Source organism: Betta splendens, chromosome 19, assembly GCF_900634795.4.
Source record: "Betta splendens chromosome 19, fBetSpl5.4, whole genome shotgun sequence".
NCBI lineage: Eukaryota > Metazoa > Chordata > Actinopteri > Anabantiformes > Osphronemidae > Betta > Betta splendens.
This window is the reverse complement of record NC_040898.2, coordinates 13,863,715-14,132,959: the sequence shown is the minus strand read 5'-3', so window position 1 is coordinate 14,132,959 and position 269,245 is coordinate 13,863,715. Positions and strand designations below refer to the sequence as shown.

At 46.2% G+C, this 269,245-nt stretch overlaps 32 protein-coding genes, 4 long non-coding RNA genes, 1 other non-coding gene and 1 pseudogene across 81 annotated transcripts in view; 19 read left to right on the top strand and 19 right to left on the bottom strand.

Moving 5' to 3' along the window:
* sema4gb (sema domain, immunoglobulin domain (Ig), transmembrane domain (TM) and short cytoplasmic domain, (semaphorin) 4Gb) overlaps positions 1–1,752 on the top strand; it is a 17,250-nt gene extending 15,498 nt beyond the window's left edge. Inside the window, exon 15 of the mRNA XM_029133717.3 lies at positions 1–1,752. This exon is cut by the window's left edge and continues 1,207 nt beyond it. The gene's annotated coding sequence lies outside the window, so the exon portion shown is untranslated.
* Positions 1,753–3,356: 1,604 nt separating this feature from the next.
* On the bottom strand, positions 3,357–4,810 carry mrpl43 (mitochondrial ribosomal protein L43). The gene is made up of 3 exons (XM_029133719.3): positions 4,530–4,810; positions 4,304–4,410; positions 3,357–3,902 (listed from the first exon to the last, which is right to left on the bottom strand). The coding sequence occupies exons 1-3, from the start codon at positions 4,658–4,660 to the stop codon at positions 3,685–3,687; spliced, it is 456 nt and encodes a 151-aa protein (XP_028989552.1). The 5' UTR covers positions 4,661–4,810; the 3' UTR covers positions 3,357–3,684.
* Positions 4,811–4,921: 111 nt separating this feature from the next.
* On the top strand, positions 4,922–8,464 carry twnk (twinkle mtDNA helicase). Its single transcript, XM_029133718.3, has 7 exons — positions 4,922–5,070; positions 5,215–5,879; positions 5,981–6,683; positions 6,835–7,075; positions 7,185–7,292; positions 7,446–7,587; positions 7,713–8,464. The coding sequence occupies exons 2-7, from the start codon at positions 5,229–5,231 to the stop codon at positions 8,025–8,027; spliced, it is 2,160 nt and encodes a 719-aa protein (XP_028989551.1). The 5' UTR covers positions 4,922–5,070; positions 5,215–5,228; the 3' UTR covers positions 8,028–8,464.
* Positions 8,465–8,549: 85 nt separating this feature from the next.
* LOC114845506 (uncharacterized) lies at positions 8,550–14,317 on the bottom strand. Its single transcript, XR_003783901.3, has 3 exons — positions 14,178–14,317; positions 9,394–9,531; positions 8,550–9,199 (listed from the first exon to the last, which is right to left on the bottom strand). It is a non-coding gene; the product is annotated as an uncharacterized LOC114845506 (long non-coding RNA).
* LOC114845503 (leucine zipper putative tumor suppressor 2 homolog) lies at positions 14,216–32,230 on the top strand. Its single transcript, XM_029133593.3, has 7 exons — positions 14,216–14,388; positions 21,659–21,788; positions 27,935–28,480; positions 28,563–29,150; positions 29,237–29,359; positions 29,458–29,604; positions 30,140–32,230. The coding sequence occupies exons 3-7, from the start codon at positions 27,962–27,964 to the stop codon at positions 30,845–30,847; spliced, it is 2,085 nt and encodes a 694-aa protein (XP_028989426.1). The 5' UTR covers positions 14,216–14,388; positions 21,659–21,788; positions 27,935–27,961; the 3' UTR covers positions 30,848–32,230.
* A 5-nt stretch (positions 32,231–32,235) lies between these two features.
* Positions 32,236–39,193, bottom strand: LOC114845502 (PDZ domain-containing protein 7-like). The gene is made up of 18 exons (XM_029133592.3): positions 38,986–39,193; positions 38,543–38,638; positions 38,174–38,398; positions 37,870–38,007; positions 37,625–37,799; positions 36,697–36,873; positions 36,070–36,217; positions 35,443–35,503; positions 35,186–35,363; positions 34,888–35,111; positions 34,682–34,819; positions 34,497–34,612; positions 34,319–34,410; positions 33,981–34,072; positions 33,819–33,890; positions 33,188–33,742; positions 33,019–33,119; positions 32,236–32,937 (listed from the first exon to the last, which is right to left on the bottom strand). Exons 3-18 carry the CDS (start codon positions 38,334–38,336, stop codon positions 32,794–32,796), a joined length of 2,574 nt encoding a protein of 857 aa, XP_028989425.1. The 5' UTR covers positions 38,337–38,398; positions 38,543–38,638; positions 38,986–39,193; the 3' UTR covers positions 32,236–32,793.
* Positions 39,194–39,308: 115 nt separating this feature from the next.
* dydc2 (DPY30 domain containing 2) lies at positions 39,309–42,004 on the bottom strand. 3 transcript variants are annotated; one of them, XM_029133595.3, is made up of 7 exons: positions 41,865–42,004; positions 41,185–41,338; positions 40,727–40,849; positions 40,452–40,613; positions 40,111–40,329; positions 39,705–39,836; positions 39,309–39,621 (listed from the first exon to the last, which is right to left on the bottom strand). In XM_029133595.3, exons 2-7 carry the CDS (start codon positions 41,329–41,331, stop codon positions 39,598–39,600), a joined length of 807 nt encoding a protein of 268 aa, XP_028989428.1. In that variant the 5' UTR covers positions 41,332–41,338; positions 41,865–42,004; the 3' UTR covers positions 39,309–39,597. The 3 variants fall into 3 exon arrangements, with proteins under 3 accessions (XP_028989428.1, XP_028989427.1, XP_028989429.1); XM_029133594.3 differs by lacking the exon at positions 41,865–42,004 and adding an exon at positions 41,513–41,578; XM_029133596.3 differs by lacking the exons at positions 39,309–39,621; positions 39,705–39,836; positions 41,865–42,004 and adding exons at positions 39,940–40,041; positions 41,513–41,578 and having other exon boundaries at positions 40,117–40,329.
* Positions 42,005–46,477: 4,473 nt separating this feature from the next.
* Positions 46,478–58,856, bottom strand: LOC114845505 (uncharacterized). 3 transcript variants are annotated; one of them, XR_003783900.3, is made up of 7 exons: positions 58,510–58,855; positions 52,621–52,700; positions 52,258–52,399; positions 50,056–52,188; positions 49,770–49,975; positions 49,173–49,366; positions 46,478–46,612 (listed from the first exon to the last, which is right to left on the bottom strand). It is a non-coding gene; the product is annotated as an uncharacterized LOC114845505 (long non-coding RNA). The 3 variants fall into 3 exon arrangements; XR_008693314.1 differs by lacking the exon at positions 46,478–46,612 and adding an exon at positions 46,653–46,791 and having other exon boundaries at positions 58,510–58,856; XR_008693315.1 differs by lacking the exon at positions 46,478–46,612 and adding an exon at positions 46,653–46,791 and having other exon boundaries at positions 52,258–52,355; positions 58,510–58,856.
* scn4aa (sodium channel, voltage-gated, type IV, alpha, a) lies at positions 46,553–57,942 on the top strand. The gene is made up of 25 exons (XM_055504698.1): positions 46,553–46,807; positions 46,891–47,011; positions 47,098–47,185; positions 47,271–47,399; positions 47,801–47,892; positions 48,054–48,344; positions 48,436–48,499; positions 48,624–48,765; positions 48,882–49,079; positions 49,180–49,344; positions 49,445–49,574; positions 49,740–49,978; positions 50,064–50,237; positions 50,330–50,686; positions 51,972–52,445; positions 52,569–52,689; positions 52,786–52,940; positions 53,017–53,190; positions 53,277–53,399; positions 53,594–53,875; positions 53,952–54,005; positions 54,120–54,257; positions 54,392–54,496; positions 54,751–55,021; positions 55,115–57,942. The coding sequence occupies exons 1-25, from the start codon at positions 46,553–46,555 to the stop codon at positions 56,413–56,415; spliced, it is 5,643 nt and encodes a 1,880-aa protein (XP_055360673.1). The 3' UTR covers positions 56,416–57,942.
* A 1,957-nt stretch (positions 58,857–60,813) lies between the features above and the next one.
* cd79b (CD79b molecule, immunoglobulin-associated beta) lies at positions 60,814–63,362 on the top strand. The gene is made up of 5 exons (XM_029133794.3): positions 60,814–60,988; positions 61,555–61,860; positions 61,941–62,059; positions 62,386–62,439; positions 62,729–63,362. Exons 1-5 carry the CDS (start codon positions 60,937–60,939, stop codon positions 62,816–62,818), a joined length of 621 nt encoding a protein of 206 aa, XP_028989627.1. The 5' UTR covers positions 60,814–60,936; the 3' UTR covers positions 62,819–63,362.
* LOC114845603 (interferon a3-like) lies at positions 63,328–64,751 on the bottom strand (annotated as a pseudogene).
* A 138-nt stretch (positions 64,752–64,889) lies between these two features.
* LOC114845599 (rho GTPase-activating protein 44-like) lies at positions 64,890–93,701 on the bottom strand. Of its 8 annotated transcripts, none has more exons than XR_008693270.1 (23): positions 82,403–89,314; positions 79,574–79,613; positions 79,039–79,158; positions 78,664–78,740; positions 78,466–78,577; positions 78,310–78,386; positions 77,290–77,407; positions 77,135–77,203; positions 76,949–77,030; positions 76,195–76,322; positions 75,879–75,990; positions 75,428–75,509; positions 75,251–75,331; positions 74,617–74,730; positions 74,434–74,525; positions 74,184–74,364; positions 73,216–73,233; positions 72,142–72,336; positions 71,022–71,552; positions 70,174–70,280; positions 69,703–70,086; positions 69,492–69,552; positions 68,564–68,767 (listed from the first exon to the last, which is right to left on the bottom strand). XR_008693270.1 is itself a non-coding variant. In XM_055504575.1 (23 exons), exons 1-22 carry the CDS (start codon positions 82,678–82,680, stop codon positions 69,545–69,547), a joined length of 3,006 nt encoding a protein of 1,001 aa, XP_055360550.1. In that variant the 5' UTR covers positions 82,681–89,313; the 3' UTR covers positions 68,564–68,767; positions 69,500–69,544. The 8 variants fall into 8 exon arrangements, 7 of the variants coding, with proteins under 7 accessions (XP_055360551.1, XP_055360549.1, XP_028989622.1 ...); XM_055504575.1 differs by having other exon boundaries at positions 69,500–69,552; positions 82,403–89,313; XM_055504576.1 differs by lacking the exons at positions 69,492–69,552; positions 82,403–89,314 and adding an exon at positions 93,331–93,701 and having other exon boundaries at positions 64,890–68,767.
* A 647-nt stretch (positions 93,702–94,348) lies between these two features.
* On the top strand, positions 94,349–98,906 carry stx4 (syntaxin 4). Its single transcript, XM_029133792.3, has 10 exons — positions 94,349–94,588; positions 95,386–95,487; positions 95,614–95,713; positions 95,803–95,877; positions 95,956–96,026; positions 96,353–96,461; positions 96,921–96,994; positions 97,293–97,430; positions 97,520–97,630; positions 97,766–98,906. The coding sequence occupies exons 1-10, from the start codon at positions 94,559–94,561 to the stop codon at positions 97,844–97,846; spliced, it is 891 nt and encodes a 296-aa protein (XP_028989625.1). The 5' UTR covers positions 94,349–94,558; the 3' UTR covers positions 97,847–98,906.
* A 70-nt stretch (positions 98,907–98,976) lies between these two features.
* srcap (Snf2-related CREBBP activator protein) lies at positions 98,977–120,722 on the bottom strand. 4 transcript variants are annotated; one of them, XM_029133774.3, is made up of 34 exons: positions 120,529–120,722; positions 118,784–118,860; positions 115,494–118,531; positions 115,113–115,154; positions 114,578–114,841; positions 114,063–114,248; positions 113,805–113,945; positions 113,461–113,653; positions 112,596–112,765; positions 112,326–112,416; positions 112,155–112,244; positions 111,828–112,001; positions 111,479–111,702; positions 111,212–111,389; positions 110,968–111,104; positions 110,703–110,872; positions 109,971–110,300; positions 109,691–109,877; positions 109,410–109,579; positions 109,126–109,277; positions 108,824–109,039; positions 108,569–108,730; positions 108,255–108,401; positions 107,801–108,124; positions 107,366–107,538; positions 106,930–107,243; positions 106,647–106,849; positions 106,380–106,549; positions 106,079–106,275; positions 105,861–105,975; positions 105,411–105,536; positions 105,148–105,324; positions 104,890–104,973; positions 98,977–104,799 (listed from the first exon to the last, which is right to left on the bottom strand). In XM_029133774.3, exons 3-34 carry the CDS (start codon positions 118,284–118,286, stop codon positions 100,273–100,275), a joined length of 12,627 nt encoding a protein of 4,208 aa, XP_028989607.1. In that variant the 5' UTR covers positions 118,287–118,531; positions 118,784–118,860; positions 120,529–120,722; the 3' UTR covers positions 98,977–100,272. The 4 variants fall into 4 exon arrangements, with proteins under 4 accessions (XP_028989607.1, XP_028989608.1, XP_028989610.1 ...); XM_029133775.3 differs by lacking the exon at positions 120,529–120,722 and adding an exon at positions 119,928–119,946; XM_029133777.3 differs by lacking the exon at positions 108,255–108,401.
* Positions 120,723–121,592: 870 nt separating this feature from the next.
* Positions 121,593–134,253, bottom strand: fbrs (fibrosin). 8 transcript variants are annotated; one of them, XM_029133779.3, is made up of 18 exons: positions 132,479–134,253; positions 130,555–130,731; positions 130,216–130,242; positions 130,016–130,045; positions 129,685–129,733; positions 129,075–129,399; positions 128,755–128,987; positions 128,159–128,406; positions 128,029–128,073; positions 127,765–127,863; positions 127,444–127,527; positions 127,197–127,235; positions 126,752–126,823; positions 126,491–126,644; positions 126,255–126,335; positions 125,974–126,057; positions 124,787–125,000; positions 121,593–124,530 (listed from the first exon to the last, which is right to left on the bottom strand). In XM_029133779.3, the coding sequence occupies exons 1-18, from the start codon at positions 132,779–132,781 to the stop codon at positions 123,000–123,002; spliced, it is 3,795 nt and encodes a 1,264-aa protein (XP_028989612.1). In that variant the 5' UTR covers positions 132,782–134,253; the 3' UTR covers positions 121,593–122,999. The 8 variants fall into 8 exon arrangements, with proteins under 8 accessions (XP_028989612.1, XP_028989615.1, XP_028989613.1 ...); XM_029133782.3 differs by having other exon boundaries at positions 124,787–124,997; XM_029133780.2 differs by having other exon boundaries at positions 126,491–126,641.
* Positions 130,211–131,485, top strand: LOC121201831 (uncharacterized). Its single transcript, XR_005896981.2, has 2 exons — positions 130,211–130,503; positions 130,595–131,485. It is a non-coding gene; the product is annotated as an uncharacterized LOC121201831 (long non-coding RNA).
* Positions 134,254–134,772: 519 nt separating the features above from the next.
* On the bottom strand, positions 134,773–136,616 carry mrm1 (mitochondrial rRNA methyltransferase 1 homolog (S. cerevisiae)). Its single transcript, XM_029135353.3, has one exon. The coding sequence runs from the start codon at positions 136,426–136,428 to the stop codon at positions 135,286–135,288; it is 1,143 nt and encodes a 380-aa protein (XP_028991186.1). The 5' UTR covers positions 136,429–136,616; the 3' UTR covers positions 134,773–135,285.
* Positions 136,617–137,069: 453 nt separating this feature from the next.
* On the top strand, positions 137,070–140,536 carry chmp2a (charged multivesicular body protein 2A). The gene is made up of 6 exons (XM_029133757.3): positions 137,070–137,230; positions 138,307–138,474; positions 138,567–138,746; positions 138,835–138,965; positions 139,228–139,289; positions 139,671–140,536. The coding sequence occupies exons 2-6, from the start codon at positions 138,307–138,309 to the stop codon at positions 139,787–139,789; spliced, it is 660 nt and encodes a 219-aa protein (XP_028989590.1). The 5' UTR covers positions 137,070–137,230; the 3' UTR covers positions 139,790–140,536.
* A 277-nt stretch (positions 140,537–140,813) lies between these two features.
* trnar-acg (transfer RNA arginine (anticodon ACG)) lies at positions 140,814–140,886 on the bottom strand. The gene has a single exon. It is a non-coding gene; the product is annotated as a tRNA-Arg (tRNA).
* A 213-nt stretch (positions 140,887–141,099) lies between these two features.
* On the bottom strand, positions 141,100–146,076 carry msl1b (MSL complex subunit 1b). Of its 3 annotated transcripts, none has more exons than XM_029133751.3 (9): positions 145,941–146,076; positions 144,751–145,452; positions 144,476–144,675; positions 143,780–144,141; positions 143,606–143,676; positions 143,441–143,508; positions 143,148–143,272; positions 142,973–143,045; positions 141,100–142,639 (listed from the first exon to the last, which is right to left on the bottom strand). In XM_029133751.3, exons 2-9 carry the CDS (start codon positions 145,369–145,371, stop codon positions 142,549–142,551), a joined length of 1,611 nt encoding a protein of 536 aa, XP_028989584.1. In that variant the 5' UTR covers positions 145,372–145,452; positions 145,941–146,076; the 3' UTR covers positions 141,100–142,548. The 3 variants fall into 3 exon arrangements, with proteins under 3 accessions (XP_028989584.1, XP_028989585.1, XP_028989586.1); XM_029133752.2 differs by having other exon boundaries at positions 143,606–143,685; positions 143,822–144,141; XM_029133753.2 differs by having other exon boundaries at positions 143,822–144,141.
* A 470-nt stretch (positions 146,077–146,546) lies between these two features.
* Positions 146,547–149,338, top strand: snf8 (SNF8 subunit of ESCRT-II). 2 transcript variants are annotated; one of them, XM_029133756.3, is made up of 9 exons: positions 146,547–146,640; positions 146,900–146,957; positions 147,042–147,092; positions 147,196–147,334; positions 147,460–147,564; positions 148,024–148,096; positions 148,303–148,444; positions 148,636–148,710; positions 148,847–149,338. In XM_029133756.3, the coding sequence occupies exons 2-9, from the start codon at positions 146,904–146,906 to the stop codon at positions 148,982–148,984; spliced, it is 777 nt and encodes a 258-aa protein (XP_028989589.1). In that variant the 5' UTR covers positions 146,547–146,640; positions 146,900–146,903; the 3' UTR covers positions 148,985–149,338. The 2 variants fall into 2 exon arrangements, with proteins under 2 accessions (XP_028989589.1, XP_028989588.1); XM_029133755.3 differs by having other exon boundaries at positions 146,560–146,640; positions 146,879–146,957.
* calcoco2 (calcium binding and coiled-coil domain 2) lies at positions 149,337–153,309 on the bottom strand. The gene is made up of 14 exons (XM_029133749.3): positions 153,108–153,309; positions 152,827–152,923; positions 152,395–152,555; positions 151,928–152,053; positions 151,694–151,819; positions 151,496–151,609; positions 151,303–151,412; positions 151,143–151,212; positions 150,878–151,045; positions 150,618–150,806; positions 150,419–150,535; positions 150,190–150,346; positions 150,083–150,108; positions 149,337–149,892 (listed from the first exon to the last, which is right to left on the bottom strand). Exons 1-14 carry the CDS (start codon positions 153,276–153,278, stop codon positions 149,728–149,730), a joined length of 1,797 nt encoding a protein of 598 aa, XP_028989582.1. The 5' UTR covers positions 153,279–153,309; the 3' UTR covers positions 149,337–149,727.
* Positions 153,310–154,842: 1,533 nt separating this feature from the next.
* On the top strand, positions 154,843–163,829 carry ttll6 (tubulin tyrosine ligase-like family, member 6). Of its 2 annotated transcripts, XM_029135113.3 has the most exons (17): positions 154,843–155,014; positions 156,663–156,838; positions 157,988–158,165; positions 158,410–158,447; positions 158,755–158,873; positions 159,084–159,214; positions 159,305–159,461; positions 159,530–159,673; positions 160,046–160,131; positions 160,224–160,449; positions 160,649–160,827; positions 160,907–161,095; positions 161,368–161,543; positions 161,858–162,106; positions 162,198–162,236; positions 162,858–163,011; positions 163,279–163,829. In XM_029135113.3, exons 3-17 carry the CDS (start codon positions 158,023–158,025, stop codon positions 163,619–163,621), a joined length of 2,373 nt encoding a protein of 790 aa, XP_028990946.1. In that variant the 5' UTR covers positions 154,843–155,014; positions 156,663–156,838; positions 157,988–158,022; the 3' UTR covers positions 163,622–163,829. The 2 variants fall into 2 exon arrangements, with proteins under 2 accessions (XP_028990946.1, XP_055360245.1); XM_055504270.1 differs by lacking the exons at positions 154,843–155,014; positions 156,663–156,838 and having other exon boundaries at positions 158,051–158,165; positions 158,407–158,447.
* A 3,168-nt stretch (positions 163,830–166,997) lies between these two features.
* On the top strand, positions 166,998–170,333 carry hoxb6b (homeobox B6b). 2 transcript variants are annotated; one of them, XM_029135116.3, is made up of 3 exons: positions 166,998–168,584; positions 169,384–169,416; positions 169,499–170,333. In XM_029135116.3, the coding sequence occupies exons 1-3, from the start codon at positions 168,137–168,139 to the stop codon at positions 169,753–169,755; spliced, it is 738 nt and encodes a 245-aa protein (XP_028990949.1). In that variant the 5' UTR covers positions 166,998–168,136; the 3' UTR covers positions 169,756–170,333. The 2 variants fall into 2 exon arrangements, with proteins under 2 accessions (XP_028990949.1, XP_028990950.1); XM_029135117.3 differs by lacking the exon at positions 169,384–169,416 and having other exon boundaries at positions 167,001–168,584.
* A 424-nt stretch (positions 170,334–170,757) lies between these two features.
* hoxb5b (homeobox B5b) lies at positions 170,758–172,975 on the top strand. The gene is made up of 2 exons (XM_029135115.3): positions 170,758–171,539; positions 172,015–172,975. Exons 1-2 carry the CDS (start codon positions 170,942–170,944, stop codon positions 172,260–172,262), a joined length of 846 nt encoding a protein of 281 aa, XP_028990948.1. The 5' UTR covers positions 170,758–170,941; the 3' UTR covers positions 172,263–172,975.
* A 3,083-nt stretch (positions 172,976–176,058) lies between these two features.
* On the top strand, positions 176,059–180,833 carry LOC114845334 (homeobox protein Hox-B3a-like). Its single transcript, XM_029133220.3, has 3 exons — positions 176,059–176,444; positions 179,252–179,574; positions 180,280–180,833. Exons 2-3 carry the CDS (start codon positions 179,349–179,351, stop codon positions 180,822–180,824), a joined length of 771 nt encoding a protein of 256 aa, XP_028989053.1. The 5' UTR covers positions 176,059–176,444; positions 179,252–179,348; the 3' UTR covers positions 180,825–180,833.
* A 22-nt stretch (positions 180,834–180,855) lies between these two features.
* On the top strand, positions 180,856–183,406 carry hoxb1b (homeobox B1b). Its single transcript, XM_029133219.3, has 2 exons — positions 180,856–182,650; positions 182,861–183,406. The coding sequence occupies exons 1-2, from the start codon at positions 182,086–182,088 to the stop codon at positions 183,169–183,171; spliced, it is 876 nt and encodes a 291-aa protein (XP_028989052.1). The 5' UTR covers positions 180,856–182,085; the 3' UTR covers positions 183,172–183,406.
* Positions 183,407–183,680: 274 nt separating this feature from the next.
* On the bottom strand, positions 183,681–189,879 carry LOC114845336 (uncharacterized). Of its 2 annotated transcripts, none has more exons than XR_008693312.1 (4): positions 189,067–189,879; positions 188,672–188,740; positions 187,848–187,943; positions 183,681–184,728 (listed from the first exon to the last, which is right to left on the bottom strand). It is a non-coding gene; the product is annotated as an uncharacterized LOC114845336 (long non-coding RNA). The 2 variants fall into 2 exon arrangements; XR_008693311.1 differs by having other exon boundaries at positions 188,672–188,744; positions 189,067–189,878.
* On the top strand, positions 188,897–216,866 carry skap1 (src kinase associated phosphoprotein 1). Of its 8 annotated transcripts, none has more exons than XR_003783857.3 (17): positions 188,897–188,990; positions 189,072–189,133; positions 191,660–191,765; positions 192,349–192,374; positions 192,504–192,611; positions 203,399–203,479; positions 203,592–203,675; positions 203,763–203,887; positions 204,476–204,539; positions 205,782–205,982; positions 208,217–208,270; positions 208,394–208,500; positions 213,096–213,194; positions 213,306–213,453; positions 213,562–214,828; positions 215,808–215,910; positions 216,250–216,866. XR_003783857.3 is itself a non-coding variant. In XM_029133217.3 (14 exons), coding segments are annotated over exons 1-13 (1,113 nt in total). In that variant the 5' UTR covers positions 188,912–188,988; the 3' UTR covers positions 215,901–215,910; positions 216,250–216,866. The 8 variants fall into 8 exon arrangements, 3 of the variants coding, with proteins under 3 accessions (XP_028989049.1, XP_028989050.1, XP_028989051.1); XR_003783856.3 differs by having other exon boundaries at positions 213,306–213,463; XR_008693310.1 differs by having other exon boundaries at positions 213,306–213,688; positions 214,626–214,828.
* Positions 216,867–216,964: 98 nt separating this feature from the next.
* snx11 (sorting nexin 11) lies at positions 216,965–222,704 on the bottom strand. The gene is made up of 7 exons (XM_029133214.3): positions 222,539–222,704; positions 221,481–221,520; positions 221,133–221,219; positions 219,774–219,874; positions 219,382–219,477; positions 219,067–219,291; positions 216,965–218,938 (listed from the first exon to the last, which is right to left on the bottom strand). The coding sequence occupies exons 2-7, from the start codon at positions 221,502–221,504 to the stop codon at positions 218,113–218,115; spliced, it is 1,359 nt and encodes a 452-aa protein (XP_028989047.1). The 5' UTR covers positions 221,505–221,520; positions 222,539–222,704; the 3' UTR covers positions 216,965–218,112.
* A 918-nt stretch (positions 222,705–223,622) lies between these two features.
* cbx1b (chromobox homolog 1b (HP1 beta homolog Drosophila)) lies at positions 223,623–227,168 on the top strand. Of its 3 annotated transcripts, none has more exons than XM_029133225.3 (6): positions 223,623–223,810; positions 224,975–225,056; positions 225,248–225,407; positions 225,544–225,697; positions 226,317–226,411; positions 226,517–227,168. In XM_029133225.3, the coding sequence occupies exons 2-6, from the start codon at positions 225,002–225,004 to the stop codon at positions 226,656–226,658; spliced, it is 606 nt and encodes a 201-aa protein (XP_028989058.1). In that variant the 5' UTR covers positions 223,623–223,810; positions 224,975–225,001; the 3' UTR covers positions 226,659–227,168. The 3 variants fall into 3 exon arrangements, with proteins under 3 accessions (XP_028989058.1, XP_028989056.1, XP_055360669.1); XM_029133223.3 differs by having other exon boundaries at positions 223,624–223,821; XM_055504694.1 differs by lacking the exon at positions 223,623–223,810 and adding an exon at positions 223,927–224,080.
* Positions 227,169–227,344: 176 nt separating this feature from the next.
* On the bottom strand, positions 227,345–235,139 carry nfe2l1b (nfe2 like bZIP transcription factor 1b). Of its 3 annotated transcripts, XM_055504693.1 has the most exons (7): positions 234,937–235,139; positions 234,021–234,223; positions 233,137–233,943; positions 232,041–232,271; positions 231,149–231,238; positions 230,868–231,026; positions 227,345–230,756 (listed from the first exon to the last, which is right to left on the bottom strand). In XM_055504693.1, the coding sequence occupies exons 3-7, from the start codon at positions 233,692–233,694 to the stop codon at positions 229,380–229,382; spliced, it is 2,415 nt and encodes an 804-aa protein (XP_055360668.1). In that variant the 5' UTR covers positions 233,695–233,943; positions 234,021–234,223; positions 234,937–235,139; the 3' UTR covers positions 227,345–229,379. The 3 variants fall into 3 exon arrangements, with proteins under 3 accessions (XP_055360668.1, XP_028989042.1, XP_028989044.1); XM_029133209.3 differs by lacking the exon at positions 234,021–234,223; XM_029133211.3 differs by lacking the exons at positions 234,021–234,223; positions 234,937–235,139 and adding an exon at positions 234,487–234,826.
* Positions 235,140–235,903: 764 nt separating this feature from the next.
* On the bottom strand, positions 235,904–240,334 carry cdk5rap3 (CDK5 regulatory subunit associated protein 3). Of its 2 annotated transcripts, none has more exons than XM_029133212.3 (14): positions 240,178–240,334; positions 239,950–239,995; positions 239,482–239,613; positions 239,280–239,380; positions 239,146–239,194; positions 238,845–239,023; positions 238,621–238,757; positions 238,355–238,499; positions 238,095–238,202; positions 237,832–237,916; positions 237,661–237,749; positions 236,956–237,161; positions 236,359–236,530; positions 235,904–236,145 (listed from the first exon to the last, which is right to left on the bottom strand). In XM_029133212.3, the coding sequence occupies exons 1-14, from the start codon at positions 240,181–240,183 to the stop codon at positions 236,080–236,082; spliced, it is 1,521 nt and encodes a 506-aa protein (XP_028989045.1). In that variant the 5' UTR covers positions 240,184–240,334; the 3' UTR covers positions 235,904–236,079. The 2 variants fall into 2 exon arrangements, with proteins under 2 accessions (XP_028989045.1, XP_028989046.1); XM_029133213.3 differs by having other exon boundaries at positions 237,832–237,913.
* Positions 240,335–241,135: 801 nt separating this feature from the next.
* Positions 241,136–244,419, top strand: prr15lb (proline rich 15 like b). The gene is made up of 2 exons (XM_029134163.3): positions 241,136–241,317; positions 243,541–244,419. Exon 2 carries the CDS (start codon positions 243,566–243,568, stop codon positions 243,920–243,922), a length of 357 nt encoding a protein of 118 aa, XP_028989996.1. The 5' UTR covers positions 241,136–241,317; positions 243,541–243,565; the 3' UTR covers positions 243,923–244,419.
* Positions 244,420–244,643: 224 nt separating this feature from the next.
* Positions 244,644–246,585, bottom strand: pnpo (pyridoxamine 5'-phosphate oxidase). The gene is made up of 7 exons (XM_029134161.3): positions 246,259–246,585; positions 245,934–246,058; positions 245,764–245,863; positions 245,634–245,687; positions 245,436–245,564; positions 245,298–245,368; positions 244,644–245,220 (listed from the first exon to the last, which is right to left on the bottom strand). Exons 1-7 carry the CDS (start codon positions 246,436–246,438, stop codon positions 245,055–245,057), a joined length of 825 nt encoding a protein of 274 aa, XP_028989994.1. The 5' UTR covers positions 246,439–246,585; the 3' UTR covers positions 244,644–245,054.
* Positions 246,586–246,600: 15 nt separating this feature from the next.
* mrpl10 (mitochondrial ribosomal protein L10) lies at positions 246,601–248,466 on the top strand. Its single transcript, XM_029134162.3, has 5 exons — positions 246,601–246,795; positions 247,004–247,173; positions 247,434–247,598; positions 247,711–247,855; positions 247,965–248,466. Exons 1-5 carry the CDS (start codon positions 246,756–246,758, stop codon positions 248,189–248,191), a joined length of 747 nt encoding a protein of 248 aa, XP_028989995.1. The 5' UTR covers positions 246,601–246,755; the 3' UTR covers positions 248,192–248,466.
* Positions 248,467–249,036: 570 nt separating this feature from the next.
* On the top strand, positions 249,037–255,944 carry osbpl7 (oxysterol binding protein-like 7). 6 transcript variants are annotated; one of them, XM_029134158.3, is made up of 23 exons: positions 249,037–249,252; positions 250,275–250,453; positions 250,535–250,666; positions 250,745–250,798; positions 250,867–250,980; positions 251,056–251,199; positions 251,276–251,399; positions 251,473–251,591; positions 251,663–251,752; positions 251,858–251,881; positions 251,999–252,149; positions 252,234–252,340; positions 252,452–252,620; positions 252,701–252,847; positions 252,914–253,050; positions 253,139–253,276; positions 253,349–253,412; positions 253,493–253,571; positions 253,646–253,790; positions 253,872–254,022; positions 254,217–254,343; positions 254,415–254,537; positions 254,616–255,944. In XM_029134158.3, exons 2-23 carry the CDS (start codon positions 250,322–250,324, stop codon positions 254,722–254,724), a joined length of 2,580 nt encoding a protein of 859 aa, XP_028989991.1. In that variant the 5' UTR covers positions 249,037–249,252; positions 250,275–250,321; the 3' UTR covers positions 254,725–255,944. The 6 variants fall into 6 exon arrangements, with proteins under 6 accessions (XP_028989991.1, XP_028989992.1, XP_028989987.1 ...); XM_029134159.3 differs by lacking the exon at positions 251,858–251,881; XM_029134154.3 differs by having other exon boundaries at positions 252,234–252,620.
* tbx21 (T-box transcription factor 21) lies at positions 255,843–268,506 on the bottom strand. The gene is made up of 6 exons (XM_029134160.3): positions 267,628–268,506; positions 261,003–261,157; positions 259,636–259,757; positions 259,404–259,562; positions 259,082–259,143; positions 255,843–258,806 (listed from the first exon to the last, which is right to left on the bottom strand). The coding sequence occupies exons 1-6, from the start codon at positions 268,173–268,175 to the stop codon at positions 258,002–258,004; spliced, it is 1,851 nt and encodes a 616-aa protein (XP_028989993.1). The 5' UTR covers positions 268,176–268,506; the 3' UTR covers positions 255,843–258,001.
* Positions 268,507–269,245: the final 739 nt, after the last annotated feature.

Below are 269,245 nucleotides of genomic sequence, written 5' to 3'. Positions count from 1 at the left end.
GTGAACGATGGTCAGGTTGAAAAGGAATTCAGGCCAGAAGGTGATGGTGTGTTTCTGAGACTGTGCCATGTAACGTTAGTCCCCTAGGAGCTCCAGTGAGGAGAGTGTAGTCTACCAGGCTGAAGGACATCTGTCTGGACCTGAACGTGCTGTAGGCCGTGGGTGGAGTGTTCCTTCAGCAAGAGTGTTGAGACGAATCCCACCGTCTAATTTATTGAAGACAATCTGCCCTCGTTATCTCGTGTAAATAGCAATAATTACAACACTGCTGCAGCTGTTGGTAGCGGCGTGTTGTGCCAGTGCCAATGGAAAAACACCTGTAGCGATTTGTTCCTCGTGTCCTTCAGTTTTAAGCATCTGTGATAAAAGGGATGGAGCCGTGGTCCATTAATGACGAGTGGTTGAATCTGATGAGAGGAAACCACGCATGGCCGTAAAAAAGATGCTTATGTTTTATATTTATACACCTAAATATGAATTGTCCTTGTCAGACTGTGATTTTGTTGTGTCCTGAGATAAAGTTTCATCTTATGCCAGATAAAAAACTGAATATGTTGCATAGAGAGTGAATGTTGGCGTTTTACTTCTTAAATCCTAATTTGTTGTTAAGGTTTATTAAAGGCTGCTGGGGAGAGAAGACCTTCACACATGGGGTCCCAAAGCCTCCACAGGGATCCAGAGCAACGAGAGCTGCACAAATGGAGACGTCAAGACAGCGAACAGTGTCTGAAACGCTCTCGGGGCGGTTTGGAAGCGTGTTATGACCAGTAGTAAATAAAGCTGCCGCTCCGGCGCAGTGTTGAATCAGCTTCCGAGGCCACAGGAGCCTCTGAGGTAACTCGCAGCGGCAGCACTTGGCTCACGTCCAGCAGGAGAGGACGTGGAGGACTTCATCTGCTTGCAGAGACAGAAAGAAAAGGCTGGACCGGCGCGTCCTGGTCATGAGGAGCGATGACGGGACCCGATCTGAGTGGAAGCAGATTGTGTCTGATGAACGCTCACCTGGATTCATTTCCCACTCGCCTTCTGCCTCGTTCCTCATCTTGCCCTTCTTTTCGCTCTGCAGCCATTTGGATCAGGTGTTTATTTTATTTTTTTAGACACGACCAGTGGCCTGGTTTATTTTCAAGCAGAAACTTTTATCCCACTTCACTGATTCTCAGTCAGTAGAACCCAAACCCGTCCATACCTGAGCATGTACTTCTTCTGGGCTGTTTGACCCGTGTGACCCTCATCCTCGTTCCTCCCCTCGCTCCTCCTCTCTGCCTCCTTTTTCCTCCATCTCATCCTCTGTTCACGATGCTGTCATCTATTACTAGCTCTCTCTCAGCCACTCTCTCTGAAGGACCCTGTGATTGTGTTGGCAAAGGCTGGAGCAACGATTCTTATTAAAAGCAAAGGAAACATTATCGAATTAAAGTGTAAGTTAAATAAAAGTAAAGAAATATACGTTTGCAAGTGAACATTTTAAAATCTCTGGCATCCATTGCTTATGACCTGGCTTTGCACTGCACATGTTTACTAAGGACTTTAGATGAAAACGTGTCGGCACCAGTTTTCCATTCATCTTTTGTCACGGTGAAGCACTAAGCAACAGTACTCTCATCCTGCTGCAGTCTGCAAGATGTTTGATTTTATGCCCACGTAGATTATTTGTTGGCCAGAGAATCGGATGTAAAGAGTTTGTACTGTTCTTACATAAATTCTTCAGAGTCATGTAGTAAAACCCCAGTAAACTGTGACTTTCCATGACACTGATTCTGTGGTTTTTATGCTACTTGAAACATATAGTATATTATTATATCTGGCTTCAAAAATTTTCCACTGGACTTTGTGCTGATGAGTAGTGCTTTGCATTATGTTCAGCTTGGCGGGGGAAAATTCAGTGTCACCAGCCCTGAGGGGAAGTCAGCAAATTACATGCAGCACAAGTTCACACTGAATCTTGTTCTCAGGACAACGTGATATTGCGTTGTTTTTAGTTCGCGATAAGCAGCAAGGCCACTGTCGTCCAGTGGGAGCAGAGGCCGTGTGGCCCCGGGGTCATTTACAAGCAGCGCAGCTCAGACGGAGCAGAGGTCCAGTACAACATACGCTTAGGTGGCAATAAAATCATCATTTTCAGAGCTGCGTTCAAGGCCCGTAACTTAGCAACAGCATCTTTATTTAGCTCCTTTAATGTCCTACTGTGGGTCAAGCTGTGCCAGTTCCCATTGGGAGTGCGGGTGTGATGACAGCACGGCGGCTCTGATAAATGTAATAGGTGCCACAAATAAATTAAAACACAGGAAGTGAGCGTGAAACAACATTTTCACATCATCAGCCAATAATGATTTATTCATGCCTGATCACGCAATGAGGGACAACGCTGAGGTACTTTGCTTGACTGTTTCCAGAAATAACATACACTCTACACTACACTACACTACACTGTAGTGGAGTAAAAGTAGCATACACAAATATGTCAGTCAGGTAAAAGTGGCATAAAACCACCTACAGTAACTACAGTACTTCACTACACTTCACTACACTGACTAATACATGTACATTTGAATGGCTGCAGTTTTCACACATTAAAGCACCTTTGTCTTTGTCCTTCCATCTGTATAAGTTCCACCATACAGTAGATGCATTAACCTGAAAATGCAACTGGAGTAAATTTCTTGTGGCAAATGAGTGAAATCAGCATCAGTACACAGCTGCAGAGCTCAGCCCCCGTTTCTCACTTGCCACGGTCCTCAGCAGTCACCTCACGCTCCTACTCTACATAAATTTTCCCAAATAGCCTAACTACTTCCTGCAGACAGAGTTATATTGTATATGCCAACAGAATAGTATCCATCAATCAACGATGAATGGCAATTTTTCATGGGGCACCTTCCACATTTGTTCCTCAGATATCTGCCTATTTTTATTCCTTCAGGATTAATCTGAATTTCTGTTGAGAAGAACACGGAGGTGACACGAGGAGGAAAACGAGGACAGAAATGCAATGATAGCAGAATCTGCAACATCTACTTTGCTGATTTTGAACTAAACACCAGAAGCATGAGTTTCATGACGCTGCGCAGAAGGTTAAGAATTATCCCTCAAGCTATCGCACACACCCATCTGTCGTGTTCATTTAGGCTCTGGATCACTTCAGGTTGTGCAGCAAGATAACCTTCAACCATCACTACCGTGTCCATACCATGTGTCAAATGAAAAGTTGTACCTCTGACATCTGTCTCGTCTGTTTAGCACTTGAAGTGCAAGCAGCAGCCTGCACGTCTGATTTGTTCTGTTGATCTCTTTCTGACAAGCTGCTCGAGTACAACTCAAAAGAAAATCTAAAATTAAAACCCCAAACCAGCATGTTCACCAATTCTTTTTTTATTTTATACGAAACTCCATCTGCGTCACAATATTTTTACATGAATCTCCAGATAACCTTGATATTTATCTGCTTTCTTAATTCACCAGCTGGCCATTCCCTGGTGGCTTTATTCAAATGTGGCATTTAGACCTAAAACTCCATGCCACATGGCTTTAGTAGCTTTGGACCCACCAACAGGCAGAAGGGCCATGTGTCAATAGACTCAGAATTATTCTGAATAAATACACTGTCATTTTCCTTTCAAAAAGATGAACTTGAAATTAACCATTCATTCCCAGGAAACCTTCACACGTCAACCTCGTCAGTCCTTATTGAGGGTCTTTTTTCTGTGGTCTGATGAGGCCGATACACAGAGGTCTGTTGGTGAATGGGTGCCACTGGCCTTGGATGCTGGGGTTATCTGTATGAATCGGCTTGCGGATGCGGATGATGTCCAGGCCGGACTGATTGGTCAGTTTGGATAAAAGCTCCGAAATTTGTGGAGCCGTTTTACTGGTGATAATCTCTTCTCTCACATTGCCATTCACTGCAATCAGACAGAAGAGGAAACCCCAAATTATGAAGGTATAAACTGGTCCTATTAATAGACACCTTCATTGTGGATATGTCTAGATTACATTGTTATGGGTGAGACCTTCAATGTAAGTGTGAAACCGTCAGTGGCAGTTCACTTCATGAAGGTCAGTGTTATACTGCCCCCTACAGTCTTTTACAGTGCTACTGCGCAGTTGTTCAGTATTTGTATTACTACAGTTAAAAAAAATTAAAACAGTCAATACTATTATAAAAAACTGCTTACTTTACAACTAAGTTTATTTAGATTTAATATTATAAATATGTCATATTTAAATAGTGATTTCTGTGAAAAGAGTAAAAGCATTTGGTCAAGTCAAGCCTCTTGTCACCACGCAGGTCACGGGTACTTACAGTATTCAGCCACTATTTTGGGAACCCTGCTGGACTGAGGGGACACATACACAACGGTTCCTGGGTTCTTCTTGGCATAATCCACCACCCCCTCCTCAATAAACTCTCTGAGGAAAACAAACACGATCGTTTACTGGTTTTGGTGGTGCCACTGGTGGGTCCTACTGGGCCCGTTCAGAAGTTAATATAGGTGTCTACAATAAAAACTCGCTTTATTTATTTTTACCTGACTCCCAACGAGCTCTGGTTGTTTTTGGAGAAGATGATGGAGATCCGCTTCAGCTGAGAGACATAACGACCAACACCATTCTGAAGAACACTTTTCAGGAAGCGACTCGGTGTCCCCCTGGACGTCATCGTTAAACCGTTAATTAACTAATAGGTCACCTAGACAAAGGCAACCAGATACACTGTTTAGTGAATACGTCAAAAAGCAACGAAATTCATAGAGGACGAAGTGAGGGGCATGTAGGAAGAGCAGTCCGTCAGGAATTTGTTCCGGTGTGAAACATGCAACAGAAATGTGGCTAAGCAAATATTAGACTCCATAGTAATCATATATGTTTAATATTAGAAATAAATGCTGAATATTATAGCTATTTCTTAAATGTGCATGTAACGTAATTTGAAATTATTATGAAAGCGTAAAATGCTTAGTATATGTTAGCGGTAATTGAGCGAATGTTTCTTCGGGACTTGTTTTAAGAGCGCACCCAAAAGCCCGGGTTAGAGGAGCATGGAGGAAATGTGGACGAATTACGAAGGCAGTAAGCGGATTTCTGTCATGTTTGATTCATTTCGTAAACTTTATTTTGTTACTGAAATATCACGTTTTCCAACTCTTGTCGCCCTACACATATAATGGTGTGTTTACGTCTGTAACGCTGACGTTTTTATTGTTATTGTTGCAGGGTCCATGTTCTAAATGATAATGTGGAGGCGCTTGCTGCTGAGGGGCACCACCTGTCTTATGCGGGTGACAGACCCAAAGATCCTCCACCACAGACCGTTTTCACTGCTGTGTTTGAGGCTGGTCACTCACAGGCTCAGCCACAAGCTTTCCGAGGCTCCATGTCCAGTCCTCCGGCTCAGGAGTAACCTTACAGGCCCTCTGTTTGTGGAGGTCGGGACTAGAACTCATAAAAAGGACGCTAAATCTACAGTGGAGTTTCCAGCCAGTCCTGTCACAGTCACAGACATCAAACACTATCTACGTACCAAAGAAATCCCTTTCCATGATGGATACAGCTGCCTCCACATCCAGAGCATCTTCGTCAAGTCATCTAACAGGAAGGAAACCTTCTCCTTGTTTATTGACAAAACCACTGGACAGTTTCTCTGTAAAGACACTCTGGTGGAGGGGAGCTGGGAGGACCTCCAGGACTGTCTGGAAGTCATGCAGAAGGAGCAGGAGGACTTCCTGAGCCCTCATGTGCTACTGGGATATCCAGAAAGCGTGGAGGAGCAGGAAGAGAGGGAGAGGGATCTGAGGGAGGTGCAGAGGATCTGGTCCAGCTCAGTACCGCTCACTGACCTTCCTGAGGACGAAGCACAGCTGATTAAAACCATGTTCCAGGTATGGTTGAGTTATGACAACCCGCTAATAGTAATCAGTTATGTACTGAAGAGACAGAGCATTTTGTTTATGTGACCACATTTTTAAATGCTTTGTTTCAGATCCCAAAAGTCTCTAATGCAACGCTTAAGAAGTTTGGTGTGAAGCTTTTCAAGCCAACTAAGAGTCTAGTTTTTCCCTGGTTCGGTGGACCCGACTGCTCCTTAAAAGGAGTCAAGCTTCTCTCAGCCCAAAGAACAGACACCGAAAAAGTGATATACAATGAAGTCACAGTCCCAAAGTGTAGTTCTTACTACAACCTGTTTGGCCTGCCCCTCATAGGCCGTATGGACTCCGAGGTGGTGCTGACTGGCCATGAGCTGGACACTCTGGCTGTGAGTCAGGCCACAGGCCTCCCTAGCATTGCACTCCCACGGGGGGTCAGCTGCCTGCCACCGATCCTGCTGCCTTACCTGGAACAGTTCAAGCGAGTGACGCTGTGGCTGGGCGGTAACGTCCGCTCCTGGGAGGCTTCAAAGATGTTTTCTCGTAAGCTGGGTCTGAAGCGCTGCTTGCTAGTTCGACCGGGGGAATTTCAGCCGTGTCCCGTGGAGGCGCTCGCTCAGGGAAAAAACTTAGTCCGCATCATCAAAGCCTCCATCCCAGCGGCCCATAAGTCAATAGTGTCATTCAAGCAGCTCAGAGAGGATGTTTATGGGGAACTGGTGAACACGGAGCAGGTGGCTGGTGTGAGGTGGACTAGGTTTCCAGAGCTCAACAAGATCCTGAAGGGACACCGTAAAGGAGAGCTGACAGTGTTCACAGGTATAATTAAACATGAAGTGAGTGAATATGTATGGAGGCATGAAGTTTTTGTTGTAGATCTAATGTAAGCTCTTTGTACTGTTGTTTATATATGACAATCAGCTGTATAAGTTACGTATCGTCTTATGGATGTATGTGTTTAATTGTTTAGGTCCTACTGGCAGTGGGAAGACCACCTTTATCAGTGAGCTAGCCCTGGACCTCTGCATGCAGGGTGTCAACACTCTTTGGGGCAGCTTTGAGATCAACAACGTGCGTCTAGCTAAAATCATGCTGACCCAGTTCGCCATGCAGAGGCTGGAGGAGAACCTGGAGCAGTATGACTTCTGGGCAGATAAGTTTGAAGAGCTGCCGCTGTACTTCATGACTTTCCACGGGCAGCAGAGCATCAAGTAAGCCTAAGGAGGGAAGCAGTAATGCAGGGATACAGATGTCTATGTTTCCCACATGTGACACAATGAAATTGCCATTTTTGTGATGGTGTTCTTGTTTTTTTTATAGGAATGTGCTGGACACTATGCAACACGCTGTCTACCTGTATGATATTAACCATGTCATCATTGATAACCTGCAGTTTATGATGGGGCAGGAAAACCTCTCAGTAGACAAGTAAGAGCTCAGCTGTGAGATATAGATTTGACGGAGAGGTAAAAAACAATCTATTTTGAATAGATTTCAAATCTTTGTGAAGCTGCTAAGCAGAAAAATTCAATCATGCAGTGTAAGGTCTGTGACAAATCCTTTTTATTTTCTGTGATCTAGGTTTGCAGTCCAGGATCATATCATTGGGGCATTTAGGAAGTTTGCCACCAGCAGCAGCTGCCACGTCACACTAATTATTCACCCCCGAAAAGAGGAAGACGACAGAGAGCTTCAAACTGCATCTATCTTTGGTTCTGCTAAGGTAAGACAATGACTAGACTACAGTTCAGTAGTAACAGTTTGATGGAATCTGATTGACGCCTCACCATACTGTTCACAGATCTTGGATATTTGTTATAACTTCAACTTGAACTTGTGTTTTTTTAGGCCAGCCAAGAGGCCGACAACATCCTGATACTGCAGGAGAAGAAGCTGGTCACACGTCCTGGCCGCAGATCCCTGCAGGTGACCAAGAACCGCTTCGACGGAGATGTGGGCATCTTCCCTCTGGACTTCATCAAGTCCTCGCTCACCTTCTCACCGCCCAGCAAACACAAACTGAGGAAGGTCCAAATCAAACCGGAGGACGAGGGGAACGAGGTGGAAGCCAAGATGGCTGAGGCTAAAAAGGAGAAGACGGAGAAAGCAAACAAAGCTCCGCGACCTGTTAAGAATCCAGCAGCTGCAACTGAAACCAAGTAGTGATAATAAGTTCCCAGTTTTAATACTCCAGTGTTTCAAAGTCCAAATTTAGCTCATTTACACTATATAATGTAATGTATAAATAATTTTAGACAGTTTTTTGTAAATGATCAACATATGAAATAACTGTTAACCTTTAAGGTTCTTGACATTTCATTAAACAAAAATGTGAAATAACTATATTAAAGTTTTAGTGTTGGTACATGTTGTACTAGTATACAGTTTCTGAAGCTTTTCCATGCAGTTACTACTGTGTTTTCATGTAATGCTGTGACACAAAGCGCTACTGTTTTCACAGTGAAACACTAGGACACTGTTCGCTTTGCCAGGATGACATCAGCACTTGCACATTGTAACAGTGCGCTCTCTACTGACTTTTCTACAGCGATGACCTATGAAATCACCACATTTTTTTAAAATAAATTGCTTATATTGCAGCTTTCTGACTGTTCTCATGTGTGGCCAACAGGAGGCGGTGTGCACTTTATAACCAGTGACTAATCAGCTCCAGATAGATAATGAGTAGGGACCAGTAAACACACAGGCTTTTTATTTTGCACTTGTAAAGGTGCATTTGATTTGAAAACGACTACGAGCGTGACGGTGCTCAATCGTTAGTTACAAATAGTTCCCCTCTGTTGAGTGAAGCTGTAAACAGTGGTTCTTGTGTGTGATTACATCTCATAGACATATTTCAGTTAGAATAGTGATTCAGCAAACACACGGGTATCACTGCCTTTCAAAACGAGTTACGTTACACGAGAGGTAAATACGAGATGAGCTGTAGGTTTCATGCACATCCTTAATGCTTTTTCTCTATTGTGTGACTGAGGCGTCTCCAGTGTCACTGCACACAATGCATTATTTAGTCCAGGTGACTTTTAATAAATACAAAGTGTGTCAAAACGTCTTGCTATGAATATTTTATGGGTTAAATCAATTGCCCTGCGTCAGCTGCGTAGGTTTGCATCAAGTTCAGCCGCTCTCTGAAGTGAGAAAGTCTATAGTTCATCTCTACTAAGTCAAGTCATTTATAAATATATGTATAAACAGAGTTTCCAAAGTAATTTTCAGAGCGTGGGGCCTCTCTGCCTGGCTCTGGATCTTCATGGCTCCATCTGTGACAGTCCCAGGGAAGCACCTGTACCCTCCAACTCCTCGGAAAGCTGAAACTTTGAAATATTGCTGTAAGCTGTGAAAATAATGTGTGTGGGTGCTAATAAATGTAAATCACTATACGTGAGTTGGCAGGAGGGAGACAGCTTCTGGGCAGATGGGATCACCCCCTGGTTTGTATTATAAACATTCTCACTCCTGTTCTGTAAAATCTCCTGTTAGTGCTTGATGCTCTGCTGTGAATGTTTACCTCTGATGACTCCAGGCTGGAGGACGATGGGTCCGGGTGTCCTTGTAATCGTGTGGGTGTGGGTTGTGGCTACAGAGGCCTCTGAATGGTGCTCTTTGTGTTTTTAGACATTACTGCAGATGATGGCGGTTCAGTCTCCTGCCAAAGAGGGAAAACACAGAAATTGGAATGAATGAGTTGGACCCTGAGATGCACGTTCCCATGCAGCCCTTGTAGCTGTCAGACGTGCTTTATAGCCCCACTGAGCTTCATCCAAGTAAGCTTTTAACATGCAGCAGCAAGTTTTCATTTCTCTCCAGAGCAAACAGATGGTGAAGGCATCTGATTAGATAACGTGAGAATACAAAACCGGCCGTCTGATTGTTCTCTTTAGTTTTGAATGATCAGAGCTTTGCATGACTGTTTAAATAGTTGCCATCTGGAAACACAAATACATGAAACAACTTGAGCTCTTAATCATGAAGGAAACAGACTGTTCCGAGTCCAATTCCACTAAAATGCTGCCGTTTCCAGTATGAGGGAACAGATCTGAACTGAGGCGTTCTGCAGATAAGCCCCGCTCTCGTGGAGCCTTTGACCTCATGATAAGAGGTCACAACGAGGTCTGAGGCTCCGGCTGCTTCCAGTGCTGCTCGTGATGGGACATGGATTTGGCTCTGCGCTTCATTAGCTGCTCTTTATTATAACCAAGTCTGGAGTTAATTTCAGGTCCCTCAATCAGAGTTAATTAGCTGGACGCTTTGGAGCTGCAGTGCATCTTGGGATCATATTTTGCTGGCCTTGGTTATTATGAGGTGAGGTTTACACCTGGGCATTGTGGGAGGACAGGAGACCAGCCTGTACGAAAGTAGCAGATTCAACCTCCTACACCCCATATTTATCTTATAGTTCATATAATTTGAATTTAAGTTCATCTGAAACATTATGCTTTCACTTGTACTTTTTGTCCTGTTTGACAAACCCTGATTGGAACAGCTCAAAGACACAGCGAGAGTATTTTATGACCCAGACTGTCATTAATATAGAAAGTGTGACAGAACGTGCTGGAGAGCAGAGGAAATAAGGACACAGTGGTTGTGAGGAGCAGTTCGTGAACACCGTGTCACCCACTAAGTCTGGGGCAAACTGGGTCCCAGTGTCATCGATGCAGATGCGGTGGTTCCACCGACGGTCCCCAATGAGCTACTCCCATTACAGCTCCGTGAACTCCCTTGCTGCAGCCGTGCTCGGGTCGCTTGCAGATAAACCGGAGGCCGCTGGAGACGCAAAGCACACCATCCATGTTAGGAGGGGGGGGGGTTCGCTGCCTCATTACCTCACGTGCACGCTGCACGTTTGGCCCACATTACCAGCTGAACGTCTGGAGCTGTGTGTAAAAATAATCCTCCGTCTCATCTCTGTTGTCTCGGACCAGGAGAAAGCTCGTGTTTCTGCTCATGTCCTGCGTTTCCCTCCTGATTCTCCTCAGTCGCTCTGAACACTGCTCACATATCACATACTGACCTGTCACACAGCATCAGCTTCAGACCTTAAAGCATCCACCCATGCCTAGACAGAGCTCTACTGTAAACACCTGTCATTTCAGCAGCATGTCCTGCCTTTTGAACACAGCAGGAAACGCTTCTGAGAGACACCAGTCTGCCCAGCGCTTATGTAACACTGACTTGTGGCTAAAGGGAATGCTCCAGGGGCTTAATCTACCCTGGCACCGTGGGTGTGGACGCTGTTCAAGAGCCCTGAGGGGACTAGAGGCTGTCAGCCCCACGTAACAGCTCTGACTTTACTGCTCGATGGAAACTTTAAAGGTCAAAACGGAGGTCAGACGGCGAAAAACAACAGCGTAATTACAGCAGTAGAAGGTGCGTCTGTTGGAGCTGCGGTGGGAAAGTGGAAGGAATGGATGGTAAAGCTGCTAAGTGGGGCTTTGGGAAGCAGTCCCCCGCCTCATTCCTTTTAAGCAACTGGTCAGAATTGGCATCCAACAGCGGGTGAGGGGGGTTTACTGGCAGAGCCCCGGCTCCAGTCGGCCTTTAATTCACTCCGAGCGCAAGGATGACAGAGAAGCGGAGACGCGGCAGCTTTTCCCAACAGCCGAGCGGGCCCCGTCCTCAGGAAGGCCAAAGAAAATGCCCATTCAGTGCCACATTAGCCGTGTGCATCCAGAGACGGGCCCTCGCCGCCTAATCTGCTCAGACTGTGTGCACAGCTGAGCGTCTGCTCTGTGAAAGCCTGAGCTCAAACAGGCAGAGCCAGCGGTGCAGCACTTCATTAAAACATTAGCAGCATGTGAATGGTCAGGTAAGTGGATTATCCAACACTCAGCATCCTTACGTGAGATACATAGGAAATATGCATCGAGAATGAATAAAACATAAAACAAAATTCTTAATATTGAGACTAGATGGGACATTAAGAGATGATTCATTTGATGGACCCGTGCCAACATGTTAATATTCATATACTTTCAGGGCCCTGCTGTTTCGCTTACGGTTAACATCTGTCTAGCATTCGTGACCGTGTTATTCTAACACACGTGAAAAAAAGAATTGTCCTTAATTCAAAGAAGCATTAACACCACATGCTGGAAAAACAGTTAACGGCAGCTGCTGTCAGGGTATTGTCTGTGTTTGCACCTGGCTCAACGGTGAGCGGGTCAACAGTCATTTATTTAAGTAGTGTCAGGTGTCAGAAAACAAAGAAGGAGCCTTGAGGAGGATGCCAGGTGGAGTAAAAGCTCAACAGGGCCTTTTTCAGGCCCGGCCCAGCACCTGAGAATCAAACCAGCATCCAACTGTGGGGGCCTAACATCAATAACAAACATATTCAAATGATTGTAATGCATTACTGAATGAATCGTAATTGAAACTGTTCACAGTTGCAGAGATCATAAACATGACTGTGATCAAACATTGTTTTCTTCTTGTGTTAATTATCCCCCCATGTTCACGTTAGGCTCATTGTTGTGCAGCACTGAGTCACTGGGCTCAGGGGCAGGTCAGTGAGCACAGAGCGCAGCCTGCATGTTTGTCCTCTCGCTGTGAGAGCGGCAGGTAAAGCAGGCAGACTGTTTGTCTTGGCCTGAATTCAGGTCATTCCACTCGCATTTTACTCGACTTCAATATTTGACCTCCTTTCTGAGCACAGAACCGTTCTAAGGTCCAAACATTAATACATGAAAGTAAAGGGAGCTTGGTGTGACTATAATAAATATCCTGTATCAGGTAAATCACATGCAAAGTCCACAAAAGGGATCACGGAGTACATGAATTTTGTTAAAGTGCTCCTGGGAGAACTCTGACAAACGATTTTCCAGGCTTTGTCTGCACACATGGCCAATACATCAAGATGGAAGAGACTGCAGCTTCGCGTTCAGGAAATGGACTCTCAAACAGCACAGACTTCTATCTGAGTGCAGCATCACAGACCAATTACTTTTCACCAATTATCTCCATCCGGCATGTTTAGGGTGAAAATGAGCTCCGAGTGGAGGCGGAGGGGGGTCGTTATCATAACGAGGCATCTTGGGCAAACGTGGCCCGGCTCAGGAGCTGAGAGCGAAGGAACACAATGTCCTGATGCTGAAGTGGCGGGGAACAGGCCCAGCGGGTGGATGTGGCCGGTCATTATCAGCAGACACGCTGCTTCAACCCACACACAATTATCAATTACTGTAACGACGCTTCCCAAATTCTCGAGTGGCCAGATAAGTGCAGGACAATTTTGCTCCCTTCCCATCAGGCCTGATTGCTGGGGCTCCACCAGCGAAGCCGCAGTTTAGAAAATCCAATTTCCCTTTAAGTGGAACTCAGCTCTGTGAATAGGAAGGGAAACGTAGGAAATGCTGCTTTTTATGCACTGTATTCTGACCGTACAGCACGTTCACGCCTATGAGCTATTTGCAGTCACCTATTAACCAAATTGCAGAAACACAACGACACCTGGCAGATTCGATTTCAAACCCAAACTCTCTGGGACACTGTGCACGGCCTGGTTTTACTTCAGTGGAGCGCAGCAGCGTGTCTGTGAGGGTTAGTCAGGTTTGACCTTGTTCTACATATTTAGAATACAGAGCAGAGAACCGGTTGTGCTGGAACAGGCTGGGAATCTGGGGTACTTTTTTTTTTATTGCAAATCATTGTACTGCGGTGTTTGTTACCAGCAGACCACACTGCTGCAGGCGTTGATGGACTCTGTATAAACTCCACTGTAATTTGGCTATTAGACCATAATACTGTGTGTTGTATGCTAATGCATGTTGTCTTATTGTACAATGTGAATCACGGTAGGCGTCAGTGTGCAGTGTGTGTTAGTGTTACTACAGTATGTGTGTGTGTGTTCATGTGCATGAGTCAAATGTCATGTGTAGTTATTAAACAAGTTAATGACACATTTCGAGTTAGTGAGTTTAGGGCATGAAAGCTCTGACACAAAGCAATAAATGTTAATACCCATGAGTCACCATGTTAAACTTATAACACACAAAAAGTATAGGAACAAAATGTTAAAACATAAAAAAATCACATCACAAATATGATAGTAATGGTATTAGATTAGATATCTACACACGCAGATACTGTATTAGTATAGATAATTCTATGTTATCCTGTTATGTTATAAATTTGTAATATTAAATAAAATAAATGATTAAATAAACTATAATTGGGTTTGCAGTATTTGGTGTACTTGTTTGTTTGTTTACATGCGCTTAAAGGAAACGAATAACTCGAGCATCTTATTTTGAAAGCTGTAACCGGAAGCAGCCGTTGCTCCTCTCACTAGCTTACCTGCCCTCCGTAAAATAAACCGGAGCAGTGTTTGTCTGCGTCTCCACACGCCGACGACACGAAGAGACGCGAGGAGCGCGAGGAAGACGTTTACGGTGAAGTGTTTGTGCCGCGGAGCTCGGTAAAGTTACGGCTTTGTGGATACGACGAATTCAACAGAGGAAAAACTCCGTCGCATGAAGGTTTCTGACGGAGCGCTTCGTCGTTCACGGTAGGTTTCTACCGCGTGTCCACTTTGAAGTAACTGAAGCAACATAAAAACACGCACGTTTGTTTAATGGCGTTTTAATTGTGTGCGTACACGTGTGCGGCTGTTAGAGATACTTGATATTCACGCCGTCACCTGCGCAGGTGTGTGACTGAACTCCGTTTGCAGCAAACTGACACGACTCGTAAACGTGGAGAGCGTAAAGTGGTTTCTGTGTTAAATAGACTGTAAATGTTGAAGAATCTTGAACCCGCCGGGTTTTATCGACGCCCGCATCAGACGTGCCTTGCTCAGTGGTTGTAGACATAACAGAGCATTTTGGATCCAAAGTCATTTCCTGGCCTGACTTCAGCTCTGGTCCAGATTTTAACTCGACAGTTTCCTCTTCAAAGTCTTTCCTCATGTTCCTCCACCTCATAAACAAATGGGAGCTTTGTAGTTTTTATCTTTTACTTCGTAATGGACGCTTGAATGTCTAAATGGCTGCTACCTTGTGGCTCACGCGACATTACCTCCCTCAGAAGTTATGTGATGTATGTGATGCATGTGATGGAGATGGATTTGAGGTATGAACTGAGTTCCTGTTTTTTTGGCTTTGTTCCATCCAGACTTTTTTTAAAGCGTCCATCATCCTCTGTGCCACATGTCCCGAAGACAACTGTGGCCAAATTCAGAACTGACAGATACATGAACTGTGACCCTAATTGAACAACAAGGGCTCAGTGGGTGAGTTGAAACCATGAATTGAATGAAGATGGAGCGACGTGCCATCGCCGCTGTAGTGGCCCAGTTTAAAGCCTGGGGTCCGCGGCGGGTCAACGTGTGCTTTGTGTACACAGTTCTGTTTGTTTATGACTGCTTTAATGGGACCCTCCTGGACTTTAGGGGACAGAGGAACACTTTGTGTCCAGGCTGTGTTTTCTGAGTGACCGTATGGGCTGTCCTGCCGCCGGCAGAGCAGGAACATGTGGGAATTCTTCACATGAATGACATTCCCTCTCCATCGCTGTCTGGCTGGACGCAGAGACACTCCCGAGTGTATTATTGGATTACCAGGTGCACTGTGGCACCACAACGCTCCAGCGTGTCTCCTAACTGAGTGTTTTACATGGAGGTTTGCTTGTTAGTAAGTTGGATGCTTTCTGGTGCACAGCAGCAGTGTTTATAGAAGACGCGTCCCAAGTGCACGCATTTCAGTAATGAGGTTTTTTAAAAAGCGCTGGGTTAATTTTTGTGTGCAGCGGCCTCATCTGTAAACAAGTGACAAGCAGCTGGAACGAGAAGAACAAACAAGCGCTCCAACCTTCAACCCTCAGATCTGCAGGACGTTGCCTTCAAATATATTCTGCATAAACACAAGCGGCGGTCAAGCGCTTACCTCAGCAAGTTGAAAGGGGGGGAACTGTAGCTCCAGCGCCGAGAGGCCGCCGTTTGTTTGCACTAATAATGTCTCCAGTGATTTTATTAGCACATGGCGAGCGTCCCCCAACATGCAGAGAAGCGCTGCGTCAGCATATCGCGTCCTTCGCTTCATCGTTTACGCCGTACGAATATTAAGACCGCTCGTGTTACAGTTGGGATTTCATAGCAGTTATTCTAATCTGAAACTGAGTTTAAATCTGCTTGTTCAAGACAATTAAGTATTTATTTACCATATATTGCAATAAGAGACATATAGGATAACAATATTACTTAAATCGCGGCTAGAATGATCTGACAAAGTTCAGTAAGTTGGAGGAATGTTTTATTGAATCATTCATCAGTGCGTTCGTCTTCAGGCAGCGTGTAATGGGTTTCCTGCTGCTGCATCTCCTGCCCTTGAGCTGTTTAAACAGAAGGTCAAGTCTGTATTAGGCAAAGCAACGTGTCCAAGAGAGAAACCTTAGAAGACAAGACAACAATGGGGACACGGTGGGAGGCGTTTAACTGTCAGGCAACATGAAGACTGCTCTGTTCAGCGTTCCTGAGGGAGCGTCGTGTCAGATGGAACGCTGATTTAGTCGGTTTCTGGGTTTATGTTTCATTGTGCCGCTGCTTGCTTACTGTAATTAGGGATGTTGCACAGTCTCCCACACCACACTATTCAAAACGGTCAGTAATAATGATTCTGTAACTGCGTGGTTTCCAAACAATGAATCATGAAGCACAACAGGCTCCAGCCATTTGTCTGTTTAGCTTCTAGATGACAGAAAGAATGAAAGTCCTATTTACCTTTTACATTTAGTTCCAGGAATTATGACTTAAATGTCTTCTGCCAAAAAAAACTATTTATGTCTAGTTGAACCCTTATGGGGGTGAAGCTGGCCCACTGCTTGCTGCTAAGGATTAACTGTAGTGTCATCACACACTGTGTAATACATAGGAAGTATGCTGAATCCACCACACATGGACTGTGTTGGCAAAACAAAGTGAGGCCTGTTGGTCGTGGTCTGTTAGTATTTCTGTTCCAATACAATGCCTTTCTGGTTTCTGGTTTCTCCGTCTATTGCTCGCTGTTTTCCAATTGTCCACGTGCTTTGTTTATTCTTAAAATACAGTATAATCATTATTTTACATTCTGTTACCATAGTTAAGATCCCAGACATTTTTAGTCTTATTCATATGTTAGAATCCCTGATCCTCTCTGAGACAGGGGGCTTTTAAATGATCTCGTCCCCAGGATTAGTTTGGTATTCTTGTCCTGCTCTGAATTTTGGGCACATCTGGACCGTGCAGCTGTTTTAGGGCACTGAGAAGCCAGGGCTGAGGTTTCAGACGTCACGTCCCCGAGCCTGGGAAAGGATGAGGGTTTTTTTGGTTGATATGAAGCCAAGTATGTGTCTGTGCTGTCCATATTTAATGTGCAGAGTATTTATCTCTAGACATCTCGCCTCACAAATTACCAAATTATAAGTTGGTGTCACAGGTGCATACTGTACATACCACAGGCTGTGGTGTTAAGTTATTAAAGCGATTAGTTCCCTGCTTTTCTAATTACTCTTCTCTGTGGACTGTGTAGTTGTAGTTAACTTTCTGGCTGTAGTTGGTTCTTAAATCTGAAGATTACTTCCTTTATTTATAACTGGGGGTTTCTGTTGGAACAAGATGCACCAATGACTAAAAATAACTGCCCTGGAACACTGCTCCATGATCAGAGCATTTTTTTTACTAATTACTCCCAAGTGTTTGCCCCCTTTTGTCACCTGTTGCTGAACAGTTTCCTGTAGCCATTTTGTGAATGATTTTCATGTAGTGATTTGATTTATAGGTGCATAAACGGCCCAGAACAGTCATTATTCTAAAGAAACAAAAAGGGACTTGAGTGTTGTTTGTAGAGATTATCTGGAAGTTGAGACAAAGCATCTTAAATTTATATCCTAGCAAACGATTACAGTAACTTTTCAGGATATTTGTTTTTTCACCGTTTATAGGATATTTTATTCGTCTCTGTCCTGACTGAGGGAAGAAAATGAGGGAAATATGGAGTAGCTGTAACACATTGGCTCAAACGTCTATTAGCTGGAGGATCAGGGCACAACTTTGTGATGTTTGGCCTTTTTCCCAAGTCAGAGCTCATGTCAAGAATTAAGTCATGTCAGGAAAATATTTGGCGTAGATGAGTAGCTTGTTGCATCATCTGTGTTCAGTTGTTAGAAGAAAAACAAGCATGAAAAGGAACAAACCCAGTTCCCATGAGCAGCTGTGATTAGTGATGGTAGTTAGTGTGATCATGACATTCACAGCTGCTGCAGGGAGGCCCATATGCGCTGATGTACAGTACAGGCCTGCAGCCTTCCTACTCCTCTCTTTTGTTCCCTCATTGCTCTCACCCAGTTTTTTTCTCGTCTCACTACCACTCATTTTCCCACTCACTTCAGCTGTGTCAACTGCCCAGGATCCTGCTGTAATCCATCTCACACATGACAAAACAAAGAAACAGAAAACAGGCATAAAGGTCAGCACTTGGAGATGAAGGGTTGACGGGTATATGGATTGAAAATGATCCTCGACAACGAAAAAGGAGCCTACATCCTGTTCATCTGTAGCAAATTAAGTGCAATGGGTTTCTTTTCCCGATAATGTTGTACCCGGCTTAACATTGCTAAAGTGAACACAGATGGGACTGGTCCGACAAACGCAGGTTTAAAGCAACCTCCAGCTTATTCAAACCTGAGAAAAGCAAAAGGACGACGTAGTAAGTACCTCGGACCTTCAAACCTTCTGTAATATCACATGTTTGAGTTAAAAACATTAGATGTACGGCTCCTTTGCTATTAAACTTAGTCTTGTATTATTAATAAGTAAAGTAATCATGAGTTGAGTCTGTCTGCAGATAGCAGTACAGTATGTAGCTGGACTTAGTAAGTGGGGCGACACCTCCCTGTTGGTTGTTTGGGTATTTTTAAATACTTTTCTCCTCGCTCTCTGTGTGATTTCTGGCCTGATTATTCTCCTTTTTAAGAGGCCCCGAGATGGACGACACACAAACACACTGTTCCTCAGTAAACACACATAATGTGACATCTGAGGTAAGCAACCGAAGACTCATCTCTGCCGGAGTGAAGGTCAGTGAGCGGAGAGGCTGTGGGGGACGCAGAGGTGAAGAGGTGCTAGGAACGAGCGCGAGGGTGCACATCAGATGCTACGTGGGTGGCGGACGCACGGCTGGGCAATAGTCGACGTCAGAGCATTGCATAAGGGTGACTCTGGAGTATTGAGCATGGAGAGCCGGCGGTCCTGCCTGCTCACTCAGGATCCATCATGGAGGCAGCGACGTAATTCTGTGCTGAAGCACAGAGGTGGCAGCACTATACTGTACTGTGCTTCCATGTGGTCCACAATATAATCCTATTATAGTGGTTCCTAAATAATTAACAGTCTTGATGGACACCGGACTAGTTATATTTAATTTCAGTGTTATTACAAAAATGCCTCCTCCTCACTGAGGGCTGTGAAGCCCCTCTTCCTTCCTTATTTCCCCCCAGTGAATGGAGCTGCTCTCAGTGGGAGCATGTTTCGGGTTTGGCTTGGATCTTCCTACACCAGGATCCTGCAGAAAGCTGTGCTGAACGCGATGCTTTCCATGTGTGCTGTCTGTCTGCTGTCCAAACACGCAGACATGCTTGTTTTCCCTGTGGATTCAAGTCCTGACTAAGTCACCGCAGCTAAATGAAAATGATTGCTCTCATTCAGACATGTGTTGATCCATCTACCTTCATGTCAACGGGCCAGTTTGCATGATGCCGCGCTTCCCTGTCTTTGTTCAGCGTGTGCTCTTGTCACCGTCTCGCTGGGTTTGTTGACTTGCCTGGAACCTCTGGCACACGGCGAAACGTTAAGATAATAAACCTGTGTGCTGTGGGGTGGAAGTGTTTGGACAGGGAAGAAGTGGAACGCCACCCTGTTCCTTAATAGCCTGTTGGCCTTGTAATGTGTGGTCACATGCCTTTGTGTGTGAAATACAGAACCCCATTTATCCTCATTACTGCCTCTGTTGTGAAGAGCAGTTTCCACCTCTGTTAGGACCGTATCCCATTTCATGCTTTTGCTGTGATTGAGCCTCAAGTCTTCTTTCGTGATGTTTGGATCAGTGTGTGTGAAAGATGTGACTCCTGATCCCATCAGCAGCCAGTTGGTTTTTGGTAGAAGGCCCAAAAGATTCAAAAAGACCAAGTTAATGAGTCAGTGAACCTTTTGCTGTCTTACAGTATTTTTCTTAGGCGCTGACGTCCTGCTCAGGTACATGTAGCCTGTTTGTCCAAATCGTAGCCTTTCCCTGTGGGACACCGGTGACCTGACTTAACTGCAGGCAGAAGGACCAAAAATCCCCCATCTGACCAAAACGCTGCAGGCAGATTATTGTAATCTGCGCTCCCCCTTCTTTACAGATAGATACAGATACAGATACAGTATGAATGTGTCCTGAATGACAAAGTGGGTTGACATCTACTGAACCTACTCTGGTTCGTTACTGAGCTCTGGCCAAATTGCTCATTGATTAACTTAATTGTTCTGTGTTCAAAGGCTTGAGATCGATGTGCACATGCTTTAAAGTCCTGTGGAATATTACAACTGGAGAAAACACAGAGGTAGAGAAAAATTACACATTTTAAAAATGCAGGGTGGAAATTAAAGTAGTTGAGGGCTACTGTGATGGGTGAAGTGTCACAATGCTGGTCTGTCCGGTCCTTTGGTGCACGTGCTCCTCCTTCTGCATCTTGCCCTCTGCTGTTTGGTCTTGTCTTTCACTAGGATTATCCCCTTCAGTGTGAAATAGCAGCGCAGGGGAGTGTCGGGCTTAAGTAAACACCTGTTTAGGAGCTGTACGTTGGTTGTGAGCCTTAAAGCAAATAATGAGTAAGTTATTGCCTGACCGGCTACACAGCGTATACTCTATGGCTTGGCAGCATCACAGTGTAGCGTTTAGGAAGCTGCCCTAAAGCCGCCTGGGTTGAGCTACATTACATGTGGGAAGCCACAGTCTCCTCAGCGCTGCCATCTGTTTGTAAAGCGCTAATACAGTAAGTTAGGAACAGATGGAAGCACCGAGGGCCTGCTAAGCTTTAAGTAAAGCCTCTACAGTTTGAGTGAAGCTGCAGGTGGTTGGTAACATTCATTGCAGGAAACATCCCCGATCCTGTGATGATGAGATCTGATGCACATCAGCAGTAGGTTAGTGCTCTGCCCTCAGGCTTCCCGGCAGGAAGCAGCCACAAGGAGTCTTTTTCTCAGCTGGATGATATTCTGGTTGAAGTAATATTTAGCGATTGTAAGATCCTCATGGCAGCAGAAGAATAGTTCGGTTTAACGACCTTTTTGGCGCTTTTCAGTCCTTTCTCACACTCGTCCACTCACATACTAATGTCTCTCTGTAATGAATTACAGATGGACCTTGTGCTTCCTTGCAGATGGCGGCCGTGTGCTTCTCACTGTGTCTTTTGGCATTTTTTCTAATCCTGCTGTGTTTGTTTTGAAGTTCAAACATTTTGTGACCTTAAATCACAGCAACCCTGTTCGGAAAGTGGTCCCTCACATCAGGGTTTCACTGTACCCCTGGACTGGTTGTTTGGTGGAGTGGGTGCTAGTTCTGTGTTGGGTATTCGTTTTGACATGGAAAATCCCCTCTCCCTCAACTCACGTTCCTGTCATCATGACTCAGATTTTCCTCTTGCTCCTCGACTACTGTAAACACAACTTGTCACATTTTAGGTTTTCCATCTCTGCACAGTTGCAGGAGTCTCAGTTTTTCTTTTCAGCCAGTTCACCAAGATGTATTTTGTATTTCACCCCCCAGAGTCTTCAAAGCACCAAAGAGACGATGAAGATCTGTTCGCCAACGTGAGTTCCTGAAATGCCCAGCCGACCTGTTGTACCCCATGCTTTTCCAAGACCTCCAGAAGCTGCAGATCGGGTGTAACTGACAGGTGAGTCAAGGCGTGTGGCTTAAATGTGAACACAAGTCTTTCTGTGATTACTGGGGACATTTTGATTGAGGATCCCCATGTAAAAGCCAGTTGGGGTTGTTAATTGATGCATCCTACTACAGTATGTGTGACACATTCCTGCTGTGCGGGTGATAGCAACAGATCTTAATCACGGGTAGGGTTTTGCTTTAATTCCAGAGCTGGAGCCGTAAGCCTAATCTCTTTGGCACATAATACACTAAATCAGTGTGGCCAAGTTGGCTTCCTTCCAGCTCAGTACAGCTCGTCCAGTTCGGTAGATTTATGATCAGACTTAGTAGGAGTAGTTGTTTCAATTTACAAAAGTCTCTCTCTCCTCCATCTCTTAATTTGTGTCTAAACTGATGAATCACCTCCTGTCGAGGGCTACTTTTTATTTTGGAGGTGTCTGTCGATTGCTTTGTGCCTTGGTGGATCACTTTGGAAGGAAGCGGTCCAGAGGGCCTGCCAGTCGAGCCCAGTTTTAGCTGGAGCGTCCCGTGGGAGTAATGTCTCTGCTTAGAGGTGATGGATGGCCTAGCTTTCTGTTGGTTTCTGGTCCCAGACGTGGGCTGTTGTTGAAGAAGACGGACAGGTTTTATGATAGATGACCACCTGCTGGGCGTCTGCTGCACCGTAGGTGCAGATAAGCTAGACTCGTGGCCTATCAACGAGCTCTTCACAACTAGGCACCCATGTTGGCTTTTACTTTACTGCTTTGGCCTGTAAGAAAACGGGTGACTCACGTTACCCCCCCCCCCCCAATGTCTATAAAGAAGTAGTGTTAATGGTGGCATTCACAGGGGAGGTTTCCAGCGTGCACTGGTGGCCTCAGGCAGCTGATGGATGGGGTTTGTCGTCCAGTGTTGGACCCGGAGCGGTTCCTGTTGCTTCGGCTGCACCAGGATGTGAGTCCACTTCTGGTGCATTCAGTGTTCTCCAGACCTCCCACTGGGTTGTGACCAAGAATGACCTTGAACTCCCTCCTCAGCCTTGCTTGAAGGACAAACTTGGTGCCTACTAGTGTGACCCAGTTATAGGAGCAGGGAGAGAGGGACAGATCCGTAGCCTACTTTACTCTGAGCTCCAACTGCACCATCTCGTCTGGCCGTTTCTCTTTTTCATTAATTTTGGCCAGATGGTGGATTACAGGTCAAGACAAAGGCTGAATGCTGCTACTGTCACGCATGAATAAACCGACTGCTCACCCAGGATGTTAAACTCTGTTATCAAGATGCAGGATCTTTATAGGTTTATGCAACAGATCAAATGACAACTTATTTCTTAGATAATGAATCTTCTTCCTTAAAGCAGTGGTAGATCCAGTTTTTCATGTCTCTGTTTACATTAGGAATCCATGTGTTACACAAATGTCACTCAGACCTTTTCTCTCGTTTTTGTATTTAAAATACTCTGATCAAGACTCATTTGTATCTTCTAGGTAAGATGATATCCTCAGGCAGATCCTTTCTGTTGCTTTGCCTTTCAAATTTGTTTGAAATGAGCAAACCAGAATAGCTCCAACCAACCCCTCGCCTTCCTTTTCCTTTCTGTTCCCCTTTCCAACCTGATAAAGGCGGTAGAGGTCTCTGTAGAGTGTACTTCTGTGGTCATAATGTTGGAGGAGGAGTGGAGCAGGGAGAGGTGGTGTATCTGTCAGATACGCTGAACCGGGTGAGGAGGAGGAGGTGGGAGGGCAGGCAGGGGGGCACGAGAGGAAGGGAGAGGAAGGGGAGGGGACTGGTTTCCCATTCACACTGGTGGAATTTGGCTTAAGAATGAGTTGCTTTTTATTGGGTTAGGGAAGTTTTCCTCTGGAGGGCTGGTCAAAAACCAGCACCAGGAGAAGGGGAACATAGTGTTTAAGCGGCTGAAGCGGAGGAGCTGGTCCAACAGGACACAGATATGCAGGGGATGCACTGGGGTAAGAAACTGAGGAGAAGAACGTTGGAGAATGAGGAAGTTGACGTTAGTATGTGGAGCATGAAGGTGGGAGAGAGGTTTGGTTAGGCTGTTTACCCACTGCTTGACCTGTACCGTCACTGTGAAAGAATGTACAGCGTCACAAGATTAGGAGTTAACGGAGGCAAGTTCATTAATACCAATAAACACGGTAGTTTAAAGAAAATTGATTCTCAATTGAAGGTTTGTTAAAAGTAAAGACTTCCTTAAAATGTGACATTTATTATTTTAAAATCTAATTGACTGAATATGACTTCTTAACATTTTATGAACTAATACAGAAATTGTCAGAGTATTTGATAATATCTATTTGTTGCAACCTTTTACCTGCATAAGCAGCTGCCGTCGACCTTTTATTGCTGACCCTCATGAAAACCTATTAAACACCGTGATTATATCAGACCTTCCTGTAAGTCTCAGTACAATGATTAAATCATGAAGTCATGATATACCATCACACTCCTATACAGCCTGATAACCACGGATATGCCGCAACATGTACTGTATTCACCTTTTTTCATTAGTTATTGCTTAAATGCTGGTTATTTTTATTTGTGTGGTCTGAAACTTCAGGTCAAACCATTTTCAGACTTCATCTTAGTATTGGTTACTTGTCTAAATGTTTAATTGACAGTCAGATAATTGTGTGCTGCAGTCCTGGTTACGATCATTAACATTATTTGTTAAGGTGTCTGCCTGTGGAAAGGTAGGTTGTCTCTAAACTAAAATAGCTTTGTCACACTTTCGCTCTTATGCTCCACTTTCCAAAGGGAAGAAGTTGAACGCGGAGGTGGGAGGGGGCGGCAGAAATGAGTGGGATTCAGAGGTTTGGGCTCAGAGATGGGGAGTGGAGGAGGGGATCTCCAGATTAATTTGTTTTTTCCCCCTCTTCCTCCTTTTATTCTGCCTCTGCTTTGTTCTGCCCACCTTCTACCTCCAGTCAGAGGTGGTGTTGCTTTCACTGCTTTCACCATCTTTCACTTTTTTCACCTTGTGTGAGGAGTATTTATAGGCGCTCACCTCTGTGGCTGGGACTGGGTGTTTATGGTGTGTCACTAACAAAGAAGGATTTAGTTCTGGCTTTCAGTTTGTCTCAAAGCAGGTTTGTGTGACGTTGCAGGCGGTGAACTCTGAATACTGTATCTCTGTGAAGGGCTTTGACGCTGTTGGCGTCTAATTGCTGGTCTCAGATGAAAGGTTGGCCAACAAGCCAATGAATGTCATTCTCATGTATCTAGAGGCAATGCTATAATGAATACACTCCTGTTACTGGAGGGACCTCTCTGTCCATCTGTGAATTCAGCAATGAGAGCATATATTGGTTCATCTGAACTGTTATGGCTCCTACTTTATCTAAATAAGATACTGCAGCGCAGAACGAGAGGAGGAGTTTTATGACCCTTTCAATGTAAATAATGAATATGAACACTTTTCACAACTGTCTTGGCACAGATGGATGTCAACTTTAGAGCAGGTTCATACATCATCTGATGCTCAAATGAGCCACACCTGTTAAAACCAAACAGTCCTCTGCAGAGCTTTAAATCTGTACAACTGTGGATGTGATTGATGAGACATTGGAAACCGTGTCTGTCCAGACACTGACCAGTGCTCAATCTGACCGTGTTGAGTCTAAACTCTCATTAGCTGGTGCCTGCACATTCCTGGAGCCGTGGGAGTGACTGGGTCCGTCTGTCTGCTGCCCGACTGAGGGGCACTAAAACCTTCAAGAGCTTTCCCAGACAGAAACGGTCAGCTGACACCACAGACACAGTCACAGTATTAACATATATCTATGAAAATAAGGCAATAAAATGGTCAGCTGACACCACAGACACAGTCACAGTATTAACATATATCTATGAAAATAAGGCAATGAAATATTTCCCAGGAATTACTTTTCTGTACTTCTTTCTGTAAAAGCGGAGATCTTTGGGACCTTTGTTCAAAGCTGAAGTAAAAAAAATATTTGAAGGTCTGATGTAGAGACTTTTTTATAATGTCGACGTGTTGTTCACCAAACAATCATTTTGAAAAATATTCTAGAGACAGACTTAGTGGGTTATAGCCATACTATAATTAATTTGCACCGCATAATACAAATATTATCTCCATTCATTTTTCCGCCTGGTTGTCATGGATCCTTCCATCAGTCATAGTTTAATGTCCATTCATCTTCCATTAAACCAACTAGGGGTGTTTAGAATATTGTCAAAGCGGTAAAACTCCCAAAGGCTTTAAGATGCTAAGGAGGGGTCCCGGCCTCCCTGTCAGCCCCGTGACCCTCCCCTCCTTTCTCTTTTTCATTTGAGGCGCTGGTCTCTATGACGACAAAGGGAAAGCGGGACTGCATGAACATGATGCAGGCTTTAAAAACCTATTTAGTGCCTCAGGCTTCCCGTGCTAGAGCCTCAGCACAGCTTCAGTCATCTTGAGACCGGAGGGATTAGAGCTCACTCACTTGGTGGAGAGTTGGATCAGAAGTTTTAGGACAACGCTTTTAGACACATTTACATAAATTTTATGCCTGAACGTTACAGAAATTCTCAAAAGTTTGGGTTGAGATCATATTGTGGCTTCACACTTACATTATAGAAGGGAAAAGTTGAAACAGTGCATAGAGAAACTGCTAATTCTACATATAATTAAGTATAATACAGTAATTAACTGTTTTGTTTTGTGACAATAGTCATATTTGTTGCAGTAATGAAACCAAACGATCCCAACAAAAGCTGCTGTGCTCCATTTGTTTTCATATCATTCCAACATATTGAAGGACGGGATCAGTCTTCGCCTGTTATGGTGGCGCTAAGTAGGGATAAGCCAGATTTGAGGGTGCTAATTAACATGTGGTAATCACAGTTAAAGTGCAGCAGGAGCCTCGTAGGCTCTCTGTAAACTTGGCAGGTTAGAAGACGACTTGGCTTGGCCCTGCTGTGGAAATGTGTCTGGCCAGAATGCAGCCCTCCATTCACCTTATTAGCAGCCTTCAGCGCTAATTGGACAGACGTCTTCATCTTCTTTAGGCTTTCCCCTCTTCAGGGTGTCAGCTGGGGCAGAGGTCAAGAGGGAAAGTCCCAGCCTGCATTCATCAATTCACTGATGGTAAAGAAGCAACAGCACGTGACTGTTGAGTGACTTACTGCAATTACAGAAGCTACATGAATATTCATTTATTAGATAAAACGCACATCCATAAATTAATGTTTTCACATGTTTAACTGAAATCACTTTGTATTCCTGCACTTAATAGATGATACAAAAGGTTGAAACTAATAGAACATAGCTCCTCTGGTGCACTTTCATTGTTTAACCTGGACATTCTACATATCAGTCATATCTTTGGGACCTGCCGGACGAGCTCGAAACTCAAGACCAGGACACACCCATCAGTTGGACTTCCCCATATTCTGCGTCTCAACTGATTCTGATGTCAGTGTTGTTGTCGGAGCGCCATGACCTCATCCTCATGCATCCTGTGGACTATTGTGTTCACACAACACTCAGCTATTCACCATGCACGAGGCAGACTGCTGCTTTAATAGGTTCTGTTCTGTGTGGATAGTGACGTGGGTGTTTAGCAGCCGATGAACACCGTCAATGTCAAATATACGCAGCTCACACGTCTGGAGTGGCGTCTCAAGTTCAGGCTGTCTCCTTTTTCTTTGTGGCATTCTTCGGTTTCGAACCTTTGCTTCTTCCTACGGCTGATGAGATGTGTGGAGACAGAGGCCTTTGTTGCTGTCAGGGAAAATGCCAGCATGTTAGAAGCCATTTTACATCTCATTTGAAAAGAGACCCTTTTCTCCTGCTCCCTCACGCTCCGAGCCCAATGCCTCAAGCCGTGTTTGTGCTGCTTGAGTGGGCTTAATGAATGGCCCGACCCGGCTCTGTGTGTGGGCCGGCCTGCTCTTACAGGGCAGTTGCCTCAGTTTACTGTATATCATCTCTGTTTTGCCTGTGTCATAGTCAATGAGCTCCACTGTGTGCGTCTGACACAGTTCCTTGAAAGCAACCATGCGGAGGCTTAGAAACACGGATCATCCCTTTTATCAGCATCTGGGGAAAACCAAACCATTTCAGAGAATGTGTCACCAGCTGCTTTAGTAACCGCAGCTACTGCTATCAGATGGAACGCGCTAAAACCTCTTAATTTTGCTCCACAGAGCGTGTGACCTCTCTGAGCTGCCACCATGGCCCTGGTTCAGGCTCTTCCTGTGTCTGCTGAGCACCACAGCCCAGGCGTCGTGGGAGGAGCACGCAGACGACACCGTTCTGGCCCTTCGCCACCCATCACCCTACCCCCGCCCTCCGCTCTGGATACGATGGGCTCAGTCAGCAGCCTCATCGCCGCCCGCCCCGGCCCCTATCTGGACCACCGCTCTGGTGTTGAGCTGGGAGCCAGAGCCCGGCGGCCCACACCAGGAGCTCCCTGCCTGGGCTCAGAGTCCCCCCAGGACCCCCTGATGCACAGCGTCCCACCACTGAAGAAACAGGGCTCCAGTGCATCCATCAGGGGGCTGGAGAAGGAAAGCGGGAATGGGAACTATACGTATCTGAAAGAGGAGTACTTGGGGGACTGGAATGACAACCACGTGACTCATGCCAGCCCAGGAAGTGATGCAGACGAGACTAAAGACGAATCAGGGCTGAATGGGAATATGGGGGCACCTCCACCCAAACTGATCCCGGTGTCAGGAAAACTTGAAAAGGTAAATGATTCAGGTTTTATTGAGACAACACAATTATAAACGAATGCATTTAACATAAACGTGATGTTACGTTCTCCTCTAGAACATGGAAAAAACAGTGCTGCGACCAACCGCCTTCAAACCTGTAATCCCCAAGAGCCGCAACTCCATGCAGTACCTGTCACCTCGCCACGGCGTCAGCGTGTCAGAAAACCAAAACAACTTGAATCTGCTCAGCCCCACTCACACAGAGATGTCGCCGTCCTGCTCGGAGAAGCGCAGCTCTTTCAGCGGAGCCCGGAACGGCGGCGGCGGCCAGTCCTGCTCCCTGTCCGACTCTGGACGCAACTCCCTGGCTAGCCTCCCTCCCTACGGCAACACCGGCTACAGCTTTGTGTCTGCGGAGGCCTCTGTTGGTCACCTGGAGCCCATGAAGAGCGCTCCCGTCAGCGCCAACGCACACTCCAACTCCGACAGCGGGCGCTCCTCCTCCAGCAAGAGCACGGGCTCCGGCTCGATCAGCGGCAGGGGGCAGCCCCTGTCCGACAGCGGGTCCGGCGGCCGCTCCCCTGGGCCGGTGGAGGGTTACGAAGGAGTGGTGAGAGACCTGGAGGACAAACTGAGGGAGAGAGAGCTGGAGCTGCAGCAACTCAAGGAAAACCTGGATGAGAATGAAGCTGCGATTTGTCAGGTGGGGAGATGGTACCGCCCGCGCTGCACTCAGCACTTCACAAACGACTTGATTTAATGAATCTGAACGGCTTTGTGTCGTCTTAGGTTTATGAGGAGAAGCAGAAGCGCTTTGAGCTGGAGCTGGAAGAGCTGAGGCAGAGCTGCGCCACAAGGATGCAGGTGGCATCTCAGAAAGCCCAGCGGGCTCAGCAAGTGCTTCAGCTCCAGGTCAGAGTCAAACACAGGCACCACGTGTGTTCAGCCCTGCAGACAAAGCGTCTGCAGCTGCTCCCAGCGTTTTTAACGACACTAACTTGTGTCTTCAGGTTTATCAGCTCCAGCAGGAGAAGAAGAAGCTGCAGGAGGACTTTGCTCAGCTTCTGAAGGAGAGGGAGCATCTGGAAGAGCGTTGTACCTCTTATGAGCACGAGAAGATCCAGCTGGGACCTCGACTGGAGGAAACCAAGTGGGAGGTGAGCAGCACTCATTGTGTTTCTTAGAGAACTTTAGGTCAACAGTGACAACCACACTGATGTTTATTCAGGTCTATCAGCAATAATTCAGACTTGATGAAAAGAAATGCAACTTGACTTAATTACTTTTTGTGCAGTTCATTCATGCACAAAGGGAACATGCAAAGTGTCCTATTGATAATGTCATGAAAGAAACAGGCTTTAAATAAGATTTTCCCTCAGGTTGAAGTAAAAGAAGCAACTCAGGCAACAACACACACTTTATTAGCTCCAGACACAGATCATTGATTGAATTGATTTCACTGCTCTTTGAAATAATTAATCATGACACAAAAGGTCCTGGGCACTCATTGTGTGATTCAGCTGTTATAGCGACGTAAGATGTCGTTTGCTAATCTGTGGTCACTGGTGTGATTTAACTGGGTGGTTCACTAGGCCATAAGTCATTTAGCCCCAACACCCAGTGTCTTTAGACACCAACTGTAGACAAATGCATGGGTACGTAGCATCAATGGTGCCGCTTCTGTCCCCTCAGGTCTGTCAGAAGTCGGGGGAAATCTCGTTGCTGAAGCAGCAGCTGAAGGAGGTGCAGGGAGAGTTGTCTCAGCGCGTCGGCGAGATCGTCTCACTGCGGGGTCAACTCCGAGAAGCCCGTGGGGAGCTGACAAACACCCAGGTCCTGCTGCAGGAGGCCCACGGCACCACTCGCACACGGACGCTGGAGCTGGAGGTGTGTGAAAACGAACTCCAGCGCCGCAAGAGCGAAGCGGAGCTGCTCAGAGAAAAGCTGGGACGTCTCGAGGGCGAGCTGGCGAATCTCCGAGATTCCTCGGCCAATCAGGGCCCAGGAAACAGACAGTGCCAGGTGTTTCAGGAAGCCGAGGAGCACCTGCTGGCCTATGAGAGCGACGAGGCCAAGGCCCAGCGGCAGAGCAGCACGGAGGCGCTGCAGAGCATGAAGACGCAGATGGACAGGATGCGGGCGGAGCTGGTCTACGAGCGCCAGCGCTTCCAGCAGCAGGCGGAGAGCTTCGAGGAGGAGCGCAAGATATGGCACGAGGAGAAGGACAAGGTGATCCGCTACCAGAAACAGCTGCAGCAGAACTACGTGCAGATGTACCGCAGGAACCGGGAGCTGGAGCAGCTGCTGCAGGAGCTCAGTCAGGAGCTGGACAGCAGAGAGGAGGACGACGGCAGCGGCAACGAGATCAACTTCGATGAGATCGCTGCAACGGAAATCTAGCTTTGATTTGCACTCCCACCCCCGTCACAGAACAAATGTCAAACATCAGCCTCGTTTAACGCCGCCTCATTGGTCCCACTTTAAAGGCCAGTGACCGGCTAGTTCCCCCGCTGACGTCTGTGTCTGAAGCAAAGCTCTTCACATTTAAGCGTCCGTGGGTGATTTGTTGTGTGTGAGTAAGTTCACCTTTCACTCTTCGCCTCGTGTGTTGGTTATGACTCTGCCTCCCTGCTGGCTCTAGCGCTACACTCCCACTCCATTGGCCGTCAGCTCTCATTAGTAGTTCCCATTGAGCTGGAGCCCACGCTGCTGTCAGTGGACGTGGGACACCACGCATTCAACGTGTCAGAAGTGTTTCACAGCGAGCGCTTGTCCGCCTCTCACTGATCCTGTATATAGTTTATACACTGATGTAAGCTGCATCATCAAACGTTACATTAATAGTCTATTCAGAATAAACTACATAGGGTTAACATCTATGTGAGCACACACCTGATGTGTTTGAGGGAAACTAGAACGAACACCGTAACGTCCTGAGTGCATCTCTGCTGCACAGACAGATGGAGGCCTTTAATAACAGTTCAACTAAACGCCTACTGTTTCAGTGCATCAGTGGCTTTTACGCTTAGCTTAATAATGGCCCATTCTGAATGGAAATTTTGGATTTTCAGACAAGGTTTAAGTCTGAGTGAGCTGAAATTAAACACCTGACAGATAAACAGAAAGGCTCCACAGAACAGAAATCATGATCCGACTCTTACCTTCATGGTCTCATTTGACTTGGCTCCTCAGCCTTGAACGTCGCACTGATCCTGACGCAGTGAGGCCGAACTGGGGGTGCAGCGGTATCGCTCCCACCCCAGTGCTTTAAACTCTGGCTCCAGGTACTTGAAGTTAACGTATGTTCTAAATGAAAGCAGTCTAGACATGAGGCCAAAGCAAACCAACACATGCGCTTGTATCTGACTGCAGCGCGTGGGCGACGTGTTACTAAGACTATTCTAACTGGCCCTGAATGACACACGACTGTTCCTCCACCTTCCTTTAAAAGAGGACTTGTTTGAACACTTACGTCCCTGCACAGCAGATCAAACGTTTGGTGCCCGTGTAAATAAATCACATCCGTTTCCACAGATTAAAGCCCATTGAAGGAAAACAAACAGCCACTGTGAATAGACCAAAGCGATGTTGCACATGTTATATTTTGCTCCTGCAGTGCAGACCAACGTCTGTATATACATGTTTGTGTGGATGTTTGTTCTGGCTCCTCAGTATAATTTTATAACTCACAATATTTGTATGAAGACATTAAATGTATATTTTCATGCTGTACATTTCTTGAACAAGCCTATTATGTTTTTAATTAAAACAAAACCAAATCCAGCAGCTGTGAGTGTGTATTTATTCATAGATCACTACGACCTGGTAAACTTATGTCCTATCGTGCCACCAAATTACATTACATTTCAAGTACATGTAAAGGGAAAGTCCAGAATGTGAAATAACCCTCATCAAGTTACTTTCCTGGGGGATTATTTTACTGTCCTGGTTTGTTTGACATTCTGTGATGTAGAGTTTTAATCTATTTTTGACTCATCACTGCCCTCTACAGGTCAACAGCAGCACAACGTGTCAGACTGTTTTAAAAGGCCTGTCTACAGGGTTTAAGGCACAGGTCACAGAGCATGAACATGCGTTGCCTGTTTTATGCAGGACGATTTGCCAACACAATATAAAAACAGGCATAGACTCCTGTGATGCTATCAAGTCAAACATGGAGGCGTCAGGAGCACGGGTTCGTCCTTTTTCTACCTCCGTGTTGTTGCACTGCACTGATCTGCTGCCTCAGTCCACCGTTGTATGAACATACCTGACACCAGAGCTGGAGCTCAGGTTCTCCTGTCTCTCCTAATTCACACAGTTCATGATGCGCTTCCCGTCTCCTTTCACATGTTTTTGGGGACTCTGACCACAAACACCATGGGGTCTTTGGCCTTGTTGCTGAAGGCCTTCCTGATGAGGTTGACCGCATGCTGGTGTGTGACTCCCTGGAGAGACGCTCCGTCCACAGACACCAACTCGAATCCAGCCTGGGGTGGAGTGAGAGGGTCGAGGTTATGGAATAGGGTTAGTAAAAGCTGGCACCAAGGCCACATGTGACAGAGTTCTACCTTCAACACGTCGCAGGTGGAGGCAGCTCCTCCAGGAAAGATCTTCTCGATCTTCACCACCGGCTGAATCTTTGACTCCATCCCACCAGATATACTGATGCCTGCAGGAGTCAGAGTTAGCGCTGCATCTGACCCGTTCTAGATCAACCGTGTGTCCTCACTCATTTACCCAGCGACTGCTTGGTCTTGGAGATGCTGACGGTTCTGAGCTCATGCTCCGGTTCGGACCCATTGAGTCCGTTCTCAGCGGATGCCCGGTGCCCGTTCACCTGTTGATCGAACACCTGCGCCAACGAGGGCCGCGCCCTGCGGGCGGCGCCGTCCTTACTCCTCTCCCCACTTCTCTCCCTCCGGCCTTTGGAGGTCTCGCTTCTCAACGGGGACCGTCCCCGCTCTCCGTCGGCGCTGCCGGAGGTCGAGTGTGGCGACGCGGGGTCGAAGCGGACCGAGCGCACGGTGCAGATGTCGGTCTGGACTGGAGGCCGCTCGCTGCTGTGGGCCAGGAGCCAGTTGGGCGGCAGGGGGCCGGCAGGGGGGGGTCTGAGCTCCCTGGACGCGTATCTGTCCACTGGTACGTCCAGCAGCGGGGCGAAGGACTTGGGGGTCGGGGGCCGGTCCCTGGACCCTCGAAGCCCACAGACACTGAGCCGCTCCAGCTCCTCCAGCAGGTGGCTCTCCTTCTCCACCTCCTCAGAGCTGTGAAGCTCAAAGCCTCCCCTGTAGTCTGTTGGGAACACGAAGGCGTGGGACATTGTGGTATCATTTCTACCACTGATAACAGCACTGTGACGGGTTCATACCTGGGATGGGAGTGATGAGGCGGCGCCTGGGTGCTCGTCCAGACGCAGGGGAGCGGAGAGGAGGAGTTCGAACTACGAGCAGAGATGAGAGTTTCAGCTAATAAACCTGCTGCTTCTCAACATTCACAGAATCAACAGCACCGAGGAAGGCTCCATACGCACTGGACCGATACTTGAGGATGTCGTAGGCTTCACCTTCCAGAGGCGTCACCATGTTGTTGAATACGCTCAGGTCAGAGGGCGGAAGCAGCATTCTGGCAAAAACAGGGAACGAGACGCGAGTCACAGCTGCCCTGTGTTGGATTACGTCTTAATTAGCCTCCACCGTCTCATTGTGGATTTGGATTTGTGACGATAATCCAGAAAAACCCCAATCCCCTTCTGGCCGTGTTTGTTTCAACACCGTTCCTCCAAATGTTCACAGAGACTCTAAACGCTTACGATGGCGTCACTACGAACCCCAGCGTGAGTCACAGTCGCGTGTGCCTGAGTTCCGTTACCTGACCTCCCGCAGCAGCAGCAGCTTCTCGGGCCGGTCCAGCACCGTCAGCAGGCGGCCGATGAAGTTCTCCACCGCCCCCTCGGCCACGTACTGTCACCAACGGGACACGCGTCGCTCACATTTAGCATCATCACGTCATTACCGTGGCTCTGAGCCCCGCTCCACCCGCTGCCTACCCGCCGGCACGCCTCCATCACCGCGTCCACCTCCTCCTCCGTCAGCAGCCTGCGGCCCATGTCCTCCACCGCGCTCAGCATCTCCGCATTTGGCGGCTCGTGGCGCCGCCGTCCGTCTGCAGGCGTTCAGACTAGAATCAGCTCCGTGACGAGGCCGGATCGTCCTCCTGCAGGTTTGCCTTTACCTTTGGCCCCCGGGGACTTGGAGCGACCTCTGCGCCCCCCTCTGAACAGCAGGTTGACGAAGGTCTTGGAGCGCTGCAGGGTGCTCTTCTCCTCCGGGTCCTTCGCTTTCTGCTTCTTCTCCTTCTTCTGCTTGATTTCTACAGCAGGGAAACGTTAACATGAGGCCGAAGCACTCTGTCCCCCAGGACCCCCCCCCCCCACTCACCCGCTACAGTGACTTGGCTTTGCGAGCGCGTGATGGGCCGGCTGGGTCTGCTCAGAGCCAGCAGCACGGCCGTCTTGGGCGACTCCTTCCTGCCGCTCTGCTCTCCACCGATCACCGTGTCCCTCAGCAGAGTGGTGGCTCCCAGGCTGCGCGTGGTGTCTGCGCCCGTCCTCTGAGCAGCCACGTCCGCCTGGGTGGCGCTCTCCGCTCGCTCAGAGTCAGACCTGAAAGCCCCATCGTCAGGTTTAAAGGCAGCCAGGCAGCGTTGTGGTGGATTCAATGAGCGCATGACTCTGACCCCTGGTCCTCCGTGGAGATGCAGACGTCCACCATGTCGGAGCCCAACGGCAGACTGGGAGGGAACATGACCTGAGAAAGGCCGCTCAGAGAGCTGACCGGGGTCCCCGACGACAGGGAGGAGGTGGAGGAGGTGGAGTCTGAGCCCTGGGAGGAGGACGTCTGGGGACCATTGGCCACTGAGGACGAACACAGAACACTCAGACTGTTGATGGACACAGGCGACGGCGCTGAAGCCTTCCGGTGACGCATACGTACGCTTATTGAGCCACCTGTACTCCGCCACCATCTCCTTATAAGCAGGGTATCGTCCAGCTTCCTGTGGAGATATGCAAATGAGACACAGCAGAGACCCTGGAACTCAGTAACACTAGAGCCACAACGAGCACGTCCTCCTCCAAAGTGCACATTTCCTCTGCTTTCTAACATGAGGACCCGTCGCTCTCTGCCTCCAGCTCACCTGTGATGATGTGGGATCCCAGATAAAACAAAACGCAGGCTCTATGCTTTGATAAGCACCTGATCCCGGCCGCCTGGTGAATAATGCACACGGCCTGGCTATTTTTCACGGCGCGAAACCCAAACCCGGCGACTAAAGCGGGCGAGGAATATTACGAGAGCACGGCAGCTGTCGCTCTGCTTTTACTGCGGCCGCGTTCGCTTCGTACGCGAGGCGACTGGAAGGAAAAGCAGGACAGAAAGTTAATACAGGTCAGAGGCGGTGATGAGGGCTCGCTAATAACAAAGAGCCGTGGTGTAACAGGACACGGCCTCCTACACCGTCAACATTAAACATCGCTCTGTGTGGCTGCTTCAGGATCTCACTTAGACCTGGAGAAGCTGCTAGAGGCACAGAGGTCTGAGGCCTGCGTGAGGAGCGCTCGCCTTGATGGTCAGCATGACGTGCGTGTGGCTCTTCAGCACCTCCACGGCGCTGCTGTGGCTGATGTCCTGGAAGCTGACGCCGTTGGCCGCCAGGATCTGGTCCCCCATCTTTATGCCGTTCTGCTCAGCTAGGCCGCCGGGATCGAGCCTGAGGCGACAGGATCGTCACACACAAGCAAACACAAGCACACACACAGAGAAACGCACAAAAACACACGCACACACACACACCCTGAGGCGGGATAGGATCGTCTCACACACACACACACACACACACACACACACACACACTTGCATACAAGTGAGAACCAAAAAACGAATTTTCCTACAAAAATGAGGACGTTTTGACAAAAGGGAGGACATTTTCTGCTCACTTTTTTGAAGGCCTGTTTGAGGGTTAAGATGTGATTTTAGGGCTGAGGTTAGAATTGAGTTTTGGTTTGGATTAGAGCAAAGGTCAGACGTCTGCCTTTAGTTGTGATGGTTAGGGTGAGGGGTGAGGGAGGCATTATGTCAATGGAGGTCCTCACTTTGGTGTAAATACTGTACAAGAATGTGTGCACACACACACAAATACACACACGCACACACACACACACACACACACGCACACACACACACGCCTACTTGGACACGTAGATGCCCAGACCGAACTCCTTCCCTCCGCGGATGTTGAAGCCCAGGCAGTAGTCGTCTGACGTGGTGTAGAGGTGGACGATGCGGCGGAGGGCGCTGCCTGAACTGGCCTCTGAGGGCGTGCACCCGCTCTCCTCCACCACCATGCGCCGGTGGATCAGGTCCACCCTGAAACGGAGCGCACAGCGTCAAGCGGCCGCTCGGCGACAGCGCCTCCTCACCACCGCCGCCGCCCGCGCCTCCTCCTCGCCACCGCCGCCGCCTCCTCCTCGCCACCACCGCCGCCCGCGCCTCCTCACTGCCGCCGCCGCCCGCGCCTCCTCACCGCCTCCGCGCCTCCTCCTCGCCACCACCGCCTCCGCGCCTCCTCACTGCCGCTGCCGCCCGCGCCTCCTCCTCACCACCACCGCCACCCCGCCTCCTCACCACCGCCTCCGCGCCTCCTCACCACCGCTTCCGCGCCTCCTCGCCACCACCGCCTCCGCACCACCACCGCCTCCGCGCCTCCTCGCCACCACCGCCACCGCGCCTCCTCCTCACCACCACCGCCTCCGCGCCTCCTCGCCACCACCACCGCCTCCGCGCCTCCTCCTCACCACCACCGCCTCCGCGCCTCCTCCTCACCACCGCCACCCCGCCTCCTCACCACCGCTTCCGCGCCTCCTCACCACCGCCTCCGCGCCTCCTCACCACCGCCTCCGCGCCTCCTCGCCACCGCTTCCGTGCCTCCTCGCCACCGCTTCCGCGCCTCCTCGCCACCACCGCGCCTCCTCGCCACCACCGCGCCTCCTCGCCACCGCTTCCGCGCCTCCTCACCACCGCCTCCGCGCCTCCTCACCACCACCACCGCCTCCGCGCCTCCTCCTCACCACCACCGCCTCCGCGCCTCCTCCTCACCACCACCACCGCGCCTCCTCACCACGTGGTCTTCTCCTTGGAGTAGCGGATGCCGGGGACCTTGCCCACGCGCCGCACCACCATCCTCAGCCGGTGGTTCCCCGTCAGCACCTTCACGGCGCTGCTCATGGTGATGCTCTCCAGGCTGACGCCGTTCACCTCCACCAGCTTGTCGCCCACCAGCAGACCGGCCTCCTCTGCGAACGGCAGGAAGCGGCTCTGTCACGCGTGCGGCGCACGGAGCGCGTGCGCGGCCGCCTCGCCCACCTGCTGTGCTGTCGTCCTCCACTTTGCTGACGAAGATGCCCAGTCCGTGCTCGGAGCCTCCACGCACGCTGAAGCCCAGCTTCCCGTCCAGACTCTTGTCCACAGTGATCGTATGCAGGTCCTCACTGTCGTCGCCACCTAAAACCACAGACATGACTCACTGACAGCCTGTTATTGCCATGTGTTGTTTGTGTACACACAAAAAGCTTTTCTTGTGATGAACATGCAGAGAAACTTGTCATATAAGGCCAGAGCAGCTGAACCCTGCACCACATGCACCCCGGCAGCAGCGCCGCCTCCTCACCGTCCACAGGAGAGTTGATGAGGATGACCCGGCCCATGGGTGAGGAGGATCGGATTCCACGCTGGCGCTGCTCCTTCTTCCGCAGGAGGTTGCGCGTGGCTGTGTGTGACCCCTGGGTCCCAGGGTTCCTCTCTCTGCGGGACGGGTCCGCTGAGTGAGCCATGGAGGCCGCACGGGTCCCTGCTCACATGCACTCCACCCGGACGCAGCTTCAGGTGGAGGAGTCTGAAGCAGCATGGAGTGAACAGAGGGACGAGACTTACAAAGGACCAAAACGGTCCAAGCACCTCCTAATTAACTGCTCTTTAGTATAAACTGAATAGTAGAGCTGCAGCTAACAAAGTTCGTTGTTAGTGTGGTCCAACTCACGCATGCAGGCGGCTCTGCAGCATGGAGGCCGCTTGTTTGGCTTCCTGGAGTCACACTTCGGTCCGTTCGTGCCCATGTTGCGTCTCCCTCACCTGTCTGGGTCACAGGCGACGCATTGACACGTGTTCTGTATGATCTAACAACGGTTCTTCGTCGTTTTACTCTGAGTCGGACTTTACGGGTTTATTTAGCTCGGACCTGACGCTCAGACTCAGGAGGTCACGTGGTTTCTGACACCACGGTTACGTGTGGTTGAATTTAACCCGTGGATTCCCCGCACCGCCGTGCGTAAAAAGCGCGCAGGTCTGCGCCACCGCGCTAATATTCGACCTCAGCCAGTGTCATCCATCAAAAACATGCGGTCGTCGCTCTTTTGGTTCACGTGACGTCCAGTTCTTCGCTGTTTCACACGCGATTGAGCCCGTGATAACGCACGTACTCACCACGCTTCAAGTCGACAGCAGCGACGACTCCTGCGCTGTAAACTACTACCAGACAAATGCCCACTAACGCGACGACGCCGGGTTCGAGTGCATTCATCATATTCGACTCATACTGGGCCGGTTCCCAAGCGCTAGCGGCTCGTTGTCCTCCCGTGTCCACGCGGTGACTGGATGAGACATTCACGTACACCTGGCTGCGCATGGACGCACGGGAGGTGTGGGCTCAGATGTCACACACTCACCGTATGTGGCTCTGCCGCCGGTGACGTTTAACGTTTTACATTTTTATTTATACAACACCTTAGAATAAAACCAAGCTACAGTTAAGATGACATTTATGTTTATTGATTCATCTCCAGATCTCCTTGAAGGTCCGACATCCAACAGCTTCTCGAGGCCGTGAACAATAACAACAAACTGTTTTATTAGGTTCAGGCATCGTGGCTCCGTGGATAATACACCGTTATCAGAGTAATAAAGCCACGAAACATACTAATCTGTACAGTACATCTAACATGTAGTTAAGGTTGATGAAAAAAATCAAATCAGAATTGAGAGTTTGGAAATTTCACTAAGGTTTGTGAAGGATTGGACAATCAGACACAGGTTTGATCATGCTTCATCGTTTTCTTCTCCCTTTAAATAAACACAAGCTTTAGTTGCAACCGATCCATTAACGAGTCACTGTCACTTGTTGTCTGTCTGTCAGCGTTGTTTACCTTCTCTTTGGACTCTTCCTGGTCAGAAAGAGGCTCTGGATTCTCATTGGATGCTGCCCCCTCTGCTGTTTCATCACTCTCCAGTGGAGTCGGGCCGTGTGGGGTCTCACCCGTGCGTTGCCCGTCTGTCTCCTGACAGGAGGTGATCACAGTTAAGCATTAGGCAACAAACATGCATTTTTCTTGTAGACGCAGAGTCTCTCCTATATTTGTCTGCCTGACTGTCTCCACCTGGGAGGACTCAGCACTTTTGCCCCCTTAGTCTTCACTTTAGTCCTGGTCTGTTACCATGGATACCATGCATCCTCACTGCGAGTACAGGCGCATCTGGATTTTCCTATTCATAAATACACAAACACTGTTGTGTTAACATACTAAAAATAACATTGGACAGCAGCTCAATCACCTTAACCTCGTTTTCGCCAACTTGTTCGTCCACTACTTGATTGGTGCACGTCTCGTCTTCAGTTTTATCCTCCACAGAACTGGCACTTGGCTCCAACTCTGTTGTCTCTTCTGTTTGCTCGCTCACGAGCTCCACTTCACTTTGTTCTGCCGGCAGCTCCGCGTCCTCTTTGACCTCGTCCACTGGTGTTTCTGTACTTGTTAAAGTATCAGTAACCACCTGGCACACAAATTATACCATTGGAGGTCTTAAAACAGAACTAAAGATTAAAAAAAATTAAGAAGATGATTTCAGTCATCCACAACCATAAAAGCATACGTATGATATCTGTGTTTTATCACCTCTGGTTCAGTGGCAGCTTCCGCTTGGTGAATATCAGTGTCCTGCTGGTTTTCAGGATCAGGAGTTTTTGGATTCTCTTCTGTCCCAGGTTTGTTGTCCTCAGTAGATTCTGTTGAGGCTGGAGTGGGTTCGTCGGGTACTACTGGCTGGTCCTCTGAGGGCTGTTGATGGCAATAAACTTCAGCTCAAATGTCATGTAAATTGATGGATCCCACTCACAGATCACAGTTAAACAGGTTTATCATGTACACTTGGGCATATTTTCTGAACATACTTTTCCAGCTTCATCCAAGGCCTCACTAAGTTTGCGCTCTTCCTCCTTTAGCCTCTCCTGATGCAACATCTCCTCTCTGGCCTTCAGTCGCTCCTGCTCCAGGATTTCCAAATGAGCTTTTTTCTGAAATAAATCAAAGTGTTACAAAATATACTTTGGATGTGAAACTCTAAAACCATTTTACATGTTACTGTATATATCTGGCTTGGAAAGGAATTGAGCCTCTGATCTTTGATCCCCTAAGACATAGAGTCGACATAAGGTGAATGTGTGACTGCCACAGCTCCTAAAGGCCTAGTGGGACAAAAGGTGTAGATTTATACAAAATTTTTATTAGTTTGATCTGTTTTGCTTTTGTTTAGAATTAGATGATCTGATAATACAGAAATCCAAACCCTTTGGGTTTGAGTTTGGGTAATGGCTCCCTCTACTGGGAACAGGCGTGAACAGCGACGTACCTCAGCCTCGTATTTTACATTTGCGTTGTACTTGTAGAGCCAGTGGCCCAGATACAGGATGGGGTTGGCCGGCCGCTGCTCGGCCACTTCAGCGAGTCCCTGCGCCAGACATGTTCCCAGATGTGTCTTTATATACTGAGAGTCCATGGCAGCTCTACAATGCAACAAAATAGCTTAGGTCTGTAAATATTCAAACACAGCTAAACTTTGCTAACTGCATCCTCCCCTCAAATTTCAAATACAATCCTAGTTAAGAACATAACCAAAGAATAATTGTTTTTTATTCACTTTTTCTAACTATAACGTTTAGATTAAATTAATATTTTACCTTTACGTGAGAAGTGAGACACATTCAAAACAAGCCTTTGTCGCTTCCGGAAGTGTTGCCCTGGTAACAGTGTCACCACAGTAAGAATCCCCCCTCAAACCTTTGCCAATGGTTCCTACCAGTTTATACCCACGACCATCGCATCAAGCACTACAAAAACTAGTACTAGTAGGAACATTAGTAGAATTTATTGTCACAGCACTGGATGATGCTTATTTTGGTTTACATATTTCATTTATACATAAATTAACTGTACGTAGTCTCAAAAGACATTTTATACATTCAAGTGTAATTATCTTGATTGTTTCTCTTAATTGTTAAAACACCTATGACAAAGGTCTGAAAAACTTACTAGTCACCAGTTTATCATTATTAAAGTTCGTAAAGTTTGCAGACTGATGATCGGTCCCATGATCTGCGTTCGTTTCCAATCACGCCTCAACTTCTCTGGGGGGAAAAGCGTCTCCAGTGCTGCGCTCCAAAACGCGCTCGTCCGACGGGAACGCGCGCGGGAGCCACCAGCTGTGTGGGAACGGAAAACGGCTCCGTGCTTGAAGTGTCAACTGTGATGCGATCGTACCTGGAGCAGCTCCTCCGCTTTCACCGCAGGACGCCACACTGCGTCAGTCACAGCTGTAACGCGGGCGCGCGCCGGCTGCCAAAAGGGGGAATTACGTGCTCGGTGGGAGCCTTGACGGAAGACGTGATTTTTGGATTTGTGGAATTATATTCACTTTACTGAGCAAGGTAACGCAGCCTAATGATGAGCCCCGCATTAGCGCCAAACTGGAAACGTTTCTTGTCAGGTTTGCAGAATTTACATTGGATTTAAGGATTATTCTGGGTTTCTGCGCGCATGAGGTTATCGCTATTCGACTTTTATTCCTCTCATTATCGGGAAAATATTAGGAAGTTTTTAAATGAGTACTTTGCTAAAAGTGACCTGCTTGCTTGAAGTTTTCACTCAACATACTGACTGGGAATTAAGCACTTTATAAGTACCTAAAATAACTGGCAGCAACAACAAAAAGTTTCAATGTGCGCTTTTCTTCTAATAATAAACGGAGAGCTGTAATTGATCTTAGGTCAGATTTGGAATAGGCCGATTTATGCCGTCTCAGCAGGGTTTTTAAATGCGTGCATTTGCTGTTTGTGCTGTGACTTTCTGTTTCACTGCACTTTCATGCCGCATGTTTGCGTCATGAGCATCATGACTTCACCCATGCCTTCACCTGGCGGGGGACTGTCTGACCTGACGCACACGCTGTTGTCCAGCGTGGACACTTGGCTGCCGTCTCAGTGCCCACTATGCCTCCTCCCACCGGGACAACGTTTTATTTTTAGCGCCTGTCTTCATGGCAGATGGGTCAGATACTGTGATGCTGTGGATGCTGTTACTGCGCCATTTCTCTGATGTTAATCCGTGCCGCTAAGAGGTGTGCGCCTGCGTCGCACGTCAGGAGACGTGCAGACCAGGGTTTGAGCGCCTGCAGCTCTCGTGTACCAGTACAGGCTCCTACTGCCCCTGGGCCCAGCTGTAGGGCCAGTGAAGATTGCAAAACAGATAAAAATGTTTTTAAGTCCTTGGAGGGATTTTGTTTCAGTTGCATTTGACATAGTTTAGCAGCAAATCTCCTCATTTGTGTTATCACAGACGCAACATGTGTGATGTGCAGTCAGTGGTCTTCCACAATGTTTGTGTGTCTCGTGTCACATGTTGCTGGACGCAGAGGGTGTCGGTTTTGAGTTTCTTTCACCAAGTGAGCTTATGTGACCGCTTGGCTCAGCCCCTGTATTTTCCAAACTACTCAAAAGGTAAAATTAGGTTAAAGTGCAGCTTTTTATTCATCAGATTTACTGTCTTTACTGGTTTTTAATTCAGCGTAATTGTAGTCGCTGTCACTATTCAGACCTTGGGACAGAAAATGATGTGCTGGGTTTTGAATGCAGGCAGCTCCCTGTATATCGGCATGTTTTATAGACTGGATGGGTGTTTTAATTAGGATAATAGCTCCCCTGGTCCCCCACAAGCTGGATGGAATATTCTCCATATCACTTCCACATGTATCTACTCCGATTTCTGTGCTGCCAGTGCAAAGGCCAAATGGGTCAGTTTGATGCAGTGTGAATCTGTTTAGAAATCTGTATTACACTTAATCAACACACCCCCTTGTTTGTGATGACATTATGAGTCAGACTGAATTTTAATCTTACTTCCAGAGCTTTATTACTTGACTGATTATTGCCATAAATTAACTGTTTGGCTGCATCTTCCAATAAAAGTCTGGATTTTTAAATCAGTACCTCTACGTGGGCCAGAGACCTTACTGTGGGTCACAGCTCCTCGCTATACAGGCAAACTGCAAATGACAGCAGCTCAGTCTACTGTGTACACACCTGATAAAGACATTAACATGAGAGAAGACTTCAAAGGTCTGACCCTGAGTCGTCACAGAGGCCACGAGGAGGCTGCTAATTTATTTTAGTCCAGTAAAGTGCAAAATGCATCTGGTGGCAACATTTAGTGACAAGTGGAGGGGTCTGTTAATGTGGTGCTCTGTAGGGGTTGAAGTACGAGGTTAACTGAGTGACAGGGCGTTGAAGCAAGCTGGGGGAGAGAACTACGGTGATTTGACCCCGTGAGAAAACACAGGGAAGAAGAGCATAGCAAATGTCAAAGGACATAAGCAGAGAAGTCAGAAGCTACATTTCTTTCCATAGAACCACACCTGCCTTCAATCTAAAGCGTTTGTTTATCTGCAGATCAGCTAGTCAGTGGATTTCCACAAGCTAAACTCAGATTGCTTGGTGTTTTCACTAATCACGGTAATCTCAACAGACTCTAAACCCTAGAAATCTTGTGAACGAATCTCTTATTCTATTAACCATTATTTAATAGGACACTCTTGTGCTGCTAGATGCTGAATAGTTCATCAGGTGAATATCTGCATTTGCATTCCACTGCCGGCTAGTATAACGAAGATCCTGTCTAGGTCCTCATCTGGAATGTCACAGGTCACATGGCCTCTGCTGACATGCAAGGTGATATATATATTACCGTCGGGCACGGCTTCTATATTCCCGGTTTGCCACCTGTCCACAGTGGGATAGAATGAAAGTGTTCAGGGCAGCAGACACATCAAACGGCATTGGATTCTACTGTATGGAAACCATTGCTCCCTGACAAACAAGGCTCTATGGCTCCTCTTGGATGCATTACAGATCTAATATCTAATCCACAGCTACAGGAAGTGCTTGTGTTTCTGCTTTTACTGCCAAAGGTGGTTTAACCAGAACCAGTTATTACAAGTATTATTGTTCCATTATCAGTTATGATGGAACAATAATAAATTGAAGTGACACAAGAGACAGGAGAGCTGCCTAACTTTTTAAATAACCGTCATCTTATGGCTACAGCAGTTGTAATGTGATGTAAGTCAATCAGGAAATGTTCCCCATAAAGCCGGAGAAACATATCCATTCTCAGGATGGGTATTTTAGGGTTGGCTCATGGTCGAGGGCAGCAGGACCCACGTTACCAGAATGGGGCTTTAAATGGGATGATGAAGAGGAAACTGAGTGTCTGCTCTCATAGGTACTTGGCAGAAGAATGACATATAACCCAAGGGCCCTGTATCAGGAAACAGAGGCAGCGCCTGTGAGGGATTATCTATGGTGTTAATGAGTGTCGTGGTTAAACTGGAGTGAATTAAATAGTATTAAAGGTGAATTTGGAGCCTCCGGTGTCATGTAGCTGAGCAGCGGGGGGTTGGTAAGTGCTGGTGGGGGAGCAGACGGAAGCGTAGTGTGTTTGGGGCCCCCGGGTAAAATAGGAGGCAGGGGAGAGGAGTCAGGTCGGTAAGATAAGTTGGCCTGCTGTCCTGTTTATCGGAGGGATGAGAGGCACAGAGCGAAGGCTCAGCTCAGGAAGGAATGAGCGGAGTCATCGGGCTTGTGAAACACGACGCTCCGTCTTGATTGCCCATAGCAGCTGGGCAGCCACTGTATCTGTGCGACAGTGTGCATCGCCTCACATGTGAGCAGAGGCATGGGTTTCTGTTCAGGAGAGGAGGTTTAATAACGTGGGATCACTCTGTCCAACCTATTGTGTTGGTTACTGCAGGTACTGTTCTTTCGACTGATCTGGGATCCTTCTACTGCGCTAACGAGACGCCAACGATCTCCTTCTCCCAGCGTGTCATCGTCTGCGTTTATGATGCATTTAACACATTTTGTTATAGCGAGAACCTAATCTTAGCTGCTCCACATGAGAACGTCACCGTGTGCTAAACACATCAAAAGATGTAAGCTAATGCCACTTGGCCCTGACACAGGGTTCCTGTTGAGCTAATACACGTAAGTAATCTGATGTAGACAAGCAGAGGTTCCTTCAGAACAGTGGGAAAGTCAAAGCTCTTCTCAGTCCCGAGTGCTTCTAGGCGTTTGAAGGGCTCGTCGTGCAGCAATGCATGCTGGGTCAGAGATACAGGGCACAGGGTGGAGAGCAGGAGCGAGTGAGGGTAAAGAGGGAGTTACAGACAGATCAATGCAACTAAGACATGTCACTAGATGAGATGCGTCTATGTTGTCAAAGAATAATTCAAATACACTTATTTTATTACCATCTAAGCCCCTCAAACAGTAAGAGACTGAACTATGGAACAAAAACTGACGATTACATTTTATATGCTGTTGAAAATGCATTTTTATTACAGCTTTTCTACAGATGCTTTAAATCTTCATTGTGCAATTACTAAAGTTAAAGGAAAGGCTTTACAGAAAAATCTAAAATTTAGCGTCTGCCACAAGCAACAACATTTGAAAGTTATGAAAATTATTATTTGAATTTTTAATTATGAAATGAAAATTTCATTCTGAGCATCACGCTTGTATTAAAACGAATGATTACTGTTAACTTTAATTGCAAAGAACCTTTGCTGAAGTGTTCATGTTTCGTATGTGCATCCATGCTGTTCCTTCCTACCTTCTAGCTCGTTCTAAGGGAACCCCGGTGAGGTGGCATCTCTTCGCAATGCGAAGATGGCGACCCTGCTCCCTCGCCCAGGCACGCATGCGTTCCGCCCCTTCACCCAGGAGTCACTGGCGGAGATTGAGAGGTTCAAGGAGGAAAGAACAAAAGCAGCAGAAGTAGAGGCCCATGAGGGAGAAGAGCCGGCATCCCCCAACGCTGATCTGGAGGCGGGTAAGAACCTGCCCATGATCTACGGAGACCCTCCACCGGAGCTGCTCAACACACCTCTGGAGGACCTGGACCCCTTCTACAAAACCCAGAAGGTTAGTCAGAGCATGTTTGGCCTCAGACGTTTGAGGATGTACTCAAATGCTACCGTTTCCATCCATATGTGTGTGCTTTTCAGACCTTTATCGTGATCAGCAAAGGAAACACGATCTACAGGTTCAATGCTGAACCAGCCTGCTACATTCTGAGCCCCTTTAATTTGCTTAGAAGAGGAGCCATCAAAATTCTCATACATTCATATCCTTTGAATGGGAGCTGCCAGAGCTTTTGTGTGCTTAGGTTTGACTGCGGTGAGCCTGCTTGCTTCCTTAACCCTGATCTAAATTATTTAGCATGTTCATCATGATAACGATTCTATCGAATTGTGTGTTCATGACAATGAGCAACCCTCCAGCGTGGAGTAAAACTGTTGAGTGAGTACTTCACTGTCATAGTCTTCATTCATTCATTTGATAGTTTTACATTTATTAAGTTGCATTTTGCTGAATTGCTTTCTAGATATGTTTTTACTGGTATTTATACCTTTGAGGCAACAGTGAAAGTGTTGTCCAGGGGATTCTGTATTGGATCTTTTACATTCCTTCGAGACCCATGGAACTGGCTGGATTTCATGGTGATCAGCATGGCGTAAGTTTCCGAGCACACAACCGACCTTCAACTGACCTTCAGTTTTAAAATATGCTTAAAATAATGTCAGTTACTGTATTGTTGTGAAGTTGACGCAACATTGAAACACTGAATGCTGATGGTTGTAAAAAGGTTAACAAAATACTTTTAAATTAACGTTGAAATATTGAAATATGTTGCCCCGTCAACGTTGATTCACCTTTCAAAATCAACACATAATCTAATGGTCATTCAACCATAATTTGACGTTGATTCAACGTTGCCTGCTGGAAATAAACAAAGCTATTCAAACACATTAGCTACTATGCAAGCTATTCTCCAGCTGTTTGTTCTAGCAAATGTAGGGAAATGAACAAATAGCACTTAGGTCTATTGTTTCATTCATCCATGTCTATCCACAGATACATCACTGAGTTTGTTGACCTTGGCAACGTGTCAGCCCTCAGGACCTTTCGTGTTCTTCGAGCCCTTAAAACAATTACTGTGATTCCTGGTAATTGGTCTTATTAATATTATAATATTAGTTCATAGTAGGTTTGTTAGTGAATTCAAAGCTGCACAGGAGTTATTAAATTTCTGCTTGTTAATAATCTTGGTGGATCATTTTGTTTAGATTTCAATGAAACCGCTGACGTGAACCTTTTGTTCTGTCAGGTTTGAAAACCATTGTTGGGGCTTTGATCCAGTCAGTGAAGAAAATGGTGGATGTCATGATTCTGACCGTCTTTGCCCTCGCTGTGTTTGCCCTTGTTGGCCTTCAGCTTTTCATGGGAAACCTGCGGCACAAATGTGTGCGATGGCCCATCGACACGAATGAAACTGCTTCTGGATTCTTTAACAGCACGGCAGAGTTTAATGGCACCGTGCTGCTCAACAACACAAGAGTAAACCACACTCTGTATCATAACAGTACCTTCAATTTCCAGGAATATATTGAAAACGCAGGTATGTGGATGATGTATTACGTCAGCTGTATTAAGCTAATATTGTTTATAGTGAAATAGATTTCTCCCTTTCTCTTCTGGTTTGGTTATAGATAATTACTATTACTTAGACGGGAGTCTTGATGCTCTTCTCTGTGGAAACAGTTCTGATGCTGGGTATGTACTATCCACACCAGCTCCCCCATGTTTATTGTTATTTTATCTTTTAAATTCAAACACTAACAAAATGAAACAAAAGAGGGTGAGTGCAGGTGGAGAAGTCTAATCCTTGTCCTGACAGGAAGTGCCCGGAGGGATTCACGTGCATGAAGACTGGGAGGAACCCCAACTTTGGCTACACCAGCTTTGACTCCTTCGGCTGGGCCTTCCTGGCTCTCTTCCGACTCATGACCCAAGACTTCTGGGAAAACCTTTTCCAGCTGGTTGGCACTTCTCCCATTTGTTACATATTTGCGGCCTCCAATTTGAAGTAGTTACAGTCTAAACTTGAATTTATTTTTACTTAGTACTCGTAGCTTCTCTTTTGCTCTAAACACAGACCCTGCGAGCGGCTGGGAAAACATACATGCTGTTCTTTGTGGTGATTATCTTTCTGGGCTCCTTCTACCTCATCAACCTCATCCTGGCTGTGGTAGCTATGGCCTACGATGAGCAGAATCAGGCAACACGCCGAGAGGCCATAGAAAAAGAGGAGGAGTTCCAGCGGCTGCTAGAGCAGCTCAAAAATCAAGAACAGGTATCCATCATGATAAAAGTATTTGGACATGTGTCAGACATTAACACTGTTAGTCACACTGTCTGCAGTAAAACAGAATCTTTAACTGTTTACCTGAAAGGCTCAGATTCTTGGAAGTCGAGCAACTTTAACCAGTAAGAAGTCGCTCAGTCATCAGACAGCGTCCGATTTAGCAGATGATGATAATGAAAATGATCAAGACATCAAGGACTGTAATGGGAGAGTTGTTCCTCGTCTCATCGTCAGAGCGCCAACCCTGGTTGAGGTACGCAAATCCCGATAGCAATCTGGAAAAGTTTATAACATACAGATTTAGATGTTGCTGAGATTTCTTGGATGGATTATTAATGTGCTGTATTTTGCAGTCTCGTGCAGATCAGGAAGTCAGGGAGAAGTCATTAGGCTCTGTGCACAGCATGCTTCATCTGGATGAACCAGGCCTGACACAGAGATCTGCCAGTATTGCTACTGTGCTGACAGCAGCGGCTATGGAAGGTACAACAGAGATCAGAGACACTGAAAGTAGCATTAATGAAGTGCTTCGAATATAAAACATTTTATGATACTCCACTGGAAACCCTCCAAGATGACCTGTGCTGTAGGTGAGGATACTGGCAGTTGAACTACCCGAGTGTTTTGTCTGACTGTCTGTTTGTCTAGAGTTGGAGGAGGCGCAGAGGCCATGCCCACCTGGTTGGTACAAGTTTGCCGACCTCTTCCTGAAGTGGGACTGCTGCACACCCTGGGTGGTTTTTAAAAAGTGGGTGCACTTTGTAGTGATGGACCCTTTCGTTGACTTGGCCATCACCATCTGCATTGTGCTCAACACCCTCTTCATGGCCATGGAGCACTACCCCATGACCCCGGAGTTCGACTATATGCTCTCAGTGGGGAACCTGGTGAATACGAATTGTGTTCATTTCACATTAAGACATTTCAGTCTTGATTAATTTCCTTGTAAAGACGAATGTTTTACCTGTTTAGGTTTTCACTGGGATCTTCACAGCAGAAATGTTCTTCAAGCTCATCGCCATGGATCCCTACTATTACTTTCAGGTTGGCTGGAACATTTTTGACAGCATCATTGTGACTCTGAGTCTGGTGGAGTTGGGGCTGGCAAATGTTCAGGGCCTGTCTGTTCTCAGGTCCTTTCGTCTGGTGAGAAACTATTTGTTTCGATCCATTTACCAGAGCTACATTAAACATTACTCCCCATGCATATCATTGTCTGTGTTTGTGTGTTGAAATAGCTGCGTGTCTTCAAACTGGCCAAGTCCTGGCCCACTCTCAATATGTTGATCAAAATCATCGGGAACTCAGTAGGAGCTTTAGGGAACTTGACCTTGGTGCTGGCCATCATCGTCTTCATCTTTGCTGTGGTGGGCATGCAGCTCTTTGGGAAAAGCTACAAGGACTGTGTGTGCAAAATCGCCCTGGACTGTGAGCTTCCCCGCTGGCACATGAACGACTTCTTCCACTCCTTCCTGATCGTGTTCCGCATCCTGTGCGGGGAGTGGATCGAGACCATGTGGGACTGCATGGAGGTGGCAGGAGCCGGGATGTGTTTAGTCGTCTTCATGATGGTCATGGTCATTGGAAATCTAGTGGTGAGGGCAAAATGCATCAATTCAATGCTGATATGCTGTGATATGATGACAGATGTGATTGTGTTCAGACGCACTCACCATGCATCATAAATGGACGGTTATTTCTGAGCTCACTGACCTCTGAACCACCGTCACCACCGAGAAGCTGTAAAGCTGACAAAGTGTTTTGCTAAATTGTTCTAAATCTCAGTTATCCTGTTCTAATGCCATGAGAACTTGAGGTCTGCTTGTGTTGAGGTTTATTGTTAATCCACACTGAGATGCCTTTGCTGAGGCATCTCAGTGATTTATCTCGAGCAAGGCCAGAACACAGTATTCAGCTGAACACAGGGTCATCTTTTACATTGATCCAACAGAAAAAAACCAGCTGATGAATACTGATGAATGATCACTCCATCATATTTAGTATCTAGAGCCAAAGCCATTTCCCCTTCAGGTTATTCATAGAAATGAAAAGGAAATGACTTAGCTAAGTGCTGACAAATGTATCAGACTCCCAGCTCACGCTGTGCCAGAATTATCACAGCTTTTTTCATTTGTCACACTCCTCCCGCAGCCTTCCAACAGCACTCCACCCCTCTCTCACCTCGCATTTAAATGCACACTGCTTGCAACAACATAAAGGTAAATAATACGCTCACACTCTTCACGAGAGGGAGAATTCTATTTAAATCAGATAACTTGAGCCACCAAATAGTAGTTTTGACCTTGAGTATGTGCTAAGATCCAGCTCATGTAAGCTTGCTGCCACTGTGGGAACGAACACGGACAGCTGATCCAGCAGAGCTCAGGTGGCAGCTGGACTGGGTGTTAAAGGAAAATCATTCAGTAGCTGATTGACCTGTACGTGATGAAAAGCTTGCCTGGCCCACTCACACTCACACCATGATTATAGGGCTCCCATTATATGCAATCACTGTGCAACAATGAGTCCCTCATATGAAGGACAAGCCTACATAAAATCACTCCTCTTTTCTTACTCACAGCCGAGACATGGACCGAGACAACCTGCCTGTGTAACCATGATCTCCTGCTAAACCTGGGAAATAGACGAGTAGGTTTAAGAAACTAAAAATAGCCACGTCTGCAGCAGGAGGCACACGCTATAATATAAGTACCATGAGACGAACAATTTGATATGTGATGGCTTTTGTGTTTTACTGGAGTTCAGTGTCTACACAGTTTGAGTCAGTGATCAACAGCTACTCGCGTGGCCTAAATTGTAAATTCTTATTAATACTGGAAAAATATTTAAAAACTCAGCTTTTAATGTTTCTCATCCTAGGTGTTGAACCTCTTCCTGGCCTTGCTGCTCAACTCCTTCAGTGGAGACAACCTCTCAGCAGGAGATGATGACGGAGAGATGAACAACCTCCAGATTGCCATCGGCAGAATCACACGGGGCATCAACTGGTTGAAAGCGTTCGCCGTCCGGACGGCCACGCGATCTCCTGGCAGAAAGTCCGAGGAGCCCGAAGAAGGGCCCAGGGGTGACACCGAGCCTAAAACGGAAGGAATCGAAATGAATCACCTGGATTCCTGTGAGGATTACAAAATAGCAGATGGAATACCCAATTGTTTGGTTGAAGGCCGGCCTTCTGGGTTTATAGTGGACGGCGAGCAGAGTCTCACTGTGCCGATCGCCCAGGGAGAATCAGACTTTGAATACCTGGGCGAGGACGATGAGGATAATGACAACGTAGATCACGATGCCTATGATTCAGAGGTTTTAGATGATGAAAACAGCCAGCATAGCAGGGTATGGATATCAATCACCCGCTGTACCTACCACATGTACTTATTGAATGTAAATGTTGTATTGTGCAAACTACAATTAGTTTGATCAGCTGATTCTGATTCTGATATCAACTTTATGAAACAGCCTGTGGACGATGGAGAATCCTCCGTGTGCAGCACGGTGGACTATCACCCACCTGAGCCTGAAGTGGAAGTGGAAGAAGAGGAGCCGGAGCCGGTGGAGCCAGAGGCCTGCTTCACTGACAGTACGAGCAGCCTGTAAAACAGCAGATGAAACATGTGCTCAGTTAGACAGTAGCTGCTTTTTGTCCTTGCTCATCCTAAACCTTGCCTCTTCTTAGACTGTGTGAGCCGCTGGCCGTGTCTGACTGTAGACATCACCCAAAGCAAAGGCAAGAAATGGTGGAACCTGCGTCGAACCTGCTTCACAATTGTGGAGCACGACTGGTTTGAAACCTTTATAATCTTCATGATTCTCCTCAGCAGCGGCGCTCTGGTGAATGTTGTCTTCAGTCGACCAATGATAATGAAGTAATGCTGACTCTTTAATGATGGCCATTATTTTTCAACAGGCCTTTGAAGACATACACATAGAAAGACGCCGAAATATCAAAATTATCCTGGAGTTTGCAGACAAGATTTTCACGTACATATTTGTTGTGGAAATGCTGCTTAAATGGGTCGCATATGGCTTCAAGACCTACTTCACAAATGCCTGGTGTTGGTTGGACTTCTTCATTGTGGATGTAAGTTCACATGTTTTAGATTTATCTACACATTCACCAACATCTACGGTAATACTTCAAAAGCATATGTTTTGGTTGTGCCACAGATTTCACTGATTAGTTTAGTGGCCAACTGGATGGGATACTCTGACCTTGGACCAATCAAATCCCTTAGGACCCTCAGGGCTCTGAGGCCTCTACGAGCATTGTCAAGATTTGAAGGGATGAGGGTAAGTTTTATAAGAATGACACCCTAAACTTTAGCCAGTACGCATGGCTAACACCGACCCTGTTGTCTGTTGAACGCATGCTTACACCGTGGCTGCTTTAACAGAGCTCACTGAGGTAAGAGCACCAGCAAAGTATTGTTAGTTTTGTTTGTTAGTAAGTAAAATACTAACTCAAACCCGTCTCTGCTGAGCAGGTGGTGGTTAATGCTCTTGTCGGGGCGATTCCTTCCATCTTCAACGTGCTGCTGGTGTGCTTGATCTTCTGGCTCATCTTCAGCATCATGGGAGTCAACCTGTTCGCTGGCAAGTTCTACCGCTGCCTCAACACCACGTCAGAGGAGCGCTTCCTCATGTCAGAGGTCAACAACAGGACCGAATGCATGGCCATCAAAGAAGCTACGCAGGACGCCCGCTGGGCCAACGTCAAGGTTAACTATGACAACGTGGGACAGGGCTACCTGTCCCTGCTTCAAGTGGTGAGAACGGTTGGAGAATGAACAGCTGTTGTGCTTGATAAAACACCAGCTGAGACTATGTCCTTCATTTTTGCAGGCAACTTTTAAAGGATGGATGGATATCATGTACGCTGCCGTTGACTCGAGAGAGGTGTTCATTTACAAACAGCTCATCATTTGGGTTTATTTTATTCTCACAGCTGGATGACAGCGCTCTTTTAGTGTTAATCATCATCTCTCCACTTTTTTTTGCTTTTCCTTTTAGATAGGGGAGCAACCTTCTTACGAGATCAACCTTTACATGTACATGTACTTTGTCATCTTCATTATCTTTGGCTCCTTCTTTACACTCAACCTTTTCATTGGTGTCATTATAGACAATTTCAACCAGCAAAAGAAAAAGATAAGTATCAAGGGAATGTCAGCAATAATTAAAAAGGCATTTGTGCACTTCTTCATGCTGCATTTATTCTTATTTTGCATAAATTGTTTGATTTAAACACCCAAAATAACTGTTGGGTTTTCTTGTGTTTGCACTTTGGAGACAAAGACCTGTTTATGACTGATGAGCAAAAGAAATACTATGAAGCCATGAAGAAACTTGGTTCCAAGAAGCCACAGAAGCCAATTCCCCGCCCAACAGTATGTCCTTTATTATTGTGTGTAACATATTTTGTTATATTATATTTGCTAAAGACTCAGGATTAGTTATCATGTACATACGTACTGTATGTATGTGTGTCTGTATGTATGTAAAGAGCAAGAAGACATCAGCTTGGTATGTGTGGCACGGCGATGTCATCGATGACCCCTGTGGTGACCTTTGGCTGGTGTGAACAAGCCGAATGACCTTGTTGGATTTGTGTTTCTCCTCCCCGTCTTCCTTTGACCTGCAGAACCTAATCCAGGGAATGGTGTTTGACTTCATCAGTCAGCAGTTCTTTGACATCTTCATCATGGTACTCATCTGCCTTAATATGGTGACGATGATGGTGGAGACAGATGACCAGAGCCCAGAAAAGGAAGATTTCCTCTTTAAAGTGAATGTGGCTTTCATTGTTGTCTTCACTGGGGAGTGCGTGTTGAAGCTCTTTGCCTTGCGACAATACTTCTTCACCAATGGATGGAACGTTTTTGATTTTGTCGTGGTCATCTTGTCCATCGCAGGTGGGTGACGAACTGATTAAACTGCTACTCAAGTGTTCAGACAATAAACATTTATAGGCTGTCTCTCACTATATGCATCTCTTTTCATTTCAGGTACAATGCTCTCAGACCTAATAGAGAAGTACTTTGTGTCACCGACTCTCTTCAGAGTGATCAGACTTGCCAGAATAGGTCGGATTCTGCGTCTTATAAAAGGAGCTAAAGGCATTCGTACACTTCTCTTCGCCCTGATGATGTCACTTCCTGCCCTTTTTAACATTGGGCTCCTGCTCTTCCTCATCATGTTCATTTTCTCCATATTCGCCATGTCAAACTTTGCCTATGTCAAAAAGGAGGCTGGAATCGATGACATATTTAACTTTGAAACCTTTGGCGGCAGCATCATCTGTTTGTTTCAGATTACAACATCAGCCGGCTGGGATGGACTTTTGCTCCCAATGCTAAACCGAGAACCTCCAGACTGTGACCCAAACTTTGAGCATCCGGGCACAGACGTAAGGGGTAACTGCGGCAACCCAGGTATGGGCATGATGTTCTTCTGCAGCTACATCATCATCTCGTTCTTAGTGGTGGTCAACATGTACATTGCCATCATCTTGGAGAACTTCAATGTGGCACAAGAGGAGAGTGGTGATGCGCTCTGTGAGGAAGACTTTGAGATGTTCAATGAGACTTGGGAGAAGTTTGACGTGGATGGAACTCAGTTCATAGAGTATGTCCATCTCTCAGATTTCTGTGATGCTCTACAGGAGCCGCTGAGGGTTGCAAAGCCTAACCGGCTTCGCCTAATTGAAATGGACCTGCCTCTGGTTATCGGGGACAGGATTCATTGTCTGGATGTCTTGTTGGCTGTCACACAGATGGTGCTGGGTGACACCGTGGAGATGGCAGCAATGCGGGAGAGCATAGAGGCCAAGTTCATCTTGAGCAACCCCACGTCAGCCTCCTTTGCACCCATTACCACAACAGTGCGCCACCGAGAAGAGGAGTGTGCTGCTGTAGTTATACAGAGAGCTTACCGCAAGCATCTCCTGAAACGCTGCATACACCACGCTGCGTTCATGCACCGCTGTAGGAGGATAGGCAGAAAGGACGAAGGTGAAGCTCCACAAGAAAATGAAGGGCTGCTTGGCCGAAAGCTGGGAGTGCTCTACGGGAGCAACCAGGACTTGGCAGAAGAGATGGAGAAGGCTGCTTTAGAAACTCTAGTAAGACAACAGCTGCTTAATCCAGAGACAGTGACCCACGATACAGGAGCATCGTGTGGTCCAGAACCACCTGAGCCAAACATCATAGTTGTACCTGTAGAAATTACTAATGAGGTTTTATTACACACTGCCCCCAGCCAACTTCTTTTGCCCCTGCAGGCAAACTTGAAGGAGTCGATTGTATAACAAACAGCAAATGAAACTTTAAATGTCTCCCCCCTGTTCCTTTTCTCCATAATGAGGACATCACACAGTGCTAAAAAAATTTTAAACTGCCTTTATTTATGATCATTATACCAAAAAAGGAGATTGCTTTTTATGATAAATTAATTCTCTTTTTTGGTTAAAGAACTAGAAAATGGAGTACACACACTTATCCAACAGAAACCTCTAATTGGCTGTTTTAAATCAGACAATAAAATAAAAAATCCCTGTTTTGTTCTAAGATAAAACATCTTTGTGGACCAAAATCTGTGTTGTGACAGATTTCTACTACAGAAAACGAACCTGAACAAAACAAACAAACAGAATGAGGTTGTTTCACTAAAACTAATCTAAAACTATTCAACATAACTGGGTTTTGCTCTGATTGCCTCATTAACAGATGGTGGCCAGGGGATTTAAAGTTCAGATATGGCAGAAATATTAATAAGGAAAAATAACTTTCTTTGTATGGAAAAAAACATGTACACTAATTTCCAACCTAACGACACCTTTAAAATCATGAGAAACAGAAATATCCCTTTTCTTCAAAGACATTTTACTGCTGCTTTCTTAAAGAGCGATTCATTCAGTTAGACCTCTAAATAATTTTGTATTGTGAAATACATTTTGTACATATGTTCATTTACAACCCCCTGTTAGTAGCATGGGCCACTAATGCAGTTCTGTCCCTGACTGGCCCAGTTTATATTGCACTATTTATATCCCTTCCAGGTTTAGTTCAAACTTTAAACTGTAAGACTACAAGCTTCCTGTCAGCACCGATATCTGCATGTTTTATAAATGCCTTGTCTGTCTTTGGCCTCGGAGCTTAGAAATGTGTCATCATTCAGGTTTTTACGTCATCTGTGAAAATGTGTTTACATTACCTTGGTTGAGTAGAACTGCAAATTATAAAATTGCTATACACTTTCAATATGTTTTGCCTCAGGTTGGATCAAGTGAAGATGTGTTAACTTGATTTTAAACTAAATCAGAATATGAATTAGCTTTTTTATTTTAGCAGTGGCTCCAATATCAGTATAGCTTAAGTCTGTCCTCATGAAAAAGGCTGCTTTACCTGTTGTCTTAACTGAAATTGAAATGTCTTACCTTTCAACATACAAGTGTGAATACAAGCACTTTTATTTTTTTTCAAGAGATAATAGAAGGTTCTCTCCTTCAGAACTGTTTTCACACCAACCTAGGAGAAAAAGCAGAAATCATTATTTTCCTCCTTATCTTTGGGATGTGACCTGCAGGAGACTGACTTCAGAACCGATTAACACACTGCTGCACTGAACTACAGTCTCTTCTGACATAGTCACAAGACAGTGTCCTTCTTTTGTTTACATTTCTAATGTAGGGAGGGCCATACAGGAAGTTTTACTGTCACATCTACACTCAGTATTGCTTGTACAGTATATATATTTTTCTGTTAATCGTGTATTTTTATCATTTTGTTATTGTAAAATTTTAAAGACGTTAGAATAAAGTTCTTATTATAGGGAACAGTAGGCTGTGAGTTTATGTTGTTGAAACCACACGAGTGCATGGACGCCCTCTGGTGGCCGTGAGCTGAACCAGCTGCCAAAATGAATTGGTAGTAATTACACAAAGCGCCCGAAAAACTCAACTAAGTATAACTTGATAATTTACGGCTCTAGGTGCCAATGAAATAAACCCTTTTGTTCACAGTCTCTTAAATAACCCGTTTCCCTTGTTGCCAATGCATTTGTTAGTCAGACAGGTTTTAACCACTAAACACGTCATCAACCCTCTGGTTGGTCTATTTTCTTCTAACACCACACACAAAGTGTAGTAAGAGTGTGGTGGGAAGTCTCCACAATAGCTGAAACAGACTGAAAGAAATCAAACTTACAGTATGAAGCCTTTTAAGCTGTGTTTACACTACCGTTTTAATTGTAAAACGTAGCATTTAATACACTTACTTAAATATTCTCAATTTTATGGAACTCACCTATAGAAAAGGTTTACTGGAGTAACATTTTACATTGAAATATTTTTTGGGTCTTCTTTACACACGTAATAAAAAACCATCAAAGCAAAACAACGCACCTGTTGCAGCCTGGACAATGCTCATATGTGGTGGCTAGCCAACTAGCTAGTTAGCCCGTGATGCTAACCCCAAAACGTCGGTTGTAATATTTAAAATTAAGGCTCATCAATAAAGCTTCTCGCAGTACAACAGTCTATTCTAGTCTATTGTAGTAATAGTTATGTTATGTCGATTTATGACTCTAGTCTAAACCGTATGGGTTTAATATATTTTTCGTACAACTTTAGAACCCCGCGCGCTTGGGTTCACGTTGCTCCCTCCCACCAGCCAATCACATCACAGAGTCACTGACATGACACTTAAACCTCCAATGACGTTACAAAACCAACCTAATAGTAAAATACAAGCGCAATCACGGTACATTACAACCAAACTACACCATTTGTCTTATTCTCAACGCAAATGGCCTCGATTGACAAAAACACATAATAGACAACACTTAAACCAGTTTAGCACGAGAAAATACAATTGTGGTTTTCCAAATATCTAGTAAAATTTATTTAGGGGCATATTATTGCTCATGTGTCCAGCTGTAATTATCTTGTTTGATAAGGGATTCAGACTAATGGGGTATCTGATCCATTTGCATGTGTCTGTGGTTGCATGCTCTGCCTTGCCCAGTGCTGCTTGACATTACATAAAAAGGATGTGAGCTCAGCTGTGCAGTTACTCTGTTGTGTGTTGCAGCTTTCTGATTGTGTTACCTAGCTGATGGATGCAGTGTGAGGAGCTGTGCCCACTGATTATTTGCATTTCTTGTTTTCTTAATAATTGGTCTATGGAATTAAAGTGACTTCACCGGTTGTACTGGGGCCACTCACCCCAAAATATAATTTTCATTGTAAGAGGGTTAGATTGTGGGCGAGCCACAGCCACAGTTTTCAAATATATAAAAGGATTTAAAATGAAACTTAATATGATGAGAGGCCCTCGCCTTTAGACACTAAATGCCACGTCCCGATCTGAGTCACATTTTATTCATTGTGTTTAGAGGAGGGTGGTGTTTCCTGTCAGGTTGTTAAAGGCAGCGGTTCATCTCCTGCTCACACACTGTGAAAACACCGCACAGAAAAAGTGAGCGAGCGCTGCGAGATTCATATTTGCTTCGAAAATTATGAAAATGCGACGCGCTTGGCCGACCTTAAACCTTCACCCTTGACTGCATGTGGACCGTGCATAACAACACAAAGAGCTGTGGACTTCGTGGTGCAACGGTACCCACTCAGTTACAGCTGTAACATAAACTGCCCTAATGTGAATGATGTGTGCGATTAGAGCAGAAAACCTGGGGAAAACCAACAACACTTGAGAAAAACACGCAACCTCCAGTCAGAAAAGTCACATCTGACGTACGAGGTCAACCTCGTGACCTTCCAGCTGTGGAACCACTTATTATAGCACAAACCACAGCGCAGTGTAATAAAGGATATCTGCATTTATCTGCAGTGTAAATAACAAAATACAAAATAGAACAACTACACAGAGTTGTTTACTGTAGAAGCAAAACCCAGATGAAGCAGATATGTCCTAACATCTATGGCATTAAATTCACAGTTGCTAAACAATGGACCCACATATATTCTCCTTTTTTTAGTCCCTTCATGAGAGCAGTCTCAGGACCTTTGCCTCATTCCCTGCATCAAAACCTTCACCTCCACCAAGAAAAGCAACTGGTTGAGGGTTTAGTCAACATCAAGTAAAAGACAAAAAAGGGGAAATACTCATTAGTTCCAACGCAGCACGACGGAGGAAATTCATCCATCTTAAATGTCAAACCTTCTGTGAGAGAGAAGCAGTGAAGCTACAAACTGAGATATTCACCATTTAAAACTACAGCCTGTCTTTGTGCATGTGTGACGCTTTGCTCATGTTTTCACATCGAGGCCAAGGTTTACGTTTGAAGATAAATCTGCGAGATTGCAGCTATAATTTAAGATAACAAGTGCGTGACAGTACATCAGATGAGAGCAGATTATTTTCTCACTGGTTCCTCCAGTTCCTCTGGAGATTCAACATCGGAAAAGCGTTTTAAATTAAAAAGACAGAATTACTAAAAGGAGTCGCTTCGGTGACACTGAAACTCGGGTATTCTTTCTGCGCTGGAACTGACCTGATAATAATTTGCTGTTGTTACCGTAAAATATTATTTAAAACCATCCTTCACATCCTTGGATGCTTTAGTTGGCAGCTGTTTTCATTTTGCCCCTAAAGTGAAACGTGTGAATGAATGTTGACCCGTTCCTAATCGAAGCGTGGGCCGTACAGGGTTATTTTGGTCGCGCGCGCCTTCCCTCATTTCCCTTCGCTGTAGAACCTGTGCAGTGACAGACTGCGCCGCCGCCGCCGGTGCAGACTCGTCTTCCTCTTCTTCACGTCTTCACGCCGTCCGACGTGGAGCTGGAAGCAGTCTTCTTTCGGGTGCCACCATGCGCTGGTTGCTGGCTGGATGCTGTGGCCTTGCTTTAGTCCATCTCTCAGGTAGGTCATAAACACTTGCACTTTAACATCTATTTAATTGAGACTGAGTGCCTGTTAACATGAAATGTGTGTGTGAAGATGAAAAAAGCTTTGGTATTAAATGTGAATCATTATCAGTGTGTGAATGTTACAGCGGCCGTGTAACCTTTAGGACGAGTTCCACAGGAATTGTAATTTAACTTAATTGTCTTTTTCACACATTCGATCACACGGCAGAGACGCTGTTTGCATGTTATTTTTGACTCCACAGTAGCAACACTTCCTGACCATCTGGGGAAAAAGAGGAAGTTCTCTGTTGAGACAAAGACTATAATATTATTGTCATGTTAATGAACTAATGTCTACTTTGTTATTTGAATGCACAGTATCACATATTGACTTTAGGCTGGATCAACCAGTGCATCAGTCATATTGTCTCCCACCAATTCTTAATTAGAGCCACAACTAATGATTGCTCTCTTAAATGTATTGCTGAAAAGTTTTTACCATATAATCCTAAGCATGAATATAACAAGGCAGAATGTCTTCACCTCTTTCATCGACCGCCTCTGTTTCTGTCTGCCCAGTCTCTCTGCAGCTCTCTCAGAGGCCTCGCTTTTACGGTCTGAAAACCAACACAGAGAACGTGATGATTTACTGTTTGCCCTCGAAGTCAGACCTGTCGGCCACTGTCCAGTGGTACAAGGGAGCACCCAACGACAAGCCGGAGAACAGAACGCTGGTGAAAGCAGGGCACGAATTCAGTTTTCATGACAGGAAAAAGACTAATAGCAGCGTTTTAATGATACACAAAGTATTCGCAAAAGACAGCGGGGTGTATTTCTGTAAGACAAACGAAGTATGGGGATCTGGAACTCATCTTCTAGTTGTCAGTGAGTGTCAGTAACACTGAGCAATTTGATTGGTTCAAAGCCTGCGACAGCACAATTAAGGCGACTCTTTTCCTTTGCAGAATGGACTGACATCAGCGTTGCAGTGCACCGGTCCAGGATGAAGGACGGCCTCATCATCCTCCAGGGCCTGCTGATGGCCGCATGCATTGCTGCTGTGGTGCTGCGCAAAAACAACCTGGTGAGCGACAAAAACGCCTGAGGCGAATCCTTCCCAGACGGCAGAGGAGGCAGAACAAAGCGCCTCCATTCAGACATCAGGCTTCTGTGAAAGATCGTTTGAAAAGCAAAATGCTTTAGTGGCAGCCATGCCGCTCTGTGACAGGATTTCAGCAGCCACTTTCATAGATGTTACGGTCGATTCTGGGTTCAGAGGTGTTGAGGTTTCAGTTTTATTATGGGATTTTTACAGCGGTGAGAGGTCAGAGGTCACAGTCAAACAGGCCTGGACGATAGTGAGGCAGGTGATGCTCACACTCATCTCTCCTGTGTTTTCTTCGTAATCAGCGGCAGAAGGAGGACGGCATCTACGAGGAGCCTGAAACGGACCACATTTACGAGGTGAGCGGACTCATCTCTGCTGCGCTCAGAGACGACTTCCTTTATCGCACGTGACCTTTAATCGTCGCTGAGCGGACGCCGCAGCTGCGCGTCTTCACGAGGACCAAGCAGACAGCGCCTCCTCGCACCGCTGAGCTTCTAACCACAATTGTCTCCTCACGGCAGCGCTCACGTCTTAATTCAGTCTATGTTCTATGTGGAGGTGCACAGAGTTGGTTCCGTGGTATTTGCTGTTTTTCCTGTGTCAGAGAGCTGGAGCCAGCTAACGGGTTGGGTGTCTCCCCTGCAGGGTTTGGCCATCGAGTCGTGTGGAGGAGGCCTGTATGAGGAACTCACCGTGTACGCGCAGCCCGAAACAACCGAGGCCCCGTGGGAATGAAAGTGACAGCCCTGAACCACTGCTCGCCTCAGTGTCTTAAATGTTAACAGGCCCCACGGGTTTGGAGACGTGTCATTTACTCCCTGTCCCAGCTCAGTTCGCCGTTTCTTTGTAGTCGTCCAGCAGTGAAATGTTTTCCGTGGGGTTTTCTGCATCAGTGCGACCTGAGACCTAATGTGAGCACAGATCAAATGTGCAAAACTGAGCAGGTGCCTGTTGAAAACCACTGTTTATGTGCTGTATATTTGTGCTTTTCAGTAATTTAATCTAAAAAGAGTTCAATTAAATTGTAGTTATAGGTGGTGTTACAATGTGTGCTGTGAAGGACTTTTACACTGTCTCGACTAATTAGACTGAGCTCATCACCGCTTCATGACTGAGAGAAAAACACCAGAGAATGAAAAAAAGTTTCTGTTCTGCTGGAGAAACACTTTTTTTTATTGGCTTGAGGTACAGTGTGTATGAATCAACACATGATCAAATGAACAATAAAAACAATTCTTAAATACATAAATTAATAAAAATATGATTGACTCAAGTTTAATTGTGTGCAGGAAGAACAGATGAAACGAGAAAGTCGACTCTCTGCAAATGTCTCTTGATCTTCTTCCGAATCAGTTCCCAGGATTCAGCGCTGTGGCTCTATGAGGCATAGAGTAGATTATTATCAACAGACAGACGGGCAGACAGACAGGCAGGCAGACAGGCAGACAGACAGACAGACAGACAGACAGACAGGCAGGCAGGCAGGCAGGCAGGCAGGCAGGCAGGCAGGCAGGCAGGCAGGCAGACAGACAGACAGACAGACAGACAGACAGACAGGCAGACAGACAGACAGATAGACAGGCAGGCAGACAGACAGGCAGAGAGACAGACTTACCTTCTGCTTTAGGAGACTTGAGAGGCTGATGAAATGCTCGTGCAGCCCAGGCCTCCTCTCCTGCTTCGTCATCTGTTCGATGACACTCACACAGGAGCGAAGGCCTTCACCCTGCCGAGTTACAACCTGGATAAAGTTCTTCACCTGACCTGCTCCCAGGATGCAGAGCTGTGGTCCTTCTGAAACAGAACCACCACCTCCTCCAGAACCTGAACTGTGAAACCAACTTTATCCTCAGCCTGAAACAAGACAATTGCTCATTAAGGTCCTTGGTTTGTTTAATACCTCATGCTTCATATTGTGTATGAACTGCAGATATGTATTGTAGAAGCCTGCCTGTACAGGTCAGTAGGGAAGGTCACATGATCTGCTTCAGCATCCTCAGTGGTGTTACTAGCCTGCATCACAAACACACACACACACACGATTGAACACGCAGATGACAACAACAATAAACACTACCAACAACAGTCAAAGCAATACACACACCATAGCGTCGAGCAGCCTCAGACAGCTGTCACTGAACTGTAGGAACTCATCCTTCCAGTTGGTCTCATTGCAGCTCAGAGAGGAGCCTGGGCTGAACACAGCGGCCAACAGGCAGAGAATCAACGTTCTGCTCAGCATTTTGAAAGTTGCCTTTGCACAGAGTCAAGTCAGACGCGTTGTGTCTTGTGACGGAGCAGAGCTGCAGCACCTCCTTTATAACAGGACGCCTGACCCCGGGAAACCCACCACGGAAATGTCAAACCCAACATACCTGTCAGCTTTGATTCATTGTCCTTAGGGGGAACCTCAGCTGCACTAAATGACTACGAATATGCATAAATAAATAATATGCATGAACAAGTTCTTAATATTAAAAAATGCAATGAATAACAATATAATCTCAGCTCACTATTTATGTTTATTGTAATAGTTGGCCTGTTGACATTGTGCTGTAAGGGTGATGCTGGTCAGAAACACTGCGTCCACTAGAGGCTGTGAAAGGAAAGCGCCGGCGCTGCGGTCGTCAGAGCAGGAAGGCGGCTCCGTGATGCGCCCCCCCTGTGACGCCCGCCTGTCACGCCGGAACCAGAGAACCTGATCTGAATCAGCACCGCAGCTTTATGTGATTCATGAAGTGGCTTCGGGAAACACAGAATCATTCATCATTGCAGATTTTTTCCTTCATAACAAAAGTACAGAAAATTGAAGTAATACAAAACGTTTTAATAGTTTCAACATTCTGATGAGGATCACGTTTTTTCCTTTTATCTTACACTGTGTTGTCCAAAAGGCATTTCCTCCTCACTTCAAACATCACTGGAGTTTGACACAAAGGACTTTTATTCTGATACATTTTCTTGATCACATTTTTGTACCCTTTTCATTTTGGCCCCAATTACTTGGAAAAAAAAAGAGCAAAGAACTTTGCTGCATGCACCACATTGTAACTTTCAATATTTAATGGGTAAAAACAAACTCTGTAGGAATTTAGTATAAAGTAAATCAACCTCTCAGCACATTACTACTCTAAAAACACTTGTGGGTACAAATGACTCGAGTCTGATGAGTTTTTTTTTACTCACTAGGTAAAAAGGAACAGATCGAATTGTTTTAATGCAGAAGATACAAAGTGAAAAAATAAAGAAAACAGAAAAAGTTATTCAAGAAAACATTAGAAGTGATGGAGACTTGGACTAAACTGGGGTAAATGTGGTGCTGAATTCTCCTTTTCTTCCAAATCTATTAAAAGCACATTTATATAGGACCAAACATGAGATGTATTCCATGGTTCAAAAGCATGCTGCTGAGATTCACACAGGACAAACACACCTTCCCTTCAGATGGTCATTACACCCTCTGTCTTTTTTATTAAATACCCCTTAAACCCCTTGTTTTTAACCTGAAACTATGTCCACAACACACACGATCTGCCTTTATCACATCCTATGAGGTCAGCGTCGTCTATCACCAGTACATTCCACCTATTCATATAAAAAAAGGCCTTCGTATTTTAGTGCTCAAAGGGCATGCTTGCAAAAGCTGTAATACTGGAAACGGTCTGTGGCGTCTCTCTGCTCCACTCGGTTATTGTCAATAAAGTTGTGTGTGATGAATACTGTATGTACAAGCCTTGATCTGAAACCCTTTAGTACAAAACGAAGAGCAGCACGGTTACAGTACACAGACATTCAGACAGGACGGGACAGACCATTCACCTCAGCACAGCCTATTTATATCTGTAAAAACAGCTTCTCACTTGTCTTTAAATATTACAATTAGAAATACTTGTTGTGGAATCGGAGGCTGCTTCGATGGGAACAGCGTGTGGATCAGATTGAATCAAGTGACTGATTTTAAAGAATCTGTTTCCTTCAGCTTCAACTTTACTTGTATTTATTGCTTTTGTCTGTTCGACTTGATGGAAAACTGTAGTTTTAGGAAACGACGAGGCCTAATTTTTTTTTTATCAACCAAGTGATACAATCTTTAACTGCAACAGCAGATTGTAATCATATTTTTTAACCTGTCATTTTTTTATGAAACATCTAATACTGTATCAAAGATGAGGGACGTGACTCTCGTGTGTGAAACCGAGGGGTCAAACTTTGCCGTCCAATATTTTGAAACCAGGAGACAGTTAAGCAGCCGTTTCTCTGTGGAGCCTCATCCGGCCTCTTAAACCCTGGCGACATCAGGGTTCAGGAGGCGGACGGTAAGTCCGTTACTACACAAGCACTAACAGCTGTTTGGTTCAGAAACCCTACAGACTAGATTTGACCTGCAGCCTACGTCAGCAACACGAGCTGTACTTTGTACTGTGTGAGGTCTACTTGATGTTTTTTTGTGTGGATGTGACATTATTGTGCTAGAACCTGCAACATTATAATATTATATCTCTCCAATATAATGTTATAATGTTCATAATTTATATTTTCATACAGCATTTGTATATATCTATATCTTATTTATATATATATATATATATATATAAATTTGTCCCCTGTCAGTATATATATAGACATGTATTTACAGAAGTCTAAGTATTTACAAAGGTCCTGTGAATAATATCGCACTTAAACGAAGGAGGATGGCAGAGCAGCACAGTGACTTTGAGGTCATGTGTGGTGGATGTTCCTCAGGACTAAAGTAAAACATTACAAACGTGGATAGGTCACAACAAAACCCACCGCAAGGCAAATATCAAGCCGCTGCTGCTGCTGCATGCAAACCTCCGTCCTCCAGGTGGCTCACGTTCCAGTTTACTCCTAAACCGAACGTCCGATTCCTGAACAGGTCCTTTCACGCGGCAGCAGAGAAATTCTGGTCCCATGTTTCATTGCTTCTTTTTTTTGTTGTTGTTTTAAATCATCAAATGAGTTAAATGTGTAGTGGAAACAATCAGCTCCTCAGACCTGGTAAAAAGTACTCGGAAATATATCTGTATAAATACTCTCAGCAAAATAAACAAATATACACGTTTCTTTGCTCGTGCCTCTGGGCCCCTAGTTAGGAGCACAACCACCAGACGGGTGGAGGTGGCTGCACCCGAAACGGCCACGTCAGGAAAAAGTGTGCTTGTTTTACCACCGAAGCTGCAGATTGTGTGACAATAGTAGCACCTTTTCTCTAGGAGCGTGAAGAAGAACCGCTTCGGGCGACCTGCTGTGATATGATCAGATGAGGGTGGAGGTCTGGACGCCTCGCTGGGGTGGATTCTCCCTCGCAGAGCCTGAAGTGCCACCAGCGACAGGCGTTCATTCACGAGCTGTTCAATTAGCGTTTTAGTCACACATCAGAGAACACAAGAAGCTGAAACTGGAGCTAAAAGCCAATGAAACCAATGGATTGGTTGCTTGAAGGTTCGCAAACTTAGGAACTGCCTAATGTCTGACAGGTTCAAGTTCAAGAAATTAAATTCAACCCCCACAGCAGCAGCAGCGACTCTGGCTCCAGTTGCTGCTGTGGCTCGGACTTAATTTATTTAGTGGTTTAATTGAAATAAATGTTGGTGGCACCCAACAGGCTCCACATTCTACCCTGAAACTCAAAGAATTGCACTTCCCCTTCATGAAACTGAAAGTGATTATGACTTATTGAATGGATTCTGTTTGATCAGTTTTTCCTCTCAGCATGATGCACAGTCTGTTGATCTATGATCGTTTATGTTCTGTAAATAATAAATATTCCATGAACGATATCCTGACTGATGCAGATGTGGATCTGTATGTCTCACCTGGTGCTTGGTTTCCCAACATGCACTGCTGCTTAAGTTCCACAACAACAGTGCAACATCATAAAGCACAATTACACAAGTTACCACACGTCAACAAAACACACACGCACTCCAGAACAACACGCGGGCGGAACAAAAGCTCCGGGTCGCTGCCACCGCACGACCGCCGGAGCACTCGGACCCCCGGACACTTCTGCTTCCACCCCTGAAACAGAGGAGGAAGTCGAGACGGGAGGAAACAGGGAGGAAAAGCAGAAGGCGGCCGTTCGTCTCTGTGAAACTCACTGGAGACGCAGCAGCAGCGAAGAGCACTGGTTCCTCCCAGCAGCCTGCTCCTGCTCGTGTGTAACGTTAAAGGCAATATTGCAAGTGAATCACATAAGGCAACAAAATAAATAAAATCAAATAAAATGATCCAAAATCCCCTGATGACATTGTTGCCAACACCTCGTGTGATTATGAGCATGGAGGTTTCTTTTTGTTGTTTACACGTCAGCCTCTCTGAGCAGCAGAAACTCGGCTGCAGAGGTGAAAGGTCAGCGATCGAGCTTGGGGGGGGGGTGAGTGTGTGTGTGCGTGTGTGCGTGCGTGCGTGCGTGTGTGCTTGTGTGCGTGCATGCGTGTGAGTGTGTGTGTGCGTGCATGCATGCGTGCGTGCGTGTGTGTGTGTGTGCGTGCGTGTGCGGACATCATAGCACTGTGCTCTCAGGCTCATCCTCCGCCTCCGCTCCAACGTGGGCCGAGCCGATCAGCGCCGCCAGGTTCTTGAAGGGGGAGATGTGGGGCAAGTCAAAGATACCGTCCAGCTCCATGTTGATAACGGGGATGTCCAAGTTGCAGAGAGAATCTGGCAGGATAAAAACGGACACCGTGAGCAGAGAGGAAGAGGAGGAGGAGGGGAACAGTGGGGTGAAAAGGGCGGGTGGCGCATTCCAGGTGAAGCTAACACACGTGGGTCACAGACGATCAGACTGAGAGACGTGTCATCATGCACAGAGACACATTATGGCATTATTTTTTTGTACTTTTGGAGATTTAGAGTCACGGGCCACGTTTTTAGGTTCAGATGTGACCACGTGTAGCAGGTTGTCGGGTCACAACCTCATATGTTGGTACAAAGGATGATGATCCACGCTGTGATGGACAGCTGGAACAAACAGGAAGTGCATCACTGTGTGGATGAGGAGGGGTTTTATGGGTGGAGAGCGGACACGGGTGTTCAAACTTTCAGCCTGAACCGTCTGTCAAACTAAGCCATGCATCAGTCTCAGCCACCATGCAAAGGCCGGCTCAGTGGCTCAAGGTGAGCACGGCCGCAGCTCGCCCTGGGACTCGGGATCGGACGGTGACCAAGGCCTGCATTCGTCAAACAAGGAGCAGCCAATGGGAGTCAGAGCGACCCAGCATCCAGCTGATTCCAGCGTTCTGCTGATCTACTCTTCTTCTCTGGTCTCTTCCTATGAAGCTGCGTGTTTGATAAATGCAGGCCGTGGTGCGTGGGGCTGTGAGCTGTGAGCTGGCTGCAGGTCAAGCTCGGGGAAGGAACCGGAGGGATGGAGCACGGGACACACCTGCTTACCCTAAAAGTCCCTCTCACACTTAGAACCACACAGAACCTCCTGCCTCATACGGCTGCAAGTGGGACAATAAGAGCAGTCGAAGAGTGGAGATTAGACAAAGACATGACCACGGCCCAGAACTTATATCAAGGCCATCAATACTAAAACACACTTACATTTGAATAAATATTAAATGGGTGCATTGAATGAAACACATTCAAACCTGTGGACATGCTTTCCCCAGGAGACAAGCCGTCCAGAAGGCCCGTGGAGTGGTCCAGAGGCTGGGGGCTGGTGCCGGGCGTGGACGGCGGCTGAGGCGGCGGTAAGTTGGGCCTCTGGCGCGGCGGCTTGGGCGTGGGCCGGGCCTTGGTGAGCGTCCCGGCCAGCGAGGGCGGCGAGGACAGCGACGGCGTGGGGGCCAGCTGCGCCTGCCCCGGGGAGCCCATGGTGGCGTAGCCCTGCGGGTAGCTGAAGCCGTAGGGGGACGGGGTGCTGGGGGGGGTGGGCGACAGGCTGACGGGGGACGGCTGCCCCGTGGACTGGTCGGACACGGCCCCCGACGGACAGTAGGGGCCCTTCGGTGGGATGGGGGCCAGCTTCTTTGCTGCAGGGCGGCCAGCGGAAACGGACCTTAGACTCAGAGGAGGAGCTGCGTCTTTAAACATCGCTCGGCTCGGCTCGGCCGCGTTACCTCTCCTCAGGGTGTGCGGGCTGTGCTCCGACTGTCCACCAGAGGTCACTGCTCCCTGGAGTCCTTTCTGTCCGATCACCGGGGAGAGCTCCTTGTTCTTCAGGGTGCTGCGGAGCGAAGGACACACACGCATTACACGCCTCCGTCGCCATCACCTCGGCCCAGTTTCTGCAAATCTTAAAGCACGTCATGCGCAGTTCAATGTCGAGCTGCAGACGCGGCAGGAACGACGCAATTAATGCGATGGCTGGATGGATCTTCCTCAGTTTTGCAGGGCAGAAAAGCTGAGAGTGGGACGAAGAGCGTGGAGGCGAGAGACGCGTCGACATCGCGCTCTGACCGTCGTAATGTGTCGCCTGCCAGCTTCAGCTCCGCGACGGGGACGGTCTGACGCAGGTGAGCTTCTCTGGGACCGTCTCCAGGGTCAAAACCAAAAGAATGCCTTTAATTGACGCCGCTTTCTGTGCTCTGATCCGTTTCCTACACCATTCAGGGCTGACTGGGCCCACTGGTATGACTCATTAACACCCACTTTTATAATGGTATTCACTCAACGCTTTGAATTTCCTTTGTTGCCTGGCAACTGGCTCCTGAACATACAGGCAACATGGGAAGTTATGGGTTGCATATGTGGTTTTAAATTAAAGATGGATCTGATTATGAGAAGACCTGTCGTAAAAACGATGATGTCTGTGACTGACAGATATGAAACTGAAGAAATTAATAAAATGGAGGACAGACTGGTGCTGATGGGAGCATCTTAATCTCACCCGTCTCCTTCTCTCCTCATATCCTCCCCCCTTCGTTTGTGTGTGAGCTGTGTTGTACACGCCGCGTTCTGCATTTACCTAGTCAGCTTGGCTCCTCTCTCTCGGCCACAGACACAGGCTGCCCACGGAGGGGGGGCAGACAGGGGGGTGTTGGGGGGTTTGGGGGAACCCAGGAGCAGGTCTTGGCGCGTAAGAACCAGCGGGGGTTTGATGTACAGAGTGGAACCGTTGGGTTCGGAGGGGGAGGCATGCGGAGCGTCGGACGGGGGGGCCTGTTTGGGCAGGTGCAGGGGTTTGGGGTTGGAGTTCACGTCAAGCGGCTGAGGGGACGAGCAAAGGGAGTGGAGGAAGGGGGGCGGGGTGCAGCCGGAGCGGTGCAGGGGGGGCGACGGGCCGAGGGGCGCCGGCTCGGGGCTGCGAGCGACGGGACGCATACTCGGAGGTGCTCGGGTACAGAAATGGTGGTGATTGAGCGAGTAGGAGGAGCAAGAGGAGGATGAGGAGGAGGAGGAAGATGAGAAAGAGGGGTACGGGGGCGGCGGCCTCTCCTCCTCGGGGGAGGGGTAGGCGTAACAGGAGTCCGACCAGTTGGAAGACGCGTCATCTGAGCTGCAATGATAAAGACAGCAATGGTTCGTGGGGAGCGGAGCTCGTCTGCACTTCCTACACAGCTGCAAAGTGGATCAATGCATCAGACGTGATGTAATAACAGACTGTGATTGGGTCCATCATACGGAAGGAGCCGAGTGTTGGGAAGGGGAAGTGTTGGCTCCAAGGGGAATGCAAATCAAAGTCAGTCACCTCATCCACTGCAGGGCCTTGCGACAGTGGGCTGTTATGCTGTGAATGATGCTTGGACTGATGGGAAACAAACAGAGAGAATTCATGCACATGCAGCACCAAACATTTACTGACGTCCTGATTTCATCTGACTCGACCGGAAACACTCTGCAGCGTCGGAGACGAGACAGGAGGAAGTCAAAGCCTGCACTGACATGCTCCAGCAGAGGTGAAGCTCTGGGGTTCACACAGCGCCACCGCTCCCTGCGGGTGGAAGCAGCGGACGAGGAGCGGGGGGCGGGAGCAGACGGGCGGTTCTGGTGCCGGTCGGTGTCGCAGCAGCACACGCAGTGGGGGAGGGGGGGCAGCGGGAGGCGGGGGCGGTGCCGGGGTGGGGGGGGGTGCACGTTGGCCTTACCTGGCTCGGTCGCTGCTAGTGGGAGGAGGGGTGGGGGAGGGGGTGGCAGAGAACTCCCCCGTAGGCTCGGGGGGGAGGGCGTCGGCGGGGTGGGCGGGGCCGCGCGCGCTCGGCGGCGTGGAGGAGGCCGCGCGCGCCGACGACGACGAGCCGCGGCGCGACACCCAAGAGGTGTCCATCACCCTGACGCCCATGCTGCAGTGGGACACAGACGCAGAGCCGGTCAGAGCCGGGGGGGGCAGCTTCACCCCCCAGTGCCTGAACAGTCCCCACCCGCCCTTTAGGATCCACTGAGAGCTACAGCTGTGTGAGAACGGGCATGAGTGAGGTGGGATGGGAAAATAATGGCAACGCAAGGACGACGAGGAGCCGATGGAGAAGAAGAAGATGCTCGAGGAGCCTGGACGTTTACCAGGCGGAGGGTTCAGAGCCGGGGGGCGACGGGGGGGGGGCTGCACAGGAGCACTGACCCTCCTGATGCCTGGAAGCCTGACATGCAATGATGCAAAGCTGTGACCACACACACACACACACACACACACACACACACACACACACACACACACACACTCCACAGCCCATAACTGTCTATGAAGCCCATGAACCACTCAGAGAATCTGTCTTGTAGCATGAGCTCTGGACCTAAGTGTCTTTAGCTTCCGGAAGAATGGTAAAAGAAAAAAAAAAAAAAACCCAAACTTAGCGATGTCAGTTAAGACTATGAAACAAGAGGCTTGTGTCCTAACGAGCTGAACAGGCTCATCCAGTGCCAGAAGCTGCAGAGATGCTCCTTATGTAAACACACAGACAAAGGCCTGCTTCTTCACTGGGACGCTGAGCTTCACGAGTCCATGTGTCACTATGTTCACACAAACACACACACACACACACACGCACGCGCGCACACACACACACAGACGCGCACACACACACACACACACACACACACACACACACACACACACACACACACACACACACACACACACACACACACACACACACACACACACTGTGCAGATGATTGACTGGACCAATGGCAGAATGGCTGAAGGAGAAGAAGCTGTACTTTACCTTTGTATCTTCCTAATGCTGCGTTGTTAAAACAGAGACAAACACAATGAGCACAGGAGGAAAGAACACGGGCGACGGCATCGTCAGCACAGCGGCGGAACTGAGGCGAGAGCCGGGACGGGAGCAGAGAGCCACGGGGGGGGGGCAGTGTGAGGAGGGGGGCGATCGGGGGATGAACCCCGAGAGCTCAGCCCTAATTGGGTCAAACGCTTCCCGAAGGCGGTGGTTGCTTAGCGATGGCAGCATCAGCTACCGCAGCACCTGAACCTGACACGGCTCCAAACATTCAGGTCCTAATTTAACAACAAACACCTGTGGGCTTTCGCTGCCTGCGTTAATTGAGAACAATTCAAATGCAAATCTTTCTGCCGCCAGTCAACTAACGAGCGTTTAAAAGGACGTCCAAGGACGCTGCTGCGTGGGAGGAAGCGAGCCTTCCGTCCCGAGGCCCGTTGCCGGTTTAATAGTCTGTGTGAAGCACATGCTGCATGGACCCGGCGTGCATGACTCCGTGCACGTGGTGTTTTTGTGCACGACCTCTTCTCACAGTCTCACTGTGGTTCTGTTCAAGGCTGAGCTCCACTGATCAAACCCGGCACTCGGCCCCGCTCTAATTGGACCCTTTTGGTCCCGGGGCTGCAGACGGCTCAGACTTCCCACCGGGCCTGATAAGAGCGAGCGCGTATTAAAGCGTGGGAGCCGGAGACACCGAGACAGACAGAAGGAAAGTGACCGCCTGCTTGGGAGCTAATCCTCTTCCAGAGCCTCAGGATCGTCAGATTCCTCATTTCACAGACTAAATGTCACCTCTCTCCTCCTCCCCCTCACTTTCTCATCTGTTAACATCTCTTTCTCCTTTCAAAGGCTCTCTCCAGGCTGAGCAACGAGCCACGGAGTGACACCGTGACGGCTGGTTGGTGCATTCAGACAGACTGGGCCCACGGGGGTGAGGGCTGATGATGTCATACCCGTCCTTCTTGTAGAACTCCAGCATCATGTTGTCCGTGGCGACGCTGAGCGGCCGCCGGCTCTGGTCGCTCTGCTTGCGCTCCACCTGCTCCATGTCCGGGGACGGCATGGAGCTGTAGTTGGCGTTGTGGTTGGTGTGGACGGGGCTCCCGTAGTTCCCCGTGAGGTTGAACTCAATCTCTGGAAGACAGACGACACCGTTCAGCGTCGCGCCGCTCAGACGCGGCGGCGGCGGCGGCGCTCGCTCACCTCCGGGGAAGAACCAGTCGGCGTGTTGGATGACGGGCTCGATGATGCCCACGATCTGCAGGGAAACCGTCGTCATCATCTCCGTGATGTTGCTGCAGGCAGAGGAGACGGACGCTTCCGTTTATGATGGAGGACTTTGGGCTCAGAGGTTAAAATCAGACATCCCTGTTTTGTGCGTCTCACCCTTCGTTGTGTGTCCACAGCAGGTTGGGCCCCAGCACGATGGCGATGTTTCCAGGCGTCATCTTGTTCACGTCCTGGTACTCCGTCAGTTTGGAGAGGAACTTGATCAAATACCTGTTCAAAAGGAACACAGGAAGCCATTAGACCGGTCCTGAACCTCGAAATGGGCCAGAGTTTCTGCGGCTCCAGCTGCAGCTGAATGAACACGAATGAACGAGTCCCAGCGAGCAGCGATCACTCAAACAGGAGGAGCAGCGTCTAAAAATGAGCCCCGCTGATGATGACACTGACAGGAGCTGCGGTGTTTCCCCCGTTTATTGCCTCCTCCTCCTCCGCCGCTCTTTTTGTCTTTCGATCATGACGCAACCCCTCGGGCAAATATCCAGTGCTCATCCTAATCCCGTCAGAGCAGGAGGACTCTCTCTCAGCCACGCTTCACACACAGGTCAGGCTTCTGTCAGACAGGTGACGATCGGAGACGCTCTGGGCTGAGTTTAATGAGGTGACTGAAAAGTGAGCTGCACTTAAAGTATGAGCCGTACAATAATTTTATCTGGAAAAGTCACACGTCATTTATCTGGATAAAAGGAGCCATGAGAAATAACAAGGCAACAACATGAAGGCAGTGACTCACTTAAAGTTGTTGTTGTTGGCCGGGGGGAGTTTCTCACAGGCTCGAAGGAGAGCCTGAAGTCTCTTGTCTTGATCTTGAACACTGCGGAGCGACAGAGAACAGTTAAGACGCTGGAAAAAAACAGAGGAAATGTTCAGAACGCTGTGAAGACGAGCGTTGTTCTGATGCGCTACAGACTTGGAGGCCTGGATCCAGTCGTTGTAGAGTTCAAAGGTCATGAGCGGCTCAGGAAGCTCCCGTAGGTACGACTTTAAAGCACCTGGAGGAAACGACACGAAACCAAAATGAACCCGAGGGTCGTTCCTGTTCTCCAGAAAAAAAAGGAACAACTTGTTATTTTGGAGGCAGAGCGCTTTCATCAGACAACAGCATTATGCAGCAGTCAGCGCCCACTGAAATAAAAATAAAAACAGATCAATACAGGCATCATGAGCCTGAAAGCTCAGCTTTCTTCCGTAGTCTATCACACGCCTGCTTAAAAGAATCTGCAGCAGCAACGAGACAGGTTTCGCCTCCTGCAGCCGGTGAAGAACGTCTGACACTAATCCCTGTTATATTTGGAGCTCATCACTAGACGGCACTCGAACGCATCAGAGGCAAATGAGCTTGATGTATTCAATGCGCTCACCTGCAATTGCATGAGGGTCTGCAGAGTACTCCTGAACGTCCAGCACGCCGCAGTCCAGCGACGCCTTCAGCTTCTTCAGCTTGGAGGCCGACGGCGCGATTCTGAACAAGCCCTGAGACACACGATCAGAAAATCAGAGCGGGCCGTGGAGCGAGGCTGCTCAGTGCTCACCAACAGGCACGTTTCCTTCCAGCACGTCTAATTAAGCAGTCGGTTTATTTGTTTGACGCTTTGAGCAAACTGCTGCAGTCCGGACCTCGTGGCTCCACGCTAACGGAGAGTGATTTCATTTCTGCGTGTGTTGGTGGAGGCTGACCTCCTCCTGCATGCCGCACTCCAGCAGCATGGTGACACAGGCCTCGATGGGGAAGGCGATGTCCCTCCCGCTGAGCGCTAAGTGCTCCTCTAATGGCTTCCCATAGCACGGCTTCTCCACCCAGGTCTCTGCAGACGCACACACACGGCGGTTAAACTCTGCTCCTCCTGGACACCTGCTCAGCGCATTAGAGGCACAAGTCATCAAATCACAGACGCACACAGATGCACACAGACGCACGGCGGCTGTGGTTTTTTTTTTATCTCAAGCAGCAGGTTTGTGGTCATTGTTTTGTTTGTGTTCCTACAACATTTTAACACTTCATCACTGTTGATGTGATGGAGCCAGTGAGCGTTGGTTTAATAATTGAATAAATAATTGAATATAATTTGCAGGAATAATGATAATTACATTAAGAAATCACAATGCTTCAGTGTGAGGTACGGTACCTGTAGCAACGACCTTTTCTTACATATGAAGGACAGTAAACTTGAAGCCGCTCGGGATTTTTACTTCTCATTGCTGAGATCTGAAATTATTTCATGTGCTTTAAAATGCCTGAAGAGGAAGTCGGGGTGTCTGCACCGGGTTGGAACTGGGAAACTGGGATTTGAGCTAATTAGTTGAAAAAACAGGTCTTTCTTTTGCAGCTTCATTCCACATGCAGGACTAATTGTTTACAGGCGATTATTCTTATAAGAATCGGAGCAGAGCTTAACGGGGTTAGAGAAGGGACAGAAGCACCAAAACTCACCCTGATGAGCTTTGATCTGGGGCAGAACGCTCTGGAGCAGCTCTAACGACTTCCTGTGATACTCGGCCTGGGCTTCTATCAGCTGCAGAGAGAGAGAGAGAGAGAGTCACGACGGGCGAGCGGCAGCGTCCTGTGCGCTCGGGGTCTGGCTGCCGTCACAGCGGGGGGCCACGGGGTCGTACTCACGGTCTGGTAGTAGCTTGCATAGTCAATTTCTTTGGCCACAAAACTGTACATGTCTGCTGATAACTGATCCTGGTGGACGAGAAGAGAGCAGAATCAAACAAAAGCATGGAGAGCAGAGACCAAGCGTTAATGTGAGCGGGTGGAAAAGCCCTGACTCGACAGATCTCCATGCGGTTGGCTGCCTCCTCCATCTCTTCCCTGAGGTGGTCGGCCTTGGCCCCCGTCGACTGCAGGTTGCTGGACAGTCCCGACGACTTCGTGGACTGATAATACCTGCACGCAGGACATTTGGGGATATTTTGTGCAGGATATACTGCATGTACGCAAAGCATCTTCATACAGCAGCTTATTCCTGCCAGACAATTACTCTGAGCTGAAGCTACTTTAACAAAACGATTCCTGACAAAACAGGCTGGATTAAGCTGCGCATCCTCATTCATCCATTCATCATAAGCCATTTTGTCTCCTCTTCCCTCTCTCTGTCAGACTTTCTGTCTGACTTGTGTCTGAGCAGTCTGGGAGGAGATAATGCGCCGCCCTGCCAGAGGAGCTCAGCACACAGCGGGATGATGGGAAAAAAATTCAGCTCAGATTTAGGTCACTAAAAAAACTCAAGCGACAGTCCGGACCCATTCCTCCACGTCGCTGCTCATAATGGACCTGAAACGACAGCAGCTCTGCGAAGTGAGTGTGTGTTTCAGCCACGGACGAGAGAAGGGAATCTGCGTGGGACGGAGGGAGGAGGTCACCGAGCGTTTCCACACCTTTGCAGGTTCAAAAGGCTGAGCATGTCGGACTTTAACGCCCGAGTCCAACTTAAAGCTGCCACTTCTGGCACATGATTCGTATGTGGTGTTAGTCTGAGCCCACAGTGAGCGGTCTGTGATATTTGAACCACGGGGGGCTGTGAGGATTGAGTCTAGCAGCGTGATGCTCCGCAAAACAGAAAGTCCTGCTCTGGGCTTCAATGCAGCAAACTCAACACGCTGCAACATGAACTCAAAATGGAAGTTCCATTTGCAGGAATTTAAAAAAACCTGGGCAGAGAGCTTTAAGAGCAGCGCCGATGCTCCGGCTCCTGCTCCGCGGCCCAAAATCAAAGCCCAGTGACATTCAGATCAGGACCGAGTGATCACGAGATGGAGTTTCCACATTCACAGCCAGGTCTCTCTCACCGTGTGCGAGCCGAGTCCATGTCCAGCACCAGCTTCGCTAAATGCTTCCTTTGTTTCTGGATGTTTGGGATTTCCACCTGGGGAAAGCAGAGGTTGGTTTTGCCACTGATTGGCTGCGTTTTGCGTTTGATCTGGGCATGAACGCTGGTCCTGTACCTCGGCGAGGTCGTACAGGGGCTCGATGACCTCCCTCTCGACGGTGAGCTCGAACAGGATGAGCTCCTGCGCCAGCCGCTCCTGCGTGTCCCCGCAGAGCTTCAGCATTTTCCTGCAGCACACAGCCAAGCCGCGGCGTCAGACAACAGACAAACACCTCGAACCCGTGCACCGTGCGCGCCCTGGCAGCCGCCTCACCCCAGCAGAGACTCGTCGCCCAGCACCGCCGCTCCGTCCACCATGCATTGTGCGAGCGTCGTGAGGGGAAGCTTCTTCTGCAAACAAACAGTCGGCGGGCGATTCAGTCGACTCACATATCAGCGTGTCACAAACAGACACAAAAGTGTAATTAAGCAGTCACAGGTGCACAAAAAGACAATCTTTCCCCAGAGTTAAGTAAGTTACAAATCTTTACAATATCTCAATATAACACCTGGAGGCTGTGATGTGTGATAATGAACCTGACTTCAGGATGACGGGAGGTGTGAGCTCATGCTGAGGGTTCTGCAGGTCCGGTGGGTTGTGCGCTCTAACATGTATGAACAAACACACGTGAACAGTGCTGCAGCTCACCGAGGGCGAGCGCACGGACTTCCTCTCCACCTCCACGCCCTGCTGGCCCTGCAGACAGGCCGTCAGCTTCTTGTGCGTGCTGTGGGACACCTGCTTGACCAGCTCCAGGCGCTTCTCCACCTGACGAACACAGAGGGCGGCGGTGACGCAAGCGGAGAGAGCGAGGTCCCGTCCAAAAGCTACAGGTTCAGCGGCTGCTTGTCACATAAACACCTGATGAGGCTTCTACCAGACTATTACCCGTCTTACTTAAACGTCCCTTATTTCATTATTAAGCCAACTCAGTGGAACTAATGTCGCAGCCGCTGAAGGCGTCATTAATCAGATCAATTACTGCGCTGCACCGCGGGTCCGTCGACGGGGACGTTCAGCCTTGTGCTTCGCGATGAGGTTCAATTTCAGCGCTCATTAACGTTTGCCTGGAGGCTCTGGAAGCCATTTGAAAAGGTCATTTTATGCGCAGCAACACTTCACACCAATAACCATTCTCCTCTTTCCCTGTGAGGAGCGGCGTTGAACGAGGCGTCGTCAGTACCTGCAGCAGGTCTTCACTCAGTACTTCTGTTTTTTCAGCCCTAGAAGAGAAACGAGAGGTCGAATCAAACAAGGTTGAACTCCTTCAAAAACATCTTCAAAAAAATGACAGTAACACTTTGAGTTGTCCAAACAATTAACATGCTTGTTTTCTAGGCAAATTGTGTATCTGATGCACAGACGGATTAAATGACTAACGATCCAGTGTAAAGAGACGCGTGACCTGATGTTTCATTCCCTTCAGGGGATTTTGGGGCCAAAATCTGAATTATTGGCAGCAAGATGAAGTCTGAGATGTTAAACTGACTCGGCCACAGTGACACCGAAGAATAGTTTATGTGGATTCTAGTTTTGTGCATAAATCTTCATAACTGTGTTACAACAATCTACTGGACCGCAGACGTTTCCTCAGACTCACCACCGAGCTCAGCGCTTCTCGGATCCAACGCCACACGCATTGATTCTACACCAGCCACAGCCGGGAACCACTTTCCCTAAAAGCCTCTGAGATGCTGTTCATCCTCAGAGGTAAGAAGCCCGACCCAGACGCAGGCCAACCCGCTCCGGTCCGGTCCGGTCCGCTGACTCACAGGCCGCTCACAGGACAAGGAGGCCCGGAACCACTTCTCCGGGCCCAGAGCTCCACCAGCTCTGGAACTCATTCAATAGGTTGAATAAACTGTTCTATAACTACGAATCTCAGTCCAACTTCAGTTTAGATTGAAATTTGACCATTACAACAAATCCCCACATCTCAGTGGGCCAAGAAGGTTCTGCATGTTTGAACCAAAGAATCCATCCAGGGAGGGGGCGCCCGCGTTCAGGCAGCAACGACGAGGCGAGTGTGAGAATGGAGGAGGAGGAAGCGAAGGAAGAGGAGGGAAATGAGACCCGACTGTCTGGTATGTTCTCTTATCAATCACCACAGCCTCGGTCTGATCCTCCGAGGCAGTTTCACCTCCAGCAACAGCTCGAGCCGCAGTAGATTTCATACAACGCAGCGGTTGTGGGTTTATGTCTTGTGCAACAGAACAAAGAGGATCCATGCTGTAATTGTCAGTCTCACACCTTTTCTGGCTCAGCTGGATGATTATGGATCGGGCTGAAGTGAAACAGCTGGATCCCTGACAGGCAGAGGAAAAGCTGCTCTCTCCCATTCTGTCATCTCAGCCGGTCTCAGTCCTGCTGCAACTCCTGCTCTTACATGAGGCAGCGGCAGAACCTTATTATCACTTCACCTTCACGTCTCCTTTTGTTATGTTGTATCTTATCAGTTGTTGTATCTTTTGTGTCTGTTGGTAAATCCATTACTATGAGTGAGACCCAACGCAACACTGGGTTGGTTTAAACGCTGCCCGGCTGGTTCTGGACTCACTGCAGGTGAGTGAGGGAGGGAGTGGGCGGAGAGCGGGCGGACCTGGCGGAACCAGAGGGACAACGGGCAGAGGAGCGGGGAGGGACCAGGCAGGCCAAAATGGGGAGAACGCTGACCAGGCAGGGGGAAAACGGCCCCAGTAGCGCGAGCGAAGCGCTTTTCCAGGTGACAACTTGCAGTTGATCAGAATCCAGTTCCTCTCTGACAACTAGAAAGTGAAGCCCAAGATTTAGCAGCTCAGTGAATTTAACCGAGGGATAATGACTGTGGTGTAAACACCTCCGCACACACGCGCTAATGAGCAGGTTCACAGTGAATCAACACCGCGAGGTCCAGCGGCGTCACACAAACACAGCTAATCCAAACAAGCCCACGACGCAAAGGATGCGCTGTGATCTTCTCTTCTGTGACATTTGTTCACCTCCTCCCAGGCTTCGTACGAGGCTCAGCACATGCAGAGCAAACGCCCGTCGCCTCCTGCTGTGAGCTCTTCTACCTAAAGGACGCTCGCTGACATTTCCTTGACCTCAGGCTTGTCTTTATTGTGTTTGCAGATCCACCTGCAAAATGTAACACCACACGTCTCCGTGGAGGAAATAGCTTCATTATTAACTCGCCTGCAGGATGAAACACCTGCAGAGATACTGGAGAAAACTGCTCCGATGCCTGTTAGTATCTGCAGTTATATATGATTTCAGATTTATTTCATAAATGATTTTATGCGTCTGGAGGAGTAGAGTCATTCCCACAGGGTCCATAAATAAGAGCCAGTGAATGAGCCGAGCCTGAGCACGCTGTGAAGACGCTGCGTCTCTCTCACCGGCTCCTCTCTGCAGCTTTTTGTTAATTGTTTGACACATCAAGGGCGCCACAGCGTCCGGAACGCTCCACTGCAGCATCAGCTTCTGTCGTCACACCCAGGATTCCCACCGGCACCGAGACGGGAGACGGGGCGGCGGCGGCGAGGAGTACGGGAGCGGAGGCGATAATAGAGGTGTTTGCTGTAATAGAGCTCCCAGAGACACGTCGGGAGGGTTGGGTACACGCTGTTCTCTTGTGAACTCCGCTTGTTTTTCCTAGTTCTCTAGTCCAGCGTTTCCTTAAAGAACCAGAACCCTTCAGCTTTCTGTGCCCTGCACTTGTAGAGGCAGAGAACAGAGCCGCTGATCCCACGCATCCACCTTTGTTGAGTCACACAGGCAGATGTGACCCCAGTGGTCCCGCTATTGACCTCAGTGATGTTGTGTTTAATGTTATCACCATGGCAACATCATGCGCATCATTCTGTATCATGGAGGAATAAAGATGCTAATTTCTTATATTGTCTGATCAGAGCTTCAGACTGGAGTCATTTTATGATGACGACAAAACTGTTCAAGGACAGAAACACACCCCAGGAGGCATGTTGTAGGTTAGGTCCGATTACCCAGCATGCTTCTCTCTGCTGCCACTTACTGTGTGGGGGGTGAGGTTGCTATGGTTGCTATGGCAGCGGGTGGAGACGATGGATGGGCGGACGGATCGACCGTCAGAGTGGAGAAAAGACGCGCGGAGATGAATGAGGCGATGGAGTAAAGTGGAGTCGTTCCTCTGACGGGAGCCTGAGGTGCGGCGCCGGCGGCCCAGCATCCATTTGTCACCACAGCAGAACCACCCAAGATGAGATCAGTATCGCTGGGGCAGACGCACACACCACACACACGGAAGAGCAGGTCTTTTAGCTTCAAGGTCATTGACTGCACCAACTCCTGGTCCAGCGCTCGACTACAACCCTCAGTCACTTCAGTCACTTCTTAACAGTATTACTGGATTCTTCCTAAGGATGCATCACACACACACACACACACACACACACACACACACACACACACACACACACACACACACACACACACACACACACACACACACACACACACACACACACACACACACACACACACACACACACCTTGATGCTGAGGCACTTGTTGCATAGCAAACAGTTGCAACCCAACAAAGCACACAATAAAAACACAAGCCAGCGCTGGAGCCGCTCCACAGCTCAGCCAATCAAAATGCCACTCACAGCCTGAAGTGCAGCGTATCCAGGTCCCCTGAGAGTCTGTGTTTTTCTCCACAAGCACTAAATCCCCCGGCGTTCCTAAGCTGAATGCAACCAAACGGCCTGACTCATTCCAGATTCACCCGGAGGTGCTCGGCCTTCGCCACTGACAACAGAGGAACTCATCAGCCTGCAGAACCTGCTGGACTGTTCCCAGGGAACTCATTGTAGGAGGAACGGGTTATTGACACACAGACACGAGGCTGCAACAACACAACAACAACACAACAGCATCTCACCAACGCACGGACGTGACGCCCGTCACCGCTGCTGCTGATCCGTCCCCACTCACACACACGTCAACAGGCTTCAGCGCTTCCCATGTGTCAACATGCAATAAGAGAGCGCCCGGGGCGTTTACGTCCGCACACAGCTGGTCTGAGAACAGCTGATTGATGCCTGGACGGTTCCTGCAAAGATCAGCTGAGTTTCCCCAAGCATCATCATCATCACCTTCATCTGTTGGCTGGAGTCCTGTATAAACATTAGTGAGGAGGTGATTGGATGCTCCGTGTTTAGACAACACACCTTCCCTAAAATCAGCAGGATGTAAAATGGCCTTTGTTTCCGAGGCTGCACGCGCGCTAACAACTTGAGCAGGTGCGTTCCCAGAGAAAGGCCAACATCTGGTGGAGTGTCTGCTCTTCTTCCAGCCCGACATGTGTTTACGGAGCCTCGTCCGGCCCGCTGCTCTCAGCGGGAGCTGGGTCGGCGCCAGCAGCCCGTTCTGAGAGGATCTCACACATTCTGGCAGGCGGCCGCGACTCTGACACTGCCCCCCCCCCACACCCTTCTCCCCTCCAGCCTGACGTCGTCGCTCTGCTCGCGGCACCCGCTGACGGCACCCGGGCCCTGGACGGGTCTTTGGACCCGTCTCTGCCGCAGCGCCGGCCCAGAGGACGCTCCTCCTGCCAAGTTTCCGTCAACAATTACACAGAACGGCTAATGACACTGAGGAGGAGGCGACAACGACACCCGGGAAGCAGCTCCAAAGCTGGAAAAAAAAAGGCTCCCACGCAAACAAACACACCTTTATGTTTGCTTTGGCATCGGCTCTGCTCTGAAGCAACTCAAGCAGGTGACAAGCGGGACGACACAATATGGTGCCGAGCGCTGGAATGCGCCTGGAACCAGGTCTGCAGTTTAAACGGAGCGCTTCGCTCCTCGTCTCCCGACAGCTGACGATAACGGTGATCGTCCTCTCTCCCTCCGCTGCCGCGTCTTCAGATTCAGATCTGGGCCCGTTTCAGCAAAGTGAGGTTCAGCGGTTGCCGTGGAGACGGCTGACCTCATTCCTCCTCGCTGCTCACTTCCAGCCGCAGCCTTTTGTCCTTTCACATTTCGAGAAGTGACATTTAATGAGTAAATTCACTTCTAAAGGCCAGTCTGGGTCCAGGACCGTCTCAGACCTTCGTACTGGGTCCCATTAAGGCAAATCTACATCAGACGCCCCGTGATTTACAGCGTGTCTCACCGAAGCAGCCGTGTGTGAATATGAAGCGAGCCGCGACAGTGAGCTGCAGTTGATCAAAATGTCAGCACTAATTCACATTTACACAAGGACGTCGCGTGTGTAATCGCCTCAGCTGTGGTTTAAACAGACACGACTGTCACTGTGTGTACACGGGATTTATGAGCGTCCACGCCAGCGTGTGCGTTTCCCACGGCAGGGAGGGGGCCGCGGGCGCGGAGCCGGGCACGACCGCCGACGTCACGGTCCAGCGTGGCGTCGGACGAGCTCAGCAGCTGCTGAGAGGAGCTCAGGTTGGCAGCGCCTCACCTGCATCTACTCAGCTGTCACATTGTGTGAACGCTGGTTGGAAACAGACTGAAATAGATCTGAAGGCGAGTTGTGACGTAGACACACGCACGCACGCACGCTTTGATGCACCACTGATGCACAGACTCAGCAGCTCCCATCGGACTGATGGACTACGATGGATCCACCCACATCCTTAAAGTCCCTCTTAGTTCATACTGAACTCTCACACAGGCGGTTACTACTACAAAAACGCACACACACTCTGCTCCTGAAACGACCTGTTGCATCTGACATGGTCCAGTTCAACGCTTTCATCTGAGTCCTTTAGTTTCCTGCTTTGCTGCAGTGAAGTGTAATTATCCTGCTACTGTGGTAATTACGGTGAAATGAACCAACACTGTGGACTTTTATTCCTAATGACTCCATTATTCTTTTATTATTATGATTAGTGTGTGGATATATTTATATTCTTTACTTTTAGGGCAAACATAATAGAGCAAAACCACAGATGCAAATTAAATTCTCTGCCGCGTTTCCAGGGGACACTAAAATGTGACACACTCGTAAATAAGGCCGCTTGCTGTTCGCTGCTCCATCGTTATCTGCATTTCGCTGTTCACGGCCTCGTTTGTCCAGTTAAAGTCGGACTCTTTCCTCGACTGGCGCGAGTCTTCGCAGCGAACGTGCAGCGCCGGCGACGGATCCATCGGCGTCTTCGCGTTGTGACACCTCTCACGCTGTGATTTAACGCCATCGACGCCCGGTGGAGTCACACTCAGATGAGGCAGCGCGCGCCCCCGGCTGCTCTCAGCTCCTCTGGGTCTCGGGGACCTGTTACAGTGAGTGGCACAGAGCCCTAATAAAGCAGAACTATTAAAACCAGCAGGAGAGATATTTATGGAGCTCCCCGCAAGGCCCTGCTTCCTCGCTCGACCCACATACCACATTCTGTCACGCTAAAATATTCATCGCAGTTAAAGCTGCTGATCACGACGCACAACGGCTCCTCCTGCGTTTGGCGACGCCACGTCAGAAGGCGCCGAACACTTCAGCGACAACGCGTCGGTCGGTCCCCGTGGACGACGCTCTCCCAGCGGCCGCCCCTCGATTTGCAGCACGACAGGGTGAAACGTGCATCAGAGGAGGCTGCAGATTCAGAGGCAGCGCATGCGCCGCATGCTCGCAGAACGTCAGCTGGGGCTCCATCCGGCGCAGATGCCGTCGGAGGAGAGGCCCGCGGGCGTCGCGCCTGCTCCCCGTCCGTCTGGAGGCACAAACGCGTTCACCACTGGAGCAGAGGAGAGGCTGGAGGTCATTAGGAGCAAACGCTGCCACAGAACTCAACCTGAGGTCACACGTCTGGTCCCTGTGAGCCTGAACGGAGGTTCAGGGGGGGCGGGATAAAGGATGTGAGCGGCAGAGGGCTCCTCCAATCACAGTCACCAAGCAGCAGATGATGGAGACGGATCTGTATTTAAAAAGTCCCGGTATCTGAGCGTCACCTCCCACTGAGAGCTGCTAATAAGATGCTGTTTACCGACAGCCCTCCTCGTCCACAGGCCTGGGGCTGCTGGTATTTACTGTGTTACACAGATGACATTCTCCCTCAGATTTGTTTATCACAGTTTGTGTCAGCTGCGTAGGACGCTGCCGCTCTGAACACACTGCAGAAATCCATCCCCAGACGCTCAACCAAGGCGAGATGAGGCAGACGGAGAGGGAAGCCTGGCTGTGAGTCATCACCTGCATCATTTAGCTCCCGGCTGCCTGGACACACACACGGACACGGACACACACACACACACACACACACACACACTCAACCTGACGACGAGCTCACAGTCTTCATGGCATTCGCATGCAGCCAAATGTGCTGAGCTGCGTGTGCTCAGAGATGCCCAGAGTAAAATGGCAAACGACATATGATGATGTAATATCACGTTTCCCACTCGTTTGCACTGACAACCTGCCGTCACAGTGAAGAACAGCCTCTAAAAGCACACACGCTCTGCAACGCAAACAGACGGACACCTTGTCCCTGAAGCGCGCTGGCGCTGCTGCGTCTCTGTTGAAGCTGAGGGAACTCAGGAGCAGGGTGTTTCCTGCAGCCAGATGAGGACTGCAGGAGTTTCCTCTATGACTCAGCGCCTGAGTCATAAAGCACCTGCCGAAGCGCTTCTCTGTGGGCGCGCCCTCGTTAAACGCCACCAGGAAAATGCAATTATCATTTCCAATCACTGTTTTATTTACATGTGCTGTATTTAGGAGATGGGCCTGCAGCCTCTCTGCACCCCCTCCATCTCACCCCTCAGTCTGACACCTGAGCCCCGAGGGCTGGACTTCCCATTAAAGGTTTAACAGGCGTGGACGTGAGCGCCGGCGACCGGAAGCGAAGGCTGATTCATTGTGATCACCTCCTCCCTCTCCATTACACTGAACTGCTCTGTTTGATAATGAACCCAGAATGAAAACGCCCCCCCCCCCCCCACTGAGAGGCAGCACATGTGAAGCCAAAGCCTTTCACTTCAAGGATCTCTCTGAAGACTGACACGCCGCCGCGCGGGGAAGTAACAAGAGAGGAGTATTAAATCTCCCCCATTAGAGAGGAGCAGCCGATGAGTCAGGCTCTGAGCAACCGGCTTCCAGAGATAACGCGTAAATGACGAAGGCGGCTTCTCCTCTCCATCAGCTGCCGGCTGATTTCAGACGGGCTCTGATGGACGGGAGCGGGACTGTGCTTTTTCACTGGCAGCTGGATAAATCATTTCCAGCCCGACACTGTTGGATTCTGATGTGGAGCCAGTTCTCATCACATAATTACACACATGTTGAACTAACGCTGTTCTCAGGTCTGTGGCCTCAGTTCCCTGATGTAAAACTCAGGGTGGCCCCTGAATGCGTTCTCGTGCTCCTGCAGAGGTGATTTTTGACCCAGGTCCTGGAGACGAACCCGGAGCGTGTCCTCACGGCCGGCTGGGAGTCGTCCCCATCAGCTCCAGGCCTCAGTGACAGGACTCTGACGTGTTTCCTCTCGGCTCAGACGAACAGCTGGAGAGCGACGTCAGCCCGGTTCACATGCGAAGCTCACGCTCCATAACAGACCTGCAATCAGTGTCCATTACGGCGGTGGAAACGCGCGGCGGGAGCCATGGGAGCGCCGGCCTCCGCCCCCTGATGTCATTTCCTGTCCCCGTGATGGAGCACAGGGGCCTCAGCCGAGGGCCGATGGGCCACGGAGGCTGCCACCTGTTTTCGAAGCGGGGCGGGACCCGGCTGCAGCTGAGCTGCAGTTTCCAGGCTCAGCGGCGGCGGCGGGTCGAACACAGGAAAGGCGGAGCGTGGCTGTGGCTGGATGCGGAGCGGAACGCAGGGACCCGGCGCCTCGGCAACACAGGCGGGTCACAAGCGAGAGCTCCTAAAGTCAACATCTGGTGGAGAATCTAAAAGCAGAAAAAGGAGGCACGCGGCACGTCCTGCTATTTAATAATGAAAGACTGAGAACTGGATTAAATTGGAGTCTACTAATAATGTTCCTGTTAAACCACATGTGGCACGTTCTCCTACAGGTTCTCAACGTCTGCCACATCTTCATCAAATGGAGGATTTAAATCTCTTACATGCGTCTTTAGCGTGTCCACCCGTCAGGATCCACTAAGAGGCTTGATTCCTAATTTTTTTAATCTGCTCCGGGTCGGAGGTCAACAGCCCAACGAGTCGTTTCTCACGACTTGTGCACTGAAAAGAGGTTTAACGGAGCCACAGGGTTCATTCGAAGCCACTGAATGTGCAAACAGAAAACGCTGCACCTCTAACCTCCACCTGCTTCTACTGTACTTCCTCATTTAGCTAATCAATCCCCTAAATGTCAGCATCAGCAGAGCTGAAGAGGACGAGCATCTGTCCATCAGCTCCAGTGGCTCCAATAACGCTCCACTGGCAGCGACCTCTCACATTAGAGACTGACTTGGTTCAACGCAGCTTAAATCCTACAAGACCTCACCCAGGGAACAAGGCTGTGATGCCTCAATTGCCAGTTCAAGCTAGAAAACGCAGCTGATGCAGGATTACGAAGTGACTGAACCTGAAACAGGCTCTGCTTCTGTATCTTTAAGGTAAACACGCACGGGCTGTGTCAAACCGAGCTATTTTGGTCCACACCATCATCTCCCCTCCGATGCTAATTGCCTTCAGGGCTGAGCTGTCAAAACGTCATTTCACACGGTGCTGTGCTGTCGAAGCGACGCTTCCACTGGAGGACAGAGCGGCTACGAATGCGCGTCAAAGCCTGGAGATGAGAGGATGACGTGAGGCGGAACGAGCACACACACGCGGGTCCGAAGGAGAAGAAGAAGAAGTAAGAGGAGAAAAAGAAGAAGAAGAAGAAGTAAGAGGAGAAGAAGATGATGAAGGAGACAAAGAAGAAGAAGAAGAAGGAGACAAAGAAGAAGAAGAAGGAGGAGAAGAAGAGAACGAGAAGAAGAAGAAGAAGAAGAAGGAGGGGAAGAAGAGAACGAGAAGAAGAAGAAGAAGAGGAAGAAGGAGGGGAAGGAGGAGGAGAAGAAGGAGGAGAAGAAGAAGAGAACGAGGAGAAGAAGGAGAAGAAGAAGAAGGAGAAGAAGAAGAAGAAGAGGAGAAGAAGAAGGAGACAAAGAAGAAGAGAAAGAGGAGAAGAAGTAAGAGGAGAAGAAGAAGAAGTAAGAGGAGACGAAGAAGAAGGAGACAAAGAAGAAGGAGAAAGAGGAGGAGGAGGAGAAGAAGAAGAAGGGGAAGGAGAAGGAGAAGAAGGAGGGGAAGTAGAAAGAGGAGAAGAAGAAGGAGAAAGAGGAGAAGAAGGAGAAAAAGGAGGAGGAGAAGAAGAAGAAGGAGGAGGAGAAAGAAAAGAAGGAGCAGAAGGAAGCAAAGGAGGAGGAGGAGGAAGGGGAAGAAGAAGAACTTCTCTCTGCGAGCAGCCTCAACAGCAGCGCAGCTAATGACGCTGCTATTAAAACACGTCCACCTGCTGGGTGTCGACCTCCGGGGCCTTCGCGCAGTAAACACTGCATCCGCTTTAGCCCGAGCAGCTTGTAGCAGAGACCGGGCGGCCGCAACGCCGGCGTTCATTATTTCATTTCCCTCCCAGAGAAGCGGCTTCCTCCAATTCAGCGTCCTCGCTATGGAGACTAATTATGCTGCAGATAAAGGGCAGTCAATTATCAAATTCTGAGGACGTTGCAGGAATTAGTGCGCGCGCGCACACACACACACACACACACACACACACACACACACACACACACACACACACACACACACACACACACACACACACACACACACACACACACACACACACACACACACACACAGCTCTATGTCTGACTAATGGCTTCATTAGGATTCAACTGAACAGTCCAGTGGTCGAGGAGGATAAAAAAAACATAAGAATAATTGATTTTCACCTCTATGGAACAATTTGCTCTAATCAGACGCTCGTGTACAGGACAGAGGCGCTTTGTTTGTGCCTCTCTTTGGGAACAAAACCCTGAAGCTCAGCGTTGATGACTTGTCAACAGGGTCGACAGCAGCGTGGCCTGTTGCAGCAGCGAACCAGGGATCAGACAGGCTGAGTCCAAACGCGGGTTCTGCGGGTTCTGCGGGCTCAGCGAGCGGGTCTGAGCCGCACACGTCCCCGTCGCGCTGCTGGATTAGGGATGATTACAACGAGGATTAGTTTGTTTGTTCAGCCGCCTCATTAAAAGCGGCCGCGGGCTCAGCGGCGACGGCGACTTTGGAGGTTTCACCGTGCGAACGGCGACTTGGGCGAAACAACCAATATTAAGAGTTTTCCATTTGGAGCCGAGTCACAGCTGGGAGCAGGTCAGCGAGCGCAGCCACATCCCAGCCGAACGCGGCCCGACCCGCTCGGCCGGTCCCACGGGTTGGGCTCAGGTTGAACTGGTAGGAGAGCGAAAGTGCGGGCAGCAGTAAACAATACGAGAATCAGTGGGCAGGGATTCATCCATCAATCAGGAATGTGTTGCTGCTGCGCTGAATAGGACCAGGAAACGTCAGAGCATGAAATGAATAAGCAAACATAATGACGCCATTACAGGCAGCGAATGAACACAGATTCAGGAAAATACCAAAGATATTTTTTGGGTTTTGTTGCCTGCAGCTGGAAACCAAACTGTTTTCTTTCCTGCTGATGGAGGTTAGAAACCCGTTTTTGCTCTAATAGACGCCTGTTTTCAGCCTCATCTCACCTCGACGTTCTGTCGCCTTCTTCGGACCTCGCCCCACTTTTCTTCCGGGCTTTCTAGGAGCGAGCGGGTCAGAACCCCTGCGCAGGAGCAGCGGCGGCGCCAGAGGAGGATTAGGCCGCGCGCCTCCTACTACGCAGCATTACGCAGGATTAATTCTGCCGGACGCCCGTTTGAGGGATGAATTTAACTGCGTCTGAATCTCTCCTGACCCATATCCTCGACTGGACCACGCAGCGATGTGGTCCTGAAGGGAGTCGCTTCATTAGTCTAAGGATGCCCGAGCGAGTGATCTGGGCTCCGTAAACACAGATGGACGCTTCTCTAGCTGCCAGTTATATCTCAGGCTCGCAGTTAAAGCCAGCTCTATAACGTGTGTGTGAGCAGGGATGGTCTTTACGGTGCAGCCGAAGCAGGAGGCCAAGGTCACAGAGGAGGTACCGGCTGTGTGTCCAACCGTCAGGCGCCGCCGCCGAGCCTCTACCCTCTAAACATGACTAATTGCCCCGGCTGCTCTGCTCCTTACGACACAGGTTAAAACTCATTACCGGGATGTTCTGCCTCAGTGGGCCGGGCTGCGCCGGCTCTCCGGCAGATGACAGGAAATAAACAAGCACCTGGCCTCTCGCGCACGTATGTGTCCTTATAATTGGCCGTTTCATCTCCTTTAGAGCGTTCGTCCCTCCCGACGCACATTCCAGAGCGTTTATATTTAGAAACGGGTTAAACGTCCACTGGGGGGGTTCTGGTGCCGTATCTCTGCCAGGTCCACGCTGCCGGGCCTTAGCTGCGGTGATACCTTTCTCATCGATCTGTATCAGCGCCTCTGGCTGCGGTGGGAGTGCGGGAGAGCAAGGCACGAGACCGCTCGACGCGGGACCCACCGGCGGCGCCAGCGGACGTGGGCCGCTGCAAAACAAACAGGTTCCGGGGTGCTGACTCAGCAGGTCGCCTGCGAAGGGTTAAACGCACCTGATCCGCTGACAGGTGGCAGCCTTCAGTTACGAGCTCAGGGCGGGGTCGACAAACACACGCACAGACAAAGGCCTCACAACACCTGCGCAGAGCTCCGCCCCCCGACCCGGATTCCTCCCTGCTCTGTGTGATGAGGCCCGGAGGCAGAGACGGTACAGCGGCGCTGACCTGCTGCGAGAGAGGCCCAGAGCGCGGCGCCCGCTCCACGAAGCGCCTCATCAATAACCCAGAGCCTCAGGTTGAACGATGAACGGTGTAGATTTATCAGCAGAATCAACAAGAGGTGACACGCCGACGCTCAGGAGCCCGTTCATCCAACGCGTTCTCACACTACGCGCTGCAGCTCATGCAGTCGGGCCTCAGCAGAACCACAACCTGGGCCCTGGACCTTCCAGGGGTAAACCAGGCGTTGTGCCAGGCGACCTTCCCCCGGGCTGCAGCCAGAGGTCAGACCCGCACACGAACATGGGCACGACACTGATTCAGTACAAACGAAAACACGGGCCTCGCGTTTCCTGAAAACGACCGTAAACAAAACCAAAGGTCACGCGAGGATCTTTACGTCCTCAGACTCCTTGTTTTGGACCCAGTTTGGTCGTTTTGCGTGTTTCTGGTTGTTTGTGTATTATTTTTCTGCCTGTGAGTCAACTTGTGGCTCTTTGGTTGTTTTCTGTTGCTCAGGTACCCGTTCGTCCTTTTATGCTCGTTTCTGAAGCGATTTTCTCTTTTGTTTCTTTTCATTTCTGCAGCTGCTCCTTGTTGTTGTTGTTGCAGGTGTTTTGCGGTTCTTGATCTGTTGCTCTGATCATTTACAATCAGGCTGTGTCTTCTTGGTGGTTATGTTTGGAGCCTATGCAGACATTTAAATCTCTTTGGTGTCTGTCATTCAATGCTTCCATTCGCATCTGATTCCCCCTTTTAATCGATCTAAGACAAGTTCTTCCCGGTTCGCCCAGGAACCCGTCCACAGACCCGTCCGCACCCAGCCTCTCCCCGCCCAGCAGGGCGCCTGGAGGCCGCCCAGAGCCTTCTCATTACTGGGTCAGTGGGCAGCAGCCCTCGGTACCGCGTCCGCTCCGAACTCACCCCCTGCTGAGCTCGATCAATCACGCAGCGCTCGCGCTGCAGCCGTGACCTACACCGACAGTCAATGCTTTGTGCGGATCAAACCAGCTGAGCAGCGAGAGCCCGTCGACTGAATGACTGAATGACTGAACGCTGGAACCTGGCAGCCGCGCACCGCCGCCAATTAACGCGCCCAGCTGCGCGTCGCCGACGCACATTTCTCGCCCGCGGCGCTTACCTGCCCACGGTTTGGTTGGCGAGCTGTCTCATGCGGTTGAACTGCTTCTTCATCGTGCGTTTTTCTGCGTTACCACCGTGAGGTAGAGCCGCTCCGCATGTCTCATTGATAGCAGAAAGTCAGATCTCCGCGCTCATCTGCGGCAGACGAGGGGCTTCGGGCGTCAAACATCCAGTCTGCGCATCGCGACGGGAAGACACCAAAAAGCGGTCGTTGGGTTAAATCCTGCTCATTTTGGCCGATGAAGACGCCGAGTGTCCGTCATCCGCTCCGCAGCTCCACAGACGCTGGACCAATTTCTCTCCCTCTGCCACTACTGACAGCTCGCTGGCGACACGACGCTCTCCGCAGGTGCACTATGGGAAATGGAGTTTAATCAGACATCCTCAATTCCGAAAGATAGACGCGCCTAGAAACACGCCCACAAAAAGACACACCACAACAAATATCTATGGTAATTTTGTGTTGTTATGAAGTAGTACTAGTATTTTTGTTTAATTTAGGTCACGTTACCGCTTGTGTTTTCGGATGTCTTTCGACTTTACCTGGAGCAGTGCTTTACTGCGAAAGCATAAAATATATCCAAGTGATTTCGTGTACTTTACAATACTTCTTGGGTCCAAATTGCGTTGGATTACTTGATTGGATGTGTTGTGTTGCAGTACAGCGTGCAGATGAACAGCGCCATCTCGTGCAGCAAAGTGTAATGTACTTGTAGCTTTATTTATTTATCATTAATTGTTTTAGAGTTTCAAACTGTCAGTATTGTGTTTATTTTTAGTAGAATCACACAGTAATGTTTACATGTGTTAAATATAGAGACTGGTTCTGCAGTAACAAAGGTTCTGATTAGACTATTACCTCATTTTCCGTAATTGTCTATGTCTTGTTTCTGATAGTGATCCTGGAGCTTGTTTTTTAAACAAATTAAACTGAGTGTTTGAATTACTTTGCATGTTGCTTTGTAATTCGTGTATTTCACGGTGTTCAGAAAATGACTATTTGTGTGTGCAGTTACACAGAGTGGTCACAGGGGGCGACAGTGAGTCGTCGTTCAAACACGTTGAAGCGCCGCAGAAGAAGAAGTGCGGCTACTGGACTTTACTTGAATGACATTAGAGCAAAGTGTGCGGTGTCACGTCTTGTTTCTCCAGCCGGCGACAGATAAGCAAACTTCGGCGGAGTGCTGCAGTGTTTCTGACACCTGACTCCCTGACTCCCTGTGAAAATGCGGGACCGGACGAAGGAGCTGGGGAACGTGAGTGTCAGTGTAGCCGAGCGGGTGCGTTAGCTTTCCTGCTAACGCAGCTGCTAGCCGAGTTCATGACTTCAGAGTAGCGCCCGCAATCTTGTGCATTCAGCCGTGACAACTTTGACTTTAACGTGGACCAAAATAAACTGTACAGACTTACGAATTATTATCCATGACGGTTGCCTGCTCTTGGATTTTAACCACAGCTTAAACACAGACTTTGTTTCCAACTTCCGTCTTTCCTTGGAGGATCTGCCAGGCCAAGACGGGCTGGGGCTGGGCTGCAGAGGCTAGGGAGCTCTGCTACGGAGACACCCACTGAGTGTCCAGTTCATGGGCTTCACCAATATCACAGAGTTTTAAAGTCTTTGAGTTTGTTTGTTTGTCGGGAACAACGTGGTTTACGTTTGAGCAGTTCGGTTGTAGTGGTGTCTGACCTAGAGTTAGACTAGTAATGGAAACATCTGTGAGATTACCATCATTCTAATAAATAGAATAACTGCCCTCCAATGAGGTCGTGTTTTTCAAGTTTAACCATAGTTGTTTTAACCAGTGTTTACGTTTGTTCTAACTAATCCAGAGTTACTCCTTAAAACATGGTAGAAACGTGGTTTGACATTGGTTCTAATGGTCTCATTGCTATAACTAAAACTGCATTTTGATAAACTAAGTAACTAGTAGACTTGGAGCTGTGTGGATCCACGAGCCGGCTCTGTTGTTGAAGAAAGTACAGTTTCTGTTTCTGTTTCTTTTGTAAACATGAAAGTGAAATCCAGACAAACGTTTTTTCATTGTTCCTGCAGAAAGGGGGGGCTTCAGATGAGGATGAGGAGGGCAAAGCTCTGATGGGCAAAGTGCCGGTTTCAGCCAAAGAGGAAAAGGACAATGAGGCTTTCTTTAAGAAGGTACATTTACTCTTGAAACCCTTCACACTCATCCTCTCTCCTTATTAATACATTCTAGTTTTAATTGATATTTAAAATATTGGCATGTTTTGTTTCACTAAAAAAATATTACCAACTTCTTTCTAGGTGAAAGAGATTCATGAGGGTCTCCACAGTCTCAAAAAGATGGTGTCAGACTTGGAGAACAAACAGAAAACTGTGCTTGGTGTGGCTCTGCCAGAGGAGAGTAAGTTTGTTCATTCAGGCCACCACGAATCCCATAAAACAAGTTACATTTGTCTGTTTGCTGAAAATGTCTTTGTGCCTCGTTGTCAGGTATGAAGAAAGAGCTCCAGTCTCTTCGAGAGGAGATCAAAACACTGGCAGGCCAGATTCAGAGAAAACTGAAAAGTGTGTAATGATAAATAACAAGCAAATGAAGTGTTTAAACTTTTTTTGTAAAGCTCTTTATTAATTATCTTTCCACAGGTATTGAAACTAAGAAGGGAGAGGATGATGGGAAATACATCCCCATAAACGTTCGGATGCAGCGCACTCAGGTTTAAGGCTATAACTTACTGAATTAATCATTAAAAAGTCAACCAGTGTTTTATATTCTTATTAGATTGACTAAATTGAGTATTTCAGAAAAGTGTCTTTGGATTTGTAAAACTGCTAAAGTCACTGAAATATACTATTGAATAATAAGTGATGTTACTAAATGTCTTTTTGCCATTCTACATCTCTTACAGCTGTGTTGTTTCAACATACTTAGTGGGTTTGCTGCAATGTGACAGAATATTTTTGTCAGTACAGTGTGTTTTCAAACCTTCCATTTTCTGCTGGGAACCTGTGAAGTAAAACCAATGTGTCTCGTTCCTTCCAGCACGGAGTCCTGTCCAAGGAGTTTGTGGAGTTGATGGGTCACTGTAACACCATCCAGGCCCAGTACCGAGACCGTAACGTGGAGAGAATACAGAGGCAACTTAAAATCAGTGAGGACACACAATGCTTTGATTTATGGCATTTGCTGCCGCATGTTAGGTTTTTGGTTGTTGGTCTTGTCTGGTGATCAGTTTAACTGCTTTATTTGCACCAACACCATGTTATAGCAGGTTTCACCTCCCCCTTTGTCATTAATCTTATTTCCTCATTCCTATGAATCTCTTTTGTGTAATGCTTTCTGCAAATCCCCGAAGGTTAGGGATACAAAATAAAATGGTTCTGCAACCATTCATTACTTTAAATGAATATTGCCTGAGACAAACTAGACACACAGGGAATTTTTCACTGCGTTCGGTGTTTTAGAGCTTAAGAGAAGGGGAAAGTCTGTGGGTTTAGTCACACGCTGTAAAAGAGGAAGTCTTGAGATTTCAGCTTAAAGGAATTGTTTCAATTTTCATTGTCAGGCTCCAACGTTCTTCCAAACTGATCTAACGTCCTTCTGCTTTTAGCTGGGAATAACGTGTCAGATGAGGAGCTGGATGCTATGCTCGAAAGCGGGCAGACGGACGTTTTCACCCAGAACGTGAGCACGTGTTACACATTAAAAGGAGAACCACACTATGATGTACCTTTCCCCACTTCTAGAGTCATGGTTTTCCTGACTTTTAATGACATAAATGAAATTATTTGCTCTGTTGTAGTTTATCAGACAGGACAACACATTTAGTAAGCATGTGAGGGGAAATCATGTGTAGCCTCTAGTTGTTCAATGTCACTGTCGCTCTCGGTGTGAAAAGTCATGTTTTATTTAGAGGTAGAAACCCTCAAACCTCCCTCTGTCAACTGTTACAGCTGTTAAACATCTGCACTGTTTTAAACAGATCCTGATTGATGCTAAAGCTACAAAACAGGCCTTGAACGAGATTGAGTCACGGCACGATGAGATCCTGAAGCTGGAGAGGAGCATCAGAGACCTGCACGACATGTTCCAGTACCTCGCCATGGAGGTGGAGGCGCAGGTGAAGAAATGCATCACATTCAGCTTTGTACAGGTTTGGGTTTATGGAAGTGCCTGAACCTTTTAACCAGCCCTTAGTGTCTCGTTTAGGGGGAGATGGTTGACCGGATTGAAAACAACATCAAACAGTCTTGTGACTATGTGGAGAAAGCGAAGGAAAACACAGCACAAGCCGTCACATATCAGCGCAAAGCACGCAAGGTACGTGAGCGTCCACACATGAAAACTGGAAGCACTTTGTAAACATGTCTCGCCTGCAACAGTCGACCACTGTGTAAATATTTGAAATGACACGTTTCTTACCTTCGTGTTCATACTTTTTGTTCTACATTGCAGAAAAAGCTTTGGATTGCGATCTGTTTAGCGATACTCCTCCTCATCATCATCATCGCCTTGGTGACCAGCTTCAGTGGCTGAAACCAGGCGCTGCCGTTCGGCTGTGGATTGGTTTGGCAGAGGCACATTAAAGCTCTAAGAAGTCCCCCTTTCGTGTAGCTCAGCCCACCGGATGAACGCAGTCAGCGGAGTCTCATGTCGCCTCATCTCCATCTAACCCTCCTCTCCTCCTAACTGGCCCTTGTTTAAGAAGAGATGTGCTCTCTGGTTGTGTAAGTCAAACTACAATCTTGCCACTTCTACTTGAGGCGTTGCTGCAGGTTTATGGACCCTATCCCCCAATCAAGCTTCAGTCTGCAACAGACTTGGCCTAAATCTGAGCTGTTGCGTCAGTTCCACGCGAGACAGAGGAAACGATGGGCTTTGAACTGGTCAGTGTGATTTTAAACCCAAACGCTGGTGCTGACCTGTCTGTACTCAGGAAAACTCTCGTTATGTGGTCGATTCTGGATGAATTAGAAGCGTCAAGAACAATAACATCTATTATAGGCTAATAACTGTATATAACCACACATTACTGGGGGTTAGGTCAAAGTTTTTTTTTAAGTTTGAAACTGCTTCCATGTAATAAATGTAAATATGTTTTTGTGTAATGACAGCCCTGCTTTCTTGTTTTTAAAGCTTCTCATCACTGCAGGCCCAACGTGCCCTTCTATTTGTCTTACATGTATTTATAGTTTGAACAAAGAATTCCTGTTTTTTCCTTAAACTGTGCCTTTTACAGGAAGCAGAGGACGTCATGTGCACTAACATTGTTAATAAGGGATTGAATAAGTTTGTTTTCCACATGTTTAATTCACAAAGCAGTGTTTGAGTCGAGTTCTCGGCTTCACGTGTAAACTCTGACTCTGTCGCCACGTTTCCTTCACATGTTTGTCACATTGTCAAGTTCAGTCCTGGACCAGTAACATGTTTACTAACCAGATAAAAGCATTTAAGGAGACGGATCCCTGCTGTGCAAATGTGACACGTGTGAAGGGAAACTGTGAAATCAGTGTGTGCAGTTTGATGGCAGTTGTATTTTAAGTCATTTGTTTTTAATATAGATTTGTTCATAAAAATAAAATACTGCAATATTCAATGTGCTCATCTTGTTCAGAAAATGAAAACTGGGTAAAAATCTTTGACAACATTGGGGAAAAAATGGCAACTAACTTTTGGTCTTTTTATTGAACTGTAATTGTCTTAATTTTTCAAGTAAAACAATGTGGAATTACAAGGGATCAAAAGGAATGCAACAAAATCAAGACAAAAACAAGATCACCATAAACAACCCGCCCCCACCTCCAAATACCAACTTTGCTCAAAGTAGCTTTGACCAAGTCCAAAAGTAAATCAACAATTTACATCCATCTGGAACTGTACTAGTAATTTTATTCACATTTTATCCAAGATTTTTTTTACATGAACGAAGAGCAATGAAGTGATGCTGACAAAACAATTTGATAGCACTGATGCACAGGGTGCTTGTTCCATATTTCATGTGGGCATTTTAACCTTTTTATTTGAGAAGCTCCACACCCCTGCTTCAGGTGCTAAACAAGGCAATCTGAGGTTCAAACCCATTTGGCCAAAGAGGCACTCTTTAATTTCAACATTTCCATATAAATACATGAAAAGGCTTTAATGACGTAACTCCAACTTTCCTTTGGGAAGATCGGGAGAAAGAATTTGGATTTTGTCTCCAGATGTTTCAGTGACACATTTTCAGACTGTAGAGATACATTGTAAGGTACCAGGACTTAATTATCTGACTTTAAATTGATGTAAAAACATTTTTCACTACACCACAATGTACTTGGATGTGCAAAATGAGAATGCAAGGCTGGATTTAAAAATTAATCCAATGAACAGAAATCGACATGGGGGGAGGAGGGGACCCAGGCAAAGACAAGCTCCAGCATAGTGCAGCAAAGATCACATTTACAGATCTGTTCTCTTCCTAATACCCTGGAAGAAATTATAAAATATGCATAACTTATCAACTGACTACAAAGAAACAATAGTCAGGACAGCTGAAGAAATGTTCAAAAACCAAACCGTCTAAAACCTCCAACTTACAATACAACTGGTCACTCCAAAAGGTTTATGTCACAGAAATGACTTCATTTATAACCCTAATAGAGGGTGCTGTATAATCCCATCTTAAAACATAAGATCTGAGCGTCCCAGTCCTTAATGATACAGTACATAATGTGAATTGACAACTTGCCTTTATTACCTCTTGCACCGTTTGCCCCCGTTATGTCTCAGTGGTCAGTTCATCCACTGTAGCGTGTGTCGGTGCCGCGTTCATACTCTCAGTCCAGCATCCAGCCGGTACCGGGACCAGCTCCAGTCGGGAAGGAAGAGGGCCCAGGAGGCGGGGAGGTCCCTGGCTCCGCCCCCGCGTTCCTGCGAGTGCAGACTGGCTGTCCTATCGCGCTCTGCCCTTCGGCGCCTCCCGATCACGTCTTGTTGCGGTGCTGACTGGAGGAGGAGCGGGTGCTCGCCGCCGGCGAGCGCGCCTGCACGGCGGCGAGCGCCGCCACGCTGCGCAGCACCCTGTCCGGCGTGCCCTCCGCCCCCGAGCCGCCCGTCGCCTCCTGCAGCAGCTTCTGGGACCTGCGGCCGTCCCTGCGGCCCTCCTGCTGCTGCTGCTGCCGCCGCTGCTGCTTGTCTCGGGCTTTGGCCCGGTCCGAGCTGCGGTCGCCCTCGCGCTCGCTGCCCGAGGACGCGGCGCGGGAGCGGGAGCCCCTGCGGTCGGTGTTCTGGGAGCTGATGCTGTGGGTGCGCTGGCTGCTGTTGCTGCTGCTGCGGCTCCTGCTGCTGCGTCCGCCGCCCTCGCCGTCGCTGCTCACGCTGCTGCAGGCGCTGTGGCCCCTGGAGGACGGCTGCCCCTCGGCCTCGCAGTCCTTGCCCCCGGACGACTTCCTGCTGCCCGTCTCCTTCTCCTCTGGCTTGGACCTCTTGTACTCCCCCTCCAGAGGTGGAAGCAGAGAACCGGGGCACTGCCTGGTGGAGCGGGCGGATGGACGGTTGGACTGACCAGGTGTTGACGGTTTGCTGCCACCGCTCTTGTTGTTGGTGGAGTTACTCTGAGGAGAAGGAGAGGCCGGCACGCTCTTGCTTTTAGGCTTCTGGATCTTCTCAGCTGAAGAGGCAGGAGAGGTCCCAGTAGACTTGGTTACCGAGTCTTTCCGGGGGGTGTGGCCGGGGGTGTCCACTCTGCCCTTCATGGCCTGAAGCTTGGCTGCAGCGTTGAGCGCCGAGCACCTCTTCCCCAGAACCTCAGGCTCCGGAGGCAACAAGGGCCCGCTGCTCGTCTGAGTCTTAACGTCCTGCGGCGGCTGCGAGGCTGCAGACTTCCTGGTCGTCCTGACTGAAGATGTGTCGCTGCCAGACTCTCCGCCCGTGGACGCGTTGGCATTGTGTGACGCATTTCTGTGCGAGCTGCGTGAAGGTTTCTTTCCAGCCGGTTTGTCGTCCTGCTCTTTCTCCTGATCCTGTAACCTGCGCTTCGCTGAGCGAGTCACCCGGTGTTCCTTCCTGCCTTCGCCGCTGTCCGAGTCAGAGGAGGAAGATGAAGACCTGGCCCGTCTCTTCCGAGAGCCGGAGCGCTCCTCTTCCTGGTCCTCCCCCTCCTTTGCGTCCTCCTCCCCTGCGTCTGAGGTGACGTCCACTCGTCTCTTCTTAGTGGGATGTCTGTTTTCATATGTCTTCTTGTGGTGAGCGTGACGAGTTAGGGTGGATGTGGAGCACCCAGACGAGGGTGAGGAGGAGCAGGTCGACTCCTGACTGCTCTGCCGACTCAGGGGCCTTTTCTGTTTCTGGGGTTCGGGAGCTTCCTTTGTCTCCTTGGCTTCTTTTTGCTGAGGAGGAGTTGCGGTCGTTGCTTCTTCTCGTGCCTCCGACTCTTTGGCCTCAGAGAAACTCACCATTATTTCAGGCTGAGACTTCTCGATCTGCATGTCGCCGTCCTCTCTGCTCATCCCTGCGTCTGCCTCCACAGCATCCTCTTCAATTTTCGTCACCATGTGGGAGTCTGTTTCAGATGCAGATTCTGTTAGTGCCGGCTCTGTGGACTGCTTCTCTGATGAAACACAGGAGGGAGCAGCCGTGGGCGTCTGAGGCAGCACCTCTGTGGAGGCTGCTGTTGGCACCTCTAGGATGGAAGCAGAGTTGTGTTCCTGGTGAGAAGTGGCAGCAGATGCTTCAGGGGTGGTTGCAGGAGAATCCATTTTAGTCGGAGCAGCTGTGGTTTCTGCTACTGGCACAGCCGTAAGTGTTGCGTTTGTGCTAACAACTGGATGTTCTTGGGTGAGTGGAGCTGTGGTGACTGCTATTAATGGAGCTGTTTCAGAGTCTGTGGATGCTGATACTGGTGCAGAGGTGTTCTCAGAAGGAGCTGCTGCTGTTGTTGGAGTCGTCGTCACATCTATTGACACTGATGAACTGACATCTGCATTTGCCTCCCCGGGGCTGGTGGTTTCACTGGGAGAGGCTATGGCTGGGGCACTGGTGCAGGTGGAGGCAGGCGATGCTGCTGCAGCCTCTGTTGTTTCCTCTGCAGGCATTTGAACGGTGGTTGACGTTGGTTCTGGTTCGATTAGGATTTTGGCAGCCGTCACGGTCTCTACTTGGGCTGGAGAAGCTGGTGCTGCATTGACTGCACCTGTGACCGTCGTTGGTGGCGTTGATGTGATGGTTGTGGTCGTTTCGGGGGCTGTGCTACAGCTAGCTTGTTTAGTTCCTACTGGGGTTGTTAACGTTGAGTCTGATGAACTTGCGGTTTGTATTGCTGATGTGGTTGTTGCTGTAGTTATTGAGGTTGGTGTAGTTGTAGTTACGCTCAGCAAACTGAAAACTGGAGCTGAGGTCACAGTTGCTGGGGGAGATGATGCAGGAGCTTGTGTCTTGTTCTCTGCAGCAGCAGTTGTTGTGATCACTGCTGCTGTAGCACTTGATGTTTTTGAGACTATGGTAGTGGGTGTTGTGATCATTGTGACAGGGACTGATGTTGGAACCGCTATGCTGGGTAGTGGAGCAGCAACTGGTCTGCCAACTGTAGTGGCGGACTGTGGTTCTGTTGATTTCACAGCTGAAGGTTTTGTCTCGACAGGAGCTGCAGGAGCTAAAGTTGGTTTGGCTTGTGAAAGAGTTGAGTTGTTACTGGCAGGTGGAGACGGTGTAGTGGTGGTTGGGCTCCCAGTGACTGGGACACTGGTAGACGAGGATGTAGAAGGTACACAGGCTAGTGCTGTGTCTGAGCTTAGGGCTGCAGCTGGAGGTAAAGTTACGACCTGGTCTGAGGGGGAGGAGGAAGCAGGCAAAGGAAGGGGCGTGGTCACCTGTGGCACAGGTGCAGTAGGTTCAGCAGGCTCATTGACTGTAACTGGTGTAGAAGTCTGATCTGAATTTACAGCAGAGGCTAAAACCTCGGTTTTAGTGTCAGTTTCATCAGTTCTGAGACCCTGAGGGTCTTGAACTGTGCTGGGAACCACAGCTGTGAGAGTCTCCTTCTGGGCTGCAGTCGGCCACGTGCTTGACAAACCAGACACTTGAGTTGGAGAAGTCTCTTGTTTAGAGTTCATGACACTTACGATGTGTGGAATGACTGTGGAGTCTTTGCGGGGACGGCCCCTCTTCCGTTTTGGAATGAGAGGCTGGTCTCCCTGCAAGCTTGCTGGGGCGGGCTGGGAAGGAGCCGCTACAGGTTTGGGGTGAATCTTAGGCGGCCGACCCCTTTTACGTTTCACAGGTGGAGCAACGGAATCCACACTGGACTCTGCAGGGGTACAAGTAGAGTCTCTGCCTGGTGGGGTGTCCGTTCTCTTGGACGGGTTTGCTCCCCGTCCGCGCCCCATTTGCGGCTGGTGCTCTCCCAGCTGGGCAGCCATGCGAGATTCAGTTTCCAGCCTGCGCCGCACGGGGAGGTTTCTCAGCATGGGCATGTCAGGGGAGAGGTGAGGTGGGGAATACGGGGGATATCCTCTGACGGGCTGATGGTGAACAGAGGGAGTAGAGTCTTGGTCCTGCGGGGCTCTAGTAACAACCCCTTTAACTTTACCGTCTGGGCTTGGCGATGCACTGCCTTTGTTTGACTCATCGATGAATCCAGCAGCATTCTCCTCGGCCGCATCTTCTGAAGAGCCTCCTCCTACAGTGCCACTTCCTCGACGCCGCCTTCTCCTCGGCTCCTTCTCCTCCACCACTGTCACCAGTCTTCCCGGAAGTTTCCGCAAAACCTTGGCTGAGGGTGAGTCTTCGACCAGGCCCCGCAGGACCTCACCGTCTGCGGACTGACGCTTGCGCGGTGATCTGCTGGAGGGAGGAGACATGGCACTGTTGTCTTTGCCGTCGTCCTTTGTCAGGTGGTCCCCTGGGCAGCTGGACTCCATCGATGACTCAGACACTCTCCTCTCATTTTCCCCATCATTTTCCCCTCTCTCTGCTCGGGAGCTGTGCTCCATCTCTGCAGCACATTGATGTTTCCCTCCAGGAGGAGATGTGGTGGAAGGGGAAGGCACTGGACTGGAATTGGAACAGTTTGCTAGGCTTTTTGATTTGATGGTCTGGTGATCTCTGGCAGGTGATGAACCCTTCGACAGTTTGTTGGAGTCTTGGGGCCTGGTTGATGAGTGGGGTTTTTGATGGTCTGTGAGTGACAGGGTGGTCGACACAGTACCAGCATCTTTGGCAGCTCCTCGTCCTCTCAGACCAAGACGGAGTCTTTCAGGCACTTCTTTAGGGGTTGTGGGCTCGGGCTCAGTTTCAGGCGAGGCCCCACGGAGTCTGCCACTGGTCCTTGTTGAGGTAACAATCTTGTCCTTGTCCTTGGGTTTACGACCACGGCGGCCTGGAGTTGGGTGAACAGGCTCCACGGCAGCAAGCGGTGACAAAAAGTCGTCATCATCTTCATCAGAAGAAGCATGAAGCTTGAGGCCTTCCTCCTTGGCCTGATCCAGGCCTTTCCTTGCAGCCTCCACCTGCTCCTATAAACACACATCAAGAGCAGATATTTAACCAATAATAATCTAACCGCCTTAGATTAATAAGAACACGTTTTCAAGAGAAGGCCTCACCTCAGCTTGTTTCAGTTCTTCTTTGCAAACATCTTCTAACGAGGCTTCCAGAAAGTTCATGGCATAACGTTCAATGGGAGTGAGCTGAAGGCAGGAAGAGAAAATGGAGCATTAATTCAGTATGAATGAACATCACACCCAAATATAATACACTGCAGATCCAAGCTTGCATACATCTCAATGTCAGATATTTGAAACTTCTCTTATCTGACTTCTTCTTATGACTTATTATTCTTAAAACACATCCACTTTCATTACCTGCTCCACCAGAGCTGCTATTTCCTGCTCGGCTTTGGAGAGTTCCTCCACTTCCTCCTGTTCCCCTCCGTCATCCAGGGGTATGTTCTCGTTAAACTCCGCCAGCTCTGCCACCTGTTCTGCTTTAGCCTGAGACGCTGCTACTATGTCTTCCTCATCCTCTGCACGACACAAAGCCTGCAAAAGCATTTAAGATGATCAAGTCCTGTGCTTTGCAAAGTAACAAAGGTATGTGCTAAGCGCATCTTGCATGTGTAGCCAACCTGCTCCAGAATGGTGGTGCTCTGTTTGTTGACGGCTTCCTCCTCGTCACCCTGGGGCACAGTCAGCTCCACTGCCACCTCTTTCTTGTCCCCATCATTCACATCAAACAGTTCTCGTATGGTTTGCTGCAGAAGACGTAAAAGTGAAACAGGTTCAGCTGAACAAAAAATGATGAGATGCAATGATCTGCTTAAGGATGTATTTTATGTGATGCTTTAACTAGTTGCATACAGACCTAGTATGATATGAAATGGAATAAACCAGATCTAATTAAAGTAACAAGATGGTACAGACTGTTCAAAGAGAATTATGTGCAGGGATTGTGTCAATTAAAGCCATCACAGCAATCAAATCAAAGGAGTCAAAGAAATGACCAAACGCAACTTGTAAATGATGTAAGTTATCATCTTTGTTATTTATTTAGCAAATTACAGCCGGTAAATTCCTACCTGTTTGAAAAAGGCAGTGGTAAAATTTCCTCCCTCAATAGCCATGTCTCCCAACATCCTCTTCTGGTTGGCTTTCTTCAGAATGTTCTCCTCCACTGTTCGCTCGCTGATCAGCCTGAAGAGAAATAAGAAACCATTAATATGTTGTTGTAATCGTGTTGCAAGTTGCAAAAGGTTTTCTTTCATCCTTTTATTTCTAAACTTGAATTCCCCGTCACCTGTATATGTGGACGTCCCGGGTTTGACCAATGCGATGGCAACGGTCCTGGGCCTGTGCGTCCATGGTGGGGTTCCAATCACTGTCATAGAAAACAACAGTGTCGGCCCCCGTGAGGTTTACTCCCACACCGCCGCTGCGAGTTGACAAAATGAAGCAGAAGATACGCCGATCTGCATTGAAGCGTTCCATGAGAGCCTGAGGGATGAGCACAGACATTGGATATTTACCTTGTCGTTTTAGCTTTTGTGTTTTCTGTGTAAACAAACAACATGTCCTGAAGGTATTTGTAAAGCACTCGCCTGTCTCTGCTCTACACGTGTGCTGCCATCCAGACGGAGGTAGATGTGTCCGTGGTAGTTAAGGAACTGCTCCAACACATCTAACATCCGCGTCATCTGCGTAAAGATCAACACCCGATGGCCTCCCGTCTTCAGCTTTCGAAGCAAAGTGTGGAGAGTCTGAAGTTTACCTGCACACAAGTGACCACGAGGGATTAGACCACACTGAAAACCATGTCTAGCATTTTTAGTGGCGGTCTGCTGAGCAAAAGCATCCCAAGAGCTTACCACAGTCATACTGTATGAGCCTGAGGTCCGGGAACTGGGTCCTCATGTTACAGTGAATACGGTGGAGGCTGCGGGTGAGTGGAGCGACCTGAGTCGACAGCATGGTGGAGAAAACTGCCTGCTTGTGGCTCAGGGATGGAGGAGGGTGGCAGCAATGCATGGAGATGGGTGGAGCCTCCACTGGAGGAATCACAAACGTAAACCTAAAATGAAAAAAGTAGTAGTTAAAGATTTTGTATCCCCAATTTTTTACTGTAAAAATAAATCTTGACCAGATGCCAACCTGTCAATAACGTCGCTGAGCAGCTCCAGCCTCTCCTCGATGCCCTCGATAGCCTTTCTCACAGCACGACTCTGAAACCAGTAGTCGTATTTGTTTTGCGACTGTGCAAACACACAGCTGCTGTGACCCGAGCGGCCCCATTCCCCCTGAGAGCTAAGGGCAGATGGCAGCGGTCGAGGACCAGGAAGGAAAGTCAGAAAGTCCAAAACCTCCTGTCCGTACACAGGCTTCGCGCCGCAGTGGCGCTCGTTGACCCGCATGATGAAGTCCAGCCGGCTTTCACGCTGCTGCTTTAGGCTTTCTCCCATCCACGACTGTCGAGAGAGAAGAAACATTACTTTCATTATTTTAGCCCATTACAAAAGGCTAAAGCAGAAGTGAGCCTCTGCACTATCACATCTGACGTCCGCTGCTGTCGCGGTAGACCTTTACTTACCACATAGAAAGGAGAGCGGGGAGGTGGAGGGGGCCGTTTTCTTGGTGGAGGGGTGGGTTTGGCGCTTGCACTGGTTCTTGCCTTTGTGGTAGCTGGCATTTGACTGCTGCTATTGTCACGGGGGGTCATCGAGGGCTTTGACACAGTGGATGAAGCAGACACCTGAGCTGCAACTAACCAAAGGACAGGGGAGAAAGTAGCGACATTGGTTTGATTTTATTTGTCAACTACCTCTTCCAAAAAGCCAAATCAGACTCAAATACATTAAATTAACAGATATTTTTTGACTGCCTAATCTTTCTAGGCACACCAAGCAGATTTTTTAAAAAAATCAAACAACAGCAAAGAAAATTAGCAATTAGCAGTAACAATGTGTGCTAGCTCTGCTTGTGATGCATGTGCACAACTCAGAAAAACAGGACCTCGTTCTCTCACCTGGCTGCTCTGTGGTTGATGGAAGAGGCTGCACTAATTTGAGGATAGGGCGTGGGGGTTGAGGCTGGTTTGGGGTTGACGTTGGGTTTCTAGGGGGAGCTATGGTGTAGTGGGCAGTGGCAGGACCTGGGGTGCGCTGGGCAATCTGTAGTGGAGCAGTATTTCTGACAGGGGTCGTGTTGGCTAGTGAGGAAGGGGAGGCCTGAGGAGCAATACGAGGGGAAGGAGTCACTGCCAGGGTGGGCACAGGCCCGCCCTCCTTGCCTGTTGATTGACGCACAACGATCTTCACAACGCCAGGACTGCTCATCATGGTGGACGACACTGATGAAGAGGAAATGATCAACATAAATAATAATATACTCAAAACATTTATCAGACGTGTACAATACTAAATATATACATCTAGATATTTCTTTCTGAGGGGCTTTAGAGAGAGAGAACGGTATAAAACCTTGTGCGGAGGCATTGTGAGGCAGGCGATTAGCAGAGGCAGCGGTAGAGGAGGTGTAAGCAGGGTGTGTGCTCTGGACAGCCACCTGGGCAGACTGGCTAATGAGGTGGTGCTGCACCCCGCTGGACACCAGATGCATCACACTACCTGTACAGTGAGCGACACAGACCCTTTACTACACAACCCGACTCAATTCAACACTTGCCCAAAGTACCAAGTGTATCCTGGCCCCTATACACTAAATGGTCTACGATCAATCCTGTCTGTTCTGGAAAATGCAACAACTAATGTACTTTGATCCACTAACAACAAACCTTGAACTGGACGTGGAGACGCTGGGACTTGGTGGATCTGGGCTCCAGATAGAGTCAGCTTGTTGCCCTGGAGCTGGAAGGTGACCGGTTTACTGCCCTGACATGTCGACACAGGTCGCCCCGCCAAGGAGGCAAGCTGGGCTATACTCACTACTTCACCAGCTTTAAAGGGCAAAGCAAAAAAAGAAACACATAAGTAACTTTTTTTTTATAAAATTTAACTGGTAACTTTATATAATGTCACCATGAACTTACAAGGCAACCTAGCTTGCATGTCTGGACTGAGTAGAACCCTCTGAGGCATGACGCTGCTGGTGGTCGGACTTGGGTGTGCAGGGACGCTGGCAGTGCAGGGAGCTGTGGGAGGCCGGACAGTCAGCACTGGCTTTGGAGCACTGGATCTCACTGCAGTTTGAGCTGCAGGATGCATGAGAGGGCGAGGAGGGGGTGTGGCTGCCACTGAACACACCACTAGAAAAAGATTGAAATAAAAAGCTTTTTTAAAGTTCTCTTAATTAGTTAACACAAGCTCTGACAGTGTTCTGTCTGTCACTCACCTTGCTGAACTACAGGAGCAGGTGCAGGAGCTGCTGTGGCCTCTGTTACTGGAGGGGGTTTGAGGGTCGGAGCAGCGGAGGACACAGCGCAGGTAGGTTTGTTCATCAGCAGAACAGATCGATTATCACCTTTAGGAGGCGGCTGGAACATCCTAAAACAAAAACAAATTAAATCCCAACCAATGTGTTAATTAACATTTTAAACCCCGTCGGCCTCGTAAGAAGAATTGTTGTCTTAAAGTTGAGTCATAAAGGTCAAAAGTATGTTAAATTGAACCGTGTACCTGTTGACCTTCATGCGAACTGGTTTGGGTCTAGGAGGGGGCTCAGGGGAGTCCATGATCTCCTGGATCAGTTGGCGGCTGACCTTGTGCCGCGGCAGGAAGACATCTGCCTGATATCGGGACACACGGCTCTCCAGACCGACAAAGTCAAACATAGACAGGTCGCAGCGCTGAGGAAACAATTCAATTAAAATTAACCAGTGGCTTCAAGGGACAGGTCCTTCATATTACTGCCCCCATTTAAAAGTAGGGCATTATGCCACTGGTCCTTTCCTGCTGACCTTCAAAGGAGCAATGTCCAGGGCGTCCTGCACCAGCGAGGCTGTATGGAAAACAATGGGCTGCGTGATGAAGGGAGACGAGATGGGCCGAGGGTCAAACAGGTTGGGATGGTTGCACACTTTGCGGAGCTGCATGAGGATGTTGATGACTGACATGAAGTGACCACTGGCCAGTGTTTCCCGGGTCCTGTCAATTAAAAGACCAAATTGCTAAAATTTTTTCAGGTAACAACCAAGATGTGTAAAGTTATTATTTCCTTTGGATTGTGTCATGACTTACGAAGCCTGTGCCATGAAATCGTCGTAGAGGAATCGCTGTCGCTTAGAAAGGCGACAGCGCACCACATGCTCGTATTTCTTGGGCATTTGCTTCTCTACGTCAGCCTTGATCCTCCTGAGCAAGAAGGGCCTCAGCACTTTGTGGAGTCTCTTGACCAGGCCCTCGTTGTACTCCTGACTACCCTCGATCATTCCCGTCAGAGGGTTTGAGAACCACTCCTTGAATTCGCGATGAGATTGGAAGACGTGGGGCATGAGGAAATGCATGAGAGACCACAGCTCCATCAGGCTGTTCTGCAGAGGAGTTCCAGTCAGCAGCAGTCGCCGGTGGCTGGAGGTAGAAGGCAGTGGAGAAGGTTATGTGTGGTGTAGAGACTGTGACTGCAACTAAATGCGAGTTAGTGAGTGCTCCTGCACAGAAGCTACACAAGTCCCCAGATCTATAACAGTGAGACGTTGCCACCATCTGGACCAGGCCACCAGCCAAAGCATGGCAACCTAGTCCAATTACGTTCACTTGGATGAGACAAATTGCTTCACGTGTTGAGACTAGATGTCCGACTTTGCTATGAAGACAGCGCGTTGGTTATACACCAATACCGACTGAAATCCACTTCCTACATATTACTAGCTTCTGACATGTGAAACCCTGTAACACTGACACTACCGCTTTCATGGGGGCACATTGTTCTGTCCTCATTTAGGTCCCCACAAAACATTCAACTCCACTGACCTGTTAAAGTTCAGCAGGCTTTGCCAGCGCTGGGACTTGAAGTTCTTGATGTTTTGTGCCTCATCGAGGATCAGATAACGCCAAGACTTGCGTCTGAAAGCTTGGTGATCTTGCAGCACCAGCTTGTATGATGTGATGCACACATGAAACGCGTTGGGCTTAGTCCAACCCTAAGAAAGTAGTAAAACCAAAATCTGTCAGGCTAAAAGACTAAATTAGAAAACAGCCACTGCCAATAAAATAACAATACCAGTGAACCTATTACCTGTCTCTTCAGCTTTCTCTCCTTCTGGCTGCCAAAGTAAGTGAGGATTTTAAACCCAGGACACCAGCGCTTCAACTCCATCTCCCAGTTCAGCATCACACTGGTGGGGACTATGATGAGATGAGGGCCCCAGTTACCTAAAAAAAACAATACTTGTGAATTAGTTCAATTGTTTGGGAAATACTCAAAATGACCTTTAAAAGTCATTTGGGCCTGCAATATATAAATTGAGTCCATTTTTTACCTTTTTCACATGCCAGATGAGCCAGCAGAGCGATAGTCTGGATGGTCTTGCCAAGACCCATCTCATCAGCCAGAATGCCATTGAGCTTCTTCTCGTACATTGTGACCAACCAGTCGAGTCCAATGTGCTGGTATTCACGTAAGGTGCCGTGAAGTAGGAACGGGATGGGAGTCTTGACCTTTGAATGAGGATTTGAAAAATAAATGTAAATCCAGAACTGCAGTCAAACAACAAAACTAAACATTGCTGTAAATTTCCCTGAATTACCTTTGTAGTAGCCAAAGTGTAGCCTTTAGGCTGCAGACTTTCTGCAGTGGCTGCAATATGGCTGATTTCTTTCTTTGGGCGTGAACTAGAGGATGATGGGCTGTGATCTCCCTCCTTTAGCAAGACCTCCATTCCTTCATCCCTACTGTCATCGTCATCCTCTTCATCCTCACTCTCCTCTTCGTCCTTTTCCGTGTCATCATCTGCACTGTCTCCCTGTGAATCTGTGACAAAACCATTGAGAAAGGACGTCATCACAGAACACAGTATTTCCCAGTTTATAACAACTGTCAGTGTTTGAGCAAAGTTTACATGAGGTTATTTTGGTTCCCTGTGAGAAAGATGCTACCTGAGGAGGAAGTGTTGCTTTCCACGTCACTCTCAACTTCTTCACTCTCCTCCTCCTCATCCCCAGACACCTCTGAATCAGAGCTTGCTTTGGAGCCAGATGGAGATGGCACCTCAAAGTCGGAGGCATATGCTCCTTTGTACTTCTCCAGCAGTTCCTCAATACTCATATCGCCTTGAGGAGAAGCACAGATATAATAGGGTTAAGTCTGGAAAGGTTGACATGCAGTTATGTACAATCTTAAGTTGTTTTGGGATTTGTAATTTTTGCTGTTTGTAGTAAACTAGAGGTTATTTTATAATATTACAGTTTATGACAAACACCTACCTTCCTTCTCCAAGTCGTCCAGTTCTTCTGCATGATCTACATTTCCTTCTACCTTTTCTTGGGCTGCTATAGTGTCCTCCTCATCCTCAGCTGAAACAAAAAGTACACAATAAATTTAAGTGTATTTGTATCAGAATATTTGTACCACATACTTTTTTTTCTGCATCTTACCATCTTCTTCATTGGCAGTGAATTCTCCATCCTCTTCTTCCTCCACTGATGACGAAGTTTCATCAGAGCATTCTTCCTCTGAGCCAGAGTCCTGTGTAATCCAGTAATTGACTAATTAAAAGGCCGGCAAACATCTCTAGATTTATTTTAGTATTGTAATGACAATGCTGTAAGACTGTCTAACCCTGGGGAGGTATAATTTAGCTCAAAACGTGTATAATGAAAGGAAGTGAACCCTGTGGTTATGTGTACTCAGGTTTGTACATTTACCTGTGGCAGATTCAGAGTACTGAGCAACTGATCCAGAGGTAGCATGCCCTCCTCCTTCAGCAATTCAATCTCTCTCCGGTGGGTCTCTGCATCATTGCCCTCCTGTTGCTCCTCCACCTCTATCGTCTCTTCGTCATCCTCCTCCTCACATGGGGGCTCAAAGTCTCGGTCTGCATAAAAACACCATTATAGATTTATAGGATAGCACTTTGTTTCTGCACAGCAGACACAGAAGTCAAAGTGTTTTTGAATCTGAAACAACATTTGTGCCCCACATATTAATTTAACTGTTCAACCACAAGCTTTTTAGGAAAACACCACCAGGAAACCACTTAGTTTAATCAGAAGTTTTTTTTACATGGTAAAAGATAAATAAAAGACCAGAGCGCTGGTACAACAAAATCAACCACTACCAGGTCAGTTCTGACATCTGTTAAAATCAGCTGCTTTGTAACATGTGCTATAGACTAGTCCGACAAGTTTAAGAGAAGGTTGCCATGGAGTTCTAACTAAAAGGGCTTCAGAAACAAAATCCTTCACTGTTCTACTAAATATTACAAGTATCTTCTCAGTGAAGCTGGAAATATGTTAGAACTCAAGTAATCAGGCAAGGGTTTCATTTGTACATGATAACATGGTTTTTCAAAAGTCCAATAACCTTGTCAATAAAAAAAAAAACACAAAAACATTTTGTTTCCTTTTTACCTCAGTGGACGTTTCAGAACATTCAGTCTTTGGTGTAGCTATGACAACGTCCCTGTCTGAGGCAATGAATCAGCTCTAACAGCATTTTTAGTACTATAATGTGGAGAGAATAGGCTTCATTTTTAAATGTGAGGGTTTTGTGTGAAAAAATGAATCCTACCATCCTCATCAACTGGAGGTGGGAGAGACTTCTGAGGATTCACAGGGACGGGTTCAGCAGGCCTGCTGGGTGCCAGTGACTTGCTAAGGAGGTCAGAGTATTTCTCCGTCTGCCCGACAATGAAGTCCAGCTGGAGGTCCAAAGCCTTCTTCCTCTTCTCCTCCAGTCTGGACTGCTGCTTGTACTGCACAACCTTTACACAAGACACAATCTCTCTTAATACTTTCACTTTTACAACAAGTCATCTGAGAATGTCATGTTCAGAAACACTGATCACGATTCTTTCAGATTCCACGGCTGAAGCAGAATGTTTTGTTTGCTGGGTTCTGGCAAAGCGTCTGTACCTTCTCGACGCTGCTCCAGAAGGCCCGGACCTCCTTTGCGATGGAAGAGGCGACTCTTCTGATTTTAGCGTGCTCATCTCGCTTGGCCTTCTCTTCTTTTTGTCTCTGTTCCTCATGATGTCGTATCACCATTCGCACCACCTGATAACATGGTAAGTACAATTTGAGAAATGGAGTAATAATATGATAAACACCCACCTTGAGGTTAAAAGCGCTTAACTGTCTTTATAGTAAGTGATTTATATTCTGTCTCTCTACCTTTCTTGCCACCCCCCTCTTCCAGCGCCTCTCTTGAGCAAAATCAGCCGACAGCCACTGCATCTCTTCACACAGGTAGTCCCAGTGGACTTTGGTTCGCTGTGGCTCAGTCAGGCGGGTGAGACGCTTTATCGACCAGAAGCCCTCTCGCTTCAGAGCCTGGGTTCGATGCTCAATATCTGCTTCCTACAAGACACAATAAATGGGTTTATTGCACTGACATAAGCTAACAATAACAATGCCTCGTAAAACATAACTATGTGGGTCCAGTGTGGTACACAGTGCAGTACATGTGCCGCAGCATTGGATTCTGATTCCAGGGCAGGGAGTTCAACAGGTGGTAATGCAGGTAAATAGTTGCCACCTGACTAACCTGCTCCAGCTCTGTGTAGCAAATAAGGAAATGTTTTCATACTTTCTTTCGTAACTTAAATTTCAGCATTAAACAAATCTTGAAGATCCTGTTTGCTTTTCTGATTCTTAAGTTACTAGAATACATCTTAATGCTCACTCACGTGTTTTGCCAGTTCTGCCATGTCTGTGTGACGCTCTCCTCGAAGTCGATGAGAAGTAGAGTGATCGGGTGGCGAGGAGGATGAACTGTGGGCACCAACCATGGAAGGAGACACGAATTTGCCATGAGGCCCTCGAAGAGGTGACGCCCTCTCCCGCCGAGGCATGGCCCAGTCACTAGTGATTGAGGGACTGTGGTAGGAGGATGTGGAGGGCGAGATGGGAGATGAGTTCCCAGTTACCCTGTCTGCTATCCACTGACGAACCTAAAAGCCAGAGCAGAAAAACAACAAGATCAACTCAAATACAAGGTGAAGAAAGCAAAAACATACCAAAATAAAAGCCACATGCATTAAAGTTTGCACATGCACCAAAATCATATACTGAGCAGAAGCCTTGCATGAACAGCAAACCTAAATTAGCCAGTAAAATAAAAATAAAAAAAATAAAAAATCAGACAGTGGCCACGTCTAGGATGTGCTGGTGAGTGCCCTGTTAAATGGAGCCTATCTTGGGTGTCCGACAGCCACCACTTACCTTTAGGAACATTGCCTGTCTGTCTGTCCTGCTCTGTCCATGCTGGAAAACACACATGGCTTAGCATGTGGCTAACGTAAAACAAATGACTCACTAAATAGTAAAAGAACACTGTTTTTACATAGAGTACATGCCGGAGGATTTGCAGAATGGTTAGGTTGTACTTAGAAAATAAACATGCTAACATACCTGATATGACTGAAGGATAATAAAATTGTGTACAAACAAGGCCGAGGGTTCTAATATGTGCTGGTTTACATATAATTAAAAAACTACTAGTAAAGACAAGAACAGCTACAGACTAGAACACGTGTCAGCAGACTTCTGCGGCATTTTTCTTTAGAGACGTTTGGCACATGGACCAAATTGTCATAAAAATACCTTGTGTACTGATTCAGGAGTGGTCATCATGCCTTCCGATTTGTCGTTGTCATCGTCTTCGTCGTCCTCCTCATCGCTGCCTTCCTCTGGGCTGCTGACCTGTCCTGAATTGGCCTCCTGAGCCTCCGTTGCCTCATCCTGCTCCATGTCCTCGCTCTCCTCCTCAGTGTACAGGGGGTCGGGTTGGTGGTGGGTAAAACTGGAGGATGTTGTACAGTCCCTTTCCACTGACGCTGCCAGAGTCTCATGAGCGTGAGGCGTAGCAGGAAGGGTGACATACGCAGTTCCAACTTGAGGCACAGGATCTGCTTGGTTTGACGTTTTAGGAACAGTTAAGGCCTCTTTGTCAGATTTGCTTGTGGAGCTGGTGGGGGTGACAGACGCAGTGTGGGCAAGGTGAAGTGTGATGTTACTGCTCACTGTAGGCTGCGGCACCTTGACAGGCGGAGCTGCTGTCACACAAGTTTTATTGACGGAACACGGGGTCGGATGAGACGCACAGAGAGTGTCCGCTGATGAGACAGTTTGGAGAAGGCACTCCTCAGACTTTGGGCCAGACCGTGAGCTGTGGGCACTGGCCATGTCTCCAGACGCATTCTGCTGCTGGGAAACAATTGCCAAAAAGGAGGGCGGGTGTTGCAGACTGGCTCCCGGTTTGAGAAGGAGCAGGTTTGGATTTATCGTACCAGAGGTTTTAGTGGTGCAGAGCGTCTCTGGTTTGGTTTGCCCTGGAACAGCAACTTTGCAAATACTCTGTAACGGAGTCGCTGTTAAATCTTGGGATTCTTTGGTCCCTGCATGTGAAGAAAAACAGGCCTCTGGCTTTGTGGCACTTACAACAGTGACTGCCGGGGTCTGATTGAGAGTGGGTTGATTTTCTACATGTGAAACATGCACTGTTACAGAACCCACTGGGGACACAAGAGACAATGAAGCAGCTGTCGCCTCCGTCCCCATTTTTTGGGGAACCGTGTGAATTACAGGAGACGCAATCACCTCTGTTTGGTGCGAGAATGCCGCACTGACCTGCGAACACGATGTCAGAATTTGCGCACTTGTATCCATGTGTTCAACTGTGAAGGAGTCGGACGTAACGGCAGCTACTTCTAGCAAACACACCTCACCCGAGTTTGTCACTTCAACAGCTGGGTTAGCGTCTAACACCAAATGATGGCCAATAGCTGCTACCCTGGTGCTTTGTATGGACAAGTTCTCAGCACTGTTGTAACAAGCCGGTAATTGATTTGCATCATTTGATGCAGGCAAGGGCTGCTGGGAAATTATGACTGTGTCACTTTCGTTAATTGTGTGAATAGACGGTTGAAGATGCGACTCCGCTTCCTCTTTGACAGTGTACTCCTCAGGATGCTCTAATAATGCGTTGAACAAGTTTACCTCATATGTCGGAGAGTGAGGTATCTGTGAGCTACTCCCTGCACCCACCGTTTCCTCAGCAACCTCCTCCACCAGGCTGCAAATCTCATACACTTCCACTGGCTGATCGCCTTCTTCGTAGTGCTTTGGTTCTCCAGTAGAAAGCTCAGAGCTCAGCTGATTGATGATGGCAGCTTCACAGACGCTGCCATCTTCTCGTTGGAGGAGGTAACTCTGATTTAGGTGCATGCTGGACCAGTCCCCACTGATGTGAGCCTCCTCCCTGACAACCACAATTTCTTGCGCATCGGTTGAATGCACAAGCTCAGCGATCAGTGGCGTCGCTGTCGTGTGGATCTGATCAGAGGAATGAGATGTTTCTGCTATGGAGACCACTAGACCTGTGTCAAACAAAGGTGGTATGGCAGAGGTGTCCTGTGAATTCTGTGTGGCAGAGCACTCTGGCAGGACAGTGAAGTCAGATGAAGAGACAGTCATGTCAGCTTGCTCTTCCCCCACGTTACTCTCTACCGTCTCGCTTCCTATGAGGGGATCACAGCTGCTTTGGTTGTTGCTGTCTGCTGCGCCAGCTGTGCTGCTGGGCAGAGAGCAGAGAGACTCGTCTGCCTTTTGGGTCTCAAGTATTTCAGCAGAAGGGGGTGGTGTTTCATCAAGCGGTTCAACATGCTCACAAGTCTCAACTGATCCCAAAGAATTTGTTTTCGGTGTTTCTCTGGCATCATTTGAATTCTCTTTGATGATTTCAGGTTGTGTTTTTGATCGGCCTGTTTGTGTAATCTCACTGTTGCATGATGAGGGTAACAAGAGTGTAGATGGTTTTGAGTCCTGGTGATCACCTGCTTGCTCCTGCAGGGTATCGGACAGGTGTGTATGGCTGCCTTGGCTTGTATGAACAGTTGATTCCCTGACAAACTTCCCCTTAGCCTCATGTTGTGTAGTGACTTTAAAGTCAACACTTGATTGTGGGACAGAGACAGATGTGAAACAGATCTGAGACTGGGCTTTTGCGAGAATACTTTCATCTGTGTGCTCTTTTCCACCAAGTTCCGTGTTAGTTTTAGTCTCTGGTCTATATTCCACTGTAACAAACTGTTCCTCGGTTGACCCCATAATAACCACAAGAGCAGCTCCTTCTCCAGATGTCTGACTGTCTGAAGGACTTTCCTTTGTGTCAGTTTGTGAACCGTATTGCAACTCTTGCAGTGTGCTGTCAATCTGTGTATCTGAGGCAACAGGAGGAGCTGGAAGAGTTTGCATCTCAGCAGAGGAACTAGATTTTTCACTGTGTGCTGTTGCAAATCCAACAACTTCAGCAACGCTCTCCATAGCGGGGACTTCTTCGGATATGCTGCCCGTAAAGTCGCTAATGACGGGGAGAGTCTCAGAGATGCGCTCCATGCTGAGCAACCCTGGGGCGCTGCTCTCCGGCAATGGCACCGTGGACGGAGTGGTGAGCGGAGGGACTGGGCGGGGGGCAGCTGCGACCGGCTGCGGGGCATGCCGAGATGACTCCCCAGCCACATTCTGTGCAGCTTGGGGGTTGCCACCCAGCACATCCACAGCCGGAGCCGGAGTGGCAAGCTGCCGCACCGCCTCCTCCCCAGAGCGTCCTTCCTCTGTGCTGCCCCCGCTACACACTGCACCTAGGGAATAGAACCAGCAGTTAATAAAAGAAGACCATTTATGGCAAAAGCTAAAAATGAACAGGCACACGAAAACACAAACACAGTTTGTACTTGTTCTTCTAATTAAAAAAAAAAGCTGCACACTGTGTTCATATTAACTGCTTAATAACAGGTTACAATAAAAAAAAACCTCTACCTACAATCTGTAAGTACATCACATCACATGACATTCTGTTGACTGGACATGTATGAAAAGCATCATTTTCTCACCTGTCTGAGGCGTGAGACACAGGTCTTCTGTGCTTTCTACTTCCAGGATGCTGAAATTAGGGTCCACTCCACATATTCTGCAGAGAGAAAAAAAAGCAACCTTTCAGTTTGTTTTGAATTAAAATAAAATATATTCAAGGCCATAGCTGGACCACCTGATGTTGCTTCGGGGGCGGAGATATTTTAATACACAAAAAACAAAAAGAAAAATAAGTTTATTTATGTACTTTCCAAACTAAAAAAAGTTTGAAGTCACCCTTTAAAGTTTTTCTATAAAGTGTAATTTAGCAAAGAGTTGTAAAAGTATTTTCCACATTTAAAAAAAAAGCAAAAGATATTTGAACAATTCCCTAATCACTGCAATTGAGCTTTGCATTCAATGAACTAAAGCGAAAACATTTCTTAGATGTTCAATTAGCAACTTCAACAGTAAAGTGTAGTACGACGAGCAGCATGTGTAGTCGGAAAGGCTAACGCTAGGCTAGCCAGGTAGTGCTAGGACTCTCAGCTGGTGCACTTGATCGTCTGAGTGAGTTATTTTGCAGCAGTAATAAAAGAATTTAATAGCAGCCCCGGCTCGCCTTTGCTGCAGTCGTCCACAGAAAGGTTTTCTGCAGCATGCGCTTCCCAACGCTAAAGCCGGCGACTAAACGCGCGGGCCTCTGGTCATTCATTTCCAGCTCTAGCATTTGTATAAACGTTCTTCGTGGTAGCTACCTACAGGCACGTGAATCTGTGAATACACATGTGCCATGGCAACCTAAAGCTTCACTCATTGGTTATGTATACTGTCTGTGTGGAGCAGATAAAAACTGACTTTCGTGCACACAGGTTCGGGTTCTCCATAAAAGCTACACAAGTTGCTAGCTAGCGCCAAGTGGCTATTGCCTAACGTTGTATCGAACTGCACTCTTTAAAAACAATGTGAACTAATGTGGCCTCCAACTATGCAAATGGGAAAAACTGTAATAAATTTGAGGAACGGATTTGCACAGAACAGAGGTTTGGCTGTGCGTGTAGCTAGCCAGCTAGCTAACGTTAGCGCCGACAATAACAGTGCTTGGGTGGCACTGCTGCTAACTAGCAGGCTACCGGAGTTAGTAGCAGGGTGCGTTCATTTGATGCGCAGGCGCCTCAAACCCACCCGCAGTTATGTAATGTTCCAGCCTCAAAGGAACGCGTTTATTTTAACATACGCGTATAAAATACGCCACAGCAAAGCAAAAACACAAGAAAAGTTGTATTAAACCCGCTTCTGGAGGCACTACAGAAGGGGGCACAATCACTCGTGACGTCATTGCGTGGGGTCAAATCTCGATACTAGAAAATAAAGTATTTAAAATTATTCCGTTTTAAACGTAAGAAGCTATTATTCCATTTTTAAGTGTACCAAAACAACAAAAACAATGTTAATATGTTCCATATAAATTTTGCAATGATTACACGGGGGAACTAGGGGGATCCACAGTAGTCCACTGTTGGCTTTGTAGAAGCGACAGTGACACAACATAGCTTTATTTCGTTTAAAATCGTTGCAATTTGAATTAGTCAGGTGATGTGCGTTCCCACTTCTTAATTTAGTCTCGATTATACGTAATGTCAGGCAATTTAAACGTAATCTAGACAAATTATTCTACACTCTAAAATGCATTACTTTCGTTAATCTAGCACCCCCTTTAAGACCCCTATTACTTCCTCCTTGCCCCCCCGCCCTCTCAAGGCCGCCATCTTAAGTTCCCACCTACCTGAAATTTCCGACCGATTTTCTTTTACTAAATTCTCATTGAAGGAGTCGTCATCCGCGTATAATCACACTCAATCCGTAATGCCAGTAATCCAAACTGTCTCCCGGTACCCAACGAGGTACCACTAGGTCTGTGGGAAGAAGTTAAAGTACGGACCGGGAGAGACTGGGTTTCGGCGCAGAATGTAGCGGTCGCGGGGAGGAGACTTTACGCAGCGAAATGGTGGAGGACCGCTGCGGCTGACAAAGTACAGAACACACGGAAATCTCGCGAGACGTTGACGAGCGCGCCACTTGAATTTTGGTGTTAGTGGTCGCATTCACGTAATTTTAGCCGCAATAATGACGGTAATATTTTAGTTTTGTTGTTTTAGATGCCAACATGAAATATTACAATTAATCTCTTAGTTTTTACCTCAATGCAAAATCTCACAGGAACTTGGTGCCCACTTATAGGTAGTTCATTTATGAAATTAATAATTAATACTTTAAGTTGAATTTAAAATTGTAACTAATAACTAATGCTACCAATAAAATTTAAGCAGTCTTGCAATATTTCACTGTGAAATTTAAATATAAGTACAGTATAAAGGAGAATGTGAAGTATACGAACCAGTTTACTAAAACTACCAGTACTCATTTTACAGATAATGTAATAATTTAATGAAAATGCAGTGACAAATGAATGGCAGCGAACCTTATGTATGTTTGTGCGTGTATTAATATTGCAGGATTCTTCAGAGTTTCGGCAGTAGGCTGATACCATAATTTTCAAACAGAACATAATTTCACTCTCTATCAGGCTGCCTGATATAACCCGTTAGCAAATATCCCCCATATTAATTGGGTACAGAATCTTTTATTCTTTAAAAATAAAATGAATCAGTCCACATATAATTTCGGTTCAGTTGGGATGTTATCGCAGGCTGTGGCAAGGTGTAGTAGACATTTACCCTTATTGGGACCATTTATGCTGAATACGGTTTTTGGAGTAACTCAGGAAATAATATGGCAAACACAATGATACAAACGTTTCACTCAGAACAAATGAGCCACACAACAGAGTAAACAACAATTCATTTAATAATCAATCTTTGTGGTCTCTAGGGGAGGGGTTCGAAAGGTATAAAATGGTCATATTAAAATAATCGACCCAGTCTTGTCCCTCTCAGGTTACCCACTGTCATGTTGTCTTTTGACACAAGTCCTTATATATTTTTTTTCAGTTCTTCAGCAGATGTCCCACTTATCCATGTATATAACTTACTTCTGTTGGTGAAACAACTTGACAGTTCAATGTACAAGGCTCCCATAGTCCAAAATGGATAGAACACACAACCAGTAACACACAGGAAAACCTCTCTGTTTCTCTCCCTCAGCATAGTAAAGTCATTAGATCCGTGAAGAGGCCAGAGGTTGCAGTGAAGAGGGCTTAAGGTTCACTAGCAAAGGTTACCTGTGACACAAGCCATTTATTTTGTCTTTTGCATGGTTTGAAACTGTACTACTTAGGGAGAGTGTACTGGTTGATACCCGAAACAATGACAAATAACATAACAGTGAATATATTTATTATTATAGAAGATAATTATTGTTGAGAATAATAATTACAAAGGCAATTTCTCTAGACTACTATAATCTGGTCCTGCTCATATAGTCAAGAGGAGACTGGGAAACAGTTACAGGAAGCTCTAAAATACTGTGTTCACTTACACAGTGTAGCACAGTTCATTTTGCCATTCATCCTTTGAAAACAAAACAATAAAAAAAACTAAATAAAAGTAACGAGCTAACAAGGGAATCTCAGTGAAGCTGAGGGTTTGGAGTAAATTTTTTTTTTAGGTAAAGCAGGAAACTGAGGTACAATGCTTTCTGATCTTCATTACATGGTCTCCATTAATCTAAAAGACACTAAGACGGAACAGAAAGCACCACGTCACCACTCTAAAAGTCCTCATCCATAATACCTGATCATGGCTGAAGTTTGAAGGAGGAGGGCCTTATAATATCCCAAGCAGAGGATGAACCCTTAAAAAGGTGTGATCCAAGAGTACATCCCACTGGAAGTAATGTCCAATACTCCTGGAAAAGTATTGATCACATTTCACCTGACAAATGGAGAAAAAAAAAGCTGTCCTCTGCCTCATCCCACAGCTTCTGAACGCGAGTGCTGTAATAACCAACAGTCAGTATAAAATAAAAATACAACAAGGATGCACAGAAACCATGTACCTTTCAATTGCACTGACAGAACCATGGGCATATTCTTAGTCACACTCAGACATCTTGCATTTCCCTCTCTACCCTCACCTCCTTGTTATGGTTTCCCTTTTTATGAGAAGGGGACCTGGAACTGGTTTGATTGTGACTGGTAGGGCTGGGTTAGTAGTCCACAAGAGGGAAATGGGGCAGGTTGAGAGCAGCACAGTGATCCTGACATTTCCCTTAATCTCCTCCACTATTGTCCCTGTACTATCTGGACTCTCCGTCTTTGTGGGCACTGTACAGTGCCAGCTCACCTGGAAGTCTGCGGGGAGATGTGGACGACCGGCTGGTGGACGGAATGAGTGGAGGGGGTGCCCCCACTGCCAGTGCTCCCACCAAGCCTGCAGGGGTCTTCCCCAGAATGCCATTGGGCACATGGTGTGGGGTAAGTGGGCCTAGTCTGGGGTAGAGGCTTGCGTGGTGCTGGGAAGCAGCAGCGGCTCCGGGTGGAAGCGTGTGGGCGAGAAGGCCAGGGTGGAGATGCTCCAGATGAGCGGCAGTAGCAGCATGAGAGGGGCTGGAGAGGTGAGAGCCAGGTGGGAGGTGTGGGTGCATTCCAAAGTAGCGAGCTCGCTCAAAGTCTTCCCTCAAAATCTGGGCACGCTGCTCCTCATCAATAAGACCTCCTCCCGGGGGTCCAAGCTGAGGGGGCCGGTCAAAAGGATGGTGCATGAGGCCGAATTCCTGGCGAACAACAGAGGTGGAAGCAGAAGAGGTAGGAGTTGGAGGGTGGTGAGGGTTGGCTGCCGCTGCTGCCTCGAAAAGGCGCTGATGCTGGAGCAGCCGAGCCAGATGTGGGTCGGCTCGCAGGGCGAGGTGAGGATCAGAATGAAGTGCCAACGCCTCCCTACGATGCTGATGTTGCTGCTGAGCTGCCAGCTCTCTCCAGGGATCCCATGTAAAGCTATGTGGACCCTGCGATGGCCCTTGGACTGGGCCATGGGGGAAACGGTCTCCTGGACCCACTACCAACCCTGCAGGACCTGCTGGGCCCCCCAGATATGCTTCAAGTCTTGACCGTTCCAGAAGGGAAAGGTGGGAGGGATTTGGAGTGGGTGGTGGGAGGGGAACACCAGGGGTAGGAGTCAGTGATAAAGATGAAGAGGAAGGAGTCCCAGAACTTGGATGATGAGGATGGCTGTTTGGGCGGTCAAAGCTGTGGTTGGTTGCTGGGGGAGGCAGAGTGATGGGAATATGCTCTGGCTCCTCTTTTCTCTCCTCCTTTACTTTAATAGAGAAAGGGTGAGGCGGTTTGGAGACTGGCGTTGTGGTTCGGTCAGACTTCTTTGCCTGAGACAAAGAAGAAACAGAGGCTGAAGCCGATGACGCAGGCTGGTCCTTCTGGGAGTGAGAGGGTTCGCCGTGGAGGCTGTGTGCTGTTGGGGCTAGTGAGCGGGGGTAAAGGTCCAGTGGAGATTGAGCAGAGCGGTTGGATGGTGGGGGAGTAGTGAGAACAGATGATGAGGAAGACCTTGGTCTATCTCTGTCTGCTACTAAAGATGAAGGGCCAACAGGAGGAACCCGCGAAGACACTGTGGCCAATGGCCTCTTGTCTCCATCTCTGTCTCGGTCTCTGTTCCTGTTCAAGCTGCGTGTCAAGTCCTCAATAGGGCCACTGGTCACACCCAGAGCACTGCTGTGGCCATTAATGTGGGAGAGTGGAGTGCTACTGCGGGGCTTGAAGTTGGGGCCAACTGGAGACATTCTCACAGGTGGTCGGCCATACAGCATATTGTCTCTGTAGAACATAACGTGCATAAATGTGGGTAGCAGAAATACTCAACAATGCATAGTACTTTCCTAAACAAACAGTTCAAAAGGTAAAGACACAAGGGAAAACATCTGCTGTTGTTTTCACTTGAATACCAGGTTGTACAATTTACTGGGGATGTTTTACTGTTGCTAATTTCTGCCTTACAGACATCTTCAATAAGTAACAGCCTCAGGTAATATATTATTATTCTTTTTCAATTTAAAAGTCAGCACAAACATACCTGTCCTTTTCATCCTTGATGTGTGGGATTTCTCTCCTTTCCCCGTCTTTTCCTCGATCCCTCTCGTCCCTCTTGTCTGCGCCTTTAGCCCAGCTGGAGCCAGCAGGGAACCCAGAAGGGCCACCATGTAGACGCCATGGGTCATGATGGTTGGGGGTGGGCAAGCCCCCAACCACACCAGCTGGTGAGTCTTTAGGGCCAATGTGGAGGCCTGCTGTAGATAGAAGACACAGTCATTGAGAGATGAAACAGTAGAGTTTCATTGTTTGGAGACATGAGTTATTCTTTATTGAATTTATTGTGGAAACGAGGAACATCTAATTTGATATTTGCGAAGGTCATCAACTCAATTTTTAAGTGTTAAGCTAATGTATTTCCAAGACATTATGTATTTACTTTAGAAAAAAGGTACAAAATTCTAAGCTGTCAATGTTGGGTAAATAAAGGCTTAAGGGAAAGTTGAAGTCAATAAACTTCTAAAGAAGCAGCCACCTCACCACTTTGGAAAGTTCCTCTTTCCAAAACTGACCGTTGGTCAGTGTTTGTGTTTTTTAGTTAGTGCGGCCAACAAGCTCATCACCATTCTGCACAGCTCCTCCGATCACAGTTAATGTGCCAGTCTGTGTTTTATGATCCTCCCCCGCTGAGTCGGATGTGTTAAAGACTTTTAAATTAAAAACCCTTATGTACTGCACTACGTGGGCAAAAGCACTAATTGTTTTCTGCCCACACGCACTTTCTGCTTTGATTAAATCGAAAGTCACCAGGTTAACTTCTAATGAGTCCCAAATATTACACCTGTATGTATATTCATATACATAAACATGTTGTATTTTACACAATTCAACACTTGGTTGTTGCATCCAGGCTGATTTCATGTGCAGCAGCAGAGTTATAAGGCAGAGGAGATCATTACAGGGTCTACCCAATCCAGTCTATCCAAAGTCCAACTAAAACTGAAATGAGAACAAAGCGTCTTCTTTAAATGTCTGAACAAGACCCTTTCATCTAAAATGTGGTCATGAGCTGACCCCTGACCCTCACACACAAACTAAAATGAAATGGGTGAGATCTAGTGATGAAAGAAGTTAAACACCATTCCTAAAGCAGCCCTTTGTTCTGTTCTGACAGATCTGAGCCTATGCTTCAAAGCTTGTGTTCATGATGAGCAACACTGTGACACTGACCCAGTGTTGGACTGCCAAGTCCACCAAAGGCACCAGAACCCAGGGCTCCCAGTGGAGTGAAGGGTGGGGATCGTCCATATGGATCTGAAACATAATACATATTAACATTAGCATTATGGATATTGTTTTTATGTAGATGTAGGTGATGCTGATGTATTTAAGAGAACACAAAGACTTCCTAAGCTAAGAAGAGTTCCTATTCATAAAAGGTAACAAAAATCATTTATTCATTATTTTATTATTTCAGTGAAATACACATGTGCCTTTTTAGCAGCTCCTACCTAAATGTGCAGCTGGTGCAAGGAAAGAGGAGTGTGGGGCTGATGGCGAGATGAAAGGGGCTGAGGACGGATTGACTGCACCTGTGGGAAAGACAGTAACCAAATCAAGCACATCCCACAACCCCTGCATCGTGCTATAATTCAGACAGTCAGAGGTGCCAGAACATGTCATATTAAAAACATTACTGACAATGTTTCAGCCATTTCTTAGGAGGCACAAATGTGTATGCATGCACCTGCAGCTGAGAACAGACTAGGAGGTCTGGTCAGATCATGTGTGGGCGGTAGGGCTGCGCCCATGGGCCCCAGGGGTCCGAGGCCTCCGGCCCCAGGAAGACGGGCCAGCAGGTCGCTACGGAAGTCCAGCTTGTGAGGATCAGCCTGCATCTGCTGGAAGACAACTGTAGTTAGTCAGGCATCTAAAGGCCACATCCTACTTTCTTAGTACAAATATACTGCTTTACAATTAGACCAAAGTGAAAAAGACAAACACGCACCTTTACTTTCTTCTGATGGTTTAGAATCATCCAGGCCACATACACATGCATAGCACACCATTTTCCTGGTTTCTGCATGGCAAAAAACACTGGAGGTTACTACGTTTCCTGAATCTAGCCCTTGCAGTTTTAAGCCTTTGCACACAGAGTCAGATGTTGCTCTTCTTGTTCAGAAATGTCGACTAGCCCCTGAGTAAATCCAGCTGGATAGGATTCCTTATAAGTTTGGGCGTATAAAAGGAAAAATATGTATGTGCGCTGAAAAAAGGAACAAAGATGAATAGGATATAGGCTTGAAATATCTAACTGGGTGTGCAAGAGCATAGAATAGACCAGTAGCAGTCAAGTTAGGTTAGTGCAAAGAGTGAGTGGAAGTAGTGAGAAAGTAAAACAGGCTGAAAGTTTTAAGGAGCCAAGGGATTCAGAAATATCAGTTTTTGCTTACATTACTGATTTTCAACGATGTCCCAAATGGATCAGTTAGCTACAAAAGAACAGAAGTGTCAAACCACCTTTAGTCAACATAGCTCACTCTTCATTAGGAATAGTTTTGCACTTGTTACTGTACTGACTAGGCCCAAATGTCAGCCAGTTCAAGCCTGGAACTGGCTGTTCACTGTATTTTGATGCAAACCAAAATCATCACATGGGGAATGATGTGGACAGACTGTGAGTGAGTGTATTATACCTACCCTGGGGTCTTTGGGCTGCAGGTGGTGAGGCACAACTCCAAGACGTGCAGTTATGTCAGGACCCGTTCCCTGAGGGACAAGAGGCTGTCACACACAGCACAACACATCAGCTACAGCCTAGTGATCTTCCACTTCTACAACTCATCACGTCTCCCTTTTTGCATCAATTATCTGTGTGTGGTGCTTCCCATATTTTGCACACAGTATTTTTCAACAATATTGCTATTGTATAATATCTATATTGAGTAAAATAATACACCAGGTAATGTGAGATCACCCACAAATAGCCAAGCCAAACTGCAAGAAAATTGTTTTCCTTACCTTTGGCTGAAATGCTCCTTGTAAAGAGCTGAAAGGTCCAGTGGGAGGAATCACAGGTGGGATACTCGGCACTGAGGGTGGCGGGAATTGTGGAAAGAACTGCCACCACACAGACAAAAATACATGCATCAACCTGGTGTGATCACTTAGCTAAGTAGGTTTAATAAATGTAGGTAGCTGATCTGTAGTATCTGCCTTCTCTTTTATGTGGTAACTTGTTAACTGCCACCAAATAGTTCAAGCAACTTAATATAAAATACTCACAGGGTTTCGGTATAGCCCGTCCATTTTGCCTGGATACTTATCAAACTGAAAGGCAAAGATAGTTTGTGGGTTAAAAGCAGAAAAGTTTCATTTACACTGATGTTCAGCACAGCAGCAGAGTGTCCCTCACCAGAGGCGGCGCGGTAGCTGTGGGGTGCAGGAAGGGAGTGAAGTGTTGGTGCGTGTGCGTGTGTTGGTGCTGGTGGTTGTGCTGATGGAACTGGAAGGCAAGGGGCTGAATGCTCGGCTGGTTCTGAGACGTCCGGCCTGATGAGCTCTGTGCGGAACTCGATGCTGATGCACCGCCGGGAGTGCTGCGGCCTGCAGCCGCGGCGCTGTTTTCAGCCCCTGGAACGCTGCGTCTGCCCTCGCGCTCTGCTGAATTCAAGAAGTGAGAGTTCTGGTGAAAAGTAATTCCTGGTTTGTGTTGAAGAATGTTATTATAACAAAAGAACAAAAGACAAACTACCAACTAGCTCTTAATATTGAACATTATAGTCTGGTTTTGAAACCTGCACTATTGCAAATTTTTGTAAGTCACTTCCACTATAGTAGTGAAACTTCTGTGTAATACAAAGGATCTCAGGTCTTCTACACACAACTTCCTCGGCACCCCAGACGACTAACAGAGGAAGTCTGGCTTTGGTCTATTTTAATAACGTAAGCCAGTGTTGTTCCCTAAAAACGTGTAGCACCTCATATATACATAGACATATATTCCTGTACCTGCTGCTGCTGCTGAGTGGGCAGGAGCTTGGAGCAGAGGAGGCGGTGGAGGCAGACCAGGTGAGGACGTGTATAGCGCCCCAGAGCTGGCCCGGGATGGTGGTCGTAGTGGCCCAGAGGATCCTGTGCCCCTCATGTAGGGTGGGGCCACACTCGTGGACGGAGTCGAGGGACGCATGGAGGGTGATGCAGATGCAACAGATGTAGATGCAGGTTTGACTGGAGTGCTGCTCCTGAGAAGACAAAAAACATTGGTTAAATTTGTTGTTTAGTGGATTAAAAGAAGAAACATGAAAAGAAAGGAATCTAAAGTTTAATACCTGTTGTAGATGTGAGGTCGTCCAGGGAGAGAGAGGAAGGGCTTGTGTTTAGAGAGTGGGGGGCTGCCAATGTGGCGGTTGTTAACATTTATCGGGCTGCGCCGGGAGCCCACGGTTGTGCCCGGGGGAAAGGAAGGCGGGCGGGAGGCAGAAGAGGTAGAAGAATCAAGCTCTGGGAAATGCAGCTCCAGGCTTTTCTCCTGACTTCGCTCCAGCCCAGATACTCGCGGCGTCACCGTCAGGCGCGAGACACCACAACGTGCCGACAGAGACAGACAGTTCTTGCCCATGGATGTGCCGATGTTTGAGGGAGCAGGCTCCACAACTAAAAGAGGACGGTTTAGTTAGCACATGATTCAGTCTATATGTGTCTTAGATGGTATTACTTTTACTTGAACTTATGTAGAAGCACAAAATTCAATATATTTTATCTTTTACTGTTTGGACAATTGATTAAAACCAATTAATTAGCACCACAGTCCAAATTCTATCTGGCTATTTCAACATTTCCTGGCAAGATCTAAGTTTTGCTTTGTTAGTAGATTAGTTCACAGTTTTGCGGAAGTGGAGCAGCAGAAAAAAAAAAACAGGTGGACAAAAATTCTCATACCTTTCTTAGTACTGACTGTAAACATTGGATCCACGTCATTGTCAGAGGCCTAAATGGAAAAGATTATATTAGAATGATGAGCTACTTGTGCATAAATTTTGGCACATTAAAATTTCATTGCACAACTCACTGATTAAGTAAAACCCCTCTACAAAATGTTAGACGTAAACCGAGTTAGGTGAGCTGTGTTTCCACAGGACACCCTCTATTAGTTGCCAAGTGACATCCAGCAAAATTCCCTCATGCGCGACAAGAAGTGTAAACTATGTTAATAGTCACACATTTATTTTCTAAGACAACACGTTTGTAGTAAGTGATGAACACTACACACCTTGTCTCCTGTGTCACTCTCAGTGTCGCACTGGAAGAAACAAGAGGGAAAACGTAACACTGAGATGTGCAATAGCAGACATTCATGGCAACATCACAGGATTCAGAGATTTTTATTTAAAAATGACAAAGCCAGAAGCAGTTGGCTACAAATAGTTTTGGAGCATCTTATATATATATATGTATATGAAAAAAACTTACAATGTAGCCAGTCTCCAAAGGCTGCCCCTAGAATAAAAACAAAACATTGCATTAGTTTATAATGATTGCATTTTAAAATACGTTTAGGTTGAATTATTTTTTGTATTAAAAGCGGGATTCAAAGTGAACTACTTCACTCAAAGCCAACAGTTGAATTGCAGATCTAATAGCATGTGTGCAAACCAGTTTAACCTGCTCATTTTCTGGATTTACAGGTCATCAGCTCCCAGAAAGGTAAACATAGGTGGATCAAGAATAAGCTGTACGTGTAACATGACGAAGATGAAGGTCAGTACAACCAACGTTTAAGCCCAGCAGCATTAAGGCGCATTAGTTCACCTCTAACTTCCTTCTCTTGTTCTCTCTCTTCTTCAAACAGCTGCTGGAATAGCTGTGTGGGGCTCCCTCCTCCGGCTCTGACAGTGGCCCTCCACCGTTCTCCTCAGGCCCTCGCTTCCCCTTGTTCCTCCTTCCAAGCATATCTGTGCGCTGACTGGGCTTCAGGGAACAGTCCATCTGATGAGTAGAAAAATAATCTCTGTTTACAGGAGCGTCAAAAAGCACGAATGTGGATGACCAAGGCCAAAGACCACAGCTTAACTACAATTAATGACCTGCCAGGACGAACGTCAGCAAAGTTTCTACTCTGAGGGATCATAAAAATAGAAACACTTGAATGGTGTAATGCAGAAGGAATGATATAGTACTACTTATGCAGACACTCAGTTATGAGGTATATTTAAGAGGTGTTTGAAGTTAATCTTTGTTTTTTTAATGTGATGTCTATACATAAATAGCATAAAATTGTTCATTTAAAGAGCACAAACTGCCAAAATAAACAATACTCAAAGCCACAAAAATGTAATATTAGAAAGCAGAACTGTCATTCTGTCTTAGCTACACCAGAACACGAGTGAAGAAACCTGAAAAGTTGCAGGACGATGTGGTCGTATTTGAGCAGCGTTTCTGTATTTCCCTGCATTTTCTCTATAAACAGCGGGGCTAAGTGCATCTGTATAGTCAAACTGGCCAAGTGCTTGTCCTAATTTGTGTTTCGTTTTGAATTCTGTCTTATGTTGCAGTGCACCAAACTTAAGCAAACGCAGCCAGGCCACGAGGAAAGACAACCGGGTGCATCAAGAGGCATAAAAATAAACTGTGTATGTCTATTGTATATGTAAGAAACAATGAGCTGAACACAGTAAATCTCGAAAGATACAGCTGACTTTTTCAGTTGTTGGTATGATTCATTAAAAAAAATGTATTTACATATGATTGTTTTGTAAATTATTTTGGCTGAAACTCCTTAAGTATTGACATCCGTTTTGCTACATTCATACTGAACTGAACTAAAATTAAACTTCCAAATGCTTTAAATGCAGGCAACTCAATATGAATTAGTCAGTGCCTTGTTTCAATAAATCTTCCTCAGAATATCTGCAGACAGTTAATAAATTCATGCAGGAAATTGCACATGGTGAAGGAAATTGTTACATTCCATTAGTAATCACAAGCAAGTCTTGGTTTCCCCCTTTTTTCTATAAGCAGATTGAGATAGTAACAAGCATTCACTGGATCATTTGACTGTAAAATCAAGCAATCCTGGTGAACAGTACTGCTGTATGTGTGTGGAGGTAAATTTTACAACATAACCTACTTACAAATAACTTGCCTTCTGGTCCTGACTCTGCGGTCAAAAACAGATAACGCATCCACCCTGAAGGTAGATTACCTATCATTTCCTGCCTGTCTGGATGCACATACAACTGACATGAACAGGTTTTAGGAATTGAAAGTATTAGACAAAGAGCCCTGTTGCAAGTAATGTGTTGAGCACCACACCACTGTGCTCATCTACTTTTCTTTCTTTTTGCGGAAAAGCGCACTGGCAGCTCATCAACACCTCACAGAATTAGAACATGAATAATTGAGGCCTCTCCAGAACCCATCACAGGGATGCCCTAGGGTTTGGCCCGAGTGGATGACGAGAACTGGTGTCAGAGTTAAGGCAGTCGTTCTGCAGCCTTTCCACACCTTTTGGTGGAGGGAAGGAGACATGATTTGACGTGACGGGCAAGGATGGAAAATACAGGTTTAAATTCTCATTCCATTATGTATGCCTATCAATTAGAGAAGCAGTGGTGCCGGTTGCCTGCCACACTATATTGAAGACTCATCCATCACTTTGTTTATACTAATTGGGAAAATACATGCTGTTTGATGGATGACAGCTGACGACTTGGTGTAAAATCAAGACAATTACCTCCAGTGCCTCCAAGCTGATAAAGCTCGCAATAGCGAAGCCGTCAATGAGGTCTTCCTCGCAGGACACAGACTCTCGCTTCCTACGCCGTGGAGGCCTGTGTCTTCCAAAACCGGGCCGACATTCTCTCCCACCGGGACCCAGGACGCTGTTCGTCCCACAAGCCTCCCGATCGGAGCCTGAGGACAGGGATGTGGCCCGCTCCTCGGCCAGGTCGACTCTCCTCCGCCGCCGCTCTCGGTCACGCTGTGAACGCGACCTTCGGCTCTGTCTGAATCCAGTGCCTCGGCTCGGACCCTCCATGTTCCAAGCTCCTTTTCCAACTCCAATGAGACCAAAGGCACTTTTCTCAAGTCCCGGTCCGGCGGAAGGCACCGAACCGCAAATAAAACACCACCACACAGGCCCTCGCTGGGAGCCCTGTTAAAATGGCGTTAATGAAACCAGTGGCTTATTTACCGTCCTCTGACAACAGTCTATTGGCATCAGTCCCTTTCTTTCGGCGAAATTTTAGTGTCATTTCAATGAAACTTAGATTCACATGGGAATTTAAATCATCCACGACACAAATGTCAGGACATAGCTGACTGTGTCTCGGTGAAGGCTAACGTTAGCTAGCTAGCACGGAATTGAACAGACAACCACATAAGTTATACGCATGTAAACAAAAAAGGACACGTCTGGGTGTGTTGCTAGCGAACCAGGCCAAATCACCCTTAGATAGTTTTCAAAAAGAAAATCACCCCAACCTTAGCACTGCTTAAACCGCTCTAGAATTTCCTATTTCTGCACACGCCGACAATTTTATTAGCAAAATGATACGGTTAGCTAACAGTTAGCAAGGCCAGTAACATAAAGATCCGACATTAACGCATCTGTGGCCATGGTATTTTTCCGTAACGTAAAGTATTGTTGCTGACAGTTACTTCATATTACTCCAAATTTAAGGAGTAAAGGAGCTGTCTGAGTTAAAGTAGTTAACGCTACTGCTAGCTAGGTCAGTGTTGACTCCAGCCAATTAGCCTTTGCTTATTTGGTTAGCATGTACACGGCTAACTCAATACATTACAATATATTCACGCAACAACTTAAGAATAAACCTATATTCTTTAAATGTGTTTGGAAAGACTGACAAGCCGGATAACGCAGTGTAAAGCTAGCTGCTAATCCACACACTGAAGAACAAAATAACGTCCTGTCGAAATGCTTGTGGCCGATAATAATGGTTGAATTCGCATCACATCAAAAGAAAGACGTAACGCTAGCACTGAGTCTAGCTAGATAGCGTTAGCCGATCCAGCTGTTAGCCAGCTAAGCCACAAGCCTCTCAAATGTTAAAGGGAGCAAAACGGACGCTTTGAATCAGCCAGTCACTCGTACAATAATAACTGACCGCTGATTTAACCCCAAATCGTCCCACTATTAATCCCCATCATAAAGAAAAAAATCAAGGCCCAAATATGAAAGCCTCGGTGTCGATTTCCATAAACGAGGGTGTCGGCCAAGCCCCCGTTGGGCTGGGCAACTCCTTCATGCAGCCTTCACAGTGTAATCCAATGTTTAGGAGAAGTTGAACCAGTCGCCGAGGTTTTCGCTCACACGATTTCTTCTCCTCACGAAATCCACGGCGGGAATAAAACGCAGGGAAACTGAAAGGCTTCGCTGCTGCCCCGTTACAAGTTTAGACTGAATTGGAAATTTATCCTGAAAATCAGGGAGACACAACCCTTGTCAAGCGTACAGTGCATTGTGTGCGCCACTCTTCTTCCTCAGTCGCCAAGCTGGTCCGTCGGTGGCGCTACTCGTGCATACTGCCCCCTACCGCCACCACGTGGAAACGCACCCTTTCATACAAAAACAGCTCGACAGGTTTGCTGCTATCAGATGGTCGCTTATAAAAACTACAACTTAACAATATTTAAATAAATGTATCAGCACATTTGTCTTTATATAACACATCTGGGTTGCATAGTGACACATTGCTTGTTTGCAGTTCGAATGGCCCTGGGGAAGAAGCTGTTGGTTTGGGATTTTATTGAGCTGAAACGCCATCCTGACGGCAGCAGGTCAAACAGATCATGAGCAGCGTCTGTGGGGTCACCTGCGATGGCCTTGAGTCTGCTGTGACACCGTGCTAAGTCGTCCAGGGAGGGCAGGGGACAACCGATGATTTTCTGAGCTGTGTTTATCTCCCTCTGTACAGCTTTCTTGTCATCAGACCCTGCATGAATGCTCACCAGAAACTCAGTAGTAGCTTCTTTTCCAGGTTGTTTTTCCTCAGGATCCGCAGGAAGTGCAGCGCTTATTAGCAGTTTATTCAGTGATTCTGCATGTTACAACTGTCTAAAAACTAAACAGTCAAATGTTTACTGTATGTAACAGTGAACACTACACAGAATGTAATTTCTCAAATGATTCTACTTTGAATTATCCTCCTTCCTGTTTGTCTATGACGATGCTCGTATGCAAAGATTTCTGTCCATAAAGACATTAAGTTAATTAATCATACCAACAATGTTAGGTTTTATACTAATGTATAAAATCTTCCTCATGGACCCTGAAAAAGCTACAAATGAACTCTTAACAAAAGCCACATTTTACATTGTCATAAATATAATTTCTCATTTACACAATATTCATAGATATATGAAATACAAGTTTTATTCCCATTGACAGTCTTTACCGCTTCAGGTCTTCTTGAGTAAATCTGTGGAAGGCTTCCCTCTTTGCCTAAGTTACAAAACATAATCACAGAGGTGCAATGAGTCTGCTGGGTGCACTTGAGGTCTGACAGCGAGGCCGAATCTTCACCTGGTTGACAGCAGAGAGTGAAGCAGGATGCCTGTAGCTACAGAGACGTTCAGGGACTCTATGCTGGGAATCAGCTCTCTGCCAGCTGGGATGGTGAGCAGCGTTTGGCACAGAGAGAGCAGCTCTCGGGACAGTCCCCCCCCCTCACCTCCGATCAACAGCACCGTGGGTTTAGTCATTTGAAAGTCCGAACACTTGGTGACGGGAACGTGGGCCGCTTCTGCTTCAGCTCCCACCGTGCCGACCACGTGCCAGCCCTGAGCCAACTTCAACTCCAGCAGGTCTTCAAGGTTTTGATATCCATACACCCCCATCACCTCCATGACCCCCGAGCTGGCCTTGCTGACCACCGGAGACAACGGGCAGCTGTGGCGTAGGCTGCTGGCTACTCTGTCCACACCCAGAAAATAGGCGGAGCGCAGGATGGCACCGAGGTTCATCGGGTCCTGAATGTTCTCCAGAACGAGCCAGAGACGGGGCAGGTCACTCCTGGGAGCGGTCTCCCTGGCGTCGGTGAGGTAGTGCAGAGGTGAGGCTTGCAGGCACACTCCCTGATGCACACGTCCGGAGCACATCTTGTCCAGATCCTTTTTGCCGACCCGTTGGATTTGTACTCCTCGCAGACGGGCCTCCTCGCACACTTTTAACATGGAGGCCCTGTGAGAGGCCTCGCCGTCTTTGACAAACAGTTTACGAGCCTTTCTTCTGTCTTGAGTCAAAGCCAGGAGACAGGGAGCGATGCCAAAAACAACGTCGTACGTCTCTGCTTTGGACTCTGGCGCTGACCTCTGTCTCCCCGGCCTCTCTCGCGCCGCAGGGAAATCATCCAGACAGAGTTTCCTGACTTCAGATGATAGTCTGTGATCTTCTACTTTCCTGTGATTTTTCTTCTGCCACACTGGCATCTCATTCTTAGACACTTTGTTTTGAACTGACCTGTCATAGCCCTTCTGCACATCAGACACAGCAGCTCTGTGTCTGTGCTGTCTCCTCCCCACAGGGTTGATGCTGCGGTCCTCTGAGCACAGGGAGGCACGTGTGACATGGTACAATGCAAACTGGGAGCAAGAAGTTGGGGAGCGTAGCCTCGTAGTCCAGACATGACGTACTAAAGGCCTAATAAATATCCTCATCATCATATCCTTATTTGAAACAACCCTTTTACACTGACTCACTGCGTACACTGACGAGGATCTCTCGTGATTAGCAAAGTCCGAATGCCTTCTTTTTGTTCCACGTTCTACACACTCGCCTCCATCGTTCTATTTCATGTGTTTGCGGCCTTTACGTGAAGTACGCACATGTGCAATCTAAATGCGACAAGTGATCTGAATTCCAACCGGATGTTAGGAGCTTCTTTACAAAAAATAAAAGCCCTCGATAGTGTGGTGGGGGATTTATCAATACAATATCTGTGACGCAGAAAACGAAGAAAAAGATCAGTTTATTTTGAGAACATTAATCCGTGACTTAGACTGACTGTACTGTTTATTTGAAAAATCTCACCGTGTGCTGATTTATAATATTTTAATACTTCGAATAAAAGTAATAGTTTGTTCTAAACATTTATTAGTTGATAGAAAAAAATGACAACAGTAACCAAGTTCAATTAAAATCAAGTTAATCTAAACAACTCACAGAAATGTCCTTGCCGTTAAATTGAAACTTGTAAATTATAACTAAAACTTTGTTTTGAAAGTCAGTAGCCTTGTGTTTTTCCAGGTTTGACGGTAACTTGTGACGTGTGACGTAACCGTTAAACCTGAAAGCCCAGTCATACGCACGCGAGAACACGCCACTTCCCGGAAGTGAAACTATCGCAACACGGAAGAGTCGGAAAGAAAACAAATAATTGTTGAAATTCGGGTCGAGTTGAAGTCGGAGGAGACGCCCTGAACACTTTTCACCTGTTGGATTATCGGACGACGAGTTTGGTACACGGTGAGAGAAAACACTGCTGGCTTTTGCCTTTTGGGTCTGGTCTGTGTTAATGTTGGACCTAAAATGGACTCGAGTTAAAGCAGGCTGAAAGGAGACTTCAGGCCTCATATTAATAACTGCTGAATAATATTTTCCATGGAAAAGAACCGCGTTATTAACTGATTGGAATCTGACTAAAAAAAAAAAACTATTGGAATCTGAAAACTGTCAGTGTTGTAAAATAACGAACATATTGTTATTTCATGATCAGAGCTCCTTAAACTACAGTCAGTGGCTTTAATGTGCTGATAACAGGCGAGTATCTGTAATTACTAGTGTCTTAGTTTTAAGTTTCTCAAACAGGAGGATGTTGACATTTAAAATGAGCTTTTAGGCTGTTGTTTACACGAAACAAGATTGATTTGTAGTCAAATGAATCATTAATCACAGCTGTAATAATGTGTCGGGAGGGATTTTTCGACGCTGTTGTGCTTTTTAGCATGTTTCATCTTTTATTTTATCACAGGTAAAAGCAGTTGATTATAAGTGGATCAAGAGTATTAATTATCAGTGTACTGTTGCCGGGGTACTGATTTTGAAATATGTAAATAAATAAGTATATATATATATATATATATATATATATATATATATCATTGCCTAGAGATACAGGCTTAAATTTTACCTTTTCCAAATCTGAACATGGGACTTTCTCTTAAAGTCTTCACAGAATACTGAGGGCCTCACATGGGATTCTGAGTTTTTTTTCTGCAGTTCTACTTTTCTTCTCCCCTTTGTTTCATGAAAAAATAGCAGGCAGTTAATGAAAATAGGGTTACAGCCGTAAACTAAAGAGTATCAGGTGACCTGCCCACATGAGGATGACTAAATCCATTGTGATGATGTCATAAGGTTACTGATACTACAGAGGTCATAGTCTTGGTCAATATCCTTCTTACCTGATGGGGTTTTCCGGCTACATTTGGATTTTAAAAACTCTCCCAAAATGTTTTGTCGAAACAAAAGTCCAAAGCTCAAAAGATACATGTGGAAGTACATACAGGAAGCAGAACATATAAGGGGATTCTTTCTGCCAGATGGATTTCCTTTTTGGGAGGAGGAAGACTCCGGAGGAGATGTTGAGGCAGAATCAGCGGGCACTCAATCGAGCCATGAGAGAACTGGACAGGGAGAGAATGAAACTGGAGCAACAAGAGAAGAAGATCATTGCTGACATAAAGAAAATGGCCAAACAAGGACAAATGGTGAGATGAAAAGGATTTTTATTTAATGAGCAGATATTAGGTTCGTTAAAACCATATGTGAGTGTTGATTTATGTTGACTTATTCTTTACAGGACGCAGTTAAGATCATGGCCAAAGATTTAGTTCGCACCAGGCGCTACGTGAAGAAGTTCATCATGATGAAAGCCAATATTCAGGCTGTCAGTCTAAAAATACAGACGCTCAAGTCTAACAACAGCATGGCACAAGCAATGAAAGGTGTCACCAAAGCCATGGCCACGATGAACAGACAGGTCTGTCACTGCCACTAGTCACTGAAATAGGTTGGCAGCTAACAACAAACCTCTGGTGCTGACAAGTTTATTTATCTGTTTTTTACAGCTAAAACTGCCTCAAATTCAGAAGATCATGATGGAGTTTGAACGACAGAGTGAAATCATGGACATGAAGGAGGAGATGATGAACGACGCCATCGACGATGCCATGGGTGACGAGGATGATGAGGAGGAAAGGTAATGGAGAGCAGAAGTTTATTTTTGTCTTTTTGTCACTTGATACTGGTGTCAGTTTAGATAAGGTTTGTCATTATAACTAAGCAGAATACTTTTACTGCACTAAAATGATTTGACTATAATTAATAAAAAACACTACTTTATGAACAGATGGATTGTTTCTACATTATTGCAAATAGGGACTCTGAAGTAAAAGTTGTCCAGCCTCATAGTGCGCGTTTTGTATTGACTTTCATACATTTGTGTTTGTGTCTGTGTGCAGTGACGCCATCGTGTCCCAGGTGCTGGATGAGCTGGGTTTGAATCTGACCGATGAACTGTCACGTAAGAAGCATCTACCACTTTTTATCCAGAAACCATGTTATCAGTGGTTCACAAGTTTGAGCTTAATGAGCTCCAGTAGTCATAAAAACCTTAACTATGAGTCCCCCTTACTCAACGTTGCACCAATGACTCGTTAAGTCTGTTGTCAGTCAGTCTGTTGAACCCGGTTCAGTGACAGTCATAGAGTTGCTGTACAGTATCCCGTTACTTAAAAAACAAACCATGTTCAGCATCATCTGTCAAGGAGGAGCCTGTTAATACAGGTAGAGTTATAGGAGATAGTTTAAAGATGTCACCAAAGTGAAACCAGAAGCCTCATCCAGGTCCATGTTGTGTGATGTTTTGCATTTGTTGTAATGCTGCCCCCCTCTTTGCTTTCAGATCTCCCGAGCACCGGGGGAAGCCTGTCAGTAGCTGGGAAGAAAGCCGAGCCTCAGGCCGCCCTGGCTGATGCGGACGCTGACCTGGAGGAACGGCTGAACAACCTGCGGAGGGACTGAACACGGACACTGAACGACAGCGGCTGTTAATCCAAACGTACCTGAAATGTCTGTGTCTATATTCTTCTGAAGGTAGAACTCGCAGAACGCCGGCGCTTTGCAGCCGATGGTCTGTGATTATACAGGTGTAAGGCTTTCTGTTAAAGGTGTTTTTCATTTTATGTGTGCATTATATCAAGAGAAAAAAAAGGTCATCTTCTTTCATAGGTTGAGAAAACGATGCCAAATGTAATTTCTTTCAAAGTGGAAGTTTATTTCTTGCTCAGTGTAAATACTAACTCCTCAAGGCATGATGTTTTCACCAGTTCAAAGCAACACTAATTACATGATGTTCAAAGTAGCCACAATGAAGGTCGACATTTTCTAGGTGAGTTAATGTCAGCACTTTTTGTACATCAGGTGATTTCCAGATCATGACCTTTTATATAAAATAGTGTTTTAGCCCTAAAACAAGCTATTTGGTATCATTGAATGTGCTCAGTTGTGGGAGTTGAGGTTGGAGCATAGAAAATGTATTATTTCAACATCTTTTCTGTTAAAACTCACAAAGAGGAAGGTTTATTTTCCCAAATATCTAAGGTTTGGAGGAAAAAAAGGTGTGTTCAGATGCTTCAGCACAGGAAAAGCACTCCAGCCCAGTAGCTGGTTCAAGATCAGCTGGATTTTCATACTGACTTGGTGAGGTGTATTTTTGAGATGTTGTTCTGTTTTGCTTTTTCTTTATTCAATAAACATTTTCCAGATTTATCTAAGTGGTTGTGTGATGTTCAATCTGACTAAATGAGAAACATAATGACACCGTAGACGTTCAGGTAGCCAGTGCTCAAGTGTAAGCCGAAGTACTACTTGCAGCTGTTGTTATAAGATACTACAATAGCATGTTAGCTCGATGCTAATATGTAACAGGACATCGTACAAACAGGTCAACACAAAGCTAGCGTCTATTTAATTAAACACAACATAAGTGACCAAAACGAAAACCGCCGATCCTACCTAAAAAACCGTTACCAGTCAAAAAAAGTTTCGAGCTAGCCAGGAGTCGAACCTAGAATCTTCTGATCCGTAGTCAGACGCGTTATCCATTGCGCCACTAGCCCGTTATGTTGGGATGGGGCAACGTTTTATATTTATAGGGAGCCCATGGGGACGAACAGTATTACAGAACCGTTGAATTTGTAATATACTTATACTTGTAATAATTTGTATTTTTTCTTCTAGACAACATTTAATAGTAAATATACATTTAATCTAAATGTATATATAATATCTGTTGTATATGTAAAATATGAACTAAACTGTAGACAACCACATAACATACCATAGACGTTAATTTTATTCCAAAAAAATGCTACTTTCAAAACTGTCAATTTGTCAACATACAATCATAGAACAATATTGAATGTAATCAACACTTCCAACATTAAATAATAAAAAAATAACAGACATGTTTTATGTACATTTGTTTCTGAAAGCTATGTACACAAAAGAAAAGGTTGTATTTCCAAACTCTGCTCACACAAACGTACTGTACGCCTGAAGCTGCAGAAAGCCATTGCATCAAATGTAAGACAGGTAACGCGACTACAGCGAGGAAGGTACGGCGGAACTCAAACGGCTGCAGCTGAGATGGAGTCAGAGAGGAGGCGGTTGCCTGGCAGCATGTTAAACAGCGCTAAAACTACAGCTACGAAGCTTATTCATCTACAATGGCCCCCGTCAATGGCAGATAGTGCAACCTGGAGGGACCAATGCATACAGACAAAGTGTCTAATAGTTACCGGATTATAAGCGCATGTGTAACTGGACACACAGGATTGGATATTAGGATGGTTATTATCAGATGTTCAGACTGCACGCCACAGCCAAACGCCATGCTGTCAACAGTAATATTTTGTAGATTCTTGCACGGTGAGCAGAGATTACCTCGGTCTGAGGCTAAGCCATGCTACCATGTTTTTTGATACAGTCCATGCAACTCACATAGCATAGAAATGAATAAAAAAACTGGGAACAGTAATACTGTGTTTAACGTCCACTTTTTAAATTTCCATCCTGTTTATAATGAAGCAAACCCTTGAACATACTGGACTGATTCAAAAACAGATTCTTAATAAGAAATCATGCCGAGTGCTGCTCAGAACTCTTCACATTAACGCTAATAAAAATGTGCGAACAACAATAGCAGAGGCCAATACACGGCACGTTACAGTCAGATTTATTATTTTTCTCCCACTTATGCAGGGAGAAGGACTCAAAAAGCTGTCACTGTGTCGCTCGCAATGCCCTCAACATTAGACAGCTAATCCTGTCAATGCATAAAAACTGAGAGTCCACTTTTGAGTAATAAAATCAGTTTTACACGAACAAGCGCCAAATAAATGTATTAGTCATGGTCATGTTACAGAACATGCAAATAATCCTTGGTGCATTGTTTTAGATACAACTGATGTGTAGTTTAGAACTTGGGCTGTAACCTTGCAGCATCAAACATATAGTCCTGTATTCCAAAGGTGTAAATGAGATTAAAAATATCAAGAACAACCAATGGTGCAGCTTTCGCCTTTTCCAATATTCTGCAGGAGAACAGCTGTGCTGCGGTGACATTTTGAGGCTGGAGAGTCATTTGCACTCCCACAGTCTCAAAGCAACAGCATTTACACAGCGACCAGTGACGTTCTCCCCCCCCAGACATGACAAATGGAGCGTTTTCTGATCTGGGCGTGTAGCTGCATCTCTCTGCTGTTAGCTCCACATGGGTTTCACTTCCGACAGGTCCGATGAGGGGTGTGTTTTTTGGGCACCTCGATGCGACATCTGCTCCGGTCGTCAAGCCAAGGCAGCTCAAAATTCCTGGAGATCAAATGAATGGTTATAACTTTTGTTTTCATGTGCTCTTCTGCTTTCTGAACACTTGAGAAGCAAAAGTGAAAATGTTAAATCATTAGGTGGACAGTAATAGGAGACTTGAGGACCAAGTATTAGACAACTTCACCCCCCAAAATTTAAAACCATCAACATTGAAATTTAAAAGGACCTTTTTAAAGCCACAAAGTAATACATCACTGCCTACCTGACCCAAATTTCATAAACCAATCAATAAATATCCGTTAAATTATGATCTGCAGTGCAGGACTCTACAGCCTCCTGCCAGTCTGCGATAACAGTAAACAATGTTTAACTTACTCTTGTGTAAGCTTGGGCAGCGGACGACCAAATGCAACCACGGGCAAAAATGGAGTGATCACTATTGTTTCAACTGCAAGAAATTAAGTGAATGTTAAAATCACATCAGTGCTGTAAAATAACATTGCAGTCATACGTATCCAAGATAATGAGAAATTCAAAATTGCAGATGTACCATCTTCAGTATCAGGGTAGAAGGAGGAAAGCTCCGGCTCAGTCTCCTGGACCACTTTCTTTCTGTTCATGCGTTGCTGCAAACGCTGAAACATGCGCTGCTCTCTGATTCGCTGAATGTCCCACCTAAAATAGCCATTATAGTAATAAGGACCATGGGGCTAGTAAGTCACAACTTGAACATAACTCATATTCAAATTTTAAAATGTGTAGTTGTTATGTAGTTCAAGTACTCGGTATAAACCAAAGACATAGGGTTGCTTAGAAAAATCACAAGTAAAATGACACTGGTACCTTTTCCTCCTCTTCTCATCCAACTCGAGCTTTGAATGGCGTTTCAAAAACACACTATCATCCAGAGGCTTGAGGGAAAACAAATTAAAAATGATTTAAGGTATAATGAAATACAATTTTCAATCTTCAGCTGTAAGACCTGCGTTTTCCATTCAGACACATTACCTCAGGCGGGTTAAAGGAGTCGTCATCATCTTCGTCCAACGGCTCTATGTAATTTTCCCTCCAGGAAGGAACTGAAAGACCCAAATTAATAAGAGAACAGAAATTAATCTTTAATATTGTGTTCAGTGTTTTAAAGGATAAAGTGATTAAAGATGGTATATAGGTTAGGCTTACAAACAATCAGCATATCATGTACTACATGAGGAGTCCACTCACTGGCCACCTCTTCCTCCTTTTTAGGGGAAGTCTCACGCAGAGGGGACAAAGGTGGTTGGTTCCAGCAACATAGATACATCTCTGTGGTAGACATGAAGGGAAGATCTTCCATCTGACAGCTCAGTTCAGGCTCCTCTTTACAGGGGAGCAACATGTCTCTTTCTGGCCCTGACCTCAGAGGCATACATTTCTCTGGGGTTTCCTTACTGCGCAGCTCTCTCTGACTGGGAGAACCAGGCTGAATCTCAGGTTTCTGGGGGCTAAGCTTGACACTCTTCCCCCGTGATTTTTGGACTTTTGCATCTCCAAAGCAAGATTTCCTACACAGACAAAAGAATTATATCAACTTTAATTGTGAGAAATGGTTTCATTTGAGTGTGTGACAAAAGGGGCAACCTTGCCCAGTGCAATGAAGAACGTCTTCAAAACAATTCAGTTGTAATGCACCATCTAAAATGACAATGTAGAAATGATTTAACTCAAGTAAAAAACAAAAAGCTTCATTTGGCTGTGATGTTAAAAATAAGTGAGAAAGCTGCCTGACTAAGTCCCCGATGGAGATAAATATCCTTCTGCTACAACATAGATTCCATTAATGAGGTTTGGTCATTGCCAAAAGATGTAAAGCCCAATGCCGTCTGCTGTTTATTTTACCTCTTTTGGCCTTTGCCACCCCGACTAAAGGGGAGTGGGGTGGCTTGGTTTGACTGTGGACTCTCCTCTATGTCCAAATCCCACATGTCCTCTTTGTCAGGGGTCCATGGCTCCAGGGGCTGGAAAAGGCGCTTGTCACGCGGCGTGTCTTTCCTTGTTAGCTGCAGACGTCGCTCCATGCGCTCAATGCGAGCAAGAAGCTTCAAAGAAATTGACAGATATTAACTTAAATGCCTCTCAAATGAACACACAATTTCTTAAAATGTTTTACATACTGTTTCCTTGTCTGCCTTGAGGTCATCTATCTCCTTGTCTTTGGACTGCAGCTGTTGTTGCTGTTGCTCAATGAGGTCCAGTTGCAGGAGAACAATCTGTCGGAGGCAGTTGGCCTGTGCATGTGGATTGGCAGGTGCTTTTCTGATGTTCCTCCACTTGCCCTCAGATGAAAGTTCAATGGATGCAGTGCCCAGGACTCCAGGGCCAATCCCCTTTGCACTGTCATCTCCACCAGCATCCTTTGGGTTGTTCTTTACAGCCATTTGAGAGTTTTCCATGTTGTCAACAGAGAGGGGTTTACCTTTCACTGGGGTTCCCTCACCCCCCATTGGTCTCACAGGGGACAATATCCCCACAGTTTTTTTGTCTCCTTTTACTACTTCTGCAACCGTGGCAACGAGGGGAACTTTACTTGTCATGTACTTCTGGTCTAAATCATTGGATTTGCTCGGGATCTCGCCCTTCTGCAGGTCTTTAACATCTACAATGAAATCGCAGGGGTCCCTCTTGAAGCTCACGGGACTCACCGTGGCGGCCCCCGTGTGCGTTTTGCCCAAGTCCACTATGTCAGCCTTCTTCCTGAGTCCTGTCTTTGGAAACAATGTGGATCTCAGAGTCATGGCGAGCACAACGACTTTTCATCCTGCAACGCCTCGACGCTGCGTTTCCAACCACAGCTAGCGAGCTCAACGGCTGCTACCCTGCAAACCAAAACAAAAGAAATCATATTTTCCTTCCTAGCTGTGTAACAGAGAGCTTAAAATACGCAAAAACAGGGAGGGGGCTACACGACTGTAGCCAATTTCGGGCATCCTTTTATTAAAATTCTTCTCTGGCTGTGACATTAAAGCTAAGCTAAAGTAACACTGCAGCACAAACACGCGAATGCTAATTACGTAAGCGTGGCGATTACAATTTCAGTTGTGTAATGTGGATGGGTGGACATTTTAGGTTTAAGTTTTCAACGACGACTCGGGAGTGGCTGTGGGAAACCCTGGTAGCAGCAACCAGCTCCTCCATTTTGGTTCTGGTGAAATCATGAAAAACAATAACAGCTAGCTAGGTGGCTAACGCTACCCGGCTCGTTTCTCCAATAAAATTTGTGTCCGGATCGACGCAAATACAACGACGCGTTCACGATTCGGACAGGTGTGTTTTATGAACGTGCAACTCAGTGTCCGGAGCTTACCGCGACTACAATTCAAGTCCACCTGCATTTGCCTTCGTGTTCCCTCCTCAAGACTTGTTTTAAAGCGCCGAGTACTGCGCATGCGTAATGTGTTAGCTGGCCATGTCTTGTGTTTTGGAGGTTTTGAGAAAAAGCAGTGTTCCTTGAAAGATTTTCTTTTCAGAATTACAGATTTGTAACAGATCTCTGCGAAACTAGTATCTCTTACTTGGTTAAACAAATGCGTCTGAGTTATATGTTATCAATTTAGTTTTACGATTTTAAATAAAATTTAAACATATATTGTTACTTTAAGTTTATATTATGAATATGGACCTCGTACACAGCTGCTGTAGTAACAAAGTTTAGTTACTTAGAAAGTAGTTATTAGTTGGAAAAGCAAGGGAAATAACAAATTAACGTATAAGTATTACGTCAATATTCTTGCTTAAATTCGCTTAAAAATTGTAAAATAAATAATTTTTTGTATATTTAACATATTTTAAAGTTAAGTTCCTGTGATTTAACAGTCGGATTGTCTAACAGGGAGGGTGGAAATAGGGTCGTTTTAAAATACACTGGGTGGCGGTAATGCACAAGTAAAGCTCGTAAACCGCCATAAAACGGTAAGAAGAAGAAGAAGTTTAACGGTTGGTGGCGATAGCGCTACTCGACTACCGCGTACTGAAGATCGCGAAGAAGAAAGACCGAGGAGACGGAAGTACTTGTTTTTCCTTTACTCAGTAGATCGTTACTTAATAGAAACAGTCTTGCTAAATTAAATTTAAATAACCATTCGTTCCTGCTAAAATCTTTATTTTCTGTCAATATTCATTGTATAATAACAGAATATTTGAATTATAAACGCTAATGGCATTATTTTACCCGACTGCAGTGACTAAATCTAGCTAGTTTCCAAGCCTAACTTTACCTTAGAATAACACTCGATATTGCTTTAGAAGTTGTTCCCTGACATTTAGTAAAATGCATCGGAGAGGAGTTGGAGCTGGCGCAATTGCCAAAAAGAAGCTGGCAGAGGTGAAGTCTGAATAAAACATATTCTGAGTTCATTTTTAAAAACGTTTTTTTCCTCACCTGTGACTTGTGTTGTCTGCCATTCAGGCCAAATACAAAGAAAGGGGAACTGTTCTTGCAGAAGACCAAATTGTCCAGGTAAGTCCATGTTTGAAGTTAGATAGTAGGTTCCTTTTAAACCGCACTAAGGAGATGTTAAATTGGCCCTACAACATTTACATTAGGTCTGATTTTTTGACAGATGTCTAAACAGCTGGAGACCTTCAAATCAAACCTAGAGGAGTTTGCCAGCAAACACAAACAAGAAATCAGAAAAAACCCACAGTTCAGGGTTCAGTTTCAGGAGATGTGTGCCACCATCGGAGTCGACCCTCTTGCCTGTGAGAAACATTTGGAATAAAGTCTGGAAAAAAAACAATATGACCCTGGAGAAATTTGAAAATAAAAGTAATGTCTTACAGTGAAAGCCACTTTTTTTCATTCTTTTTTTTTCTTATTTTTACAGCTGGCAAAGGCTTTTGGTCTGAGATGCTGGGAGTTGGTGATTTCTACTATGAGCTTGGTGTGCAGATCATTGAAGTATGTCTAGCTCTGAAACACAGAAATGGAGGTTTGTGATTTTTCTATGAAAATAGAATTTGAAGGCTTAATGAATCACCTGGCCTTATGAACAGGTTTGTTTTTGTGCTCATTTGTGCAATCATTTGTCCTCTTTATTTCTTACATAACTGGGTAATATGGGTAACACGACTTGGTTTATTAATGAAGCATTTCAGAAGCATGTGCCTCTGTATGAACTGGTTGTATTCATAAATGTTAAATTGAAAGTTTATGGGAAGTTAGGAGGCTTTGGGAATTTTAACTTGTGACAACAGAACTAAAAAACAAACAAACAGCATAGTTTTAAAAGAGGCTATTGCAATTCACTGTTTTAATAAACGGTTCCAGTTACTCCATTCATAATATTTAACTAATATACATTTCGGTTATAAATCAATTCAGTATGTAGAAGTATGCAGAAAACTTAAATACTAAAATACCTGATGCTGTGTCTCCATGTGTTTTGTAGGGCTTATTACTTTAGACGAACTCCATCAGAGAGTGCTAAAAGGAAGAGGTAAATACGCTCAGGATGTAAGCCAGTAAGTAATAAAATATTTTCTTTATAAGTCAAATTCAATTGCAATTATTATAATTGTAACTTTAACCATACAGTAAGATACAGTTTATTTGTTTAATGCCTAATATTTGTCAGTTTCAACTGTATCCTTACAGATTTAATGTCCACATTTTAGCTATGTAAACAAGTTGTTTATTTGATAAAATGCCTAAAATATATTCTTATTAGGGATGATTTGGTGAGGGCCATAAAGAAACTGAAGGTGATGGGCAACGGTTTCGGGATGATTCCTGTTGGTGGTTCTTACTTGGTGCAGTCAGTCCCAGCAGAGCTCAACATGGATCATACTGTAGTTCTCCAGCTAGCTGAGGTAAGAGTTTAGCAAAAGTCCCAAAATGACTCTTACTAACAATCATCACACTTTGATGTTTTTTATCACTATGAGAATATCTTGATGTTCATGAGTTGTCTGAGTTGGTCTGAAAATCCTTGTTTCATAGATGATCTACTAATTCATGCAAATAAGTGTCTCACTGTGTGTTTTTTTTTGTTCACTTGAAGAAAAAGGGATTTGTTACAGTGAGTGAGATTAAGGACAGCCTAAAATGGGAGAAGGAACGAGCCTGCCATGTCCTGGTAAGTGCATCAGTTAGATTCAGGTTGCAGCTTGAAGTAAGAATCAATAGAGATTAAAGCATATTAAAACCACTAATATTATACCTGTACATATTAATACTGCAGACAAACCATTATTTTCTACTCTCATGTCCAGGATCACCTGCTAAAAGAGGGCCTGGCCTGGTTGGACTCTCAAGCAGCTGGAGAAGCTCAGTACTGGCTGCCTGCTCTCTTCTCTGAGCTGACCTCACGTGACATCACACCCGAGGAGGCCAACCAGATGACACCTTAGGGAAGTGATGGGCTGTATTTACGACCATGGCCATCTTTAGAGACATGTTGGTAAACAGTATGTGCCTGGTTGGAAGGTGCATGTAATGGAGCTGGCTGGTTCACTGGGGCTGGCGGTCAACATGAACTTGTGCTGAGATCATTTTCTGGACACGAGGAGGGTCACCTCAGTAATAACCTCTATGCAATGAGTGCACTTACATTGTTCCTGTCACTGGAAACGGACTGATTCCTGTCAAGCCACAAATAACATTCATTAGCTTCTCTGTGTTGTGGTTTGAAGATTATTCATGCAGTTGCATGTTGTTTGACTTTTTCAGTATAAACGTTAACTCTGAAAGAAACACCAGATGCATTTTTCTAGTTGAGCTATTTTTTTATTACATCAGCACATAGAATCACTTAATTCATTTTCACTTTTTACACTTCTCTATCTCATATCGTCCACTTAACCTTTCTTGTTAAAATCAGCAAAACTTGGTTACACTCGAGAAGCTCAAAACTATACTGTTTATGAATAAATGTGGTAAATATACATTTAATATAACTTTATTTTTACTTTAACTGGGTTTTCCCAGGGAGTTTACTGATGTGCAAAGCTGGTCGAGCAACTGTTTATTTGGAAAATATATTTGCAGTAAATGAGCATAAACAAGCAAAAACACCTCAGTCCTCCACATAATGAACATTTACTTATAAGACTTTATCTCTTGTCATGTATATTGTAATAAGACAGCTGGACTCTCACAGCTCATGGCTGTAGACGTGATCTTCAAACACCGACTGCTCCATGCTGTCGCACATCAAGGTGCAGAAGGGGCACACTCTGTGACTGCCCTCGTGCTGCTCCAGCTCGATGTGGGTGATGCCGGGGAAGCTCTCCTGGCAGTGACGACACACCAAGATAGGCTGTGGATAGAAATAGACCCCCCACATCAACATGCTGTAACAAAATCAGCAATGGATTAAGTTTTAAGTGCACTCTGAAAATAAATGGTAAACAGCTGAGGAACTAGGAGGAGGAAGCATAACGAAACGACACGCCTTGATTTGGAAATGGAGCCAACACTGACAGGATCAAGTTGTAAATGTGACATACCTCTTCCTCTGTCACTGGATTGTCATCTGAGAGGAAAAGAAAGGAGTGACCTGGTTAGAACTGAATTCCGGTGACGGTGTCCATCTTTGCTCATTGGGCTCGCTCACCTATCGTCTCATACACGTGCTGCACCTGTTCAGGTGTGTCCTGCTGACTTGTCGAGCTGTTGCGATCTGCTGATGTGGTGTCAGGCTGCATGTACTGCGACGCTTCCTGCAGGTCGGCGTAAACTTTGCGCAGACCCTCGATATCGTTTTTCAAGTTCTGACAAAGGAGATGCAGTTAATTATAGAGAAAAACAGCTGCAAAGTCTGACGCTGATTTTTCCAGGTTTACCTCGTTTTCTCGGGTGAGATCTTCCTTCTCACGACACACAAGCCTGATCATGTGCTCCTTCTCGTGTATCTTGTTGTCTTGCTCATCAAGTGCTTCACGAGCCTCCGTGAATTGTAGCTTTAAAACATAAAGAAACCGTCAAAGTAAATAATAAGTAAGTCAGATCGTAGCATGTGTGTGGCCAGAAGCTTCCTTTTACCTCAACTTTGCTGCTTTTCTGTTTTTCCTGATCCAGCGAAGCAGCGACCCTGTCCAGCTGCTTTTTGACCCCCTGCAGCTCCTTGTCAAGAAGCGCTGCTCGTGTCTTGTAGTTTACAGACTCCTCTTTTTCATGCGCTAACTTCCCCTGGGTGTCCTGCAGCTGTCTGGCCACAGTCTCATACAAGTCCTGAAAAGACACATACCATGTGCTATGCCCGAATTGAAGAATGAACCACTCTTTATTGAAGCTGTACCCACCTTTAGTTCACCGTCTGGACTGTTCTGCACCACCTCCTGCTGCGACAGCCTCTGGTGTAACTCCTGGTTCTCTCTCTTCACTTCATTCACATTTTGTAAGAGTTCCTGCAGCCTTTGCAGTTCTGCAGAGAGCCTCTCCTTCTCTTTCTCACTGCTCTGGAGGTCAACCTTCCAAAAGTACAGCACACATTTAACAGGGAAAATCGCTGCAGGTTGTGTTAGTTTCACATTGGTTGTGGACCCAGTTCTTGCAGACTTTGCACACCTGTATCAGATGGACGCTGTCTCTTGCTTTCAGCAGGTCCCGTTCTCCTTCTCTGAGCTTAGACCCTAACCTGAAACACACAAACCCATGTTAACAGCCAGACAACTTGACTTTCTACAAGCTTCCACACATTGTATGAAAAGGTTTAGACCAGACTCACGATAAAATCTCGTCGGTTTGTGCGTCCAGCTTCCTCTTCAGCTCCTCACGCTCCTGTTTCAACTGTTTGATCTTTAGCACAGCTCGATCATATTTTTCCTGGGTGTGTGTCTGAAAAACACAAAAGGTTTAATGCAGAAGGAAACTAACAATATGACCATGTACTCAACCAGCTATTCGATAAAATGTTCGACCTCATTTGGACTTGTTGGTTCATCAAAGCTCGAGCTTCTGTTTGGTTTGTTCAGCTCAGCTTTACTCTGTTGCTGTGCATCCATCTGCGCTATCTTTTGGACTGAAAGCTCCACCTGGCAATGATCATATTTTTGATGAATGAATAATGTAAGGAATTTAGATGAATTTAGATTTTTACACATGATCTAAAAACTAACCTTCAGGTTCTCTACTTCTTGCTGTTTCAGCTGCAGAGTGCTTACTAAGATTCCATTTTGTTCTTTGATCTGATCCAGTTCTCTTACCAGCAGGACATTGTCCTTCTCCTTCTGCTCGTTCTGCCCCTGTGCAAATCAACGACGCTGCATCACATACCAAAGTTCAATTCCTATTGATCGATTCTCTCAGTTGCACAATGAGCCAATGTGCTGAACCCAATGAGATAAGCAGACCTTCAAGCAGGCAAGGTCCCGCTGTTCCTTCTGTAGTGCTAGCTTTAAGGTTTTAAATTCCTCCTTTATTCGGTCCAGCTCTTTCTGCAGTTCAGTTTTCTCATGTAGACTTTGTTCCACTTGTTCCTGAGTTCAAAAAGCCAATAAATCAATATCAAGTTTTATTTACTTTACAGATGGAGAAACAGTTTTCATCAGTAGTGGAGGAAGTACAGAGAGTTTTACTGACGTTAAAGCAGCAATTGCATAATGCACATTATCAGGTTTAAATGCATCCATACATACATCAAATTATTTATACAGTAAGTACATGACACTTATTTAACATATAAATCCTGCTTGTTAACTGTGAGAAAAGCACTAATACTTATATAAGATGGTGCTAATGTTTCCCCACATTTGTGCTTTTAAGATGTAAAATACATCCACTGGCTTCTTGTCCGGATTAGATTTTCAGCATTTGCTACCTGTGTGGTGATGAACAGGATGTCGTCATCTGGGATGCTCTCCATGTTTGTCTCTGCCGCTCCTTTGAAGGAGAAGGGAGTACTGGCTCCTCGCACTTGGCCACTGTTGTCAATGTAACAGAACTGGTAGAACTCGGTCTCATCCTTTGGCAAGTAGTAATCTAAGGACAGAAACCATATGACCATCGCTGTAGTGTAGTGATACTAGTCAGTAGTTTCCAATCTGAGGATCATGGTCGCCAGAGGAGACTTTTATGAATGACAGGATTCTGTAGGACGAGAAATGAAAGCCTTGCGATGGCAATAATGCTTAAGCTGTTTACACATGATAGACTGAGTTCAGGCATCAGCATGTCTGAGTGTACATCATAAACATGCCCCCGTGTTTAGCTTTTCTAACCACTCACTGCAGAGAAAGTAACACGTTCTGACCTTTAAAAACAGCTATGTTCGTCATGGGCTCCTGTCCGTCCTGACTGTGCTCCGCCCACACAAAGGTATGATATTCTTTTGTTGTGCTCCACCCCACCTGGACAGGTAAACAATAGAAAAAGTGAGTAGAAATAAACACGTCTCTATCTCATATATATACATATACATCTATACATGTTAGTCAATGTGTTGGTGTCAGCCATGTGAGGCCTGTTCATACATGCAGTCCGTTTATTGTTTGATCTCATTTATTTTTCTTTCTTTCAAAGTTGCGTCCTCACCTTAAATATGCCCACCCAGTCCCTCGGGTGGGGCTGGTAGCCTGCAGTGAGGGTGTAGTGGCAGGTAGCTGCGACGGACGGCGAGTAGGAGTGCGGGATGTTGGTGAACACCACCTGGGAGAAGGTGCGCGCCGAGGCCTCGGCTTGAGGCGTCTCTGAGGGGCTCTCCATGCTGCGCCTCCGTCTGCCAGCCAACACAGAGAGTGATTGTGAGACGGCAGGTGCCACAGACGGGCCCGTGTCAGAGGCACAAAGCAGCTCCGCCGCGTCTTCCTGTTGTTGGGTTGGTTTGTTTTTGCGCATTAAATAATGGTCCTTTCGAGTTGATTACGCAGTCATAATTCACTCAAAGGCTTGAAGGCAGCTGAAAAGGCTGCGTCACTTACTTGAAATCACAACTTTACCTACAGTTAGGATTTAATAGCTCTTTTTAATAACTTTTAAGGGAGTTACTTAAAACATAACTTTAAAAAAAAGAAACCGAAAGTGAACCACCTTAAAAGACAGCACCCTACGTGTTATTTCCTGTTAATTTAGATGTACAGTTATTCTTCTGGTACCCGCTGTTCTTACGAAGCTGAAATCTTGACTGAAATAATCAAATCAAAACATTACACTTACACGTTTGTTGCCTACGAGCTCAGAGCAGTCAGGTCGACCAGCACAGCAAGCCTCAGTGCTGCCTTCAGTGCCCCTCGGACACTTCTTCGGTTTCGTTACGTCTAAATTCCTAAACAAACAGAACGTCTGTATTTCTCTAATTTAGCAGGTCATCCGTGTGATTTTGTATTTAAAATTATTAAATGTAGTATATGTGTTTTTTCCTACACGTCTTTATTGAACATATACATATATACAAACAACTATATTAATAAAGATCACATTTGCATTCTATTACTGTTGTTATTACTCATGACTATATTAAATAATTATTTTTTCTACTATACAATATTTTCTATTTAGGTGCTTAAGACAGGAACGCAACAACAAGCGCAGCAGTTTGACTTTTTAAAACTTTTTTACGAATACGTATAATACCTGACTTGTCATTGCACATAACCTCCGTGTTTTACGTAACAGTGCGTATTTGACCCGTTTCTCTCAAATGCGTTTAAACATAAATCACTGCTCCCTTTTCTCCGTTTGTCTATGAAAGTATCACGAGGTGCTGCATTGTGGGTACTTTAGTCCAGTTTAACAATTTGCACGTAAATCGCTGACTACAAGTGATATACCGACAAATGACCACAAGAGGGAGCCAAACCCTGTTTCATACAGAACTTTTTATTGCGCAGACATAATCTTTACAACCTGTTGTAACTTAATGTTTGTTAATTATCTTAAACCTTCATAAGTTTATTGTAATTAGTTTTATGTTGGATGTTTTATCTATTTTATATTGACAATTATTTGCAACAAACTAGCAGGTCGGTCTTTCGGCATATTACTTCTAATAATAAAAATTATATTAATTCAAATTTCATATGTTTAATGAAGAATGTTTTTAATTGGGTTTAATGCTAAGAACATTTTGCTGCTACACTTTTTGCTGCTACACAGAGATATTATACACATTATTTTTTTTGTCTTTTTGAATATTTACTACTAATAATACTTAGTAAGTTTTGTTAATCATACATCTATTGTACATATATTACGTTTCGGTTTTTGTTTTTTGCGAGGCGCACATGTGGCTCATCGATGAACCGACAACCAATCAAACACAAGAACTCCTCACCTTCCGGCCGGTGATTGGCTAAAGGCCGAAGGCCATAGTTTGTGTGTCTGTGTGTGCCTGGTTCATTCGCGTTGACACTTGGAGTTTACGGCTTCACACACAACCGAACGCAACCGAACCGCTGAGTGTTAATCACACAGGAGCCAGAGGACGCTCCGCGTTTGTAAAGGTAATGACCGATTTACGACGTTTTTCACCGTTAAAAGTTGGTCGATAACGTGTCTTGTTGGTGGTAGTCAAGCTAGGAGGTCGGCATTGTGTTACCATAGTAACAGCACAGTATATGTGATACAGTTAACTAATGCTAACTAATGCTAGTTGTAGTGTTAAAGGTTGTTATTTTCCCACAATTTACAAACCTAGACGTTTAAAGCAGAGTGACGCGCTGCAACCACTTGGAAAATGCTCCTTACGGGCCTTTTTACTTGATTATTGAGTTTGTTCTTCTGGTACGAGGCTGCTTTGGGTCACAGCAGGTCGTTTCACTCTGCTCAGTTTACTGCTTTGTGAATGTGTTTAAAAAGTTCACAAATCTACAACTCTGACAGTGTTCAAGAAGCAACATGGTCTTAATAGCTAGCATTGTGAATGCTGTGTCCTTTTGTCTGTGTACACATTATTCCTACAATTATTGTCACATAAACTGTCTCAGTCACCAAAAAAAAGCCTTAAAGTCTGCTATTCCTGCTACAACTTTAATCAAAAGAGCTGAATTGCATCCATCACTTTAGCAATCATAAATTGTCACATGGTGCCTGTAAAAAGCATAGTTGAGATGTAAATCACCCAACATATTTAATATCACACAATGGTCACATTAAATTATAATCACCCTGCTCTGTAGTCATACCTGAGCTCAGATTGCCCGTCTCTCTCACACACACAGGGTTTTTGCACATACCGTCAAAACACGTGCACTTGCAGTCATGCTCTGCCAAATCAGTGGCCGACATCATCACTGGCTGCTCAGCATGTGAGCTTCACAGGAGTAAGGCAACAGGTAGACGGGTAAGTGTGGACGGGTGTAGAATGTCCACTCATCATTCATTTACATCCACTGACTGATTCATCCAGTAACCGCCGTTGGTCATTTTGTGACATTTATCCGTCTTATTATCATCTGATCAGTTTTCATTTGATTAACACGAGTGGTTGTGTCGACAGCGGTGAAGCACAATATACAGGCTCATTCTGCTCTAGTTTTTGTGTGGTTGTCAGTCAGCAGACAGTGTTTCTGCACACCTCTGGATTCATTCTGCCGGATCAGAAGTAAACTGAGCGGGTTCCGGGAGCAGTCCTGCAAACCGAAGCCATGTCTGCTTCACAGATCCGCTCATATGGTTTGTGTCACAAGCAGATCATTTCCTATCAAACACATCTGGAGCGCATTGTTTCAGAATATTTGTTTGTCCTTTTTTCACTTTCACTTTTTCCATCTTTTGTCTCCGACTCTGTGCTCATTAATTAACAACAAATGCAGTCAGGTTTGTAGCATTTTAACCTGAATCTGAGGTCAGATGTCCATTATGTTCACTTCACTTGAACACTTTTCAGCACAGATTTCAATTTGACAACTGGAGCTGCTGAAAAGCACATCTCCTGTTTCAGTGAACAAATATCAGGGATTATCCCCTCTCCACTCACTCCCTGCTGAGGTTTCCTGCTCATTTTCTCTCCATCATGTCGAGAGGTATCCGGTGTTTGTCCCCACAGTTTCTAATTGGTCACCAGATCCACCGCTGGGCCACTTGGCTGAGTGTGTAAATCAATCTCAACTGAGCTGTCCTTGTGATGATCCACATTTGCTTTGTTTTCAGAGACTCCAGAGGCAGACGGTCCACGAGGCTGAGATGTGGCTCATTGAACTGTCCATTGATGACAGTGACCGCAGCTTAAAAGTCTCCTGAAACATACAGTCCGTTCCTGTATCTAACAGACGGGTGCCGCGTCTTCCAACATCTTTATTCTGCCAAATGTTGACTTAACAGTGCAGGTAAGAGGGATTTCAAAGGAAGTTTACTTGAATGGCATTTTAATAACCTGTAAGAATGGAGGCAAAGCATCTGTGTCGTGATTTTTGTTTGTTTTAGAAAGATCTTGATTCAGCTCTGTGGTGCTGTGATTCCTGCATTGTACAGAGTTGTCAACAGACATGACGCTTCAGATTATATGTTTTAAACAAAGCGCTGACTTATTGATTAGTGATGCAATTGCTCTTTTAGGGACATTAGCTTGTAGGTATCAACAGCGTCATTCTGTCATTGATAACACAGTGGTATTATTATTTATTCGGCCTATTCACGTGCCTGTTGCTGCTGCACTCTGGGGGAAGACCTTAGCAAAGCCTTTTGCAGGGATGTAACTATATCCACGCTGAGGTCAGTGGCCCGTCTCAGCCCAGTGTAAAGCTCACAGTTCAGGGCCACGATTATCCAGTCCGATGGATCAGAATACTGTCACCTAGCACCTTAACCTCCCACAGTGGACTTGGGATGTCCCTCCTTGCTGCTGCCACCACCCCCAAAGTGTTCTGTCACGATGATTACCAGGAATTAACTTGACCTCACCTTCACCCTTTAAGACACCAGATAGGATGCTGGGGCGCTGCTGGTTAGCTGCTGACCACTCTGCTCCGCTGGAGACACACACTGGCAGAAGAAGCAGAACTGAACTGACAAGTTTATTCTAAGAAGCAAAACAATTCATCTGTCACCTTGAAAACTTCTGGATTTCGTAAACCTTCATTTAACACGTGCTGTTAGAAATGATTCAAACTGTGTATAGAGTCTTGTTAATAGCTGTAAGGGTTTGTGAGTTTACAGTAACAAATGAATTTTCTGAGTTGTTGAGAAGTTTCTTCGACCACTGAGCTCTGCTCAGGATTAAGGGATCGTTGTTCTTGCTGTCCTGTTGTAGTACAAAGTATTTATATGCGTAGCTGTTGAGCAGCGGCGTGCTGACAGCTGTGGCACTCACCCGCTGAGAGAAATGGAAACATGATTCCACACGTGCACATGCAGCTTCATTGTTAGGTTGTACAGCACGTCGCAGCGTCAGTGAGGTAACGAGTGCTCGGGATGGAACGGCATCGTTTGTTCTCCTTGTCTCCTCCACCACGTCATCCTTTTCCACTGGTTCATAGTGAAATTAGCACATCCGTCTCGGTGCTCGCCCGGGATGGGTCTACCTGTGGACAGCCCTGACAGAAATGATGATGCACACAAATACGAGCAGCAGGGAGAGGAGGCCGAGGGCCAGGCTGAAGCCGACAGCCACGTCCTGCTGCCCATCACCAGGAAGAGGAGAAAAGGCAAGAAGAGGTACTTTACTGCGGCTTCGCCTCCATTTGTACCTCCACACTTATTTTCCTATTGCAGTCATATTATCCACTGAGCACCCTGACAGTTATGATTTTATAACGTGTCCCGGAGGCTCTCAAGTTATTGTTTTCCCACTTGTCCTCATCATTTGGCGAGAGGAAGCTGAGCGTAATGAGACACTTTGTAGGACCTTGCAGCAAAGCAGATGTCTGTCCCTCTCTTTGTCTCTATTGTCTTCCAGATGACTGTGGATCAATCTCACCAACTGCAAATATGAAAGTGGTACGTTTGGGCCAATCATTACTAAATCATACATGTTTTCTTGTTTTGGTGATTAGGAGGGAACCTTCTGAATAGATATCTTACAATCCATCCTGCCCAGGACCATTTTAGGTTCTTCAGGCTGTAAACAGCGCTGACCTGAGGGACGTCTGACTTATCTCCATATGCACACTCGATTAAAACATGACTTACACCGGTCCACTTTATAGTAAAGATAGAAAACACATTCAGAGAGACTGTAATAACCTTCAGTAATAACACTAAGATAAAACCTGCTGAGGACGTGATGTATGATGCTTGGTCTCAGTGCGGAGAGCCGCTCGCAGATACGGCCTCAGGGAAGCGATGGAGGGTGAGGACTGGACGCTGTTTTGGACCGACTGCTCCGTGTCTCTAGACCGCGTTAAGGACATGAAGCGTTACCAGGTATTACTCACACCAGTGATCGCATCACTGCCAGCATATGAAGGAACTAATTAAATTTCATTCAGTGCTGTAAAATAATTGTCTGTTAATTTGATTTGGACTTTCTGTTTTTGAGACTGGTCCTCATATACACATGTGTTTGTCTGTCTTAGCGGTAGAAATCTTGTTATGGCCACAATAAAGGTTTGCTTTTTTCATCTGTTCTTTCAGAAAATCAACCATTTTCCTGGGATGACTGAGATCTGCCGCAAAGATTTACTGGCAAGGAACATGAACCGCATGCTGAAGCTTTTTCCCAAAGACTACAACATCTTCCCCCGAACCTGGTGCCTCCCTGCAGAGTCAGTCTGATGTTTTGGTTGTGAGCGGCCTCTCTTGTTTCATTTTGACTTTGCATGTCTCACCAAACCGACTGTAATGGTGCTTTGCAGCTACAGTGACTTCCAAGCTTACACCAGGGCCAAAAAAAGCAAGACCTACATCTGTAAGCCAGACACCGGCTGCCAGGGCAAAGGCATCTTCATCACCAAATCCAGCAAAGACATTCAAGCTGGAGAGCACATGATCTGCCAGGTTTACATCTCCAAGGTGAGACTCATGAGCTGCACACAAACATCAATGAACATGTTGAGCATGTTTTTCTGTTTCATCCTCAGCCTTTTATAATCGATGGCTACAAGTTTGACTTGCGCATCTACGTCCTGGTGACGTCATGTGACCCATTCAGCATCTTCATGTTCAAGGAGGGACTGGCTCGCTTCTGCACCACCAGCTACAACGAACCAACGTTCAGCAATGTGGTGAGATATTATTAAGATGTGTCTTTCGATTAGAATTCTGTCTCATAAATACTCACCAGGTCACTAACACTGGACCAGACTACCTTTTAAAGCTGAGCTCCAACAGAACACAAACCTAAACCCCAAATATCTGGATGGATGGTTAATGCGTATTATACAGTGCATGGGACTGAATTATAGGTACTTACAAATGATCTGTGTCCTTGTGATTATGAAGAAAGAAAGAGGATACTATTCATCAATAATATAAGCTCTCTCCAGGTTACCACTAATACTTTTCATATCTGTATTAATTTTTCCCCAGTTATATTACAGGTAGTTTTCCTGGTAAGTGCCTTCCCCGATCGGTTTTGCTTTGTCTTTCTTATGCAGGATGATGTGTGCATGCACCTTACTAACTACTCCATCAACAAGCACAGTGCGAACTTCCTGCGTGACGATGACACAGGGAGCAAAAGGTGATTAGACCCTGTAGATTATGTAGCTCTGCTGTCTGAAGTGTCATATTTGCCATCATACAACTCTGCATGTTTCTCATTTACCGCTGTAGAAAACTCTCCACCTTGAACAAGCTCCTGGATTCCATCGGCTGCAACACAGAGAAGATGTGGAGCAGCATTGAAGACGTGATCATAAAGACACTGATCTCTGCTCACCCCATCCTCAAGCACAACTACCACACCTGCTTCCCCAACCACACCACTGGCAGCGCCTGCTTCGAGATCCTGGGCTTCGATGTGCTGCTGGATCACCGGCTCAAACCCTGGCTGCTGGAGGTGGACAGCCGCTTCACGTCATTCATTCATATTCATATTTAATTATGTCTATTATATTATAATTATAATAAGAGTAAAGCATGAATGAAAATGTTTGTGACATTTAAAAAGATTTATTTAAATTTGTAAGTATTACATTTAATTACAACAGAAGTTTATAAGATTTAAAATGTTAAGTGCTTGGAGTGTGTATGTGCAGGTGAACCACTCCCCAAGTTTTACCACCGACTCACAGCTGGACCGAGAGGTGAAGGACGCTCTGCTGTACGACACCCTCATTCTCATCAACTTGGGCGCCTGCGACCGTCGCAAGATCACCAAGGAGGAGCGTCGCAGGGTGAAGGACAGGCTGCAGCAGAATCGCTCCAGAGAGGCCAGGTGCGTGCGCTCACACGCAGACCCCACCGGCACGGGTCCACTGCAGGTGGTCTTTACTGAGAGTGGGCCTCATCGCCAGGTCCGAGGAGCTGCGTCAGTGTCAGGCAGCCACGGTGGAGCAGATGGAGCAGTACGAAGCCAAACACCTGGGAGGGTTCAAGAGAATCTATCCCAGAGAGGAAGCAGAGAAGTACGACAAGTACTTCAAACACAGCAGCTCGCTTTTCCAGGAGACTGCAGCTTCCAAGGCCAGAGAGGAGTGTGCCAGGTGCCTGCACGCTCACAATATTAATATACATCATATCATATAATCAGAATGACTGACTCTGAAGTTATCACAATTTTTAGGCCTCACTAGTGTACGTTTCCTGTCGTTGTTTTTCATCATTTATTCTAGTTATTTAATGTGTATTAATTAATTAATGTGTAAAAAAAATTGTATATTTTTTTATATAAAATCTGCATTATCCTTTCTTTCTTTTGAATAAATGTATTTAATCAACTAAAGATGCTAATCTTTTTGTGGATCTCTGTGTTCAGGCAACAACTGCAGGAGCTGCGTCTAAAGCAGGAGCAACAGGAGCAGAAGGACCTGAAGGGAGGCCGGAGGAGGGACCTGCAAGGGGAGACTGCGGGGGAGAGAGTCAAACCCCGGCGAGCAGCAGCGCTTCCCCCCAACTCCAACTGTGGCCTGAAGGCGGTGAGGCAGAGTGGAGGTGCAGGGTCCCCGCGACACCACAAGAGGGAGTCGAGGCGCTTGTGGCCCGTGATGGATGGCTCATATTCTGGCTGACCCCTTAGTATAAATTTACCAGTTCAGCTTAGCTCCCATAACATTACTGATAACGTTCATTATGTGTTTCTCATTTTCAGATTTAAATATGTTTTATTGTCAAGACAGAAAATAAAGGGTGATATAAATGTTGCTGGATGACAGTAATGTGCTGAAACATGCTTAAAGCACGGCAGCGGCTGTGGCTACAGACACAGAAAGCAATAACAAGCTGAGTAAAACCTCTGTGTTCTCCAGCCTCCTGTGGCCACAGCACTACTGGATACGGAGGCTGCAGGCATCGAGGAGGAGCAGGAGGACGAGGAGGTGGCCGACGTGGAGGAGCAGGAGCGGCTCGACGCGCTGCTCCAGAGGAAGAAGCTGCTGCAGGACCTGGGGGTGGTGGAGCAGATCCAGCAGCTGCTGCAGGGCCGAGCAGAGGCGGGGGGAGCGGCCGGGGACGGCGGCACCCACCAGGACACTCAGCTGAGACCACCGCAAACAAAGGTAGCAGGTAGAACACGAGCAGCGTGTGGAAAACAGGTCCCCGTGGGGTTGAGTGTGGTCACAAGGTTTTACTCTGTTGTTTCTTTGACAGTTTTCACAAGGGCCAAGGCTGCAGCAGATCTCACAGCAGGTAACACAGCACAGACGCATGATGACATCAGGGGCGTTAACTGCTTCCCCTCCAAAACACTGGAACAACATAGATTCAGTTTTGTCTCTGTTTGCTTTTTATTTGTCACATTTTTATTGTCAAAAAATGTCTTTTTGTTTTTTTTCCTGTTATCCCTAAATTTGTAATGTAAAACAACATATTAATAAAGATTAGCTTTAAGTTATTTAATCACACGACACAGATAAAAACACCTCCCAAAAAAATCTAATTAAAAAGCATTTGGTACTTTATTTTAAAATCACAGTAAAAAACAGAATATCAAAATAGTGATAAATTATTATTTTTTGTTAACTGTATTTATTAAACAACACAGATGTGTTAAACAAATGTTTAAATATCAAACTGGAGGTTTTTGCAGATGCCACACAAATAATCCTGTGTATCACCGTTCCTTTTACACCTTCAGGGTCTTGACAACTGGTCACTAAGCATTAACATCAAAACATAAGCTGATGCTCATCTTGATATGAGCACACATCACTTTCAGTGGTGAATAAAAACAATTCCAGCTCAGGCTCATTTTCTGGTGAACTGAACTCCATCGACCTGCCAGGTTGACACATTAACGCTGTGTTGCAGCACATCCAGTCCCGCTTGAACCAGCAGCATTTGCTCAGGCTCGCGATGGACCAGCGGAGCCGGAACGAGTCCGTCTGCCTGCAGAACAAACCCGAGAGCAGCAGCAGAACAGACCTGCACAGGACCATCAGCGTGCAGTGGAGGCACTGGCCAGGTAAAAAAACACACAGCAACGAGAGGGAGGTAAAAAGAAAGTCTTTATCTTCTTCACTAAAATCAACAAGAAAATTACTTCAGTTTAAAAACTGCACCATGGAGAGCCTCCTACACTTAAAATATGTGTTCTAAATGATTCTACTACATACTACATAAAACCTAATTTCACTGTTTGTTTCTTTTTTGTCTACATAGAAACACTACACACCAGCACAGTTGACTAAGCCTCGTTTAATTACCCCTGCTCTTTTCTCGCCCTCATCAGTCAGCGGCTCTCTCACTGCACGGCAGGACACCAGAACCAGCTCCTACACCGGCACCCGGTGCCGGCCCAGCATCCCCGTGCCGCCGCACGGCCCCGGCGGAGGCCTGCGCTGCTCCCACGCGGCCCGCCACCCCCCGGACCTGCAGAGCCTGCTGGTGGTCTCCACCCGCGCCCCGCTGCTCCGGAGGCCTGGCTTCTCTCCGCTCGTCCACGGCTCCTCCAGCAGAGCGGCCCAGCACGGCAAGAAGCCGTGAGGAGCACGAGCACGAGCACGAGCAGCGACTCCTCCAGCCGGCAGAGAGCAGGGCCGCAGGCAGACCCAGACCCAAGCTGCAGGTTATGAACACAAACACCTGGAGGCAGCTGCAGGCGGAGAGGCCTCGCGGTGGTTAACCAGAAGCTGGACACTCAGTTTAACATCCAACACCAGTATGGCTTAACATTTTCTGCATTGTGTGTGCAGTCATGATTTTTTCTCAGGATGCTTTATCTTAAACAAATCCTACCATAAGTGCCAAAATAAAAATTTAATTTGTCCATTTGCTTTAAAAATGACCAGACTTTGACAGTGGATAGTGTGTTTTTAATAGGAGGTGATGTTGGTCAAGGAAACAAAGCCGCATTTCGAGTCACTGCTATGCAGCAATAATAGGAAATAGTCTTTTCTTTGTATCTCAGGGAAATGGATCAAACAGTAACTAAAACATCTTTAATTTATTTTAGAAAATATCTTTATTTGCACTGAAGATCAATAAAATACATGTTATTTACTTTCAGAATGCCTAAATTTTCTAAAGAAAGAGCAAACAGACCTGCAAAAAACACATTTCGTTTTTTAACTTTTATTTGTGTCCACGTTGTGTATTTAGAGATTCGACTTTTTGCCGTTGTTTTACTTTTTCCTGTTGATTTGATTGATAAGGGCGCACGAGCGTCCGTGGCTTCATCTGGAAGCTTTTCACAGCGTAAAAGGAGCCATAAAGTTTTACAGCGTCCTGTGAAGACAGGCAGAACCCAACAAACCATCGACTATCAGAGGATCAATTCTCCAGAACCACATACACGTTTGGTGAAGATGGTTTTAATAGTCCGGACTCATAATAATTAAAACTGTAGAAATAGGCTGAATGTGTATTAATATTATTGTTATAGCTTTAATTGACATCGTGCAAAAGAAAAAAGGCCAAAGTTACATTAGTTAACTTTAAGCGACTAATCTAATCTATCAAACGTAAATAGTTCGAGTCACTTAAATCGAAATATTTTATCAAATATATTTAAAGAGGAACTGAGGCCTGTCTGCAAGCTCTCCACCGAGCACTTCTGCTTTGTTCGGTGATTAAACTATTTTAAAACCCTTTGACTTTTCACAAAACGACAGAATAAAAGCAACACAACCTCATAATTCATTTTTTTATCAAAGATCACTGTTCAACGATTATTAACTAACGAAAAACGGGCCTGAGCGGAGCAGAGAATTATTTAATAGTAGCAGTAAACAGTTTAAGCCTTCGTTCCTTTTGTTTGGCGTATTTTAAAACGCGTGTGTGTTTGAGTTTGTGCCTCTTGGGTCCAAAAGAATCAGAGCAGAGACGGAATGTGCTGCGTCTCAGGAATTTATGGTTTTATGGCGTCTGTAAATGTCGGAAATGCTCGTTGTTTGTGGAAATCAGCACCACGTCGCCCGAAAAAGACCATTTTAAACTAACTAAAACGGAAATAAGTTAAATAAGTTTTTGAAACTTTTAGAGTAATGAGAGCGTATTTCTCGTGTGACCATAGGCTCCTGTTTTAATTTAGTGCTGGTATTCGTAATGGAATACGTGGTTTAAGACCCGCCTGAGGTCTGTAATCAGGATTTCCATCCTTGGCCCCTGTTTTTGTGTTAACTGCTGCAGTGATCTGTAGTGACTGAGGGAAATCCTCCATTTTGACAAATCAAAATGCAAGAAATATTTTAGCCTCAAATCAAAATCCAAAAAAATATTTTAGTCTCCTATTTACGTATTTAAACAAAGAGACTGGAGGTCGGGAGGTGAAGCCACGCGGGCGTTAGTCTGGTATTCAGCTCTTTAATCCCATCATCAGACGACGACAACATGAAGCGGTACAGACCTGCAGACACCTACGGCCACAGGCTGGAGCAGAACCAAGCGCGCATCCTGCACAATGTCACCCTCACGACATCCGCTCACACGTGCTCATCCTCGCGCTTTTCCCCACCACGTTTGAACATTCACAGGCCGTGGAGAAAATAAAGATGGCGATGAGGACGCCCGTCTGGAGCACAAAACGGCTGCTGTTTATGAAAATTTACAACTTTGCCATCGAAGTTTACGACTCGCCAGGCTCCGGGATTGGTCGCTGCGGGTCATGTGGACAGCAGGAACGGGAACTTATTTCCCATGAGGTTATATTGCAGCTGCTGTTTTCCAGCGTCACCCACTTAACACTAGTAACACAAGCTTTTTCTTGGCGCTTTGTATATGCAATGCGCGTGTGCGCAGCGCTGTCGCGAGCCGCCGGCCGCCGCCTGTGCGTAACTCTACCCAAACACGGGCGACAGAGCGTCCGTGCCATGCCTCGGCGCGTGCGCCACGTTAATGTGCCTCTACTTAGCTGTGTGTTGGTGCAAAAGAAGGATGAGCGCACCCCTGGATGGCGCTGGGATTACTTTCATGAAATCACTTGAACAAAGTGGGGAATCCGGGGAGGAAGCGAGCGGAGCGCCGGCGGAGTGGCACCCACGCAGGAAATGATGGATTATCAACAAAGGTAAGGGCACCGTTTCTAATACGCCAGCGATTAAGTCGGCGTGCGGCGCGCTGCGGCGGCTCTGTTGTGGCTGAACTGTCACCGTGGGCCTGATGTTTATGTTACTGGAAATAGGGAAGATTAGTCTGCAAGAAATGGCAATTATCCAGTCCACGGCGTTGAGCTATGCGCAACCAGTTGCTGCTTTAACCCGTGAGCTGCTGCAGCGTCTCAAAGCGCCCACGACAACACTGGACAAAGACGCGAGTCAGAGGGAGCGCGTCTGAGGCCTGTGGGGGTTCATTGGCTGTTACATGATCGGGTTCCGCTGAAGGCCAGATGATGATGATGATAAGGATGCTGACCATGCGAGGCCTGTTCACGTGCAGCCGAGAGCTGAGCTGTCTGTTCTCTACTGGCGGATTTTATTCCGTTTTGTGTTTGAATTTGGTTTGTTGCGTAACGTGTTCTGCTGCCGAGCATTCATCTCTCGTTTAGTTTGACCTCAGACTCCTGCAGATTGAACGTTTGCCTGAGTTGGACCATTTTGATCGAAATGAATGATTCTCTGCTGTTTCAGTTTTGGCGCATGTGCAGCTCCTGTGGTGCTTATTTAACGCTGTGGATCATCACGCGCCGCAGCAGCATTCATTTGGGTTGTTTGCACTTTCCAAATGCAGAGACTGTCATCAGGCTGTTGCACTGGCTGCAGTCATGATGATGAGAGTCGTCACAGTTTGTTTATTCACACTTAGTGAATAAATATGAATTAATAAATTTATTGATTCTTAATTCGAAACCTACAAATTTGGTTGTGTGTCCACATTTACATCAAGAGCGTAATGAAGCTTACGCAAAAATAAGACGAAAAACGGGCAGTTGCGTTTGTGTGCGAGTTGACGTTCATGTCTGTATAATTTAATACAATGTTATACATCAGTTGGTTAAACTTTTGATATAAACTGTTTTAGAACGACACCTTTTAATTTTACGACTCGTAAAACGCATTTTTCTAAGGTTGGAGGTTGTTTGGGTTAAATCTGTCTTAATGAAATAATACAGATTAAACAAAGGATGACCATTAATTTAACGCTTCGTACACTTTTACACGAAATAGATTTAAATAACTACACAAACGACGTTTGACTGGACTCAGTTTTTAAGATTTTTTTAAAGAATTAATTTATGAGCTTCAACAGTAACATTCACGTTTCCGCCTGTTTAATTGTGACTAAAGTTCTTACCAGGTGGATAAATTCCTCACTGCTTACATTGTACTTACACCGTTTCCACACAATAGCGGCATTAGCGTCCACTTGATCACGGTAGGTGAAGGTGATGATGATGATGGTGAAGGTAATAACGCTCCCCCTTCTGCTCTCTGCGCGACTTCATCACAGTTGTATCAGAGATCAGGACGCGCTCACTTGCACCTTTTTAAAGAGCAAAATAAACATTATTGACAGTGTTCCGGCTTCGATTAGTGATACCTCACGCGTACAATGGGATTATTGGCAGCCGCATTAAGAACACGGTGGTTTATGTGTGTGTTTGTTAGTTACAGTAGATGGAAGTGAAGCTTAGAGACGGGAGAGGCGCGGAGGACACAGGTTCCCGGTAGTTTGTGCCCAGATGCGGAAAATGCAAAGTGGAATTTTTTGTGCGTTGCATGTGTGCGGGGGCAGAGTTTGCGCTTCACATGGACTCAATTTGCATAAAAAGAGCCGCTTGTTATTTCATCCCCACCTCGCGCGCAGCAGTGACTGGGCTTCGGACTCTATGTGCTCCTTGGGCTCGCAGCATCTCTCTGCGTGTGTACGTGAGCGTGCGTAAAGACCGACAGGCTTGAGCGCTTCATTGCGATTCACCGGGGACCCCTGCGCGCAACAAGAGCCCCCCATGGGTGCAATAGTGCAAACACAGACGGCGGTGATTGGCCAGAGGTTGATCAGATGGTACACTTCCCCTCTGTATTCAGTGGCACCTCACAACCCCCCCTTTCAGCAAAAACCAAATCTCCGATAAAGTAATGGCAAAACCACTTGGACTATAAAAGACAACAAATCATATTCCTCCGGAGTATATACACCCTGTTGTCCACCCAATGAGTTCCTATTTTGTTAACTCAACTTTTCCCGTGTCCCTACCGGGAGGACAGGACTCTCTCCTGGGTCAGATACCGTTATATTCCTCGGGATACACCGATCCGTTAAGACACTACTCCAACGCGGCCACATATGGAGCGGGCAACGTGCAGGACAAGGTTTACCCGGCGTCCTACTACCAGCAGACGGGCGCGGCGGCCGCGGCCATCTACGGCCGCGGTGGCGGCGCCGCGTGCGACTACAACCCGGTCGGGACCTTCTACAAGGACGCCGAGGGCTCGTGCGCCTTCTCCGGCCGCGACGACCAGCCTCTGTTCGTGGCTCAGGAGCATCAGCAGCGCAAAGCGGAGTGTCCGGACGCGGCTGTCAGCATGAGCGGCAGCGTCGACGACAAGTCCTCCACGCTGATCTACCCGTGGATGCAGAGGATGAACGCCTGCTCCGCCGGTGAGTGCACGTTTCACTGCGTTGCCCGGGGGTGAACGAGCGCGAAGTGGGCGTCCCGAGCCCCACGGAGACACGCGGGGAAACTTCGGCGTATTTGGCGGCACAGTCGGGAAACGGGGGGATTTTTTGTAAAGCGTGGTTTTATTCTGTAGCGCGCGACGACTACGCGTCAGCGTCGGGCGCTTCAGCCGCTACGGCAGCACCGTACACTGTACATACGCGACCGCACGCACGCACGCACGCGCACGCACGCACACATACGTGCACAAACAAACTGGGCCTGCATCTCCCAACTTAAAGTTCTTCGCTCCGGTCACATGGCACCTTCTGACGGCTCCTCTCAGAATAAAAGGGACTTTTTGAAAAGACCAATGATACTAAAAAATCTGAAATATTTACAATTTACAGTAAATCAGTTGCGCAGCCAACATCTGGCTGTATGCACGTTTCTAGTATAGAATGTCTGTCACGTTACAGAAGCCACGTTTTGCCACATAATCTACTATATCTGTTGTTTAGTAGTATTTTGTTGTAGATGAATTATGAAGTCGCTGTGAGACGTGACACGAGCACAAAGAAGGCATTAATGGAAAATACAGCGCTACTGTTGAAGTGTTTTTTAAATTAATATGAGCGATTGAGCGCCACCCACAGATTTCAATAGATTATAGAGGAAAATTAATACAGTCAATTAAGTACGTTTAGTGCGTAATTACACCAGAGAGCACTACATTAAATATCATAAAACTTGATTTGTAGATGTAATACACTGAATTATTATGTGATTGTATTTTTCCAGATACACTCCTACAGATTTTGAGTTCAGTTTCAGGTAGACTTTTCTCCTACACTTTAGAAATTCACTTCTCAACTAGTATTTAATTATTAATTGATGCATTCTTGTCTATTCCCAGGTCCCTTTGGCAACAGTGGCCGCAGGGGACGACAGACCTACACCCGCTACCAGACTCTGGAGCTGGAGAAGGAGTTCCACTTCAACCGCTACCTGACCAGGAGGCGCCGGATAGAGATCTCCCACGCCCTGTGCCTGACGGAGAGACAGATCAAAATCTGGTTCCAGAACCGCAGGATGAAGTGGAAAAAGGAGAACAAGCTCCTCAATCCGTCAAAGACGCCGGAGGAGGAGGAGCAGGCGGAGAAGAAAAGCTAAAGAGGACAATGAGGGAACGGCACTGCTAAAATAAAATGTATTATTTCTTTGTAGATACAGTCCTGCAAATCTGATGTTAGAGACGTGTAGAGTGATAGACTTTATTTCAGCATCTGCACGGTGATGATGTCCGCATTAGGTTAAAATCAGGTCCTCCTCTGTTTGTCCTTGTGCTCGTGTCTTTATTTAGGGGACTATGCAAAATCCGCCAAAATGTAAATAATTTTTAGCATTTAGTTTTGGACGATGTTGTTACCTCATTATCGTATAGGCCTACTGAGTTTTATTATTATTATTAAAATTATGACTATAATTATTATTATTATCATGCTTCTGGTTTTCACGTGACATTAAAGGAGGCTTCGTCCTTTCACTGTCCATCTTGTGGTGTAGTTGTTCTGATAGTCTAGGCTCGTTGTTTACAGCTGTGCCATCGACGGTTCGACTTGTACAGAGAACAAATGTTACATGTTATTTATTGTTCACCTGTGTTCAATGCACATCTGGATATTGTGTGCAATATTTTTGTTTAGGAAATTGTACATACAAATAAAGGCTTTTTGATGTATATTGGAAAATTTGTAGCGTCGTTCGTTTCCCAGAGAATGATCCCAGCTTTTATTCTGATTATCAGGACTGAAAGGGCTCCTGATGTTACAGTTAACCCATAAAATGTCACAAACCCAGCTTAAATATCATATTAATTTTTGTTTGATGCGCAGCGCGTTAAAACGCCAACATTGTGGCTGATACGTCTCCGTTACGTGTTACCTGAGCCTTTTGCGGCCCACATTATCGGTGTGTTACATAAATGATGGATGACCGCCGGGCCTGACAGCGCGTCCCGGCGCCGCAGTCCCGCCTCTGTCCGGAAGATGGCGCTCTCTGCACGCACGGCTCTCGGCGCGCGGCGGGGAGGCACCATTGACTGGAGCCTAACGACCATTATTTCGTCATCATTTGTAACCATGGAGCATGAATTACCTCTTGAAGTCATCAGTGAGGATTTACGACTGGTCAACAAAGGCACGTGATTCCCGAACGCTCTCCCATATTTGGCCGCATACCTGGCAAAGTACAGTAGGGCTTCATTGCTTATAATTCATGATTGCATCCATAAATCGTGCAAGCACACAGGATTATAGCGACAAAGATCTACAAATCGAGGCTTTAAAAATCCAAGCAAATGAGCTCTTACTTTGTAAACTCGTTCTCAGGGCGCTATCCAAATGGCTCCGACTATCAGTTACTAAATTATGGGACTAACGGCGCTGTGAGCGGCTCCTTCAGAGACCCTGGCACCATGCACTCCGGGTCTTTCGGCTACAACTACAATGGCATGGACCTAACCGTGAACCGCACCAACACCGGCAGCCACTTCGGTGCCGTGCGGGAGGATGCCCGGGGATTCGGGCCGGACGCCCGCTACAGACAGACGCCCAACTGCTCGCTCTCCTCTCCAGACCCGGTGCCTCCGTCGTGCGCCACCGCCAGCCGGGAGCCGCTGGAACTAAAGAGCCCCTCTCCCCCGTCTGACCGGAGCGCGACCTCCGGCGGCAACACGCTCAGCAAAAGCAACAGCGCGCATTTCACGGAGATAGAGGACGCCACGGTCGCCTCCGAGAGCGAGGAGGGCGCGCACGGCAGCGGCGGCTCCAACGCGGTGCCGCGGGCGCAGCAGCAGCAGCACCAGGACTCCAGCGCCACCTCTTCTGCTCCCACGTCAAACGACTGCCAAACGCCACAAATATTCCCCTGGATGCGGAAACTGCACATAAGCCATGGTATATTTACGCATCTACTAATGTTTAGTTTTGAAGGATGTCACGGTGAGCGTGCGCCATAAACCTGTCAGTGTTGCGTGAGTGAGCGGGCGGTGCGGGTGACGGGGAGCCGCTGTCGGGAGGCGTTCGTGTCGCCGGGGCGCGGGTCGAACCGGAGCCTGAGAGCGGCTGCTGCGCGAGGCGTGGACGTGGGCGTGGGCGTGTGAGTGTGCGGGCTGGCTGCCGGCGCGGACGCCGGGCTCGGAGGCGATGACGGCCCGCGCGCTGCCGTGTGTCGTGTCGCCCTTCTGCTCAGCGGCTCATTCCACGTCGTGACCTCCGCTCTCCATTACGCATCTTTCGGGCGAAGCCAGGAACACACACACACACACACACACACACACGCCTCCTTCTGTTGTTGCTGTTGTTGCTGTTGTTGCTGTTGCTGTTGTGGGGTGCAGTTGCTAATGTTGTGGAATTCTCTGTAAAATTGTAGATATGACTGGACCTGACGGGAAGCGGGCCCGCACTGCGTACACCCGCTACCAGACGCTAGAGCTGGAGAAAGAGTTTCACTTCAATAGGTACCTAACCAGACGGCGGAGGATAGAGATAGCCCACGCCCTGTGTCTTTCCGAGAGACAGATCAAAATCTGGTTTCAGAACCGCAGGATGAAGTGGAAGAAGGACAATAAACTGAAAAGCATGAGTCTCGTAACGGGAGGAAGCGCCTTCCACAACTGACCACCATTGAGAATGAAAGAAAAAGAAAGAATCCATGAGTACTGTAAAGCTATTGACAGCGCAGCACCTTCCAGCATGCTATTGTGGTAGAAAAAGAAGTATCCTGTGGTCGTATGGTCTCACTTTTAGTTTCCCCCGTCGTTGTTACTCACATAGCTTAGACGTCCTGTTTGGAAAGTGAAGATGTAAATATCTCTGGGGGTCATAATTGTCCATGCTCTTTGCTCTTTTTCTCTTGAAGGTGTTTCAACTTCAGCTCTTTATTGTGATTTCTTCGGTCTAACAGGCGTAAATTCACACAGTTTAAAAGGAAAAAAAAAACGACAACAAAAAAGAGACGTTTCCAACCACATGCTGCTCTTCATTGAATGTAATGTACTGCGGGGCCATGAAGCGCTTTAGTGTAACTTTTCCTGCTATTTTTGATGGTAAACTTGTGGCCAGATCCATAAACTTTCATAAACAAGCCAATGTGTAGCTCTAGGATATTTTGTGCATCTATTATTATTATTATTATTATTATAATTATTATTATTGTTTAGACGTAATTATGAGCAATGCAAATGTATTCAACCTGTCAATGTGATAAACTTTAGTGCAAAGGGTTATTCTGTGGATAGGCAGTGATGTGAGCTTTTTTCGCCAATAAGCTTTTTGTATTTGTAAGTGAACTCATAGCGCTTGGAAATAAAGTTTCTCCCAATTGCTTTGAACGTGTCTCCACTGTGTCACCGACCAAACTACACACAAGTCCTCAGCTGCGCCCAAAACCTCTGCCTCTTATTTTTCTGGGGCCAAATTAATGATTAACCGGCGAGAAGCGTTAAAAAGCCACGAGCACAACACGCATTTCGGACTATTTTTTCCTGTTCAGAGACGAAGCGAAAGAGAAGACTTTTAAAAACTTACCTCTTCTGGCTTCGTTTGCAGCGAGATGCGCGTTTGCCAAAATATTGCTGGTGATAAAATCCCCCACCCCAAAAAAGTAGCTTTGGCAGTCAGGTATATAGTCAAGGCTGAAGTTGGTAAAAATCCCCCTTACCAAAGATTGTATAGGCCTATATTACTTACAGACTGTGAAAAGTCACGTGAGGTCCATAAAGTTGGGTTTATGGTTTTGGGGAGTAGACAATGTACTATATAATTCACAACCTTGAATGAAAGTGACGGCTTAACTGCATGGATGGGACTGGAAAGGCTGGACTGGAGGGCGAGGTGGCGTCCAGTTAGTTTATTTCAGCTGCTGGACAACTTTTAAAAATATAGTAGATGCTCACATTTTAATTTGCAAATATATAATTATTTGGAAAAAAGTTTTCCTGCGGTTCTATTGAGATTTTACATTTTAAAAATCGTGCTCAAACTCCTTGGATGACAATAAGACTCCTCTCACCTGCAGAAAAATATTTTACACACTAAACGTTTTAATTATGACAATTTTAGAAATGTATTGTTTGCTCGGCAACTGCTAAATAATATTAACAATAATGATAAAACAACAAACACGCAAACACTGTTTGCTTGAGAGAGATTTTGTAGAAAAAAACAATGATCAGCAGCTTTTAAACTAAATCGAGGTTTTGTGTTTGTGCCGTGACACGAGCTCGAGCGAGGTCCTGATTTATTCCCGTCTGTCGAGTCATCCAGCGGCTAAAGGTGAAGTCTCGGACAAGCCCTGAGCTGGACACGGGCTCCGCTGGGTTTACACAGAGGGCATCACGGGGCGCTTTGTGATAAAACGGGAAACGCGCGGGTTCCAAGTTTGTCAAAGTAATTCCAGGTAAAAAGTTAAAAGCAGTGGCGCTATATGGGTCCCAGACATTATGCGCATATTCATAACTATTAAGTGGCAATTTAGCCAGCGTAATGAGTATTGCATATTGATAGGGGTAATCTGTACCCGGAACTCATGCATAATTCATAGCGGGGGATCATCGCTGGGTCAGTAGACGACTGCAGCCGCAGATGCGTCAGGAGGACGCGCGCCGCTGCCAGACTTTGCACCGTCACCACCGAGACTCGGGTCGGAAACAAACACGAATGCCATGTTATGTCTGATTCACTTCACATCCTCATTATTATTATTGAAATGAAAATATTAAAGTTGAGGCACAACCTAAATCTCGGGCGCAGCGTTCTTGTGTTTCTGAACTTGTATTTAAACAGAGTTTCCTGCTCGGTTAATCTGAACTACAGTGTTTGAACCAGCTGTGCTGGAACTGGTTTTATTTCAGTTAAATCAGTCAAATGAGCTGGGCTCGTTCGAAGCCCACCCATCGACCCCCACGTGGCTTTTAACGCGTTCTCGTTAATTTAATCGGAATGATAAAATACACCAAACAAATGTCACCTTGAGTGTTTTTTTGAAGGCAGTTTGTCGTCAGTTTCTGAACATCTGGCAGGCGGTGGTGTGTGTGTGTGTGTGTGTGTGCGCGCGCATGCTGCGTTGACGTGTAATGCCGCCGCGTCTCCAGCAGAGGGCGCCTCAGACCGGGTCCGATCATGATGGATGGCCCTGTCCTCCCCCTGCTCTTATCGTCGGACCATGTAGGTTACTGAGAAAAAACCCCGAGTCACTCCGGACTGTTTATTACTTATCTCCTTATGCGTGAGTGGGAGAATAAAGCCTTTTAATCCTGCTGGTCTGAGCGCAGTCTCGAAGGAAGCTGTGGTCTCAAGTAGCCTCTTGTTAAATTACTGCAGAAACACCAGGGTGAAATACTACTTGACTACAAGTACAAGTACTGTATGAAGTAGTGGAGAGACTTACTGTACTGTGTTTATGAGTTATTAGCAGTTTCAGAAAACACCTATTTCACGTCTAAACTAAATTTTAAAAAAAGAATTCCTATTTTTTCCTGCAAATATTTATGGCCACACACTTAAATTTGAACTTGAAGGCCATTAATCACCTCTTGAGCCCTTCAGGATTACCTGGTGACCCTGCAAGGCGACCCCCCAGCTCAGAAACAACTTTGCTGAGCTATTGCTATTATTATACACGCGCTCAGTCAGCGAACCTGCGAGCTTCATGTTTGTGTACTCGTATACGTGCTTTTATGAAGTAGTTTAAAATAGAAGTAAAACCTTCTGTGTCTCTGACAGACACACAAGTGCTCGGATAATTTATGGCCTAAAGTATTTATGACTCACAATGAGTAAACCCATAAATTTTCCACAGTAATTTGTTGGAGCTAAATTATTACTTTGTTACAAATCATTAAATATTATTGCAATGTGTGTTATAAACCGTAATAACTCTAATAGAGCAGCACGTCCACAGACCTAGTGTAAAGCAGCTGCTTTAGTATTTACAGCTGCATTAACCAGCCTTTATTAATTACTTAACGTAATTAATGTCCAGTTATGACCAATTAGAAAATTAGACCTGCAGATCTGCTGAATTAAACATCTTTACAAATTACATAACATTATGAACCATTATTGGCGCATCAACAGCTTTAGCTGCGGTTTTGGTGGATTAAAGCAAAATATTAATGATTTATTGAGAAATAAAACTACGTGTAATTACTTAATATTTAAATTAGCAGACTAATAGCATTTGGCTTTTATTTAGAGTTTGAGAAAATGGGACTTTTAAAATATTAAACATTTAAACAACTAAGATTGTTTAAATGTCAAATTAAGATCTTTTTAAAAGAAATATTTATAAGCACCATTGACGACCTATAATAGTAAACGTGATGCTTTTTAGAAATAAATAATTTGAGGCATATGTGATGTTTGAATGTCCTTTTCAATCTCCCTCTGCTCCACTCGCCTTTTGATATTTGTCCTGACTGGATGAGGATGCAGCCGCTGACCACCTGTCATCTATATTCACCCTGTAGATCCGAATTTGTGTAAGTACAGCAGCAGCCACAAGTTCGCATCTTGGGGAGCATGTAGGTGATGACTTCACCCCGAGCGGAGCAAACGAGCAGGTGAACCGAGGCTGCAGCAGCTCCACGTTCTTACACAATATGACATGTGTGAAAGTTGCAGGGCGACTCCTCAATGTGGTCTTTGTTGTGCGCACCATTCATCACGTCTTCCTTTCACCGGAGCCGAGGAGGAGTCCTGCAAGGAGCCGCGAGCAGGAGTCCACGACTACAGACGGCCCGAACCAGAGCGGACGAGGAGGAGTGATGGAGATGAGGAGGCGAGAAGAAGAAGAACCAAGTAAGTTTGATCAGGTTGTAACTTCACCCGTGACGTCATCTTATTATTCATTCAAAGTAAAACGAGATTAACATCAATGTGGTTATTTATTTACTTAGACGTGTTGGTTGTTTGTACGTTAATTTGTAAACATCACTAATATTGCAGTTGCGCAGCTGGCAAATTTAATGACGTCATCGTTTACATTTTAATCATATTCAGCGGTGAACTTAACATTAGTGGAGTGAAGGTCAAGCAAAATAAAAGCACGTTTTCAGTAAATATACTGAAGTACACTATTTTAAAGTATTGTAATTTTTCAGCACTGGGTTTTTGAAAAGTCATGTGCTAAAAACCATTTTATCATAAAACATTAACCCTGTTTTAAAGACTCACCAGTGATTTAAAGGTACATGTGACAGTAATTCAGATTAAAGCAGGTTTTTCAATGAATTTATTCTCTATAAACTGATACAACATTGTTGATAATGTGACTGTATAGATGGAGTCCAGATGTGTACATCCACATGTGCTTCATAAACGAGCTGTCTGCAAAATGTCCAGGTCTTAAATTAAGTACCACAAAACCCCGTTCTGACAATTGACTTTGAAAAGCATTGATTTACATAGAATAAGAATGATGTGTGATGTCATATTACAGATTAGTATTAAAAAGTATAATTAGAAGAAGCAATTAGAACTGGGCTCAAGCTGCTGCATTAAAGTGATGCTGTCACATTAATGTGTAAAATATTTTAATCTGGTTATGAAGAAATCTTAAATTAGCAACTTTAGGACTTTGATGCTAACAAAAGTTTTAATTTTCCTGTAACATTTTTACTTAATAAAAGTATTTCTAACAAGTCTTACCTCCACATACAACAAAACAGAGCTCTACTTTATAACTTTACAACTTTGCAATATATTCAACATGTTTTTTGTACTTTTACCTTGTGGCTTTGCTAATTTAAATACTTGCTCCATCCTACAGCTGATGAAGGCCATGACATGTGCGTCCTGCAGACCTGTGGTAGGAAGTAGAGGTGGAGCCCGTATCTTTATTTATGTTTTGAAGCGTTAGAACCACTTACTGAACTTCTGAACCATCTGCTGTCTCTGCCACGACCGCAGCGGAGGAGTCAGACACGCGCACGCTGCCGCCCACGGTGACAGTGGACGCAGCGTCTGTGGGTGTTTTCTTCAGCAACACGCCTCAGAGATCAAAGACGCGCCTTTGCATTCATTAACGCTACTTAGTTAAATATTACCCGTAAGATCGAGGCGAAGCGGTCGAGCTCGACGTGACGACGAGAGATCAAAGCACCGAGCATCGATCCGCTGCAGCAGCGCGCGTGTAACCAAACCCTGTCCGGGCCTCGTGACCGTAACGTCCTGCACGGACGCTTCTAGAGGATGGAGCCGCTGTCTGTTAAAACGAGTCAAGGCGACGCGGTGCACTGAGCAGCCTTATTTCCTTTATTTGCATCTTGACGCAGGTCTGCTGCAACAATGTGGCAGAAAATACTGCACATGTGCAACAGAATATGAAGGACACAGTGGCGGATGTGAGGTCATCTTGCTCGTAATCCCACTTAAATAAAGACCTGTTTATGTCCCCTCTCTTCAGCCACTGTGGTGTTTTTGGATTTTTTTTTTGCTCCAATTGCCATGAAAACATAAAGGGCGTCAGTGTGGCGCCGCAGAGGAACACATCTGGATCCTTTGGGCTCGTGGAGCCGGGTCTGCACGCTCAGCAGTCAGCCTTTCTCTCGCGCACACGCGCTTCGGCTGTGTGCAGAAATGCGGCGCGGGGCGGTGTGAGCTGCAGGAACGCTGTCCAGTCCGCTTCAGCCCCTGAACGCCACACCACCGCCCGACTCCACGCACACGCGTGTTCTCCGCAGGAGGGGATTACTCTAATCTGGGGGATTTTCCAGAGAGGTGAGAGCGGGATTTGTTTCCGTGGGGTTCGTTCCGGCGCGCAGTGGATGTGGGTTGTGGAGGTAAGGCGGCGGGCTGTTGTGCTCTGCCGCGGACTGGATACGTGTCTTTATGATTTACGAGCCTGACTCCAGTCGCGGTTCAACCAGAGTTCATAAAGCTGCATGCCTCCAGACTTATTCCCCCTCTCTCTCTCCTGCTCGCAGCGTTTCTCTCGTAGTCCTTTAAACTGCTGCTTAATAATTCGGTTGCGTTTAATTTCGGATGAAGACTGAATTAAATATAATGTCTGAAAAGAAAAGATGGGACTTTTTCGTTCGAGGCGTAAAAACAGCAGCAGAGCACAATAGACTTTCGTAGCATTTTATGTTTGATGGATGAGATTTTAGGTAGGATGTGATATAACATTAAATTAGTCTGTCCGTCCGTTCTGAGCAGAGCCTTTTATTTATGAAGCAGCCACAGGCCCAGTTTGACTCCAAGAGGCACCGTAAAAGGTTTAATTGTACAAGATAAACACATGCATTTCTTCATCTTCCTTTATAGGATTAAATACAAATTTAATTTCCATCATTATTATTTTATTTTATAGTATTTATTGTTAGTGTTTCCCATTTGTGTTGTCTTGCACCATGGCTCTCTTTGCATAAGGAAAATGATTATAAAAGTCTTTAATATCTTTTTAGTGTTCCTAAAAACTATTTGAACCAAAAGTGAACAACAATGAATGTATTTTCAACCCAGACCTGTGTATTTTTCAGTTTCTTCCCCTTCCTCTCTGTCCAGCAGAAGCTCTCTATTCATGTCAGTGTACTATTGAGTTGATAAGATGGATCATTCCGTCTCCTCCCTGATTCTGTCTCCGTCTTTTTTCTGGACTCTCTCAGGCCAGAAGCGCCGGCTCTCTGGAAACCTGCCATGTGACACTTGGCTGCCGGCGCCGCTGCACAAGGTCAAAGGGGCCCCGGTGCACATTTCATAGAAATGCACAAAGCCAGCGCTGCGCGCGACGTCCAGCGCGTCGTCAGCGGCGCTGCGCGCGGCGGCGGCGGGTTCGAGCGCACTCACCGAGCGACTGCACACCAGCAAATGGCGCAACGGGAGACGGCGGAGCTGAGGTCAAAACAACAGAAGCTAATGAGCAAAAAGATTTTCCCCTGGATGAAAGGTTCCAGGCGCCCGAACCAGAACCAGGACAGGAGAGTCCCAGGTCTGTATGACGCAAAGAGGCAGCAACGAGCTCTTACACAGTTAATGGAGCAAATTATCCTATATTTTCCCCCCTTTGGGTTCAAAAGGTCAGAAAGCCGATTCATTAGGTTCAGCCAAGCGTGGAACAGCAGGATAAACACACCTTGGCTCAGATTTTGGGCCCACTGAATTTCACGTCAGGGGGATATTATTATTTTTGGTTTAAACATTTTTAAACACAAAGTAATGTACGTCACCGGATAAAAGCACAACCACTAAACTACAAAGGTGGAATAAAAGACATAAATAAATCCACTGAAATGGATGCACCTCTATCTGATAATTAGCTCTGTTATCAGACCTGACATTGAGCTCAAGTTTATTTATATCATGGCAAGAAGATTCCAGTTTATAGAGGCCGTCTGTCATTATTTATTTCGAAACTTGATTTAAAAAAAGAAAGCAAATCAAACACGAATCTTTATAACTTATATTAAATAGGAAGTAGAGCTGGTCGTCAAGGGAAGTATTTACAACCTTTAACTCGAAACATCCTTGTTTTGTTTTATTGTATGTATGTTTTGTTTATTTTAAAATCAGCTGAGAGTGTGAATGTCATTGTAACTAACATGAACTGAAAGACGTATAAATAAATGTAACACGACTATTTGTGGAGACACCAGTGATCGCTGCACGTTGAGTCATTTTCCGCTGGTCTCCACAGAATGCACCGTTAACGAGAAGTGTCCAAGCGCGACCCCGACCTCCAAGCGGACGCGCACCGCGTACACGAGCGCGCAACTGGTGGAGCTGGAGAAGGAGTTCCACTTCAGCCGCTACCTGTGCAGAGCGCGGCGCGTGGAGATGGCGAACCTGCTGAACCTCCACGAGAGGCAGATCAAGATTTGGTTTCAGAACCGGCGGATGAAGCAGAAGAAGGACGAGCGGCTGCAGGGCCTCGCCGGCAGCGCCACCGCCTCCTCCTCCTCACCCCCGTCCTCCCCCTCCGCCCCGGGCAGCCCCACGCTGTCGAGCCTGGGCTATGTCCACGTGGGCGGGGACTACCAGCAGGCCTCTCCCCCGCTCATGTCCCAACAGCAGCAACCCCCGCCAGAGTACCTGGAGCAGTTCTCCAAATACCCCGCTCCACGACTCACGCACGGCCCGCACCTCGACACGCACAGCCTCGACTTCGACCGCACATACTTCTCGCAGAGCTACGCTTCTCAGGACAGAATAATGCAAGCTCCAAAACTGACTCATCTGTAAAAACGGAAACCTCACATTCAAACGAATACCTCACTGATACACGTCAAATTATGTATTTATTTATTTATTGAGAACATTCGTCTCAACTCCTATTTATTTGTGTTTATTGTTATCCTCAATTGCGCTTACTTTTGCACGTGGGCCTCTTTCAGTCAGAGACAAAGGGAAATGAGGCAACTCATTCATAACTAATTCTCAGCCACATAAAGAAAAATCAATTTGCTGAGGTTTTCTGAGCAAATATTTCCCCACAGAGACAGAAAAGAAAGAGACGAGAGCGCTGGTTGGTAAAAGGCACATTTTTCTCTTCTTAAAGCTTAATTATCACTTGAGGTCTATAACGTCACATTAACTCCAACTTAATTACAAGGCCCTTAACGGAGGACTGTGGACGTGATAGGTTTTGGGAAACATTACATTTTAGTCTGAGTGTCGTTAAGGCAAAAAGAAGCTGGAAAAAAGGGGCCTGTGTGGTTCTTAAATGTGTCTTTGTTCTTTTATGGGCAATGAGGGCCACACAAGCTGTCTATCTCTAAAAAGAGCGCATGATGGATCACTGGATTCACTGCGCTGCGCGTTTTCTCCTCCACCACCGTCTGATTCAGAAGAGACTGTGTGCAGGATTCACGTCGAGGCCAAAGAAATATTTAGGTTATGCGTCAACGCACAATTTGACCGAAACTATTTTAGAGGCGCGCTTGGTTCGGCGGACAATTAGGCGAATTAATGGCCAATGAACAGGCGTCACCGTTAAATCAGACAGGACTTAAAATAAAATGTAATACTTAGAGCAAACATCTTATTATTTTGAATGTCCTTCAAACTTGGGCAAAAAATAATTGACCAGTTTGACGTATTTTAGGCAGCAGTGAAGCATCATCTGCATCCGACAATGAATATTTATAACCCGAGATGATGACTACTATTGTTTTTAATTGGCGTTATTTTGTCATTTGGAGCTGTTCTAACGCTGCGGCCCGAAAACGTGTCCTGATGTTTGTGTTCTTATCAGATGGATGAGCGAGTCTGATTGAAGCATTTGTCATGTAAATGCGAGCCGTTTGATGGACGAGCCCGCAGACTTGACGGAGTGCTGTAGGTCTTTGGCCATTGGCGTTCGGCGGGTCACATGGTGTGTCAGGAAGGTGATATGAGGGTGGAAGGCACTTTTACAGCTTTGACATACTACCTAGAAGGGCAAAGGGAGCACCGATCAATGACTGCTTAGTCTGTCTGAACAAACAGAAGGCCCGGCTCCAGGATGAACTCCTACTTAGACTACCCCGTGTGCAACCGGGGGGCAAACGTCTTCAGTGCCAAGGCAGGATACCACAACCTAAACCATGCGTACATGGCGCCCAACTCATGTTCGACAAGTGAAACGTACGCACCGGACGGGCGCCTGGTGACTCCAACCTCTGCGTCACACCAGGCCCCGAGTCTCCCTCTGCACCACCAGGCGCACGTCAACCTGGAGCTGCAGTTTGCGTCCCCGGGGAACTCCGTGTACGCGTCACCTCTGGACTACGGACACCACCAGAACCAGTACGGCCTCGCGCCCGAGCAGGACCGGAGCTTCATCCATGCGCAGGTTCCGCCCCTCGGGACAAACATGGGCCCCTACGCCGGGGAGAGCTGCGGGCCCGGGGCCGCAACGGGAAGTCAGTACGTGCATTTTGGGAGCGGGGACCAGAGGCAGCAAGAATATTCAGACGGGATTTACGCACGGTTGCCTCCACCGAGTAAGGAGAAAGATTTGGACCACGTGGAGGAAACGTCTAAGACATTCGACTGGATGAAAGTGAAGAGGAATCCTCCCAAAACAGGTTTGTTTACCCTGAGAGTGGTTTGAGAGCAGCCATGGAACGTGTGGCTCACGGTGCGTAAACACTGTTTTACGCAGCGTTTTAAACTATTTGCCAACTAATGTTCTGGGCATTTTTCCGATCATTCTCATTTGCATTTACATCTAAACCACAGCTCCGTGAGTTTCCATGCTTTCCCCCCATCGCCCATTCATCCATTTCTCTCCGCAGCGGTGCTGACGGAGTTCGGGGTTCCGGCTCAGCACAACGCGATCCGCACCAACTTCACCACCAAGCAGCTGACCGAGCTGGAGAAGGAGTTCCACTTCAACAAGTACCTGACGCGGGCGCGGCGCGTGGAGGTCGCCGCCAGCCTGGAGCTCAACGAGACGCAGGTCAAAATCTGGTTCCAGAACCGCAGGATGAAGCAGAAGAAGCGCGAGAAGCTGGGCTGCGTTTTAGGGAGCGCTCCGGCACCGGCGGAGAAACTGTGCAGCCCCGACACGTCTCCGAAGGCGAAGGGCAGAGACTGTGAACAATGATGCGACGTGGAGTATGATTCCAGACAAACACTCCTTGGACCGGAGGTGCACAGAAATGCCGTCGTCTGCTCATGAGCGTCGAATCTGACTTTGGATGCTGAGAAACTTTGAAACCTTTCACGTGTATTTTGTAATCTTCCAACGCCCAGTCCGTGTTTTATGTGAGACCACTGAAAGCCTCAGTGTTATTATTTGCACTATTTATTTACAGGGTATTTGCTGACAGTTGTTGAGATGTTTTAGTTTAATAAAGTCTATAAAAAGAAAAATAAGTTGCATTTGCTTTATGTGAGAAAGAAACTTTCAAGACATTTTCAGTCCAACCATAATTAAATATTTTTATAATTTATTCTCTTCAAAGGACTTTTTATTTGATGTAACGGAAATAAATTCTTTAAATTCCAATAACAGCGGAAACTCATTTTCTATATTTATCTGCATTCTGAAGTTTCCTTGCATAATGTGACAAGAGGAATCTTTCCCAACACACGGGGTGGTTCCCAGTGACCTTTTCACCTCAAAATACCTCCAGGGGCTCTAAACATGACAACAAACCCCAGCTAGTCCCTCCCTTGATTTGTTACCCAAATTCTTAGGTATTGACACAGGTTGCTTCATAACGCCACTTATTTCACCCAGATTTAGGTTCAGTAGCTTTTATACAGACGGACCCTTTTTCAACCGGAGCAGCTGAGGTGATGATTCCACACCTCCGTGCTCGTTTTGGGGTTTTTAGCTAAACATTTGCTGACACCGGCCGCTTGCTTTGGTGCGAAGGCTAAATGGGCCGCAGTTTCAATATTTGCACTGGGTGTTGGGTCTGCACACAGTCTTTCTGCCCCAGCAGCCCCGGCCTGTTTGGTGCCCTTCTTCCTAAAGCCGAGGTTCACGCAGAGTTCAGGCCCATATGAATGCGGAGTCAATTTGTCAAAGCACTAGAATAGCTCAGAGTGGCTGGAAGAAGTTAACTCAAGGCCTCTCGCCGAGTCCATTCTTACAGGTATTGCTTTAATATTTAGACTAATAAGGCTGCAGGTCATTTAGCCAATGAACTTTAAACTGTTCTATGTCTCTGGAAAACATGTATCTAGGAAATGGAAATCAACGATCATTCCAAATATGCAGTACTCTCACAACTATATTAAAAATTAATACAATTCTACGAATAGAAGTTACAGATGAAATACCATACGGCCCATTACTGTAAATTAGAAAAGGGCTGAGAGGTTTGCTGCCATGCATTTCTTCACAAGCCAAAAGCTTCGTCTTCAGTCGAGTCACAAGGCCAAGGACTGAGGAGGTGGCAATTGATCTGGTGAATTGTGACAGATCCAACAACAGAATGGGGAACGGCGCCGAAAACAAGTGTGGGACTTCATTCCAGAGGTGTGATCCCTGGCATCTCTGCAGGTAATACCTCAGCGCTCCCAGAGGGCTCTCCATCTGGAGGTGTCACAGCCGCCGCTGCAGCCAAGATCGCAGAGACAGATGTTCCAGCTGGGGGGAGCGGAGGAGGGTGTTTTTCACCTTCAGATCAGCGCAGCCTCCCTTCGCCTCCTGCCGGGAAATATAGGCCAAGGAGAGGAGAGAAAATGCTTAATGAGCACGCGGGGACGGGACGGAACGCGAAGGAAGAGCCCACATGGGCACGGAACGCAGCAGCACGGCGCCGCGCAGACACCGGCCTGTGAATGGAGCTGCGTCTCAGGAACCCTCAGCCTGCACCGAGGTCGGCCCAGTGCTGTTTGTACCCCATGCTGGCCGCAGTTGTTGCAGGCTCTTTTACAAGTCTATTGCCAGGCTCACTTCCTTGTTTTCTACCAGTTCCTCTGTCGCATGTCACTCCGCAGGGTCCCCGGGCTTCAAAGGGGAACCAGATACAGTATTCATGGGGTACCAGGGGGTCGGTCCTCTAAGAGAGACCGGGGAGTCATTTTTAATGGCAGGTATCAAAGCCAGCGCTGGATGTGAACTGTACGCAGTAACGCAGCACGTTGAGAAGACGCGACGACAAACGAAGCATTAAAGGAGCAGACGCTCCAGAGCACAAGAGCAATGTGCACTAAACTGGGCAAGACGCACAACATGTCAATACAAAAAGCAAGACATCAGACTTTTTGCAAACACAGTGGAGTTCTATTTTAACGACCGCTCATCAAAAAAATCATATTTTACAAAGCCGCAACGATTCATCGATTGATTGTTTAACAGAAACACTGATTGTTAATGCACGCTGACACTTAACACACAGAGAATGAAATGCTCTTAGATTAAACGCGTGTGGATGATTGAAGTTATATGTGGCTGAGCCAGAAGGAGTCAGAGGACCAGATCTAGTTCCATATAATAAGGTGAAAATGCCAAAGGATTATTATGCAAATGATGCAACTGCATGAGACAGAAACTCATAACCAACCTCATATATAATTTAAAGTCTGTATTTGTACCAAGTTTCCCAGATTTGAACGGCACCGTCTCTTCCTTCTTTGTTCTGAGGCTCTTTTTAGCCCAGTCTGGGGGATTCTTGACAACCCTCCCCCAACCGAGTCAGGCTCTATTGGATCTGGAAGCGCCAGCCGACCTGAAGCCCGTCTCCTGGGTCTCCCTGCGACTGCATCCTTTCCCCACTCCATCAGCATAGTAACAGAGAGAGACAAGTGACTTGGCCAGGGTTAACATCTTAATACTCGCTGGGATTGGCTCCAGGATCCAAATGGCTACCCCCTAATAGTTTTCCTCCTCCGTGTGCCTGTCAGACCGCCATGACTATATGCTGTAAGAAAAACAAGACTAGCTGAGAGGCAGAGTAACGAAGCAGCACAATGAAATAATGAGGGGCGGTGAGGAGGAGAGGATGCAGTAGAGACGCAGGCCTGCAGAGATGCTCGGCGCCCACGTGCCCTGGAGCGCGCGCCCGCAGAGCCTGTACACTTGAAATTAAAGCGGCTCGCTCGTTTAGAGCCCGGGGGAGGGGGGGGGGGGTGAAACCAGAACTCAATCAGTGTCACGTCACATGGTTCAAAGCGGCCAATTCGACGCTGCCAGGAGGCTGAGAAATGCAAGGTGACAGTTCATTTTACCAGTGACAGTGTGTCGGTCTCGCTTTCTGGTTCCACAGTCAATTCCCAGCGAGCAGTGAAGGTTGCTGGAGACAGACAGCAGCCCCCCCCCCCACCTCCTCCCCCCGCCACCGCCACCACCACCGCTCTCTCATCGACCCCGCTCTGCTTTGTATTCCAATTAACTGGACAGAGGGAGCGGCGGCAGTGTGCAGGATCACAGGCGAAGGCAGACACATTCTTCTGGCGTCTCTCCAGTCTCTCAATCCCAGCGCTATCAATACTGCTGTGCTTCCCCTTTTCCCCTTCCCTTTCCTCTCCCCTCGGCTCACGACAAGGGCCAGTGTTCTAGGAGGATAATTCATGGATTCTTCTTTAACAACTGCCTCTAGGGACGATGTCTTGGTAATGAAAAATGACTCCTTCTCATACATTCATATATCACATGTAATAGAGGTGTGTAATCACTCAGCTGAGTCAATGCACGGCGATCTGTATCTGCTATCCTTAACAGACACCTCAAATAATGCTGAATTAATATTTTGAAATGGCTCATATATCCTAACATAATACTATTTGAATGATCCTCCATTCAGTGCTCTCAGGGCTAACATTGATTCGAGCTCGAGCTCAGGTGAACGCCCGAGTCAGTCAACGCGAGACCGAGCGAAGGTTGTGGACTCGGCGTGGCGCATCTGCTCCTCCGCCTTTTGTGTCCTCGATCCATCACCGCTGTTTAGCCCGGTGCCGCCGAAGAGCCCCCGCATGCACCCACCCACCCACCTACGCCGGCATACGGTGTGTTTGAGCAGTGGGTGGGTCAGGAATACAATGATTCCAAGGAAATCCGAAAAGCAAACTGCCCCCTTTTTATCTGTGAGCAGCACAAACATTTACAACAGCCCCAAGTATCAGATTGGGGCTTGACTATGTTCGAATTAGGAGGCTTTGGACTGATTCATGCTGATGTGACAAGGAAAAAGAGACACCTTTGTTGTAATCGTAAAAAACACCAAAATGTTTTCACCTCTGGATTGCAAAGAAGCCGCTTGCTATCTTGAGAATGCAATGTGTGTGTGTGTGTGTGTGTGTGTGTGTGTGTGTGTGTGTGTGTGTGTGTGTGTGTGTGTGTGTGTGTGTGTGTGTGTGCAGGACAGGATACGCACACTGAAACACACACATCGTGCCCTGAGGATCCTCCTGACTCTCTCCTGGCTCTATCAGATCAGAGAGACCCGCTGTCCCTCCCCACACCGCAATGCAAATGAAAAGGAATGCACTGATAAAAGGCCAGATCCTAGAGATGAGAGGGCAGAAGGAGGACAGAGGCAGTGAATGCTAAAGGGGTAAGAGCCTCTCGGGGAGATGAGAGGTGGCAGAGGAGTCAGTGTTGGTAGTAGTGGGAGATCATAGCCTTGCTCCCCCTCAGCGGCGTTTGATACAGGGCTTTTGTCGCTCTTTGAGCAGGGCATTGTTGGGTGGTGTAATCCCCGTCGGATTACAAAGGGCTTCCCTTTTCATATGGGGCCGACCCAGCAGGCAGGTGGCTGGGGCTCTGTGGAGCTGTCAGGGGGAGGGAACCTCTTTTTCAGGGGAGGGAACCCCAGTTCCTCTTACCTTCACAGGGGCTTTTTGCTTGGAGGCCAGTCAGGCGCAGGTCAGCGCGGGGACAATTCTGACATGAGGTTCAACTCGCCCTGACCCCGCGGCTTCCTGTAGAGAGGTGACAGGGAAGGAGGCCGTCATCAGATAGCATTCAACGTGAAATACAGGAAAAATATGGCAAATGAAATTCAATTATGCATAAGGAAGCTGCCACGAAAATTAAGAGTTAACGGCACAGACATTATGTGAATAATGATTTGTAAAAAAACGGTTCAACTGTACTTTTCATGGTTTAAGATTAGAATAAATTAATCATCTTTGGGTTTTGGACTGTTGTTTTTTTTTCACCAATAAACCTGCAGTCATAATAATCATAATACATACATAATCATGATCAAAATCATCACAGTTGAAGCATTACAAACATTTGTTTTACATTACACTAATTAAAATTAGATTCAATGTACAAAATGTGATTGCAAACAGCCTTTTATTCTATTACTGTATAATATTCTACTGTATGCCTGAAAAGGCTGTTTTTGTTCAAATCTTCACGCCTGTTACTCTGTGAAGCAGTTAATGTCATGGTCCTGAACGTGAAAAATTGCCCAGGATATAAAATAATTATCCTGGTAGCTTGAATACACATTACATATTTTAAAAGATGAGACAAATAACAGCAGTACAGCACAGCCTTGATTTATATCCACTGTATTCTGTCAATGTGAGTCGTGTCTGATTGAGCTTTGCTTACTTGATTGCTTTCCATGTAGTGTTTCAGTAATACGAGATCAATAATGCGATACAGAGGCCACCACTATTTCTATTAGTATTACCTCTACACACGTCAGTCGTGTCCACTTCCACCCATTGCAGTTTGCTAATGTAAACCATTCATCCATGAGCTGTCTGGTGCATAGAAAGGCGTCAGTTCAGTGCTTCAGTACATTCATCTGCTGTCAAAATATGTCAAGTAGTTTTCAACCCTCAATCAATGACCAGTCAAAGCCAAAAGTACTAAAATAATATAATATTCATTTAGACCAGCTGTGGTATTTGGGTGGACAAGGGGTCAAAGGGGCCGGAATTGTATTTGCTTTACTTACAATATTGATTTTTCCAAACATTAAAAAAGATTTCCCTCATTATATAAATGTAAATATGTTAAACAGCATATTAACGTATTTAAAATGTGGTGTTTAGTAAATTCAAGCATTATTTTGTTTCGTACAATAGGAGAGGAGAACTTTGGTCCTTGAACGCCGCATCCCCGCAAAACTGTGGATTCGTGTGTCTAGGTCAGTATAAAATCATATTACTGTGTATAACAAGTTATCTATTTTCGTAACTTTAAGTTGTACAGATGTACAATTTCTTAGTGAAATACTGTAATATAATCTAAACTAATCATTTCAGGAGTGTTCAAAGGCTAACGCTAGTTATAGTCGGGTAATTAACGGCCTGGAGCAGCAGGTGGCTTAATGCTAATGTAGCTAAAACCTGTTAGCTGTCTCACTGCTTCGTCTGCTACCGTTAAGTCCTCATAATCTTAACTAAACGGTTGAACCGTGTAAAATAGGCCAACAAATCTAATCAATCCAATCATCTAGCTAGCTAGCTTACGTAGGAATGTAAGCTAGCTAGCTAGCTCGGTGAGTAGCTTCAGTTAGCAACAGGTGCGGCCTTTACTGAACTATATTAGCGTTGAAAGTAAAATGCCATTTAACCGGACGCTCTATGGTCTGTGGAGGACTAACAACGAGGTGGGTAACATGTCTTTATGATAACTAATGATCAAATAAACCACATAGTTTACGTACGGGCTCGCATTTGTTATGAGTTAACCTACACCTGCAGCTGCGTTTAATCAATGCGAGCGAACGTCTCAGGGCTTGTATTTGGGCTAATGTTTGTAATAAATTGCTCCAACCTTGTAGTATTTAGTTCAGAAACGAATCTATATTTGAAACTGTGTTCAAATAATGAAATGCGAGAAATAATTTATCGAAAACACCAATCCCCTTGAATTTATGTTCATACAAATCTAGGACGTATCTGCATAAACTAACACAATATCTTCAGGACCCCGCTGAATGTAGGTCATTGTGTTTTAGGCAAAAATAAATCACCTGTCTGGGTCAAGTATAATCACAGTGAGTTAGTCCGAATGGTTTTGCAATTACATAGTTATAAGTTATATCAATAATTGGCCTATAGCTAATTCTCCAGTACATCAGTGTTAATGCTGCCGTCTCATATCATTTCAACATGTTATGGTCGAAGGTTTCCCAAATAACCCATTTGAACCTCAGGTACCTCAACATAAAGCCTTGAAACTGCTGAAGGTTAAGGAAAATTTTGCAGACTAGTCCTTTTTTCCTACAATTCTGACAGTATTGATCCCAGTGGGAACATTGTCTGGCAACCCTTTCTGTTCTGTAGGAGGGTTGGGATGCTAAAGATCTTAAAGATCTGGGTCAGACCTGTTTCTTACTGTATGTGCACTTTATCATGCTACGTTTATCTGCCTGAGAATTGCAGGGTCTGATTTAACCAAGATTAACCAGTTGTGCATGATGAAAAACACGAGAGAAAGTTCTATTATGTCTGCAGTCTGCAGAGTTTTAAATATTGTGACACACAGAGTTTTATGTATGTTTATTACAAGGGCAGCTTTTCCAAAGTCAAAGGTTGTGGCAACAGTGTAGGTCTGACGGGGGTTTTTTGATGAGTATGTTAAAACCTTGGTCAACTTTATCTGAGAAGGCAGCGTGCAGAGGAAGTCGCCATCGCTACAACTGCTCCGCCCTGTTCAGTGCAAATCTGCATGCGTGCACGGAAGTTACACTTCAGAGCGAAAGGATACAGGTGGCTTGATGTCGTGCCAGTTGATCTGAGCGTGTGTATGGTCCAGGCTCTTGCTGTCATGGCTGTGTAACATTATGACACAGGTTTTTATATAAAAGCTGCCTTGTAGAGGAAAGGAAAGTGAGCAGGGCCCAAAAACTCTGAAGATTTGAGTGAAAATAAGTGTCTTGAGTTGGACTGGTTAAACTCAGATATGGGGACAATCCCGATTGACATCAGGAGACTTTTGGATGGTAAACAACTTTTCTACTTTTAATTATACTTATTTCTTTTTAACTACATGTGAAATGGACACATTATTTACTGATTCTACCGGGTTTTGGGTACAGAGAACAAAGAGAGCTTGACGTACTGACTCATTATGTTGGGTTCCATTTTTCTTTAAACTCTTCAATTATTGTGTGTTTAAATTCTCGCAGCAACTGTTGCTTTGACTCAAACGGATAAATGCGAATAATAAAACATTAAAATATAGTTCATCAAAACCCCTGTCATGGATTCTGCTGTTGTCAATGTGGGGTGCATTTGCATGTACTGGCAGGCCAGAAGACAAGGCCTATGGAAGTAGATTTGCAAATGTCAGTACTAGTTATGGGAAAGAGGATGTAAAGAAAATTGAATCAGATAAGATGTGGATGAACCTGTTTTCAGCTACGGTATCAAATGAGTCTACTCTGATGTAAATGTTGAGTTACTTTTAGTGCCACAACAGAACTAAATGTTCATGTTGGCTTTTTTCTCTTTGTAAATAGTTTGGCATTTCTCTTTGAGGTCAAGCCACATAAATATTAGCTCTCATCATCAAATAAGTGCATTATAAAAACAGTGGGCTTTTTAAAGTTCATTAATGTGTTCTGTAAGTTTTCATATTAACAATGCTGCGTGTATAGCCTCTAGGTATCAAAACACGAAGCTAATCCTGTGACAGGAGCGTTAAATATGTTTTCTGTTCTCAGACTGTGAGCTGTTTGTATCGGAGCTCCTCGAAGATGAAAACCTCAGTGAAAAAGTCCAAGAGACACGGAAAGTGTTACTGAATAACTTCAGGGTTGTCCATTCAAGGTAGGAGTTTACAACTTGATACAAGCACTGTTAAAAGTGTCCATAGCTGGAGGCTTAGAGAGCTACTTAACTCTCCTAGAGTCAGAATGTAAATAAATGACACCATTATAAAGCTTTTCGACTTTTACAGGAGTGAGTGCATTATTCTGAAAGCTTTAAATACAGTTGGCTAAATGTGAAGGAATTTGTTTGTTCTGATTTCTCAAATGCATCGGAATACTTTCTGTACTTTTTATTTCCAGGTAAACCTTTTTAAATATCTCATAGAATTGTTTTTAAACAGAATTAGTATTTTGTCTTAATATAATGTATTCTCCAAACACTATGGTCACAGAGAGGTGACAGAGACAATCTTGAGGTGCTGTAGTTTACTCCGGAAACAACTGCCTCCACCGGTGTTGCCTGCACTACATGATAACACCGGCGTGCTCTAGTACAGAACACCTGTGGTTTTGTGGTTCTCTGTGCAGGAAGTACTTATTTAAAATTTAAAGACACTGCTGGAGCTAAGTTAGAAGGAGAAGAGCAGAACAACTTTGCACTTGATTACAACAGATTTAAATGTATTTTTTTTTTGGTTTAGAAACCCACAGGAGTTTCCCTACCCATGTAAGTAAAATACATTTTAACATGCATACAAAGTACATTTTACAAAGTGTGTAAGGTCTGAGTGTGACGTGTATCCCTCTACACTATGAACACACGCTTTGTCTTTTCTTACTTGCCCTTGTTTTCCAGCCGACTACAGGGAAGAAGAAGGTTCTGATGACAACCGCAGCTCCAGTCTGGGTCGTTCAGCCCAATCCGATGACGCCTCAGACTACCAGGATGATGGAGGCCTTGAATGTGAGTTAACAATAGATCATGATTCGGACTCACTCTGTCTGAGCTAATAAATGTTAAATTGGAGCTGTAGACACAAGCTTGTATTACATCTAGATTTCAGTTCAAACCATCTAGACGAACCAAGAACAATGGGGTGAAATTTTAATCCTAATAATGGAAAGTACAAGTCTATGTTATGTTCTTGATAATATAGACATCATTCTGCTGTAGGGTACACTGTGCAAATCATCCACAAAAGGAACAGTCAACAAAAGGAGTCAGTGTCACATAAGACGATGCAGCGTTCCCCTGAGAAAACTAAGCAAATGCAGTTGTAACACCCTCGTTGGCACACCTACACATCTTCACAGGAAGTACACGCAGACTGCTTTGCTGTGAATCGTTGCTTGCCCTCGCCATTTGAAAAAGCTAGACCACATCTGTGAAATTCCCCATTTGCTGGCCTCCCAGCTCCAGTGACATCAGTGACTCCTCCTCTGCTCTCTCTGGTGAGCAGGTAGGCGTCTTGATGCTGGAAAAAGAGGGCTGGTGGTTCACAAAGGCCTGAATGGCAACCTAGAGCTCCCTCCAGTGGCAGGTCTGTGCTCTCAGTCGGTCCCCTTGAGGTGGCTGTGTGGAGCATGGTAGGTATGGAGCTGGCCCACACAGAGAGCAGGCTTCGTAACTGCAGGCTAATGCAGTGATTGATTGATCCAGAGTCCCTCTATTCTTTCACAACTGGGTTTGAAATACAACACTGTACCTGAGGGGCCATGTGTGTTCTGTCCCTCTCTGCCCGTATCAATCTTTCTCTCTATCTTCCTTTCTTGGACTTGCCCTCCCTCCTGCTCAGACTTTTTGTGTTCCTGACTCTATGTGCCAGCTAATAGTCCTTGACGTGACATGCCGCAGGTGGGCATTATTGAACTTGGCTGCCTCAGGTGCCAATTTCTTCCTCTTTCTCAGCTTTTTCCTGAGGCCAAGTTGTGACCATGTGGAATTTTCCAGTCTGACAAAATACGTTGTCACAGTTTGTAGTCGTTGCGTGATATCGGTATAATGCCAGTGGGATGTACTCACAAAACGATGTCCATATTAGGAAAAAGGCGCAATGAAAAGTAAGTAAATAGCGCCTTTCTCTGCAATTTCGAAAAATAGAGTAAACAAATGCGACAGATGGTGGAAACATAGACAATAACAATTATTTTTGGGGAAAATGTTCATTTCAAAACAAACAAGGCGAGATTTCCTTGGGGAAACAAACAAAATGAAACTATAAAGTGCTTAAAATATTTCCCCCTAAAGCTGTAATGTTGACAGGCCTGTCTATAAACTATAGTGTCTGCTAAAGCTGAACGTCACACTTAGTAAATCTCAAACACTGTGTGACAGTACTGCTGACTGTGAACCAATTACGCATCACACGGGAAGCGATTTATTCCGTCGTTAGCTTTTTTGCTTTTAATATCAACCATTGATGTCTGTCGATACTAAATAACTACAGTTAAAAAAGCGTTTTGTGACTGGATCAATAATCATAACATTTGATTCCGTAAGAAAAATGTTCACCTTGCAGCGCCGTGTCTTTTTATTGCTGCGGGACCGTGGCCATGTTAGCAAAGTGAATGGCCTGTGTCCTCACTTAAAGGGCATGTGGAGTTCATAGTTCATTCTCTGTTCACTGCCAGTTGGAAGGAATGGCTCACACGTCTCCACTGGGCGGTCTGTTCCAAAGGAAGAGGACTGTGGGAAATGATGGCATGGCCACTTAATGAAATCTGTGACATTTTAGGAGGCACACTCATCCATGGTGATGATTGAAACGTCCTTTTATTCCCTTTCATGCCAAAATTTGCAGATTAGCTTTGTTGTGAAAACAAATGATAATTTTGTGATTTAGAGAACAACATTTGGGAAAAGAAATAGGTGGAATACTGAGTTATTTCTCTGAGTTGAATTGTACGGTTTTATTTGCGCCTACTGTACACAATAGACTCCCGTGACTCGCAGGATGTATTATCCGTGGTAATCGACTGCCTGCCTTTGCTGCTCTCTGTTCCCTAACCAGAGAGTGAGTGAGTGTGAAGGCGATGGCTGCTTTTACACGCAGGAGGAGCCTGTGCCATTTGATTAGATGCGGCGGTCTGTTGTCTTCAGCGCACTAGGTGACACCAGATTTGTAATGGCTGACAGGAACAGATGGAACCTTCATTGTTAGCCCGGGTGTCTGCATGGTAATGTGAACTGCGTTTCACCCTCCGACCGCACCGGTGACCCGAGCGCGCCTGGAGCCTCACCCCAGCGCCGTCTGCCCCCTCCGGCAGCTTCCAGCGGTCCTGGTGCTGTTTGGGGCTCGCTCACATTTTACCAAACGCTTTTACAGTCCCTCCGTCGCACACTCGCTTCCATTCCGGCACATTTTGCACTTGTAAACAAATATATGCACAGAACGCTTCCCCCTCCGGCACAGACAATCTCTTTTTGCACACACTCATCCCACACACAGTGGAATAGACCCCAGAAGACAGCTGGAGATGCGGGGCTTCGAGCCTGTCATGCTGTTTGCAGGTCAAGTTTACGAAGCCGAAATGGCCTGTTTGTTTTTCTTTGATTGGGGAGCACCGCTGGGCGCTCGGGGATGTTTGCTAGGAAGCTGCGGCGATGACAGAGTGCTGCCGCGGAAGCGCTTTGTTTCGGGAGGCGTGTAGAAAAAGCTTGATACATCTCTCCCATCTTTTACGTGACCGCAGTGATTCTGCTAGAATACGATGTCCTGCTCAAGTATGTATATGAGCAATAATTTCACAATATTTTGTTTCCACGTTCACATTATTTTCTCCCTGTAAAAACTGGCAAACACAGATGCGACTCAGAATATTTTTGATTCTGTTGAATTAAGTATTTATAAAACCGTGATTAGTGTCATTGTTGAAAGTAAGTAAAATTATCCAAATTATTGTGAGCACGTACTGCACTGGCCCAATAAACCATTTACTGGATAACCAAATAGAATTGTTGTCTATTTCTCATTTAAATGTGAGAATCCATTGCATAGTAACATTATTACACATTTCTGACATAAAATCTTTTTCGCTATACAAAACTATATTGAAACGCGTTTGAGAGTTCATGCCTGAGTGACTTGCAGAGCCAAATAGAGGAACCGATGCCAGCTTGTCAGATTGATGGGCCATTACTTGGTAGATCAGCTGTATTCTAGGTGCCAGCTGCTCCTTGTCTCTGTGTGCCAGTCAAATTATTCCATAGAGAAAGTTTCTGGGTACTTCAGAGGCAGAGCGCTGCTAAATATTCTGCAGAGTAGCTTGGTTCCTATAATAAATGCAGCAGCCCAGCAGCGTTCATGCGTAGATGATCTCATCGCTGTGTTTCTGGTCTGCGGTCATGCGGCGTTACTACTTACTGAACTTTTGACCTTTGGCTTCTTGCTATTCCAACCTGTTTCCTGTCTCGGTTTGAAGTTGCGTGACTAATTGGCTTTTCTGTCGCACTGCACCCATGAGTGGCAAAGTTTCCTCGCACTTGCTGATAGCCGTCTACTGTAACTCTCCGTCAGAAAATGTGCCTTGAGATTAATTTTTCCCTGCGTTCACTGGTGTATGGATTTTGTGACATTTGGATAGCGGCCGCTCGTTTGCGAGGAAGCGAGGAATATGTTAATGACCTCCTCATTCCCCTTCACTCTCTTTTCCTCTCCCCTCTCTCTCGCTCCGCTGGTGCCTGTGTGCTTTTCTAGATGTACACACATTACGAGGCAGGAGCAGGCTCTGTGCATTGCTGCGACTGCTTGCCATCAGGGTTCAAAAGTTCATGCTATTCCCCCAGGGCTACTGTGCTGCTGCAGATGCTGATAGTCTTTTCTCCCTCTCTCGCTCGCTCGCTCGCTCTCCTTCCTCACTCCCGGCTTCTTGTCTCTCTCGCTCTCTCTCCTTCGTCTCTCGCTCCCTCCCTCGCTGTTTACACTATTAATCTTGTACACTCTCTCTCACACACTCACTCACACTGCCTGGCAAGAAGAGAGCGGCTTGAAGGGGGGATTTGGACGTATTTAACCGAAGGGCATTAATCACTCTCATCTCTGGCTGCACCCCCCACCAAAAGCCACACTCTGTAGTTTTTGCATCCTCCTGGTTTTGTCAGCCCTCTGAAGCTGCTCTCCCCTCATTTGCTTTGTTTTATTGTTGCATCGCATATAATTACATCCCTCTGTTGCCTCTGGTGTGACGCCATGTTGAAACCCAGGGAAAACAGGCGAAGGTAAATGTGCAGCGGTCCATCTGTAAAGCGGCACATGGGCAGAATGCAAAGTGGGAAGCTGGGGCAGGGTGGCTCCTAATCTCCCCCAGAGCTGTCAGTGTCACAGACAAATAGGAAAACTATCAGATGCAGCGGGTTCACCCAGAGGTTAGCGTTCCCAGGTACCTCCTGCATTCACTCCCTCTCTTTCCTCCCCTGCCTTGCAAATGAGAATTTGATTTTGCCCTCCACTGGAATCCATTTCTGGAGATGAATGAAGTTTCAATGCCAAGCCCAGGTGGCCCTGCTGATTTCTTAGGGAAATAAATGGAGATGGGAGAGATGTGTTGGCCTGTAGACAGACAGTGACACGACGGCTTCCGATGCCTCTGGGATCCCTGTGTTTAATTGTTTGCTGTAATGTAGCACTTTCAGGTCATTAACATGCCCTTGTGGAGTTATTCAAGGATGCTGAGGATGCGTCTCTTTTTACGCCAGGACTTCCACAACACTTCGAGAAATCGGCACTGTTTATGTGCCAAGTAGGCCAGAGCTGCTGTGGGTTCAAAGCTATTGACGGAAAAGTCTGGTTTTAACTGACCTGTGCTGTCAAACTAAGTTTATTGTTTGTTGTTCTTAATCATAATTTCTGGTAGCCTTAGGATAAACCAACATAATTAAGTTTCAGCATTATTATTAAGCAAAAAGAAACCATAAACTTAGCTTTTCTGTTTGAATTAAAATATTTTATCATAATTATCTATTGTAATTTCAATTTAAAAAAGGTCTTAAACAATTATTTTAAAACAAAACAAACAATGAAAGTCTTTGTGATTTTAGCTTTTGTTTACTGTGTAATTGTATATTGTCACAATCCATCTTTTTGATTTCTGCAGTCGTTACAGTGGATTTGCCCTTTTCTCTGGGTGATGCACTACAAAACTTGTTTGGGCTTATTTTCCCGTTTTCAAACAAATTTAAATAAGTTTCAAAACAACTTTTATAAAGTTTTCAACTTGTATAAAACTTCAGCATTAAAAAGTATGTTGCTACAATTGTTTGATCATTATTTCACCAGCCAGATAATTTAGTTACAAATGTTTTACAAAGTACTTAGAATAAAGAATAAAGAAAAAAAAAATGATTTATATCTGTTTCAAATCAAGCTGTAATTTTTAAAATCAAAATCGAAATCTAAAGTAAATGTAACAATGTTCAGATTTATTACAAAAAATACACCAGGGTAAATATTTATCTACCAGTCATATATTTTTTAATTTATATTTGTATCTATAAAGATATTACAGTAATTATTTGCAGGTTTGTTACCAAATTTATAAATGAAATTTAACCCTGCCACATTTCTGTTGGACCATTTCTTTTTTTATTAAAAATAATAAAGACAATTATTACATTTAAATTCTATGAATCCAACTAGATTACGCAAATGTAATTTGATATACTAGAAATGTTTAAGGGAAACGGGCTGCGTCACATTAACGCATGGTTCTTATTTTAATGAGCATTTTTATCATGAAAGACAATTTTTTTCTGTAACACCTGTTGCTTGTGGACGATGATTTATAAAATGACTGAAATAATAATGGAATCACATAATTGTTTAGTGGCACAATTTGTAACAGGAGTGACTATAACATAAGGGCTGATGCAATAATAAAACATGAGGCAGTGCATGAAAAGCGATAACGCTATCCTTGCAAATACGTTTACTTATCCGTTATTGCTAAAGTCTGTTTAAAGCACTCATGTAAAATAACAGAAACATTTTGAAGTTGTAATAACTGTAGATTCAGCAGGTGAGTGCGTGTCTTTTCTTTGAGTGTTTATCCCTCTTGGCTCTGTTGTTGGCTGGTTATATCCTCTGTTTTTATCACACATGCAGGCTCTCTGGTGGGCCTGAACTCCTCCATTGTTGGTATTTATATTCTTAGCAGTGTTTTTTTTTGTCTGTCAGTGAAGCAGCTGAAAACCATCCCCAGCGATTAGGGGATCATTGTATCTGCAGTTAAACATTTGAATAGTGGTAGTAAATCTAGAAAAGGGAAATTCAGGAGCGCTGAAGACGCTGCTTATGGCTGCCCAGGGGGAAGCCGATGTCACATAGTAAATTTAGCCCCTTACTGTCTTTACAGTGGCCGGTAAATGTTCTATATAGAACAGAACGGAACACAGAGTGACTTGACATCTAATCCTGTGTGGAGGCACAGGATTTATTTTTTCTTACAAATTGCAAGACAATAAAACAGAAGGAACACGCTACATATCTATGAGTCATATAGTCAAGTTATTTTCTAAAAGCCACATTATTAAAGAAAAATACTTTAAAAATATTTACCTAATACTTTTTGTGAAAGGCTTTTACCTCGCATCACATACAGAGGTTTGTTGTTTAACCTGATTGACATCCTCATTTAAAATAAAAAAAAAGTCCTTAATCACTTCTGTGTAAATTCTTGGTGCCATTAAACATTATTAGACGATGACACAGGCATCATGCAGCCTGATATAATGCACTCCATGTTTTCTTTGGCTCAAACACATGCATTAGGAGGTTCTAAACACGGTTTATGTATCGATGACTGAAGTCCTAATCAAATCAGTGGGAGGAGAGGAGGGCAGGGAAGACATTCTGCCCTTAACCTCAGTGCCTCTCAGTCTCTATCCTCCCTTCTGACGGCCGCCTCACTGGAGGGACATGCAGCAAAGGCCTCCTACTGTAATGAGGAAAAATGTATCAATTTAGCTTTGGTCTGTGCGCAGATTGAACGCCGGGTGGGTGAAGGTGCACTGAGTGAATCCTTTTTCCTAATCAAGGGCAGTATCGAAGAGAATTGCGGTCTCACTTGCTTCGTCTGTAGAATCAGCAGCATTCCTCCCCGCAGCCCCCTCAGGGCCAGGGAGCCTCTCTGCCTTCTGTTTCACCTCATCAGCAGAGTTCACGTGGGGGTCAGGTCCTGCCCCCTGATGTTGCATTCACTGCAATACCTCTTGCATGGAAAGGCACCGTGAAAGCCTGTGTGCTCAAGGACTAAGTAAAGGAGAAGGGAAACGTATGATAACTTGCTGATTTTAATTCTGCCTGTACTGAGGTGTCTCACCTTCACTAAGTGCCACTGATAGATATGTTATTGTTAGTAGAAACATTCGTATAAAAATATATGTCCACCATCAATACAAGTGAATATTCACAGCATATTTTCTCTTCATTTGAAAAAAGTATTGATGTAGTTCAATAAAAATTATTTATGTTTGAAAACCTTTTATAAAAGAGCCAGAATTAGCCACAAAAACTTATTGTCAAATGCAGAAGCATTGTTTTATTTTCTAAAATTGTGACTTTGTCCTGGTTTATTATAGTAAAAAATTATCTGGACATGAATATTTTTTTTAACTGTGCTGTGTTATTTCACAGGCCAAACGAATGTCCGTTATTGGAGAATAAAATTAAAAATGGATGAATATACTGTAAATAAAATGCAGACTGAAATGGAAAGGCGATAACTTGCACACATGACTAGCACATATTGTATTTGTCTGCTTCTTAAATTGCAAAAATAGAAATGTTATGAAAGATGAAATAGAAAAAAACTCAAAGACAGAAAGCGAGTGCTCTGCCACAAGCCGCGCTTTCATTCGAATGGCAGCTTCTTTCCTGTGCTTCACAGGTTTCAGGCGCTGTGGACTCGGTGCTACTCCAGACCACACGTTCCCCTGCTGAGACCCAGCTCTGGCAGTGCTGCCTGTCTCTGCCTTCCTACTGTCTCTGAAGCCGCTGCTCAGTCTTGCAGCATTTCCATCTTCTACCGCACCATCAGCATCTTCAGTGCATTTTTGTGTTTTCCTACCATCTCTGTTGCATTACGACCACCGTTAGAGCTAATGTAATGTATTAGTCCTCCATCCCAACCATTTCCCTTCATTTTGATTCAGTCTCTCTCCAGCCATTGATTGACTTTCAGCCTAACTAAAGTGGATTTTAATGAGAGAATACATTAACTCCCTCTGGTCATGCTAACATAAATCAGCCTTTTCTTGTGGGATCAACTGCTGAGCTCATAACACCATGCTGTGAGAGTATGAATAACCAAATGAGAGATTGCAGCTGTGGCAAACCGCTGGCAGCGCAGATGCATTGTTGTGTACCCTCCCCGAGTTTAAAACAAGTCCAGAAAAGGCAACTGCACAGAGCACTTGTCAGCGTGCAGGTCAGCTCGCTTATGGAGACGTTCTACCGTCAAGATCATATCCGCGCCATTTCGTATTAAATATCTCAGTCCGTTTCAAAATGTGTGGGAGACTCAGGTGTTTTCATGGTGATGACCATTGAGAGCCGTTAGGCTCGGTTTGCCCGAGCATCTCCTCACCTTGATTTACGAAACACACGATGCAGCTCTAACATCGCATCTATCTGCTTCTCTTTGTTGGTAATTGCACTCAGCTAAATAGGTTATGCTGAAATATCAATAAATTGCCATCAAATTAATGTCAATACCAAAGCTGTGGATGGTGCTAATTAAAACGCAAAAGGGATGAAAATGAAGTCATGGCATTGCCCTGAATAATTGATAATGCAATTTATGATTTTTATGAAAGAGTGCCGTCTGTCTGCGATTTTGATGAGGCCTTAATTAGATGCATTAATGTGTCTCTTTGTGCCTGTGCTAAAACTCAAACACCATGATGGGTGTTGGGGTTTTTTAACGTCCAGATTTACGCATTTAAAAATAACATTACCTCTGAATATCCACTTAAAGTTGCATTGGTCCCAAAGAGGCATTAGTAATTTTCATTAGAGCAGGTATTGTCAACGCAGGACCAATCACACTTTGCTTTTGTTTAGGGTGGGATCAGACACTGAGCAAGCGCCAAGCAGCCCCATGCTTTTAGGTTGTGCTGCTACCCTGTGGAAGAAACTAGAACTTTGGCTCACCTGGTTTCATCTGGACTAATATCGATGTTTACACACGCTGTGTTTGAGGATTCATTCGAAACAGGACAGTCGGGGGGTCGGGTCATCCGGCGTTAAAGTGTTAAGCATGCATGAATGTGTAATGTTTATTGACTCAGGGAGATCAGAGCGATTCCGTGTTGATTTTGCACCACCTCATCTATTAGCCGAGCTCGACCTTTGAGATAAATGAAGAGCGAGGGAAGCAGACGGATGGGGGATTAGAAGTGGACCGCAACAGGGAAGCAGGCTCGGGGAAAAAAATGGACCTGCTGCCGACGGATAGATGAGGTGGAGGAGCATAATGACCGCTGTTTGTTATGATGTACTGAATCAGGTTCTCTTTGACAAAACAGTCCTTAGCACCTCTGTATTTATAGTGTCACCGCTCAGTCCATCCACAAAGGCAGGCCGGTGATACGTGAGTGTGTTAGTGCCGCGAGGTGTCTGGGACTCTGCTCAGAAATGACCTACCCATCTGTCAGGCCCCTGAACTGGAGCAGCTATTGGATCACACTTCAGACTGTTGTGAACAAAAATCCACTTTTAGCTTTATTGAACTTCCTGTATTGAAGCTATTCTGACAAAATTCAGCGAAACAGAGCAGTTAAGTTGGGGGTGTTCAACCGGTGCCATAACTTATGATTCAGAAATAGGTTTCTGTTGAAGCACAAGTCTTTTTTGTTGTGGGATGACGTATTTGGGTTTTCCCAGCTTTTAAACAGCTCCTTTCTGAAGAGGATGTACTCCAGGCATTTCCCTTGTCATCAAGGATCTCAATGGGGTGTCACACCGACCAGTGTAAATGGTCTTTTAAAGTGTTCCCGTGTTTCAGGCTAAAAAGGCGGGTCCTGCTCTCTCCATGCTTTTTTTGCTACAAGACTAATGCCAGTTGACTAATGAATCCAGGGGAAGCTTTGTTCTTGACTCACAGACAAGGCAGGTATTCCCATTTGAAGGAGAGACGGCCTTTAGGGCTGATCTGGGATCAATTTGTCAATCGTTCTCCCTTGTGAAAAAATGAGAAAAAAGTTGAAACATCAAAAGCAGTGCTCTAATGGTGAATCTCCTAAAGATAATACAGCAACTCATAGTCATGGTAAAAACTCTCGCCAGCACAGTTGCAACTCTTAATACTAGGAGAAATGCACGGTGCGATGCTTTCCATCAACTGCACTAATTAACTTAAGGATCTCATGTTGTGCCATTGTCCTATAATGTTTTACATTTGACTCTGCAAATTGATGAGAGTTGTTTGAATCCCCACAGGAAGGTTACTCCCATTAAAAGTGCAATGTGAGTAAATGAATGGACTGCAGTGCTCAGCAGCACTGTAAATGTATTGATCCCAGTTTCCTCCAGTAAAGCCTGGCTGTGCTGTATCTGATCCCCAGAGCTGGAGACTGTACATGAAGCAACATTTACTGCAGCTTATTTAGTTTTAGAATTTCAATAACAAATCATTTATCAAGAAAAACACATCAAAATTTTCTTAGTTTCAATGTCTTAAGATGTTTTGTTGCTTTTCTCTTTTAATGCTAATCACGAAATTTAAGCTTTCGTATTGTTTAATCTGTGTTCACAGACTTCGAGGATATTCCTCTTGTAGCAGCCCAGGACCTTAACAACATCCTGAAGCAAGGCTATTTAGAGAAGAAGCGCCGAGGTATAGAACCATATACATGTACTGTCTATAAAGACTCCTCTAAGGAATGACACACCGAATACAATCTCATTAAAATACTCATTGGTACAACACAGAGTTGTTTTATTTTCAGATCACAGCTTCTTTGGCTCAGAGTGGCAGAAGCGATGGTGCGTCCTGAACAACTCCATATTCTACTACTTCGGGAGTGACAAAGGTTTGTTGGAAATGGAAGCGTGTTGACACATGACAGACACTTAAAGTGAGTCGGCTAACGTCCCACCATCTGTACTCCTCCCTGCAGACAAACAGCAGAAGGGTTCCTTTTATATCAACGACTACAGTGTACAGCTGGTGACCAACCTGAGAAAGGATTCCAAGAAAAGTGCCTGTTTTGAGCTTTCCGCACCTGGACGCCGAGTTTTCCAGGTTTGTATTACAACCACACCGACCTCTTACAGGTCACTACTGTAAATGTCACCTCTTAACAGTTTAATAAGTATAATGGTGAAAATGAACATTACCTAAAAGCCTTTGCGACTAAATTGGAGAAAACAATGCAGAACTTGCAATTCTCTTAATGAAATTTTAAATTTCTGACTTTGATTTATTGTTAAATAACAAAGAAAATATTAAAAGCCAATGAGCTTTCATTAAAAAATGAAGTGAAAGTGTAAACATTTTTTTATAACTTATTTATCACAAACTATGTCAAACAGTATTTTCCAAATATTGTATTTACATTTGTCCACAGCACCAAGGCATTCATACTGCCTGACTAACATTGTTTTCTCAGCCACTGTGAGCTCTTGTTCCAAAATTACATTTTAGTGGGATTATTTTACATTTATTATTATTATTAGCTATTTTGAGAGTGGACATTTCCTCCATTAGTTTTTTCTTTAGGTAACTGAAGAAAAAGATGTGGTCTTTGTCTCTAAGATTAAAAATCAAGAAGTATAAATTCATCCTTAGATGTGATAATAATCACGGGATTATTGCCATCTCCCCCTTTAGTTCACAGCCAGCAACCCTCAAGAGGCCAGGGACTGGGTGGACCAAATCAATTTTGTACTTCGAGGTAAAGCAGCATATTTTTGTCTTTTAATTCCGGCTTTGTTTTGTTTTGTTGTGGCCTCACTGGAATGAAGGATTTACAGATACCGTAAGGGCTAATAGAGGATGTCGTTTAGTAAATAGTATAGGGCTCAAAAAAAGGTGAGCTAAAAGCTACATACGGTAGGCTAAATGGCATACAAGTTAAAAAAGTCTCTTTTCCTCAGTTTACCACGTACGTTTTTGTGTTTTCAAGAGGCAGAAAGGTTAGGAGTGAGAAGGAGCCTTTTATCATGTCTGACTCGGATGAAAACCACCCAATCTATCACTAAATGCACAGAGAAACACATGAATCCTGAATCTCCTCATTCGACTCGTCACCCACCATGTCATGTGCACCGTCCTGCAGCTCTAGTTCTCCTCCACCCCCTCAGCCGCTCCTTCCCTAACCCTCCTACCGAATTCCAGCTTACAGGAAATTGATTGGTAGATGTTCTGGTCATCCTCCAGTGACATTGATTTCTGCTTGGCCGCTGGTGTTCGGCAGAGGACCTGATACCCTGTGTTACAGCGGCCGGTCGCCTGCAATGAGACGGCTCCTCCATCTGAGCGTGCACTCGTGCCTCGGCTACTCTAAAATGGGCTTGGGCCGAGCCACTGATTTGCGGGAAGTAACAGACACTTGGCAGTTTGTCTTACCTCCTTCCAGTCCTGTTATACTTTGAAAAGCACTGTGATCCAGAACACGGGAAAATATGCAGATTATGCTTTTTTAACCATGTCACTTGGCTTTTCTTTACAATCTACACTTACATTTTTGCAGAGAAAAATATTTTTTACAATTCTGTATTTGATTAAATACTGAATCCCCACAGGAGTTGTGGTGGGAGAGCATAAATATATTTTGTTTTTCCTTTTTTAGCCAGGTGCACGAACCAAACGACTTGGTTCTTTAGGTTTTGGCAAAACAAAATAGAACTTTTAATTTATTTTAATTTATTTTGTTTGTGTAAAAATGTAATTGCTGGGGTCGTCATTTTACAGAATAAGTATGATTGTTAAAACATGAACACACAGTAGAAGAGTCTGCTTTCTGAATTGAAGCCTCCGGTGGTTTTCTCACTGTGTCCGAGCCTGTTGTGCAGTCAGGTCCCCGTTTCCATTTCTCTTACTTTACCCTTTAATGCATGGGTGTGTCTCTCGCGCCACACTGTTCTCCTCCTCATCCTGAAGCTAACACCGCCCGTCATGTTGTTTTCGTTTCTAGATCTCAGCTCAAGTTTAATCCCTTTTGACGAAGATGAGGAAGAAGAAGAGGAGACCTATGATGACATTGAGGGGGTGAACGGCCCTCCTCTGCCTTTACCTGGTGCTGTTCGTGCCCCTCTGAGTGGAAAACAAAGAGGACAGACAGAGTCGGCGGAGGACAATGACGAGGAGGAGGACGATATCTATGAAGAGCTGCCAGGTATGAAGAAGTGGTTATCAAGAATGCAGAGATGCAGCAACAGTCACCCACACACTTGGGTAAAGAGACAGGACGATCCTGCACGCAAAAACCCTCATGATACTCAGTCAGACGAATAAATGCCGTCGCACACACGAGAGCCCAGAGGGATTTTTGCAACAAGAAATACATGTGATGATGTCTCCTGGCTGTGAAATCTGCGTTGCCAGGTGCCTCCTTTTCACTGCAACACCCAGACGGATCACTCATTTTACATCAAGCAACACTAATAAGCTTGTCAGGAGTCGGGTGGCTGCTGCTGAGCTACACAGGGCAAGACCGAGAACATTCCCTGTGCTCCGGCTAGAAATCTGCTTCTCTCCTTAATCTCGCCGAGAGCTATTTGTTGAGAAACAGCTATGTTGTTGAAAACAGCAAGTGCCGTGTAGCACTGAATGCTCTGTCATATATGTCCAATTAGCTAATGTTGCCAGGCAACAAATAGCCTCCAATTCAATCCACTAAGCAGAGTTTTGGCTAAAATTGCCTAGCAACAGCAATTTAGTTGAAAGGAAGTGAAAACTGCATCTCTCAGGGCTTAAAATAGTTCTGGAGCTCTTTATGTCATATCTTTAATAGAAATTAGCTTTTGATGGAGAGTATTGCTAAAACCCAGAACAGTATGTGAGTTCCTACTGAGGCGGAGACAGTCCCATGTGTCAGGGTAGCTACAAGATCCCGAGAAGGACAAAGGGGGAGATCCGATCTTCTCAGAGCCGTCGTCCATCACTCTTTCTATTAAATAAGATACATCAAGATTCTGTTTCACTCAGTGAGTACATTACCTTTTCCAAAATCAGTGGTGAGAGGGAAATCAGTCTTCAGACTGTCACGCCAGCGTTCAAAGCCATCTGGGAAGAGGTACAGACCCTGACCACAGATGGCATATCGGATGACGGGCTCTTTCGTTCACTTTCTCACCCCTTCACTTATCAATCACTCTACACCTCTTATTGCTCACTTACAGCTTCTAAGCAGTGATTATATCCTGTTCAATTATTAATGTATGGTTATTTTCCTTGACCAGAATTAAAAAAGATGACGGAAGTTTGAATTATATCACAGATATTTCTGTTAAACATCGAGGAGATGAAATAATGGCACCAATTGAGAGTTTGTTTATTTTCCGGAACTGGCTTATATTAAATGTGTGGAAATATAGATGCATATCATAGCGATATAGATCGTGCAAGGAAGATGCAGAGGAGGAATGAAGCTTTGTTTTCTGGATGATGAGCATCCTGTGTTTTGTTGTGAACAGTTGCAGGCAGTATGCAGAGCGCTGCTGGTGTGGGCTCTGTTGCTGATGACTGATTTTATTGACTGGAAAATTAAATCATTTTGATATAGAAACCATTGGCCCATAGCGGTGGCCCCTCGACTGAAGGATATTCCTCTGTACAGCAGCTGGGGATTGCTGAACAATTGCTTGGATCTTTTGTGAACACAGTTAAATTGCCCGTCTCTCTTTTGTTGTTTTCTGTGATAATTCACCGCAATTTCAATTGTTTTAGGGAAAAAGGTGCCTTTGCCTTTAGAAAGCAAACCGAAAAAGAGCTCCTTCACATTTACATTCTATTACATCCAAATACAGCCACACAATAATGATGCACACAGTGTGTGTGTGTGTGTGTGTGTGTGTGTCCCTCCTTCCAGGAAGCAGAGACGCAGGTTGTGCTGGAAGGTGGATAGTGTTGCTGGGTTGTGGCATTGCTGTCAGCCTGCTAGTGTTAAGGATGGATGTGGGAGGCAGAGGGCAGGCATATCACTGTGTCACCTCTCAGACCACCTGGTGCCACGCCCCACAGTCGATCCCATGTCCGCCTCTGCGCGTTTTAAACACTGCCTCTTTCTTCAACTTTTCCTGCCTAGACATTTTTGAACAAATTGACTCTAATCAGGGGGTTTACTCTGGTTAAAGAAAAATAAACGTCTTCCTGCCTCGTGGAGATCCATCAGAGAGGCCTGGTGATTTTTGTTTTTAGTTGAGAGGGTCCTAATTTCCTTTCTGGGTTTCTACAGTATATTTCTACCTTATTTAATTAGGGTTAGAGGGTTCTCAGTCTAAAAATAAAATGTTTATTTTTGTGGATTATTTTTGGAAATGAAAATGCCTGGGTCTTGGTGTGCTATTAAAAATCTACAGTTAAATATGAAACAAAAATAAATACTTTTGCTTTGTTGTCTTTGTTTAGAAGAGGATTTTCCAGATCCAATGGATGAAAACGGTGAGAAGAGCAGCAAATCAGGTCAGAATCTAGTTGCTTCTTCCTCTGTTTAATAGTTCACATAAAATGACTTTTTCTGATGTGTGAGAAAAGAACATTGGCCTGATGATTGTATTTAAGTTTGTGCTGTGTGTTTGCTTTCAGCTTCGTCAGATTACGCTAACTACTACCAGTGTTTGTGGAACTGCGACGCAGATGAGCCCGACGAGCTGACCTTCAGGAGAGGAGATCTCATCTACATCATTAGCAAGGTCAGCTTCCCCCTCAGCAAAAATAATCCACGAGGTTATTTAAGACACAGACACGCTTCTACAATCAGTTCGAACTGGGAGGTTACGGTTCTGTTGTTCATCCCTAATGGGAGCCGGTGCTGATTGCACCATTAACTTGTAGATGAAATTGCCGGAGCAATTACAATTGTGTAAAATCTGTAAAATAAGAAGCAGATGTGAAAATTCTGTGATTATTTGGGGCTTAAACAACATCAACTTCAGGAGTCATTGTCCTCATTTACCGTCTGAACATGCTGATATCCCCAACATCGAAATTTCTTTGTTAGTGAGCACTTGTATGTCGATGCAGCAGAGAAGCACCAACAGTGGCTTCCTCCATTCCTGGGCCACTAGGGTGAAGTGCCATTCAGGCGCTGCGTAATGGTGCTGTTGTTCATTACGGAGCCTCGATCACAGGGGTTAATTGAGTAGGCAGCCATGCGAAGCCCTTCCGTTCTGTTTGACATAAACTGCAGGTGAAGCCATCCTGTATCTCAGCTCTTTTCTCTATTTCCTCGTGTTTTATGACCGCCGCGCTGTTACACGCCGAGCGTCTCCCAGCAAAGAGCCGCCCTGCTGGAAATCAGCAGCTTGTAATTTGGGCGCTTTTACACAGCTGCATATAGGGCTTCATTCCCAGGCTGTTGCTGTTTGTCTGTTTGAACTTGAATCATATCGTCATGTTCTGTGTTTAGGTCAAATTATCTGAAAAGCAGTGGGAGGAAGAAATTACAGTAAACTGAGCTTCCTTGTTAGTAATTATGTGGTAGAGACAGAAATTGCATAATAAATCTCTGATTTCTTTAACCTTTAATTAGCCGAGGGAGCCTCTGAAATTTAATTATTGTAATGTTTTCAATTTGTGCAGAAACCCGACAAAAGTTCTTCCTTTGGTAAATTACAGACCTCAAGGTTTGTATTAGTTTCTGTGGAAGGATTTTGAGCCTTTTGTTTGTAACGCAGCACAGGTGAAATGTGCTGCACGCACAAGATGGACGTTTAATTGTGCATCTCTTGGCAGTGGCAGATTAATGAGATGCCAGCGTTCTCTGTCTGCGCGTGCTGGTTGATAGGGGAAAATGTCAAAACAGCCACGGCCGTTTTTCACGCGAGGATGACAAAGGCGGCGTAGTTGGAGAAACAAAGGGGACCTGACTCTGTGCTGGAGATCTGCTTCAAACAGCCGCAGCCCTGCCCTTCACCGTATAGATCACGTTACCGCCTCACCGGAGACCGTGGAAGCCGGTGACGTCCAGCTCGGAAGCAGGACTTGGTTGTAGTATCTCACAATCTTAATGACACAGATTAGTCTTGTTTTGTCAAGCTGTAAGCTGGAGTCATAACACAGTGACAGACTGTACCAGAGGATTCCAACTATCCTCTAATGGATTTAAAGCAAAGCTCTGCTTGTAAATTATTTAGAGATGTGTGGACAGCCTTTAAATGTTTGGTTTTGCGTGATGACACGACTCCACCCGTGTCCCATTTTGCGCCCTAATAGCATCACATTTCCCTCATGAATAGCATTATTTGGATTATGGCTTGTAATCGGCTATTTATTTTAATGAGCCCTTTGGGAGGGCTTCCCTGTGTCTTCTATGTGCACACGCAGGCCTCACCGGCGTTCGGTTTTACAGGGGATTCCTGAGAACCCTGACCTCCGTGAGTGAAATATGGGCCCTTGGCTAGAACTCAAGTCTGTCGCTTAACTGGGGACCCAGACACATGAAATGGCTGTAATAAAACCAGCGCTCATAAATTCTTTTGGAGGGTGGGAGGCCTGGTTGTCTCTGCTGTTATGTCAACACTGACCATAATTACAAGGTAATAAGGACACGCTCTAAGTGCTAAATCAATGGTGCTAACAAACTGTTATATTTAAAGCTGGGATGTGATTGACTGCTGAAGTGCAGAATGGGATAGCCACAGGCGTGGTATCCTATGGCTGTGAACTGAGGAGAACATGCCGATTGTATAAAAGGCCATCATCCATCATTATTGATCTCTCACTTACTGTAAAGTGGGGGCATTTTTACTGTATTTGTGTGTTTTTTCCCCCGCGTGGTGTTGTGTGCGTGCACATATCTGTGTATCACTGACAAAGTAAATAAATTAGGAAGCTCACAACTCATATGAATCCCATCAGTTCCAGGGGATTAATCTGGTAGCCGGCGTTTTCAGCGATGCCTAACTTGCTTTCTGCAGAGCTCGATGGCGATGCTCAGCGCTCTGATTCATGATGTACAAACACACAGAGAAATCCGTCTTGTGATTTTTGCTCTGGCATTTCATTTCTGAGAGCTTGCATTTTTCTAATGCACATTATAGCTTTTCTCTGACATTTTAGTGTGTGGTGACAAATAACAGGCGGCAAAGTTTTCCGCAATATTGCACTCCGAGATTTTCTGAAAACTTGATTTAAATTGTCGAGATTGTTTTCACACACATTTCCACTGCATCGAGGGGATTTAACCGCATCACAGCCCGTGGCGCACAGATGAATATTTGTTCTAGGATTTACAATGTGTGGTTACAGTATCTGATGAATTCATCACAGCAGCAAGAGCTATTGTTTCCCTCATGTGTAATGCCTGCATACATAGATGGACACGTCCCTCACTGAAACATAAGGTCGTCCTGCATTCCTGCCCTCTAATTTATTTGTCCAGAATCAAGAGACATGGGCCCTACAGGTCAGCTGTCACATTCCTGTATTCCCACAGGCACTCATGGAGAACAGCGGGATGGAGTGGGAAGAGATTTATGGCTCAAACCCATCCAGGGTCCTTAAAACTCTGGCAAGCGCCGCTGTCACCTCTCCCTCTTTCTCTCCATCTCCCTACTCACCTCTGTTCCTCCAGCCGCTGTCCAACCAAAACACAGCGAGCGGGAGAGCAGCCAGCCAATCCAGAGCGCCTCCCAAAGCAGAGCGTCACTCCTCATTTGGCCGCACAATGACAACATAGACACCACTGACACCTTGTGGTGGGCTCTAAATTTCTGACAGTTCATTTGAATGACATATACAAACACCAAGGGCTGATTTACAGCCTGAAGGATTTATTTGTTGATTTATAGTCTCCAAAAATTCCACGCTTTGCAGTTGAAATCTAAATAAATCGTAAAACTGAAGCTCGTTCAAATTCCGGCTCATATTAAAGCTACTCGCGATTGTGTTCCTTTAGAGTCCTAACCAGCTTGGGCCCGCCGCCCACAGGTCACACAGACTGAATGCAGCTGAAGAAAAGGAAAAGTGGGCAAACAATTAGATGGGAAAAGTCAAGCAAGAGAGACAAAGAGTGGGGGTGTCCCTTTATTCTTTTGTATGAACACTGTCCCCCGATCCCTTCGCCTTTTCTCTGTCACACACTCATTTAAAGACCCCTAGCTGCTATTGTGGCCATAGACACCAAGACACTTTAGACAGCAAAGACATCCTATTTACCACCCAAAGTAGCAGGGGGTGAGTCTGGGGTTTGGGGTCATGCAGGAGGCAGCGGTCATCCCCCGGTCAACTACAGTAGGTCATTATTCAGCCCAAGCCAATAGCCCAGAACCGCGTCCGAGCAACCCACCCCCAATCCATTCTGCCTAATTATTATAAATGAGGGGCGGTGTAAACAGCCATCATTACAGACACTCAGTGGCATACACAAATCCACTTTAAATTGCTATTAAGTTAAGGAGCTATCTGTAATCCCAGGCGTGCATTAGAAAGTAGCGAGTAGGTTTTCTTTTTATTAAATCTCATCGTCCCTAAGATATTTTCTAACGTTCTCATGCTCTGTCATGTTTCCAATTTGAAACCAATTCACTGATTTAATTAAAAGCCCACTTGGAAAAAAATGGACACTAAGTAGCCATTTCCATCTCTGCTTGTGCAGAATCATCGTCCATATTTCTGTGTGGTTTTCGGCAAGATTTTTTTGCCGCTCTTTTGACTCTTTATACGTAGCCCACTTTCTTGCACATTGTCCGGTGCTGCCAGGACAGTGCACCTATGTTTGCAGAGAGGAGCGCTCGCTAACCTGATTGCAGATTATAGATCATGGCTTTCTATCTGGAAAAAGGTGTCCATGTTTCTTTGTTAGGGTGACCAGTGATGGAAGAACTGCAGAGATCTGCAGTGAATCCAATGAGTCTATGTAGAAGAGATGGGCGAGAGAGAGAGAGAGAGAGAGGGGAAAAAAACAGGATGCATACGGAAAGGCTGCGTGCTATACGGGAGATGGAAAGAGAGGAGCTGGAAGAAAGGAAGGAGGGGGATGGAGATGGGGAAGGAAGGAGGGAGGGAGCGATTGTAACACCCAGGCGGCGGGTTCAGCGGCAGGGCAATGAGAGACTTCCTTCGCTCCATCACGCCCAAGGCCTGCCTCAGTCAGCTGGTGGCCGAGGAAAGATGCCTCATGTGTCAGGCTTATTAGCAGTCCCCCTAGTTTGTATGCATTTGGGATTGCGAATGAGTGTTTCATCTGGGAGCGTGTGTGTGTTTGTGTGTGTGTGCGAAAGCATCTGTACAGAATTTTTAGAAAATAATATTCATTTTCTTAAAGGCATAAATGTGTTTTGTTTAGGTGCATGTAAGCGGCGTGACGAGGCGCCCGTCTCGCACGCCGCCGCGTTGGGCTGCTTCCAGCCAACCTCCGCTCACCTTCTCCGCGCTCCGGGCTCAGGTAGCTGTCAATCTGTCCTCCGGTCGGGAACGTGACCGATGGACCCATCAGAGTGCCACCATTAGCCAGCCCCCTGAGTGGTAAATAAACGATTGCGCCGGTACACTGCAGGTGTTGCCGTGGCAACCTGCTCCAGCGCCCGCCCCACCCTCGCACATCCACCGCTCCCTCGGCGGAGGAGTCACCGGGAGGTCAGCGAGTCGACGCGCCGCAGCCGCCACGACACGGCGCTGTTCCGCCTCCGCTCCCTCGGTTTGATGTGCGTCCAGGTTGTAACAAACACCTCTCACACACACTGTTAAGGACATTAAAGCAAACACTTCCCAGAGCGCAGCCGCTCCGTGACACTTGATTTTTCTCACCCCAGAGCATCTTAAAGGGGTCTTCAGTTACAGGTGAACGCTCGTCCAATCGCTCACGCTGCCGGAGAGCAGCGTCGGCCTGTTGTTTACCCCAGCGTTGGCGTTACACAGCCGCAGCTAAAACAAATCAAGGTAAAACACAAAGAGAGGAAAACAAACAGAAGGAGGAGGACGATGAGGAGTCGGTGTAGTTTTTGTCATTTGGATAATTTACTCGCCGTGCCTCTTGGAATGTCCCTATTACAGCAGGTGTACTCTGGATGAACCCATTTCAAGTATGAGGAAGATGGACTCTGCATGCCTGACAGACTTGCACCGCCATTGGCACCCACTCTGTGATGCAGCAGTTGTATTAAAATGGCGGCTCTGATAATCCAAAAGACCTTTCTCAGGGAGAATTTGAGAGCGACTGCACAGATGGGCCACGGAGATAAATAAAACTCTCTGTCACTACGGTTGGTGGAATAGTGCTGCGACGCCCCCAAGGGAGAGAAAAACTGTTTCGCTCCCTCTCTCCGATGCCTCCCCCCGTCCGTCTGTCTCCCCTCTCCTCCTTCTCTGCTCATGTTCACTCGAATGGGAACCAGCCCCTCTGCAGTTGGGCTTTTCCCCCTCAGTGTCCTATGGGGAGCATAAAAAAAGCATTCGGACCTAACTTTCCCCTGCGCCATGAGCCGAGCACGGTGGAGCATCCTAGTCAGAGGGAACGCATGAGGCCCGGATGGACAGTCTCAGTGTGTGTGTACCTGTGTTGTGCCCTGAAAACGCTTGAGTGTTGTGGTTTATCACTTTCTAAGCGATCCATCCCTCTCGCTGTCCAAACACTGCTCATTAGCTGCAGGCCTCATAACTCTTAGCTGGAGAGGTGTCATGGCAGGATGAACGGAGGAACCTTTGACGAAATGGCATTCATCACGTCAGCGCGTGTGTTTGTGTGCGTTTAAAATAAAAACCATGAGTTGTTCCAGTCTGCAACATGCAAGTCACCAAACTTTCAGGCACGAGTGCATATATACATATAAATATGTTTGCATAATAGGAGCTGAGTGTTTAGTCTCGTCTTCTTCAGCGCAGAGACAAACGGTTCACGCAGCCATTCTCATTCTTCTGGAGAGAGATGAGCGTCTGGGTTCTCGGCCTCATCAGGACGAAGGAGACGGACGACCGGCTGGTGCCTCCTCTGCTGGGCTTTAACGTCCCTCTGGTCTCCGGCCAAATATTGATCTAGTCAGAACCCAAGTGCTGTGATCAAATAATCGTGTGGTAGTTGATGTGAGTCATGTTCCGAAAAAGGCCAAAGTACTTGAAAAAAAGAAGAACGAATGAATAAAAGGTTTTGTTATTTTAGCTTTTATATCAGATGGATGAAAAGAGTAAAACCTACGTATTATTATTATTAATATTATTATTATTATTATTATTATTAGTAGTAGTAGTAGTAGTAGTATTGGATAAAATGGGATATATAGGATATATATAGGATAAAATATGATATATTAGGATACAGTATATATAGGATAAAATGGGATATATAGAATATATATAGTATAAAATGTGTCTATGTGGATTCTGCTCAACAATAAATAAACCACACAGTAAAAGTTATATTTATTTACTTATCTCACTCATCTTTTTTTCTTGGCAATATTTAAAGTTCACACATTTAAAATCTGGGCTTTTAGTTTCTAAGCAGCATTTTCTTTTATGTCACAGATAAATGTGGTAAATCTTTTTTGTTAATCGTATTGTGTTTCATATAGTTTTCTTGAATTACTAATTAAGGTCAGCATTTAATTTAATTCCACCCATCGAGTGTTAAATGTTCTCTACACACTAATTTATTTAGTTTTTTTTAATTAACACAAGTAAATATCACAAATTATATTTTTATATTTGTCAAAGTCTTATTATTTGCAGCAGTTTGTGGCATTTTAAATGTAAAGACTATATTCCACCAATTTTTAGCCTCTCACTGGTTCAGTTGCCTTCTTTACAGTTGCCCATATTTTCATTGTGTTTAAAATTCAACCCATTTTCTTTTAGGAATCAGATTTTTACAGGTTTAATTTAGACGTTGCTGTGTGGTATTTGCTGTAGAGCATTATCAGCCTTGTTTTAGCAGCCAGTCTAAGGGATCACACACGACGACATTTACTGACGTTTAAATAGTTTAACACTTAAATAACAACATGAGCTCGGTGTTTGACTCTCTGTGACCTCGCTTTCTATTATTTGATGGTTTTGTGTTCAGGAGTACAACTTTCACGGCTGGTGGGTTGGTGAGTTGAACGGCTCCGTGGGCATCGTCCCCAAGGACTTCCTGCACCCTGCCTACATCCTCTGAGCTCCAACAGGTACGAGGCACTCTCTTATCATCAACATTATGGACCATTACTGTGGCCTAATACACAGAAACGGTCCCCCTGGTACTCATCCAGATTGCCACTGAGGTACATTCAGCCGTTGACCTGCCATTTATGGCATCTGCTGGCTGGGAGAAGTACTGCATAAAGCAATGTGATCTGTGCAGTGGGCAATAGAACAAAATAAATATGTGCAACGCCGGCGTGATTACAGCATCAGTTGTCCTATTTAAGAAAATGATTTCCTAATACTGTTGGACAGGCACAGCTTCAATGAATGCTGAATTATTAATGCGTGTTTCTCTGATGGTGTTTGTTTTTTTTCTACAGAGCTGCTGACACATGCTGCCATGAATTTGACAGGCAGCTTGGCCAGATAACCATTCACGGTTTGAAAATTATTCTCATAATAACTTTACATTATATTGTATATATTCACTGCAGTAGCATTTATTTCTGAAGCCATCACGTTAAATTTACATACAAACTAGAGCTGACGCAGGAAATCTATTATTCATTATTTGGAAGAAACTATTTATTTATTTAGGAAAAAGTTACATTATTATTTTGTTGCGGCTTCTTAACTGAGAATTTCAAAATGAACTTAATCTAATTAGAACATTGTTACATTTGTTTTACATTTTTAAAGTACAGTATAACGAGTCCAGTAGTTCTTAACATTTACCAACACAATTAGTGAGCTTTTAAGAATGAAATAGCTGCAGGTTGGCGCTGCAGAGATGTTAATAATGGACTGGCAAATATCAATTCACTGATTAAATACTTATTGTAGATCAAGACTTCTTTATCAAGGAACTAAGGATCATGTTATGTAACATATATAAACTACATCTATCATCTGCTGTGTAAAACATACATTCACAAAATAAATAAAATATTTTCAGGTAAGAAGTCAGCGTGTGGTTTTTGAAGCTTCCGATGTCAGCCACTAGATGTCACCTGTGTGTCAACACAGAACAAATTGTGTGTGTGTGTGTGTGTGTGTGTGTGTGTGTGTGTGTGTGTAACACAAATACAGACGCTCTAAAGAAAACCACTGATTTATTTTTCAAATCAAATTAGACTGTAGTTTGTAAATGGACATATCAAAGCTTTGTTGTAAATGTGTGTCCACAGTGGTTTGCTTGTTCAGTAAACAAAAATCTTGTTAAACTAACTCAAGTTTGCAAAAATACCTCAAGTACTTGTATGTAAAGAAAACTAAATGCAGCTACTGCCTGGAGACGATGTCACAGCTGCTCAGTGTGCGACCACTGACCCTTCTGAAGGTAAAACTTTGCCAGAAAAATAAAAACATAATTTCTGAGAAATTAAACCATAAACTCTGAGTCCCTTCTTTTTTAAATGCAACAAAATGAATTTAGATCATTTAGATCAGCGATAGTAGTGTATGGAATCTAGACAGGTTTCATTCAAACCAGAGCTTTATGCTCAGTGTAAGTAAGCGTAGTCAGTTATAGAAGAGGGAGCACCGTGTGGTCACAATTCAAATACTTGAGCTCACAAGGAATAAATATTGCAGAAAAGATCTCAAAGTTTAGTGTTTGTAAACAACATTGTTACTCTGAAGATGTGAGTCAGTGGCTTCAAAGCAGGTCAAACACTGTAGTTTAAATTTGATAACGACTATGCATACGTTAAAGGTAACAGTTTGCTTCCATCGTAACGCTGCTGCATTTTATTCCGGTGAAATCAAATGCTGAAACAAACCTTCCTATTCTCAGTGAAAAATTAAACACTGCATCGTAAAGACACTTTCCAAAGTAAACCGTGCTAATTAATAAGCGGCTGCACGTGTGTGTTGGTAAGCGATGGGTTTTAGTTGCATCAGGTATGTAGGGTTTCTCTCTATTACAATTGGTTTCTTTGCTTTTGAATTACTCCACAAAGAACCTTTAGCTCTATAGGCGTGGATTAGTCAAATACAAAGCATTTGTTAATGGGAGTGATGGCGCCCTCTGCTGTTCAAACAAAAATCACCATCCAGGACTGGGTGACAGGTCCAGGAGCGGACAGAAGTGTCAATATTGCCAGTGTTTATTTGACCTGAGTGAAAATAATAAACTAAAATTAGATACACACCATTTTAAAAAGTTTTACTACTCTGTGGGTTTAGAGATTTAAGCATAATATTCTTTCCACTCAGAAAGCAGCAGCCACTGCAGACTTCAACTAATGCACCTCCACCTGAGTTTCGTCTGACGCGTCCAAACGCAGCTCTGCATGTTTGCCAACGGCTAACTCAGGCACACGGTTGCTATCGAAGATGATGAAGCTTCTGTTTTCTGGCAGGTCTTCGCCAGCCACGCTGTTGAGGTGAACAGAGGTCATGTACTGCAGGTCTTCATTCTCCCGGGGAGAAATGTTCTCCTTTTCCTCAGGATATCCGTTCATTTGCAGGTCCAGAATGTTCCTGCTGGAGGTCTTCATGTAGTCATTTGCTGCCTGGATCAAACCTTCAGTCTCATTGTCCTTCACATCTAAAACAACTGAAGTAACACATTTCTCAGGCTCAGAGTTTAGGTTTTCTGTATTTGCTGCCTCAGGGCTATTCATCTGCTCAGTCTCCACTTCAAATTGAGGAACAGCCTGATCCACATGAGCAGCCTTTTCTTCAGTATCCACAGTCACAACACTCTCCTCGTCCTCCTCTCTTTCCATACTCTCCTCCTCGAACACACTGTCCACGCTAAAGTCCTCCACAGGTGAGTGCACCTCCACTTGTGTCTGGATCTGACAGCTTGCCTGTGCGGTGTCTTCTACAGGGCTGAGACTTTCTTCATCCTCGTGGTCGCCCAGAAAAAAGGTTACTGACGGTTCACAGACGCACTCAACAACGGCCTCCAGAAGGTTTTTCTTCTCAGAGATCTTAACTGAGGGTTTCTTTTGTAGTCTGTGTTCAGACGGCTCGAGTAAGTCTTCTAGAGGATCTGGGATGCAGGATAAATGCTGGCTCAACATCTCTTCAGTTTGTGGGCAGGGTTGATGAGGAGCTGGGCTGTTGAGTGGGACGGAGACAGCATTTACTTTAAAAGCAGGTGACTTTAACTGTGACTGCATGAAAAATCTGAATTACAGGTTGCTGCCAAATCACAAGTGATCTCCCTGACTGAGTTTCCCTCATACCTTTCCATGGATTCATAAGAAACAGTCAGACTTGGCTCCTTGATAGAATCCTCATCCTGAGCCTGCACCAGTCCCTGATTGGATGAGGCGTAGGTCAGGATGGCATCTGTCACGGAGTAGGGAGTGTGGCCTTGAACACAGTCCTGGATGTGACCCACTGGCAGCTGTGTCTGCAGAAAGAGGTGGAGCTGGCTGTCTGAAAGACAGACTGTGGTGTTCACCACTCTGTACGGAAAAGGGGCAACAAGAGAATTATAGATTTTGTAATGATGAAATGCTGAGTTTATCTTTAGAAGAATAAAACAAAGAACTGACTTGTCCAAGAAGCCCTGAAGTCCTTTTCTTCTCCTCTCCAGAAAGTCCTCATTGCTGAAAGAGAAGAAGGATTTTCCTGGAAGATCTGGAACTGGTCTGGAAGAACAGAAACAAATTTGTTTAAAATGATGGTTAAACTGCTTGAACAGCACTGTAACATACAGTACATAAACATAACATAAAACAAATTTAGATTCAGATTTAAAGAAAGTTTTTGATAAACCATTTGAATTGTTTTGGTGCTGTAAATGATCTGACTGATAAATTGATGTGATGTACTGCTGATGACAATGCTGTCATTTATACTAAAGCATCAGTGGGATGTCAAGGTTTTTTTTCCCTGAAACAAATCACTGTGCTGGTGCAAAGAAAGGCAAAACGTTACCACTTACACCAAACCAGCATTTTTCTGCAGCTGCTTTTTCAACCACACAAACTCACTGTAGCGCCGACGCACACAGGATGTCTTTGCTGTGAAGGCTTTGCTGTTAGTCTGAAATGAAAGGAAAACAGGTTTTGCTGCCAACTACACTGGATAAATATCAACTATTTAAATGCGGAATACATTTGAAATGGTGATAAAACAAAGCAAGACATCTACTGCACTGACCAAATGTAAACAGCAACTGTTTCACCCAACTTTGTTTTTTACTGTAGTCACAACTAATTCTGTCTATTATAACAGTATTGTAACTACCGTGACTCATCATCCAGCTGATGCTTTATCACATGCCAGACTGGTTCCAGTGATGTGTCTGAAGAACACAATACCACCTGAGAGGCCATTATCACTTCCAGCACCTAAAGAAGAACCTCTAGTTCCCACGTCAATGCAGGTGAGCAGATTCTATTACAGCTTTACAGACCACATCACAATATGTATTTATTTTTATAAAGTGTTCACATGAAGCCTGTAAATATTTAAAAATATTTTAAAAAAGCAATATTTGATTTGTAATAAGACAAGTAAAAAAATAGCATTAAACTTCATTAAGACATGTATAATTGTACATTCAAACATAGAAATGAAGATGTATAGAATGAATCAATGAACCTAAATGATGGAAGATCATGTGAGGTCACAAGATCCTTGAGTCAGCAGCAAGAAACACACATGAAGACTCGGCGTCTTCCTGCTGACACAGCATTCCTCAACAGAAACCATCACCTAGACGACACGCAGCACAAACCCTGGTCCAAACTAAATGTGAGGAAGCGACTGGTTTCGTAGGCTGGAAGCATCAGAAGCATCAGGCGAGTTACTGGTGCCTTTGCCTTCCATAAAGTGAGCAGCCAGTGTAAGGATTAAGTGCCTTTAGCTATTCACCTACAGTAAATGCTAGTTAATTCATATCTAACCTGTATGACGAGCTGCCATCTGTATTTAGAATTAGGGGGGTTCAAGATTTGACATCCAGGATTTAGAACATACAATCAAACTAAAACACAACTTACTCAAGTGAATAATTACTTTACAACATACTGTACCAAGCTAACGTCAAAAATATAGTCTAACGACTAAAGTCTTTTTTGCAAGCATGTTACTATAAATAGATCGTGAGTTTACTTTAGGGGAGTGTTTGTAATAGCTTTAAGGTTTAAAGATGCTAAATGAGCCATAATAAGTTCTGAACTATTTACATTTTTAGTTACAGCTTCAGCTGGATGCTTTTTGATGAAAGCTATCTATGAATATCATCATAATGGTTGTTTTGCATCGATTCACTCCTAATTCAAATGTCAGCACTCACATGTAGGAATATTTTATAATCCACATATGAATTCCAAGAGCCTTCATGCTGAACACGGGGATCTTGGACCCGCACTGCAACAAACTCCTATAGAACAGAAAAAGTCAGAAGTTTCAAATAGGGAAGCACTGTAGTGTTTGCGTGATAAATCTAGATAACGGTGCCAGAACATAAACCTTAACCAAACACAAATTAGGTTCCTCAAATGCTTCAAAACACATGGATGAACAAATTGTTCTTTGGCTGGTATAAAGTGGACATCAGCATGAAGTGTGTGCCTCCTGTTGGTCGGGTTTAAAGAGTTTGAGTTTCAACTTAAGCGTTTAATTTGGAAGGTACTGTACTTACATCTTCTTGGTGATTCCTGTTCATCCTATTATGTGCTGCACTGCAATGAGATGAGAAGTCCATGAGAACAGAATTCACCACACTGGACAAAACGCTATATGTGTGCGTGTTTTATTGTTGTCATGACTTGTCATGAGTGAGTCATCAAAGAGAAACTGCTCAGAGACATTGCTCTCATTGCTGAAATGATGCAGAGGCTCTGGGGCTTTTTAAACAGTGGCCAATTCTTTGACATACAGACATGACAGTCAAGATTCTTAGTATAGCTTTGTAAAATTCCCCAATAGCAATTCATAAGCCACATTCTGGACATTAAAATGTCAGATGAACATCAAAGACATTTGTTTGCTTATCTGCTTCCTCGTTGAATTGGTTCATCTGAAAGTGGTATTCAATGTTTAATTGTTTATAAAGAAGAAGCAAATCCTTACATCTGATATAAAATGCATATTCTGGAATCAAACCACTACAGATAGTAACAGAACTACCTCATAAAGACAGAACACAAGGATGCAGTGAGCCAATTAAGCACCAAAAAGGCACCAACATGTAGGTACAAATGAGAACTTTAATTATAAAGCAGCGCTATCGAACCACAGGAAACCTAAAATGAGAACTTCCTTACAGCTACAACCTCAGGAGAGAAAAGAACTGCACGAGCACACATACGTTAGCTTCCCACAGCTCTCCCTCTGTCACTCAGTCTCTGGTTCACGGGACAGGGGCGTCGTGTTTGTGCCCACAGGCTTTTCGTCCCATGATCCACCGCGTCTTTTAACATCATCCTCGCATATAAAATAAAAATGCCCGAAGCTAACCTGCCTCCGGGGTCAACTACGTTACAAGTGGAACAACCTGAATTTACCAGCTTGTAAACACTAACAAGACCCCACTGTGGGAAAGGAAATTAAAATAAACCAAAACACTAAAATGCCACTTATTTCCTAATTAAAGGTACCGTTGTCCTGTAACGTCAGACTCTGGCCTGAGTGACTTCACTTCTAACCCCGCTAAACAATCATTTAGCTAAATGCTAATGCCGATCGATAGCTACTTACTTTCATGGGTACGTGTTAGCTCCTGAGGTGGTACTTGGTTCGCTGCGGTCGAAGTCCTCTTGTTTTAAGAATCCTCAAACACAGGCTTGTTTTTCCCAACAACTGCTTTCTATCTCCATTTCGCAAGTCACAACCAGCGCTGCTACGTCAACCTTTACGTGAGGCTTACGTTCGCGCGCGTGCGTAAGAAATGGGCGTGGCTTAAATAAATTAAAAAATAAAAAGGGCCAGGGTTCTTGCAAACGGTTATACCTGATCAAACAACGTCTGGTCTGAATGCCTGCGTCAATGGACAATTTAGAGAATAAAAAATGAGGGAGATCTGACCTTGCCAGAAATTAGCAAAGTGATACTAAAAGAAAGTTAGGTTTTATATTTAGTGTTGCAGGGATGGGTTATGTGCACGTTGACACGATGAAAGTGTGAGTTTGCAAAGAAAACACAAATAATTATAACACGAGAATTCACAAGTATGAATGAACAACAGAAATCAAGAAGAGTAAACAGAAAAACAGTATTTATAAAGTAAAATACACAGTATTTTGTGTATGCCAGGAATAAAGAACTAACAGATTTCTGAACTACAGAGTTGTGGTTATATATATATATTATTAAAACAAGTAGGTCTGGCTTTCCATATGAAAAGCAGATAAAGCCTGTGTAAAAATCATACTGAAATATCATGGGATATCCGGTTTTAGCAGGGCAAAGATGGACTAACCAAATACTATGGTTTTCTGATTAACCTTTAACTCAATGCAAGTTTGTTATGAAAAATTAAAAAAAAGTCTTTAATAATCTTATCAGTTACTTATTATAGAAGAACAACATTCCTTTTGCTTGGATAAATGAACTAGTTTCAACAATGAGTTTATTTTGGTGTATTTACACAGTATGCACCTTTTGTATGAAATCGTGCAGAGGTCCGGTCGGTTGAGCCTGTCCGCCATTTGCTCGCGCTCTGCTACCGCAGATCTCCACATCACTTGCACGCGGCCTCCCGCCTGACGTTGCCGTCATGGGTAAATCCGCATGCTTTGCGATCTGTGAACCTGCGCCAGCGCCGCGCTCCAACGAGCCAGTGGACGTCTTTTTTTTCTCTCCCACACCAGACGAAGGGGCGGAAACGACACATTTCGCTGTATCCAAGCTTCAGGTTTTTGCAACAAATCAACAAAAACCGCGACGTCATTACTGTGTTATTACCACCCACGCAAATCCCGCGGCGCTGTTTGATTTTGCTTCGGTGGAACTTTTTCAGGCAGTGAAATTGTAAGTCATTGGTGAGTTGATTTTTTTGTCTTCCCTCCTCCCCCAAACGTGTTTCATTTGATTGTGCACGAGTGTTTCGCTAGCTAGCGGTTAATCTGCCTCGTTTTCACTGGGGGGCTTCGGCGCCGCATTTGCGCTCAGTTTAGAAACACGTATCGCGTTACGTGTCACGTTTATTAGCCCGTGTAGTCGACAGACATCCCTCAGCAACGTTGTGTTAAGTTGCTAACGCGAAAGCAACATGGAGGAGACACCAGCTAGCTGCAAACTGTGGGTCCCTTCGAGGCTTTGTCGTGCAGTGTTTTGGGGTTTTTATGCGCTAGCTAACGATAGCAACAAAATTAGCCCAGATCCGAGGTGCAGATTTGTTACGTAATTACTGTGTGCAGCAGGTAAAAGCCCGGCGGCTTTGATCACAGCGCTGCTTTTCCTCGGCGCCGTTAGACGCCGCTAAGCGGCCGCCAGGTGTTGCGAACCTCCATTTGTTGATGTTGGCGGGTACAAGCACGGCCATAGGTATCTGCCTCGGCTTAATTATGAACTAGTGAAGGGTTTTACACGTAGGTCGCTAGCGTGTGCATCCACGGCACGGGGTTAGTGGTTTATTTGCGCACACCCACCAACATGCATGACCCCCCGCCCCCCCACAGAGCCAGTGAGCTGACACCACGTGACAAGGTGCACGGGGAACTTCAGGCAAAACACATTAAATAGTCTTCTCAAAACTGAGGCCAACTCAGACCTGGAACCATTCATTGACTTGTCAGTTGCAGGTCTTTTGATATTCAACTTGTCTTTAGTCACTTTCAAGCATGAATTGCAAAACAATGATACGTCTTGATCTGAAAGGGTCGCCCAAATTTGTTCATATTATTAAAACAGGATATTAGAGATCTGTGTTATGTTTTTAAACTTTTAATAAAAACAAGACTTGTGCATGATGATCTCATAGTTGATTCATATGCTCAACATTAAATTATTCAGTAAAATCTACACAGAATCAGCTGAACACTGACAAATTGAAATGCATTAAGTGAAATACATAAGTGCTGATAATGTCCACTGATCTTTTTAATATATACTAATCTCCAATGCTGTTTTCCTCTTTCCACCACCTTGATTTCCACTTTTCTTCCCTCATGCAACAATCTTGTCGTTGACCAGGAACCTGCTGGTTCCCAGGTCTACCTGATGAGTATGAGCCTCACTACAGAACCCTCTAACGATGGCCCTGCTGTTACAGAAGGTTTGAAATATTATTACTCTTTAAGATACATTTTTGTTTATCACTGTTTTTTGTGTGGCATGCTGTATGTTAAGGGTCAAGCCATAAATACACTAATTTATGTGAACAAAGCATAATTTTTTATGTTTGCCATTCATTTACATCTGCACTTATTATCTGTGGGCTTATTCCCTCTGTTTGTCACCCATTAGAGAGCAAAATAAGCTCACCTGAGAAGAAGGAAAAGAAGGCAGAGGAGGTGGCGGCAGAGGAAGAGGAGGAGGAGGAAGAATATGTTGTGGAGAAGGTCCTGAATCGGCGGGTGGTGAAAGGGAGAGTAGAGTACCTCCTTAAGTGGAAAGGTTTTTCTGAGTGAGTGTTATTTATGTAAGACACACATGGAGATGCCTGAAAAGCAATCAATTTAAAAACTGCAATAGGCTTGGAGTCTAATATAAATGCAAGACTTAAATACATTGCTATTTATTCTATGCAATTATATCCACAGTGAAGATAACACATGGGAGCCAGAAGACAACTTGGATTGTCCAGATTTGATTGCAGAATTTCTGCAGTCTCAAAAATCTGCACACGAGGGCAAAAGAAAGGCGGCTGGAGAAGCAGACGGAGACGAAAGCAAATCCAAGAAGAAAAAGGATGATGTAAGTTTTCTAGATGTTCTGGCTTTGGTAAATGTCATGAATGTTTTCTACTGCTCTCACGTACACTTAAGAAACCTGGGTACTGGAAATGTGTAGTGATCTCATCCAGCTGCTTCGCTCTGGTGACAGTAGTAGTGCTGAGTGTCTGCAGGCAGTGACGACCTTTGTCCCACACATGTGCATCATCTAAAAAGCTGATTAGATGCGTGTACATGGGGATAGAAGAAGAACAGCTTACTTGAGCCATTTGTAGCATCTAACTTTTATTTAGCCGAGTAACAGTGTTTTTTTCTGTGCTAAGCTGTTTTAAATGTTGAAGTAATGATAAAACTTGAAGCAGCCCTATATGTTAGGTGTAAAGTCACAGGCGGTACATGTTTATTGAAGTAAACTATTCCATGTCATGGAAAACCACATTGACTTAGTTTGGCATTAGTCGGCCAGTTACGGGCCCCCACAGGGTTCTACTAACATTTATTTGTGATTCTAGTTGAATTGTATTGGAATTAATTTTAAGTGCAAACCGGTGAAATGTAGAAACCTTGATGCAATTCAGCTTCTGAATATTTCTGCACGTGTCCTGCAAAAATCCAATTATATTCCGTGGTTTGCTCCTCAGACAGAGAAGCTCAGGGGCTTTGCTCGGGGTCTGGATCCAGAAAGGATTATCGGTGCCACAGATTCCACAGGAGAACTCATGTTCCTCATGAAATGGTCTGTGTCCACCTTTTAAAAAATTAAATGTGTTATATTAGTGTGTAGATCTTAAATGAACGTCTGAGATCCAAAGGCATGTGCACTCAATTAGTTTTTGTGCAGGAAAAACTCTGACGAGGCTGATCTGGTGCCGGCGAAGGAGGCCAACGTGAAGTGTCCGCAGGTGGTCATCTCCTTCTATGAAGAGAGGCTCACCTGGCACTCGTATCCTACCGAAGACGAAAAGAAAGACGACAAGAACTAACGCGGGACGGGAGAGTCGGGGGGGAAAGCATCTGTAGTTTTGAACTTCATTGTACTTTCAACAGGCGGTGAGGGAGGGGGCAGAGACGAGCAGAACACCACTGGCCCATTGGTCATTTGGTGAATTATTTGACTCTACTTCTATCTGGATATAATCTAAATGTATATATGCTCCAAGTTTGCTTAATAACAACTCAGCCTAAATTAAATCAAAGAACGCAGTGTTAATTTCCAGTATCCATTCCAGTCCCAAGAGTCGCTTGTTTATTCATTATGGTTTCCCATAACATTTGGTCTACTGCTCTGTGACGGGTGATATTTTTATTTCATTAGTGTGCCATTTACAGCAATCTTTGGTGTTTTTAGCACAGATCCTTTATCGTAGCCTTCTTCTTAGGCCTTGTTTTGTATTATTAGTTCTCTCAAGTGATTATTTTGTCAGTGGTAAACTTTGTAGTGTTTTTCATGTCTGGCTTGTCGGTTTTGGAAAATAAACCACTTTTTGTTACTGTCCTGTTTCAGTATGAAGTCAGTTTCACAGGATTTGTCTAGTTTTCACCTTATTCCACAAACATAAGCAATGAATCCACTGTAATGATTGGCTGTAATGTTACAGTTGTCACCACACAGATGAAATAATTCAAACTTTGGGGATATTTTCATTCATGACAACGAGAACACAAAGAGTCACCGGTGAAAATAAAAACACTTTATTAATCAATAAAAACAATTCTTGATTGCCAGCAAAGATCTCAAAATAGGGAACTACATCCAAACTCAGTAGAGGGTGAGACTGTTATGGAGACATTTGACAAATACATAAATCAGGACAAAAACGCACATGAAAATATTTACATAACAAGACAGACAAAAAAGTGCACTAAGTAGTAGCAAATAGTTTGTGTCGCATTGGGTTACACTGAAGTGAACGTTAACCAGTTTCATGCCTGAATATCACATTTAATGAGCATATTTCTCCTTTCAAAAACATTTTTTGGACATCATCGTAATGTTGCGAGTTCGGTTCAGCCTCTTGTAAATATTCTAATCTACCCGCTACCTCAGCTGCAACGACTGCTTTATTTATTTCTTTTGAATTAAAACAGAGTGATACACTGACAAACTTCATCCAAACAGACGAGTAATAGCACTTCTACTTTGAGAACATTTTTCTTCAGCTCTCAAAACCTTTAAAGTGAAGATTGTAAATAAAGGCAAATCAAAGTGGCAAACACACTTTGTCAGGTCAGGCTTTCAAACAATCCTTCGCATCATGGCTCACATTATTGACAAAAACTTAACATAGGACTCTATTTGTGAAGTCAAACATCACGGCTTTACAGCAGTTAAAAAAGACGCCTTGTGGCTGTCCGTTGGATAACACTGGCAAGTAAGTTACTTAAGGGGTTCAGCTGCAGCACAGCGTCTGGCAGCTTTAACGTAATGCTTAAAACAGTGCATCCAAGTGGAAAGAAGAAACAAACAAAATAATCCATTAGCTTCGATCTGCGACAGCCTGGAGTTGGTGGTAGTCTTACAGTGCGCTCTGGAGCTCCTGGCCCATCACAGTATCCTAAACTCCTCCCATGATACAGTTTCAAATCAACAGAGGATGTAGATTTTCATGTAAAGCTGATGTGGCTAGAGCTATAACCTTGCTTATACTACAGATTATGGACACTTAAGAGTCTTCCTAAACACAGCTCCCATATTTAAACCTGCAGCGAAGGAACAGCGACAGACAGCAAAATGCATATAGCCAAGCCTTTTAAAGACAAATTACAGTGCTATGAATAATTTATATAAGAAAGTTAATACATTTTGCAATGCAGTGTGCCTCCTCTCTAAAACATCCAGCTCCTCTGCTTGCAGGACTTCACCTCAAGGCCTCTTCTAGCCCTGGCCAGCCCGGGAACACTCGGACTCGGACTCTTTCTTGCTCCAACGTTCTTTTACACCCGACCCAATCTAATCGGATTTCTGAACATAGGTGCAACTAACAAACTGAGTCGACCATTTGAATTTGAAATACAATCCTACAGAGTTAAGAGTGCAGTGCTGGAGGATTTCATATGTATTCCAATCAAGTGATATGCACCATACAGCCTTTAGTTAGTATAGGTGTTAAATGCATCCTATATATGATGAGCTTCCTTTTAGCCTTTGGTTTCTAGACTCTCACAACCCGAGGTGCCATTCTTAGCCTGAAGATCGGCAACTTAAACACCACAGCGACTATGGAAATCACTGAAATTCTCCAGGGGGTGAGACGTAACTTCCTTTTAACCTTCTGTGCATAGCTATTCCATGTCATCCTTGTTGACAGAGTTCTTTTCCTCCCACTTCTTTCATTACCAGTCCACCCAGCGAATCTTCTCCATCTTCAGTGGTTTGGTGCAAAAAGGTCGAGAGCAGCTAATTTTTTTCTAATAGCTCATTTTGTGTCCTTTTATATCCCTCATCTCCTACCTTATTATTTTCCCCTGTCTAAATAATTAAAGTACTCGAACGAAGAGCTACTTCAGCTTCAAAGTTGTTTCCAGGAAAGAAAAATGTCGGAACAGATTCAAAAGGGAGAAACTAATGCAGGAAGAGTAGTCAACAATGCCGTTTTCTACCCACCTGAATCTTCTTAAAGGAAAAAAGGACTTCTCTCTTGCATTTGCAGAAATCTTTCTTGCTCATTTAGCAAAGTGATAGAATAAATAGCAGTTTGTCCCCCTCACTTCTTTTTGTCTTTCTGTTTTTTCTCGGGCTTGCGGTTCTGCTCAGCACTCGTCATGCTGCGGGGCATGATCAGCACGCTGCCGTCGGCGCTGTACTGCAGCGAGTACTCGTTGGGAGGATAGGGCCGGCCCTCCTCATCCCGTAGCTGAGTGAAGACCTCTTGGTAAAGACTTTGCATCTTCTGCTTCATCTGCCGGATGGAGCGGATGAACTCCATCTTCTCCTTGAGCAGCCGAGCCTTGTCGCGCCGCAGGTCTTGGACGCCCTGCTCCAGGTTGATGATGGTGTCCAGTTTGCGCTTGCGGCAGTTCTGGGCCGCCAACTTGTTTTTGCCACGCCTGCGGATATCGCGGATGAGGGCGAGCTGGGCTTCGCTCAGGTGGTGCTTGGCTAGAAGCTCGTTGAACTCTTCGACTGGCAGGTTGATGATCTTATCGTTGGAGAAGGGGATTTTCATGGCCCGGGCTCGGCGTTCATCGCGACTCGAGTGCTTGTCGAGAAAGTCTTGAGGGGGCTGAAACTTTGTGTTCTGTTTGTCCCGGATCGTCTTTTTTCCAGTGGAGATGGGAAGCTCTGGGTGCTCGGAGAACGCAGAGGAAAGAGGCAGGTTGTATGTATGATTGTGGCTGATGCTGTCAAGCTGAGGGAGGCTGTGGAACTGGGAGGGGTCCTGGTAGCTCATACGGCACAGTTTGCTGTACCCAGGCTGATAACCTCCAACGGCACCCTCCTCTGTCTCCACCGTGGCTACCTCTGAGTCAGTACTGTATCCTACAGCTCCCTCCTCTGAGAAGGTGGCAGACGTTGAAGAGGAAGAAGCTGCAGAGGAGCAGGATGTCTCAGAGCTGCTTGGGGAGGCCGGGCTGTGGCTGGAGTCCAGGGAAAGGCCAGAATCTGAGTCAAGCTCATCCTCGAGCTGGGATGCTTGGGCTTGGCTGAAGCCCTCCTCCATGGCAAGGTCCAACAAGCTGATCTCGTCCAGCATGGACTCCTCGAGCAAGGTGCTGAACGGATCAGGCAGGATAGGCGTGGATGTAATGTTGTTGCTTGAACCGTTTATGTGAGGCGGGAGGAAGATCCCAGTCAGGTTAGTGGTTCCAAATGTGGAGTTTATATTGGTGGAGTTGCTGGAGGAAAGCCTGAGCATCTGGGCTCTTGGGGCAGTGCTCATAGAGTCCAGCTGAGAATTAAAAACCTGGGGAAAGTCTTGGCTGCAGCTGGGAAGGGAGGCCTGGTGAAGGCTGACATCCTGGTTTATTGGGGTGGGGTGAGATAGTCCAAAGGTTCCTGCAGTGCTGGACGCATTTGTCCCACTTGTGCCACTGACACTGCTGGAGGTGGTGTCGACTGAAGTCGTGTTCACTTCCATCGCCTTCAAAAGGAAAGACTTTATTAGAGAAACGTACTCCTTTAATTGTAAAGTAAATAAAAGTGATATGATTACCCTAAAACCGGGGGATGAATTGAAACATAGGGGACGTACTTGAAGCTCCATGATGGCCATGATGTCTTGCCACTGTTGCTCCAGATCTAACTGTGGCTCTGCTTGTGGCACCTGTGGTGCCAGCGGGAGGCCCTGAGATGTTGAAGGAGCTTCTTCATTGGAAACTGGTATTTCTGGTGTCACGACTGGGGCTGGAAACTAAATATATGTCACACACATGAAATAAAGAGGAATTAAGTAAGCAGCTAAATAAATATACTATAATATATAAATAAATAAAAATATATAAATTTCTCCCAGGGAAATATTTGCTTTTTTACCTCTGACTCTTCTCCAAAAGGAAAAGTGGCCTCCAACAGTCTCAGGCATTCTTGCAGAGACAGTGACGTCTGTGTGCCAAGACTTTGGAGCTGGGTGACAACAAGAGAGAAATTATTAAGTAAATATTCTTTTATTTGAATGCTTTCATACATGCAGTGTGGTTCATTTTAACTAAGCAAGTTGCTTCTTTTGTTACTTAATTCTGTCCTGTTTTGTGTTCTCGTAAAACAAGCACCAGGTCATACTGATTATTTTGGCAGCTTTTACCCTGCGTGATCCACTGCAAAACAATGACCCATGCAGGGAAATCAAATTTCACAAACCGACAGTGGGTCATGCTGCACTTTCTGCTTCACAGCTGACTATAACTGTATGTAATGAGTCTTGTTCCCAGTGCAGTTGTGCTTTGTGTTATTTTAGATTTAAGCTGCGCTTATTCCAAATGTGCTGCATCTGTGCTAGCAGTGGTTTAGGATGATTATATTCATACATTGGTTTGTATTGCAAAACCACAGCCTCTCTGTAACATGAATATCTGGATGTTGAGCCGTTAAATAAATGGGATGCAGCCATATCACAGTTTGATAAGATGAGCCTGTGTGCACCTTGTAATGTTGCTAAAACACACTGCAACAGCCTGATGTGCTTTACTCTGAGAGCTACAGCAACTGACTGGTGTGACTCAACACCATCACACGATTATATTCAAACTGAGGAATTTTACAGATGAACGCTCTCAACCTGCAATGTTTCCAGCAAAGGCTGCAAATAAATTAGTTATACACTTATTAGTGATGTTAGCAGAGAAAATCTCCCCAATTATTAACAGTGTGCCACTCCCATATTAAGGCAGTTGAATGTAACAGTGGACGAATATAAAGGTCTGCCAACCTGCTCAGCCTGCTCAGGAATACTCTCTCCCGTCTCCCCATCTACTGCCTGGGCGCCTTGTAGGTTTACTCCATTTCTCCAGCTCTCTTGTTCCTCATTCCTGTCCTTGCTTTCCTGTGGATTAGGCTTCTCCTCCTCGCTTTCCTTCTGACGGTTGCTGTAGCTGAACACTTCTCTTCCTGCACCAAGGTCGATGTCCTGTCTCCACAGGATGTCAATCAAGTCAATGTCCTGGAAAAACATATATCAACCACTGAAAAACGCCCGTGTATCTTGTGTAGGAATTCTGTTTTTAAAAAAAAATTCTTGCAATGCACAAATGAAAGTCCACATATTATCTGATAAGCCAGCACTTTATCCTAATGCAAGTAGCTTAGCTTGTTATTTCATTTGTGCAGATAATTTTGGAAGACAGGGATCATGTAACAGAAATAGAGTCAGATGATGAAACCATGACAGAAACGCTGTGGGATGGTGATTATCATGTGATCAGAAGGCAGTTTCAGTGCATTACAGTCCAATAATTAATTAAACGGTTCTTTTAAGTTCTTGGAAAAGATAAGACAAAGTAAAAGTGAAAACCAACCGCTAACAACTACAAATGACTATACTCTGTACATATAGTAAGTTATAGCTATTAATAATACTGTCATGATTCTTTTTGGGCCCATTGTATTGAGTGTGGCCGTTTGCTGTTCCTTTTAAAGTTGCAGTTGGTCACATTAAATGAGACCACACACAGCTAAAATAAATGTGACTCAACTGGTTTGACTAAAAATATCTGAGAGTGCTAGAGAGGCTAGGGGTGTGGACCGTGAAAGACGCTGGCCTGTATTGTCAACTGAACAGTGACAATACTTTTACCACATCATACATATTATATTTCCTAATAAGATTATTATGAAATGTATTTACAATAAACAGCAACTTTAGTGCGATTAGTGTAAGCTGCCAATACAGTAGAAGTATACACAACAACACTAGGGACTTTCCCTGCATTTGTTTTGCTTATTTCAGAACTGTATGTTGTCATGTTATTCTCAGTGTCAGTACTGACTGAAGGTTTCCTCTCCCCCACACATGCCAGCTGCAGTACCTCTTTGGTGAGGTCGTCATTGCCGTCCCTGCTGCCCTGCTCCTGGTTGCCCTCTGAGGCCACAGCTCCCAGGCTGCCGTCCGCTGCGTTCAGGTTGTATGTGGATTCAGGCGCTCCGCTTCCTCCCCTCATGGCCGGGGTAGCGTCAGGGTTGTTAATGTCCTCTAAGCCGGCCCCATTGTCCAGGGTGATGCTGGGGCTGGACTGGCTGCTGGCGGACACCACAGTCTCTGAATCACGGTGCACTAGCCAGGTGTTGAGTTGGGTACTGGGCACACGGAAGCGATCCAGCTGGCGCACCTGGTTCAGCAGTCGTTGAACGGTGAAGAAACGATCGAGGTCCACACTCTTTGGATGGATGCCATAACCGTCCAGCGTGTTGCGCAGGTTGTGAAACTGTGTCTGGGTGTAGGCTGAGCTAGGCCCCAGGATGATCTCTCTCAGTGGGGGCAGCTGATTGCTTAGATAGGTGTCAACGTCCACCCGCACCCCAATGAGACTCAGAAGGATGGTGAACTGAATCAGGCCCTCTGTGAAGTACTTTTTCAGGTAAAGCATTTCTTTACAAAAGGAACAAAAGGTGAAAGTAAAAAATAAAAACAAAAACGGGGCCTAATACTTTGGATTGATATTTCTGCTCTGGTACTGGAGGATAGACACAGGAACATGAAAAGTGGTTAAAGCCAGTGACAGGACAGGGGGTTCTGCAAGTTCAAAAGACGTACAAGCTCTCAGATTTGAGTTTCTGCTGCTGACAGAGTCCAGTCTGTGCTCAAAGCTTTGTTCTTCATAAGGTTATTCCCATTCCTGACAAAAGTGAGAAACGACATGTTAGTGAACAGCAACATTACAACCACTGCTTTCAGCACACAAGTCCTACCCACCTACGTGCACTATGTAAATCTCTAAATCCGGACTTGCTAGCCTACTGCATCCACTCCATCCTCCCGAGACTTGGGAAGTGATGTCGACCGGCACCGCACATTGTCTTTCCCATTCTTGGAAAGTCAGCAGCCTGGAGATGAACACGCGGACTTCGCAGGCATCACCCCACCCGTGACAGGACAACTACTTCTCGTGGGCGCAGCTGAAGGTGAATGGGAGAGTCGACAGAGCTCGCTGGGGTGGCTAGCACACGAACCAACGACAGCGCTAAGGTGGCAGCACGGTCCCTCCCTCCCTCCCGTCCACAGCTGCGCCTATCTTCGTCCTCGCTGCGTTAGCTCCTCGGCTGTTAGCAACCTTGTGTCCTAGCACGCGCTACAGCTATTACACATTTACGGCCGCTTTGCCACACAGCAGCATGGTAGCATCATATACACACGTCGCCACGCTAGCGAGTTTACTTACATTTGTGTTTATCCTAAAAAGTGACAGGCACCTCTAGTGGTATTCTGTCTACTGGCATCAAACAATCTCCCTGGCAACAAGTGGTGAAAAGACGATTGACAGTTAATTCGCCCATTCACAGGGCTTAATCGTAGTGACGACACATGACTCCAGCAATTGCTAGCCAATAGAAGGAAGACATGGGTGGGGTTTAAAGAAAATGCTAAACTACTATCAGAACTCAACGCGCCCACCGTGCTAGCATTAAAACTACTCCATGGCTAACTACCGTAACCCTTTAACTACTTGGAAAAGTAACGAAAATGAGACATGCAGCGAAATCCAGCCTTCCACATATAAGTGCTGATCATCTGTGTGTCTGCTATAATTTCGCGAATACGTGTGATCCACGATTGGGCTCATAACGCATCTCGGTTAATTGAAACCCTTATGATTTAAGTTTATACTTACGCATGAAGATTTTGCAACTTTTCCTTCATGCCCAGTAATCCACTGTCACTTAGGAATGACATTCAATTCCTGGCTTATTAAAAGTTCCACAAGACTGCTCGACATATCATTCTCCAGCCGATCCTCACTGAATGGCCCACCATGACTTGCAAAATTGCTAGCTGGCCCGGCTAGGCTAGCAGCTCCGCTTGACACCAAAACATGCTTCCACACCGCGCATGCGTAGAACATTCTAGTCGCAAGCTTTCATCAGCCGACCGGGCTGAACAGAGCATTCTGATAAACTAGTTTTAGAATATTAACGGAAAAAAAACATTAATAACTCAGGCACGCACACATACAACCACTTCACTGAGAAAATTATTTCGGTTAAAATGAATTGCTAAATAAAATATTTCAAAATGAATAGAGTACTAAATATTCGTTTCACATATACAGTACCTACTAAATATCACTATTACTGCAAATAAAGCTATAATACATAGAGTAATAATGAAAACTATTTCTGATGTAATAATAATAAATCACTTTAGGCACCAAGGACAGGAAAGCTCTTATTGTGGAGAAACATTATGACTTTTAATACACAAACATACAGTGTATGATAGGCAACTAATGTCTACAGTATAGTAAGATAGTTAGTACGACATATACAGTAGTGGAAATGTGGAGTGAAAGGAAGTCATCTTTTTCTGTGGGCGTATAAAAATAGTACATAAGGAAAAACTCTTATAAAACATTTATAAACCCAAATCTTGTATTAGCTGCCAAAGTTGAAGCCATGTGCCTAATTCATTTATTTCTGCGCAGTTTTATTTTTAAACATGCAATCATTATTAACTAATCATATGCACTGCTTATTATTATCAAATTGTGATTCAGGACTGTACTTCCTGTACATACAACACCTGACTAAAAGTTGAGTAATAGTTACATTAAGGTCAGAAATAAAACAACAAATCAGAAATGTTTTTTGGCAACTGTGATTTATTGATGTATATGAACCTGTAAATGATTTATACAATGGCAATTGTTTTTTTTTATTTAGAAAATGAAAACAAATTTAAAATGCCTTTAAATTAAATAACACTTATTTTTCCTTTTAGCTCATGACAGAATATCTTTGAAAACCTGGGACGATCACTATACATTAACTCCCATCAGGTTGACAGGCCTGTTGTTGTACCGCTTTGAAATGTCTGCTTCAATCTGCAAAAACAGAAGAGTTGACAGTCAGAAAAAATGACAGTAATACTCGCATTTACTCAGCTCCTTTATACTGTAACAAGGTGATCTTGAGTCTATTGTACATACTGTAAATACTTAAAGAATGTGAATCTCCTTCCTAAAGTTTGCTGAACTCTTACTGATGGAAAACATGCATGTTGTGAATAGAACTAAATGGAAGAAGTAATTAAATACCAATTTCTGGAGTTCCCGTGTGCATCCTGCCAGCAGGTCAATTCGAGGCTCCAGTCTCGCCTGCTCCTCTAAAGCTTCCTGCCTCTTCTCAGCCATCGTGGCAGCTTTCAGCAACAGAATGTCTGCCTGCTTCAGCCTCTGTCTGAGCATCTCTGACACACGTTCAACGTACCTACACACAGAAAAGGCAGATCCCACTCTTCATTGTAAGGTAGATTTAATGTGCTCCATGAAAGCATGGACACACAGCATGTACATTCACACACAAATAAAAGGGTACATGTACGAGTTCAGATATGTTCCGTGTGTTTGAAACGTTTATAGATGGTTCTCAAATAATAGGTCTGAATCCAAAACATTTTCACATTAGGTTTGTGGCTTTTTAATAGAACTTTATTGATCCCACATTCTCTGCATTTTTCTGCGGGAAGCAGTGGGCAGCCACAGTGCAGCACCTAGTGCCAAGTGTCCTACTCAAAAACACACTTGGTGCGCTGGTGGGCTTGAACTTCCCAAGCAGTAAGATGTTAAAACAATCACTTCATGAATGCTAACTGATATTATGATACTATTATGTGATCAGTTATGGCAGTATACCGTGGCGAAGCCTGGATCATAAACAGGTGCTGCATCCGGAGAGAGGTGAGCCGTCCTTCAAGGTCCTGTACCACTGAGAGCATCTCCTGGATACGTTCTCTGGTTTGGCTCTGGATGATGGAGGGGGCCAGCTGAAACTGGCTCATAGATACTATATCATCCTCTTGTCCCATCTCACTCAGACGTTGGGTAAGAAACACGTCAAGCTGCCAACACAAAATGACAGTCACTTTCAAATGAATCTAAAACCACAGTAACTGTATTCATCTATTCACCCATTCAACCTCTACTAATACTTTTTCATTTTATCTTCTTGCAGGTTAAAACAAGTAGTTCATACCTTTTCAACTTTGTGGTTGGGTTAATAAAGTTAGACATGGAAGTTACATAGCAAAAAAATGCTTAGCTCAACATCCAACAGATCATTTGGCGATCTGAAAGTGATTTCAAAGTTACACACAGCTGAAGACTACACCATGAAACTAAACAATGAGGCAAGAGATGCTAAAGCAACATCAGATCTAACAGATAATGCATTACTGCAAAAGTTAAGAATTTAAAAACTATTTCTGATGTGACAGGTATCACAGTGTGATTCTATTCATGCTGTATGCAGTAGCTTTGCTATAGGACTCTAATTACAACGCTGACGTTACCTTATATACAATTAGCAAGCGAGTGTAATATGACACTAGATGACATTACCTCCATTAGCTCATCGATGAACTGGCTGCGTGACTGAGAGTTCTCCATTATGGTTAACGCATCCTCACCTCTTGCCACACCCTCTGGACCTAAAAGATGATCCACTGATCTTTAGCAACCACACATTTCACCAGTCTTCAGTGTCGTGATTTAAAAAAAAAAAACACTTACAATCAGTGCCTGCATCAACAATCTCAATTTCTATGGGAATGGCTTCACTGTCTCCCCAGTCAATGCCACCTGCATCAGTGTCCTGCTGTAGAAAACAAACAAAACTGCAGCAGTGGTTCTCAAGCTCACTACGCCATCTGTGATTTGGTGCTTGTTAAAGTTTAATGCTTTGAATTACATAAGCGTAGATGATAATTGCGCCCAACAAAATACTGCCTATATTTACTCAGTGTGGCTGCCACCTCTATTGCTCTCTGTCATACCTCTGACTTTGGCTCCAGACTGATTCCCCAGTCTATATCATCTTTAACTGTAATGGCAGAACTAACACCCGAAGCATCTGTCTCGTTGCCGAAGTCACCCCAGTCAATCTAGAGAAGGTTTTAAAACAAGAAGCACTAAGTCACCGGTGAGCAAAATCTGTAAACATATTTGTTGACCATTTAATGCACAGAGCTGCCACATGTATCCTGATGCCACATGTTAAATTGAACTAGGCCATGTTTTTGATAAGACCACTAACCGTGTCCTCTGTGATTGTTTCAGGAGGTGCATCCTCCACGACTGGCCTCTCAACAACTGTGGGAACTTTCCCTGTTCTCCACTCATAATACGTTGTGTTTCCATTCTTCTGGACAAATGTCAGCAATGGCAAGACTGGCTCAGACCTACAAATATCAACATCCATCCATGTCCATGTGACAAAAAGTGAACATATAATTTCTTGTGGTTTTTGATAATTATACATTTTGTGAAAAAAATTGCAGACAGTTGATTTAATGCACTCACCATTCACACACAAAGTTTGTGAAAGTGGAGTAAAGTTGGATTTGTTCGTTTAGTTTTGCTGTATCTTTACCAACTTCCTCAAGTACAATGGGTAAATCCTTTACCAGCGCCTGAAGCTCACGAGCCACATTATCTCCCTGGAAAAAGCAACGTATGGTCTGAGAAGCACTGATAAAATGCATAATTCTGAGCAGCGCACAATATGTATGTATTCTTGCACTTACTTTGACACCGTACTGTTTACATGCTACATAGTACCGCTCCCTCAGATCTGCAGCTGACCTCTGACACTCCACTTCTCGCCTGCTCAGATCCTGCTGCATCTGCTGGGTTTTGGCCAGCTGCTTCCTCAGAGCTGGGCCTTCATAGCTTACATTACGACTTAGCAAGCTGGCCACCTCCACTGGGAAAACAATAAATTCCTTAGTTTTTTACCATATACACAAAAATTGTACCATTTAAAACAGCTTTGACAGTGTACACAAGAGTTGCCACATAATATATATATATTTGTTTGTTTCTTACCCAAATAGACATTATCTGTTTCATAAAGAGACACAATCTCCTGCCAATCCTGTAACAAAAAAGGTAACAATAATTTGGCTTCCATTAAAAAAATACTGTGACACTAACCAGTCTGCTGCAAAACTGACTCTCACCTTCATCCTCTGAGATGAATATCTGCCAAAGATGTTCTTGGAGGAAGCTTCTGTTCCCTTTAGTATTTCCACAATCCTCAGGCAGTGAAAGTAGTGAATGTCTGGGAGAAAATAAAGCAAATAAAGTCTTTCATAATTCACATAAAAAGACATAGCTAGCTAAAATTTTATAAATAGCATTTTTGTATAGCAAGTGATCTACAGGATCCAGAGAGGAGCTGCTTGATCTCCTCATTCTCTGGCATGTCCTGGATGGCAGCATTTATCTTCTCTCTAATTGATTTGACTGCATTCTGCCATTTCAAATTACAGTGCCGCCGATCCACTAGCCAGTCTGTGGACACAACACAATTAGCATAATGACACTCAACTGATTGAACATGTAAAAGTTGCGAAAGCTAGAAATACATTTCTCCATAAGTGAATGCAGAGGTGCACGCGTCAAAAGTTTATTTTAGAGAAATGCGGCTTTAAGGGTTTTTTGGCATTAAAGTTGTTCAGTCATATTTCGCTGTACAGTACATAGGAAAAAATATTTGCTAAATGAGCATTAGGCAGGTTAACGATTTAAAATTATGACATAACGTTATCATGTTGTATTTTTTTACAGTGCATGTAATTTTTTCCTGTACAAAATCAGTAAGCTCCCACTGAACGGACGGTGCCTTACCCAGCAGCTTGCTGGTCTGTATGTCGATGGGAAGGTTTTGAACGTTCTATGGAAGGGAGAAGAAAGTGCAGTTATGAGAAAAAGACGTAGCGTTAGTATTTTATTAAGCTTTACAGTCGTCTAACTCTTGACAGGGCTGACTTGACTGTTCTGTATTACTGTGTCACTACTAGCTGGCGTTAGCTAGCAGCAAGCTTTTTGTAATCGAGTAGGTACATTTCCGCTCACCTCCATTGTCTCTTCGCCGTTTAGCGAACAAAGTCACTTAAAGTCACTTGTGTCTTCAGTGGCTTTTGTTTTTATCAGTTGCATCCATGTTACTTTGCACCATCCGGAGTTCACTGTTTATGACACGTTACGAGAAAGAACACCAATAGAGATGAGTGGTGTTACGTAGGCCAAGGAATTGACCAATCATTTTCCATCATGCTGCGCACGGTGCTGATTGGTGAACGTTATGCTCTGGGTGTCAAAATGAACACTAACGGCAGAGGGCGGTGTTGCTAAATCACAAAACGAAATTAAATAAACAACCGAAAAATAAATTATGTTCTGAGCTTTACTTTTTGTTTTAATTGTAAATATTGCGGTAACCTTCACAAACCACAATTAGCGCCTATGTTTAATCAAATCTGTACCAAGCCTAAAATCTCTATACTTCATGCATTGCAAGTTTTGTACCATATTATTCACTATGAATTCTTATTCTCTGAGAATAACGCAACACTTTGGCATTTTGGGAACCAGAATCAAGTGAAAACAGCTCGTTGCAGCCACCACTGTAAATCCCTGCATGTCCAGCGGCAGTGTCCTAGTTTCATATCATTTGAATAGTAAAGTTAGGAACAATTCACTGTCCGCGCATGCAAAACATCAGGGAAACTCACTTCAGATACGATCTTTTAAAGCCCTGAGCTTAACCTGACAATAATGGGGAATTCAAACACACCTGGCTTTAATGTTTTACTACTGAAGCAACTCTGGGTCCAATGCAGGAAATGGAGTTTAAAAGTGAAAAGTCTCACATTATGTTTATGTTATTATGATGTGGACTGGGCCAAGATGAATCACATGCTTACATCATTTGCTCCCTGATGCACTTAGCTGGGGCGTGTTCTACGAGTGTGTGTGTGTGTGTGTGTGTGTGTGTGTTTATTTGGGGAGGGTGTGTGCGAGAGTGGCTAAAGAACAGAGGGACAAGGTGAGAGAGAGGTAGAGAGGAAGAGAGGATGCACCTGTACAAGAACACCTGAGGGGAAAGAGCAAAAACACACACAGGGGGAGGTCGGAGGAGCTGCACATTAGCAATCATGGCAAAGCAGTTCCACATGTGAGAGCGTCCTTTAACCAGCTCATCAAGTCAACAAGGTAAGACCAGCTGAGTGCTAGAGGCTAATTTTAATTGCTTTGATTGTTGTAGATTAAATGATCAGGTCAAATCTAAAGGTTTAACTTCATAATAATGTTTACTAACTTTGTAAAATGTGAGTTGACACATAATTAATCTGCAGCTATTTTGACAATAACAATATTTTGGATTTAGCGTAAAACACAGACTGAGTGAGAAATTTCATGGTTTCAGTTTCTCCATGGCAGTTTATTCTTATTCTTTTCTGTCGTTAATGACAGATCTGTGAATACAATACTTTTAACAAGTTTTTGTCTTTCACCGGCAAACACATATTGGACAGGTGTAAACATTCCAAATGTAGATGATTACGCCTTTAAAGAATGGAGACAGGTGTTTAATACCAGCTGTGATGCTAAACCAAAACTAGAACTAGGAAAACATAATTAATTTATAATATTTTAATTTATTTTGAGGTAAAGTGACATTATTTGTGAACGCAGTGTCTAATGACAAGTCCTGCTATAATTTCTGTTGGTAGTATAAAAGTCAGTCTTCAGCGCTCACACATTAAAGCAAACTCAAGGGTTTGTGGAGGTTTCTCTTGACGCCACAGGCCATTCATCGCTCACTCATCTTTGCTCTTATGGATCAGCAGTGAAACTGGCACAAGAGCTGAAACCTGAGAGTCTAACGAAGCTTCAGCTCAATTATGAGTGCGGTGAAGTCCTGTGTGCCCTTGGGGCCTGGTCTCATTGTGAAGCTGGTTAGTGATTTGGGAACACGGCCGCGGTGTCTCCTTCGCCCTGTGATCTCTGAGCTCGCGCACAAATAAGCCAATACATGGTAACTTATTAAATCCAAACTATGGAGGGCCTCCTTTGTGTCAACACGGCTTTTTGTCTCAAAGGTCACGTCTAAGTCAAACACGGCAAACTAAAAGAAATATGTTTGCATAATGTAGTGCATGTTCTCCTAGAAAGGGCTGCGTGAAGGTGTGCTGCTCTGTGGAAACGGCTTAATTAAAACCCCACGTGTCTATTTAAACACCGTGTAAATGTTTGTTGCAGAGCAAACTGCTTGTGTTAAAGCCTAAACACATCATTAGGTAAAAACACAGACAGGAATAAAAAACTGGGCTAATTAGTTTATGTCACCTGTGTTAATACACTACTACTGTACACTGATCAATGCTGGATAAAGAAATAACAAAGCTAAAAGAATAAAGCTGTGATGTGACAATAGACTATAGTGGTAAATATTATTCAAAGTGTATCTGTTCATTACATAAAAAAGCTTGTCTATTATTTCCTGTAGCTGTTTTTCCTGAACCTTTGCACTGCTTTTTGGAGCCAGGTGCTCAGAGTCACATGACTCATGATAAGGGTAAGATGAGTATTTCTGCAAAGGGCATGGACTCTTTATTTGCATGGGTGTTTCACGATAAAATGACGGCACAAAGGAACATTTGTGCTCTTTGCTTCCTGCCAGGCCTCATCACAGACGCAGGGCAGAATCTCATGAAATCTGTTGCACTCGGGCTTTAGATAAACATCGTTGGCAATTAATATGCGGTTCAAACGTTGAAGCGTATTTTACATTTAAATGAGAATAAAATAGCATTTTCATAAATTACATATTCAACTTGCACACGGTGAAGGTCAAACTAATTTCCTCTGCATGTGTTCTGCTGGGAATCCTTATGCAATGAGCAGAGCTAAGCTGTTCCATACATCCAGCAGAGACCTGCATCAAACTCATTCTTTACTGGTGACTTTGTGCTTTTAACTGGAGGCAAAGTCCACAGAAGATTAAGTGTGAACGACTGCGCCTCTAAAAAAGAGAATAGATCAACAGATAATCCTCAGTATTTGGTGATGCCACTAGTGCCTCCTCCTCTTTGCTGTTATATTACGGAGCTGTGGCTGTCATTGAAACAACAGCTTGGATCCTGATCCGCCCGAGGCCTTTGTCTCCTGACTTCATATCAGATCTCATGGGAGAGACACCAGACGCTGCTCGGATCCTTATTAATTTATCACCTGAGAGCAAAGTGTCAGGTGTTGTTCCTCGTTAGATTACACCTGCTAATCAGGGAGATGTGCAGCTCATGGGAGGTCCATCAGACCTCTTCACCCTGTTTGTTTAGTAAAATGTGCAGGAACCCATTGTTTTCCCGCTGAGTGCAGTTTTTTGGTTGTTTAAACATTTATTTGACTATTATTTATTTCTGCGTCCGTCAGGTCCGTGCTTCAGTTCGTTGGCGTCATGGCGGAACCAAGCTGGTGGAAGCTGACCTTCTCGCGCAAGAAGAAGTCTGAGCCCAAGGTTCTGTACGAGATCCCCGCTGAGCACGGCAGCAACACCGGGCACAAAGCCCCGAGCAGCGGCGGCGGCGGCGGCGGCGGCGGAGGACCCCCCCAGGACCACATGGACAGCCAGCTCAGCGCCAGGCTGGAGAAGATAGTGGACAAGTCTGCCACGAAGGGCCGCCACGTGAAGGTGTCCCACTCCGGCCGCTTCAAGGAGAAGAAGAGGGTGCGCGCCACGCTGGCCGAGAACCCCGGCCTGTTCCCGGAGCACGGCCTCAGCGACGAGAACCAGCAGCGCAAGGCTGAAAAGTAGCCGCGGGGGCGCGCGCGCACGCGATCGCACGTGTCGCGCGCCGTCACAGCCCCTGAACGCTGTGGCGACGCGTAAAGAGTAGATGCAAAGCAAAACACGGCCACGTTGCGCCGCGGCGCAGTGGACGAGCACGTGTCACCACGCAACACCCGCGCGTCGCGGCGCGAAGCGGTGGGATCACACCAGTACAAACTACTGGGACCAGCGTCCATTACACCGCGGCCGAGGAGCCGTCTGCCTGAGCGCTGTCACTGCCCTTTAACCACGTACATTGGCCTAGTGTTCAAATATAAACGTGTCCACATCAGCTGATGGTCTATTTAAAAAGAAATATGCAATTTAAGTTATTGTTGCTGTAGATGTATAAATATAGTTTTGCTTGTTTTGTATGTCTTTAAAACAGACGTATGTGTTACTAAAACACGTGAATTCTTTTTTATTAAATTTTTATGACTTGATTCTGACGATGTAGGAAATTAAAACTCTTGTCCAATCTTTTCTGGGTTTCTGTTGCTCTTTAATCCTCAGGCGACGTGATGAGAGACGTCCCCGTTAACTGAGCGGGCGGCTCGGCTCAGTGACGTCATCGTGTCGGACGCGAGCCGGGTCTAATGTTTCACCTGACCCCTGCTGAGCGCACGTGCACATGCGATACCCCACGGGACCGAACCGCTTCCGCCCACGGCTGACGCCTGCAGGACGAACGTGCACTGACACGTAGTCACGCATGAACTTTATTACCACCATCAGTCAGTAACTGGTGAACAGGAAGCTCTGGTTTGACATAAACAGTGACACTTCACACCATTTAAATATATAAAGTCAACAAACATAAACTAGAGTCTCAAATACCAGAACTTTACTTGCTAAAACACAGTCAGAACCACTAGCTTTTATTATTACACTTTACGGGTGAATGAAGTGGTCACTACGTGTATTTATTCAGACGTTTTGAGGTGAATCGTCTACCGTAAGTTCTATTGAAGGTTCTTCAACACCACAGTAATAACAGCATTGTCACCAGGTGGAACCACAGAGTGTTTCAACTGGATTGGACACAGATTTGCACCGGTCCGGTGCTGCGGTGCAGGCGCCCACAGCGACGCGTCCCTCCGGACCCGAGGCCGTCTCCTCACGGAGCCAGGCGCTGGAACCTCCACCCGTCCTCGGCGGCGCGCTCGAACGCCCTCGGCCCGCGGTCCCCGGCCGCCGGCCTGGTGAAGACGATGCGGTCGTGCAGCCGGTTGGTCTGACCCTGCCAGAACTCCATCAGGTACGGCCTGACGACGTAGCCGCCCCTGATGGAGCGCAGCAGCGAGATCAGCATCAATAACATGTGGCGGCACCGCCATAAGAGACAAACGACGACTCCCACCAGTAGTCGGGCATGGGCACCTCTGCGTCCCGGTACTTCTCCTCCAGTTCTGCATTCTTCTGCCTTAGATACTGAGAGGAAGCACACGTGAGCGCTGAGCTCCGGGGTTCCCGCGGCGTCAACGCGCGCCACACTTACGTCTCTGTCGGGGACGGGGGTGCTCTGGCGACTCACGGCGGCGCCGATCTGGCTGCTCCTCGGCCGCGAGTGGAAGTACTCACGGGAGCTGTGCTGCGGGATCCGCTCCACCGTCCCCTCGATGCGAATCTGCAGGCGTCAGAGTGGAGCTCAGCTGCGAATGCGGAGCGACCGCTAACGGGCAGAGCGCTGCGGTACCTGTCTGTTGAGCGGCTCCCAGTAGAACACCAGGCACGCGAACGGGTTGCTCTCCTACGGAGACAGGACGGGTCAAAGGGTCACGGGGTCACGGGGTCACGGCGTCCTGTGGGCTCACAATCGTACTCACCAGCTCCAAACCCTTGCGACTCTCGTAGTTGGTGAAGAAGCGGAACCCCTGGTGGCTGTAACCCTTCAGGAGCACCATGCGAGCGGAGGGTCGTCCGTCTCTGCAGACGCACGTTGGGCTCAGGTTAAACTGTAAAACTGTTTTTCTGCAATGCAATCACACTCGCTCACTTGGAGGCGGTGGAGAGGCACATGGCGTTGGCCTCGCCGACCGCGGGGCACTTCGTGGCCTCGTCAAACCAGCTTCCGAACTGCTTGATGGGATCCAGGGACGTCAGCTGACTCTCCTCGAAACACTGGACAAAGCAGTGGGTTCGATCACAGCACGCAGAGCTAAGCTTTGCGTTTCCGTCGGTCATTAACGACGCGTGCACGGCGCAATTCAAACCAGCGCAGCAGCGGGATTGTTCATTACAGGTGAAGAAACATCTGGGGAGCATTCAAGCACAGCTGGAAGCAGCTGGGACTAACGGGACCTCCTCTCACTGACACTCACCTGCTCGTCTCCTTTATAATCCTTCCTCATGTTGCTCAGGTCCATGTTTCCACTGTCGCGCGTCGACGTCCTGCGGGGCCGCGTTGTGAAGACGCTGCGTTCAGCGGCTGCATGGGACGCACGGCTTCTGCCCCACAAACCCACGGACCTCAGCACGGTCGCACTGAGTGTGCGCCCCATGCCGTCAACCTGACGTCGGCGTAACGTGCCTTACGCAAAAGCAGCGTTACGTCAGACGTATTGCGGCTGCAGCGTTATGATGCGTTCATGAGCAGAAAGGTTGAAAGGTTTCCCGCAATCATCTAGCTTTACATCATAGTTATGTGTTATATTAGGTGTGTGTAAGGCATGTGATCTCCTAGACGGCTTCTGATTTACATAAACACAGGTCTTAGCTATATCATAGAGAGATAAATAGATGACGGTTGATTCAGTGGTAACTTCTCAGAGTTGCCTTCGAACGCAGCATTTGTTTCGTTCGTCACGTCCTGTCGAACATGGCTGCGACCTTGTGTGTAAAACTACTACAGAAACAGGGTAATGTACAGTCATTTCTGCTTTTAAATGTTTTTTGTAGGTGTAGACAGTTCATATTTAGCTCCCAGTTGTTCTAGAAGTAGCCCAACCTAGCAGGAGTGGCTAAACCGGCTAATGGTTGGCGTTGCCCCGGTTAGCCGACGTTAGCATCATGTCATTAGCCACCGAGCATCTCAGCAGACGTTAAGTCTTTATTTGTGCCTTTCAGGATGGCTTCCCCTCGCACAGAGTGTCCGACACGGCTCAAAGGCGGTGACTCGCCACAGGAAACCGATGCACATCCTCAAACAGAAGATAATGGCTGTTACCAAGTACATTCCTCCCCCTCGGGCCGCTCCTCCGGGCGCCTATCCGTCCCCGACCCGGCGAGTCCAGGAGGTAACGTGACGTTCACCCTGAAGCCCGAGTGCGTGGGCTTCGAAACATTACACCCACATGTGTTTGCTCAGCATCACAGTCCTTCTTCATACATAGACACACAAGATCAGGGTTCAGTTCATTCCAAACGTATTGAATGGGATGCACGTAAACCCAACAGTGCCTCCAATAATCACTTCTGTTTTATAGAGTTTAAAATCCACCAGATGTCGCTGTGTTTCATTCCTTTAAACAGAAAAAAAACCCTTTTGTTTTGTCAGGATAATGGTTTGGTAAAACTCATGAAGAGGGATTTGAAGAACCTGTTCCAGGATTGTAAGATGCTCGCTGTGGTCCAGGACAACGCCAGCAACGCTGAAGAAATGGTTATTCTGAAGCACAGACTCTATAAACATGGCATCACTGTCAGGGTCTACCCCAACAGGGTAATGCTGTGTTACTGTCATCATTTGTTTGTCTTTAGTCTTAATTTTATTTGTCCTATTTCACCTGTGATTGTTGAACGTGGTTCTCTGGTTCAATCTTCTGCTCTGTCAGGTGATGCACTCGTTCCTCAGTGACACCGTCTATCGTAACATGGCTCCTCTGTTCATCGGACCCACTGTGATGTTTGTGAGCAAAGAGCCAAAGGTGACGCCAATGCTGACGACTCTCCGGTCAAGCCCACACGTGACCCTCCTGGGTACGTTCATCCTAATGCCCTGATCCTGCAGCACCATAATGAACAGATCCGTTTGCAGACTTTTAAGTACTTCTCAAATGTCCAGCTCACTCATTGTTGCCTCCTACAGGAGCCTGTATAGACAACACGCTGCTTAGTGCCGAGGGTGTGTTGAACTACTCCAAACTGCCTTCAGTGACGGTTGTCCAGGGCGAGCTGGTGAGCGGGCTGACGATGCTGACCTCCAGCACCGCTGCCACGCTGCAGCGCCACCCGGCCCACCTGTCGGCCCTGCTGCAGCAGTACATCACACAGCAGACAGCGGGTCCAGACAGCAGCGCGGAGGAGGCTACGTAGAGCTACGCAGGACACGCTGAGACTGTTTGCCTTGCATATGAGCAGATGCTCATTAAAACGCAGTTGTTTGGTCCCTGAGGTTTGCATTCGCCTGGTGGAGCCCTGTGGCTCATGTGGCTGTGAGTGAAGGCGTGTGCAGGACTGGTTTCAGTGCATCTCGGCAGGACTCATGGACCGACAGTGCTACATGAGCATTGGTGTCACCAAAAAAAGTTCCTTTTATGTTATTTAAGGATATTGTCACAGTTAAAAAATAAATGTCAACTGGGTCTCTTGCTCTGAGTTGGTCAGTGGGGTTTTAATTACAGGGTCATTGTAGTCTTAGATCAAAGTCATCAGCTCACATCCAGTGTACAGTACAGCACTGGATGGAGGTGGTGTCATAAAAACCACCTCAGCCAAAATAAGTGGCCACACATCCTGATAGTTAATCTGCAGATTACAACATGTTAATCTGGGTCAGTTGGTTTGTTATGTGGCTGCTGAGGAAGTCACAAATCTTTTGAACGTATAATCTGATTAATCGGAAATGTAAAAGTGAACATAACTAGAATTTTCGACCATCTGTATAACAAGTAGATCCAGTATAAACCAAAGACCTCTGAGCTTCACGACCTTTAATAAAATCCTGGTAAATAGAAAATAGGGCTACGTTGTGACACACCTTGAATCATAGCTGAATAAAACCCATATAAACATCCACGTGTATTTTGTATTGCGGCCGTTTCTTTCCGTATAACGTGGGTGAGTCCAGCGAGTGGAGGTTGGTTAGATTTACCTCCACCAACCCAACTAGACGCCCAGTAATGCCAGCTAATGCGGATAACGAGCGGGACACGTTGCGCACAGCGCGCGCAGCTCCCTCGGATTTGGAGGAAGCCGCTGTCATCCGGCGGCTGCTGAGATTACGCGGCCACAATCAGTCGCTGTCTGTGGGAAGAACATGCGTCGCCTGTCCGTGCTCTCGCTCGTCGGTGGGAACAGGTTCGGTTCGTCGACACGGTGCTTTTACGGGATTTACCGGAGGACGGCAGCAGATGATGGTCGGTGGTGAACCTGAGGTAAGGCGTCGTTAAACTTTGAAACCAAGAAGGTTTGAGTGAAGTCCGGTGGAAACCAGTGACTCTAAAACCAGTGTGGGCACACTGGGAAGTTCCCAGTAAAACCAGTGTCATGTTTTCACCGATTCAGCTTCAAAAGCCAGTTGAAGACAGATTCAAGTTGAGAGATTTCACACAGTTTGTAAATATGTCACATTGCACTGTCTGTGATTTATTCGCAACCGTTTCGAGCAAAGGAAATGTTTTGACTTAATCTCTGCATCCTAATTCCGCCCTGTGGCCTGAACGGATGGACGCATCCTTCACCTTGTCTGACACTCGGTCCACGTCCACGAGCTCCCCAGTCTGCTCGTTTTCATCAGACGACTGCGATTCTAAACGTACACGTTCGTCTGTATAAGACTGTGTTTGTCCTCGGTGGAGGCAAAGCCCGTTCTTGACTCGCAGACTTGGCTGTGCTCCTTCAGGGAGTGAGCCCTGAACCTGCAAATCCCTTCATCCTGTTTCCACCAGCACTGAGCTCAGCTGCTCTCGTCCTCTGCCGCTCTTACGTAACCGCCGCGCGCCGGCTGCTTCTGCGCACATTTACAGGGATATCACTTTACAGGCCAGAGATTCTGCAGCCTGTCAGACGACTGTCTGCATGAATCAAAAGCACTTTCACCACTTCACCAGCGATGATAGGTTTATTTACTCAATCACTGTGCCTACATTCACATCAATTCCTGCAGCAACAACGTATCTGATAGAAAAAGAAAACGCAAACTCAGACTTAGAGGCTCGTTTGTTCCTTGTCGCTCTGATTTGGGATCGTGTGGCTAAAATTGTCCACTGACAAACCAATTAAGCAGAGGTTGTTAATCCTCCGCGCTGGCAGCACACGTCAATTAAACCGGCTTGTGTCCTCATCCTGTGGCTCGTGTCTCCACACAGGGTTGTTTTTGGTACTTTTTGCATCAGCAGCCGCAAGAATGAGGCGAGAGCTCACAGTCTGTCGCTGTTGTGTCACCGTGTGGTCTCAGGGGCCTTCCAGCCGTTTGCAGAGCGGATCTCCGGACTCGCCGTGACCATGGACTCGTACGGGCCTCCGCTCGACCGCAGCCATTCGCTGGCGAGTGGCCTGGAGAAGAGCTCGCCGACATGGAGGAAGCCCTCCCACTCCCGCAGCAGCAGCACCCTGTCGTCCCGACACTCCAGGCAGGTGGGTCGCACGTCACACGGCGGCTCCAACGCGCCCCAACACAACATCAGGAGTCAGAATGTGTGTGTGTCCGTGCTGCAGATTATCAAGGACTGGGAAGTGGTTGACGACCTGCATGTAGAGATGCACATCGGAGGGGAAATGACCCCCCCGGGCATCTGTGAAGGCTACCTCCTCAAGAGGAGGAAGTGGCCCCTCAAAGGGTGGCACAAGGTGAGGCACCCTCTCCGTCCGCCGCCTCCTTCACGAGCAGATCTGCTTGTTAACGGCCCCCCTTTGATCCTGTTTCAGCGCTACTTCGTGCTGGAGGCCGGGATTCTGCGCTACTCCAAACACCAGCACGACGTAAGTGAGCGGTTGGTTTCACAGCTGTGTGAGAGCGCGCTAACGCCCCCTCGCTGTCGGACCCGCAGGTTTCCAGGGGACGAGTGCAGGGCTCGCTGGACGTGAGCCGCGCCGTCATGTCCATCAACAAGAAGTCCAACCGCATCGACCTGGACGCAGGCGACATCCTGTATCACGTGAAGGTAGGAGGAGTCGGAGCACGTTTTAGCAGTCGATGCGGCTTCAGGTTCAAGAATGGCTCTCCTCCTCCCGTCAAGGCAAAGAGCCACGAGCTCTTCTACATCTGGGTCACCAAGCTCCAAGCCCACCGCCTGTTTAAGAAGAGCGAGGCGGCGCCGGTCCACGCGCCGGCCCACGGCGCCGCGGCCGAGCGGGCCCAGAGGAACGGGGCGGTGACCGCGGTGAGCGGCTCAGAACATCCGAGCAGAACCCGGCTGATCTGGAGCGATCTGACCCGTGCCTCTGTTCCGTCAGCAGAGCTCTGCGGGACTGGGAGGATCCGCCGCCGCCTCCGAGGTGCTGCCCTCGGCCGACGCCGCCGTCAACAGCAAGGTGTCCGCCTGGCTGCGGCAGAGCCACGAGCCCGACGCCTGCGCGCAAGGTAGCGCCACGCGCCGTGTCCACAACCAGAACCAGATCCGGAACCGCCCGCTCACTCTGTCCTGTCTGCTCAGAACTCAACCGCTGCCACTTGGACCTCTCCGAGATAAACCGCCTGATCCAGAGGCTGCAGGCGCTGGAGGCGGGCCAGACCTTCACCAACGGGGAGCTGCAGCGGATCATCAGCACACAGGTAACCATGGCGACGGGCCGGACGCGGGCCGCGCCACTCCCGCGTCGTAACCGCTCCCTGCTTCCGTGCAGAACCTGTCACTGGAGAAGCCCAAGAAGTCGAAGTCGGGGAAGATGTGGGGCCACTCGCGCACTCTGTCCACGGTGGAGGCGCTGGGGATGGTAAGACTGGTTTGTGAGCAAAGACACTGGTGCTACTGGTACATGTTTAACCGACTACTCCTGTTTACACCAAATCATACGCTGGGCTGTGTCTTTAATCCCAAGCCTATTCGTGGGATAACTAAATCGGTGAGACCGCTTCATCATTAAAACCATTCGCGCTCCACAGTTTTGCGCCACATCACACGCGTCAGGGGGGAGAATGAGTGAGTGAACGCCCCCCTCCCCCCTCTGTTCGCCCCACAGCTGTCCTCCAGCCACCTGAGCAGCTCGTCTCACCTCGGGGCCTCGGTCCCCTCCATCCCAGACTACGTCTACTCGCAGCTGTCGCCTCAGACGGCCGCGTCGCCCGAGGGCAGGAAACTCCAGCAGGATATCTGCTCCATGTCGCTGCGAGGTCAGTCGGCGCCGCAGCGCCCCGTGGGTTCAGCTCACGCTTCATTTGGTCCCACTCAGTCCCCTTCTGGCCTTTTCCCTCCAGTACTTGCTTCGCTGAAGTCGGTTCATGAGACTTTGTCCCAGGAGAGGCAGAAGCTGCAGGAGACCTGGGAGCAGAACCACCTCCATCAGCTGAACCCGTTACCTGAGGTAAGGCAGCCTGGGCTCCGGCTGCACCCTGGGCTCCGGCTGCACCCTGGGCTCCGGCTGCACCCTGGGCTCCGGCTGCAGACCGACGCCTCACTCTTCCTTCCTCCCCAGCCGGCAGCTGCCAGGGCTCCGTCCCGCAGAGCTCCCTCCGTGGCGGACTCGGCCGCCGAGTACTTCGACGCCAGCGACGACGTCCTCTGCGGCAGCTCCTCTGAGGCGTCGGACGAGTCGGGCCTGAGCGACGGCAGCACCAGCAACTCTGAGCCCGACGACGGGCACGGTGGGTTCACGACGGCGGGCGCATGCGAGGGCCGCGGCCAAAACTGAGTCACATGATCACGGTTTCCTGTTACGTTACAGCTTCGGCCACGCGGAAGTACCGGGCCAGCATCTCCAGGACCCCGAACAGCGCCGTGCCCAAAAGCACCGGACGCAGAACCGCGCTGCCCGCCCACTGTCCCGACAACAGCCACGTGGGCCTCATGGCCATCCTCTACAACAACATCGGTGAGCCCCTCCCACCGGCACCACACAGTCGGAGCAAGGCAGCGTCTGAGTGTCCTGTCTCCTCAGGGAAAGACCTGGCCCGGGTCTCGATGCCGGCGCCGCTCAATGAGCCCGTCAACCTGCTGCAGAGGCTGTGTGAGGAGCTGGAGTACAGCGAGCTGCTGGACACGGCCAACGCCACGGCCGACCCCTTCCAGCGGATGGTGAGGCAGCGCCGGCCGGAACCGAGCGGCGGCAGAACCGAGCGGCGGCAGAACCGCACTCACGCGTGTCTGTGTTGAACCCTGACAGGTCTACGTCGCCGCCTTCGCCATCTCCGGCTACTCCACCGCTACGTTCAGGAACCGCTACAAGCCCTTCAACCCGGTGCTGGGGGAGACGTACGAGTGCGTCCGGGAGGACCGCGGCTTCCGCCTCATCAGCGAGCAGGTACCGGGTCGCCTCCGCCGATGGGCTCGTTTCCTCAACATCGCCCTCATCCCTGTCTTCCTCTGATTCCAGGTCTGCCACCACCCGCCCATATCGGCCTGCCATGCAGAGTCCGACAGCTTCAGCTTCTGGCAAGGTCAGCACTAGTTAACGACGTAGAACATGCACAGGTTCTGTCTGAGCTCATGCACGGGTGTCGTTTCCCTTTTGGAACAGACCAGCGATGGAAGAATAAGTTCTGGGGGAAGTCGGTGGAGATTCTGCCCACGGGGATGGTGAATGCGACCCTGTCGAGGTAAAGGGCCCGTCCGCGGTTAAAGCCAGCGTTTAACGGACCGCCAGCTGATCCGTTCATGCCGTTCTGCTCAGGTACGGAGACCACTACGAGTGGAACAAAGTGGTGACCTGCATCCACAACGTCTTCAGCCAGCAGCGCTACCTGGAGCACTACGGCGAGGTCACCATCGGGAACCTCAACAGCAACGTCTGCACCTGCAGGATCACCTTCGTCAAGGTGGAGCCCACAGCGGCTGAGTTACTGAGCGTCACTGGGTTCTGGTCTCTGATTAAGCAACACTGGGTTTCTCCAACGCAGTCTCGATACTGGAGCTCGGACTCGAGCAAGAACGAGGTGCAGGGCACCGTGCTGGACCAAAGCGGGAGCGTGATCCACCGCTTCGGGGGTCTGTGGCACGAAGGCATCTTCTGCGACACTCTGCCCACTCCCAAATGCGTCTGGAAGCCCCGTGAGTACGGCGTCCTCGCCCTGAGGCCCATTCTGTCTGATGCACTTTACCTTTTCACTCCGCTGGGTCACGCTTTGATTGCAGCGGTGCTATTTTGGAGGTTAAGGGTTTAAAGGAATCATCAAACCTTAAGACGGCTAATCAGCACAAATCCAAGCGTCACGTTTGTAGCCGCTCACCCTTGTCGCCCGCAGATCCCCAGCCCAAGGATTACCTGCTGTATTACGGCTTCTCCACCTTCGCCATGGAGCTGAACGAGCTCACCCCAGACCTGGAGCCGCTCCTGCCCCCGACCGACAGCCGCCTGCGCCCGGACCAAAGGTGAGGCGCTCGTTGAGCAAGGCAGTCTGTGTGTGGTGTCGTGTCTGAGAGCCGGACGGTCTCGGCTGCAGGATGCTGGAGGAAGGACGGGTGGACGAGGCGGACAGGATGAAGGACGAGATCGAGGAGATTCAGAGGGAGCGGAGGAAGGAGCTGGCCAAGCGGGGCGAGGAGCACGTTCCACGGTTCTTCAAGTGAGTTCCCCTCGGTCAAATCCCCAGATTCACAGCATCAAGCAGCGGATTGACTCCCTGGTGCCTGTGTGTCCTCAGGAAGTCCAAAGACTCCTGTGGACGGGACGTGTGGCTGACCAACGGGACGTACTGGAAGCTCCGGGACGATCCGGGGTTTGCTAACACCGAGAACCTTATTCTGTGGTGACGACGGCAGCAGAACCCTGGAGGGAACGAGTGGATACGGGGGCGGCAGAAATGACCCGCCCGCAGAACCGTGAAGGGTGGAGATGCTGCGTCTCCGCCCCCCCATGACTGGCTCATGGGAACGACTCCACCGAGAGGCGTTTTTTAATTAGATATCTTCTGTTTGAGCGACGGACACCATGTAAACGATGGATCGGCCTCTTTACCTGCTGGAGTCAGTGCGAACACCAGCTGTGTCTGGACAAGAACAAGCAGCAACCGTCGAATGTCAAACGAGGATGTGGAAACCGTTCTTTTACAGCCTCTTAACATGAATATTTACCTCAGACCAAAAGCTGGGCTGAAACAGAGGCGTTATTATTCTTCTGTAGCTGCAGATCATTGGTGGAGTAGTTTTAAGCAAACATTTCCACCTTCCAACCAGCATATATACAGTACTGTAACACCTGAGATGTTAAATGTTTAGGAGCTGGTTGGCGACAAACCCCGGTTGATGGAGGGTTGTGCGGTTCACTGCCCTGTGTATGTGCCTATGATGAGATAAACGAGCCGCCCTGCTAATCAAGGCTTCAGGATCTACTGTAAATGAAGCACAGACAAACTGAGTGGGACCACACTGATACAATGTCAACGTAAATCAATTCAAATTTGGAAACAGGAATATATCTTTAAAAAGTAAAAGTTTAAAATTAAAAAATGTAAGAATCTGATTTTAACAAACCAGGAGTTCATTAAAAACTCAATTTCACTACGTTTCAGTGAGATTCCAGTGTAACAATGATTCTGTGTCAGTGCAACAAATTCAAAGCAATATTTGAATGTTTTTTATTGAATTGTTTTGAACAATTAATTAACAAGTAACAATTAATTTAATTAATTTACCAATATTCAATATGTGTTTAAAAATAAGAAAGTCTATATATATATATATATATGTTAAAGGAGCTGGTGGAAAACATGAATATACTGTACTGTAATTATACAGTACATTAAATTTTCAACATCTCACTTGTGGATCAAATAATTTATTCAACTGCATTTTCCAGTTTCCTGCAATTTGAACAAGAAATAGGACAATCAGCCCCTAAAATATTAAATATCCAAAGAATGCATCCAACCTGGGGACATTATCTTGTAAGCTTTAATTTCATGAATAAAAAAACAATAATACATTACACAGTTAAGCCAGTATTAATAAATAACACTTTTCCCTTTCCAAAATCTTCTGTTTCTGCATTGCAATGTATAAGCTCTTCAAAGGAGGACTGTTCTTCCCTTGACTAAACGGCGCACACACAAAATACCACGCTGCTTCTCCTGCCTCGTGCTTCATATCATACAGTAATAATGCAGTCTCACCGAGGGACGCTCTGAAGGGAAGCGTGGGTTCTAGTGGCTGCAGGAGCGGACACGAACCAGCAGGGGTCGTTCCTGAGGCGTCTGTGACGCAGCTGCACGGCTCGTTAAACACGCACGTGACCTCCTCGCTCGCCCGCGACGCCGTCTTTCGTTTAATTGCACTTGAAACAGGAACCGCCCACTGTTCACCTCACCTGCCGCCCACGAGCCCCGGTGGACGTTTTCATTCCCAACATAAGATTAAGTCCTTTTAATTTTCACATTTAAATCGCATCACCGACGTGTGTTTGTGATTGTCTATATTGGGCTCAGTCCTTTTGCAATAGTTGCGTAAAATCAGCACCGCACTTCCGCAAATAGAAACAAAGCCAAACGTTTCACGCTCGCCTCGTCGTGTGTTTACCGTTAGAGACACGTGAGTAATGAGCGCGTCCGTTCCCAACAGCAGACCTGAGCAGCCCGGGCACCTGTCTGTCGCCGCCGGGCTTGTCTGAGGCCATTAACACACCTGGTGAGGAATGAGGAGCAGATCTCTGATCAGCGCCGACTGCGGCCTCACTCCTCATTCCTGTCACCGGGCCGGAGCCGGGCCTCTGTCAGCCGGTGTCACCGCATGATAGGCCCGACGACTGGGGGGGAAATTCAGCGTGTCTGTCCGTCCGCCGCTTCCTGGTGGCTGTCGTCCGGACGTGACAGGTCGTCCGTTCACGTGCAGGTGAGGGTTCTGTGATGCATGACCCACTTTTAAGTGGGAAAGCGAGCCGCTGATGTGAACACTGCAACGGGTTTGACGCTGCCACGTGTCCTGAAGCCAATACTGTTTTCCAGCTGATGCTTGTATCGATCCTGCGCTTTATTTGTCTATTGACTGAGCTTTTTTCACCTCATCATTAGGGAGCTGACCTTGATTTTGCCTGATGCTGTATGTTACAGCTTTACGTTAGACGAACCAGACGATCGTCCAGGTAAAACGCCTTCCCTGTTGTTTTTGGACAAACTGATATGATCGTCGTTATTTCTCAGAACACCCAGCTGAGGTAAACGCCACGAAAGGAGCTCGTGTAACATCTGCTCTCCTGAAAATGCGTCGCTGGGACAATTACACTGATGCAGACGAACGTAAATTGCCCCTGGAAAAAAAGCAAATAAATAAATAAATAAATAAACGATTTCCAGATGTGAGTAGAACCAGATCGTTTCCATGACAACTGGGAAAACTCCAGTTCGGGGCTGATCACTTTCTTACTTAATTATTTTAGTTATAACCCTGTTAGTTCCATCTACCATTTTAATGATTTTCTGTTATTGTCTATAATAATTTAAAAAGTATCGCGTGTAAACTCTGACCCATCTTCATACTAAAGTGGGTATTTGTCCTGTTGAGATATGCTGCATCGCTGCTGGTTCTGTGGATTTACACACACATTATTACAAACAAGGGGTTCCTCACATCAGCACTCCGCTCCCTTTTATATGAGGCTCCACTCAGACCCGCTGCCTCCTCTCACCTCTAGTGGGCGCTAAATCAATCTGTAATTTCAGTTCACAGTGATGGAGGGAAATGAAGGCGAGCGAGTGCATGTGTGAGAAGGAAGAGACAGAGAAGAGACAAAGGGAGCGTTTGACGCAGAAAGAACAGACAATCCCTGCAGGCGTCTGTCAGCGGGCAGATATGCAGATGTTTGTTTTCAAGTCTCCAGATGTTTCAAAGGCCCAAGTCACAGGTCTGCGTGTTTGTTTGGTGTCTGTGTGACTCAAGGGCAGCGTCCGAGTCACATCCGCTCGTGTTCAACAGTAACTTTGACAGTAACCTTGAAAGTTGCTCCTGTAATAGTTTGACACTGACACGTCGTGGAGGCGTCGGCCGCGCTGTGACCTGGGGCGGAGACCCCCCCTCCCCCCGCGGAGGCGCGAGGCCTTCAGTGGGCGTAGTAGCCGTAATAGTCTGCGTCGCTGTCCTTCTCGCACACGTCGCCGCCGCCGCCGCGTGGGGGCGGGGAGTTCTCCGTGCTGGACGTGTAGGGCGACACACGCCTCCTCTTGCCGTCCCCGACGCTGCCCTCGAACAGGCCCGAGTCTGCGGAGTCCGCCGACTTGACGGAGGGCGGCTCCAGCCAGGGGTCCTCCCCCACCACCCCCACCGTGTCTTTGGTCTTTTCCTGCAGCGGCTCCAGCAGCGAGGGGGGGTGCAGCCGGGGGTTGCCGGGGGACATGGAGGAAGAGGAGGAGGACGAAGAGGATGATATGGGTCTGAACCAGCCCAGACTGGGCCCAGCTTTGTTGGGGTGGCTGAGGTACTGGGGGGTCGGCCTGTTGGTGCTCCAGCCTCCTGAGGGGGCCCCTGATACGGACACGCTGGTGGATGCGAAGGGATGCTCGGGGTAGTAGCCGAGGGCGTGGTGCGTGGACGTCTGCAGGGGGAAGGGCTTGTAGAACCCGTTCCCGGAGAAGTCCCCGTCGTAGGTGGACGTGAACTCGAGGCGATTGGGGGCCACGCTCTGCTGAGGCGGCAGGTACCAGCGGCTGTGGGGGCCGGGGCTGCAGGGCGAGTCTTTGTGCTGCTGGCCCACGGCGATGGGCTCGCGGCTGTAGAAGCGGCTCTGAGGCAGCGGACTCATGTACTGCTCGGGGAGGTAGCTCTGGGGGTAGCAGCTCCCTGGCAGCAGCTGCTGGCTCTCTGTAGGGGAGGGGGTGAGGCGATCAGAGTCGGGAGGAGCGTACAGCCTAGGCACGGGGGAGGAGGAGGGGACGAGAAGAGAGTGTGAGAAGAGGAGGAAAAAAAAAAGGTGTTATTTCCTGCCCAAACCTCAAGCTATCAAACATCTCACAGCCCCTCACACCCTTCAAGTGCAGCAGAAGCAGAGCAGTCATTAAAAAAATAAAAGGTGGCTATTTAAATACCTGCAGTCCAGCAATGAGCAAATGGAAATGCGCACAAACGTACAGTATGTCCCTGAACGCCTCACGGGCAAATCCAGGTTTTATCGGGAGTTACTTACGTGTCGTAGTTGTCACGGAAACCTTTCGCGAAGGGGTTATGGTCTATTTTCAGCTGAGTGATCTGTGGAGGAGCAGGAGGGGGGGTGGTGAGAAGGGGGGAGGCCTCACGCGAAGAATGAATGAATCACATGCAGAGCTCGTCTGTGATGCAGAACCGCCCGCACGGCCGGGTCGGGCTGGGCCTTCAGCGGCCGCACGGCGCCGAGGTCAGCGGGGGCGACCCGCCGCATTAGCCCCTGCATTTTTAACAGCCACATGCATAAATCAGAGCCTCCGTCCGACTCGGACTCCAGACCCGGTCCGGAGGAACCGGCGACTTACGTCTGCGTTCTGGTAGGCGGTGACGGCGATGAACTGGGTCTCTGGGAAGACGAAAGTCTGCGCTTTGGACGAGAGGAAGGGGTCCTCGGAGCCGTCCTCCTTCACCTCCACGATGTGGAGACGAGGCTGGTACTTGTGCAGCGACTGCAGCACGATCATCTAGAGAGAGAGGGGCGGGTTTAGGTTCAGGCCGCGACAGAAACCGTCCGTCACAAAGCCGCGGTACCGGTACCTGCGCCACGTTGTTGGTGCTGCCCTTGTTGTTGGTGAGCTTGAGCTTGCTGAAGGACACCTCCTGCCGCATCCAGTGGGCCCCGGTGTTGGGCGAGTCCGGGTGCATGTACATCCGGTTCCCTGCGGGCCCAAACACAGACGCGCACTCAGCTGCTGCTCCACTGAGCCCAGATCAGGCAAACGGAGCTGTTCAAATCTCAGCAAAGTAATTTTTCACAGCGTCACCACATTGACCCGCTAACCTTTTACTGACACCACACAAGTGCACTATTAAATCTAATTGAGAGGCAACGTTTCACCACAGTTTCCACAACTACAGTCGCCGTTCCACGACACCTGTCACATGTGTGACAACACCTTGCACCGTCTTTCATTTATACGCCGTAATTGTGGTTTGTCTATCGTCGATCACTCAAAATGTCGTCTTGGTTCTCTTGAATTCACTTTGCTTTTTTTTTCCCTGAGGTGTGACAAAATCAAAGAGAAACCATGAAAGCATGATGTGTCACAGAATTCAGGGAGAAGCATGAAATGATGTTGGCTCCTCTTGTTTCTCAGTGTTTGGACGTCTCCCTGTTCACCTGACTCTCGCCTCAGCCTCCTGTTTCATAATCGCCTCAGTAGAAACAGCTACTGACTCCACCCCTCACCATGTTCTGCTGCATTCGGATCCTCGGCCCCTGAGCTAGAGAGGCTTTGAAGCCACCTCCTCCTTACACGCAAAAGGTAGGATGTCACATATTATAGCTTTAATTGTCATGATGTTAAGAGTAAATGTCGTACAGCTGCAGGTTTAGGGTTGAAAAAATCCCTATAAATAGCACAAACTGGGCAGTTACCAGTAGAAAAGAAAACATCTGGAACCTCATCAATTAAGAAAACCACTTAATCAGTTAATGGCTAAATTAAACCACAGAACTGACTATTTCCATATCGACTGCTCTCTTCCTACACGAAGCTTTTGACTTCAACCAAAATGTCCGCAGAAATCTCTCCAGCGACTTGTTTATCGTGACGCGTCTCGGTTTCCCTACTGTATCTACTGCCTGTAGATCTGCATCAATATCGCTGCGCGAACCACTTCCTCCAGACGCGCTCGCTCTGCGCCGAAGGCCCTGCTCAGGGACTGACCACGAACTGAGCTCAGCGCCCACTGACATGCAGCTCGTCTGGCGCTTCGTCTCTGGGAGAGAGAGAGAGAGAGGGGGACGCTGCTGCTTCTGTGGTGGTTTATGGCCACGGTGGTGAGAGTCTGAGCATGAAGTCAACTCCAGCTTTTTTCTTTATAGTCATATTCATTTGACTTTTGATTGGGAGCGTTTTAAATCTTCCCTTTGCATAGTTATGATAGTAAATGAAACGTACCTGGCATGTTTCCCTCTGCTTTGCCGCACTGGACCCACTTCCCGCCCTGGTACCTCCAGTGGTGCTGATCGGCCAGAACCACGTCCACGTACACGTTGTAGTGAGCAGACGGGTCCAGAACGCTCATGTTGAAGCTCAGAAAAGGGAACATTCTCCTGCACAACCAGAGAAATGAGTCACTCCCTGAAGTCGCTCCATAGAGAGACTCATAATGAGCAAATGACATGACCTTTGACCCTGAAGATGATCCTACACTGTAGTAAATAGTGTGACCTAAGGCCGTCTACACTAGAAAGTCAGGGTTAGTTCTAGGGAGCAAAGCAGCATCATCTGCAGACATTTGACTCTGGACCTGACGAGTTCGTCACAGTCTGAATCATTTCGCTCCGCTTGTGCGTTTTGCCCTTGTTTGTTAACACGTGTCACTGTGACGAAGATCCGGCCTCCGCTGTTCTAGTTGTAACAAATCCACAGGAACCCACGGCACGTTCGGCGCCATCGTGCTCGGTGTGAGTTACTGAGACGCCTTTACTGCTGCAGCTTGGGAGGAACGGGCGGACGCGGAGCGGGGGTTGGGCGGAGGTGAATATTTGATGGAGCTGTTAATAAAAGATGCCCGAGGAGCAGCTCCCGGCCGCTGCAGCGCTACATGTTGAACTTATTTTGGTCGCCGAGGTCTTCGGTGAGACGGGGTAAGCAGGAGGTCAGAGGGGTCCCTGGGTGCTGCAGAGGGAAAGACAGGAGCCCCTGAACGCAGCACAGCGAAGCACTGCCTCCATTAGACGACTCACTTTACCTCACAGGACATGAAAATGGCCCCCAACAACTACAGCAGCTAGTTAAAACTGTGTTAGATCATGTATTGTGGATTGTTTTGTTATTTGGGGGCTAAGCTGCTTCTGCGCTTTATGCTAAGCTAACATGCTACGTGCCAGGAAACAGACATTTCACAGGATTCTTTTTTGAATGGCTCTAATGTGTGGGTTTGAGCAGCCAATACATAAACCACTGCAGGCTGGGGAGGCATTTGTGCACATATTTGATTCTACGCTCTGTGTGTGTGACATCACCAGCCTGCACTTAAATAAATCAGCACCGAGTGTTTGACCTTTGACCCAGCTGCGTTACACCGGCTAACCGCACCTGAAGCTACGGCGCATTTCGAATGAGGGACGGACGAGTCGCCCTCGGTGAAAGGGAGATTTCAGTTTTCAGGCCAGCGGCTTGTTCGTCTCTGAGGGAGGCGTTTCACTGCAAACGTTGTTTTTGTGTAAATGAATAGAAGGCGCTGCACAGAGGAGCACGGCCTGCTCTACACAGGGCACGGCTTAAATTAGTCATTGTAAGAGTGCGTACAAGACTGTACCAAAAAAGAAAACTTCCTTTTCAGAAACACCCTCTGCTTTTTTTTCGAAATCATTTTGATGTGGGTGGAAAACGCAGATAAGATCTGATGTCTATTTAGTGGCTCCTGTAAATACACTAACGTGTTCTTCTACAGGTCATGAACAATGGCTGAACTTGTTGCGATAAAACAACAGCGTCTGGATGTGAACTCATCCTATTTAAATTCAGCACATCCTCCCTGAGGAGCTTTGGTCGTTCGAAGGCGGTAAAAGCAAGCGAGGCGTGTGAGCAGACGATGAGTTGGAGGCTACGGCTAGCAGGCTAGGAGGCTAGCAGGCTAGGAGGCTAGCAGGCTAGCTGCAGGGCCCGCCCATGTAACAGCTTCATCTGTGACCCAGTGTCTCCTGTAAATAAGAACCGTGTTGAACTCAAAACATTCAGACGACTGTTTAAAATGCTCACTACAATAAAAGATTGTGGATTCGTTGAAGGCTAAAACGGTCTAAAACCTCCAGCTCTGGTGGGGACGCGATGCGGCCCCTCCAGACTCGTACAGTGCAGCTCGTACGGGTCGGTTTCACATGTACTTGCTCCACTTGTGGCCGGGGCTTCGGCCGTAAGACAAAACCCTGGCTGGGCGCTCCCACCCGGGCCCTTCTGGCTGCGCGGCGCCGGCCACTTTAACAATCAATCATGTTTCTCGGTGAAACACAATCGTGGCAGCAGCTATTTAGCGGCCGACGGGGAACAGGTGATGGCTCTCTGGTTTAATACAAGTGAAAACAGAAACTGTGCTGTTCGGCGGGGCATCGACCCACCTACGCTCTGCGATTTAGCAATTTAGAAAGCGGATGAGCAGTTACGGTTCTTTCTTTTCTTTGCTTCACTGATATTGTCAATTCACTTGCACTAGAGCCTTTTATAGGAAATCAGAACTCGACAACGGGGGAAACCATAGAAAACACAACACAGAGGGTATTTGCATGTGGGGGTGGCTCAGGCTTTATGTACAGAGTTCAGCTGAAAACACAGGCGCTGGCGTGTGGGTATTTTCAGTGTGGTGGTGGCACGACGCTGCTTCCTGGCTCCAGTCTGACACATGTAAGATCTTTAGTCTTCACCACACGTCTCTGTAGTAGCAGAATGAGCCTCTGCTCCAGCCAGCGAGCCGTGCATGGGCCGGAGCGCCGGCCGAGCGGCTCCGTGGGCCCGGTTCTGGGCCGAGCGCTGCCGTGGCATTTCAGGGAGTCAAAATAAACAGTGTGGATGTTGTGGAGAGACGAAGGGGAGGGAGGTGGGCTGGAGCAGACGGAGGCGCGGGAGGGGAAACCGCCACTGTGTGTGTGTGTGTGTGTGTGTGTGTGTGTGGGGGGGGGGGGGAGGAAAGAGCAGAGGAGGGTTTGTCCTGGGGTCGGCGGCGGAAGAGGAGCGAGATCCACCAGGAGACGAGCTTCTGCGTGAGCGCCTCGGCTGATTCGTGCCGACAGGAGCTCAGCTCCGGTCTGTGTCACCGCGCGAGCGCCGTGACGAAAACATGCCAGTCCGCAGCTGCTGCGGGACACGGGGCGGCGCCGGCCACACGGGCCGGGCCGGGCCGGTTCCACCGGAGACGCTCACGTTTGACCATGTGACGCCACATGCAGCGTCAGGCTGTAAAGTGATACACGTTGGGCTGCTCTGGCGGGTATTTCCAGCAGCAGGAAGGCGTTTATGGTAATGAAGGAGGAAAATGCCACCACCTATTAGTTCAGGACCATAATTGAGCTGCACTTCACAGACTGGAAGGAAACGCAGCTATTGGTTCTTCGTGTTCGTTTTTGTTATATTTAACGACTTAATATCACAAGATAAAAGCAGCACGTTCTTGCGTCCACAACCTCAGAGCTGCATTTGGCCTCAGTTATTAGAAAAGATTCTTGTACATTAAGAGGAAGCTCTTGTTTAGCCAGCTGAAAATATCACTACTAGATGTTTCTGCAAAGAGAAAAAAAGCTGCTAATGCTCTCACATTAACAGCTGAACAGGAAGTGACAAGTCATTCTGTCAAAACCTTGAAATAGTCCCACTTCTGCTTTCAGAAACAACGAGCCCAGAGCGCTGGTGATTAACGCTCCTCAGCATTCCTGAAAACGGGTCAAATACGACGCGTATGTGACGCGTTCGACCGGCGCTGATGGTTCAACTCGAATGTTCTGCTCTGTGTTGAAGCGTCGGTGGCCCCGCACCACAAAAGACGCCCACTCTAATTTCCTTGGTGATGTGATAAATGACATGCCTACTTTGGAAAGAGACGTGTTAGTCAAAGATTGTTCAACCTGCTTCTGAACTGAGCAGCTGAAGTTGGCAGAAAACGGGGCGAGTCGAGGCTGAATCTCGCAGACGCCGTGCGCGTTTGAGAGGGTTTGGACTCGCTGGAGCGGAACCGGCAGATGAGCGCGATCCCTCCAAGTGTGAACTTCACCTTTGCATTATTTCCCTGAAAGGTGCTTGTGTGAACTGAGTCAGGCAGGCAGTCAGTCCCATCTCCTTCCTAGAACACAACGGGTCAAGCAGAACCTCTCGTCATGACTCGCCAGGTAAAATTAGGCTGAAGTGCTTCAAAATTTAATTTAAACAAATTAATACCTGGTTATTTCCAGACAAAGTGCTTCTTGGAAACAAGTGTAGGGAGACGTGTGTCCTCCTGACTCATATCTGAACCCCCCCAGGTGTAGGATTAAACTCGCTGATCAAACCAGCAAAGGGGAAAAGCTTCACTTTCTCTTTCCAGTTTGACTCACTCTAATGGTTTTGCTGCATGAAAAATTCCACCATTTTCCTATTTGCACAGTATCCGCACTCGACGTCCGGGACGTCGGCGCCGCACCTCCATGAGCTTAGACTGGACGCGCGGCCCGAACGGGCGGTCCGAGCGCGGCTCGCTTTCAAAGCCCAGGTGTGGTGCACGAGCGCAACTTCTGAGAGCCGCGTCGGGCGCAGCTGAAGAAAGCAGGAGAAGTCTCTACTTCCTGCACTTCAAAGACGCTGGGCTTCGGCGCGGCCTTCTGAGGGCTCGGCCGCGTTTGACCCTTCTCTCCACTTCTCTCCCCGGTTCCTTTCACCCGTTCTCCTGCAGACGCCTGGGTTTTGATTAACTTTGCACACCTCCAGGCTTCTCCCGCGAAACACCGCAAAATTATTGTGGAAGCCTGAACCCAAGATGAAAATTTAAGAAGGATTTCACCTCTGATATTGGGAAAAAAAAACTTTCTTTTTTTTCTTCTTCTTTTCTAAACTTCTCCAAAAATTTCTTGCTGGAGTTTTTTTTTTCCAAAAAAATGTGTCTTGTTTGGCGTCTGCTTCAGGTTTGATGTTGGATACTTGCTCTTCTGCATGTGAATGAGGGAAACTAAGATAAAAGGGAGAACTTGCATTGTAGGATTTGAAATTTTTCATAATATGGTTTGTGGTTTTTGCACAACATGAGAATTAGCTTTTGTTGCCTGTGGAAGGATGACACCTCCGCGCCTCCCTCACCGATCCTGTTGTTATTGCGGGCAGCGTTTATCCTTTGCGCGCAGTCAAGTCTACCAAGTGTGTTCACGTGTGATCTCTGCTCTGCTTTGAAGGTAACTTTGCATTGGGTGAAGCCTTATACTCGCAGAGCAGCTGCTGAACAGTGGGTTTTGTCACATAGGACACACAAACTGCATGAAGAGCTGATTTGCAAAAGGTCTCTGACACTTTCACTGAAGCCGTCTCTCAACATCATCACACGTACACAAAATGTCAACTCAACACACTTTGTGCTTCGTTTTCACTTCAGTCCTCGGTTTAACTGATCTCTCTTGAGGCAACAAGGTGAAACCGGACATAGAAACATTTCTTTGTTCATTTTTACCTAAACGCAGAGCGAGTCATCCCAACAAACTACTTCAAAACCTACTTCAAAAGAGGCTCCTCTGGCTTCTTAAAATGTAGATTAACCACTGCACTTTAACCACAGTGAGCTCTGACTACAGCTGTGAAGCAGACAGTTAAAAACACATGCAGGTCAAAGGGGAATAGGTTGTAAGTGCTGCTTCTAATTCTTCAAATATAAATTTAATTAATTATTCATAGTTTTAAAATATTGCATAAAAACACTACTTTTGCAGCGTTAAAGCTACAACTGTGAGATTCTGTGGGGTAATATTTTAACCAAGACTTAAATAAGGTTCTTGTTGAATGGATCAGTATCAAGTGACAGCGCACTTGTTTTCTGTGCCATGAGAAACCGACGGCCTGAAACCTTCTGTCAAACACAAGTGTCGCATATTAGTGGATTAATCCTGATCGACGTGACTGGCTGCTGATGCTCGGTGACCCGTGGCCGGAGCCCGCAGCGCAGCGCAGCGCGGCGCAGCGGCGCAAACCAGCGCACAACCCGCTCCGTCTGAGCGACGCTTTTACGCAGCGTCGCTGCCGCGCTGCGCTTTAATTATAATTATTTAGTCAACATTCAGTTTATCATCTTATCAACCGAGGTCTTCTCGGTCCGAGCTGAAACACGATTTGTTGAGCGCGTTTAAACTTAACGAGAGAAAATAAACAAAAAGTAATTTCACTTGAACGTCCAGTGAACTTCCAGAGGAAAACGTGACTTTATTCCACTGCGATCGATTAATTGATCGCATGTTGTGTTAAAGTCCTGCTATTTTCAACCGAACGGACTCCTGAGACGTTAGAGGTCAACTAAGTTGTTTTCCAGCAACTCAGCCTGCGATTGATATCGACTCCACCATAATTTCTCTGGCTCCTAAACAACTTTAGCCCAAAGCTAAATTTTGCTGCACTGAAATGTTTAGAATAACTTGATTTTAATTAATGGTAAATACAATAAAATTAATTAGGCTAATTAACTGTTCCACATTCTGCTGAGACATGTCACAGTTTATTATGCTCTCTGTGCCAAACTTGTGGTTGAGAAATTATTCTCATCAGACTCTCACCTAAAAATCCAAAAGTGCCAACACCCTCGTCACCTGACCGGTGATGCCTGTGTAAACCCGATCTCCATCACTGTGTATGAAGTGGGAATTAATTTATTCTGTGTTGAGATTAAATAAACACGCTGCCGTGATTATCAGGGGGTCGATCTGCCGCTGAGCAAATCAGAAAGAACACAAAACCAAAGGGAGACGAGCGCGTAATTTCTGTTCATTTTTGCACCAAAGTCTGGGTTTACGCAGAGAAACTGCGTGGGCTGCGTTTTTATTATTGTGAAAGGTGACACGCGTTGGGGTGCGTTATGACTTACCGCCCCTGTTTGGTGATGATCATCTCGGTTTGGAACTTGTGGAACTTGGCCCACAGCGGGTAGTTATTGAGCAGAGCCTGCGTCTTGCCGCACACCTGTAGCCCAGGTAGAGGGTAGAGCGACGGCCGCTGGTAGCCGTGCTGGAAGCTCCCAGGGAAACCGTCCGGGGACGGGGAGTAGACGTCTTTACCGCCGCTGTGAAACCCGTCTCCCGCCGTCGAAATGTAGCCCTGGGGGGCTCCGCTCCTCGGCGGCGACCGCACGCCGCCGTACGGGCAGTTGCCGAGGGTCTGCGCGTAAAAGCGGCCGGGCTGCGCGCCGAACCCCCCCACCGTCTGGTCCGAGTGGTACTGCAGAGCCAGGGCGTCCTGCGCGCTCTGGACCGAGTCCGGGTAGTAGAACCTCGTGTCCTGGATCCCCATTTTCAGCTCCGCTAGATCCTTGCCCCCGCGGTGGAGGTGGCTGCTGAGGTCGGTGCTCTTTCCGAAAGTTTGCGTTTCGGTGCCATTCAACATGCTGAGGTAAAGGTCGCCACCTATGCCGCCCATTTGCAGCCCCGTTCTCGCTCTGTGCGTAATGTCATAAGTATCCGCTGCTGCGTCCAGCTGAATGAGAGCGGTACAATTAAAAATAATCAGCAGCGACGCAGGCTGGACCGTTGCGCTCAGTCAAAGCGCTCGCACGCGCTACAAACTTCAAACGTCGGCGTTTCGGCGGCTCACGGGTTAAATTAAAAAAATAAAAAACACATCCCTTCACGGACTTCTCAGTCTGCGAACTTCTGAGCCCGAGCAGGTGATTGTCTTGTTCTTACTTTGACAAGTGGAGCCGCTGCCGGTGACTCCAACACATGCTGACTTTTCTAACCTATGATATATACATTTTGCAAGTGGTCATATTTGGAGGAGTGTCTGGCGCGGAGGCAGGACGTGATAGGCTCCAGATATGAAAGACACGTCCCCTCATCACAGAGAAGAGAACAACAATCACACACACGTTGCCTTTTACACAGGGACGTAAATTAGCATGTTTATTGTGAATATGCTAAAAATACATTTAGAGGACTTTAAGTCTAATCACAGACAGCAACTGCTTTAATTAATTCAGAATTACAGCTAAATGTCCCAGACTCTATGTCAGAGACATGTGTGCGTATTTTAATAAGACATAATTTGCGCATGAGTAATTGATACTAATATGATTTATCACATTAAGACGCTTTGAACCGAATATTCCGTTGAGCTAATGCAGAGACCTGCGAGATGGAGTGAAACTCAAGGACCGAACTGATTTCACACTTACAACTGTTGGTGAACACGTCTAATAATTGAAACCCAGCTTTTAATGTTGACGAGACGCTGATATTTCACCCCGTGTTTAACACATTTAATTCATTTCCTAATTTATCAGTAAATCGAATTTTTGCGCTTTGAGTTGTAAATATTCCGATTAGACTTTTCTTCAGAAGGAGAATTTTGAAATAATTTCTGTGTATTTTGATAATTAATTTAATTGGCTTCGCTTTGTTTTTGCGTGTATTTACGTAGCGTCCCTCAACGTAAAGCTGACGCCTTAAACAAACTTCATTTATTTATTCTAAAAAGAATAAAGTATGACT

Excerpts from the sequence above, each read along its gene's own strand:
- mrpl43 (XM_029133719.3), bottom strand. The coding sequence starts at position 4,660 with ATGACGTCCAGGGGGACACCGAGTCGCTTCCTGAAAAGTGTTCTTCAG. Across the intron at positions 4,411-4,529 it reads CAGAGCTCGTTGGGAGTCAG|AGAGTTTATTGAGGAGGGGG; the intron begins GTAAAAATAAAT and ends TGTTTTCCTCAG. Across the intron at positions 3,903-4,303 it reads CAAAATAGTGGCTGAATACT|TGAATGGCAATGTGAGAGAA; the intron begins GTAAGTACCCGT and ends GTCTGATTGCAG.
- twnk (XM_029133718.3), top strand. The coding sequence starts at position 5,229 with ATGATAATGTGGAGGCGCTTGCTGCTGAGGGGCACCACCTGTCTTATG. Across the intron at positions 5,880-5,980 it reads TGATTAAAACCATGTTCCAG|ATCCCAAAAGTCTCTAATGC; the intron begins GTATGGTTGAGT and ends GCTTTGTTTCAG. Across the intron at positions 7,293-7,445 it reads GAAAACCTCTCAGTAGACAA|GTTTGCAGTCCAGGATCATA; the intron begins GTAAGAGCTCAG and ends TCTGTGATCTAG.
- LOC114845503 (XM_029133593.3), top strand. The coding sequence starts at position 27,962 with ATGGCCCTGGTTCAGGCTCTTCCTGTGTCTGCTGAGCACCACAGCCCA. Across the intron at positions 28,481-28,562 it reads TGTCAGGAAAACTTGAAAAG|AACATGGAAAAAACAGTGCT; the intron begins GTAAATGATTCA and ends GTTCTCCTCTAG. Across the intron at positions 29,360-29,457 it reads AGCAAGTGCTTCAGCTCCAG|GTTTATCAGCTCCAGCAGGA; the intron begins GTCAGAGTCAAA and ends TTGTGTCTTCAG.
- LOC114845502 (XM_029133592.3), bottom strand. The coding sequence starts at position 38,336 with ATGGCTCACTCAGCGGACCCGTCCCGCAGAGAGAGGAACCCTGGGACC. Across the intron at positions 35,112-35,185 it reads ATCTCCACGGAGGACCAGGG|GTCTGACTCTGAGCGAGCGG; the intron begins GTCAGAGTCATG and ends TGGGGCTTTCAG. Across the intron at positions 33,743-33,818 it reads CCTCATCACTCCCATCCCAG|ACTACAGGGGAGGCTTTGAG; the intron begins GTATGAACCCGT and ends TGTTCCCAACAG.
- dydc2 (XM_029133595.3), bottom strand. The coding sequence starts at position 41,331 with ATGGACTCTCAGTATATAAAGACACATCTGGGAACATGTCTGGCGCAG. Across the intron at positions 40,614-40,726 it reads CCTTGGATGAAGCTGGAAAA|CCCTCAGAGGACCAGCCAGT; the intron begins GTATGTTCAGAA and ends TGCCATCAACAG. Across the intron at positions 39,622-39,704 it reads AGGAAGAGTCCAAAGAGAAG|GGAGAAGAAAACGATGAAGC; the intron begins GTAAACAACGCT and ends GTTTATTTAAAG.
- scn4aa (XM_055504698.1), top strand. The coding sequence starts at position 46,553 with ATGGCGACCCTGCTCCCTCGCCCAGGCACGCATGCGTTCCGCCCCTTC. Across the intron at positions 49,345-49,444 it reads GAGCGCCAACCCTGGTTGAG|TCTCGTGCAGATCAGGAAGT; the intron begins GTACGCAAATCC and ends TGTATTTTGCAG. Across the intron at positions 54,258-54,391 it reads TCAACCAGCAAAAGAAAAAG|TTTGGAGACAAAGACCTGTT; the intron begins ATAAGTATCAAG and ends TTGTGTTTGCAC.
- cd79b (XM_029133794.3), top strand. The coding sequence starts at position 60,937 with ATGCGCTGGTTGCTGGCTGGATGCTGTGGCCTTGCTTTAGTCCATCTC. Across the intron at positions 60,989-61,554 it reads TGCTTTAGTCCATCTCTCAG|TCTCTCTGCAGCTCTCTCAG; the intron begins GTAGGTCATAAA and ends CTGTCTGCCCAG. Across the intron at positions 62,060-62,385 it reads TGCTGCGCAAAAACAACCTG|CGGCAGAAGGAGGACGGCAT; the intron begins GTGAGCGACAAA and ends CTTCGTAATCAG.
- LOC114845599 (XM_055504574.1), bottom strand. The coding sequence starts at position 82,680 with ATGACCTTGAAGCTAAAAGACCTGCTCTTCCGTGTGTGTGGTGTGTGC. Across the intron at positions 78,741-79,038 it reads AGTCCGTGCGCTCGCCCTCG|AAGAAGCTTCCCCTCACGAC; the intron begins GTGAGCTGCAGC and ends GTTTGTTTGCAG. Across the intron at positions 74,731-75,250 it reads GCCAACAACAACAACTTTAA|GTATTTGATCAAGTTCCTCT; the intron begins GTGAGTCACTGC and ends CCTTTTGAACAG.
- stx4 (XM_029133792.3), top strand. The coding sequence starts at position 94,559 with ATGCGGGACCGGACGAAGGAGCTGGGGAAC. Across the intron at positions 95,878-95,955 it reads GATTCAGAGAAAACTGAAAA|GTATTGAAACTAAGAAGGGA; the intron begins GTGTGTAATGAT and ends ATCTTTCCACAG. Across the intron at positions 97,431-97,519 it reads CCATGGAGGTGGAGGCGCAG|GGGGAGATGGTTGACCGGAT; the intron begins GTGAAGAAATGC and ends TGTCTCGTTTAG.
- srcap (XM_029133774.3), bottom strand. The coding sequence starts at position 118,286 with ATGGAGCGCATCTCTGAGACTCTCCCCGTCATTAGCGACTTTACGGGC. Across the intron at positions 106,850-106,929 it reads CTCAGCGACGTTATTGACAG|GTTTACGTTTGTGATTCCTC; the intron begins GTTGGCATCTGG and ends TTTTCATTTTAG. Across the intron at positions 105,976-106,078 it reads CGGGACGTCCACATATACAG|GCTGATCAGCGAGCGAACAG; the intron begins GTGACGGGGAAT and ends ATTTCTCTTCAG.
- fbrs (XM_029133779.3), bottom strand. The coding sequence starts at position 132,781 with ATGGAGGGTCCGAGCCGAGGCACTGGATTCAGACAGAGCCGAAGGTCG. Across the intron at positions 128,988-129,074 it reads CGACCTCACATCTACAACAG|GAGCAGCACTCCAGTCAAAC; the intron begins GTATTAAACTTT and ends TTGTCTTCTCAG. Across the intron at positions 127,528-127,764 it reads AAGGAGCATTTCAGCCAAAG|CCTCTTGTCCCTCAGGGAAC; the intron begins GTAAGGAAAACA and ends TGTGTGTGACAG.
- mrm1 (XM_029135353.3), bottom strand. The coding sequence starts at position 136,428 with ATGATGATGAGGATATTTATTAGGCCTTTAGTACGTCATGTCTGGACT.
- chmp2a (XM_029133757.3), top strand. The coding sequence starts at position 138,307 with ATGGATTTCCTTTTTGGGAGGAGGAAGACTCCGGAGGAGATGTTGAGG. Across the intron at positions 138,475-138,566 it reads TGGCCAAACAAGGACAAATG|GACGCAGTTAAGATCATGGC; the intron begins GTGAGATGAAAA and ends TATTCTTTACAG. Across the intron at positions 138,966-139,227 it reads GAGGATGATGAGGAGGAAAG|TGACGCCATCGTGTCCCAGG; the intron begins GTAATGGAGAGC and ends GTCTGTGTGCAG.
- msl1b (XM_029133751.3), bottom strand. The coding sequence starts at position 145,371 with ATGACTCTGAGATCCACATTGTTTCCAAAGACAGGACTCAGGAAGAAG. Across the intron at positions 144,142-144,475 it reads GGTGGCAAAGGCCAAAAGAG|GAAATCTTGCTTTGGAGATG; the intron begins GTAAAATAAACA and ends TTGTCTGTGTAG. Across the intron at positions 142,640-142,972 it reads CTGCCCAAGCTTACACAAGA|GAATTTTGAGCTGCCTTGGC; the intron begins GTAAGTTAAACA and ends TTTGATCTCCAG.
- snf8 (XM_029133756.3), top strand. The coding sequence starts at position 146,904 with ATGCATCGGAGAGGAGTTGGAGCTGGCGCAATTGCCAAAAAGAAGCTG. Across the intron at positions 146,958-147,041 it reads CCAAAAAGAAGCTGGCAGAG|GCCAAATACAAAGAAAGGGG; the intron begins GTGAAGTCTGAA and ends TCTGCCATTCAG. Across the intron at positions 148,097-148,302 it reads TACGCTCAGGATGTAAGCCA|GGATGATTTGGTGAGGGCCA; the intron begins GTAAGTAATAAA and ends TATTCTTATTAG.
- calcoco2 (XM_029133749.3), bottom strand. The coding sequence starts at position 153,278 with ATGGAGAGCCCCTCAGAGACGCCTCAAGCCGAGGCCTCGGCGCGCACC. Across the intron at positions 152,924-153,107 it reads ACTGGGTGGGCATATTTAAG|GTGGGGTGGAGCACAACAAA; the intron begins GTGAGGACGCAA and ends TTACCTGTCCAG. Across the intron at positions 150,807-150,877 it reads GTCCAGACGGTGAACTAAAG|GACTTGTATGAGACTGTGGC; the intron begins GTGGGTACAGCT and ends GTGTCTTTTCAG.
- ttll6 (XM_029135113.3), top strand. The coding sequence starts at position 158,023 with ATGGGTCTACCTGTGGACAGCCCTGACAGAAATGATGATGCACACAAA. Across the intron at positions 162,107-162,197 it reads TGAGACCACCGCAAACAAAG|TTTTCACAAGGGCCAAGGCT; the intron begins GTAGCAGGTAGA and ends TTTCTTTGACAG. Across the intron at positions 163,012-163,278 it reads GCAGTGGAGGCACTGGCCAG|TCAGCGGCTCTCTCACTGCA; the intron begins GTAAAAAAACAC and ends CGCCCTCATCAG.
- hoxb6b (XM_029135116.3), top strand. The coding sequence starts at position 168,137 with ATGAGTTCCTATTTTGTTAACTCAACTTTTCCCGTGTCCCTACCGGGA. Across the intron at positions 168,585-169,383 it reads GATGAACGCCTGCTCCGCCG|ATACACTCCTACAGATTTTG; the intron begins GTGAGTGCACGT and ends GTATTTTTCCAG. Across the intron at positions 169,417-169,498 it reads GATTTTGAGTTCAGTTTCAG|GTCCCTTTGGCAACAGTGGC; the intron begins GTAGACTTTTCT and ends GTCTATTCCCAG.
- hoxb5b (XM_029135115.3), top strand. The coding sequence starts at position 170,942 with ATGAGCTCTTACTTTGTAAACTCGTTCTCAGGGCGCTATCCAAATGGC. Across the intron at positions 171,540-172,014 it reads GAAACTGCACATAAGCCATG|ATATGACTGGACCTGACGGG; the intron begins GTATATTTACGC and ends GTAAAATTGTAG.
- LOC114845334 (XM_029133220.3), top strand. The coding sequence starts at position 179,349 with ATGCACAAAGCCAGCGCTGCGCGCGACGTCCAGCGCGTCGTCAGCGGC. Across the intron at positions 179,575-180,279 it reads CCAGGACAGGAGAGTCCCAG|AATGCACCGTTAACGAGAAG; the intron begins GTCTGTATGACG and ends TGGTCTCCACAG.
- hoxb1b (XM_029133219.3), top strand. The coding sequence starts at position 182,086 with ATGAACTCCTACTTAGACTACCCCGTGTGCAACCGGGGGGCAAACGTC. Across the intron at positions 182,651-182,860 it reads GAGGAATCCTCCCAAAACAG|CGGTGCTGACGGAGTTCGGG; the intron begins GTTTGTTTACCC and ends TTCTCTCCGCAG.
- skap1 (XM_029133216.3), top strand. Across the intron at positions 191,766-192,348 it reads TTCAGGGTTGTCCATTCAAG|AAACCCACAGGAGTTTCCCT; the intron begins GTAGGAGTTTAC and ends TTTTTGGTTTAG. Across the intron at positions 203,888-204,475 it reads CTGGACGCCGAGTTTTCCAG|TTCACAGCCAGCAACCCTCA; the intron begins GTTTGTATTACA and ends CTCCCCCTTTAG.
- snx11 (XM_029133214.3), bottom strand. The coding sequence starts at position 221,504 with ATGAACAGGAATCACCAAGAAGAT. Across the intron at positions 219,875-221,132 it reads ATTATAAAATATTCCTACAT|ACTAACAGCAAAGCCTTCAC; the intron begins GTGAGTGCTGAC and ends CTTTCATTTCAG. Across the intron at positions 219,292-219,381 it reads CTTCAGGGCTTCTTGGACAA|AGTGGTGAACACCACAGTCT; the intron begins GTCAGTTCTTTG and ends TTTTCCGTACAG.
- cbx1b (XM_029133225.3), top strand. The coding sequence starts at position 225,002 with ATGAGTATGAGCCTCACTACAGAACCCTCTAACGATGGCCCTGCTGTT. Across the intron at positions 225,057-225,247 it reads TGGCCCTGCTGTTACAGAAG|AGAGCAAAATAAGCTCACCT; the intron begins GTTTGAAATATT and ends GTCACCCATTAG. Across the intron at positions 225,408-225,543 it reads AAGTGGAAAGGTTTTTCTGA|TGAAGATAACACATGGGAGC; the intron begins GTGAGTGTTATT and ends TTATATCCACAG.
- nfe2l1b (XM_055504693.1), bottom strand. The coding sequence starts at position 233,694 with ATGCTTTACCTGAAAAAGTACTTCACAGAGGGCCTGATTCAGTTCACC. Across the intron at positions 231,239-232,040 it reads TTCCTGAGCAGGCTGAGCAG|CTCCAAAGTCTTGGCACACA; the intron begins GTTGGCAGACCT and ends GTTGTCACCCAG. Across the intron at positions 231,027-231,148 it reads CTTTTGGAGAAGAGTCAGAG|TTTCCAGCCCCAGTCGTGAC; the intron begins GTAAAAAAGCAA and ends ACATATATTTAG.
- cdk5rap3 (XM_029133212.3), bottom strand. Across the intron at positions 239,195-239,279 it reads ATTCATCTCAGAGGATGAAG|GATTGGCAGGAGATTGTGTC; the intron begins GTGAGAGTCAGT and ends TTTTTGTTACAG. Across the intron at positions 238,758-238,844 it reads GTAAACAGTACGGTGTCAAA|GGAGATAATGTGGCTCGTGA; the intron begins GTAAGTGCAAGA and ends TGCTTTTTCCAG.
- prr15lb (XM_029134163.3), top strand. The coding sequence starts at position 243,566 with ATGGCGGAACCAAGCTGGTGGAAGCTGACCTTCTCGCGCAAGAAGAAG.
- pnpo (XM_029134161.3), bottom strand. The coding sequence starts at position 246,438 with ATGGGGCGCACACTCAGTGCGACCGTGCTGAGGTCCGTGGGTTTGTGG. Across the intron at positions 245,565-245,633 it reads GGGAGCCGCTCAACAGACAG|ATTCGCATCGAGGGGACGGT; the intron begins GTACCGCAGCGC and ends TGACGCCTGCAG. Across the intron at positions 245,369-245,435 it reads CCCCCGTCCCCGACAGAGAC|TATCTAAGGCAGAAGAATGC; the intron begins GTAAGTGTGGCG and ends GCTTCCTCTCAG.
- mrpl10 (XM_029134162.3), top strand. The coding sequence starts at position 246,756 with ATGGCTGCGACCTTGTGTGTAAAACTACTACAGAAACAGG. Across the intron at positions 246,796-247,003 it reads AAAACTACTACAGAAACAGG|GATGGCTTCCCCTCGCACAG; the intron begins GTAATGTACAGT and ends TGTGCCTTTCAG. Across the intron at positions 247,174-247,433 it reads CGACCCGGCGAGTCCAGGAG|GATAATGGTTTGGTAAAACT; the intron begins GTAACGTGACGT and ends TTGTTTTGTCAG.
- osbpl7 (XM_029134153.3), top strand. The coding sequence starts at position 250,322 with ATGGACTCGTACGGGCCTCCGCTCGACCGCAGCCATTCGCTGGCGAGT. Across the intron at positions 252,621-252,700 it reads TGAGCCCGACGACGGGCACG|CTTCGGCCACGCGGAAGTAC; the intron begins GTGGGTTCACGA and ends GTTACGTTACAG. Across the intron at positions 254,023-254,216 it reads CAAATGCGTCTGGAAGCCCC|ATCCCCAGCCCAAGGATTAC; the intron begins GTGAGTACGGCG and ends TGTCGCCCGCAG.
- tbx21 (XM_029134160.3), bottom strand. The coding sequence starts at position 268,175 with ATGGGCGGCATAGGTGGCGACCTTTACCTCAGCATGTTGAATGGCACC. Across the intron at positions 259,758-261,002 it reads AGCAGAGGGAAACATGCCAG|GGAACCGGATGTACATGCAC; the intron begins GTACGTTTCATT and ends TTGGGCCCGCAG. Across the intron at positions 259,144-259,403 it reads CCGCCTACCAGAACGCAGAC|ATCACTCAGCTGAAAATAGA; the intron begins GTAAGTCGCCGG and ends GCTCCTCCACAG.